Source organism: Pempheris klunzingeri, chromosome 8, assembly GCF_042242105.1.
Source record: "Pempheris klunzingeri isolate RE-2024b chromosome 8, fPemKlu1.hap1, whole genome shotgun sequence".
Taxonomy (NCBI): domain Eukaryota; kingdom Metazoa; phylum Chordata; class Actinopteri; order Acropomatiformes; family Pempheridae; genus Pempheris; species Pempheris klunzingeri.
In genome coordinates this window covers 3,538,073-3,826,430 of record NC_092019.1, presented here as the reverse complement: position 1 = coordinate 3,826,430, position 288,358 = coordinate 3,538,073, and the positions used below count along the sequence as shown (strand labels likewise).

At 41.3% G+C, this 288,358-nt stretch overlaps 3 protein-coding genes across 3 annotated transcripts; all 3 read right to left on the bottom strand.

Annotated features, from left to right (window-relative positions):
- Nucleotides 1–42,646: 42,646 nt before the first annotated feature.
- fzd1 (frizzled class receptor 1) lies at nucleotides 42,647–45,084 on the bottom strand. The gene has a single exon (XM_070834976.1). It carries the CDS (start codon nucleotides 45,013–45,015, stop codon nucleotides 43,354–43,356), a length of 1,662 nt encoding a protein of 553 aa, XP_070691077.1. The 5' UTR covers nucleotides 45,016–45,084; the 3' UTR covers nucleotides 42,647–43,353.
- An 8,642-nt stretch (nucleotides 45,085–53,726) lies between these two features.
- On the bottom strand, nucleotides 53,727–203,757 carry cdk14 (cyclin dependent kinase 14). The gene is made up of 15 exons (XM_070835382.1): nucleotides 203,664–203,757; nucleotides 195,952–195,983; nucleotides 155,639–155,884; nucleotides 150,136–150,230; nucleotides 149,404–149,483; nucleotides 146,043–146,137; nucleotides 143,569–143,631; nucleotides 132,810–132,933; nucleotides 122,101–122,221; nucleotides 116,999–117,092; nucleotides 105,278–105,341; nucleotides 101,286–101,334; nucleotides 94,388–94,527; nucleotides 90,161–90,309; nucleotides 53,727–54,221 (listed from the first exon to the last, which is right to left on the bottom strand). Exons 1-14 carry the CDS (start codon nucleotides 203,755–203,757, stop codon nucleotides 90,194–90,196), a joined length of 1,413 nt encoding a protein of 470 aa, XP_070691483.1. The 3' UTR covers nucleotides 53,727–54,221; nucleotides 90,161–90,193.
- A 3,424-nt stretch (nucleotides 203,758–207,181) lies between these two features.
- LOC139205174 (pituitary tumor-transforming gene 1 protein-interacting protein) lies at nucleotides 207,182–220,580 on the bottom strand. The gene is made up of 7 exons (XM_070835317.1): nucleotides 220,323–220,580; nucleotides 220,087–220,133; nucleotides 219,147–219,255; nucleotides 216,616–216,724; nucleotides 215,279–215,344; nucleotides 211,222–211,268; nucleotides 207,182–207,700 (listed from the first exon to the last, which is right to left on the bottom strand). The coding sequence occupies exons 1-7, from the start codon at nucleotides 220,441–220,443 to the stop codon at nucleotides 207,651–207,653; spliced, it is 549 nt and encodes a 182-aa protein (XP_070691418.1). The 5' UTR covers nucleotides 220,444–220,580; the 3' UTR covers nucleotides 207,182–207,650.
- Between the last annotated feature and the right edge of the window lie 67,778 nt (nucleotides 220,581–288,358).

Genomic DNA, 288,358 nt, shown 5'->3' with positions numbered 1-288,358 from the left:
GGGGTTTCATTTTTGCCTGTGTTGAAATAAACTCTTTGTTAATTACTCATTTTGTGCCCTCACTCCTGCCTCAGCCTGCTTTCTGAACATTCTTTGGTGCCTTTCCACATTTTTTGCCCTGAATATTGGGTGGCGACACACATCGTCAAAGATAAACTGATAAGACACATGTGACATCTTCTATTCTAAGCACTGTACTTATTGAGTTAGCTCATGTTGTTAGAAGAGCCAAAAGCAGGATGTGATTAGGAAGGGACGGCTTAAAAACAGACCAAAACCAAATCCAATGTATGGAAGAGCAGTTGTTTTTCATCATTTGTAAAATTACCGCCTTGAAAAACAAGTTTATATAGAAAGTAAGCAGATGGTTTGTGTTAATATAAAAGAGTGATGAAAGAAAATGTAAATATGACTTCAGAACTCAGAAGAATCTCTTTGCAAATGGATTTAAGTGGTTTTACGCTGAAACCCATAAACAATTCGGTCCGCAGCTCTGTCTTAAACACGTACAGAAACTATGATAGCAAGTGCATTCTTGTAACGAAGACGTATGAATAAAGAATAAAGAAGAACGAGCCCAAAATTTGCATTAAACTTGAATAAAACATGATTTTCAGCCTGACTTTATTCACCCAATTGTGAGGTGTCATGGCACTCAGAAAACCTGAGGCTGCCTAGAGCCAGTTGGATGAAGGGAGTGAAATACTCTCACACACTGACGGTCGTTTCTCTGGCTCCTATCAATTGTTTACTGCTTGCAAGCAAAGTCACCCTTTACTCACTGAACAGACAGTTTACATTACATTCATACTAGGACACAAACAAGTCGCACTCATATCACAAGTTCTACCACTTCCTACTGTTGGCCCAGCTGTTTATTACGGTAGATGTTTTCCAGGTTATAGATATCAGGCCAAGTCTGATACACATCTGGAAGAGTTTAGTGAAGACCTCACGAAGCAGGTCGGCACAATAGTGCGGAGTGCACCCGCAGATGTCATCAGGACCAGCAGCCTTCCTTATGCTCACCCTCTTAAATCGGTCCGTGACACATTCCTGAGATATCGCAAAATCATTATGACGTACAAGAGACCTACTGAGCACGGAAGCGTTTTCAGAGAACTCAGACCTTTTCGAAGCAGGAGAAAAGTTGAGTTGAAAGTGTTTGGCAAATCAGAGTCATTCACCCCATTTACACTGATCTGATTTATATCCTGGCATGGAAGTCATGTGGTTACGCTATACAGCCACACAGGAGAAGCCTTTGTACTCAACACCCTCACATGGTAATACTTATGTTTCTTAAGAATCACTATTTAGATTGTGTATCAATGCATTTTACCTCAGTGAGGTTTTTTATTTTAACAACAATTCCCACCACAGACCTCATGTTTGGCAGTTTGTTTTCCATACACAAACTGCACAATGTGCAAGCTGTACGTTTGCCAGTTCCAGCTTGCTAGCAATGAGGAAAACTACAGTTTATTCCCCCCCCCCCCCTCCTTCTCTGGTTATTGGTTTTCTTGATTATGAACATTGCATACTCTCCTTGGGAATTGAGAGGTCAAGAAACACGAGCAATAAGACGATCAGAGAAGTTGTAAACAAACCTGCCTGTCAGCAAAAATTATTAGAAACACATAAAGACCAGCAGTAAAATTACTACAGTCCACTGTGTACATCCATCACACTTAACAGACAGACTGCCTGGCACTTGCTATAGCTGTAATTGCACAGTTTACCTGTGTAATGAAGCATTATTAGCAATATTTCAGGTCTGCTTACTTTCAGTTTAACCTCCAAATAAAGTGGCTTAGCTAGTGTCATTTTGTTGGCTTGTTACAAACCCATTTGATTTGCTCATATTAGTTGCCCTCTTTGGTGATATTGCCAGATCGCAGCAATTACTTTGGTGAGTCCAATGTTCTCATCTAATATAAGCAATGACCAGAGCTCCAAACTGCAGTAAGCATTTACCATACGGCCAATCGTGTTCCAAACCTGCACTGAATCTATATGTGAATACACTGTCTTTACATTCAGTCTGAGCATCATATGAATACGATAATGCCATTGTATTGGTGTTTCTGTTCGGTCCAGAGGAAGATATAGTCCCAGTTTAGGATTCATAATTACTTTGGTGACTCCCCTCGACCTTTTATCAAGTGACACTAAGCATATATTTGGCTGACTGACTTTATACTCTTGCAGCTAAATGGAATTTGCTGCCACTGTTCAGGTGACCCACTCCTCTTTGCTCTCTGCAACTTTGTACATAAGATAATGTATCTTACACTAATCTAACTGGAAGGTTGCCAGGAAAATGGCTGAGCATGGTCATGCGCCGAAGAGTGCTCAAAGTATGTTAGTAGTTAAAACAAAATCATTGTTGCTTTTGGCTGGTCAGTACTGAACACTGTAGCCTGTGGGGGCCACTAGTGCAGCTTAGGATATTCTGTGGCACTGCCTCTTTTCTTTTACTATTAATGCAATTCCTCTACAGTATCTGTCAGAAGTTGAAATGTTGATATGTAAAACATGGTTAAAGCTGAGTGACAGCAAATGTACTAAGACTGAAATGTATGCTCACTGCATGGTAAAGCTACATATGTTTTCTCATCCCATAGTCACAATTATGGACTTATTGGACATATCCTTCCTGACCAATGTTGAGGTCAGGCTGCTTCCAGATGCACCGATGCATATGTCCACGCTGAATGAGAACGACGCAAAAGTGGAGAGGGAAGCCAGGGTGTCATCTGTCCAAGTCAACCTAGCAGCTGAACTAATAGATCTGCTGCCAGAAAGACAGGAAGGCCGGATCAGTCATTCAGCAGTGTCTTTACATATGCAGCTGGGGCTGGAAAGACGGAGAAATGTTTGGACTCTGCAGAGGAGTAAATGTTTCCTTTTGTTGGGGAGTTTTATCAAAGGGAGGCCTGGATAAAAATCTTGGAGCACATACAAATCACATCCTCAAACTGTTTTTCAAATGTTGCTTCATGCGTTCAGACTTTTCATTTGTCTCCCCACAATGGAATCCATTACAAGTAAACACATTCAGCTGCTTAGAGATCAAAGGATATTTGATTGGGAAAAAACTGAGGATGTAATGAGGCTTGATTTGCAGAATAACATGGTGAGCAGGCATTGATGTGAGAGGGCATAGGTTTAAAATGATCACAGGCCATTTAATAAGATCCTCGTGCGTTTGCTAGAAAGAGGGATCATGAGAATCTCACTTTCAATAACGTTAGAACTGAGCGTTAGCCAATCGCTTATTTTCTTTACAGAGATGGAGATGGTTCGCAGTAACAAGCATTGTTTTCCCATCTTCTGATCTGTCGACTGATCAGTTAAGACTGGAGTGTGTGTGCGTTGCCACAGCAACATGTGCACACCTCAAAAATCTGCACGCGTGTCAAACTGTTGTGGAGATGCCTATTAATTATAGATTAGAAGTTAAGCCTCTGACAGTAATTGATTGTTTTGTCAGAACAGATCATACGTGTGCACATACTGTACATACACTCCATGTACATGAACATATACAGTACATACATACATGTTACACTATAAAAAAGGTAAACTTTGATTTGGGATTTGCTTCACTAAGCCCGATGTCCTCACTTTCTATTGCAGCACATTTTAATGCATTACAGCATCGCACATACGTGGGCTACAGTGATAATGGTTGGCAATCAAAATTATAATTTGTAGTAATTCAAAAGGGACATATCGTGCAAAAGGCCCTGTTTAATGTCTTTTCAATATTAGTGTGTAGTATTAGTGTTATTTTGCAAACACTGACTTGCAAAGCACACAGATTGTGCTGTTCTGAGGAAGTGAAGCGGACCCAGCAGATTTACTATTTTTGAATGAGCTTGTGACGGAAATCACAGCGACTGCAAAGCGACGGTCCGAACCCGGGGCTGGATTTGAATCTGTGCCACTGGGGTTAGGACCAGGAGAGCCAGGTCAGCTGACGGGGCGGCCAGCTCTGTAGCGTGCCCAGTCCTGTGGGAGCTGTCAATTAGAGCAGACTGGGCTTTTCCAAGAGGAGGCCTTAAAGAGACAGGAGCTAAAACGGAGCGTTCAGGGTCAAAAGAGCAGTATGCAGTAAGCACAGTAAGAGAAAAATCTTTTTTTTAACATTACAGCATGTAAACATATTTTAGTAGGACCCTGAAATACAAGTATGAGCCTGAGCATAGAATGTCTGTCTGGGCTTAAGTGCACTGGCTTCATATATTGCCAAAGAATACTACCATGAACAATGCCCTCTTTTCAGATTGTTAAGGGCAGGAGTTTCATAATTACAATCAGATGTGGAGGTTTGAAGTGATTTACACTCACAAAATTGTTTGCCAAGATCATTTTTATTGTCTGATTACGTGTAATTACAATTACGCTGACACTCGTGATTCAATACCAATCACATCACAACTGGCCAACAAAAACATTTCCCTGGCTAATAAAACAAACTGGAAACCTATGAAGGTAGCCTGGTTTCAAACATCTGCATCGCTGCCCACATCTCAAATGTTGCAGCTGAAGTTATTAAATTAAGTTTGGGAGCATGATGTAACGGAATCAAAACAAATGCACCAACAACTATGGAAGAAACTGATGATATAAAACAATGATGACATTCTATATTTGTTATTGTCAATAAATCCCATACCAACAATGCATGAGACTGTCTCTGTACTTTCTGTGCTTCTCAGTGCCAAACCTATTGGTTCCTATTGAAGATATACATTTTTAAAATTCCCTAAAACTGCTACTCACTGCAGATTTTAGCAATTGTTGCAATAAGAGGAGCAAATACTAAATTTTCATACATGTTAGTAGCATGAAGTCAATGTTGCTGTTGGTCTTTTTATAGAATTTGCTGACAATAAGAAAATTATAGATTATCAGACCTCTCCTTTGACAGCTCTTAAATCAGAACTCCACCGAGCACTTACAGAGGTTTTGAAAAGGATCCAGTCCATACAGAGGAGCAGTCTGCTGAGAGTTGGCCCAAACTACTCCAGTATCCCAGATCACTTCCTCATGTTCCATTATTGGCAACTCATTGACGTTCAATAACAGTACACCTCTCAGATTCAGACGCCCAAGTCAAAAAAAAAAAAAGCTCCTGTAAAAGGTTGGAAGAGATTTGTCTTAAAACACTGCAGACTTTGTTATTGTGGTTTGAAATGTCTCAATAATTTCAAGAATATCTGCTTTGTACCGGTTTAGACCATCACACCTTCTTGTGGTAAAAATCACAATGTTACTTAACAAGAAGTAAAAAAAAAACAGATGTCATTGAGACTTAAGAACCCACATCGTGCGATTTGTTTAATTCATCTCCTGTACACTGTGTATCTTGCTTCAGAACAAAATAATTTGGCTGTGTGGCAGGGTGTCTCCGGATCTGATAACAATCTGAGCCGCCTGGAATTCCCAGGCATTCCAGTTGAGGAGACACTGAGGAGCCACGTCTCACTGGGCAGGTTTCTCTGTCTCCCTGTCGGTGACTGGCTCTGCTGACAGATCCCATCAACACTCTCATCAGTGCTCTCAGCGCTGCGCTGCTTTCCACATCCTCACCAGCACACACATTGTGCATGTACATACATACGCTCGCACTCAATCATTCACCGTCCCCTGACTGCCATTTGGCCTTATCTCACACAGGTAGCCATTAGGAAAATCTACATGTAGCATGTAATGCAGCATTGCATGTGAAAGCATCTGAGCATCACATAAAGAACTCAAAGCTCAAATGTTGAGACAGATCGGCTGTAATGTGAGTGACTTGTTTGTGTTGTTTTTGCTTAAACTGACACGCCTGTGTGTTTTCTCACACCCTTGGCTTGGCTCTCTCAGTGTGCTGTATCTTTTCTTTCTTATCAGTGAATTCCTATCAGGTCAGCCAAACATGTCAGAGTACAGTGATCTAAGACATTTCTCTGCTACTCTGCTCGGCAAGGCTCAGCAGGACTGGAAGAATGCAGCTCTGCCATCTAACTACCTTCAGTGATTCCATGCCTGTGTGTTTGTGTGGGTGTATGGTTGGTTTTGAGAGCAATAGATGCTGTCTGTGTAAAAACACGAGTGGCATAAATAGAATAAATCAGTGTAATGTCTGATGTGGCTAAAAGATGATCTATTAACATAAAAACCTGCCCAATCTGGGTTTGTCATTGAAAAAGTAAAACAATGATTATCAAAAACAACAATTATCCTATTTGGAGGTTCATTTCTTTGACTGCTCTTGTAGTCCGTGTGTTCCTTTCATCATTTGTTCTCAAAGTGTGGTTGGAAATGTTGTGAGACCTGGTCACACCAGAAAGTGGCACAGGAAAGCTAATCATGAAATAGATAGTGCTGGAAGCTTGTGGCATAGCAACCGCACACAAGGTTAATGAGTTAGAATAAGTTCAAATGGATAAAATAATAAGTTAGAACTGATAAATAAGTTAATAAGTTAAAATTAATAAAATGAGAATAATAAAATTGAGCCGACTTTCAGTTAGAAACAAGAAACAAACATTGTTTAACGAAGACGGTGAAAATAACTTGAATTTAACTGTGGATAGAGCTTGAAGTGACTGAACAAACAACTGTCAATCAATGGCCGTTTGTTATCAGGATAGCAATTTGGATAAAAGGGCCAATGGGATGTTTTTCAGAATATTGGTTTTCAGAATAACTGTGTGGCACAAAATAGCTCTCCAAACTAGCCGTCTTGCTGACTTGCAATTAGCTATCTAGCTTGTTTGCTGACCGGACAAGAGGTCATCGCTGTTTATTCCAATGTATTCAGGACTATTTGGAGTCTGCCGGTGACTCCTGTCTCAATTGTCTCCAAACGGTGTTTTATTTTGTGGAAAAGTTTACATTTCCACAGAACAGTTTGGAGCCCCAACAACAGTTTTACAGGTCTCTGTGGGAAAAGTCCTGTTGGGCCACAAATTAGCAGCATTGTTGCAATCAGTTTTCGATGGACCTGCTTGAAAAGTCACTAGATTATGTTGTATGTGACTTTGCATATCTGTTATAACATGAACATATACAAGATTAGAAAAGGAAGTTAAACTCATCCAGACATTTCTGTCTGACGGATGACTGGTTGGCTGAGTGTGCTGCTGCCATCCTTCACCCACTTCACACTCAGTCCAGAGAGCCTCATGAGAGCACATTCACTGAGCGATATCACAGACTCTTCAAGGGAGAAGAGTTAAAGTCTGCCCAAAAAGTCATTAAATCTAGAGAGAAAGTTGCTAAATTGGCAGCAAAGCAGCCGTGCTGACTCTCAGTGCTGTATCACAGTGGTGTCCACTTGTTTTCAGCGTGTGGTGACATTCGCCTTTTCACTAGAATAAAAAAAGCAAATACAAGTTGGACATGTTTTGTCGACATCACAGCTCTGGTTGTTCTAAGTGTATGCAGATCGTTTGGACTGGAGTCTCACTCTTGTTTCCTTGATTTACAACACTGACTAAGAATCTGCACACTCTCATGTTGTTTCTGTGTTGTCTCCCTCTATTCTGCTTGTGTTTCTTTAAGCCTTGCAGGATAACCAACATGTAACCACCAGTAATTTTATAGTGGTGACTTGGAGATGGCACTATTCAGAGGTCTAGCAGCGTAGAGCATCCGAGTTTTCCTCTTCATGCTTCCCGCCCTGAGACTCATTTAGTCGATGTAATTAGAGGCTTGTGTCAGCAGCACTTGTAGACTGAGAATACACTATAATTCTGGTCAGAGTTAATTTCTGTCTACTCTCACATGACATTTGCCACACACATTGCCACACTCATTCACCGCTATCCTCATGCATATACACGCACACACTCACATTCTAGTTCAGCCACTGCACAGTAAATCTCCAGTCGTCCCTGGTTTCCGTCCGCACATGCGATCAGAGTGTTGTCCACTGAGAGACTGCAGCCATTTTGGCTTCTCAACAGAGGAGAGCACACACATCCACACGCACAATCATATCTCTGTGGGAAAAACACGCACAGCACTCCTGGGCTTCCTCCAAAAGCAACCTGTCTGATGAGGGTCCCAAAGAAATCGAGCAGATTAAACGCATAAAGACTGAAGCTACGTTCGGTTCCAGCTATATCCCAGATTATCCCCAACCATCCAAACAGAAGACATTGTCTCAGGACAAGAAGAAAAAAGGGGTTCTATTAAGTCTCAGACAGTCGCTGTCCTTTCTGCCTTAAGTAGATATACCGCAGACTGACAGCATTTTAGCATTTATAGCAGAGGTGATATTGAGCTGGACACAATTCACACGGGTCATTCATTCTGGTGCAGACTGAGGAAGAGGTGAAGAAGACCGTTTGGTTCCAAGCAGATTCGTTTGTGGTGTGAAAGCGAAGCAATCACAGGATTTGTGATAATAGATGAGTGATTTTATCTTTGATTTAAAATCTAAACTACCATTAAATTCATCTGTTGATAGTGAAGTGTTTAGAAAAACGATCTCCTGATGTTTATAGGGAAGGACGTATTCTTATACAAGATCATTTGGTATTTGTGGCGTTAAAAGGATTTAAAGGTGTGTGTTGAGCTTCTGCCCTACTGTTTAATTTCAACAGCCCCCCAATAAAAAATAATAAAAATGTAACATCAGTGTTTCTCTACACACAATCCATTCAATAGTCTGGACACAATAACAATGAAAATACAAAATGTCAACTGCATGTAGCGCTAGAAGAAAAGTCACGTTGGATCACCCTCAGGCTTTACTCTACACCCCCTAGAGCTTGGGAGGAACATTACACAGTCAACTATATGGCTGCTATAACAGTGTTGGACATACAGTAATACTAGCTTCATATCAGTGGTGTACTCACCATCTGACTTACTGTGACAAATCCTGCTCAACCGCATGGGCTGGTGGGAAATAAATCTAGAAGGTCTTTTCTGGCCGTCCAGCCTGTGGCTCTTTAGTGTATATGTTGTGGGACCCCACCAATGCACTCCTGCCTCACACTTACTTGTTGAATTAGCCAACATTAAGGATAGATGGTTATAGATAGACGGTTATCCGGTAAATTAGCAGCTTATTTTATGTGTCAATTGTGCAAGATGAGTGTTCGCAAAGCTATTCCTGGAGCCGTGCAAAGCGTGAGCAGTAATCGACCCTGCATTATAGACTCCTCCTCGTCCTGATTGGCTGTTTTTATTCAGGTGCGGTGGATTCTGTCCAACGACATCAGGGGCATTAGGAAGAGCCAAATTAAGCAAATTCTTGTCAGCGATTACCCACGTCACGCCTCACTATTAGGATATAGAGAAAGTTTCAGTAAATATGGCCAAAAGCTATTTTTATAAAAGCTACCTACTGAACCTTTCACCACAAATTAAAAACAACCCTAATCCCTCACAGTGACAGTTTATATAAGCTTCCTGAGGAAATGGCATGAACTATTCATGCCGGTCTTGTCACTCATCACATTAACATTCCTGTATAAGACTTGTGTCAAGAAGCGGAAATTCTCCAACAAAGATGAAGAGAGAGCTCTACATATACACATGGGAACAAACAAGCAAGTGAATGGAAGTGAAAACAACAGATCAAGAATAGTAGCATTCCTGCCAGATCATATATTAGGAGGAGGAGGAGGAGACAAAAGAGCACATTAGATTCAAGTTACACTGACGGCACAAATATAATTGAATGATAGGATGACAATGCAAATGAAGTCCCCTGCTCATTGATTTTTATTTATCCATTCTGTTTTTTTTATTATTTTGTTTACTGTTCTTGTTGGGTTATTTTAGAGTCAAACACAAATTATAAATGGAATAATCAAAGATTTGAGTGATGTGAGAGGTGTAGAAATCTAGGCCTCGGCTCAGTAAGTCAGGTTGAAAGAAATGCAGTCACAGATGCCGTGTTTGCTCCTATGCACACATTTTTTAACAATTGTAACACTGATGCAGGATGACCGCTGTATTTATACATTTTTAAATCCTGCCTGTGGCACCAGCCAAGCAACATTAGAAAGATACTTACTGGCAGATATATCAAGAACTAATAACGCTTTTAAACACACCAGTCGTATAATCGTATTTTTACCCATCACACATACATGGTACATTCTGCAGCTAAGCTTCTGCACTGTTATTACAGTAAAAGGCAGGAGATATCTTTACATTGCGACTGACAATACCGTCTTTATGCGATTTTACAATCGTCTTCTTTGAAGCTGCATTTTCATAACAAGGCTCTGCTTCCTACTATGTGGAGTTTGCATAGTCTCCGCGTGTCTGTACGCTTTGCTGTCTGAGTCCAAAGACATGCTGCTAAGGTGAACTGGAAACTGCTGGGGGATGTTAATATCTGTATTTAGGTATTGGAATTTTAAAGTTGCTTTCTTAATCTGTTGCTAAAATTAGGTGCACATTCTGCTCTACCTTCTTATCTCTCTACAGGAGCATTCCACAAGCTCTTGTCAGCAGCAACAGAAAAAGAACAAGCTCCCACTCTCAGTGCTGATACACAGCGAGTCTGAACAGTGTCCTGAGTCTGTCAGACCTCTTTGATCCAGAGGTCATATTACCGAGGGGGGCTGGACCCTGGCTAGTATAGCTGATATACAGTACATACTTTGAATGTAATCAATCACCATTGTAACTTAAGATCTGCCCTTTCAGTGCACTGGGTAACTGGGTGTTTTTTCTGTTCTTGTTCTTGTTGGTAGCCGAGTTTGATCGTCAGGCAATGTGGCTGGGAACCGAGCAAATTACATGACGACATCTGCTACATGTGTGTCCATCCTGGAAAAAGGATCTTCTTCTGTTGCTGTTTTTGAAGATTTGAAAAGTTTATGGAAACTTCCAAATCAAGGGTTTAAGGATGGAGAGTATCGTATATTTGGAAAACAATGTGAGATTTTGAATTACATAAATAAAACTGACTTGAATTGAATTAGCATGACTGTATAGGCTACTCTTTCAGATCAGCTTCCACCTTGTGGAGCTCCTGCAGCACCACCTGTCCATAATGAGGCAGACACACCCTTCTTGCATCCAAATGAGCTGAAGACCAATTCAAGATGGAGATGAAAAAAAAGCTCATTCAGTGTTCTCCCACAGCACCGTTGTGCACAGTAAGAGAATTATAATTCAGTCTAATTAAATACAGTGCAGATATAAACCCATTTATCTCAGAAACAGGAACATCTATGTCAGTCTAGCAGCCACAGTAGCAGCTCTGTGAGGATGCAGTGAACCACAGCGACGCTTCAGGCTGACAAATCTTACAACGGCAACTCTAAAATGCTGCTGTTCGATCACCATCGTAGTTTAGCATGTTAGTATGCTAACATTTGCCGATTAGCAGCACAAAGTGCAGCTGAGCCTGATGGGAATGCCGGTATTGTAGGTATTTATCCAAGCAAAGCACTGGACAAATGCAAATTTGACTGAATTTTTGCAGTCCTTTTATAATCAGTGCTGTATTGAGTAGAAAGCTTTAAGTTCAGTTTGCTTCAAGACACGTTTATTCATTGTTTTAGCACCTTATCTCATGCTTGGGCTGCCCACATGGTTTTCTTCTGTCTACCTGTGACTCCTTTTGCTCAATCGGTCCCTCATGAGCACATTCAGGGAGGAAAGAAGTAGAACGAGCAAACAAACAACTCAAAACACTCAAGTGTTCTGCAGCTTTACTTTAGTCATCACTCGAGTGTATGCGCAGCTTTCAGCAGGGGTTTGATGTTGAGTTTCTGTCTTTGAGCTTTCAAACTCCAGCTATTCTCTGAACATGTATCTGAGATGTAAAACAATCATTTACCCATGCATCAGGTACGCAGAAGATCAGAAATGTCTGAGAAGCAAAAGCAGTGTGTTGAGCATGGAGAGCACACAGCATAAGTAATTCAACACGCTACTCCCAAAACACCTTTGTATCTTACCTGATGATGGACTTCAAACATGTCATAGTATGCTGTTCTTCTTCAAAGTGGTGCCTTGGTTTTTTTCTTCATCATGGCCATCTAGAGACCTGGTGGAGAGGAAGTTGGGCTTAACATCAATAAATCATTACCAGATATCAGTCTGCTCACTGAGAGGACTGGCAGGATCTATCGATATTTACACTTAGGGAGAAATTAACTCAGAATAGGATGGTCACATGATTAATGAAAGATGCAAGGAAAGATAAAAAGAAACGCAATTAGTAGTATCTATGCATCGGTGTAACCTGGGGTGATTCACAAATATCAAAACTACAAGATTTCTTTTTTTTTTTTTATGTGTCTTTGTTCATTTATTTTTAAGATGTTTACTGTTCATTTTTTATAATGTTATTTTCAAGCTTGGGGCAATTGTACCTGTAATGATAAAATTGTTGTCCAATTAAGTGTTGAGACATGGGAATGCAGCAACATCACCAATCATCATCATCATCATTAAAAGTTTAAGGGGTTTTGCAGTTCTGCGTGGAAACAGGGTTTGGTTAGAATGAGTAAACTTGAAGAAAATGAACTGATGGAAAATCAGTGATAGAGCCAAAGAGCCAAAACACCAAAATAAAAAACAAGCTCTAATGACTTTACTGAAATTCTCAGTAAACCTGCCATAAGTGTTTTTGTTGTTTGGCCACTTGGCAGCAGTGCAGACAAGTTGTAAATGTAATAAAGACATATCATCACCTTTAAAGCAAAGAGATGCTTATTTACAAATGGAGCAACATTTATTTCTGGTAAAAGTCTTTGAACTCTGTTTTTGGGAAATACCTAAAATGTGTTCACCGACTAGTTACTAACGGTGCCTGGCTGCTGTTTGGTGCTGAGCGGGTAGTGTGCAGTGGGTTTTTAGAGATTTTTCTGTGGACACGGCTGCCTGCGTTGGCTGAAAATGACATGGTGGTGATAGTGAACCAAAACAGTTGCAACCACACAATGAGCAGAAACTTCGTATCAAGCTCCGTTAAGGTGAGGGGAGCTGCAGATTCAGGTGCTAATTCTCTGGAGTTTGATCATGAGCGACCTCTTTCACACATTGTCATGTCCTGTTGTTGTTGTAGAATTTACCCTTTAATTCACATTTGAACATGGCAGCCTGAAGTGATTTGCCTTCCATACAATACCACAGCTCGCTAGGATTCCTGCAAACAAAGCAAATAACACACTGCAAACCATAGACGCAGCCATTTGCATTGATTTGCAATCCCAATGTAAGTGCATGAAATGGCTGTATTGGATACAGCCTACTCTCTTCTCATTTTTGCACTATGTCTGCATTTTCAGAACAAAAACTCAGCTTTGTTGATCACCACAGCAAAGTCGACTGTCATAGTTCACAAACGTTGAGACGAGAAGGTCAGCATCTATTTCACAATCACAATAAATGCCAAACATCAGGGTCAATTAAAAGCTAAGTGCCCAGGTCTGACCACACCTTCAACCAGCCACAATGCTGAATCAATAACTATTCAATGGACCAGCAGTTCCTCTTTTAATTCACACAAGGTTTACATCAGTTTTGTTTGAGTACTGGACCAATGATAACTACTCACACACACACACACACACACACACACAGACACACACTAGTGCTGACCTTATGTTTGAGCCTGGTATCTGTACATAATGCTGCGGCTGCCGTCCACTGTGAATTGCGAGAGGACATAAACAACATCAAGTGAAACAAAATGCTGGGCTAAATCTAGGACAGGCCTTTCCCACAGGAGCCTACTGTGAATGATACCATTCAACAAAGTACAGACAACGCTCAGCTGTACACCACTTACTCCTTCAGTATGTTCACTATACTGTACTGCTGAGGACGGCGAAACAACTGCGTTTTAGCCAGAAAAACAGCTGCAACTTTAGCTTAATTGAATACAGCCATGGAGACTAACAGAATAGATTTTATGACATTTTACGCTGGTAAATAGTTTAATCACTACATCACGAACAGGCCTCTAAAGTTCATGATCATTTCAAATGCATTTCCAGTGTAGACCTCCTCTAGCCCTGCCTGCTGATAACCTCTTTCAAGGAGAAACAACAGCCTCGTGATGCCTCATGGCAATTTTCACAAACATCTCATTATTCCTCTGCTGGAACCTGAAGCCAGCCACTCTGGTTTATGGGGCACATGGAAAGGTGGAAGGAATAGGAAAGAGGATAATACAGAGGTGTTAAATGGTGGAGAAAGGGAAGCTGTGGAACTTTGTGTTTGACTATGGAGCGCTACGCCTCTTGGTCAGTCCATGTGTCTGTGTCTGGACCGCTGCCTTCTCATAATGGTCTAAAAAACATGCTTCTTTTGTGGGGTGCTTCGAGCTTTCTCTTTTTTCCCCTCAAAGGTCAAGAGTGTCGAGACAGTTTGCTAACGGTAAACACTGCAAATTGAGTTAAAGTTCACCAATTTCAACATGATGTACATGGAATTACTTCAACCCGCAAGTATCATTTCTACTGAAATGAATGAATTTTCAAAATATCACAGTTTTAACAGATTGCTGCTGATTCATTATTGCACTCTTACATCATGGTCTGATTAATGATGGACAGCTTAAATACCTGACAGCTACATTACTGAGTGACATCACTTCAGGATCATTCATCAGACTTTACACAGCTCCCTCTGGAGACACTAAAGGCTTTAATATGGCTTTTTGCTCCTGTAGTTGCCCCCTCCATGTTAATGAGCCTGGGGATTGCCTAGATTACATTGTCAAATAAATGTGTGTATGTATTATGTACACAGGAGAACAGGTTTGGAAGTTGGTCTGATAGATAGAGGATATAGTCTTTGGCTCTGTCTCTCTAGTTTGACAGGATGATGGATTGTTGTGTTGTAACATGGAGAGTTGAGCCCCGGGGGTGAGCACCACAACAGAGCTGGATAAATCACTGGCAGGGAAGGATCACAGTTACCTCAGACACTGATCTGCTTCTATACCGGGAGAAAAACTCTGACTACTGCTTCGGTTTGCTGTCGTACTCCGCTCAAGGTCATCTGTAGACGGACACGCACACATGTAATTACACATGTTAACACGCACATAGAGTGCAGTGTAATTAGAGCACAATTACAGTAGTGGAAGTCAGTTATCATCAGCCTACATGTATAAGCTCTTAACAAAACATCCTGCCTGTGGTCTCATCTCCGGAGCTGTGAGGGTGGTGACGGACATTCATGCCTTTACACACACACACACACACACACGGAAACCTTCTCCTCATGTGCACTGAAACATCCGGTGCTGCGTTATGTGATAGTGATACTTGTCATTGCAGTGAGCCCAGAGCGGCGGGATGAAAGATAACCACATATCCAGAAGTACTGGGGTTACCGCCAGAGGCCTGATCCGAGGGAGAGAGGCGTGAGAAAATGGATGAGAGAGGGGTGCAGGCCAGCGGGGGGTGTGGGAAGACGAGGGCAGGGTAGTTACGCTGCTGCAGTATGCATGGCGCAGTAGTGGTGCAACAGCTGCGAGCAGACAGGCCGCCTTCTCTAAATGCAACTGGAAGGTTTTAACCCCGACGGCCGACCGATGGTTACTGCCCACCTGTTCGTGCTCTTACAAACATTCCTCTTGATCAGGTCCCAGAAGGGGCTACGAGGACAACACAGGGCAACAGGATTTTATGGGTTTGATTGGGTTCCAGGTGTTTGGTAATTTGTTGCTGATCAAATTTGGTTTGGTTGGGTTTAACATTTTACCAACCACTGTTGTACCAATTGGAAAATACCACCATGTTTCATGATGGACTGGTGGCAGTATGAAAAGTCATGTGTATATGAACATACACACATATAGACATACATTTAAATATATATATTGAGTCTTAGAACAGCTAGTAGTAAAAAAAAAAAATTATAAAGATAAAAATGAAATATTTTTCCTTCACCAGTGGATTTGGTGGCGTCAGATCAAAAACGTGGCCATGTTTTCCCCACTCTGAGTAAAGAATAGCAGCCTGTGTGAGACAACCAGATGATAAGTGTTCACTATGTGTTTGCTAAAGCCAGGAAAGGTGACCGCAAGTTAAGCAACAAAACTGGAAATTGATTGAATGCTGCACTACAGTTCAATACAAGGTGTCTGGCAGTCCAACAATTTCATAAATCCAAATGAAAAATGAGCCAATTTGTTTTCATACACGCAGACCACCCCTGGATGAGGAGCAGTGGTGGGCTGAGATAGTGGAGGGAGTCTCCAAAGACGCCTGGTAGCCTCTCACCCGTTAAGCCATCCTTGATCTTGCTTCAAGCCACTAATTTGTCATGCACCGATTGGCTTGTGCCTCTGCTTAGACCTAAGATTAGGAGGAAAGAAAAGTTGGCTGAACTGGGTGTGCAGCACACTGGAAGGTCTGAATGGTGGATCAGAGGAGGTCCTCAGCAGGCTGACAACACATTATATACCATAAGGTTTTAATAAATCAGGAGATTAAGACGACTTATTGTGTGATGATCGGAGTCTAACCACGCCGTGATCAGGGGAAGCTGCGATATTTCAGGTCACATGACGTGGCCACGGCTGCTCTAGTGTTAAAAATGTCACATTGCAGCACAGTGAAGCACTGATGTCGATCTCGCTTCCACCCACAATCCCTATTATTACCCCCCTCCCTGTATATCCTCGGTGAAGTGAGCAGCTCCAAATGCGGGGCTGTAACCTGAGTCTGGGCAGCTGCACTCTGTGCTCTATAAAGTGAACGCCTTTTAACAGATCACTGCTTCAGTCTGAGAGAGAGAGACAGAAAGACAAAGACAGTGGAACACTTCCTGCTTCATAATGGTACACATGAGGATGATGACAGGAAAAGTGATATTCCTAAGTCAAAATCAGTATTTTGACTATTGTGGGTTTCCATAGGTTGGAGAGGTTTGTCTATAAGGACGCCTCTGAAAGCCCAACATGTCGCACAGGCCTGTGTATCAAACCAGCTGCTTGATTTGTCTGGAGGTCAAAGAGAGGAAATTACATTAACATTTGTGTATAAAAGAAACAGCCATGCTCACATCTGCATGTTAAGAACCCGTAAAACACATTTCAGCCGCTACTCTGCTTGTGCTGCATTGGGCCTTAACACAGCTGCAAACACAACTGTAGCTGCTGCTGCTGCTGCTCACGTAATACTTCATAGACCCCTGCGCAAAACACAGCATCCACCATCCAAGTTCTGCTGAAGGGGAAGTTGTCACTCTTCATTATCCTGTCTGCTAAAGGCATACATGTCTTTAAGCATGCCACAATGCACATAAATCATCCCTGATAAAACGGAGCCAAAACTTATCTCAAAACAGGAGCAATGTATGTAATGAAAACTGAAATTTCTGATATTTTTACGGAGATGACACCAGGGGGGTGCACATTAAGTTTGGATTCTCTGCTTTTTGTTGGTGAACAGGGAAAGGCAATGAACATGAGCAGCAGCTGCACCTGATTTATCTCTATAGACTGACCGTTGGGGCAGAGGAAACTACGTCTGATATTTAACATCTGGGGAAAGCAGGTGTAAAAGCTGCTGCAATATTTGATCAAACACACTGCAGAGGGAGCGAGAGAGAGTATAGCAAGGTCAAGACAGGGAGAGGGGAAAAAAAAAACACAAAATAAAAGCATGTTTGTTTAGTAGAGCTCCTACTTCAGCACCACATCACAAGACAAAGCAGTGCAGCAGTCTGTTATTTTTCACATGACATTACTTTTATTCTCCCTCCTGCCTGCTTCCCCTGACTTTTAATGGCTCACGGCAGCTCCAGTCCAGCGTGATGATTGAAGCAGCCAGTTGTAGCGATGAAATAGGCCTTATCCATTCACAAAAATGAAAAAAATCAAAATCGACCAAAAATCTCAAATTTTTCAACTTTATCTTTTAACATTAACGTCAAATACTAGTAGAAAATAATAGGTTCGGCTTAGTAAATATTTGTCTTCATGTTTCTGTACACTAGTACATGTTTTCATACAATTTAAGAAGGTATTGAAACTAAACACTGTGGTGACTGTGATGTTCTAAGTAAGAGTGAAGGTAGGTTTGGTCATGTGCTTCCTTCATACAGGTTAATATGTCACTGTAGATTGTGTTGTTATGAACTCTAGTCGACTGCAAATCACTTGGGTATAGTGTTCTATACTGTGGCAGGCGAAGCTCCTTTGAACTGAGCAGAGAAAGGTAGAAGGGTGGAGGGTGGGGAGGAGGTGTCTGAAGATATTATGAACAGAGGAGGGGAGCGGGGCAGTGGGAGGGAAGGTGGAATAAAGGAGAGGTGAAGGAGAGGCTGGGACAGAGCATATCAGATGACAGGGCTTCCTCCAGCAGGAGATGACCTGTCTCAGAAACCACTCATTTCTGCTCAGACACAGAGCCTTCACTGCGCTCTGATAAGAGCCTGCTGGTGTCAGTGACACTCCAACACCTGTTCATTCAGGCTGCAGAATGGAAGACAGACATCAACAGACAAGTACGGACTAGCACTGACTGCTGTCAGGCCTCACTTACTAATATAAGGGTGCATTGCATAGGTGGTCACGCTCTTTAACTGCACCCTCCTTCCTCTTTGTAATACTGCTTATTTTCTGTCTGCACAGCCACTAATGATAATGGAAATACAAACCCAGCATGCACACATGCGCTGTCAGTACCTCTTCTGGAAAACATTGCCTGGTTTGTTGCACTGTCTTTACTGAAGTCAGCATCAAAGCTGCATTCAGAGCGGAAGACATAACATGAAAATGAGAAGAGCTCTGTGTTGATTCCAGCAGTTAAAACCAGTAGAGGGTTGGAAGAAGCTGTGTAAAGATGTTTTTAGACAGTGTCGTAAATTATGACTTTATCTCATAGTAAGCTAAGCGAGCATATCAACTACATTACATTTTTGGAAATCCTATTTCCTGTCCAGTCTGGCCCAGCTGTTGCTGAAAGCCAGGAGCTGAAACGATACAGTCTGCAATATTTCAAGGGGCTCTAGAGATTTGGAGCACCATTAGTCCTGTGGAGCATTAGTTCTATTGTTTGATGGATGTGCACATGCACAAGCATGCAGCTGATGCAACAAACATTCCTGCTGATGGTTTCACACCATGCCGCTGATAAACAGGTGCCCATGAAGCATCAAGGAATGCAGCAATGCACTAGCAAAGGCTGGAGAGTCAACGTGGATGTAAACAATGCAGGGTTCCAGCTTTAATAAGAATCTGCTCCGCAAATGTTTGAGGAAGAACTTTTAACAGGTTTGTTATACCTCAAGGATACACACAGTGTGTTTTGGAGAGGAACGCTGGATATCAAGTCAACTCCAAAGGGCATCGATAAGGACTCTAAAATATGATCACAGAGAAATACAGAAGTAAAAGTAAAAGGTAAAAAATGAAAGACTCCATCTACAATTTGACCCTTTCGGTATGGGGCAAACTAATACGCTAATTAACAACATATATTATTTATTCATTAATGTCTTGTATTCACAAGTGCTCTTGACTGCAGAGCTCGAGTCCCTGCCTGTTGGGCTCCAGTATTTACTGCACGGGAGACGTTACTGCTTGCCAATTTCATGACTAACTTGTGTCACAACATGTAACAGCATGTTTTATCTTGTCACAGTTGAATAGTTTGATGGCTTTATCACAAAAGTGAAACAATTTGTAAACACAGCGTGCATCACCAAGAGACGTGTTGTTTCATATTTGTGGTCCTCCTCCACCCACGTTCAGCCAGCTTGCCTATTGGTCATATCCTTAAATAACTGACTCAAGATTTGTTTGGAAGTCAAGGCAAATTAATGTGCCATTTTCTGTAACTACCACTTACGGTGGTATCACCATTTTCAGTCAGCGGGGAAGCTGTGGCAGAGGTTACAAGAAGCAGTTAATGTGCACTGACCAAAGATATATACAGGTTATTTAGGTTATGTATAGTTATTTCTGAAAGTCAATTACCACAGCCTGTACAGCTGCAAACTTCTCTAAATGTGTTGCTAATTTTCATTACATTAGGTAGATTGATATATAGGAAGCAGACTTCCTTTCTCAGTGTCATCAGCGAGTGAAGCATCAGACCTCTTTGAATCACTGAACAAATCTCAGATCTGGAACCAGACGAACAAACATGTTACAGTCTTGCTTCAACTGATTATTAAGAGCTAATTAAGAAACTATTATTACATCATGATTATTATAAGATTATGTCAGAAAAAGAACCGTACCTGCTGGGGAAGCTACCTTGCAATAATAATATAATACACAAAAAAAAAAAAGAGATGAAAGAATGACTGGTTACTGACAGCGATGCATCATCGTATGGCTCTTACAATCAATATAAGAACAAAGCGATATAAACTAAAGTGACAATAATTAAGGATAATGATAAACCATAATTGGAGTCTGACAGTCTGCGACCAGTGGTTCACTCAAGTGTACAGAATGTGGAGTGATGAAATGGAGTGAAATTAAGAGTGAGAAAAGAAGCGCACAAGTGTGGCAGCGGCTCAATAAGACTGCCCTGGGCATGTATACTGGGGCTGATTGTATACACGTGTATGACCAGAGGGCCTGGGCCACAGTCTTGATCCACCACTACAGCCCACATGTGCCTGCTTTATGGAGAGTTAGCAATGCAGCACTCAGTCGCCCGGTGATCCAGCAATAATGGAGCCTGGAGAAGATGATGATGTGTTTTCCTAACAGGCTGTCATTACTGTCACTGTCAGACGATCAGATATACTGTCTGCTACTCAGACGGCGATAAAGACTGACCTCTGAAGTCTTTGGCCCCTTGCTCTCCTGCAGGGCTAATGACACAGTTCCATTAACCTCTGACAGAGACAAACACAGCTCTGTGAGGAAGGAGGATGTCATCAGTTTACAAGGTAAACATGAGCTGGATGAGGCCCGTCGGGCACGTCTGTTTGCTGTCTCACAAATATGACTGTAACCACTATTTTTTACTTGAGGAATCTTTAAAGCCAGAATCCAGTTTTTCTTCCAAGTCAAATACACCAAATGGATGTGCTCTAAACTTTTAGTGCTCTTAAAATAATTGTACCGGGGTTTTTGCAATGGCAGTGCCTTTGTTGATTCTGCCTACAGGCTTGTGCTATTTGACGTATTTATATGTAATTAAGGAACATTTTTCTGTGTTTAAAATGGAGTTAGCCTAGCTTTGCATAAAGACTGGAAGCAAGGAATAACTTCTAGTCTTCCTAGAATACACTTACCAACCTCTCTAAAGCTCACTAATTAACATGTTGTATCGTGTTTGATTAATTCACAAACCGGAAGGTTGAAAACAACAATTTGTGGTTTTAGGGGGAACTTGCAGAAACTTTCTTGATGAACAGCAGTTTATCCATCTGGTCAGCACTTCTGTGCAGCGTCTCCAATTATAGTCACTGAGCACAGGTTTTAGTTTTAGTCCCTGTAGCAGTGATGGGCAGAGTACTGAAAAATCATGCTCAAGTGAAAGTACAATTAATCCCCTAAAAAAAGTACAAGTCAAAATGACTATTTGGGGAAACCACTTTCAGTAAAAGTAAAAAAAAGTACAAGTTACTTTCCATCTTAATATTTTTAGGCTGTGAGGACCAGTGTAAAATAATTTTAAAAAAAACAGCACTTTAATACTTCTTTTTTCAAAATAAAACTCCCTGTACAGACTGCCGATGGTATGTCACATCTCTACATGAATCTTACTTCATAACCGGTGCACCGGGGCAGAAGTCAGCGGGTTTTGACACCATAAATGACGAGACAAGTAGAAAAACACTGCAGCACAACAAAGTAGGATGTAAACAAGAATAAATCTAATTAAAAGAGACAAGAAAGAAACCAGTCAACCTCCTAACCTGCTGACCCATGGTAGAAGCACAAAAATCTGGGAAAAATCAATAAAATCTGAGCAAGTCAACTATCAGGCAGACAAAAAGCTCCAGACTGAAGCAAAGATAAACTCAAACACAGAGTAGAAGTACAGTTTTTCACACTCAAAGCAACAATATGAGGACTTAAACTTAAACAATTGCAATGCATAATTCTCAACTGACTTTGATACAATCCTCTGCAACAGATGTGAAACACCAAAGAGGACAAAAGGGAGAGAATAATGGCTCATAGACAAGGTGAATAGTGACTGATGGATTAAGAGGATTACAATATTGTTATGTAAGGGAACTAAAATAAAATCAACAGGTCAGAGGTGTCAAATGGCACCTCACAAAGTGACGAACATCTGCGCCCGCACAGATAACACTGACAGCCTAAACACACACATCCTAATGAGGTGTTTTCTACATTTGACCTCCCACGCCACGGCACAAATGAACACAGTATTAAAGCGTCCTTTAAACTTTGATGTCATGCCCTTTAACTGTGATTTGTCTGTGGAGAAATCATTAGGATCAAAGGAGGTAAATAAAAATCCTTGATGTTAACTCTGGATTTTGAATCTCATGAAAAAATATAAATGAATAAACATCCGTTAACCTGTTTACTTTCCAATCTGGAACATTTTCATAGGTAAACACTGATAGCGTTGATTCTGACCCAACAACCTGCTAGTAAATACACATACTTTGTGGCTGCAAACACACACACACACACACGCGCGCGCACACACACACACACACAAACATGCACACATAATATATCAGTTAGCTTTGGGGAACTTGTGAGGGATTATCAACATCAAAGTCAATAGAAATGTCAGCCTGGCTATCTTTGGAAATGCCAGCAACCCTTTGCATATCCGTACCACACAACCAATACCACACACACACACACACACACACACACACACACACACTGACACACACATACACACACCTGCCCCTAGCAGAGGAGGTGATTAAAGCTCTGGCGAGTTTGGCTTTTGATCTCCAAACATACTGGAAAGCACTTAAAGGCAAAACCCAGTTAAGTAGCAGAAACAGATGACATCACGCCCAATCAGGGTCTCCCACAGCACTTCGGGGCCCCTCCCTGCAGCGCTATCAACTAGATTAACAGGATTAAGCAAATACATGCAGCTCAGGTCGGTACTCGGGCTGCATGTATTAGTAATATTCAGGCATTTTCAGGTCATCTGAATGAGGTGCATGGACTATTAGGACATAGCACAGTCAGGAGTCTGACGACGGTTCGAGTAAGTGCTTATATTGAACATCTGAGTAATTCTAGTGCCAAAAAAAAACACAGTACAGATGTTTGTTTCGACTTCCAAAGTTCTTAATATATTTGTCTGCTTGTGCCTGTTGGTCAAATCGTCCTTCTGCTGGTCCGGAGCAGGATTATATAACCAGTGGTCAGATTGCTGTAAAATTCAGTGCAGGTATTTATGGTGTCCAGATGATGACTCCAAAAGAATTTCAAGACTGCCTGACCTTTCCTGTAGTGCCTCTGTCAGGTCAAATGTTCCCTCTGACCCACATTTTGGAGCGTAACAAGGCACACAATACTAAATACTGATGGACAAATTCTCCATAGACATTCATGCTTAGTGGTTAACACATTCATGCTTTGGTGACCCCTTGAACTTTCCTCTGGCACCTCAATTTGTTTTCACTTCTTAGCCAGTGATTAGCAAGTAATGTTGTCATGGTCACCATCATCATTTAACAGGCTAGAGTGTTAAACAGGCTCATTAGCTTTGCAAATACTTTCTCATGAAGTGGTAAAAATATTTGACACATTTAAATACTGCACTGTAAATTATTTTTGTAATTTGAACAGTATCTTACTTTAATATGTAAACTATTACGTACACTGTGAAACATATAGCAAAGGATTCTGGGTAGATATTCTGTCACTACTGTAATTCTTCTCTGCTGTAAATCCATGTACAGTTATAAACCTGCCCGCAAAGAAGGTCATGGTCTACCTATTTATCTACTGTGGGTATAAAGTCAGAGAGTTCATCCTGAGGGGGCATGAATCTTCAAACCATATCTTTAAAAAAAAAAAAAAAAATAGTACAATATTTGTATATGTTTTTGAAATGCCATCCTGCTGGTGACACTACATGGAAAGTCAGGTGATTACTAAAGTTGTGAAAGTTCACCCTCTGGGGACCCTATCTGTGAATAACTTAATGATAATCCATTCAGTGTGGACCAACGTGGTGGACTCACCAGCGCAGCCATTCTTAGAGATGCTGTTTTCAACTTAAAAGGTCTGTGCACAGTAAAAATAACTGTTTGAACAGGAAAAAATGTTCTCATTAGTCTACTTAGTGGGAAATTAATAGTATATATTACCCATACTAAATGAAAAAATTCTCAACATGACTGAGTATTGGTTAACTGAACATATTACAAGTTCAGCAGTGAGCACTGATGACCTTTGACCTTTTTTCCTATACCTCATTAAAAAGCAGTGATGTTCCAGTGAGTCTGAGTTGTGTTTTAGGTCCTATGGGAGTAAAAGCCCATAAAGCTTTCAGAGGGACAATAACACAGGCTGCAAGGGATCCACCAGAGCTCACCGTCTCCTCCCTTTTTACTCCACGCCGAGCAGGAAGCTTTGTTGACCTCTGACCCCGACTCACCCATCTCCATCCACAGACCGGTAACAGGAGACTGCGGAGCGTCTTAGTCTGTCCGGGGACCTGCACCGCCCGGGGCTACCAGCCACAACACAACTCATCTCCCACGTCCCCCTGCAGCTGCTTCCCACCCTCCCTCACCCTGCACCCACCCTGAGCCAAAGAGGAAACAGCCAGAATGGATGACTTTGTTTAAAGCTCACCCCAAACCACCACCCCGCCCTCCCTCAGGTATCACAACACATGGAGCTCCTTAATGGAAACCTGAACTGTTCGTCTTAATTAAAAAGTCAAATGCCGAACACACACACACCCAAGACGCCTTTCTCCATTTACAAAATTACCTGGTAGCCTGTGTTGTCCAAAAGAAAGACAGATTGTAATTCTAATTTGTTATATTATCTATGTTAAATACTTTTTTCTATTGTAACCTTTATATAGATGCATTTGAACATGTGATTTTTAACCTGAAGCGTTACATTCCTCCTGCTTCATATTCATAAACAATTCTTTGGAGCTGCATGTGCATATTCTCATGTTTATGTGTGCATGTATATTATGCATATGAGGGAAATCTATGTGTGTGTGTGTGTGCGTGTGTGTGCGTGTATTCGTTTCTTCTTTCTTTGCTCTTTTTCGCTCATTTCCTGTTTCCGTTAGTTAATCACTTTCTGGTAAGTACTTCCAGTATTAATTGTTAATGCGCTATGAATTATTATTTGTTACCAGTACTTTGTATAATATTAATTGTTAATGTGCCATGAATTTTCATTATTTGTTACCACTTACTTTCTGCTGCTTTTGCCCAAAGGAGTTTAGAAGAGGAGGTTGGTGTGGGTAAATCCTTCCTTAAAAAAAAGAAAAGAGATGTGATTTGACAGAGTTAGAGCTCTTCAATAATTAACATATATGGTAGCTTATGGTCCTCATTTATTCCTTCTTACTGAGTGTCATGCATAACTTTAGAGCTGCACTAATCTATATTTTCTACATCTATTTATCTATATCTAAAGTGGATCAAATCACTACATACAGCAGCTTATATGGTCACTCATAGTACGCAGAGAAGCATCACCTGACTATGTTTTAAAGTCTTTCAGCACCTTGTTTCGACTTCACTGTTTGCTTCAGTCTCACAGCTTTCATCAGCCTTGTTGCAGGCAGCTGTGTTCAGCGACAAAGCTCTGATAAACCCAGTGTTCATTAGCTGCCAGTAATGTGACTACCTGGTGATCAGAGTGGAGCATTTAGCAGCTAAAGAGACCGTGCTGATGTTGCTCTACGTCAGCTGTATGTGTAATTATAGGCGACTGTTTGCGAACACATTCTCTAGAACAATGTTAGTTGAGTTTACAGCTTGTTCCACTGCCACCCAGTGGCCAAAAAACCATTAGCCTTTGTAACTATTTACACACACACATATACACACACTAAAACCACACAAAAAAACCATTACCAATCATTTCCTAGTTGTGACCAACATAAAGTATTTCAACTGAATCAAATTTACCGTTTTCACACACCAACCAGGGTTGGAATTGTGTGGCTGCAGTGAGAGTTTTTGGAGAACATAATTGAATCCAGGAAGCTGGGAAACCCAAATCCAGTCAGCGTGGTTTACAGTTCAAGCAGCTTTGCCATGACACTGCATGCAGCGGTGGCCCAGCTCCTTGGTTAATTAAAACGGACGATGAAAAATTGCTTTATAGCAGTGGTCGTGGCAGGTTCAAATACGCTCTAAATCATTAAAATCTTAGCTTCAGCATGTGTTTGCCATAAGGGCAGAGCAGGGAGTCTCCACAGTCCAGCAATTGTTAAATGCTTTAAACAGAAGACTTGGTCTTTAATGTACATAATGTATTTTGTGTTTAGTTCAATCAAAAAGTAAAAACAATTCCCATAGCAAGATTTTTCTAACATGTGGTCCATGTTTTCTCCATTCACTAAGTCACTGATGCAGTTCCTGAGTGTGTTCACAATCACTCTGTTAAAGAAAAATGAGGCGAGTAAAAAAGAAACAGGATGAGAAGAAGGAAAGAGCCTGTGATGTTCATTAAAAGTGAAAGCTGGATCCATACTGACAATTCTGCTAGTGATGGTGAAAAATGTAAAGTTTGTCCTTAAGAAAAGGTGCCAGGGTTTTGAGGAGACGACAAAAAGAGGGTTTGATTTTAGTTTAAGGGTCAGTGGTTCAGTTAAGATTACCATTTATCCTTACATGACATTGACAGTGTGTTGCTGTATTGGGAAAACGATCCTCAAAACCTCATGAGCAAAGAAAAGTTGCCTTGTTTTCAGCCTTTTTTCAACCAATCCAGTAGGTTTTTGATGAATTATTCAGGTTAATTCGTAGGATAATTTTCTTAACTTATAAATTGCATTCTTAATCTTATAATCTGTATCTGGATCAGGATAAAGAAAAACACATGTTATTGCAAAGTATAAATCCACACAGAATTCACTGTGGAGGTGGTTTAGCTTACATTGTAATTAGATCTTAGCCATTTGGAAATAAACCCTGTGCAGCCTGAACACTTTGTTAAGAATAAACTGCCAAGCAAGTTGAAATTTGACTTATTTTTGCTTCATACTACTAACTTAAGCAAGTATAAAGCCAACAGAGATCATTGTAGAAACGAATGACATGTATTCACGGTGTTGCTTCTCTAGACCAAGGATGCACCACGCTTGTTGACCACCAGCCCTGCGTACCCAATTAAAATACTGAGATCAATCACTATTTTTACACAAGCTGTTAATGCAAACCTCTGTGGATTGGAGGTCCTTATCCAGATAATATTAATAATATAACTTTAGCTACAGATCCCATGTTAACACCAGGTGGAAACTGGGTCCGAGTTCATTGGTTTATTTGGAGATGCGTGGTTTTCTTTTTAATAGCATCAAAGTCAAACAGTTCATGGAAGTCCAGCCAGTGGAGGTCTTCAAAAGACAGGAGACTGGAGCTATAGGTTAAAAATTGAGTTCAAGTAACCAAACGTTTGGTTACAGGAGCATTCATCCATTTTACCTGCTGGTCGTGGGTCCAGACAGCCAAACAGGAAGTGAGAGCTCCTGACAGGAATTATAGTAGAGGGAGAGTCAGACTGCGCCATTTTGAATACAGACAGGGGAGTTTACCATCTAAGTTTAAGTTTAAGTTCCCTTAACAACCTTTATGCTCAATATATCTTGTTGGGGACAGTTACACTAAGGATTAGGAATCCTTCTTTTAGGAACTAGTATTGTTTTCAACTAGAAGTGCTATTTGATTGTATTAATTGATCATGTCCTTGAGCCAAGCCTCTCAGTGGTGCTGGAGAAAAGGTCAAAGGGCTGCCAGAATGATCGGGTAAATGGTGTTATGAAAAAAATGATAAAAAATGCAATTACCATGACCATTATGGAAACGTGGTTTGCTGGAATTCAAACAGAGGGGAGGCTTGGAAGAAAACACCTTAAAGCCTTAAGGCCTGGCCAGAACACTGGAAAATTTTATGAGTGCTTACCCAGTGGGTGTTTCTAGAGTAACCAATGGGCATTTTTGAGGTATTACTCTGCATGGTGTGCAGGTCGTCTTCTCATGAATCAGGAAAAATGCCACGGCCAGAGTTTAGAGTTACGGAGCTTTAACTGGCTGGGAAGACCTGGAAAGATCCCCTGATCCTCAGGGCAGAAAAATATCAAATGAGCAGGCTCATTTTACAACTGGATAATGAGAGGAAATAGTGCTGGCACAGTTTGATTCAGACTTCCTTCTCTTTATAAATGGTCTAATCTAGATATATGGGTAATTGGCTGGTTGAGTGAGCGCAGAGATTTGAGGTGTGCTATTGTGCCAGTGGCCCAGGTCTCAGGTTTCAGCAGGAGATGGATGAATGAGGCTCCTGCCATTGTGAGTGTGCAGAGCCTCGGGGCCTGTACTCCAAACAAACACTATGCTCATCCACTCATGAGGAGTCTAACAACATAGAAGACTGGGCAGCACACCCCCACACTAATACAGGATGCTCATACACCAATACAAGGGAACAAAAACAAACGGAAATCAGGAGTTTTGAAGCATTTGACTGAGACTATTTGAAGTTTGATACTAAGCTATAATTAGATTTAATTTAATTCAAATTCAAAATACTTTATTCGTCCCTCAAGGGGCAATTTGAGGCAAACGAGTTTGCAAAAATCAACAAGCTCAAACAATTCATTCATGCATAAAAGACAACAACAAAAACAAAATACAAGTATGATGGGTGAAATTCACCAGAGTTATTGGCAGCGGCCAGTTCATAGCTGCCAACCACATCACAGTCAACACCACACATGCTAATGAATGTGTGTGCTATGGTGTACAAGATAAGATACATTTTTCTCCTATTATTGATATCACAGACTGCTCCGTCCACAGCAGACAATCGCAATACCACTAAAACATATGCTTTAAGTATCATTTAGAATATTGCCTTCACTGCTAAAGTGATACTCTCTGGAAGGCATGACATAACTAACCCCAGCCCTAATTTGGTGACATTTTTATAGCTACATCCACAGTTTATCTATTTATTGCTCTTACTGCTATATCCATTTGTAGCCTGTGCTGCTGAGATGTGTTGAAGAAGGGGCCTCATGGGGGAGACCACATGTACTTTTAGAGGGTATAGAATTAGCTGGAGGTGGGGACAGGTACTGTCAGTCTGGAATCTAGTGTGTGTTTTCCTCAAAATCAAAATAGAAATATAACCTTCTGTATATACACAGTATGCAAATGATGTTAAGACTGGTCAGTCTGTTGGCTGCACTGTTCTGACTTTCAAAACCATCAGCAGTAAAGCAGCAAAGTTAAGGTTAGAGAAAGGTTGTGGTCACAATGCAAAAAAACAAACAAGTAAGAAACGCACACACACACACACACACAGACCAGCATCTTGATTCTAACTAACCACCACTCATATCCTAAGAGATCAGTGGTGAGGACCCTTGTGCACAGAGCAAGACATTCATCAGTGAGGAGGAGGAAAAAGGGAGGGAGGTGAAGCAGCGCTCCAGGCTAACGGGGACAAGGAGCAGCGATGAGACTCCAACCACAAATTAAGACCATGACAGACACTGAAAACTCATTGGGGACAACCAGAAGCATCCCAGTGAGACTCCCTTTTTGTGAACTTATTGTTTTGTTGTTTAGGTTGGAGGACGGCAGAGCAGACAACTGCCCCCAGACTGGCCCGAGAGCCCAGATTCTCTGTCTGCAGATTGTCTGTCTGGGGAATACTTTGTGGTAATTTGATGATTATACAGTTAATTTGTTACAATTACAATGTGAAATGGTATGGGCCTTAATATGGCTCCAGCATTTTAGCGACTCTTGAGGCCCAGTCTAATGAACAGAAATATTTCCAACTCTTAGTTTTAATACCCTTCATATTTTGGGTGATAAACACGGTGCATAAATCAAATGATAACAAACCAACAGTTGTAAAGTAAACTTGGGGAAGGGAAGTGTAAAAATACTGATTTATTTTTTAGGCTGTGAGCAAAATGGGTTTTGGGAACATGTATGTGGGGGTGAAAGGAAGCCCACAATTTACTGCCATGGCTCCTCCTGGCTGGTTAAAATGGCCTTGATAATTACATTAAGTGTTGGAATATGATTTCAAATGTATTCCTTGTAGTGCAAAATCCAGTTTAACTGTTGCTGACCAGTTTTTATTGGTTAATATTGCCACTCTGTGATGCAGATTCTGGTGTTCTGCTAGCCAGTGAAATCATTTCCTTCTATGGTTTTGGCTCATTTACTCCACTTCTCTTGAGTGCCTTAGAGTCTCTCAAAGGGCTCAATCTGAATTGAGAAAACTCTTAAACAAACTGTTTATTTAGGAAATGCCTGTGTGCACCCACAAAATAACAGATTGAGTGCAAATGAACATACTATACAGATAAAAGGAAATTGGGGCATTAAATATTTGGACTGAAAAGAGAAGACATAGAATGGAAAAAAAAAAAAAATTGAGGTAAGAGCGCTAAAAAAATGTCCATCTCCTTGCCCGTGCTGCAGGGCTGCAGGTCTGGTGTGAAGCCAGCCTGGCTCAATCTGTGTTTTTCTCTCTCCTCTCTATGGGCTTCGGCAGGGTTTCTCCTCACCAGAGGTAATGATGGCCTCATTTTTGGCCGAGATTTGGAAGGAACAGGAAATTCTATGGCTGTCCTTTGAGAGGTGGTTATATTACTGGGACGCCACTAATAAAGCCTGGTGCCGGCCTGGGATTCCATGTCTTGCTCTCTCCCCCTCTTTTCTTCCCCTCTGAAGTCTCTCCTTCCAACTCTCCTTTTATTTCTCTCCCTGGCACACAGAAGGGCTGCAGTATTTGGGGCTCATCAGAAAACACATCCATCTCTGATAGAGAAGACACAACAAAATAAATAGGTCTTTGTCTGTTTGCTGAAAGTCACTGGCTGCTACTTGCGCTATGATTCGACCCCCCTTGACAGCTGTTCTGTATAAATCACAACAGTCACATTGCAGATTGTTCACTTCCCAAGCCTGTGATGAAGCTGCCAGCCACACTCTGGCAGAGTTTCCTGCTCAGGCCTCACACAGTGTTAATACCCACACAATCCATCTCCCTCCGACCAAGTTCTTCCCGCTCGGCCAAAAATGATATCTGAGCGATAAAGCTTTTTGAAGGAGGCAGGCTTTGCCCTCGTCTCATCTCAGGCTGGTGCACAAGGTGGTGTTGAATCTCAGTCTGCAGAGATGCTATAGAAAGTCTGGAATATATATGACCGACCTATGTCTGTCAACATCACTGAGGGCTGTTACTGAATGCAACAATCTCTAATTCGTCTAAAAGAAATGAAATTTTAAAAAAAAATTCTAAAAAAACCAAAATGAAATCAAACTACAAGGACTGTATCCAAGGTCAAGAATGAAGTTGAATGTCAACATATAAATACAGTACATCAAAAGTATGCTAGTCTGAAAAAAACATTGTTGAAATATGATTGAAAGATGATGTATGTCCTGCACATGTATTCAAATTCTCTGGTTTAAGAGGCTGGTAGCAGAGAATGTGGGGCTGTTGATGATTGATGGTTAAACCCATTAATCAAGAATCTGAAAAGTTGGCGATACATTTTTGTCAGTTTATTAATGATCCACCAGGTATCACAGCCTTGGTACACAGGTGGATCTCATCAGTAACCTCCTCTGTTGGTTTATCTTGCCCAACTGCCGCCTGTTTGCTTATCAGTTATCCATTAATTTAATGCCTGTTTTGACATCTAGAAGGCAGGAAAGATAAATCATAACAAATCTCAATTTATCGTGCTTATTTCATGGAAAATATGATACCGTAACTGGATGGTTACATCTTCAGCAGCAACAGTCCTCCTTAGTCTTTTATTTTAACTCCAGTTTGGCCCACCAGCTCTGCATCTCAGTCCTCAGTCCGTCTGGATGTGTACCATTTCACACCGGGCAGGTTCTGTCCAATCAGCTTGTAGAGCTTGTGAGCTGACAGTGGCTTCCTGTTTGTGTGTTACCATGTAACCATAACCTGTGAATTAAACCAAAGATGTGAACACTCCTGGATACTGCACAGACCTTCATAAGAAAAGTGTTGATTCTCAGTGAGATCAGCAGTATCACTGACCCTTTTCACGTTACAGCAATTGTTTGAATGAAAATATGGAAGATGATGCTTAGCTGTGCATTGAGGTTGGGGGCAACAGACCTGACACCCTTGTTTATTATCTCTGCTGCTTTATGTAGTGAATCTTATATAAAATAAACCAGCCCTGCTGTCTGTGTGCCTGTATTTGGGTTTTCAGCCAAGCTTGAGTTGCACATCTAAGACCACTCCTGCTGTACTGTTGTCCCAATGAAGAGACCTGAATTTCCTCCTTTACAAAAACAGTAGTGAGGTTCTAACACAATGTAAAGGTAATGGAAAATAAATCTGGTTGTTGGGCAGCTGATAAAATTGGGGGTGGGAACAATGCTCCCCTTTCCATACAGTCCTATGTCCAATGCACTGATCAAACCAAAACAGTTGTATGTAGGTGGGTATGGAGCATTGTTATGGAATGAGTCATTTAGCAAGGTCTAACCCCCACCAACATGGTTCTCATTACCCTCACCATATCCTTGAGTGTGCTGGTATAACCCCCCCTGCTCCTCCCCTTTAGCAACACACACACACACACACACACACACACACACACACACACAGCACTGCAGTGTGGATATTTATACCCAGGTCTGTGTTTCCCATTAGGACGGCTCTGCCTCTGTCTCTGCTCCACCACAAAGAGCTCACCGGAGAAAATGGAGCTCTGGGTTCAATCACCTCTCAGACAGTTCCCTACAGTCCCAGCACGCTGTTACGAAACCCTGATGAGGGACATCCTTAACAACATTTATGCAATAACAGGGATCTTTGTGTGGCGTAAAGGTTAAAAGACTGCATGCGCCTTAATTTCACCTACCTCATATAAGTCCTCTCTATCAGTGAGGTAATGGTGGTTAAAAATGAAGGGTAATATGAGATTAAACACTGTATCATGTTTAAAACAATTAATTCCATTATCTTGTGGGTCACATTGACCTGCATTGTTTCAATACATTCACAAACAGGCGAAGAATCATTTCAAATCACTACAGCTTTCTGATGGCTTCTTTGAGAATCAAGACAGAGGGAATATAGGAACATTTGATATAAACACTTAATCTAACAAGCATTTAATAAGGATTTGGACAAAGTATGGCATCTTCAGCAAGTCAAAAAGTTCCATGGCTACAATCACAGATCGATGATCAGTGTTCAAAGCAACTAAAATTTTAAGCAAATGATAATTGATAATTGCTTTAAATAAAAAAATTCAGTGAACCATGGCAGATGGATGATATCCAACACTGGGGGGTGTTTTAAACTGAACTCTGTGCTGAAAATAAAAGAGGTATGTTTCTTTTACAGGGTTCTGCCCCTCACTGAGAACCCATAAAATCTTTATGAAACCACTAAGATATGAACACCAGTTGATTTGAACAAGTAAAACCATGTGGCTCTTCCGTTTATCACAGAGACACTTTTCTGCTTCCTGTGTTGCTCTTAAAGGCATGAAACTGCAGCTTTACTGCTCAGGCCTTTCCCCTCCGCGTGGCTCTTATCTGTGGCTCTTTAAGAAACAGTCAAGGTTGAAAACAGACGGCTTCCATTAGGGAATTTCATGCTCACATAGTTTCATTCAGCTCAGCCTCAGACACGGAGAGAACAGGCACACAAAAATTGAATTTGATAGGTTTCCTCTCTTCAACTTTCTTCCATTTTTTCCCCTCTGGGGAGCAGTTAAGGTGCTGTGACACTCAGCGCCGAGCAAGTGGAGGCTGAATGAAACCTGACTTTTTGACTTTATCTCTGAATATATATGTGAATGATCAACATCATTGTGTGTTTTTGTGCGCTATTTGTACATTTTTAACGTTTTAGTACGTTCAAGTAAAGAGTGGTAGACACTTTCTGAACCACAATGCTCAGACTGCACTTTGTCGGTAAAATAAATCCAAGGTGGATTTCTATGGAAGATTTAAATCTGCTGGAAATTATGAGGCGTTATCAACCAAATACAATTCAAGATGACCTCAAACTGCTGCTGCTGGTATGCACTGGGGTAAACTGAATTAAAATTCATAAAGGAAATTTAATTCAGGACTTTAATTCAAGCAGTACTGACTTTAATTCAAGCAGTCCCTTTGCGTGTCTTAAAACACACCAGAAGCTGAACCAGCGTCCCATTTTATCCGAGTGGGTTCCTCCGTCACCCACAGAAATAACAAATAAACTGCTTTAAATAAACTGCACTCAAGCCACTGTGAGAAGTGCCTTGGTTCTGAGGTTGTGCAGTGGCTTCAGACATGACAGCAACGCAGCAGTAATTGAAATTTTCATGAACTGTGGATTCGACTCGGTGGTTTCATGTAGACTGAAGAAGAAAGCAACTGAGAAAGTGAGCAGATTGGGTACTGGGCAGATGTAGTGAGTGGAGATAATGTGAAAGATAATCATAAAGCCCTTCCTCCCCCTGCATCTCCCAAGACTCAGTGCCCCTGTGATTGACACTGTGTTTGAAGCTGCATCCTCTCTGTCTCTCAAGAGAAAAGCGTAACAGTGCGATCTTTGATAGCACCGTCACACACTATCACAAACCTTCATTATGATAGGCGCTAAAGAATTGACAACAACTCCTCAGGGAGAAGTGCAGGGCCTCTCTGTGCTCCCACTGTGTTGTAATCTCCACACTGGCAATAGCACAGAAACAAGTATAGGTTTAGGAGACCTTATCTAAATTGTAATGCAAATGATATGTGAACACGTGCACGTAACCGTTGTCTGTCAGTGCACGGAACCAACACCTGAAGGAAGGAAAAGAGATAAAAAGGGAACAAGTGAAAGGCAGTGATCTGACTTGCACAGCATAGGCAGTGACATTCGTGGGTGTATGAGTGAGAGACAGCTTAAGAAGTATATAAAACAACACATCAGTCATCTACAGGTGGAGACAGACAGGTGGAGCTCACAGTGTCAGGCAGCGTGGTGCCAGCTAATTTGGCGAGATACTGCCGCTGCTGTGAGAAGAAGAGCTGCAGAAACTCACTGCTGACCTGGAGGCAGTTTGAAATTCAACTATGAGGAGTAAAATAGAAATCTTTGGGAAAAAAAAGGTCAATTTTTCTGAAGCCTGCGGTTCTTATTTATAACTTATTTATAGACATATTCCACTCAGTGCTAAGAGTATCCACACTGTATTCATACATTCTGTTTCATATACAAATAGGTTGTATGTACATGTGGTGAAAATAACACACTGTAAGAGACTATATGGATTTTATCCCATATACCTCAGTTTATGTGTATTTTACATCATTATCGACCGTTTCCCACAGAGTAGGCAGTCTATGCATTTGTAAATGCTTTACCACCTGTCAAACAGCCATTTCCATACAGTGGATCAACATCCAGCAAGTTAATGGTGGAAAATGATGAAGTATATTCACTCAAACACACACATTATTTCAAAATATTCTCTGCTCTGTAGACCGTAGAATACTAAATGACTATTTTAATTTGATTATTTTGTCTCCAAAACCAGCTGCACTAAAAGTGTAAAGACTTTCATAATAAGCCTTTAAAACATCAGCGTCTGTGATATGTGTACTGTAACTGTACAATTCAACTTCTCCTCATGTCATTAACCCTCAAATACCCAGAAAGCTACTAAGGGTAAGGCTTCAAGGTAATTAGAAGTAGTTCCGCCTTTACTCTCACTGATGTAAAGATGTGAAACAGGACATTTACGTGTACTATGTTATCGCTATTTTAAGATATTTTTTTTTAATAAAGTTTTATTCTACGATAACATATCTGAGAACTTCGTGCAGATCGGATGGTATTTCACTTCTAGACTACTTTTCAAAGCAATGTGTACCATCACACTTCAATTGCTAACAAAACTCCTGACAATAAAAGCAGACATTATGTTCACTGTGAAGGATTACCTGACTTTGCAAGTTGATTTTCATATCATATTTAAATGAACTGAAACCACTAGCTGCCTGGAAGGAAAGAGAATCACTGATATGCTTTGGAAATCAATCAACAGCAATGAATAACTGTAATTTGTAATAAATTGGATACAAAATGCAGAAACACTTGTATGGTCCTTTCATTTTGTCATGAGTAGTATTTCAGACAAAGCTAAAAATGCAGTGAGTTCAAGTGAGGTTGTTTGTGTTTGAATACCAAGCTCAGTTTCATGTGTGGATGAGTTACGAAACCTCTGTCATTCCTGGCTGCACAGGGCAATGACGGACACACAGAGACAGGCTCAAACAGGGACTTCTGGGAAATGACCAGAGGTTTTTTTTCCCCTTCTCGCTTTACGTGTGTCTAGTGGCCAAGGCGATTCAGGTCAATACAGACACACGTGGCACTGATAGTACACTTGCTGGGAGTAGCAATGCTTTCCAAGTTCGCCTAGGGGAGGAAAAACTTGCAAAACTGGTACTATAGCGTCTAAATGTGGCTATTTAAGATGGACGATGACGCAGCCAATTAGTTAAACATTCTTCATAAAGTGCACCCTAAGGTGATGCTCATTATAGCAGGCTGAAGACAACAGGCAGGTCTAAAAAAAGGCCCACAGCAATAACAGCTGGTGCTGACAAGCAAAAGGCACAAAGAATACAAGCAAAGTCAGCCTGCGGCCTTCTGTGACGTCAAGGAGCAACAGTCAATCACATACTGCTATCAGACTTCTGCACCGGCACTGCACTTTAACCCACAAAACTATATGAATGTAAAACTATTCTCTCACTCAAACCTATATTTTGGCTTTTTTCATCCATTATTGATCATTGGACCCAGATGACTGGCACAGTCTCAGGAGAGAAACCTTTTAAGAAATTACATTTGAAGCGATACAAAGCAAAACGAACCCGAGCTTGATGCTTGTGCAATGAAATGGCCTGAACCCAGACTTAGTTGGAACATGTTGGTTTTGGGCTGCACAGCAGAACTGCAAGGGAGTTTCTATCAGGGTTAAATATAGTGCTGCCTTGTCCTTTTTTGCACCAAGATTATTTCATAATTGCATCTTAACTCCCAACTGTGGGAGAAAATATGATTTCCTTAATGTGCATAACTTTTTCCACCATATTCACTATGTTCTTTTGTACCGCTGATCATGTGTATCCCATAGACGCTCTCTGCTATGCACCGAGTCATTATCTTGGTACGTAACAAGCTAATGACTTGTTATGTGGATCAGGACTTGCTGCCTGTTTTGTTGGGCTGAAGAATGCAGCCAGTGTCTTGAGATAACTGATTCAGCTCACGTAACTAAAACACAATAATATCTGATATGATGTTGATTATGGTATAGGTCCTAATATTATAAATCATATATCTTATTATAATGATTGCTAAAAAAAAGGTGTAATTGCGGAAAAAATATGATTTTTGCCCAAAGTGGAGCTGATGTGGAGTTGCAGGAGTTATGCTGACATGTTACTTTGATGCACATATCTTGTTCTTTTCAATTAGAGGGGTACTCCAGTGATAGAAATCTTTCTTGCTGTACCAAAAATAGGTCACGAAAACTGAATCTGAGACCAAATAATGCTTAAGGATAGCTGCTTGTTACAGTGCAAAAAGGGAAAAACAGGCCTACAGTAGAAGCTGCTGTTGGAGAAATGTTTGTTTTACTTCAAGAGGAGCCAAAACACTGTTGCTGCCTGATTTTATCTTAAGCTGCCCCACAAGCATGACATATGTAAAACAATATAGTCTATGTTCATATCCAGATTATATAGTGGAACCACATGGGAGTGTTAGAGCTATTGAGCAGAGCAAGACTGTGAACCCCCGACCCTGCCACAGCAGAGATTATTATAATGAACACAAAACTAAAGGAAAGTCAGCATTACAACTACTGAGTCCTTCCACTGTTTTACACTCTCACTCCCACTATTGATGTTAAAATCTATGTGGGAGATGAAATTAACAAGCCCTCTGTAGATGCCATACAATAAGGCTTGTGGTAAACCTGTAAAACACACCACTAAGGCAGTGACTGACTCACCATGAGACACACTGTTCACTATTCACAATCACTGTTTCAAAAATATGTTCCAGTTTCTAACAAAGGAGGCCAGTCTTCACAGCTGTCATATGCATACGACAATCCATGTCAGAGCTCAAAGGGCTGCGTGGTGGTGGATTTAAAAGCTGTGTAACTGATAAAAAGGAAAGCAGCATGGTATGAGGAGCAGCCTGGAACAATGACTGTGGCAGCTGACCCACGAACATGGCTGCCACATGAGGGTCAAAAGCTTTTTTAAGAGCTGTAGTTATTAGTGCGACTGCATGCAAGGTCTCGTAGGGACGAGGCTGCATTCCAGTGATGCAGGAGATGAGGAAGAGAGCAGTTTGATTCTGGGCCCACTGGTTTTTCATACTGTTCCCTTGCAGATTGTTATAATATGTTTCATATTTCTTTTTCTAATGTAATTGAAATATAAAATGAGCTTGTTTGCAGTCAGATGAGAGGACTAATACCAATTTTATCTCTGTATGTTCAACACAAAGTTACTACAGCTCTGGGATGTGTGTAGCCTGGGTTAGAACAAATACCAGGAGCATGGAGAAACTGCTGGACAACAGTGTAACAATGCACCTTTATTCAGTACTGGAGGTACATATACTATAAAAAGTAATTATAATCACCTTCCACCTTGCATTTAATGAGAGCTACTGCTAGCTACAGTAGTAGTTGTTACTTAATTAGCTCAACATTAAACTAATTATCGTCTATTTAGTGAAATTGTGTATTCAAGTACAAATCAGAGGTACTAATATTTGAAAGTCCTCATTTAATGCAACTTTAAACTTCTACTTCACTTCACATTATTCTGTTTTTCCCCATTATATTTATCAAACTGTGCCTGGTTCATTAAAAATAGCTCCACTATGATCAGCCACAACATTAGCATGCTGCTTACATGCATCACTCATGACAATCCAATAATGTTATGCGTTACACAATAGGAGGGGTCCATTCTGCATAATGAGCACTTTAACCTTTGATACTCGGGCGACATTCAGCTACTTCTTCTATTTTTACCTCAGTAAAATTCTCAAAGGTGCTGCTGGCCTACAACTGCACAGCCACAAAAGTTTCTCCCTGCCTGTAGTTGTCGTGTTAAGCTTGTTTGGCCTAAACAGAGGTGAAATTGATATGGAGAGTCAAACCAGAACATATTTCACATTAGTAACTGTGATAAAAATGAAAAACCAAGCCATGGACTACGTTGCGTGGTTAGCTTCATATGTTATGAAAAGAAAGGCCATTTAAAAAAATTTTTTTTAAATGATCAGATATTTTTGTTTACTCAATAGATCTGTTTGTACTGGCCTTGAATGAACACCATTTCCCATAAGCCCTTGATGTTTACTGGCTTAATGTGCGAGTGGAGGGGTCGTGACCGGCTCAGACATGTCTGCAATAACAGCAGGACAGACGGACTGAAGACGTTACTAAACAGCAGCGATTACAGCTGGAAAGTTGAAATAATGACTTCAGAACAGAGAGCTGGTGATTTTTAGATAAGAATGAGATGCAATTATGATGACACTTCACGGGAGCTGTGTTTTTCTATGTGCTCACAGAGTAAATGCTGTTTAGCTTAGAATCACACAGGTTTCAGTGACTTATAACACCTGCTGCAGTGAATGCTGATGTGTCCCAGAACATGGAAAATAAAACCTCACTTCATTACTTCAGAAAAACGGATGAAGGAAACGCCGAATGAGAGATTTCATTGGGTTACAGAGGCTAGTAGAACAGAGGCGACAGTGACGTCAGGATTTCAGCTCTCTGTTGATGTTCTCACTTAAATATAAAATAAGAATGAAGGAGCTGTTTAGTTTTCCAGATGTGTCTTAAAACAACATGCCCATGAGTATATCGTAATAGTTGGTTGCAGTCGTTCATCCTCTCTGTCCTTGAGGCGATTCCTTCCTAACACAATTTCATTGTAAGAGACGAGGTTGAGATCTCTTAGGAAACACTGCCCAGAGAAACAAAGAGATTTTGTCTTAATAACCACAATAAAATATTAAAAATACCCAGTTTATTTGGCTAAGTCAGACTGACGAAGCCTCATAATGAGCTTCAGCTGAATGCATTTTCACACATAATGAGGACTGAGTTTTGTCCCCCATCACGTACATGGAGATCTTGTAAGAAGGGATGGCTTCAAAGCCAGTATGAACATGACGGATGATTTAAAGAAGGCCAGTAACTTTTTGAAAGCATGCATGGCATGTGAAGATTGTATTAAGATAGACTTGAAGAAATTTGAACCTATCCTTTAATGGCAAACAAGCAGACTTGTGTTCCTTTATCATTGTAAGGAAGAAAAGACATTTTACAAAGACCTGACAGTTGCAATGGTGAGATTGTTTTTATTCTCATAAAGCAATCAATGTGTGTATATATAAGATTCTTTTCTATAAATATAAAGGTTCTCTTCATAGCAAATGCAAAGGAAATTACTTCAAAGCTGTGACTATTGTAGAGCCGTCAACACAATAAAAGGATTATTATGAACCGGAAGCACCGTGTGGAGGAGCATTTGACAAGAACACAAGTCATGATGTGTGTGTGAGCCGAGCTGCACTGACAGCAGCCGCTCTGCATTTCAACACAAGGCTTCCTTTCTCCTGCAGTGGAAGACATGCAAGCTGCTGGCTGCTCTTCAGTCCCACAGTGCAGACACGCAGCTATGCTCACCGGGATCAAATTACTCTACACATCAACCCAAGTCTGCTCTCAACAATAACTGACACATTCAACCTCCAGATTAAGGAAATGTGTTGGTAAAAATGAATCAAAAATATGTTTTGTTACAAACATTTATAATATGTGCATCGTGACATGACAAACAACCTCTCCCACTACTCTCTCTCTCTCAGTATAACCATATTCACAGTGCCATGTGGAAGTCTGGACACCCTTTCAGCCTTTGAACATAGTCGTTGTTCTACAGGAAATTCTATTGTAACAAATGCACAATAATTTTATGATTTTTTAACACCTGTAAACATGCAGACGTATCCCTTGTGCCATTGTATACAGAGATCACCATGAATGAAACTGGAAAAAAAAAAAAAAGCTTGTACATTTGGCGTCTGAGAACATGACCTCAACTCTAAGTGCGCCTTAGGTGCCCCCAGAGAAAGTAAGGGGATTATGATCATTTATTTATTTTATTTTTTTCTAAATCTGAACTACCCTGACCCCAAAGCTGTCGACACGCCTCACATTCCTCAACAGGCTCATGTTTTCTGAAACTGGAACCATGAAACACCCCAAAATCCATTCAAATTTTGGTGAGATTAGCTCTGACAATATAAGGCAAAATGATTACAGTTCTGCATCATGTTCAGGGCCTGCAGTTATAGCTCCAACAGAACATCTGAGCAGCTTAGGATGTGAAGGTTTGAGCAAATATTTCTCATTGAAACAATTCATCACTGACGTTGGTTTGCAAGTAACAGTTACTACTATTATTAACTGATCTGCAGATTATTTGCTCAAACTAAGTAATGAACAGATTTTTCTTTAAAATGTCACAAAATAAAAAACAAAAACACCTAAAATCAGTTTGTTTTATCCGACCAACAACCAAAAATATTCAGTTTATTGTCATAAATGACCAAAAAAAAAGCATCAAATCCTCATTTCTGAGATATAATATGGATGTTTGGCATTTTTGCTCCATAAATTATTGAAATTGATTAACAATCTCTTTGCTGGTTAATTTCCATGAAAACATCCAATCGATCATTCGACTAATCGTCTTTGCTCGACTCTGATCACACAAAGGACGTCCCCACTTTTACACACACAAGGTTTCATTTAGCTGAATTAAATACATGAAAATTAATTAGATTTTCTTATTACTTTGGCGTAATAGAAAAAAAAATGTAGACTTAAAGGGTAGCAAAATAAACTGCAAAGGCTCAAAGGATGTCCAATGATTTTACACAGCACTGCACACAGAAAAACGGTGTCAATTTAAAAATGCGTTTCGACGCACACAGAGGTCCTCGGCTTCATTTGTATATTTTCCAGCTTTGTAGTTCAACAACTCAAATTGCCATTGCAGGCAGGTACTTTTACAGCCCATGTAAATGCTGTTTTTAATCATTGTTGTAAAGGAGCACACTAGTACTTTTGCATATTTAAGACCCTTGGAGTGCACATGACCATACCAAAATGTTTTATATTTTCTCCCCCAGTTTCAGTTCATTTTACTGCAGGTGAAAATCAACCTGGGGAGTCTTGAGACTTGTCAGCAACATCTTATCTGCTTTCATTTTGGTCAAAGTTCTGAAACTGTTGTGTCATACTGCAGGGTATCAACCTGCACTTACACCTCTGCGTTGTGCACAATATCATACGTTTAACAAAATCAGGCACAGACATGACGGTCACTGTGCAGAATCACTTAACTCTGACTTACACATTGTTTCCAGGATGGTTTGAAAACACAACTAAATATGTGCATTGCCTGAGAGTAGCTGATACTGTAAAACACACTTAATCCTCAGATCTGCAACATGCAAAAACACTGGTATGGTCCTTTAACCTGACTTGATTATGTGTGCTTTATTTGGAAAGGAATGTTTATAACTGTCAGGGCCTGAGCTACAACCATCTGTCACAATGACTCACATTCACAACCTGTGCACCGTTTCTTGTCCCAGACTGCTGACATTTCCCTTCAGACCCGAGCAACTGCTGCTCAACTGTACACCAGACACAAAGTACAGCTGGTTAATCAGGATAAGAGGGAGCCACGAGGAAGCACTTGGGTTTCACGGGACTCTGCTTAGAATAGACCGACCACTCACAGGCAGTTCACTGATCAAAGACACTAACACTGGATGTGAAAATACTCCCAGTGGTGTCCACAGTAAGTCAGGTCATGAGACCTCAGGATCCTTGATGGTCAGCTGGCTCTTTGTGATGATTAAGTACAATTCCATTACGTCCAAAGTATGAAAAAAGGTGTTTTTTTTAAAAAAAGAAGATTTTTTTTAAATCTTTAAATACAAATATATACTTACAAAAATCTCACAAATGTATATGTACACTAAAAAACAGACCGAGTGTCTCTGGTAAGTCCAAGAAAAATCAAAAGAAAATAATAAAAGAGGATTATCATTCAGTTTGTCACTAAGCAGTTTGTGTGAGGAACGGGGGAAAGACCACATTACACTGTGGTCTCGCCCTGTTTACTGTTGGCCAGTCTCGTGTAAAACCTCCTCCAAGAGTTAAGGGTCTTCCCAGACCAGATCCAGAAGCCAGAAGTGATGCCCACGATGAGCGTCATGAGATACTTTATCATGAAGACGGTGAAGTCGGGGCTCATGTTGGGGTGGTTCTGGATGGGACACGGCACGGCGTACGTCTTACATGTCTGGCTGATCCACGTCCTCTCCCACTGCTCTCTGAAGGCCTGCTCATAGAAGTAGCAGGCGATGACAATGGTGGCCGGCACAGTGTACAGCACGCTGAAGATCCCTATCCGCACCATCAGCTTCTCCAGCTTCTCCGTCTTGGTGCCGTCGTGCTTCATGATGGTCCGAATGCGAAACAGGGACACGAAGCCCGCCAAGAGGAAGGAGGTTCCAATGAACAGGTAAACAAACAGGGGCGCCAGGACGAAGCCCCGCAGGGCGTCCACGCTGTTGATGCCCACGAAGCAAACCCCACTCAACACGTCTCCATCCACCTGCCCCACTGCCAGGATGGTGATAGTCTTGATGGCGGGCACAGCCCAGGCTGCCAGGTGGAAATACTGGGAGTTAGCCTCGATGGCCTCGTGGCCCCATTTCATCCCTGCTGCCAGGAACCAGGTGAGAGCCAGAATGACCCACCAGATCGAACTGGCCATGCTGAAGAAGTAGAGCATCATGAAGAGGATGGTGCAGCCCTCCTTCTTAGTGCCCTGCACCACAGTCCTTATGTCATTGTCGAACCTGTCATTGCACACAACCTTGTCCTCCAGTAAAAACCCAGCGATGTAGGCGATGGACACCATAGTGTAGCAGCCAGACAGGAAGACAATGGGCCGCTCTGGGTAGCTGAAGCGCTTCATGTCCACCAGGTAGGTCAGCACGGTGAACAAGGTGGAGGCGCAGCACAGCACAGACCAGATGCCGATCCAGATCCTCGCGAATTTCAGCTCCTCCTGGCTGAAGTACATCATCCCGTGAGACCTCTTAGGCTCGCACGGAGCGCCGCAGTTCTCCTGCCCGAGGAAGCGGTAGTTCAGGTAGGGAGGCACCCTGAGCGAGGCCGGACACCTGAACTGGCCGTTCGTGGGTTCAGGAAGCACGCGCTCGGTGGGGTACGGGCCGGGGCTGTCCGGCTCGCTGCGGTCCGACATGTTCTGCCCCACGCACAGCTCCCCCGCGCCGTGCACCGGGAAGGACTCGCAGGCGAGGCTGTCGGGCCACTGGAAGCCGAACTTGTTCATGAGCGCCTCGCAGCCCTGCCGTGCGCGCTCGCACAGAGAGCGGCACGGAGGCAGCGCCTGCTCCAGCACCGTGCACACGGGCGCATACATGGAGCAGAGGAAGAACTTTAAATCCGGAGAGCACTGCACTTTCACCAGCGGGTAGAACTGGTGGACCTCCAGCCCCGCGTCCTCCTGGTTGGTGTGACCGAGCAGGTTTGGCATGATGGTCTCGTTGTACGCGATGTCCGTGCACAGCGGAATGGAGATCGGTTGGCAGAATCCGTGCTCCGGTATAGACATCCCTCGGTCACCACCACCGTATTGCCCATTTACTCGAAAAATCCCCACGTTTAGGCACAGAATGAAAAACACCAAAGTGAAAGCTGCGCGCAGGAGTCTGCTGTAAACCATGGTGAACACCGACCCGCTGCCGACTTTCTATTTGTTGCTTAACTAACTTGCGTTACCTCGCCAGGCAGCAGGCTACTTCCTTGAATCCTCTTTGTTGGCGTTTCTTTGCGGGGTAAAAGCAGCTTCTTCCAGCTCAGTGTCTCTGATCCTTTGCACCAGCTTCTGGTGTGACAAAGTGGTTCCAGATCTTTGCACCAAACTGGGCTCCTCCGCCCGAAATCCTGTGGAAAAAGCGCACACCTCCAGGGAAGGGACCGCTCCAGTCTTCTGCCTCTCCGACACAGCGTCAGTCTGCACTTCAAACCTGTTCTGCTCTCCCTCACGCGCTCCCACTGAGGCCAAGTCAACCAGCCTGCAACAGCGCTTCCGGTCAGAACTTTCTAAATAAAAGCCCCTAACGCGGCGTTGGACTTCATAGTTCTGAAATGGGTTTAAAAACTCAAATACGTATTTAAAATTAGATTTCATGAATGCTCTTTAATAGCATTTGAAGTAGACTGTTTGCATAGTGTTGTTGTTTTATTGTTAAAGCAAGAAAAAAGTCAAAGAAAGTGCAGAGTTATGAAGAACCTCTATGAGTGGTTTTATAAAGAGCTTTTATGTATAATTGCATTTGTGACAATAATGAGATGAAAATTCACCATTACTAATATATAACAATAACAATAAGGACAAAGTGAATAATATAGTTGCAATTATGTGTTAAGATAAAAAAAGATGAAATACTATTGTTGCTAAAGAAAATATATTAGAAAAAGCAGTTGGTAGGTGATTTCTAAATACACCTCCACTGAAAGAGTAGAACATGGAAGTACAATAAAAGGAAAGTATCAGAATCCAAATGGGGCTCATCCAGTCTGCTTAACTCCATCTGCAGAGACACACTTCCTGTTTACATCTGTCTCACTTTGACGAGCTTTACAGATCTCTCTCTCTCCCTCTCTCTCTCTCTCTCTCTCTCTCTCTCTCTCTCTCTCTCTCAGTAGGACCTGACAGATGGGGGGATTAGGGAGGACCTGCTTTTTTCCTAATGTTTGCCTGGATTGCAGAGGTTCGTTTCAGTTCACCTCTCTCTGGCATGAATGCTGCATGAACAGCTCTGTCAAGCATCGTTAAGGACCACTGGGCCCTACACTGCTAGATCTGTGTGTCTGTGTGTGTCCACTGGTGACTATTAGTTCCTGTATTGTATTGATTTGACTAGTAACAGCCACTTTGAAGGATTCTATTAATCAAGCATGTTTCGAGAGATTGCTAATTTATGTTTGTTTCATCAGAAGTGAATGGAAACCAGTGGACATCTCCAACAGCATGAATTACAGTAGTTCACTACTACTACTACTACTATCTTTTAAAATAGAACCAAGAATCAATTGCCAGCAATAAACAAATATCAATAAGTATTCACATTTATCATCAACCTTTTCTGTTGCTCTGTTGTTGTGGGATCATTATTTAATCTAACCTTCCTTTCTGTTCTGTTAAAAACTCTGAACCACCACCGAAACGTAGGACATTCTTCCATATCAATACATGCTATAACAAGCTATAGCAGGAGTTAATGCTTCCAACCTCAATCCACTGCTCGCAGAATAATGTCAAGTGGATAGAGGAGGGAAACCCCTATTGGTGATTATAGAGGCCATAAATGTTAGAGATTTTCACAGAGAAAATGGAAGTGTATGGAAGCTGAGAGAACTCATAGTTGGAATAGGACTAAATGGTTGAAACAGAACTAAACATTGTTTTAAATAGAAATAATGATTAGAATTAATGTCTGTATTTAAAAAAAAATTAGCCACATTAAATTACATATTGGGGTTAAAACGACCGGTAGATTTTAATTAGCAGATCGCCGGCAGGCAACACATGTCTGTAATGTAATCCTTTGGGGCAACAACACTTGTGAAGTTATTGTGTGAATGTGGTGTTTTAAAATGCACTAGAATATTTGCGTAACACAACATAACACCTCAACGCTCGTGAGGATTCTTGAATCCTTCATTTTAAGTTCTTAAGTAACTTAAGAGTTTGGTCTAGACCTGTCCTTTTATGGAAGGTGTCTTAAGATAAAGTTTATTATGAATTGGGGCTATATAAATAAAGATTGATTGAATCTGAGCCTGTCAAGCAAAAACAAGCCCTTTCATTGGATGCACTTTGACGGGCGTGGAGACCAAAACAGAGCTGAAAGAGAGTAAATATTGCTTTAAATATAACTGCACATGAATGACAATCCTTATTCGTGTCTGCTGGATGTGTAAAGAAGTGAACTGTTAGCTAACATATTTGACATATCAGCTCAAAAGGCAATACTAGTTTTTTCTTTTCACAGCTAGTTTCTGCAGCCCCCAAATGGCCAAAAAAAATATCACTTAGTGTAATTCTCATATGCTTCTTTTTAAAAACTCACAGGTCTTTTCAAGAGTTCTGCAAATTTACATAAAAATAATTTCATTTCTGACTGTGGATGTTTCAAAAAGTCAAGTGTGAGGACTAAACTTAGGGAATGTAGTCTTTATTTCAGGTTAAAGGAAAGCTGACCTTCCTCTCTTTATTTGATGTACTTCAGTGTTTGTTAGAGTCCATATATATGTAGTTATGTTTTAATCTTCCCCCTCAAACAGAAATGCATCACCTCCTCACAGGGTTAATCCTGGACATGAATTGGAATCTGCTCCACAGGGATCAAGTATGCATGATACATTGCCGCTCTGTGTGCAGACAGAATGCGGCTTGAGAGTATGTTTTGTCTCATTTCCAAGTACCAGATGAGACATAACTTCCTGTAATCAGCCCTCGCACGAAAAATCAGTTTATTACTGAGGAGAGACACATCAGCCGAAGGTGGAAAAATACATACGATCCCTAATGTAGACAAGATGAGAGCAGGGCTGTCCAACTGGCAGTGTGGTCTGCCTGTCTGTTAGCAGGAGGAGAGAAGCAAGGAGTGTAAAATGCACACTGACAGAGGAATGCTAGATTTTCTTCCTTGGAGTGTCCGGAGGAAAGAGGGAGGAGAACTGCAAGCAAACTTGTGTTACCAGAATCCATTGGTTGACTTTTGTCTTTAGGCTCCAGTCAACAGTATCTTCACTGTGAGTTTGAGACAAAACACATGGTATAAGTAAAGCTGATATCACGTCCGAGCTAACCTTTACTTTACTAGCCTCTGTGACTTTATGCCGGCTCTTATCGACTGCATCTTTCATCCATTTTAAAAGATGGTATGTGGTGATCTAGAGACATTTCTAATTAGAATTTTGTCCCTTTGTAACCATAAGTTAAGTAACACTGATGAATTTGTCAGCATACACAAGATCCCTAATGACAAAGTAAGTCATTGTAACTATTGTTCAGTTTATTTTAAAACTGTATCTCTGCTGTCTAAAAGCACTTGCACTTTGTAGCTATGCCACAGCCATGTATGTAATGAGCTGGTGACTTTTACACCCTGTTCACTCTAAATGAGATGGACGGTAGATTCCCATGTTTTCAAATTCTAAACATTCACATAACCAAACAACTCAAGGTGGTTGTATGATTGCAGAGCTGTTCATGTGAGAGTTAAATTACTGTGCGTGGACATAGCAGCACTTTTTCCATTATATTACAGTGTGAATCACTGTAAATTGCACACTATTAAGAGAAGTCAGAGTTTCCCACTCCAGACCCTGGTAATTATCATAACTCCAACATGACATGAACCTGGCATTATCCTGCAAAAGGTTTAGTTTTGAGGGAAATAGTGTTTGTTGAATAATATCTGTCAAAGTCACAGGTTGTCATTTGTGTTTAGATCAGCTGCCAACCTCAACAGGTTGGGTCTTCTGTAATATGAGCCAGCCTGAGGGCAGACACCAGCAGGCCAGAGATATGAACTCATGAGATTGGTGTGCTGCTGAGAAACTCCTTTGTTGAAACCATGATGGACAATAAGTGATAACCTGGTAATACAGCCAGAGGCACTTGATGGAGAGAAGAGCCAAAGCCAGAGGTCCACAGGCATAACTGAAGCATTAATAAATTTTTATTTCAGGTAAAACAACATTAAACAACATTTACAGAAGGACATTACATCTTCCATAATAACATTACATACAGGTTGTAACAAATAATGCAACAGCTATTCTACTGTATACTATATTGTTTCACTTGATGAAGTGACTGACGACACTTCTGTTTTCCAAACCACTTGTGAAAATGATGTATTTTCAGTGCAGCATACAAAAAGAAAAAGAAAATGCAAGAGAAGCATTGTTGAAAAAAGTTGCAAACACAGATTCATTGTTCAGCACAGCGAGGATGCACGTCGGATCCAACCTGTTTTTCCTAGCGACACCACTTCTGTCCACAAGATAAAGAATGCCAAAAATAGATGCCTTCTATCTATATTCATCATATATGATTTCTCTTTGATAGCATTAAGGGGACATTTGCAACCCTGTATACAAACATAGTGGAAGCATCACTATTTCACTTCATAGAAAGTGTTTCAGCACCTTGTCAATTTCCACCTTTGACATCTCTATCTCATTTTTCCTGTCACAGTGCTAAATGTGCAATTCCACCTAGTCTTCCCTTCTCTGGACCTTATTTGAAATATATGAAGAACATTCAAATTTGAACAGAGTGCCTTCAGGAACTCTGCCCACACAGGACTCAAAAATATAAGTTTTTTGTACAAGACTGCAGGCTGCCAAAGCTCCACAGAAGTATCTAGAGTGTTGAGGGGGAAACGAAGCGATGTGTGCCACACCAAAAGTGTGTACAAGGAGAAACATCCCAAAAATAATTATTCAGCTGCTAATACTGCCTGCAATCCCTTAAAGCCACATGAGGCTGGGCAATCTTAGCACAGCTCGATGGTATTAACCCTCTTCTGTCACGCCGCTTTACTGGCATTACCCACCCCCTCTCCTCCCCTTTTTTCCGCCGCACAATCACAGCCTGGGGATGACACTGAAAAGCCGCAAGATAACTTCAAGTACAGCATTTCAACGAGCTCTCCTCAATCTGTGGTAAAGATTCAGAACGAGGGACGATATTTACATTTGTAAGAAGGGCTGGTTTGCTTTCCATCAGGCAAAGCAAGGTTATATTTATATATATTTATCATTAAGGGCAAAGCAAGTGCATAAAAGTGACCATACAGGCTGGAATGTAGGGCAAACTGATTTCTCTTTAAAGTGCATTTTCAAAACGCTGTTAGGGAGAGTCGAGCCCATAATTATTTATTTTGCCTCAGAGCCACTACTGTTTATGGTCGCAGAAACTGGACTGGAACGCAGTCATGGTAAAATGACAAAGCGATACAAGACGCCAATTCCTTCTCTTCATTTCTTTTCCTCCCTTAAAGGACAAGTTCAGATATTTTCAAATCCATCTTAACTCAGTGCTCACATACACAGGTCTTGTCCTGTGTGAAAATGCATTCCAAAGTTCAGCCAAAGCTAATACTCCAACACGTACTTACTCCCAACTTGTGAATATGTCAGCGTGGTCAGTGGCCCTATGCTTCAAACTGCATAAAGCTGTAGGAAGAAAAGTGGTCATTGCTGCGGTCAGCTGTGTCAAAATGCTATGTTTGACCATCCAACCACCCCAACCTCCTCACTATGCAGACTTTTCTCACTCTTTACACTACTTCATCTGACTTTGATGACACATCAACGCTACAGGGGCGCGTGCTGATATGATGCTAGAAGGGTACCGACAGCGTTATAGTGTGAAGCATAGAGCAAATGACCAGGCTGCCATATTTGACATGTTGGGATTGAAATGTTCTATCGCCTCAACCAAAGTTTCCATCCAAATGTAGCAGAGTTTTTCCAGATGTTAGGCACGAGAAAATGGAAATCAATGCGTGTTTCCATCCACAACTGCTAGGTTATTAGTTGTGTGCATCAAGATAAACGCTAATTCAAATCTCCATTAATGTCAACCTCAAGCAAACAAACCATTTGGAAAACGTGATAGAAATATGGTATTTATATTTATTTAATGCTTACTTGATGCTCCACACAGATCTTATGTTTTTGTCTGCATCCATTTTCTTTAGTGGAGCTCAAGCTTCAGTACAGCTTCATGTGTACACAAATTTATTTGCTATGCCTGTTTCTATTGCACTTTTCACACAGTTTTCAACAATACATCAATTTCTCCACATTAGCCAAGCTTAAAATTTTGTTTTTTTTCCGCAAATTCCAATGTTTCCAATACGTTTTTTAAAGATGGACATTGAAAATACGCAAAAAACAGAAATGCACTTTGAACTAGCCAAATTAAGTGGGTATTTAAGGTAGTTAGAGTCTCGGTATGCCAGAGTCTTAGTACGTTAACGTATCACTTCATGGCCAGAATTATGTGAGGGTTATATTAAGATAGATGTGAATCCAAACCCATCCTTCCATGTGACAAACTGCAAAGCAAAGAACAGCTGGAGGGAGGCATGGAGGGGCTGCAGGTTTATGCTGTACTGTAGCTGATAGGACTAGATGGGTGAAGGAAGTTTATCATAGCAGGCAAGACATCTATATTATAAATGCGAGAGTGAGTGAGTGTGTGTGTGTGTATGTGTGCGTGTGTGTGTGTGTGTGTAAGAGACTGTGAAGTGGCATGATAAGTATCCACATTTTCCAAATCTCCATTACGTCACATTTGCAGCCTCAACTCTTCGGCTAATCAACAGTGCAGGGCCAATATTATTGTTTCAGTTCATTTCAAACTGATCTTGATCAAAGAGGAAGCCATTGTATTGATAGTACTTCACAATTATCACCATACGTCTACGCTGTAATATTCAGATACTTTCACACAAAACATCAAAAGAAAGACCAAAAACAGTATAAACATCTTTGCAGATGATACTATGTTATACAGCTGACCTTTGTCATGGTGTTATAAAAAGTTCCAAAACATTTAGAACATGTAGGATGTTGAGGGGCACACATATGGGGGAAGTCTCTGCATGAGAGCACGTGTTGGTGGTGAAGGGACTGATCAAAGTTAATCACCACCTACAGTACACATACGGCACACACATTAACACACACTGCAAAGCACTCGTCCCTACACTTTCTTAATTTGTCAAATCTGTAAAGCTCCAGATTATTGTTCATATTTGACTCATGAACTGAACAAAACATTGCCGTTATTGACATAGATCATCTGTTTCTGATAGAATATTGCAGCTCTTTTGATGGTATCAGATAAAGTGAAGAGGAGGATTGTCATGAGCCAGATCAAACAATAGGCCACACAGTCTATTGCCTTGGTGTTTTCTTTTTGTATATTAGCTCACATGCATGGATGGAAGCACCAATGCGTAGCTATTGCCCATGTTTAATACACTCACGCACAATAGCACACACCTCTCTATCAGGCGCACACACGCACACACACACACACACACACTTATAGCCATTATCAATTACAGTACTGCGTCTATATTCTTACGCACACTGGTTGGTGCTGTCCCTGTTGTCTTATGTGTGCACCATCAACATCTCCAGCACAGATCATTTGTGAAAGAGAGGCTTTTCAGTCGCAACACAAAACTCATATCAGGCAGGTCTGGGTCTATCATGGAGGTCCATTGGAAAACGTTAAGGAAAACCCTTATTACTAGTATTTTTCTACAACCAAGGTCCTACTCTTGCAGTTTTGACCATCATTCTGTAAGATTACGATAACATTTTACTCATCAACATGGTGCAAGTATTTAAAAGTCCACTATATTTATCAACTACATTGCTTTTCTATTCTAAGTCATGTCTGAAGTAAATAACGGAGTGAAAACATGAGCAAATGTGACCATTATTAGCCAATCATTGTAATATACGAACTGGGTGTCAAACGTCATTATACAAGTTGCACAAGTATAAAAGAAACAGCCACAGTGCCTATGCATGCTGGCCTAGATGCAACCTGGAAAAGCATGTTTCAGCCTTGACCCACTACACTGCATTGACCATAATAAGTCAATGTATTGACCGAACTGTCAGTTGTAAGCTACTTCCTGTTTCAAGTTTGACCTATATATTTACTGCAAATCACTTTACAGTGCAGTCCCTAAAACACAGAAATGCTATTTTTGATGGGAATGATGGTCAAAATTACAGTAATTAGGCAGAGAAAAATACATTTTGTCAGAAAATGTCCAAATGTCAACCTTACCCCACCGAGACAGGCAAATGAGAAAGAGAAATTATGACAAGGATCAATGTGTTAATATACAACAATTCACTAGTACCTACAAGATGTGCACTTAAGTGTTTGAATCAGATTTGTTGATACCAAAATGGTGACAAATACTACAGTTAGTCAGCTAACAAGCTAACCTTATGTTAACACAAACTCTGCCACATTTAGCAGTCATTAAACAATAAGTTCAACCTTTAAAGCAGATGCAAATTCACATGTAGTAACTGCACAATCAGCAGAGTTTTAGATTTAAAATAACATTAGCTGTTCTCAGCTACCAAAGACCAGAGGACCTCCAATATGGCCGACAGAGGATGTGTTACACCACCAGAAAGCCCTCTATCGTTATTATTATTACTGCTGTCTGCGGTTCCACAAATTAGAGTTGAACCTGGTTAGTAAGAAATGGAAAACTAACTCTTTAGGATTCATTTTCTTTTTTTGAACTGAGTGCACTGTTTTTGTTTTATAGATGTGTTTTTGCTTGTATGCACGTCTTCTGTGTGTGTTTGTTGAGTTATGTGTCTTGGCAAGAGCAGTATAGTGGTGAGAGGATGAAGCAATATTAAAACTGTCCATTATATAGTTTCTAGATGAGTATATCATACATACAAATATACATTCTTAAATAGGAGGCTAGTTACAAACACAAAACACAATATGTACCAATAGTAAAGTCCTTTTGTTTATACTGTGACAATGATATATGAGTTATTGGAACCTTATAAAAAGTAAACAAAATTTGCAAATGATAGCCTGAAATCTTAGGTACCGCTCATAATGCACACATGCACTCACGTCTATACTCAATGCTTGCTCTCTTTCTCATGCGCACACACACACACACACACACACACACACACACGCACACACACACTCACGCACGCACACACATGTTGTGAAGGTAATAAATAAAGAGAACTGGGGCTCTTTCATTCGTCTTGATCCTCCATCTCAGCATCTCAGTCTTCATCTTTTTGTTTTTGTTTTACAACAGCCACCTGAAACACAGACAAAGAGACAACACAACACAACCTGTCAGTAACACAGTTCAGACAGTTGACATTGTAATAAATACTGAAGCAATCATATCTCACATCTTTTATGTGTTTACTTCCTGGTTTCATCTCAACAACAATTTTTCAGTTGACTTGTTTGACTCATTTGAGTCTTGGTCACTCGTCTCCCCAATAACTGTCATGGTTTGCAAGTTCAGTTAAAGAAGCAGTTCAACATTTTGTGAATTTGTTCATTTGCTCTCTTTCCAGGTGTTAGATTAGAAGATTGATATTAATCCCATGTCTTTTGTTTAAGTATGAAGAAACTAACAGCAAAACCTGTGCTCAGCAACCACATCTGACAACCTGTGCTGTAGTCATGACATGTTATTTTGTCTAGCACTCCTATAAAGTCGCTCATGCACACACACCTTCCCTGAAGAGAAATGAGGAGAACGGACTGAGGAGACCCTGCCTGGAAGTATTGTTGGTAAAACTGGAACTTGCATAATAGCGTTGAACTTATGCTGAACTAATGAGAAGTTGAACTTGTGTTACACAACAGTGTATCCATCTGCCCAGCAGATTAATCAGGACATAGTTCCATCACGTAACTCCCCCCAGAACCACAAAATGTTGTGTACTGATTAAACAAATGAGACACAACTTGTTAGTTAGTGAGCTTGGTGTTTATGGCACTTTGGACAGATCCAGGCTTGCTGGTTCCCCCTGCTACCAGTTTTTATGCTAAGCTGAGTGCAGCGCAGTGGTTAACACACAGACATGAGATTGATTAGACCTGAGACCTTTAATCTCACTATTGGAAAGAAAGTAAACGTGCATTTCCCAAAATGTTCAAGTATTCCCTTAAATTACAAAAAAATCACATCACCAATCAAATTCCATTCACTTTTATTGCGTTAATGGAGAAAAAAAAATCTTAAAGAGTGTCTCAAAACATGTACAAATAAACCAAATCTACATACCATAGCTATATAATCTGTCAAACTAACTAGTGCAAAACTTCCACAGCACGAGATCTTGATGGATGAAATCTTGAAAGCGGTGAAGAGGAGGAAGAAGTGGAAGATGACCATGAGGGAGAAGAGGATGAAGAAGAGGAGAAGGAGGCAGTAAGCGATGAAAGGGAAGGTCTGGAGGATGCTGAGCAAGAGGGAGTAGATGACAGGGAGGTGGAGAGAGTACAAGACGGAGGAGGAGAGGACGGTGAGGGGGAGGGGGAGAGCAAAAAGAGGACGAGTGAGCACAGAAACAGGCGGACGAAGAAAGGATGAAGAAGAGGAGGGAGCTGTGGACTACTACATAATTCATTACCTCTCTTAGGTCTCTTTTTACCCCAACTTTCCTCATATTATTCTCCTCTCTCTTTCTCAGTGCCGTCTGCCCAGCCTTTAGTAGTCAGTCCCCAGTGGAAGCAAACTAGTATACACCACCAATATCAAATGATGGATGAGTGCCAAGTTTATCTGCCGCTCCTATAGCTTATTCTGTCCATGTACATGCACTTACATGTGTTTCTGGATTGAAAGCGCATGCATCTTAGTGGTGAGTCCAGTATAAAAGCAGGAACGTATGACTCTCTTTTGTGGAAATGCAGGTGTCTGGAGGCAGGGTTAGAAAATGAGCTTTAGCCCTCCATAGTGCCCGTATAAAAAAAAGGCTGAATATCCACCATGTAAAGTGCTATAAGCTCAACACAGACACTCTCTACAAGACAGGAGCATGTGCATGTATCAGGCTTTGGCTGCAAGTGTAAAACAGCAATTAAAGATCATAAATTGTGATGTATGAATCATCTGTTAAAGCAGGGTGTTAAGGTGGGACAAAATCTGTGGAAGCACCCTCTTTAAGCTAGTTAAACAAGGTAGTAATGTAATGTTAATCTAGTTAAACAAAGTTGATAGTAATACAAGTCTAAATACAATAAAGAAGAAGGCAAATGGTAGAATTTACTTCCTGCCAGCTGTATTTAATACATTTGATCCTTCAAAGTAAATTTCCTGCTGTCCTTTTTATTTTTCTATCCATTTGTTGTTTCATGATCTTCAATCAGTTGGATTCTGCAGTTTTGTTACTTTATTCTGAGTCAAGTTGACTTTATGTGCAGTCACATAAAGTCTTCTGCTAGAGGTTGAAGGCAGGTGGAATAATGTGAGACTAGACCTCACGCACTAATAAGAATATCAAAGGTAGGCCTATATCTTCCCCTGCTTAAACAGACGCACCAAAGCCAACAGGAAAGAGAGCAAGAGATGCCAGTCAAGCTCCGTCTGTACCGCCCCACACACTCACACTGTGAAGAGATCTACAGAGCCAAAATAATGAAAATCTCCTGTGTAGATTTACTATGGGTGTGCAAGGCCTTTAAAATCAGTTCCAGGTCTGAGCAAATCTTACATTTGTCTTCATGAAGGCTACACATCCAGAGGCCAAAAATAAAAGGTGAAAGAAGTCTTTCACATGCATTCTGATTTTATGTTTTGTCCATGAAGGTCACCATTAATCATTTAAGTGACCATTTTGACAGGTATTTAAAAATCATTGTGTCTTTGGGATGCACAGATGAAGGAAGACTTTTATTGTCTTTGAGTTGCTTTTTCCCTTGTTCTTCCCTTTTAGACTCAGAAGGACAGGACGAACTAAAGGTTAACAGCTCGTCGTGTGAGAACTGTTAAAAGCCACGGCTCATCTGTCAACGTCAAGGTCACTGAAGCACCGTGGCTCCGTGTGTGAGCAGACACCATCGTCGAGTGTGAATGAACGAGTGCCATCACTCCTCACTTCACTCGTCATGGACCCTATAAGCTAACAAGGAATTCATTGCTTTAAAGGGACCTGATGTACTAAGAACAGATGTAGGCTTCCGCTCTCTAGGGATCAAAGAGCACCAAGTAGGTGTGTGTGTGTGTACATGTCAGGGGGTTCCACTTGGGAAGCAGATGGAGCTGGTGGGTGGGTTTTGTGAGGAGGATTTAGCAGGCGTGGCCAGCTGCTGGCTGTCTTTTAATAGAGACAGTCTCCCCCTCCCCCCAAAATGAAATCCTTAAAATGCTCCATGTTTGGACAGATAGATACACAACAATAGAAAGAGGAGCCAATGGGAAAGGGAGAAAAGCAGCGGAAAACAAAAGGACTAACAGAAGCGGCAAATTACATCGATTTACATTTTTGAAACCAGGAGGAGATACTGATATTTATAGATAACACTGCTGACATCCTAAAATTAATCTAAACTCCACAGTTGTGTCATAGTGCCCCCTAAAACCCACACTTCCTGCTCACATAACAACATTATTCTTTTCCACACATTGTAGGCCTCTCAGTATGGCTGCAAATGTGTTTGGCTCTGATTTTGGAAAATACTAATTCACTGAGAAGACATTAAAGCTTGAGGAGAGGATTCCCGGGGCATGCTTTTCTCACGTAGCTTTGCTGAATGCTGGTTAGTAATTATTACAGCCTCCTCAGTATCGATATTTCTACCAAACCCATAGTTGGTGAACAATTTATTGGATAAATCGCCATGAAACTTGCTTCACACGTTCGATCTCTCATCCTGCACCAACACCAGGTCAAAATCTCCAATACTTTATGATTTATGACCAAATACCTGCAACACGAATGACATTCCCATCAGCCTGAGCTGTACTTTGTGTTTAGAAGAAGTGGACACAGCCACCCTCACGTCATGTCATTTATGGTTTATTTTACTGGGACCATAATTTACAGAATGAATATCATGCTGTTTTGAAGAAAACTTGGCTTGAACATGGTATATATTATATAGTCTAAACACCAGCTTGTTAACATTGACCATATTAACATGCTGATATTAGCATTAATCTCAAAGTCCTGCTGCATTGCCTCACAGAGCTGCTAGCTTGGCAGTGATTTAGTCTTACTAATCTGCTGTGTATCTGACCAAAAATAGAAAAGCTTTAATTATCAGACTTTCTTTCTTCTTCAAAACAAAAAAAATATTCTCTTAACTTTTTATGTCCTGAGCCAGGCAGATTACTGCATCTTTCATTTGATCATATCAACAGTAAAGCCCGATCGTTTTCTGAACTTCTGCTGATTATAACACACTCTGCTGAAAGAAAACAATTCTTTTTTTTTTGTCTGATGCACTGTAGCATACACCTACAATTCTGCTGCTGAGTGTCCCTTCAAAAACATGTAGGTGATGTTTCTCATGTTTGGTTCAATCACAAAGAAGAATTGAGCTTTTTTTCCTGCAAAACATTGATTTACACTGTGGCAGTAAGAAGTGAGTGAACGTACCGTATGTAAGTAAACCCTGTGGACATGGCCGGCCGTGACATGTCACATGAGCTAAAACTTATAGGCCTGATGACGACCAAACTTATGTTTTCTGCACTGAAGATTTCTGTAAATACTATAACCCTAAATAACAGACCAGAGTGGAAATCTGCTGCATGAACGGGTCCAACCCCAAACCCATGAACTCAGCAATCTCAACCCCCCCCCCTCTACTCACTTTTGCAGCTCCCCCTGCTCTTTATCCTGCTCCCCCTCCACCTCATTTTCCCTCATGCTCCTACAATGTTCTATTATAAATCATCCCTTCATTTCCAAGTTTCCAACCAGGCACTCTTCTCCCAAACACACAACTTTCTTCTGTGACTTCTGCTTGATCAAAGAGCTGTCACTATCAGAGCAAAGCACTCGTTGAACCCTTAACAAACCCCAGATGGACAGCGGAGAGGCTGCAGACACACATGCACGTCAGTAACCTGGATGTTGTCAGTTTTCTGCTGTAACCTGATTTCTGAAATATGTAAACAATATGTGAGTTTCAGCCATTTGCCACATGGCTTTACACCGTTTCTCAAACCAGCTTGTGTGAATCAGACTGACAGACCACCACCCCCTCTCCCCCTCCACCCTTGCCCCTGAAGCCCAGGGGTCAACACATCTGACCCCTCCCCCTGCAGGGAGGTCCTGTTATGTCTGATCCTGTTTAATGAACTGAGTCATACTGCCCTTAAATGTCACTCGCTGAACACCCCGAGCTAGGAAGGTGCTGATGGTTTAATAAGCTGCTTTATTATGGCTCTGTGTGTGTGTGTGTGTGTGTGTGTGTGTGCACATAAGAGTGTGTAGTCTTGATTGTTGGAAAGACTTGAAATGGTATTTGTTGGATATGAGTGAGAACATGAGAGTGAATTTGGAATGATTTTAATTGACATAAAGGTATTTTTACATATTTTATACTCAAACCCTCCCATTGGAACTGCGTGCTTTAAGTTTCCAGTGATTTTTGGAGGAATGTGGTGTTATGGCCAAGTCTCTGTTGAGCTGCCACATCTACAACAAACAAACAGTCCACTGTCTCCACAGTGTGCTGATAATTAACAGAAGCAGAGAGGAAGAGACAGAAAACGCTCCATTTGAACATCTTAGAGAACCGCACTGTCACACACACAAACACACACTGGGATTTTCTGCAGCTTGTTGGCTGTTTTGACGGCCTACATTAATCAGAACGAAACTCAAAAACTATTCGTTTAGTAGAAACCTATTAATACAGAGGATACTTCGATTTATTTAACAAGAAACAGAGCCTGTTTGCTCTGGTATCTCAGGTAATCCTGTCTGGATTAACTTTTAAAACTAACACAGCGGGTAACAGACAGGCCTCGGTCTAAACACTGGCAGCCTGCTGCACTGCTAAGCCCAGCCATTGTATCAGTGCTGTGGAAATCCATACAGCCCCATCTGTGGAGGAAAACACTAGCCACAAAGAAACAGTGACCAAGACGGTGAGAGAAGAGGAAGATGGTCAACTTAGCTAAAAGGAGAGTTAAAGATGCACGGACTAAACAAGGCAAAAGTAACCATAACAGTGTTACCTTGTTTTGACCTTTCACTGAAGCATAACCCATCTGAGAACTGGTAGAACGCAGCACTGTGACGCATTATTGCACCATGTTTCATCAGAAACCTTAAAAAGATTTTTGGGTTTGCTATCCTGAGATCACATTGTCATCACTCTATTATCTCAAGATAAAATGTTAATCAAACAGTAATTATTTTAATTAAAATGCCTCATTCAAAAAAAAAAAAAAAAAAAATCATCTTAGATAACAACATTCCACATTGAGGGATGCACCGATCTACCAAAACTGAAAGTCAGTGAGAGCACACAGACGTAAGGCATCTTGACTTAGGTGTATCAGTATAATCTCATAACCGAGAACACAGTTGAAGGTTTCATCACTCCTGTGCATTGATGAAATCTTGACGTTTGAGTGGGAAGATCATTGAAAAGCTTTCCCCTTTCCCAGGTCAACAGGTCAATGCTCAGCACATAGAAATTTAGTGTGGCACTTAAAGTGGATATCTGTAGCTTTGGCATGATGTTGCTCTCTGCAGTGATGACACGTCTCCAGCAAATAAGTTGATGTGGAAGAGAACACAGAAACTAACATGCACCAAACCCTTACCTAACCCCAATCATCTCTTTCCTAACTTTAAACATAACCATTTTAACTTTTAACACACTTAGAGCTGCACTAATCGTGTATTTATTAATACATAATCAATTCCACATGGCTAAAAAGTCATTAAGCTATAAAAGTATCATTTTAATGTAACATTTTAAATGCCAGATCAACCCTCTGGTCTGGCAGGCAAATATGGGGCTGAAATCTGGTAGATCAATAATTTTGTGTTGCAGAAGGCTATCTGAGATATACAGAGTCTGAACAAAAGGACACAAATTCCATTGATTTCTCCTGATTTCAATATAGAGTGAAACAACAAAGAATGAACAGGAGGATCTGTGACGAACTGGTGTATTGGGGAGCAGCCGGTGCACCTTGGGGGCATCCCGCTACATGAACAGCGGATTCCACAGACGCTCTGCTCGTTGAACTACAGTTTGCTGCCGTAGCTGGGAAAGTTGTTTTAGCTTCATGCTCATGGCTTACAGCCCTTACAGCCCCCTCTGAATGGCATCACAGAAGCTTGGGACGCTTCACTTTTGAACATGATGGCCTAACATGAGCTACATGACTGATTTTGACTTGCTTTTTCAAGGCTTACTTGCATATGGTTTATGGATTATAGATGTCAGAATCTGTAGAATAACTGATTAATGATTGCATTTGACCATTTTCATGCCAAACATGTCAAAGCCACTGCTATCAAAGTAGATAGGGATGAAAATCAAAGTCCTTCACATATTAAGAATTTAGCAAACCATAGAACTGCTGTGTATTTCTGTCTGTGCATAGCTACTCAGTAATGTGGTTGTGAAATAATAGTGGTCCAGATCCAGTTGGTAGGAAAAGGGAAAATGAACACTCAGCTCCACAGCTTGCAGACTTGCCAGCTCTCTCAGCTCTAATACAAACACTTTCTTCTTTGTTTTTCTTTCCTCAGTTGTCTGGGCCAGACTCAGTGAATATGACTCTTTAAAGAGTACATAGACACAATCCTACACACACACACACACACACACACACACACACTTTTCTGTACCACAGACAGCCTACACCATGCTGCACATTCATGTGTTTCCTATTACTCATGTCCTGGCAGCATACTCTTTCTGTTTAGTTTCTCCAGAATCAGCAGTTAATAGCATAAATCACACCGCCCAATAAATTTTGCACACATATAGAAACCATCTACTCCCACATTCACAGCTACACACTCAACTTACAAACACTAACTAAAGAGCATTTGCTACTGTAAAATTAACATACAAACAACTCACTGAGGCCCGACTCTTCTAATGCAGGTTCAAGTAATTATGCACACATTCCTGCATGCATTGAGGTCACTGGGTTTACATGGCAGCTCATCTGCAATGACGTCTGCCATTCGCCCTTTTAGTTCTCATGACCACAATTATCCTCCAACTTCAGCAGCAGCACACCAAACAAGGTTCTTTTAGGGAATGGATCAGTGCAGCTGTAGTTAAAGGATAATCCTTGTCTACAATTATTTTAGGTCAGTAACAGTAACATTGCCAAAGCAATGCTGTGTTGGTTATCGAAACACCTTCTCTGGTCCAGAAGGTTGCACTAAAAATGCATTACCAAACATTTTGAACCAGTTCTGGATCTGGGACATCTGAATACAAAGTTTTAAAAGGAGCAATAATGTGCTTTTTTTTTTGCAGATTTCTCTATAAAAGGTCAGAGTATTTGCTCCTTTCCACTCAGTTGTATTGCTGGCAGAGTAGAAGAGCTTCTGAAATTGAAGCTAGACCTTAAAGGGATATTAAAACTTTCCCTTGAAACCCACAACGCTGATGGGGGAGTGACACTATGACCCATTTTTACAGCATAGCAAGATGCAATCTCACTTAAACTGCAGTTAAAGCTAATTCACAACTATTCCTCTGATCCTCTTGTGTTCTGCTGTGTGGAGTAATCATTGTATGCTAAGGGTCAGAGAATGCCCTGGGTGGAAACGCCTTCATACATGAACTCCCAAACACACCCACTCACTAGGGTTCGCCAGGTTCCCATTCCATAAATCCTTGTTTGGGGGTATGTTTTTCTTGTCTGGGGCCTGGCTGACTTCCCCCTCACTGGGGTTTATGTAAGGTGATGGAAACACTGAGAGGAGGGTGGAGGACACAGATGGGAGGAGGAGTGCATTTAGAATGTAACTGGGAAAGGAAAGCAAAGAAGAAAAAGCTGGGTAAGTGCATTTGTCAAGTGAAAAGCTGCTACAGGAGAGAGAGTCAGACGTAATGCGTAAAGAGAAGCACAGAGCAGATATCAGCCTCTGCAGTAAAGTTAGGAGCCATGAGAGGCCGCTGCCTGGAGCCGACAGTAGAGGGTTCACTGTTCATGTGACCGGCCACCGTACTGTAAATCAGCTGGCCTCCTGCTGGGCCTCACCACAGAGACCACCATCACCCTCCGTTAGCACACTCTGACACAGTCATTAATCTACACATTGCAGCCATAACTTGATCCCACCAAGAGGCTTGGATAAGCACACGCTTGTTAAAACCTCACCCCTGTTCTCTCAGCTTCACCTGTGCACCAGTATGGTGTAAGTAGAGAGCATGCAGAGGTGATGTGCTCTTAGAGACTGGATGCTTGCTTTCCCCTATAAAACCAAGTGGACAACACAGAGGGATTCAGACAGCTAATGCCACCTCACTCCTTTCTTTACCTCCCTCCTCCCTCCCACCACTAAACAAAAATAGTGGAGGTGGATGTCAACAGTTTGGTCACAAATCAAAATAATTTACCCATTGAAATTTTGAGGATCATGACAGACTGAATGTCTAAATGTCTGAATGCACTAAATTTCATGCCAGTCCATTTATTTACAAGACACACTGACCCAAAAATGACGAGCTGTTCACGGCACCATGGTCACAAGCAAGGGATCAGCGAAGTCCTTGGGATTCCTCATCCAGAAACCATACTATTCACACTCCTATTTTAGACCTCAATAAGTACAAATCAGTATTTAGAAAATGCAGTTTTACTTACTTACCTACTGTAGGTTGCTCAGGTCAAATAAGACAACTATTGCAAACGACTGATGTGAAACACTAGAAGACTATTAGATAAATGTGAGTGGGATGAGCAGTGTATAGAAGAGCACAAAATTAAAATTTAAAAACACTACATTATTCACATGCCTCACTGTGGGAAACAAGCTAATTGTAACTCACTGGATGCTATAGAAGTATGCAATATTAACATTAACCATGGTGCTCTTCTCTAACATTGTCTCTACTTAGATTTTCCTAAAACAAGTCTCTGATATGCATTAGTTTCTGTTTATGTTAAAGCAATTACATGAATATGTGTTTAGTTCTTTCGGTTATAAGCTGTGCTTGATTGCATGCCTTTGGAAGCCTATTGGCGGAGAAAATAGCAGTTTGGAAACTTGGCTTAATTACAAGTAAGGGTGTTTCATTTGAGGGCAGTTAGCTTTGTTGAGCCAGCTGAGCATTTGCCAAACTCATGGTGAAAGGCTCTATTAAATTTATGATCATTCCCAAGAAAGCTTCAGTAGCTGTTTCGGGGTGTTTGCAAGAAAAAATTGTGTGTCTCTACACATCAGGCACATGTGCCAAGAAAAATGGCAACAACACAAAGTCTAAAGCCTTGCTAGCAGCCCCTGGAGGCTGCAAACTTTTTCTTCAATCTCCAACAAAGGTTCATCTTCTGAGACCTACGAGTGTGTTCACTAAATTGCACTGTGATCTGCCCTCAGAGTTTCAACAGTTTTTGTCTTTAAGTGTAAATTTTGGCCCGATAATGGCTTTACAGAAATAACACATCGCGACACAAACAATAGGATCCATCTTCACGGAGGGATGAATATCCACAGCTATTTTTATAAATTTCTCTTTATAAAAATTCATACCACATTCAATGGCAAATGCTGGACTGGCAAAATGAAAAAAGGGAAAGGAAATCAGTAAAAAGCACAGAAAGTATTTGGGGGACATCTTGCTTTTTGACAAGCCCAAAGGCCCCAGAGAGGGCGATGATTATGTTGATATTCTGCCACATCTAAATGACACCAAACTGTTGCCACACAAAGTGCTGCTGCATGACAGTGACTACAAAGATCGAACTAACTGGAAGTTTTTATCAGAAAAGCTCAGTAGGCAGCTGCATCTCTGTACACCTCCAGGATACTGACAGCACCTGCTGAAACTCCACTGTTCATTGGACTCATTGACAATACAACTGATGGTTTATTCATCAGCTGAGCGGAGCAGAGGGGGACACAGTGATGAGCTAGAACCCTGTGATCACATCCCATCTCCATATTCATCGCTCTGCTCTTATGAGCCAGTGGGGGAAGGGCTGATCAATGCCTTTGCTGGCATAGATCTATCTTTTCCCACATCTACATCCAAATAGCTTATCCTGCAAACCTCCTCCTCCTCCTCCTCCTCCTCCCATTAGCCTGTATCAATCAATCACCAGTCAATATACATGGCATCTGGAGGTTCACAATTCCAAGACCTTTAAGAATTTTTTCAAGCTTCGAGGGACTGAAATCGTGACTTCAACCATACATTTGGTTTTGATGATGCGACACAGATAATTAACATAGTTGAGATACCTTGCTCTAGACCAGAGTGATGAATGGATGGATGGATGGATGGACAGACTGACCAACCAATATCTTCCACCCTTAGGTTCCCTCTAAGTGTATGGCAAAGAAGATTGTGGGTATATCTACTTAAAACTTCAGGATTTTAAGACATACTCGTATCTTCAGCCTACTCTCCATAATGTATTCTGGGGAAGAATTCAGTACCTCTCTATGACCAGTTAAAACACTAAAGCCTGAACATTGTCGAAACACTGCACAGTTTGATCTCTTTGACAGGCTATTTATATAGCAAGGCTTAAACCATCACCCAACCAAGGCTCCCGATGAAGACATCAACACACCGCAGCTAGCTTAATCTCTCTCAAGATAAATCTGTCATGAAAATGATAGTAGAGAAAAAAGAGATTTGTATTACTTTAAAAGCCTGTTTTAAAGTCTGCTTATCTTTTTCAGTGTCACCAACCATTCCCTGCATCTAGAGATTAAGTTTCCATATGCTCAGTGACAACTGGTCTTAAAACAGCAATACAGTAGGAGTCATGGGAAGGCATACTATGTCACCTACAGGGCAGGTTCATGAAGTTTGATGAATGCAATAAGGAGTAGTAATGTAGAGCTCAATAAGTCTCTTTAACTGTGCTGTGCTGGCATTGTTCTTCCTTTTATAAAACTAAATTAACTTTAATTGTTGTTGGCATATTTTTTGCTACTTGATGCATGAAACTTGTTAGATTTCTCTCTGTGTGACAGCACGTTAGACAAATAGTATGTAGAAAGTGTATTGGGATCTTACAGACGAGGCCTTTACCGAACAGGTAGCAGGTAAGGTATTGACTATATAGAAAGGTATTAGGTTGGCTTATTAGTTTTAGAAACCATCAAAAGTTGTGATCCTGCTACAGACAACATCCACAAATTCTGACTAGAAAAACAAATAAGGTCATAAAATATTTATGTTGAACTGAAGACTTTACAAATTCAAATTAAGACGAGTTAATATTTCATTAGGCTGGATGAATTTGAATTTAAGAGATTTGCAGACACAATTAATGGAATGGAGAACACTGTATGCCAGAGTGTGATGTGATAATTTTCCAAAACATACAACTGATTTGATGCCCCCTGCTTGGGATCACCATCAGATCAACATCTTTTCATTTTTAGCGCTGAGAGTCCAATACAACTTCACTGTAGTTACTCAAAATAATAGACATAAAGGGTAAAAATATGCTTTTCGGTGACATTTATGCGCATATAAGGAGTGAAAAGTGAGCTGGTGTAGACAACTGGGTTGATTAAGATAGGATGATCAGATGTGTGTGAGACAGAGCACTGAAAAACACTGAATAAGAATTTTGGCGCTCTGAAACGCCGTCTGTGAAATTTCTATCCACAACAGCATCCTTAAAGATGAGAATTGAGCCATCTTTCCACAGAAAATTTGCATAAAGCAGGATCTGTTCAGGCTCACTCAGCATGCAAGTAAAATGGTAATGACGCCTAGATATTCTAATTTATTATAAGTAAGTGATAATGCACACTGATGTGTCTTGGCAAAATGCAACCAGAATCACATAGCAGATCTCTGCCTCCGGGAATATATGAAAAGTGCCGCCTTCCAAATGGTTAAAAATGACTCAAGGTTCATCAGACCTCTTTCTGATAAGCCACCTCTGTGGTTAAAGTTTAAGTTTAGAGAGTCTGTACTACTTGATTAAGGGTTAGGCAAAGATTGTGGTCATGGGTGAAAGAAACCAAAGTTGTCTGTTGATAGGAGACAGACTGCACACCTCTCTGGTCTCACCGTACCATCTACTCCGACCTCCTCTCTAAGAGGTTTTGTGGTGTTTAAACAACATCGTGCTTCTGCTTTTTAGTTCTCGAGACAAAGTTAACATTTCACTTGAAGTGTTAGAACGCTGTAATGTTTCTGATGAGGACAGGTTTCTCTTCTAAAGTTCAAAAACACAATATTTTACAAGAGGTGAACGCAAATACTGGGTGGTTGCATTCTGGGCTCCAAAAAGCTTTGAAATGACAGTGTGGAGAGCAGACTCCCTCTGCAGCCAACTGCTGGGGTTGTACGGCCAAGTGAAGAGCCAAGAGGCCAGAAGGTTAATTTTAGAGCTCTGTGGTGTCACTGGGAGTCTGCTGCTACCCCACTGTTTAGGTTTCTTGCAAGCCTGCTTGAGCTCCAAATACACACTTTGCACACATTTCATTCATCACTTTCTTTGTCAGTTTCAGAAATACGTAATGGGCAGTTGGTCTTGAGAGGACAACTGCGAGATCAGATAGTTGTGGTGGCGTTCTGGCAGCTGTGGTGTCACTTTCTTGTGAATTACAGCTTGTGTTGAAAAGACTGGGTGTTGCCCACACTGGAACATGGATACCGTATCCTGTTCCAGAGAACATTTGTTTGGAAAGCCACCCTGACATTTTGAATTGTTTGGCTGGATCTAGTATCGACAAGCCATTGTCCCGCTTGAATGTACTGAGAAAATATGAAACATGTAACTCTGTTTCTTTTATGTTTTGGAGAACATAATTATGAGGTGGGATGTTCTACCAGCTCTTGGCTGAAACAATAATACTTGCCACCGCAGTGCATACTGTGCTCCAAATTCAATCAACCTTAAACTTAGTAAACAATATGCAACGATAAGGCAGCTACACTTCCATTATTACCATTCATGGGCCTGTGAGTATGTATCCAGTACTAAATAGGACATCTAAGCATGTTAGTCTCCCTCCATCACAGTGAAGAAGCTGCTGTTGGTGGCTGTGAAAGCTGCTTTATTGAGGCCTAAACGGCTGCATTTAGTGAGAAAATCAGCTTGAACATACCATTCTATTTCTGTACGTTCTCCTCTCTCTTCCTAATGCGATTATAGGCAAATAGAGACAGAGAGGGCATGGCACATAGAGCAAATTTAGGTATTTAGGATGGGGGAGAGAATGTGAGCAAGAGTCTACATCTGCATAAATTCATATGTATGTGTCTGTTCATTTACCAGTGTCTGTTATGGCATGTGTTTCGTGGATATGCCCAATAGTGTTTGGGTATATGTAAATTGTATGTGAACAATAATCAGGCAAAACTCTTCACTTCTGCCAGAGTGACATAAAAAGCTGAGCAGATTGCCATGAAATGAATGCAGCTGATGCTCATTTTGGACAATTCCACAACTCATAATTCAAGGCCAGTGTCAGTGTTCAGTGCTTGGGTTGGTGAGCCTAGATGGGTGTGCAAAAGAACAGTATTAGCACCCACCTTGCCTTTCTTACTTTCCATTGCCAAATGTCACTAAAAGGCATTCAGTGGTTTTGCTGAATCTTCCAATAATGACGTTTTTGTCTGTTGGATATTTTATGATCTACTAGAGAGATTGTCATGACATTCATACTTCGAGGAAGAATCCTAATAACCCCATGTCCTTTCTTTTAACACCACCTGTAGCAAAAAATGGCTTTGTTAGTTCTACTTCTCATAAGACTCCAAGAATGGCAACATCATGTTGCTTGTTCTGTTTAATCTTCTCATACTGGATAGTTAAAGAAGATTGCAGCCACGAGGGGCTGTCAGCAGGGCATTAAACTTTCATTCTTGTTTTCTGTCGTATGAACAGCAGTCACTCGAAGTCCTGGTTCATTTTGCTTCAGATTGGTGATGACTGGGTGGAGGAACGTAATGAATGCTGCCCTGCACGGCACGAGATCACACTGACTGATTTGATGAGAATGAAAATGACGTGAATCACACACTGTGGCGCTCGCAGGCACCAGCTCTCAAACCAACTAAACACCTACGGGAGATTTTGGAGTGACGTTTTAGACACCTCTCTCCCTCACCAGCATCAAAACACTAAATGGGGGAGAAATGCTGTTCATCCCTCCAGTGGAGTCTCACACACTGGGACAGTCTATGACAAGAAGCTGTTCTTGAGCCACATGGTTTAACAACACCTTTCTAAGACTTTTAATGATGTCGCTTCCTTTCATTTGTCACCCATTTGTTTATTACATATTCAATCTGATAATATTGGCTTTGCAGCACTAACAGCGTGGTTCAGTGGCTGTACGCTGGTGTATTTCAAACAGAGCTGGTCTCTTCTAAGTTCACAAAGAGTTCTGAGACGCTGGGGTCTGGAGCAGACTAAACAATAACAAATAAAAGCAAATGACTCTATTAAGGGACCAGAATACCCGATGATATGGGCATTTCCATTGGTCTGTACATTTGCATTGCCCAATAAATGTGCGGTCTGGTTATTCAACACCTTTCTCCCAAAGGAAAAATAATTAAAGGCCTACTGTGTGTGTGGGCAACCATGAGAAAGTTTCTCTCAAATTGAGAAGGCCAAATGACTGCATTACTCTCACACACACAGTACAGTACACATTGAATCTAATCATGCAATCATTAATATCCTTACATCTGTTCCCTAAAGAAAAAAGAGCTGCAACAGAGTGAGCAAATTTACATCAGATTCATGCTCTGTCCTCATTAGATTTTCACGAGGAGCGTGAGACGGGATAGGGATGGTCATTATAACACGCTACGTAATTAGACAGTCCAACCCCCTCTCCACCCCCCTCCTCCCCACCAGCTGTATATTCCATAATCCATATTCAAATACAGCGCTGACACAGAAACAGCGCTGCAAACACCAAAGAGCACCACTGGCACTGCTCAGCACTCAGTGCTGGCCTTGGGGGTGTGTTGTGGGCTTTTTGGAGGGATTTGGAAGGGTAGGGAGTGTAATTTGAAGGACCACTGGTTTGGATAATGAGCTCTGTGTTCCTCTCTCTCTCACAGACAGAACTACGGACACACACAACACAAAAACAACTAAATGAGAGACTGCAAAGCTGGTATTGATCCAGATTCTTGCTCCTTTTATTTTATCTCCTCTAACTGTACAAAAACATGTTACGACTAAATAGGAGAAAAAATGTGATGCATGTGATTCCTTTATAAATCCTTCATCTTTTGTCCTTACACAGCTTCTGCAAGACAGCAATTCACCATGCTGCTGTTTGGCCTCCGGTTTACAATTCTGTGTGATGAAGATTTAGTTCAGCATCGCCCGCTCTGGAGAAAACTATTGTCAAGTGTATTAATTAGCCTATTTTGTGTAAGTATAACGATCTGCATAGTTTAGTTAATTTACAGGGCATGCATAAGAATGATGGAGGAGGATTGCAGAGGAGGAATTCTGCTTGGGAAATTTGTTTCATATTTACATAATTATTTAGAAGCTCCTGCTGATGCTGAAACTGAAATTTTGGGCTTTAATTTATTCCAAAAGGCTTGTGTTTGCTCAGGGATTGTGCACAGGGACTCAGCTGGTTAATCAAGCATATGTATAATTCATTTTCCAGGCATGGGGCCTGGCACTGAGGCTGTTAAGATGAGCTTTTCTAAATGTAATATTTTCACTTTCTCCCTGTGAAGTTGAAGTCCTATACTCTGAAGACATGAACTATATCAATAGCGCCTAACCTAAACATCATGTAATAGGAGGATTTTCTGAGGATGACAATATGGAACTACTATTGCCTCCCCCATCCCCCCCTCCTCCTCTTACCTCCTGCCTCCATCTATACACCCCTGCTGAGACCCCCACAAGTCAGTCTGAGGTTGCTTACACAAACAATTAGAAGATATTTTTGGCTTCCAAAAAAAGAAATCATTCAGTAATTGTGCCGTCTGTTAGAGAAGCCACTTTGTTTCAAGCTTGCTGCACTGAAACATGCACACACACACACACACACACACACACACACACACACACACACAAAAAAAACTCCACAGACACACATACAGTAGATGAGGAGAGATTGAAGAGCGAATAATCTCTAAGAACCTCACGGTCCATGACAAACCACCAGAGATCCCATTTACACTTAAAAAGACTAATTACCAGGCAGCATTGCAGCGAGCAGGCAGACGTGCTGTACACTGGCCTTTCACTGATAACGGTTTGTCAAGGCCAGTCCTGGTACTGATATTGGGCTGAAGGTGCTGCTGAGCATCTGCTGATATTCAATAAAACATTATAACAACAAATGCATGCAATTATTGGTGGGTTTGGTGAGGGTAGAGGGACACAGAGGACAGACAGAAGTCCAAACTTTAATAATTCCTAAATCACGAAAATGCAGTTTCTTCTGCAGTGCTCATTATTTGTGCATAAAAGTTTCATCCTGAAGTTGAGTCTGTACTTTCCAGTGACCTTGGAGCCTTTGCTCTAACAGTGACACAGCCTGTCATCGTCAGGATGACCCACATGGCTTATACACAGTGACACAACCACGTGTCCTAAATATATTATGTTTATATGCTACTAATGTGAAACATAAATCTTGGGGCTGAGAGTTCATTCTTGACCTTTGAAACAGTAGTTTCAAAGGTCGTAACAAATAATGTTAACAACTGATGTTAACTTGACTGTGCTCAGTTGTCTGTGGTTATTGTATGACCACATGTTATCACACGACTAAACCTTCATATCTGGGTGTTACCCGAACCATCCATGGCAACTGAGTCAGCGTAATGAGATGCAGATGAAAGAGATGGAGGACACTAGTGATTGAACCCTGATTTAAACTTGATGTGCAAGACAGCAAATACATCCTGTTAGAAATGTAATGCTGGCCAGATAATATTTCCATTACTTTCATGCAAAATTACTTATTTGGAAGTTATCTGCAAACTGTTTGTCACAAATTTAAAATGTAAAGCAGTTGGTTATGTTTTGACACATCAGTAGGGAGTGACATATCTGTCCTGTGAACATAATTTGCGGAGTGCACAGTTGCTAGGAGCAATTCAGTTAACATTTTTCATGATGAGCAAAGAAATATGTTGATTTGGGATGCAGGATGTGTCTTCGGTATCAAAGTCGTGTGTTTTGTATGCCCGACCATCCACCCAGATCCCCTCCCCTTGACTCTGTGCACAATGCACACGATCTAGGTCGCATTTACAGTACAATATACCGCCGTGCCTTTGAGCTAATTTTGTGGTTTTCTTTCATTAGAGCATCTCTGTCTAACCAAATGATGTGTGAGGTAACGTAGCTGCAGAGTGAACGCTCATACTGCTTTATACAATCAATCAAGCTACTTCATATCCATCATAACAGAAGTAGGTCACAGTGATTGGATCACATGACACGATTATAAATAATATAATAAAACAACTACAATCATAGTGAGATGTTTTGTGGTTAAAAACTAGATGCAGGAACATTTTTTTTTGCATTCTTTCGTTATCCAAGTCAGTGACCACAACCATCTTTACATGAGCTGCTGGTGCTTTATATGGCAGCAGGGCAGAAAGTGAAGTAAGGATTTTTAGCGAGCAGAGGTAACGACAGAGAGGCATTTCAGAATTACAGTTAAGCTCTAATCTTTCATTAAAAAAAGCTGAGCTGCTTGGAGGCATAGCATGTGAAAAATGCTAGCTATTCTCTCTTCGGATCAGGAAGTCAGCTAAGCAAATAAACAGAGTAATAACATAACAACATAATCAGATTACCCTAGATGGTAAAAAAAAAAAAAAGCGTTGGTTAGTGGGTATAATCAGCTGCTGGTTTTTCCTGAACAGGAGCAAGATGTGATATCCTGCTGAGAACAGACGTATAGCTGCAACTGGGTAAACACTGCAAAGGGTTAATAAGCTGCCAAACACTCCTGGTGCTGAGCTTCACAGGAGCCCGGGCGGTGCTGGGACTGGGAGCAGTGCTGGAGGGGGAGGATGGGAGGAGGAGGAGGCGGAGGAGGCTGGACTTCCCTGTGTCCCACTGGGACAAAGTGGGCTCCACCTCACCCTCCTCCCCCAACTACCACTCCTCTCTCTCCCAGAGTGCTGGGGCTTTAAGTCCGTCTCCCAGGTAACACACACAGCTGCTGACAGACAGACAGACACACACACACACACACACACACACACACACACACACACACTCTCTAAATAACAGGCCCTGCAGTGCAGAAAGCGTAGGGCCTTGTTAGCCAACAACCAGGCGTGAAATCACTGCACCGTACTCCCACCACGATGAGTCAATCTATACCTCCTGTTTCTCTTTGTTCATGCCTGTGTGTGTGTGTGTGTGTGTGTGTGTGTGTGTGTGTGTGTGTGTGTGTGTGTGTGTGTGTGTGCGAGCTGAAGATGAGTGTGTTTGCTGGTTTTCCTCCAGGCCTCGCAGAGTTCTATCTTTGACTGGGTTGGCTGTCTTTTGTTTAGACTCGTCTATAGCTCAGCTCTAACACACATCTCATGCTGTGCATCCTAAACACAGTATCAGAGGATTAAGTTAACTTTCTCGACTTTAAATGAGAAGGTCTTTATTGAGTGCATTTCCATACACCTGTTACTGTGCACATTTTGAATCTGCACATAAAATAGCTGAGGGAAAATGTCTGGGATGTGTCTGGAATGTGAAAGAAAATCGACAGCGTGTAAATGTTATTTTTCTCCCTCGCTCAGATGGAAAGTTTAGCCTATTGCTAGCAAAGAGGAAATGAGAGAACCAAAAAAGCTTTTTCTGACTAATGCTTTATTTCATTGTCTTTGTGTGTGTGGAGTTAACTGTTAATACTTTAAGATAAATGGATATAGTATCTACGACAGTAATTCATATTACAATTTGAGGGCAAAGCTCCCATTTATAAACCTGTGTAACTGTTTCCCAGCTATCCACCAATGCTCTATCATTACAACTTTGTGGCGGTAATCTCTGCTGTCTAAAGAATGAATGCATTGTTCATCTTGAGCTGTGAGAATAGATGGGGGGCATCTCTCAGTCTATCAAGCAAAAGTTTTGTGCTTCTTCTTTCTTTGTTGAGTTTCTTAAAGGCTGCTGAAAACAAAAATAGTACGTAACAGTGAGCGCCATAGTGCTCCATTGTTGTCCAAAGACTATTAAAAAGCCATCAGTGAGCCACACTAATGCACTGGGTGACATCTTCCTTCATTACCATGAACACACACGCACACACTGAAGTTTAGTTTTTGACTTAATCCCACATACACCGTCCTGCTGCCATAAATACTCAGTAGTGCACCAAGTGCGTTTTAATCCGCCTCGAAAAATTGTCACCACCGAATGCCTTATTTCTTCCTGTCTGAGTAACATTTCATTAAAACAGCACCCAGCTGTTTTAGGAAATTACTTGCTTAACACCATCAAGGAAAATGCTTCCGTTTGGGCAGGCATTGAAAAATTCTATTGAAAAGGTTCAAATGTATTCCTGAAAGTAACATAAATGCAACATGATGTAGGATGCTGCACTTTTTTAATGTAATCTTGTTGTACCCTCTTGACAGTAACACTAGCTGAATGAAGTCTTTGACAGATTTTTGGGGAAAATTGTGGCCAGTTTTTGGATGGAAACAAACATATTGATAATATCCTGATGCAAACAACAAATACTTTCATTTCTAGATTCACAGTGTCAGAGAGAGGCACTGTATCAACACGTAAACACTTCCTGCTATACTTCTCTGCTTTGTGCCGCTGGAATTCCTTACAGAGCCTAGTGAGCGCCAGCAGTTGCCGCATTGAAGCTCTGTGCCGCTCGTTCTCTCCCACTAATCACAAGGTTTTCGACTGCGGCATTATGCTAACTTACACTGGCAAAGGGGAGGGGCCAAGGGGCTGCTTTGATAAGTCGTGCATGGCGAACATGAATGAGGTAGCGACAGGCGAGGCAAAACACACATTCATTCCTCTCACAATGCCGAGCAGCACTTTTAATTAAACCTTATCCAACATGATGAATAATGCAACAGCTTCCTTGCAATCCACTGTCTCCTTTCTGTTGCTCACCACGCTGCGTTCAACCATCTCACCCAGTCACATGCATACATTAGGCAGAGGAATGGCAGGGAAGAAAGGCTCTGCTCTTTCTGCCGCACAACATAATAATATACAAAATGTTTTATAGTTTTGCCAACAGGAGAAAGAAAAAAAGTGTCAGTGTGTAAATGAGCAGCAGTGGTTTGGATTTTCTAAATGTGCAGCGTGCATAAAATGTCTGATGGCTGCTGTTTTGGTTCTTTCTTTAGGATGTGTCAGAACTGACATAGTGGAAAGTATGCTGTGCGAAGTTTACACATGTTGCTGTTCACAAAAGCACTCACACTCCAAAGTGAAAAACAGGTACAACTTTAGAACTTGATTCAGCCTCTATTACAAGGACACAAGGCTCAGTGTGAAGCTCATGGAGACAAAGTCCAACATAACATGTTCCCCGTGGGAGAGAGATGGCCTCACTGCATCAGACAAGACCAGCCGCTGAGAAACACATCAGTCCCCCCTCTTCTTAACTCATGGACACACTCCTAAAGGGATAGAGAAAGGGGTGCAGGAAGGGTGAGAGGGCTGGGTGGAAGGAGGAGGGGGCTGCCGGTCAGAGAGAAAGGCAGCAAAAGGGATATTCAGAGCATTGAGGAGTGAAAGGATTGTATGGGAGAGTGAACCCATTACAGGGCAGACTGGCTGGGGCATGGGAAGACACGGAAAGGGCTGCAGGGAGGTGCTGGGTTGTATTTAGCCCAGAAAGGATCAGCAGAGGGAGGCTTCGCCAGGAAACCTCTGGCCTCAGAGACTCTACTGAACCCAGACAGACTGCATTTAGCCAGGAGGAGTGCTGAATTGAAAGCTGCAACACATACAACAACAAATGGGATACATTGTGTGTCTAAGACCTGATGTGTCCTCGCATTTAAGTGTCCGTTTAACCAAATGACAAGAAAAAGCTTATTTTTCTGTCTAGACTTGCAGATACGTTTGGCTCTACAGGTACAATATCTGCCAAACTCTCAAGTTTGGTATCTACAACTTCTGTTACAACATCACTGCAATGGAATTTAATTTATGCTGAAAAAGAACATATATAATAAAAATAAAAAATAAAAACTCCTTCCAGAAATGATGTCTTGCATCCACAGAACACACTTGACAGTTTTCCTCAGCAGCAAGAAGCTCCAATGAAACTGTGCACCAGGAACATTGTTCCTGGAAAAACATGTTGTTGATTTTTTTTCATTGTAATTTTCAGTGCTTTAAGCTCCACAAACTAACCTCATGTTCATTCACCTCTACTGTATTAGGGTGAGGACAGATACTGTCTGAAAATTAATGGCCGCGTAATTAAGGTGAACCAACCCTTTAAGTCTAGTTTGTATGAATCTTCCCAAGAACACAAAATGTTGCATCATATCCAACTTAAAGTCAGGGCCCTAATTTACATAAAAATATTGTTATTGTTGTGAGTTAAGTTGGAGTAAGTGACTCGAGCAGTACGAGGAGAAGAGAGCAGAGAGATGGGGGGTTGTTTTTCTGGAGTGGAATGTGTTGCTGCAGGAGAGCCAACCAGCCATGGCAGTGTGTAGCACCAGCCAGTACCACAGTCCTGCACAGCCCCGATAAAGCTCTGCACTGTCGGGCTGCTCCTGGATCAGATGGTTAGGCACCATGCTGGGGTTGGTGGGCCGGGAGGCTGTGGGCAGCACACGCTACTCTGAGAGGGCAACTGAAGGCCAGCACTGGATGTAGTAATATTTATGTTAAACATTTTCATACCGCATGTTTTAAGTATATGAAATATAAACACAAATGCACCAATGTTCAAATAAGCAGGCACTAAATGACTGACTTATTTTCTAATTTCTGATATTTAATGATTCTGCAAAAACCCAGATTACATTCTGTAACAATACGGTTAAGCATAGGGAGAGATAAAGGTTATGGACGACTACTGAGAATAACCAAACTTAAGCTATGCTAAACTACCATAATGTATCAGAAATACTGGAGCTTGATTAATTATTAATAATAATGAAACCTCATCACATCCTCTTGAATATATTTGCATAAAGGTAGGTGGTGTAAGCATGCACTGATTCACATTTTATGTAACTACAGAGAGCCTGAGGTCGACCAGCCACACGGCATCAATGAAAAAAAGTGCTTTATTATTCATCAACAGTCAGTAAGTGAAGGCTGACACATCCTGCTGGCAGAATAAGTACACTTATCTCACTGCAGGGGCAGGTCAACAGAACACAACTTCAAAGAGGTATCAATAATCATAATATTTCCTTGCAGTTTCTCTAAATAGTCCGAATGGCAGGGAAGCTTTCCCCCTACTTCTCCTTTAACACTCCTCCCTTTCATGCACTGACATTCATTCCTTGCCACTCTCTTCCCCTGCAGTGTGGGCTCATGGATACTGGGCCCAGTGTTTCTAGGCCACTCATATACAGGGCTGCAGTGTGCTGTTAACATGTAGACTCCCCGGCGAGTGTATAATTTGTGAGTCATGTCCAATTCGGATCGAGTCAGTCTCCTGCTGACTTCCTGCTTCGGCTAGCTGATGAACGCTGGGAAAACAGATCTGATACAGCACCATCACAAGACCCTCCCGCTGCAGCCAACAGCCAGTGTGAGATGCTGAAGAATGACTTTGCTTATTTGAATTGCAAGTTTTGCTGCAAGTTTTTTGTTTTTCTTTGGGCTGAAAACTTTATCATTTCCTACTACAGTATTCATCATCACTTTCTCTAATACTGTGTTGTTCCTATTCTAAACTCAGGATGATAAAACATGCATAGTGATATTGAACTGGAAACACAGTAAGTCTTTAGAACCAATTCAAGCAATTGAGAAAACTGCTCAACTGATTATAAGGACTGTGAGCATCAAGCTTGAAAGCTCCAGAACAAACAAGTAAGCATATTCTAAGTAAGTAGTAAGTTAAGTTAAGTAAGTTTTCTTTTTGTCAACTGCTGTTTACAAAGTGAGGACTGAACCATCCAGTCCTGCAATAAATATGTCATCAATTACAGTACCAACCTGCCAAATACATATATTAGACATTATTTTACAAGTCTGGAAAGTCATAATTCTGGCAACTGTTTCATTCTCCATCTAGACAAAGGCCAGGTCAACACTAGAATTGCATCTTGTCATGTTTATCCATCCGTTGTTTCCAACCTTTCCAACACTTTAGTGCCTATATTTGGGTTCAAGCTAAATATTTATATATATAATACTAACATCCAGCTTGCGCATCAATGTCGATGGACCGCTCCCCCCAGTCTTGTACCATTCTTATGCTCAACATTAAATCATGATCATTGTATAAACCCTTTTGATTTAGATGACCTTGTGACCTTTCCGACACCAACCTCCTGGCAAACTTTAGATATCTGCCCCACTGCAGATAAAAATAGAAGAATCATCAGCATGTTGTTTGCAGTAAACACTGAAGTCTCTAAGGACCACCAGAGGGTCTTCACACTTTGAATTTTGTTAATGAAAGCAGCATATACATGTTCTATATTGGCAAACTGATACATATGTATTCTCCTCTTCTACTTGGTGAACAGGCCCACACACACACACATGCATGCATGCTCACACATGCACACACACGTTCACTTTCCTCCTTACACAAAGCTCCTCAGTTTGTCCAGTCCACCTCAGCAGCTAAATGTTCACTGGACAAAAGCTCCAGTGTCCACAGACTACACTCTACAGACTGGCTTCTCAATTTGATTTTTATGGGGGAACTTGCACTGCTATGGTCTATACAGTTCAGAATCAATGATGTCTGGAGGGAAAATCACATTCTTGTAGACTGTGTGAGGTGGTCATACATGGCAGGAAGAGGCAGGAGGAAGATGTGCTTCTTTACGGAATGACCAATATTTATCAATTTTATCAAACAAAAATAAGAAAATTAGAGCAAATTAGGATTGTGAATAAAAAGTATCATATTTTCAGACTGCCATAAAAGGATGCTGAAGAGCAAAAGAATCATTTCTCAAGTTTAAATAGTAAATTGTAATACTGAAACTGTTCTGTGGTAGTTTATATTTTAAACTAGTACTAATACATTATATTTTTCTTCATTTAGCATATTAACTCTATAAAGTGATTTCTGATTTTGTGCTATTGGACCGCTGGCTCTCAAAACACTGGAATGCTCCATTAAGAGATCCAGGCTACATTTTCTAAAATCGATATTTTTCTTCCAGTGGAAGAAGCAGAAAACACAACACTGACATTCAACAGTGGCCTATTTACACATCCAGCAGACACGGAGCAACATTAGCACCCATTAGCAGTCATGTTTCTCACCGCATGACAAATCTATGACACTCCTTTTATGTTTGTTTTGGTCTCCACCAGATCTTAAGGAAAATGGCTGCTAGTTAGCTGCTAAATGTTCTCCCATTTTTCACCAGATAACTTTGTGCAGGGAAGATAGTGGTCGCTGGGTTTAGAGCTCTCTTGCTAAAAAAAAAAATAAAAATTGCCTGCTGAGGCTGTAAACAAGGTTAGAATTGAAACAACCTTTAGATGCTGTGTGATTGCATGTGCTCATCCCAGGGTGTTAGCAATGTGCAGAAACAAGAGGACAAACAAGCAAACAAACCTTCACATGCAGGTGGTGTGAATGTTGGCTTACTGCTCAGTCTGTTGGTACGGTACTGACTGATAGATGGTCAGATTGGCCAAACTTCAAAGTCAAAATGATATTTGTCGTAGCATTAATGTATGTTAGCATGCTCGTTTTTCTGATTTGTTTGGTCTTAATTACTTATTTGATGCATGTTGTGGAAAATCGCTATATGGAATAAAACCAAGCTCGGTGCAATGTGAAGCAAACTGACTTGAGGAGAGTGAAGGAGTTGACTGACACAAAGAGGTAACAGAGAAATTCTTAAAGCAGTTGGGCGTATCATCAGCACAAACAGTTCCCCTTCCTCATTTAACACAAGGAACTGACTCTACACCCAAACATCCAAGAAACTGGGTGCATAAGCATAATCATGATCTTTATCCTTATAAGGTAAAAGAAACTCAGTCAAACATAACACGTATATATTTATATCATATGAAGCGAGATAACCGTTAGGTGAACTTCCTGCTTTCTAGCCGTTCGACTTCATACCTCTGCTCAGAATACTTTCCTGTCCCGGTCATGATCTTTTTCTTAGAATAAGTGAAAGGGCTGTTGCAGGGCAGATATGCATAACTTCTGCTTCTGCATTTTTCCATCACATTTCCCCCCCTTTTCATTACAAAATCACTCAGATCAAAAATGCACTTTAAAAAAGAATTAAACAAAATGAGAAGGGGTGAAATGTCACCACTGAGAGCTAACCCCAACCTGTGATTGGGTTGGACGGGTGTATTTGGAGCCAGAGCCTGTGCAGCAGTGATCGCGACTCAAGCTCCAATCACATCGTCTCTCTAAATGAAGTCACTAGTGCAAGATGACAGCAGGCCGTATCCAGGATATATATCATTTTTGTACAATCGAGGAAGCAAATTCAACAGCTTTCAACAGCCAATCTCCTTATTATTCCTATTTCCTATTTGAGGATCCATTGGACTTAGAATTGGAAGATACTCAATACTAAATACCTCGTTTGGGCTACAAAACAGTAAGACAGTGAACTCCCTAAATGTAATTCATCTTACCGATGGAGCTACTTTGCTGATATGCTTCAATATAGAAAATGCCAATTATTTCAACAAGTACTTTGTGTGCATCTCTCCATCTCTCTGTCCCATGAATCATTTACCTCTTAAAAAACCATTCTGCTTCTTATCTCATGTTTTATTCCATTTCAAGTCTGACTGATGTCAGTAATGTAACCACTGCAGGTGGACATTTTGTAAGCAAAAGAACAATCCAAAGTTCTTCTCGCATTTTGGGTTGTAACTCTTAGAGGCTTTCATAAATCCTGTCTTCACTGCCTTTAATGGAACTCATCACCGCAGGTTTGATGTCCCAAACTGCTGCTGTGTGTGTGTGGCATAAACAGAAACATCTAAAATGAGCCATAGCTTTCCATTACTTTGGCCAGCAAAGAATCAGAGCACAATCTTGAGTTTTTACACCCATGATTTGATGATGATGGTGATCCACTGTACAGAGACAATGAAGGAAAACTGTGATAACGAATATGTGGTTGTTTTCAAATGCAATTTATTGACAAATTTCTCTCTCTGTCTTCAAGTCCCCACTGCGAAGTGGGAAGACTTTTGGTGTAGGCCTTGGCAGTGTGGAAACAGAATAATCTTGTTGTGACAACAGATTAAGAAGCCCACTGGCTATTTACGGATTGCAATGCTATACATAGCTCTGTTTTCTAGGTTATGATTGAACTGTCAAGTTCAAATGGGAAAGGCAGTCTGTGTGTTTAACATTAGGAAAGTTGATTCTTGGTGAAGCTTAACAGTAGAGACAGTATATCATTAAGAGATGCCATGGTGTCATATATTGGTAGTCAGCTGCAAAGTCTGGAGTGTTAGCTACTTGTTTTTGTGCTGCTGGTGGGCTGCCATGCCATATTCTGAGTTAGTTTAATATGTATTAATGCAATTGGCAGGTTAGTTCTTTATAGTGAGAGAGTCCTTTTGTCAAGCAAACACATCACTTCATATTTGAGGTCTCAGATCTCAGTGCTTGGGTGTCAAATGGACAGTAACAGTTTAGTCCTGTTGGGTATTAAAGTTATTGGGTTCAGGTTTGCATTTTGTGTATTTTGTATTTTGAATTGAATGTCAATGTATTATTTCAAGTGAATGGCTTGCTTTTGAGTTACAATGCAAAACGAAGAAGAGACCGATCAGTAACAGTGAAGTGATAGTTAAGACATTCCTGCTATGTTGTCAGGAACATTTAAGGAACATTCAGAGCAGTGGCACTCAGAAAATGTGCCATTGCAATCCAAGCGAGAGGTTATGATGGAGGAGAGGAACCAACATGCAGACTGTCCCTCTCTATATCCATCTGAGCTCATTATCCTGCAATGCTTCAAATCGCAGACTGACAAAGTTAAACTCATTAGCATACTTTATTTGACACTAATTCACTCAGCTGAGAAGAGAAGCTCCAGATCTGCTGCCGTAGAGGAGCTGTTGGCTGCACCACATAAGAAGGAATTGGTTGTTCTTTTCTTTTTGGAGGAGCAAAAAAGGAAGGAGGTACGTGTGCGATGCTCATTAGGGAGAGCCATATGGTGGAGGAAAGAGGAGGAGAGGGAAAAAAAAATGGGAGATGGAGTGAAAAGGTACGGCATTTCGTCTGCATCTCTGGAAAACATCTTTCCATTGTTGAGATTTGTTTACAGCTGTTTGGAGGCATCCACCTCACTGCTGTCATATCATTTTCTCCTCCTCAGCTTCTCCATTTTTTCACTTTTCCTCAGATGGGTAAAAGTGTGTAGAAACTGAATGCATTTTTCATTTCAGTAAAGAGCAGAGAGGAACTGAGGTGGTTTTTATCGATGTGACTTCATGAATGAAGATTACACCACCATGAACATACAGAAATATATCAATAACCTTCTCGATATCACCATGACAACCTTGCTATGAAGGGGGGAGGATGGAGGGATGGAGAGAGAAAGTAGGAGTGTCGTTGTGACTAGAGGGGAGCTTATAATGGGAGTCAGATCTCCTCCTACGTGTCAGCCTGATGGCATCTGCTGCTTCTGCTGATCAACAAATTACACATGAAATCAATTCCTGCTCCTCCTGCAGGACTCCTCCCTCCATCCATCCTCCTCCTTCTCTTCTGTCCTTGACCCCTTTTCTCCTCCTTTTGTCTATTCCTGTTTTGTCTTCAGTCCTCCTTTTCATTCCTTCTTCATTCCTCCTTTGTCCAGCTACTTCCCCCACTTCTCCTCCTCCCTCACCCCTCCTCCTTTCCTGGCTTCATCCTCTCCTCTCCCCCCTTTGCCTCTCACCCTGGGACTTTATAACAAGTGTGAGAAGTCTCCCATCGTCATCCTTCATCATCCATCCACCTCCTCTTATCTCTTTCTTCTCTGTCCTGCCTAACTACGCCTCTCTTCTGGCCGTCTGATGGAGCACACTTCATCACTTCCAATCCCCTGGTCTGTCAATCATCCCCATGCAGAGAGAGTGAAAAAAGAAGCTAAAAGTAATACTTTCTGTGTAAGTAAAGTTGTTAGCACTGCTACAAATGTCAGTGCTACTTCATCTAACATTCCTGCTGATAGTCTTACTGCTGTTAGACAAGAATGGAGGCGCTGCAGCAGCAGATGTAGGTTGCTATTAGTAGTACTTCTGCAAATAAAACAGACTTGTGGGAAAAACCTGCCCAGATCTAAATTATTTTAGAAAAAAGGGAGAAAAAAGGGAAAACGAAACCTGATCCAAAATGGACGTGAGGCTAATTAGACCCCGACAGACTCTGATACAGATAAACACTGGCAGCAGCGTGCTGCTCCACCAATTAACCAGCAGCCATGGTCATAAACAGCAGCAATATACACTTCAGAGTTCACAAGCTCCATCTGATTCAAACAGCACAATTTTCTACTGTGATGATGAGGATACGACCAGAGCGGATCATGGGCCTATCGTTAATACTCCGACTCAGAAGTGGGACCTGACAATTATTTTGTAAATCTTCAGTCTAGACATCCAGTTCTACCTGTCCACGTGTGTTTATGGCAACTATGGTTAAGGGGTAGGTTAAATCCAGGACATGAAAGTCTCCCTGACCTTCACAACTGAATTATCCCCCTCGTGAGACTTCTTTCTTTCTTACCTACACTGGCACTGAGCATTACAGCTGGATGTAAATGTTGATGTCATGTGGATTAATCCAATGGGAACATCATTCCTAAAGTTGGTGCACTGGTTTATGTTATATTCAAGTCCAGTAAAGTAAGTATAGTTGGAGTATAGTTGGTGTTTGCAAGTGACAGAAACAATGCATGACAATTTAGGAAAGGAGAGAAAAGAGATTGATAAGAAGCACAGATGAAAGAGTGGAGCCTGGCAGTGCATTTTGATCTGAACTCCATGCAGCCAATGCAAACGTAATATTGTTTCATATAAAAATATGACACTTAAATGTCGCTCCTTCTCTGTGCGTTCACTTTTCATACTGAGAGCCTGCAGTGTGAACAGTATGTCCATAAAAGCACGATGCAAATGGTACCTGAGGTAAACAGGGGTGGAAAGTGACTGCATGCATATTCTGACAAACTGCGTAGAGCTGCAGTTAACATCGAGTGCCTTCCCAACGCTTTTCCATGAGGATAAGATGAAATGAAAGCCCACATTACTGGCAGGAACTGAAGCTGCAAAGTTATAAGAGGCAGTGGGAGAGTAAAACCGGCTGATTTGACTGAAGGCTCTCCATTTCTCAAGGCTATGCCTCCGGTTATCCTTCCTTCCCCCACCTCCTATTTCCCCCCCTCCGGCTCACAGCAGGGATATATTTTAAATCACTTTGTCCTCTACCTAGAAAAACTTTCTGACAGGTCATTTTGTGGATGGCACAAATCTATTTCTTCCTGTTTCAGAGCCAAAAATATTCTTTTCTGTCCTGCTGGCTTTGTAAGTTTTGGACACTGATGGCTTTAGTAGAAAGACGCCTGGGTAGGAACACACCAGGGGACAAATAGTGCTTTTACTTTCAAGAGGAATGCCTGCACAGCTATGAAGGCTGCCTGCATTTAATCCCAAAAAATGTAGCATGGTCACTGGGATGCTACTTAGGCAAGTATAAGTGTGTGTATGTGTGCATGTGGTTAGATAAATAGCTGGCACCTCTACATTCTGGACACTACAGTCTAGCTTTGCCTGCAGCTGTTATCTTCAAAGTGACACAGTGATGCTTCAGGGCCAGAGTGTCCTGTCGTCGACCTGTGATGGCTGACTGCACAGATGCACTGTAAAAAGGCTGCTGCTTTGTGTGAAGCCCGGCCACGAGACCGGCAGAAGCACAGAGAACGGCACTCAACCACATGACATCAGCTGTCACTACAAGAAATTTAGATTAGATTTGGAAAAATTAAAAAAAAAAAATGTGATTGTTGCTCATGAGCAAAGCAGCCTGATAAGTAGTGAGATGCAATCACTGTTTTAAAATTATGAAATCACGAAATAAAAAAGTAAGCAGCGTTCTCATGCCATACATGAAAAACATGTCTTTGGTACCACAGGATGTCACGATGTCAGAGGTCACACAGATAGATTTGGTTTTCTTTACCATTTAATTAGCTTATTCCTACACTCTGACATATTGCTTTTGACATTTAGTTTCAGTTTTGCTTTTCCTCTGCCAGCCTTAGGCTGCAGTACACCGCAAAGTACGTTGAGTCAGGCCTGAGAATCTAAAAGCCAAAAGGTTTAAAATAACTCTGAGATTGTGCTCCTTGTGTTGTTCTCCGGAGAAAACGAGTTGGAAAGAAATGACCGAGCAGAACATCCTTACAGGACCTTCTGTTATAAAAGATGATCTTCTAATTTTTGTTCTCTACCGTCTACGATCTGATTTACACTCTGTGGGTCCATTTAAGACCTTCACACCTCTTCTAATTATGCTCCTCAATGGACGCCTGAATACAAAGAATCTCTGCACAAAGCAATAAATAAAACAATCATCACACTATAATTGAAATGAAACTACTGCAACTTGTTCTCAATTTGCTACAAACATAAATCAGCTTCACTGATAACTCTATATAAGTTTAAATGATACACATTTGATACACCATGACCTTGTAAAGCTGGTAAACTATTGCCTGTTTGAGCTGTTGAACTGTTGCCTGTTTACACATCCAGCAGACACCGAGCAGCATTAGCATTCATTTGAAGTTGTCTTTCAAATAAATAAGTTGCCCTGGTTTGGTCTCAACCGAATCTTGAGAAAAATATCTGAATTTGATGCTGGAATGCTCCGTAGAGCTGAGGGGAACCGCAGGCTTGGTAATAATTCTCTGTGGATTCATTGCTATGAGCAGCCGACTTCACATTACACACGCTCATTTGTTTCATTGACCGTTTTCATATGAAAATATTGATTGTTTTATGACCTTGCAATTTAGAATATTGTCCAGAAAAGAATGACACCAGGGTGGACACAAATATCAAAATATCACATCTGTAATCTGTTGATGCTTCAAGCTTCTGAAGGTTTGCTTTCAAAATACAACAGACTAAATTCTTGTTTGGACTGAGGCACTGAGCTGTTGATTTTACCCCTTTCATGTTGCTTTTTGCTCCCTGATTGAATCAATGTTTTATGCTTTGTTATGTATTCTGACTGTGAGCACGCTGCGTCCAATTCTTCATACACTCTAGCCTAGAGTACCAGTTGAAGTGTGCTGGAGCTCAGAGACAGGGCAGCTGTCTCCCACTTGTTGTTGGGACTCGGAGTTGAACTGTGTGGTCACCGGGTGGATTGATGGGGGGAGCCATTGCCTACCCTCGGCACCAAGTTGCATCAGCTAATCTTGTGAATAATGCAGAATCATGAATAAACATAGATCAATGCAGTGCAGTACTGTAAAGGAGACCTGCCTTTTTTCCCTTTCCCCCTTTCTTCTCCTCTCCACCCCGCCTCCATTTTTTCAGTCCACTCCTTCTATCTCTTTCTGGCTTTCTCACCACAAAAACACTCCTCTTTTTTTTTTTTTTTTTTCTTTCTCCCTGCCAAAATCAAACACTCCCACTATTTCCCCCCATCCTCTGTCACTCTCTCCCCGTCCTTTTCTTTTACTCTCTGGCCACAGCAATGACAGACATTGTAGTGCTGTAGTGTTGCTGTGTCTCAGTGCGGGCGAGTCAGGCCTGGCCTTCACTCTAAGCTCAATAGCTGCCCGGGTTTCCTCAAAGGCAGCCATCCAGCTAGCACAAAGCCTGCCCACTGGGAATAGACCCACAAAAGAGAAAGGGGCTGCTCGCCTTCTTTGCTCTGCTCTGTCTGAAGCGGCCTGCCTCCACCACCTCCTATAAATTATACAACGCTGCTTCAACAAAAAAAAATTTAAAAAAATCCTGCCCCACTCCCGCAAGCCTTTGCTTCCATCTCTCCCTCCCTTCCTCTCTCCCTCCCTTCCTCTGTTTCCCTTCTCCTCACCTCTTTTACCTCTGATTTCACTAACCCAGAAATATAGTGCTCTAAAGAGGAGGCTTATACACATTCAGTCAAACATTACGTTCAATAATGTATGAGACTTTTATCAGCTCTTTATATTTTGCCATCTTATGTCACTCATGCTGTAAATAAGCAGTGAAAGCTGAAGGAAAAAGTATATTTGAACATCTTGAACGTAGCCCTGGTCATTATTATATCCCTGCATAAGGTATATTAAACTGCAGGTAACCATAGCAACAATGTTTATGGTTTCCTACTTTCCTCAGTGATGAACATTTGGATAATAAATCCACCACCAATTTTTTTAAGTGATATAAGGAGGTAACATTTTTATGACCACATCATTCACCGACACATATTTTTCCTTGATGTTCTTGCTGGTGGCAACTAAAGCGTGATTAATTCTTATAGTTGTGTTTTAGGCACTCACAGCACGAAGGTCATGCTTTTAAATGTTAGATGCCAAGACTGATTTGAAGGAAGTGGTTTGTATAAAGTCTCCCTGGGGCTCTGGAGGGAGCACTGAAAACAAACCTGATGCTGTCATCAGCGTTATCTCAGCTTGAGACGTAAACATTTTAACAGAAAGCCTGAGAGACAAACTAAAAGTTTGAAAGTAGCAGGCATGTAGGAGGCAGGGAAGCTGTGATGAAAAGCCAAAGGGCCACTTGCATGGTATGACTCACTTTTGGTACCTGGTACTTTTCTCATGGACCAAACATCAGAGCATCTCAGCCTCGGCTGCTTTGACCATTCTCTTGCGTCCCCCAAATGTATGGAAGTGCAATACTGAATCACTGAATTACCCTTTTAACTAGTTACCAAACAACACATCGGATGAAGGCTGCAGATCACAGACTCTGGTTCCAGCCTTTCAGAAAAACAAAGACAGCTTTTCGACTGTTGCACAATGACACCAGGCTGCTATGTTTATTTTTTCCCCATTACTGTGTTTCATACTTTTACCTTAACTTACTCCAATATTAATCTTAAAATATACAATTTTGTTAGTTTCATGTGTTTTTTAGAACTACAAATACTTGGTGGGAAACCCATTTTAAATATGTGCATGAGTTATGTTTGTGGGAACATATGAATGGCTGTGTGCATGTGTTGGTGTAATTTGTCGGTGTATTAATGTGAATGTGCGCACAGGGATTAGGCTGCTATCAGTGAGGCTCTCCCAGCCTGTCAGGCTTTAGGACGGGTCTGGACAAAGAGGCTGATTTCAATGTAAATGCAGCAGCTGAGAGGACACAGCTCTCTCAGTGGGGTGACTTCCACCCTCCACATGCACACACACACACACACACACACACACACACACATATTCACTGGAATAGTAAATGCACAGTATTCAGCCTGCAACTACTCCATGTTAGAGAAACATGCAGATTATGTTGAGGAAACATAAAGAGATACAAGGCTGAGGATTCTCTCAGAGAGCTGGACATCACTGAGTTGATGTGTCTGATGTGTCTTTGCACCTGTCAGTAATTATAGATATAATCTGGTCCATGGCGCAGCGCTGTGGCCCTGTGCTGGCCCTCACAATCCTGAGACCATCATTAGGCCAACCATTATCCCCATGCCTGGCCTCTGCACCTCTTATTACATGCAAATAGTGCAGCTTTATCCGAGTAGTGAATGAGACCCCAGTCTCTAAAGAATGGGACACCCTCCTCGCCCACTCAAAGCCATTCCTCCATCTATTACTGCATTCTCTGCTTCAATGCAGACAGCATAGATCTCATGGCGTCAGTGTCAAAAGAAAGACTGTGGTGGCTGGCGGGATGCAGATAAGTTTTAGGCAGAGAGTTGTCAATGTGACTGCTTGATGAGCTGAACAGCTAATGATCAAATATCTGTTGTACAATATAGATCTGTTTACATGCACGCTCATATTTACATACTAGGTTCACCGTAATTCTATATTTCAGTGCTAATTTGAATTTTAACATGTTTTTAATACCTTCAAAAGGAAAAAAAGAAAACATTGTCATGGTTTAAAATATATTTACATTGAGTTTTAAAAAAAAATCACAATTTTCTTAGCACTAGAGATAGCATGACATGTGATAGCTAAATAAATTAAAAAAGCTGTAGAAAGAAATGACAAATTAGCAGCAGACAATTGGCTACTTATTAGGGATGTCAATCTTGACAGTATTGTCTTAATTCTATTGACATACTAGGTCAAATTATCATCATAATAACAACAAAGTAAGTATTTTAATTAAGTCAAATTATATTAGAATATATAAATTATGTCTTATGCATTTTAAATTAATTTCTATCATTTAATCTGCTGTATTTTGTCGTCTGCTCCTTTCTTATGTCTTAGCTTTGTGTTTACCTATATAACTACTTGAATAAGCACTGAATTTTCATATCAGGTTTCCCAGATCTGTTCATACACTTAATAACACACTCTCATGTTAGCATGCTCTCAGCCCCCAAGTAAAAAACACATTCTTTTTCCAAGGTCATAATGTGAATCACAATGACACAGGGAACATTTTACAGTCACTACTTTGCTGAGAGAGCACCATTTAATTTGTAAATGAACTTAAAATAAAACGCAGAACTAAACAGAAAAGTAGATTCAGCTACAGATTCTCTGTCTGAATGCTTCTCCGTGTTTCCAGAAATGTTAAAATACAAAACTTTGACTTTCAGAAGAAAAAGAAAAAAAACTCCGAACTTTTTGGGACCTGCAGTAACCATGTTCCTTTGAAGCAGCCATGCCATTTAGATCGTTAAACTTTCACATCATGTATGCTTTCATTTTTTGCTTGTGAGTGTGTGGAGCTGCATGCTGCTGCTGCTGCTGCTGCTGCTTACTCTTTGTGTCTGCCTCGTGCATGGTAATGAGCACGTACCTGTCAGGCAGTCGTGCAGGATGCTGCCTCAGGTCAGTGTTTGCTGCCAGAGGATGCCTTTCCATGACTGTTCCTTCGTGCACACACCTGTATGCTGTCCCCGCTCTCTGTCTGCAGCTTGACATTTGGTACGGTGAAGATAGAAGACACTGCAGGGGGAGAAGACGCAAGCGGATTAGGAGTACGTAGGCTGACAGGAAGGAGAGCGTTTCCAAGTGAGTTGTTAAAGATAGAGACGGTTATTAAAAAGTCAATGTTTGAATATTTATTTGCAGTCAGGGTCGTTATAGGGTTTTTATATTTTTGCCACAAGGAAAAGTGTCTTTAAAAGGTATTTTAAATTACTACATGTGACAACTTAGCATTGCCAACATGGTTACTAAACATAGGAACTAATCACAGATGCCCAGGAAATCTTTCCAAATTAAATAATGCAGCTGCCATATGTGTATGTTCTTGTATTCATTTTCATTTCCGCTGCCTCAGCTGACCAATAGCCCTGCGCGGTGGTAATAGGCTGCTTTGCTTTTCTATCACATATTACAAACCAGGATATTTGAATGGCCTCACGACCGACAGCACTGTCGGCTTACTTACTGGAACACTTCAGCATTTAGTATCATTTCCTGAGCAGCTAATTTAGTTCCAGGAACTTGGCCTCAAAGTGTGGGGAGAGCAGTGAAACAAAAGCAGAACCTGTGACAATGGCTGCACCTTATGGAGCGGAAAAAGACTATATGATTGATTTCTACTGGCTCCAAGCAGGAATTCTTCTGTGCCCCACCTCACTGTTGTGCTCGAGGAGAGGGAGGCTAGCGTTGGGGTTAGAAGCGCAGACCATCCCTCGTTCTACATTTGAAACTAGAAATCTATTGCTGCAATCCTGAAAGCTTCCTCCCTACTGCTGTTACATCTGGAGAAAATTATATTTCGTCAGCCAGCAGGGAAATATACTGGAAGATCGAGCCAGCATTGATCAACCCTATGACTCACTATTAACTTTGGTGTGATTCAATTAACTAATAATGACCCCATTGTTTCCCACTTCTCTGATTGATTACATGACGGCAATGTACCGACAGCAAATTACCGTGTCCAGCACCCAATCTAAACAGAATTACACAGTGGAAGGAGTTATTTCAGGTGCCCCTGGTTCTGCAGGTAAAAGCCTTATTCATTTCCTGCATATATGCATAATGTTTAGTGGGTGCACTTCCAAACAAGTGGATGGACATGAAACTCTGCTGGTTGCATCAGCAGTATAAAAGTTTGACCGTGTCTGCGAGCAGGTCGAACCACATTTACTAGCGTTCTTCTCAGGACACCGGCATGCACCTGTCCTTTCACCTCACACAGTATCTCTGCATCTCATCTCTCCCTCCACACCCCCTTTTCAACTCTCCCACGACCCCCGAGAGAGGCTTGTCTCACATTTTTTTTTTGAGAATGTATGCGGTTTCTCAAGACTCACGGACACTACAGTATTTAGAGCTACTCGGCACACCACAGTGAGGGAAAAAAAAGAGGCTTCTCATAAAGAAAAATAGAATAATTCAAATAGTTGGCCACAACATAAAGCCACAGGGTGGTTACATGACCGGAGAGAGTCCTGTGTTTTTATGCTAGTGAACATTGAGGATAACATTAAAAGAAACATATGACATTGTAATTTGGTGTGAGGAAAATACTTTCAGAACCACTGGCTCCCCCCACTTTGAAACTCTATTGGCTCATAGCTGTTTTGCTTATATTTTGCGGAACAATAGGGATAAAAAGCTGTTTATTTAGCAAATATCTAATTCCTATTGGGGGAAATGGACTCACATACTTGTTCCATTCTAAGAGGGGCACATCCTCTCCTCTGAATTGGAAATAAAGGCAGGGGGTTTTGCCAAGAGAGCAGGGGAACTGGAGGACAACTGCTTGGCCTAAACACTTTTTGTTTCATTTCCAGATCCATGTAAAGTCCAGAGAGAGTTTTTTTTCTCAAGGCCTTCGCTCTCACTTCTTGCACTGCCAGACACCCACGCACACTCTCTCTGAAATCAAATTAAACATGTCACAATCCAATCCACGACGTAACAGCAACCTCAGGAGCTCTATTGTCTCAATAATTCTGTCATTGTCCCTGGTAATCTGTCTGGGTATTGTCTGGATAAATCCATAATACACATGACAATAGAGTGCACAGCTGGCCATAGAAAATATATTGTTCATCCTTCCAGGAATAACATAGGACACTCACTTTAAAGGTTCATCAATTTCTAAACCATCTAAGGCATTTTTTTCAGGAAGAGTTCATTGGTTTGTTTCAGAGTATTAGCAGTGCTGGGTGTTATAGAGCTATAGAGCAGTACAGTATGCTTCCACTGGAGCTCCCACTGGCTCTAGTCTTTCCCAGTGGAGGAACATGATTACCATGCTGCAGCTATAGCCAAATACTCACAACTGGAGTCATTAGCCAGTTCTTTATCTCACATTCTTTCCTCATTTGCATAATTTTGACACATCCTTCCTCCATAGAAGTGCAAGAAGCAAATCCACACTTGTCTTCCACGCACACATGGAAGATACTTTGTGTTTATCCACTCCTGTCCTCATTTTATAAAACTGTTTTAATTCATTCCTATTCTTCCCTCAGTGGTTCTGCTGCTTTGCCTGAGTTTCAGAAAAGAGAGAATCAGAGAGAGCGAGAGATAAAGGGAGAAAAGAGAGAAAGAGAAAGCGAGCATGACAAAAATCAAAATGAGCCATCTCTCTTCTCTGCCTCTCTTAGTGACCGCCGCTTTCTGATTCTTTTCAGACACGACAACCTGCTGGGTGCTGATAACAGGATTAATAATGCTGAAAAATCCTAATCGGGGGGAATTAAAAATGGAATTCTCCCATTAATATTACCACCATGTCGGTGGCAGCACACTCAGGTCTGCTGAGCAGGCTTTTCACATCACTAATGAATAACAGCTTAAGGGATTGGTGATGTATGTATATGTAGCCTGTCAAATAATATGGATGTGCAGTCATCTCTGACATACTTTCATGCAATAACCCAATTCTGTAGGATTAATTGAAATATAGCCTAACTGTGGCTAAAGCCTCTGACTCTGACACCCAAAATACACATGGGAAATCAACAGTATTAATAAAAATCCTCTAAATTGAGGATGTGTTGAAAACTAAGATGCTTGTGTGTTTCTGAGGTACAGCGTCTTCAAAAGCTGGGGTGCTTATTTAAAGAGTGCCTCACTGTGCTGTTGCTCTGGGCAAACAACAAGTCAGGAAGATAGAAAATCAAACTGAGCTCGTTGCTGCGGCCAGCAGAGGTCCGACTGGGCTTACTGTCCCAACGGCATCCACATAATAAGACAGGCTTTCCCTGCGTGAACAAAAACAACCCCAGGTCGCTGCACGCCGCCTTCTTCACAGAGAGAGACAACGAGGAGAAGGATACTGTATGATCCAGTGGAGCAGAGGGAGCTCAGAAAAAAGAGAGAAAGTAAAAAAAACAAAGGAGAGAGAATGAGTCAAAGCAACAGAGAGAGAGAGAGAGAGAGACAAAGAAAGAAACACAGTCCGGCCAGTTCGGTCTACAAACTATATAATTTTAAGAAAGCAAAATAGTCCTGCACATTTATAGAAGTTGCTTCTCTAAATAAGCACTCTTTAAAAACAGATAATGCTATCCTTAGTAAGTGTAAGATACACTGAATCTAAAACTGTGTGTATCATGTCTGTGTGCTTGGATTTGACTGAGTTATGACTCATGGAGGGAATGAAAATCTTGCACCAAAAATTGCAACTGGTCAAATGGGTTTTAGGAACCCTGAATAGCTGGATGAGCTGTGAGCCACAGTCATGGCTGCTGCTGCTGCTGCTGCTGCTGCTGCTGCTGCTGCTGCATCTGGTGTTCAAAAGTGCATTAACTACAATAATTACAATAAATATGTTTAGAGCACCGCCATGCACCTGTTCCTGCCCCCCCACATCTCTCCCTCGCTGCCCTCCCTTCATTTTCCTCACAGTTTGAGAACCTCTGTTTGACTATAATCACAAAATAACCTAACAATGATGACCTACGAGGACTATTTTACGTTAAATCCTCCAAACCTTTGTTGCCATATTGCAAACTCTGACCTGACAAGGATTAAGCTTCACCTCTGCTGTATGACCTGCCAGCACAGACAGGTGGTGTTAGAGCTAAACTGCTCGGTGTGCTGTGTTACGTACTGTCCTGCAGCTCCCAGAGCCGTGGAGGAAGGTTGCTGAAGTATTCGTGGTTCAGCGCTGCCTGGGCTGACAGCCGGTTCTTTGGGAAGCACTGGAGGAACCTGGAGGCCAACTCCTCGGCGTGGTCCACATAGCCCAACCTGACACACATAAACACACATCGGTGAGAGTGACCACACAAACACACACATAACGTACATACAGAGATACATAAGACATCAGAAAACAGGCTAAACCTGTTAACCTGTTGTATCCACACTAAATATTGTTGCCCATCATGCTATACATTAATTCCTCTGAGAAGGCAACTCACTTTTTCTTCAATTCACAGAGCTGCTGACAACAAAAAACAAGCCTTTTAATTATGCTGAAGGTTTGCTGACTCAAGGGGAAAAACACTTCTTAGACACACACACACACGCAAAATTGTGCACACACACACACACACACATGCTTACACCTTTCTCTTTTGAGCTTGCCTTGCACATGGCGACTGGGTCACCGTGAGAAACAAAGACAAAGAGCGTTCATTAAAGCAGACTCTATGTGAACGTGTGTGTGTGTGTGTGTGTGTGTGTGTGAGTCAGCGTTCGCACTGGGAGTCACTGAACTCCTGAACCAGCCCTACCTAGCAGCGCCAAAGGGGAGTCGAGATTGAAAATAAACGAAGAGCAACACATTCAGTCAGTAATTAGGCATCCACTGCATTAAATAAACATGGTGTTATTCGGCGCAGCTTGCTGGCCCGCCGCTCGCAGTACTCAGAGTGCCTCTCATGTTCTGCAGGCTTCTCGTGGTTGGCTCCCTAGTCAAGCACTCCGACAGCCCCTCCCACGGCTCTCAATGGGGATCTCGACTCGACTTATCAGCAGAGAGACAGAGGGAGGATAAATCTCTGTTCAACTCATCAACGCCACTCAGCAAAGAGGCAGAGATAAAGTTAATGAAGTCCATCAGGGCCCTTTCTCGCCTCTTTCTCATACAGTTGAAACATTTGGTGTAACTCCACTGCAAAGTTTAAAGACTATCAAGTCTTTGAGTGAAACTATACTGATTGGAAATAAGCCTCCTAGATTAATGGTTTAATAATATGGGTTTTTAGGGCCAACGCTGATACTGTATCATTAGCTTGAAGCAGCCGATGGACAGTCATTTGTTGTAGCTATTTAATCGAAGGTACAGTATACCTACTTCTACCACTGGTGGCACAAAATAGCAGAAAAGTTGCTATTTGAATTGTAAGAGCTTCAGTACCTAAACATCCAGTTAACTCCCAGAGCTCCAGTATTGCAGGAAGTTACAAGAAAAAAGGCAAACATTTGAAATGTGGTGAGTCCAGCTCTCCGTCCACACGTCTCATTCACTCTTCATTCTTTGTCTTTCACCCAACTTTAAATTCAGCCCCTCATGAAAGAGGAAGATTTTCTGCTACTGAAGCTCAAGTCCTGATGTCACGCCTTTGTTCCACCAGCTTCGGTAACTCAGTGCAATCTCTCATTCAGCATTTCTTTCATCTGTCTTTTAAAGCGTGTTCCTCAGGTTTACTTTCTATATTCCACGACACGTCAGCATCCGCTACAGCAGTTGCTAAGTAACGGAAACCTTTGTGATTTTAACGTCACATGATTACTTTGTGAACACGCAGAAAACTACAGCACAAGTGGCGGCGCGTGTACTCACCAAAACTCTCTCATAATGTCACCGTTTCATCTGTGATCTCTGCTTTTTAAAAGCTTTGACAGCTTTCTGTCCTTCCTGTCCTGCCGTTATTAGAGGCATGTCTGAGGGAACCGCAACTCCTCAACGCTCTCATGGATTTGCCTTTTATGTCGAGCGGTGATGTTTAACCTGCAATAGTCTAAGGCTTATGGGAAATGGTGTTTGTTAGAGGCCACAAAACCACATAAATATAATCATAATGAAGATAAATGTTAGATTGTTTTTCAAAAAATGTGCATTTCTATCTACACATACGAAGTGTGTGTGTGTGTCTGACTTTGGCTTAAAATTTCGAACTTGTTTTTCTTACTCCTGGAACAACCTGCTTACTCTCCACTCTGAATAGCAAATATTGATCTAGAGTCTTGTTATCATTATTATACATATTTCACCTATTGGTGAGACCTGTAAACCCTGTTCACACAGTGCTACACACATTCATGCCTGGAAGCTGCCCAGCACAACCACAGTCATCTGGTTCCATATCTCCCACAACATAGTACACTAAAAGGCCCAACATGCACTGCAACGACCCGTGCTCCCAACAGCAAACCATCTGAACTGGAGTAACCCACTGCCCGAGTTACTCACCTATTATTTCTAACAGCCTGCCATGATACATTAGGCTTAAACAGGGCCGAGTGATGCAACTACTTACTGAGAAAAGTGTTTCCATGTAATGCTTGCATTGAGTTTCCTAAGTAGAAAGGATCGTCTCCTGGAACAAGTGAATTTTATGGCAAAATGCCCATTAAACTTCAATTCTTCAAAGAGGTTCTGGACAATGAATTATGGTCTAATGGTCGCACTGGAGGAATGGTACGGAGGCCAAAAGCAACTCAGGTCATCATGATCATCATTGGTTATGTTGACATGCTGCTCTCTGGACTATTGGGCGCAGAGACGAACAGGTGGACTAACTGGTATCATTATTCTTAAAGGGGTCTCATGAGGGTCAGTTTATGTGTCATGGGAAGTCATAGCTAGCTTGTGAAAACTGTTGTATGTCTTCAGTGATTCTAGTAGAGACGTAGATGTGTAGGTGTGAAATCACCTGGATGTGAGCATGTTGGCCTTTGAAAAGTGTTGATGTGCCGCACATACACATTCCTTCTTGCTACTGCTGTCAGCTACGTCGAGTGAATAAGTGCACATCTGCAGTAAGATCGATAGTATCTCCTCAAACTGTCAAACAGGTCCAGGTGATGACACATTCACAGAGGAGAGAAGCATTCCTTCTTCAGTGGTGCGTGGCGCAGGTTTTTTGATGGTATTCTATCAGAAAACTGCACCAAGGACCCGGAAGAGGCGAGACAGAGGAAACCACCTGCCTGCACTGCTCCCCCCCCCACCACAGCAGAAAGTAGAGGGCTGGTCTCTTTGTTTGAGCGAAGCAGCAACCAGGAAGTGTTTTTTTTTTTTTGTCTGAAGACATCCTGGGAAGACCTTTCAAAATGTCTGACTCATTTGACAATGAGGGTGTCATGAGGGCAACTTCAGACTGTACATGGGCAAACAGGTCTAAGCAGGCACCGTGATAGTTCTGTACACAGTAGTGGTTAACAGATGGATGGTAGAAAGCCAATACCAACATGAGTAATTTATAGCTGCCAGAAGTCAACATTCAGTGTTTTTAAATGTGTCAAGTTTTTATGCAGAAGCGATTTATGGCAAATCAAATAATGACTAAACCAACAAATCAAAAACAAAAACGCATCTGTATATAATCTCTAGATCTGATCACGAGCACGACATCATTTGTTTGGATATTTTTACAACTCACTGTTATAAAATAAATCAGTTGCATGATGTGGCAACGCCGGGGCTAAGGTTTGCTTAGCGCTATCTATCTGTCATGGTTACAACAATAGAAACGTGGTTAAGATGAGAGATTGTGCTGTTGTTTGGAAACTGGAAACAAACAGTGGTTTCCTTGTTAAAGTCAGATGTTCTGTTGTCCCGTTCATTGCTCCCAGACCTCCTCCAACTCAGACTTACAACAAGACTCCTGTCACAACTACTACAGTTGCCGAAGGTCTTTGAAACCTGAATATAGACAGATGTCACTTTGACGCTGAAACCACCGATGTTGTGACTGGTCGATATTTTCATTATTAATTGATCTGCTAAATATCCACTTACTTAATTGATTATTTAGTCCAAACATGTCAGAAAAAGTGGGAAATACCCCTTTAGAAGTGCTGACAGTCCCAGATGACATAATCACATTTCTAGTTTTGTCACACCAACAGTCCACATATGAAAGATATAAATAAATAGAAGCCATAAATCCTCAGCTAATTCTCTATCAGGGAAGCTGGAACCACAAAATAACTCTAGATGATGAAAACTGTTGCTAATTCATCTTCTCTTGATCTAAATCAATCAACAAATAATTGCAGTAGTTAAGTTTTATTTACTATTACTATATTTACTCTAACTTGTAGTGATAAAAGTAATTAAATTTCATAATTAAAATGTATTCACTACTCACTGAACCTGCGTCATTATTTACATTATTCCTAAAATATTTTTTAGATATTTCTGGGATTATTTTAGCCTGCATACATGTGCAACAGTTCATAGAAAATCTGCAAAAGGGAACAAATAAGAAAACAAAATGGAGACATGGTCCACTTTCCACCAAATCCACAGAAATCAGCGAAAACGTTTTTTGAAAACTATTCTGCTAAAAAACAAAAAAACCTTGCGGGAGGTAATAAATGAACAAAGGCCTGATGTAGCAGTAGACTCACATGACATGAGTTAACATCAATATACAGCTGTATTACTATTCACGTCAACTATAGACCCCGACCGATTCAGCGTTCATCAATCATTCCCATTTTTACAGCTGGAGGAAGAAAAACAGCGCGGAGAAAAATGGCTGACTGAGAGCAGGAACAAGAGAGCAGGAGAGGGTGAGCCAACTCTCAGGGCAGAGACAAAGTGAGCGTATAAGTTCATATCAAATTCATCGTTCCCTGGCCGCCGATAAAAGGCAGCAGAGAGGAAGTGACGGTCATTAACATTCCACCTCACTTTCTTTCTTCACATTTTTATTTCCTCCTGGACTGGAGCGAGGCCAGGAGACCGGGAGGGGACAGGGTGGGAGGGAGCACAAGCAGAATCCCCCCCCCCCCCCCCCCGTCATCTCACATTATCTGCTTTTTATGGGTCTTCAAATGTTTTCAATCAGCTGCTTCACAAGCTGTTCGCACTGGTTCTTCTTTCACACAACTGGTTTTTTCCCAGTTGTTTGAAATTGGAGCTCCAAACTTCATATGACGACAGCGATGCGTCAAGGAAAACAATCAATTTAGCAACTGAGATTTGTATCATTTTATCTTACAGATTAACTGTTGATTTCAGTTGCAATATTTATGAATTTATATACAAGATGAACGATTACAAAGTAAAGTCATTGCCCCCAAAAATCTTCCAGTCTGTCTTTTACAAAATCAAAATCAACATCAAGGTGCCTAACAAAGGTTCTAACTAAGTTTGTGCATATAGTTTGTTCCTATATTAATGTGTTAAGTCAAGTTAAGTCACCGCAAGTCTTCTAGCACAGAAATCAGAAGAAGGTTTAAAGAGTTTATAACAACTCTTCTCACAGCTCCGGCAATCAGTTATGATAACTTTGTTCTCACCAAAGTCATTGCTGTGATATCTGAACACTGAAAATATGTTCAAGACAAGAAACAAAGGGCAAAATGGTAGATTTCAGCGGTACGCTTGTCGCCATGTTCCAAGTTCTCATGAGTGACTTTAAACTAAAAATCTAATTTGTAGTAAACCGTAGTTTTCCCTTAACGGAAGCCTCGTAGTTCACTTTTGGATGTGAGATCAATAAACCCTGGAAAACTTCAGAATCAGAATTACTTTAATAATCCTCAGGGGGAAATTGCTTTTTGTTACACACAGCTCCAAAAGAATAAGAATAAGAATAAAGTAATGATACAAATAATACCACTACTACTACTAATAATATATAACAACAAGTATTCACAACAAGTAATAACAAGTATTCACATACTTATTCATGGGCTCACTGAGCTAAACATACTATTTATAAGTCTGTTCCCAAGCTTGTGTTTTGGGTCCTTCCTATGTGCTAAGACAGTGATTCTGTAAATCTGGTTGTGCCACTAAACTAAACACTAAACACACTAAACCCACGGGTTGAGATTTGAGCACACAAATCTCTTAGTAACTAGCTGCATTTAAACTTTTGTAAAATTACAAAAGTTTAAATGCAGCTAGTTACTAAGAGATTTTTATAAATCGACAATGTGAACACACTCGTCACTGTGGCCTCTCAAACTGGAACAGGAGTTCTAAAATGTTTGGTGATGACAAAACAAGCTACATTTCAAACCTACCTGGTCAATTTATTGTGCAGTACAGAGTCCTTTCAGGGCAACGGGCTGTTCTTTTACCCAACGCACCTTCCTGAGTCATTATTTCTATAATGTTAACTTGTAGGCGGAGCCACAGCAGAATTTCTGGCACATTAGTAATTTTTTTGGTGCAATTCTTCATAGAGCACAGCAGATTCTACTGGGATTAAGGATGAAGATGACCTATGTAATTATTATGAATCACAGGAGGAACGTGGGTATTAGGAGATCTGTGTGATGAGGGCTTTAGTTTGCGGAGATGGATCTTCACTGAAGCAGCTCTACTTTTGTGATCCCGGCTGAGTAGACAGCTGGGGTTTTACATTAATCACCTGCCTGGTGCTGCTTAAAAATTCTCTGTGGAAAAGAGACAAACTCCACTCTGACCTCTGTGGTCTCCCCTCCAGATGCACGCCTTGGGCAAACAGTGGCACACATCTGGGGGGAGCCTCGACTGTGCCACCGTGCCCTTTCCCTGCCATATGCGTCTGATGTCCCAGAGCAGAATCACACACGGATATGCTGCAGGGTGTGTGTGTGTGTGTGTGTGTGTGTGTGTGTGTGTGTAGTGCATGTGAGTGGCAAAATGTGTGTAAACAGCGTGTGGGCTGCTTTAACAAAACGCTCACTACCCATGTGGGTTTGAACAGAAACAAGGGTAATAGTGTGTCCGTCAGCTAGAACACCCCACGACATAACATTACACATATACTGCATATATGCACACTCACCACACACACACAGCTGCAAAAGCCATATTCAAACAGTTCACTTACTTATTCCACGCTTGTCTGAGCTTCTTAGCGCTGTACACTGTAAAGCGATCTGTGATGGGAAGACAGGAAAGCAACAATTAAAACACTGAACTTGAATTAGCATCTGGTCCGTCTGTGTATGTTTATCTCATAACGTTAAAGTTACACTCATGGTGCACCTTCAAACTAAACTCCTTATAAAAATATTAACATTCATTCATAACGTATCGTAACTTCTCAAATAGTGACCTTTATTTACCTCAACCCCAGAGAGAATCAGGCCACTCCTTAAAAGCTTTTAATTTGAAATAAATGTAACAAGCATGAGGAAGATGAATGAATGAAAACAGTATTTTTGCTAAAGATGATATGAGATGGTCAGTATTTAGGTGTCTTCCATTATTTCAACACAATATACTCATCTTAAAGGAATGTAGCCATAATGTAATTTATGACACCTTTGCCATATTAAAATGTCTGCAGGCTGTGTCAACCACACTTATTTTCTAAAGATGACTAAGGGACTTGCTTTGTATATGAGTTTGCCAAATGAAGGAGTGGCTCATGTAATTTCAGAAATGCTCTTGAGCAATATTGTATATGAGCTATGTACTTTGGCTCCAAAGCCAAACCACATTAAACTGTCAGAATTTTGAGAGGAGTTTGGTGCGACAGTCTCTCCATATTTCTACATCTATGTTTATTATTCTGTGAGTGTGTGAAGCTTCTGCACTGTTCTCTTAATCTTAAGCCAAAACTGCCATGTGGACACGCAGTCAGGCTGAGCTGCCAACCGACCGGCTTCCAACACAAGCTAGCCAGCCACCCAGCGAGGTAGTCCACCTCCCACACTGCCAGCCTAATCCTACTAGCCAACCACCCAACTGTCTTTCAGTTTCGGCCTTCACCCTGCCAGCTAGCCAACAGAGGGTCCAGTCACCCAGTTCAGTGCCAGGGCTGGCCTGAATGGGCAACACCTTCCTCGGTACCAGAGGTGAAGGCTGCCAGCCGGAGCACCCAGAAATAGACAGAGTGGAGGTGTGGGGAGAGAGACAGGGAGAGAGAGACAGAGAGGGAGAGAGAGAGAGGGAGAGAGAGAGAGAGGAGATGATAAGTTGCTAGGCAGCTGGTAAGTTGGACTATTGTCTAGGATGTGATTTGCGCTTAAACAGGAGCACCTGTGAAGATCAACATTAAAACATGTACACTCACTGAATATATTCCATGTAAAATGAAACCATTTTGGTGATGGTTTTGGTTTCATATGGTGATGATGTGTATATGCATTGCTTTCCTTCGATCTTAAGGCCTCTTGACTGTTAACCACAATGCACTGCACTTTTTCACGGGAATTCACGACTGTCGATTGTCATTTTTTCAACAAGTTACAACTGAACATGGGTTAAAAACACTCAAATCTCACCTTCCTTTTGAAGATATTAGGCCATTAAAGCATTTTAAATGTTACTTGTCAGCTGCTCCCTTTAATCTGACACTGATGTATCGATGATGATGATGATGATGATGATGATGATGTATCAAAGTTTGATTGTTGGTATGATTTTCTGTGCTTGTCTATGCTGTAGGTCTGATTTCTTTCTGAGGTTTACCTGATTGAATGCTACAACGTCTTCTGTCCACTTACAAAATGAAACCAAAACACGTGACTTTTCATCGAAAGAAACTCCTTCCTTCATCGTTGATCTAGCTGGGAATGCAGTGCAGAAGCCTGACCTAACATGTCAATCAGTGAGCGAGTAGAGGGAGAGAGCTAAAGCGAGATATGACTGGAAGTGAGGAAACATCTGTGGAACCTTTTCACAACCACAAAAATGTAAAAAGAAATAAGTGGCGCCTCCACTCTGAGGTCAAGCCACACTGTCCTGTTAGAAATCCAAACTTAAAACATGCACTGCAAAGGTCGGAGGGGGAAAAAACAATGACAGAAAGTATTATGCATGAAGAAGTTATAGTGAAAATGTGATGAATCATAACTGGGGGAGTGATACAGTCACTGGGTTTTGGAGAAGCGTGCAGAAAACAGTCCGCTCAGAGGGGCCCAGTGCTGAGGACGCTATCGGCAGTCACAGGGAGGTTTTCCACACTGACACAATACTGCCATCTGCTGCTCACCACAGCCTCTGGACTGGATTATCGCATCTGTCCAGCTGGATGTGGGCAAAACCATGCTGTTGTTCTTGAGACATAAATATAAGAATATTGGATAATAGGAACTCACTGAGGTGATGCATGGTGTTGCTAAAAGAGGAAACACTACAATCTATTACTAAACTCAGTCTTGTCTGATAATACTGCTATACACAGAGCTAAATTCCCAAAACTCTGACCCCCCCCTCTAAATCTCTATTTTGATGATTTTAATTAGATGCACAGCAGATTCCATGACAGTGGCAAAAAAAAGGAATTTCTTTAAACAGTTAAAATAATCTTGACCGACAAAAGAACAGTTTGTTTTGGTTCTGGACACTGAAGTTTATCTGATGTGCAGACTCATTTAAATGAACTCTGAATAGCTCTGAATAAACATTATTCCTACCATGATGGGACCTTTAGAAGTGCTTTGTTTAATCTGGTTTGAAGTTGATCATTAAGACACTTAAAGTACATTTTTATCCTTTAATTATTAATCAAAATAATTATGATCATCATGAAAAACCATACAGATTTTAAAACCAGCATCTTTAGTACTGGTGCTGCACTCTGATTGTGTGAAGTTTTATGAACGACACCATGTGGTTTCATTTTACTATCATCTCGGGTAACATTTCACTCTTCCTGTGTTTTTGTTGAAAGTGCAGCCATAATAACATCAGATCTGCAGACATCACATGAGCAGATGCAACGCTTGGAGGCTAGATCCAGGCAAAGCTGCCCGTGTGTGTGTGTGTGTGTGTGTGTGTGGCTCAGACAGCTGCACAGCTGTCTAACACAGTGTGTGAGAGGCAAACAAGAGCCGACTGTCGCCATGGCCACAGGATGAGAGATTACATTTGTATGTGTTGTGTGTGCGTGTGACCATGAGAGTCACCCCAGTTGGTCCCTAATTGGCCACTGGAGGTAGGAGGCCGGGTCACACAGCTTTGTGATGCCCCACTGCCCTGCACCATCACTCTAACCCTCTTTATGTCCATCTTCGCCTGTCCCCTCTCCTCCACTCCAGCTCTTCTCCCCTCCATAAGCTAACATTAATCTGCAGTCCCTCTATTCATGTTCCCTCTAAAAAGCCGTAATGAGCTCCCAGAGGGCATGGCTGCCCTGGCAGAGCTGCCACCCCCACTCCTGCTGCTGCTGCTGCTGCTGCATTAATGGAGTATAGTGAGGTTTTGATAGACTGTCCCACTGGTTAATTTTGATGGTCTTGTTTTGAGCACTGAATATATAAACCAGTATGTCCCTGCTAGGCTCTGGTACGCATTGTTAATCTACTGTGTGACAGTAGATTCTGTTATGTTAGAGCATGGAGCCTGTAGCTCTGATGTTTGATGCAAAACACTTGATGGTTATAGCACCTGAGAATCTAAGAGCGGGTTGTTCTTTCCAGAGCAGCTATTTTTGCACTAATATTCAAAAATGGTACAAAGAGAAACCCATTCCATTTGGCATTTACAGTATTTAGCAATTTCACTAGTGGCAAATTTCCACTTGTCCTATTTTCCCAAACAGGCTCCGTGTTGATAAAGTAGTCCATACTGTCATCATTCGTTCTAATCACACATTACCATACAGGAGGATGAGTGGCAGTAGGCCCAATGCTTATCACGTGGCATACATTATATCGAATAAAAATAGGCACTATACAGACAGTATATGTTGAGTATGTGTGAAAATAGGCTCCATGCTAATAGAGAATGTTCAGTGGGCTCTAACTTACACTCACTCGTTAAAAAAACGGGTGTCATGCTAACACCTGAGCCTTCAGTGAGTTCTTTATATATTGGCCTATAGCTAATTCAGTGTAGTCAGGGTTAAAGAAGCATGGATGTAGGTCTCACCTGGTTTGAAGTGAGGCAAAGAGTTAACGCCAGGCCAGGTTTCCTCAGATGGGGTGCCGAGGACCTGAAAAAGACACAAGTGAAGCAATTAAAAACAGTAGTTTTGTTTAAATACGTGATAGTGAGGACAAAGGAGGCAGAACAAGGAGTCAAAAACATCACTGCATCATTTAATCAGGCCTCAATTTGATTATCATCATTTATATCTATCTAAATAACGGTGAATACCACATATTTAAGAAAACCAGAGCACTTGTAGTACCTGTTTGTCAAATATAGAAAACAAAACATAATGCGGTACTGTTCCTCAGCACTCACACAACGTTGCAAATATGTTTAATATATTATCAGGACTCTCAGTACAAAGTGCTTGTAAGCTGCTAATGTCTCTCAGAGGTCGTTAGACAAACAAACTAGGCAGCAAGTGTAAATGATGGGTTATGGGTTATAGATGCTGCTTCCTAATGATTGTGTTATCGTGTTGGTGTGAGCACGAGAGCGATAGAGAGACTCTGCTCCATGACTGGCTGTGTGCCAAACTTGAAATTCCAGAACAAAGGCATCCCACTGCTTGTGCAATAGTCATGATTAGTGCATCTTTTATGGAAAGGCTGGCTGAGTTCTCATGCACACAGCCTGGGTTTACGATGACAAAACCCAGAGCAGCGGACATGCCTTCCACATGATCCATCACAGCTAAGCAGCATAATAGTTTCCAGATTGCCCAGTTGTCTCTGATCTGCAGCACACTCCTACAGTAGAGGAGCTGCTCGAGGAATTGCTGGATTTCCACTAACTGTTAGAGCACAATGCATGCAAAAGCTGGGTGGAGGAGTGTTGTGGGATCATTGGGATATATTTGTTTCAGATGTTGTTGGCATGGCTGAGAGACAAAGAAAAAGAAGAATGACAGCAGGGATTGAGGGAATCATGGGGTATGTTTCCATAACACAGTATCTAGGCCACACACAACAATTAGTCCCAAGTCAGAAAACACAAAATGATGTGGTTATGAAGTGCCAAGACCAAACTGAAGCAGGAAGAACAGAGGAATTTACGAAAGGCTTATTTAGCTCATGTTGGCCCGTCACTGGCACTAATGTTAGATGTGGGTGTAACAACAGCAGAACACCACTAGAGGACAGTCAAGCACCATGAGACCAACCTCAGCGAAACTTCAGTGAGCGCCGTCAGGACAAAGAGACGAGCTCAGCTGCTCAACTTCATGAGAAAAAAGCACCAATGTTCTCATTTGTATTAAGAAGAACTCTTCCAGGTCTGAGAGAATATTATTCATTATTATAACACATGACAACATACTTTGATTTACACAGCAAAGTAGGTCAAATGACTGCACTGGTGTCAAAGAGCTGAAAGTGTTAAAGCTGCTTGTGGTTTTATGGACAATAATATGCCAGTAATGTTAAAAGAGAGGATGGAGATCCAAAACAATACGGCTCACTTATTTAGTTTGTTGTTTTGGGCAAATCTATATTAAACGTGCTTTGACACAACCTGTCCTGTGCTGCATGTGTAAGACATCAAATATTTCTGACCAGGTTACAATCGAAATTTATTATGAGAAAAAACTTCAGTTTTAGTGCTCTTCTAAGTGCATCGTAGTGATGAAGATGCTTCCTTCATCTGCTTGTTTTCACGTGACTTCTCAAGTTGCAGTACTTTGAGCCGCCATGTAAAAATCATGTAACTTAAACATGCAGATGATCTTGATAAGAACTACACGCCACACGTCCGCATCTTCAAATCTGGGCTGGAGTTTCAAGGCTGAAAGCGATCCTGCATTACCTCTTTGTGTGGCATGATGGCTCTGTGGTCGGTACTGTCACCTTGCAAGGGATGACTTCAGCCTTTTTCTGTGTGTGTGTGTGTGTGTGTATTTGTGTGGGTTTTCTTTCTCTGAATACCTGCCACTGCTCTGCAATCAACATGGCCAGACAATAAGTCTGTAGACGGCTGTCGAGGGCAGATCTACTTTCATGCCAAAAATAGTGAACCGAGGAAAGAGGGAGAAAACTGAGACTGTGAGATCACAGATGAGGAGAGTTGGCTGACTATCCAATAAACTATCTGCACTGCACCTTCCAGTGTGGACAGGCAGGATCACCGCAGGACGGGTGAGTCTTCTGCAGACAGGGGTGGGCAGGATGAGTTATGAAGGAGGAGGAAAGGTTGTGGGAGTGTTATGGGGGTGATATGGGGGAATGGAGGGGGTTGTGGATGGCTCTCATGGATCTCAATCTGGTCCACAGAGCTGAAACCAGCCTGCATTATTGATGGAAGGGTTCAGTGGCCTTTGAAGTGAAGAGAGGGAGTGATGGGTGTGGATGTCAGAGTCTTTATGAGGATATCAGAGGGGGGGAAAGGAGTTGCAGAAGTACAAGTGGGGGTGCAGGAAAAGAGCTGAAACATCACTGCACATCCTGACAGCAGCCATCAATGCATTCGATTTACAAAAGTACAAAATAAAAAAATGTATTGAAACAAATCTAAAAGTATGCAGTCTGGTGACTAACAATACACCTCGTGTATCGAAAAAGCCACCAGGACCAGGATGGTGAGGCTTGTAAAGCTTAGAAGATGTCACACATGTTAACAGATTTTTAGTTCTTACAGGACAAGTTTGGCTTCTCGTTTTTAAATTTTCATTTATGAATATAAAATGTGGTTATAAGTACTGCTGACAACAAAAGCTGAGAGCAAAGGTTCCTGTTGTTCACGGGGGCACCTGACGATTATTTTAAGTCTTGAAACTTGTGAACTTAAGTGACACATTTTTTGTCTGCTTCCTTCCGACAAGGATTGCAGCTGTATGGCAACCTCATGCTGCTTCTGACAAACAAGAGTCGTGAGTCACGCTGCTGCCAGACGTCTCCGTCAGCTGGAAGTAAAGACAGGTCACTTTTGACTTATAAACAAATGATGGCTGCTGTTGTCTCTTTCTCTCCTCTCTCTGTATCCTACATGGAGGAATCCCTTTGCTGGGATGGTGAGCTCCAAACCCCCGGCACAGACGGGGTAATGGACATATGAAACAGCATGGTGAAAGGGAGGACATGGTAATCCATCAGGGAGGGGTCTGTATCCGTCTCACCACGAGTGTGAATGTATGAAGCTTGGGGAGAGAGGACGACAGGTCGGAGAGAGTGAGGGATTCCTGTGAGGTCGCAGGTCACGACCCTGAGCTCTGCATGCACATTCTGTTGGACGTACATACTCTGACCCCCCCACCGGCAAGGTTACAGACCACCCAGCCAGCCAGACACAAACAGTACGTCTGACCTTCACACAGAAAACCCTTAATTATATTTATGTTGGCAGAGAGAGAATGAAGAGATTAGAGAGATCTGGGTAGTCAGTGCTCTGAAAGCAGGTCACCCAGGCTCATTACACATACTGTAAGCAATGTGAGGCACATTATTTCCAATCTATACGTGAGAGAGTGTGTGTGTTTCAGGGAAAACAGCTCAGTTAAAACGGAGGATGACGTCAATCCTGCAGCCTACCTCCATTAGGAGACACATATCTCACAAAATAAAAACTATGTTGGGCCAAAAGTAAGTGATTTCAAAAGGCACTTCAGGGACTTGGTATTCCGTTCCCATAAACAGATTGGGGAAACAGATTTGAAAAATGTCAATGCAGCAGCGGCTGAGGTGTCTTGACTTTTCAGCTGCATTCATACATTTGCATATCATCCACAATGCAATTACAAGCCCTTGAGTCATAACAATGTTTGTGTTGCTGGACACGATAAACTTAGTGAAAGAAACTGCCAGAGTGTCAACAAACTGGAGGAAAAGTGGCTGCAGTGCCACAACCACTGGCACTGGTGACATCTGAAGGACGTCCTGTATTCAGAACCAGTTTAATCGTTAAAACCATCATCGTTTGTGTTTGGTTTCATTTGCAAACTGCTACAAATATGCGACACCATAAAAAATGACAACTGTATGTTTTATTTCCAGCAGGCACGACCATTTCACATTGTTCCCATCTGGCCAACATGCCATGAATCCAGCTTCAGTCTGAGTCAAGCACCAAAAATATCTGTGTCCCGCTTTTTTCTAATTTCATAATTCAGCTTAGAAGCATTTTTCATGAGAAAAACCCACTGCCAAGTACACGTCTGCATCTTTCAAACTTCACAGCCAAGTTATGCAGATTCTGTTTTCAGTCCCAAGTTGGGATAACCCATGACATTATCAGGTTTATTTTCTTTGACTTGACAAATCTCCTCTAGAGGGTTAGACGACATTATACAAATGGTTTCACAGGCACCATAGTTCCAACCGCCGACTAACAAATTGATATTCACATGTAAAATCTGTGGAATTCCCCTTTACAATGTTGTTAACTTAAAATGCAACAGTGGAGAAAGTAATGGACCTTTCTTGTGTCGGTCAGTTTGACTTGTCATGGAAGGAAGAGCACAGCTAACAGCTGACAATGAACATTAATGACAGCATGCACAACATCACAACCTGTAACTGGTAAAACCTAAATGGAATTCAGCCATTATTAGTATTTCTAGTTACACCTGTAATCTGGAAGAGAAAAATCTGCTGAAAAAAAGGTTTTTATTCACTGGAAACATTTTGACTTGTCGAAGAGCAGCAGGAAAATATATAAGTGTAATTAGGAACATTAATTATGGCTCTGCTCTCTGTTAACAACAGTAACAATAACAGTAACCCAGCTGGGACTATGACCTAAATTGAATGCAGCCATTATTCATGTTAATAATTACACCTGTGTTTTCCTGCTGTTACATTTCTGCAAAGAAAAAAGTCCGACCTTTAACGAAGGCTTCTATCCAAATAACTATTGTTTTCATAGAACTGTGGCTCCCTGGGTTTAGTTTTAATTGTGGTATTAATCGCTGTTAATTCTCTTCCTTTGGAGGTGCAGGTTTGTAAGTTGCATTTGTTCCCTGAGAGGTCAATCCTTTAATCCAAATGTAAGTACCAGTACTGACCCCAGTTGCAGCTGTATCGCACCCCTGACTCATCCACATTCCTACCTCGACTCTCTCTCTTTGTCCCAATGCTGACCCCAGCCTTCATCTCCATCTCTACTTGGAAAATCCCAGTCTCACCCCTAGCTGCTCTCCAACCCTGGTCACAGCCAAGCAGATTGGGGTCACCTCCAGGCAGGGGTCAAACGGATCAGAACCAGAGCCAAGTGGATCAGCTGTCTCCCACTGCGGCCGTGTGGAATGTGTTCAGTAAGCCCCGTCTATCCTGTCTGGGTTTCAGCAGATGGATGTTCATGTCATTGACACAGCGGCTGTTGGTGAAATGGCATTATTTATCTCCCCAGCAGCCTCTCGGCCTCTCCTCAGGGAAGATCAGCTCACATGTGCACTGGCTTACTCTTCATATCAGGAATACACTCTAAATAAACAGGGTCTCTATAGAGGGAAAATGGGTATTTGCACCATGCAGGACTCTTGAGCTCAAACTGTCCGACTGTTAGTGAGCTCTTTCACAGAGGCTCCTCATGGTGTATCATCACATTCTTTTTGGCAGCATAAATATTTATAGTTCTATGCAGAAACTTATTGTTTATTTAGCCTCTTCTTCTCTTATAGATGAAACAAAATATGCATGAGCTGTTTTTAAAAGACTCACATTAGGAACCAGAGGGCTGAGAGCCACAGACAGTATTGCTGGTTTTAGTCTTTTGTAGGAACTGTTAACAGCAGCAAAAATTAAGCGTATCATGAGTCTTACTATTTAATAGTCACCATTTTTGTCAAGCTATCATGCTGATGCTTAGCTGGTAGTGTTTATCATAGTCACAACATTTGATAATTTGCACTAAACACAAAGTACAGCTGATGGTGATGGTATAGTTCTGCAAGTATTTGATCATAAACCCAAATATTGGACAAATTACAATTTTGGCCTGATGATGACGCTAGATAAAAAAAGCCAGAGGATCAACAGAATTCTTCCTGAGGGGACATGAAAGTCTGTAAAGAATTTCATGGAAATCCTTCCACAAGTTGTTGGGATATTTCAGTGTGGTCCAACATGGACTGACTGACCAACATCGTGTGCTTAAAAACACACTCTTCTCATGTACCGCTACCCCGAGCAGAGCCCACGTAGATACCATTATGTTCGTTTAATTATGCACATAGTGGAGGAACATTTTCATCATTTAAAATGCTCCATACTGTAGGCAACAACTAGCTTCCTGTGCTTTAACTTCCTCGACACCGTTTGCAGATGCAAGTTTTCCTTCAGCCATCTAGTTTTGCTCTATTGAAGCGATTAGAAAAAGAACAACACAGTTCAATGAGAATATGTCAACAAAGACAAGCCCGGGGGGGGGGGGGTGCTATATGATAGCATGATGGCGTTGGGGTTTAAATTATATCCACTACATTGGAAGGAAACTGTGACACTGTAATGTGGAGGCAGCATCTATAGCCGTTAATCAGATTCTGCTCCGCAGCACAACAACAGGATTACTGACGAAACAGTCCTTTAATGCAACATGTTAATATCTTAATTGCAGCAATGCCCTACTCTGATTAATGAGAATAATCAGATTATTAGGATCATGTTAACTTAGCCAATGTGTTGGTGTAACTAGCAAGTCTTATGTACAGAAACATAATCTGTCATATTATCCGTGGCTGTCCGATCGGCTCATATTCCACCAAAACTTTCAGTCACACTAATATCAGGAGGCAGCTTGTTGTTTCTAAGTAGAAACACAAACACACACTTCTACAGCAACACACTCACCTCTGCCTGACAGGCCATTTCCTGCAGATAGACCTGTCTATATTCATATAATCCTTCCAGTGGATGTAATCTTTTGTGTGGTGACAGCTAGTTAACCAGCTCGCCTGAGCCTGGCCTCATCCACCACAACTTTAATTCACCCAGACATTCTCTGAGAGTGTGTGTGAGTGTGTCTGTGTGAGAGAGAGGTATGGAGAGGCACAAACCCGTGTTAACACCTATCCAAGGAAAAAAAAACAGGCCAGCACTGTACGTCCGTGGATACAGCATTACTAAAGACCCCAGCATGCATCTGAAACAGATGCTTTGAATAAATAAAAGCATGTATTTACGCCTCGCTGAACTCAGATGTGCACATGCGGCTCTGAAGAAACGGTGATAAGCCCAGGAAATAGCACAGCCTTAATGCTGTCAGGGATAATAACTCTGTGGAGGTGTGGTATTAGAGGGAAATTGCCCCCAGAAAAGAAATCAGGTTCAACAAACAAGTAAAGACCAGAAGAGAGGATTTATTTATTTACCTATTTGCCGCAGGAGCCTGATTGAGTGTTTAATTGTTTAAGACCACATTAGTGACGAGCAGAAGAAAAGTGTTGCAGGATTTTGTTTTTTCTCTTCAGTTTATGGGCTTCTAAGCAGAACTGTTGTTTCTGTAAATGGGTTTGTATCCATCGGGATCCATATTTCGACAATTTCTTTCTGTACATCCAACAAAACTCAAATTACACATCAATACAGTTCACAAACAGTTGAAATGGTCGTGCACTAATACTCAGAAATCCAATAATATCAGAGGGTTAATATCATTAATTAACTCTGGGGAGGGGAAGAAAATCACAAGTGAAATCTTGGCAAAATGCAACAATCACCCATGTGAATGGTGCTTCTTGACACAATCAGGAAATTATCAGTAGACTTTGATAGTGTCGGCCATAACGATGAAGCAGACCAGCGTCAGTTAGCTGCTACAAGCACAACACACCTGCATCTCCAACTGAACTGTTGGGGGTCGAACTGCAACGTGGCTGATGAACAGGAAGTGCCAGGTTTGGACAAGGAAGAAGAGTGTGAGGAATTAAAAAGACAAAACAAAACAAAACAAAAAATCCTGTTGCAACAAAGGTTTGGCTAACAGGAGGAAAACTCCAGGCCACCTTGTGACCATTGAGCTCTGAGGACATTGTGTTCAATGTGCCGACTCAACTCCTGGCAGGGTGCCTCTCAAACAGTGATGGAAGCTGACCTTTCGCTTCCTGTCTTCAAACAACATGGCCTTTAAGATGCTTCTGACTCCGCATAATTCATTGATGGTGCCCTTCACATGAGTCTCTGAGGCTGTGCATCCAAACTCTGACCTGTCTGACAGCCCAGGAGCAGACACACAGAGCCGTGTAGCAGGCAGGATGGATGGAAATGTCAACACCAGACTCACTCTGACAGGTGGACTAGTATTGTGATCACACATTGCCTCGCCAAGCCGCAAACCTCCACATTTCCATATTCATCCGTCTCCTCTACTTCTAGCTGACAGCTGAATACACACCAACACAAAACAAAGAATGATTTGGATGAGGAATAGCGAAGGCAATGGAATAAATTTATAATGTTATGCTATAAACAAAGGTAGATTTGAATAAAAATATTAGGGGGAAGCTGTGATATCAGATAGAGTTAATGTTAAGTTAAATACTAAGTTCATAGGAAGTCCTTGTATTTGCTTGTGAATGTCTTGTAGTCTCACAAAATGCTTTTTACTGTGTGATGCTGTATAAACCTGCAGAACTCACGAGTGTTGAACTAACTTGAGTCCTATTTTTGTAGCACCAACTAGTTGTTCATAGTTCTTTTGTTCATAACACTGTGCTCTGCAAAGTGATTGCTGACATCTGGGACTATTGTGACATGGCCGTCAGTCAGGTTGTAAACAAGGCACCCATTTTTACCAGTTTATTTGGAGGTTAAACTGGAATGATGGTAAGTGTTCCTCATCGCACAGAAAAACCATGACCCAGGTAATTAGGTAAAATGACACCATGCAACTGGACATTTAAATCAGCATTAAACATAAATGTTGAATGTACTTATAGCGGTAATGCTGGTAAAGCAGTCTGCGTTAATCTAGAAATGAATGCAGTGATTCTTATGAACTTTTATGATATTTTTGGCAAAAGTAGAGTTTAACACACCGCTCAGTTATTGGACCATTAAAACAGGGCTCTAAATGCTGCACAATAGTGTTTTGGGAAAAAGGTGTTTACTGTGTCTCTGTAACCTTAAGGCCTCTATGAGTACAGGTAATTACATTTTGTGTTTATAGCATTTTTCAGAGACAACGGGTGCACTCTCTGTGTTGCTCTCTCAGACTAGTCACTTGGAATTATTATTGAATGCCTCTGAATGAACGTACAGTTTCGACCAAATAATTTTCTATCAGCCATTCAGGCTGGCTCGCAGCCATTTTAATTTAGCAACGTTTCAATCCCGCTGAAATATTCAGGCATTGTGACCATTCAATTGATACATTAAATTCTCCAAATGATGTCGATGATGATGCCAGAGAGTTTAAAAAAAGAAGAAGAAGAAGAAGAAAAAGAGGAAAAAAGAGAGATTCCAGACCAAAGTGGAAAGCCTCTGTAGGAAAGGAGTGTGCAGCTGAGCCTCATCGTCAGTCTGGCCAGCGGCCATCCCACCGTCGGGCCTCTCTCGTCCTATCATGGTGTGTCTTTGTGACTGAGAGGGGAGCTGGGATCACTGAGGGCTGGAGCCTCTTACTGATGTGTGCAGGAAGCCCCACTTTTCCCTTCTGGCATAAAAGACAATCAATAAGAAGCATTTTTTTCTCCCCATCTCCTTCTCCTCCTGCTAGGCCTCTGTGCTTTGTGAGAAAGGCTACAGGGCTTCCTCCGCCTCATCCATTCATCCAAAATCCATCCATTCTCATCTCAGCTGTAGCCTTCAGCCCAGAGGCCAAACAGCAGCGAACATGCTTTGTCTCCATACTTGACTTTCCTGGTCGAATACTTTCGTACTATCATCTCTGCAATTTTCTACATTAATTATTCAGGGCCTTCCAGCCTATGAATATAAATCCATTATGCCTGCCCTGCTACTCTCCGCTTCAATTAAGAGATTGGGGATGAAAATATATGGGGGGATGGCAGATGAGGCAATTCAAGGATTCACGAGACCTCACTTCACTTTAAAATATTTATGCCTTCCCACAATCCAATGCAGAGATACTGCACATGCATATGTGTAATTACTTAATGGTCACAGTTCTGTTGGCCACCCGTCAAGTATCAGGCACGGCTTCCAGAAGTGTTCCAGTCATGTTGCTGTGGGATTTGGGTCCATGTTGACTCTAAAAGAAATGATTCTTTTTACAGTTATCCTGCAAACCGTGTGTTTCATCTCATTTAAAAGTACTCTACTGATGTGACTGTACGACTCCTGGGAGCAGTTTTGAGATGTCGGGTGCTTTGTGACATGGTGTCCACTTAGAAACAGACGGATACACCTGGTCTGCAGCAGTGCAGTGGCATTCAAATGAGACCTGACAAGTATTAATGGACTTAATGTTTGTGTGGAAAACACCCATCAGAGGACTATTGGACTGTACTTTTCTTACAAGGCAAAGTGAAAGCAATGGTTCATGCTTTATATTCCACATTGCCTTTAAAATGTGTAAGAAAGAATTATTACCCAGGTGATATTTGTCCATCTCACAGAAATATGTTTGCATTTCACACCTAATAGACAGAAATAAATGAGCCTCATTGAGGTCTTTAGTATTTTAAATACAAATATTCTTTGTTTCTTATTAAGCTTTGCCTTTTTTTTAAGTAAAAGAAAATGATCATTGTGTTCACACTCAGAATGGCAACACATTCACGGTGTCAATTATGACATTTACATGTCAATGATAGCATATCTACCCTTGCTGTATTAGATGAATCCAGTCAAGAAGCCACTGAAGCATTGGACTTTTACTTTGCTGCTGTGTCATTGCACAAAGAGCAACACAAGGCAGCAACATGGCAGAAGTTTTACAAAGTCTTGTTTCAAAATTACCTAAATCCAAACCCGACTGTAATAGAGAAACTGATGGAAAAGTAGGGCAGACACACACCCTGTTTCTTCATCCTTGTTTTTGCTTGCCCCTTTGAGGCCCTCAGCTCTGGTGATGGATTGCTAGACTACTTCTGAACCAGATCGGAAGCTGGCACCACTTCCTCCGCTGACACCCGGCACCTCAGCTGACAGCGCCGAGCGCAGGAGGGACGCCCCACAATGCATTCGGATTTTATTACTGGACTATAATTAGGACAACTGCTTTGTATTTCTATGACTGTATGGAAATGAGATGTTTTCATGTTAAAGATGGTCATGTTAGATGTCAGTGGAGGCACTTACATGTGAATCTTACGGGTAAAACTATCTCAGCTAATGTCTGAGAGAGAAAACTCTGGATTTAGTTCGAGTGGGACAGAAAAGTACATTAAGGTTTCTTTAGGTTTGTGTGTGACCTCCTACAGCGAAACCAACAATGCATGACAATGTTTCTCGATAGTTTTATAGGGATTACATCTTTTTATTTTACCCCTTGCATTCATATTTAGGGCTCCATGCTGAACCGCACCACGTCTTGAGTAGTGACTGAAATACGTCCATCTCACGTATCGCGTTTTCATGGCCACTTTGGAAAAGCAGTCAGAATTCAGAACAAGACCAAAATCTGGATGCAATTGCAAAGTTTGAAAGCTGCAAAGTCCTTGTATGGGTTTGAGAAGTTAAAGAGAGTGTTCTTTGAAGCATGGTATCAGTACTGAACCTCAGGTATTGTATTTGAACTTGTATCAATAGCGGCATTGATGGTTTTCTGGAACAGCTGCTATCAGAACACATGCTCCCACACACATACACTGCAGCATCAGTAACTCACCAGGAATATCCTCTCCAGCTGGTCCTGGATGTCCTTCATCCCAGGAAAGGCAGCCACTCCTTGGATCATCTCAATGAAAATACAGCCCACTCCCCTTGAAGACAGAAAAAACACATGATAAGGCCTCCCATTCAAATACTGGCTCTGTGAAACTCTAATAATAAACATAACATTAGCATAATAATTACAAGTCCAGTGGATCCATCATTACAATTTACCGTCTGCTCCAGTGAAGGCTTTTACTGGTTAATCACCTCAATAAGTCTCAAAGTAAAAGTAATTGAGAAAAAGGTATTGATGTCTTTTCCTCCTAAAGGCTGTTAGACTGTAATGGAAGGTTGGAATCAGAAAATCGGTAGATCAGTGTAACCTGTGAGGGGCTGTTACTCTGAGAAATACCAAGTCCAATATACAGGTAGAGTGAAACAGGTGTGTGTGTGTGTGTGTGGATGGGTGGGTGTGTGTGTGTGTCTGTGTGTTGCCAGAACTCATTTGTCAAAGGGCTATTGTTTCCTGACAGATTCAATCTCTGAGGCAAAACACCAGCATGCAAGGGGAGAAAAAGGGAGGAAGAGAGAGAGAGCGAGAGAGAGAGAGAGAGAGAGAGAGAGAGAGAGAGAGAAAGGTTGGGCGAACTGTCAACCACTCAGATCATCATCAGCCTCAGGAGACACGTTGGATCCACCCAAATTATGTTGGAAAAAAATACAGATATTACTAGAGAGCACTGACAAAACTCCCTGGACAAAATGGAATCACACGAGGACCTAAGCAGACTGTCCACTGTGGCAGCTGACTTGACCACAGTGTCTGATGGAAAACTGAGGAGAACGCTGAGTGAGTGAGCACAGCCTGATGGTGGAGGCACCGACAGACCTGGCTGCCCTAATGTTAGAGCAGGGAACAGTAGAGACAGAGCTGCACATCCTAACCTCCTGCAACCAATATAGAAGTCTCTGAGATCAGTATTTTATGGTAATGGTCTGTATTTGTAGAGCACCTTCTAGTCATTTCAACTAGTCACCCATTCACACATCATGAAGCCATGCTCCAGGAGCACGTTGGGGTTCAATGTCTTGCCAAAGGACACTTCGACATGTGGAGCAGGAGATCGAACCACCAAGCTGCTGATTACCTCTGAGCCACAGCCGCCCCTGTTATTTATAGAAATAAAAAAAATAGTCCCAGAGTTCCTCTACCTTAGCGAGGTATGGTGGAGATACTTCCAATCCTACTGGGAGAAAGGGTGAGATACTGGTGGGGAGATATGTAACAGCCTGCCAGGAGGTCCACAGCTCTGTGAGCCCCCTGTCCCACATGGCTAATAAATCCTGTTTATTACTTCATAATTAATTTGTTGTATGTTTGTATCTTATATTGCTCTTACCTACCTCCCATAGCCCCCGTTGTTCCCCATGTCCTGTTGTATTATTGTTTATTTATGTTTATTATGATTGAGAGAGAGAGAGAGAGAGTTAAATTCAGCTCTTAAAGCGTCTACATTCCTTCTATTTTAATATTCCTGTGAATGAAATCCTGTATCATGGAAATCCATTCGTCTCCATGACCCAGCTGTAACCTCAGCATCCAGTACTTCTGCTGGAGCGTAAAGAACAGCTCAGTTAGCTGAAGTGTGTCTGTGAGGTCAGCTTCAAGACTGTTTTCATCTATAGAGTTATCAGTCCTCTCAGTCTGCAGTCAGGCCAGTGCTTTAAACTTAATAAGCTCAGCAAACAGTTGCCTATTTACACAATCAGTATACAAAGTGAAATATTGTCATTGCTGTTACTGTTTGGATCCACCTGATGAGCGCAAGTCCGATATTCACTCTCTTTTAAGCTCAGTTCTGCACCAACACAGAACCAAAACTGTGAAGCTGTGGTCCATAAAACCTAAACAACAACCTGAAAGATGCAAAAAAAATACTTAATGGAACAAAGGAGGGTTATTATTCTCTACGGGTTTGTCACTGCTATCCTGGTGACATACAGATCAGCATGTGATTCATGTTTAAGTTCAGTGAACTTGTGAGGCTGGTGGCTCCACCAAGGCTCAGCGTCAGTGTGTCCTGACGGGTGCAAAAATGATGATACAGGTCAGACGGCAGCAAAGAGCTACTTGCTGTCTAGTTACAGAGCCCTCATATACTCTCTTAATGGCAGTTGTTACTTTCATGAGTGGTTATTATTTATTCAGAACAAAAGACTGTCAGAAAACATGTGGTGAAGAGAGAGAGGTGGTGGAAAAACTGGTGGAACATTTGACTTAATAATATATATATAATAATATATAATGTATTGTATGTCTATGCTTGTGAATGTGCCCGTATATTGATATGCAGATACACATATAACAGACCTTAAAAAAAGGATAAAGGCTGGCTTTGGTATTCTTTTAACTGTGCGCATGTGTCGCTATAAAAGCTTTGTATAGAAAATATGCACTCACACCTATAATGTGCTCGTAATTCCATAAATACACATTTCAATGAACAGTCACATTCACTAGTTAAATACTACATATTACTAATGTATTTTCCCTCTTTCTGATTCTGTTCCTATTGCTCAATGTAATTGCTGGCTCAGACGACAGTCTGTGTCCACAGTATGCTGCTTTAACACTGCTGTTACTGTAATTAGACAGCGTCAGAAGCACTGTGACTGTAAAATCTTGCTAAATCCGTCAGTCACAGCTGCACTCCTTAAGTTTTAGCACACAGTAAATTAGCCTCAGTAAATACAGGCCTGTTTGCTCACAGACAGTTAATGAAGCCTTGTGATGGCAGCAGACCCTGGTGAGAGACCGGCCTCTGCTGTAGACACCAAAATAATACATACACATGCGTCTAAACAGGGGACTCTGGCTCATAGCTGTGCTCTGGGACTTATTGTTTAAAACTCTGGGGTGGCATTTCCTCACTGATGGTTTTAAATGGGTGAAACTGATACAGGAAATTAGTGGGCTTTTGGTACAACACAGAACATTGATATTTAATTAGAATACTTTAACAGCACTTTTGCTCTCTCCTGCTGGAGTCACGTGAAGATGATGCTGGTGAAGACTTGGAAGTGACCTGCCCTCTGCGCTGCCGAGCTGCTGAGCTATTTATCTGACGTGTCGCTCTGTCTCATGAAGCAGCTTGTCAGAATCGGCTTTAACTGATGATTTAAAAACGTCCCTTTTTTTTGATCCGAACACATTGAGGTTAGTGTATATAAGACTGACAGCATTCAATAGGTTGCTATTGTCAACAAAGACCAAAACCAACCATGAACTGAATGGCTAATTGTGGAATTAGATTTCAGCCTCATTTTAAGAGACAAATGTATTATGAGCAAATAAAATCAGGTCTGTGTTCAATAAGTTATTAACATTTGCCTGTTTTCTTAATCTCCACTATATCTGTATGAAACAATAACCTCTGTCCTCTCTTAAACTCTCCATCAAACCCCTTAACTCACAGCATCCTCTCACACGCTCAACATCTCTGCTCTGTCCACCAATCTGACAATCAGATAGTCCCGCAGTGGGCTACAATTTCCAATCAGCAGACTGGAGTGGGTACTTTCTGATAGCTGAATTATCTGTCAGTAGGTACATAGAGGAGCCGCAGGAGATGCAGTGGATGGAGACATGCTAGTTTGTTTTGTTCTGTGCTCAGACTGTCCCATTGTGTACTTGGAAATGAGGCACGCTGGTCTTACCACTGAAGTTGGAGTGCAGCCTACCATAACTAAACCTGTACATTAATCTGTGCATGATCACACTTGAGTGATTTCAGCGCTGAATCTGATTGACAGACGTGTGTGAGAGCCGCTGCTCAGTGGTGTGCTAAGGAGAGTAAAAATAGAGCGGTTCCTTGCCTGTCTTCCATCACATCCTCCCTCCTCACAGATGGTAGCCTGTAACCTGTAGGCTGCTGTGATGGATGCTTCTCATGGCAGGAAGACAGATCTGCACAACCTTTTGGTCCTGCAAGAGATGCTTTTTCACGGAAGACCGCTTCCTAAGTGACCAAGGGTGAGTGTGTGTGTGCATGAGAGTGTGTGTGTCACAGGGTGACTCTCAGAGGGATTGAACACCACGCTGTGGATCTGCCCACCTGCAAATACCCTCGAAGCAGAAACTCTATCCCTCTGCCTCCCAGACCCCCCAGAGCCCCCAGATGCTCATTAATTGGATCCTGGAGAATGCAGCTGAGGTTCATGGGATGTCCCTGCTAACTGTCCAACCACACAGAAAGGGTCACTAAGGGAAGTGGCCAACACCAGTACTGTTGAGAGGAATGCTTGAGGGGAAAGGGACACTAGGTGGAGAATGGCCAGGACCCATATTCCTCCACATCTGGGACACACTCATTTCCCATTGCCAGTTCTGCTTAACTTAATTAAAATTCTTATCTTTCTAAGTGAGGAAAAGATTAGTAGATAAATCAGATATCGCTTATTATATTTCAGTATCTGTGCATCAGAGTCAAATATTAAAATTGTGGAAAAATTATCTCAGTCAAACATAATTGCTGATTAATCATTAACATCTAAAAAGTATAATCTTCGTTCATTTGTTCATCTTCTTGTTTTCAAGTCACTATGATTTATTTCTGTTTCTCTGTTTGTTTTCCTGTATCTTTGCTAATTTGGTGGGCGCTCTTTACACATTATGAACATCATCAATAATCTAATTATCTTCAAATGAAAAAGCAGAAACTGCCTGAGCCTCTCAAACATGTATCAAAGCTCTGGTGTCTGATGCGACATGAGGATTTAGTAGAAGAAGCCCAGATGCACACTGTCAGTAGACATACAGGAGGTGAAGAGTGTCCAAGGAGACAAAATATTTAATAGGAACAAACTAAGATACACAAGAGAGCATCCGAGGAAGAATCTATAGGATACTACAGGGAACAGCCTCAGGTTAGTATCAGCTTCAGATAAGAAGCTTTTAATTGGTTTTTGTCTACTTCATGATGTATTTTCTGAGCTCCCCTTAGAAAAACAGATTTCTATCTCAATGGGACTACCTGAATAAATCAAGGGTAACCTAAACAAAGTGCATGATAAGAGTATGGGGGGATGTCAGGGTCAGGGGTTAGGAGTACCCACCACATGTCCAGGCAGGTGGAGTAGTCTGTGGATCCCAGCAGGACATCTGGAGGCCGGTACCACAGGGTCACCACCTCGTTGGAGTAGGTATGGCTGGGGACCGACTTGGCCCTGGCCAGGCCTGAGGGGAGCAACATAACAACACCGTCTCAGAAAGCATTATCATTGAACGACCTTCACCAGGCTTCCGACAACAAAGAACAACGCTAGAGAGAAGCAGCCAGACAACCAGACAGTAGTAGACATGCAGACATCTGGTTTTATACACACACAGCACCTTATAGAATGCATGTGGTTTATACATTTTCTGTGGGGAAATTAGCATAAAACAGATGCTAATTTATGAAAAGAACATTAAATTAACACTTTAATTAAAAAAAAATGAATTGGCAGATAACAAATGTGTGTTTGCAACAATGCAGCAGCAGAACATAATAAGACACAATGGCTGCAGGTCTTGACACCCATTTGAGGACCTCAGAGGCTACCACGCTCATAAAACCGCCCATGAAATGTTGGATGCAATAAATATAATAGTAATGTTTTTGCTAGTTGGGCAAAAGGTTTTATCCCCCATTAATGTGATCAGCAAATTCCAGAGTAATCTACCTATTAAATTAAGAAATATAGGGGTGGTGGTAAAATAAATGAATACCATTGTGATTCCTCACTGCTATACTGACTGAGCAGAAAAGGAAAAGGTGCTGCATCCCCACAGTTGCTGTTTTCAACCTATATTTCTTTACAGTTTGGCAATGTGGCACCATTAAAAGTATGCCGAACAGCTATTAATGGTTCTTGTTTGCAGCGTACCCATGGATGTATGGGCAGCTATCACTGGATTATTTTGATACTGGAGTTATACTAATGTTTATGCAAGTTGCAGCTAAATGTTTTAACGCCCTCGCATAGCCTCCTTTAGCTGTATGTCACAGTCACAAACGTAATTGCTGACACTGCAGCAAAGTAAGACGTTAAACCACTGGAGAATTTTGGTTACTGTTAAATTGCTCAGTAAAAGAAGGTTTAAGATTTATTTTATTGAGAACAGATTAATATCTGTTGGTATCTGTAGATTAATATAACCATGCATGCATTGACAAAGTTTCACGCTGAAGAACTTTCGTTCCCAAATCATTGGTGTTTGCCTAACAAAAATCTCGATGGTTAAAACATCTAATCATTGAATTCTTGGGCGCTTGTAATATTGCGTGCAACATTCAGTGTGCAAACTCCACTTGGCAGACCTGTCTTCGGATACAACTTCTGTACATTGAACCGCGACAAGCCTGAGATTGCCTTTTCAAAAGGGAAATCATGATGGAAGACCTTTGAGGTTTCGGTGAGAAACCGTGTGACGTGAATATCTGTCAGATGAACCCGAAACACCTGTTTCCATCGAGTGAACTGGACATGATTGGCCATTTTTTCTAAGTACAGATAATCAATCATGACACTACACCTAGCTACTTTTGTACATGGAGTCTTATGAGAACCACAAAGGAGTGATGAATTCTTCAAAATCCTCTCTGGGAAATGGAAGTGCATGAATGTCTCCAGGTTGTTCTAACCCTATTCATTTATCTAAGCAGTGACACAAAGCCAGGTTAGTATCCTGTGACAGTGCTCCCATGGCAGCTAATGGTAGAGCAGAGTGCAGATGCAGCGAGCTTTAATGAGGCTGATGGCATTACCTCTTTGTCTCTTCCCAAGTGGTCGGAGAGCTTAATTAAAGTATTTAGCCTGGTAAAAAAGGACTTCCTGCCCTGCTGCTAGTCCCCTGTGTGTGGGAGGAAGAAGGGCAGAAGGGAGAATAAATGAGACGAGGGAGGGGGTATTTAACATTTCCTTGTGTTGGAACGCCCGTAGGAGAAAGGAGTTTCAGCTGGCATTCATCATGGCCGAGCACTGTAATTTCCACACGCTGATCTAACAGACTATAGACACCATCAGCCCGCTCACACTGAGAGGCTATCATTTCCACCGCAGGCATCCTATGTGTGTGTGTGTGTGTGTGTGTGTGTGTGTATGTGTGGCGGGTGTCAGTGTGGGGGTGTGAGCGGAGACACCATCTAGTCATGATAAAAGAAAGTGCAGTAGTAGGAGGGTGGCCTTTTGGTGACATGGAGAGGTGAAGTATGGAGTAAAATGGTACAAGGCACGTCTGAAGAGTCTGGAGGAAGTAACAGAAAATTGCTCGTCTGCACACCACTTAGCTGCCTACGTTTCCCAGCATGCCTGTCAACTATGCCCAGAAATAATACCACATTCAGATGGACACAGTGATACGGCCTAACTTGCGTAGGTCTGAATGGGTCACTGTGCATCATCTGAAGTGGCTTTATGATCCTCCTCCTGATCTGTATGACGCATAATGATACTGTAGTGAATCAGGATGGTGTTCACAGAGTCAAAGTTGTCCGTCAGATTCACTGAGAGATCACATCCAAGCTGGAAACACGTTTTTTTCCATTTATTCAGCTGAATAGACTCGAATGGAAGTGAAAGACTGATGGATGTCAGTTTGACTGCACCTTTAGAAATCTCTAATATAAGCCATGTATCGCAGAACAATTTGATTGATGGACTTGTCGGTTTGTCAGTCTGGTATTAAGCTCTGGGGTCTGTTGGCATAATAAATGCAGGGTTATTATCAGGGGTTTTATTTATTTATTTATTTTTTCTTGAAACAAAATTTAATAACTGGGAACCATTAAAATTATCGTAATAATCTTTGATAGGATTTGATTTGAATCTGATATTTTCATCCCTCAAATTTGCGAATCAATTCACAAGTGGAGCAATAAATTGCTGTCGTTTAAGGACAAGGTCGGCGTTCATCTGTAGTTTATTGCCAATGAATCCCAAGCCTACAAAGATACAAGATACAGAAACGTTGCTCAATCAGGAGGAACTAATAGATGTATTGGGGACTATTTTCAGCAGTGGATTAATTCACATTGGGTGCTCTAGTGAAGAACTGGGATAGTAGGGCCGTGTATTCAACTCAAAATAATCATTAAAGTAAAGGAACATGTCACCCAGTGTAACAACGTGGCTCATTGATGTATTCTTACTGGATAAATTAGGCCTTGTATACACACACACACACACACACAATTCTTGGTATTTAGATCAGGTCATTGTTCACTGTTGTTTTTATGTAATCTGTTAAGAAAAGAGAAAAATACACCAAAAATATCGCCAGCTGTATCCATTTATTTCTAGATCTACATTATATTCATGAATTTAAATGTGATCATCATAAAGGAATAATGAGAATTAAAGAGAACAAATAAATGAATCAGTCCAAACAACAATCAGTAAAACATTCATCAGCTGTTCCTCCACCATCTCCCACTTTACAGACACAATGTAGAAGTCCAGTTTTCCACCCACAGACAGCTTGGAGGCGACCAGATTGTCTCAGCTCACTGTGTTCATGTACTACAACTGAGTGCTATTTGTTACATTGGCTCCTGCTGTTTGCTCACTGCAGTGTGTGTAAAGACATGCTGGTGCACCTAGGCAAATAGAGATGGCTTCAAATCCAACTTTGATTGTTAGATGCAGTTTTGATATTAGTTTAGTTGGTGGTGTCCGTGCGCTGTGACATTTGGTTCACCTTGTGCGCCATTCTGTGGGCAATTTAACAGCAATATGATGGTGGCGCTGAAGACAGCGAGCCCTGACCTTCCCCTTGAAAACCCCATGGGTCTGACTGCAGAGGAGGGTACTACTTCAAAGCCTTGACTTATGGGTTCACCATCACACACACACACATACACACACACACTTTCAGCCAGCTTCATCTGTTGAGGTTAACCAGTTGGCCTTCTACCCTGTCCAGGTAGCAACTGGGATGAAGGTTCCCGGTGAATTATACATCACTATCTCACACACAAAACCTGGGTCACAAAATATATGTGGGGAGAGGTGGGCTTGAAACAGGAGGAAGGAAGAAGACACACAGAAAAGAGAAGGACTAAAATAGTCTCTGTCCCCGGGGAAACAGCCCACCGTTCTTTTGAAGTTCATTTGGACTTAAAAGGCAGTTTGTAGCTTCTGCCCGCTTCTCCTCCTCCTCCTCCTCCTCTCTAACATGCAGCAGATTGAGAGATGTGCTGGATCCTGCCAGAAGTCATTTAAGATACTGCAACAAAAACTTCTTCCAAACTAATGGGCATCATGGCTTCCCAACAAAAAAGTAGCAACACTAACTGATCATTTGTTGTATATAGAGAAGCCTGTCTATAGTAAAGGCTGCCAGATAAAGCCAGTGAGCACAGGTTTTGGTCTCCATACAGGCATGATGGTACAGAACCAGCTCCAGTACATTACTCCTCCAAAACCATACATCTTTCCAGAAGCATGCCTCCATTTTAAGTCTGCAATTTTCTGTGTTTGAAAGCCTGAATCTTATATCTGGATTCAAGGTTACACTTAAAGTCTACTTAAAGTCTACCCATCCAGAACCCATGTTATCACTATGTCTTCATGCACTGAGGTAAATCAGGTTATAGCAGGAAATCAGATAACATACATATGCACATGCCCTGCAGTAACCTAGTTACTGTAAACTGTGGGATGGCATGCAGCTGGTCAGTAATCATATTTCTTCCCAACCTCCCAACATAATTTTGCTCTAAGCCTTTTAGATAAAGCAAATAAAGCGAAATGTTGAATGACTTCCAGAGGTATAAAATGTTTTCAATATATTGGGAGTAGTTTGCAGATGCTGCTGAGTCTTGTTCACAATGTTATCTGTGTAAGGTATGAATGATGTCAACATGTCCACCATAATTGTTAGAAGGCAGTCCATATGTTTTTGGTAAAACTGTCAGTTCTTCAGTTCTTTGATATTGAAAAATGTTTTTGCATCTGTTTCTCTACTTAATTCCACATTTCTGGTTTTCATGATATTTAGAGAATATATACAGTAGTAAACATGCACACTGGTTATGTGGTTTATTCTGTGAGTGGTGGTACCGTCAGCCTTCTACAATTAACAGAGACTGCATACATGAAGGTATGTCATAAAAACACATAGAACAAGTTAAGACAAACTTCCTTTGGCAGAGTGCCTCTGCTGCATTCACTCAGCTGAAAACACACACATCTAATATGGCTGAGAAACCAAAGTAGGTAAATACTGCTCTGCTTGGCCGTTCAGTGGAAAAGAACACCCATATTTGTGAAGCAGAAGGTCAAACCGAAGTGACAGATAGAGTCACATAGAGAATCAGCTGAGGTTACATGGAAAGTGAGAGCAAACTGTGGCTCGATTTTCATGAAGCTCTGATATAAAGTATTTTATTTCTTAGATAAAAGCTTCAATTCACTTCAGTACTTCTTTTTTCTTTACACATATTCAATATTCACTCATCAAATACACATGCTTAATTAGCAAGACTAGACAGTTTGGGTTATTTTCTCTAAAGTGGAAGTGTTTTTATAGAAAATGCATACCTCTTTTAGATCCAACATTCTCTCATGTTTATGTCTGTGTGTGTGTGTGCGTGTGTCTGTGTGTGTGTGTGTGTGTGTGTGTGTGTGTGTGTGTGTGTGTGTGTGTGTGTGTGTGTGTGTGTGTGTGTGTGCACAGTGCACCACCTGCCATCGTCCCAGCTCATTTCCCAACACAAAGTGGACTGTAATGAGCTCTGCATCATAGTTGCATACATGAAACCAGTCAGGTCATTACCTACACCCCAACAAACACACATTATGTCTGCTGCTAGAGTGTTAAACCCTGCGCTTTATTTCAGTCTGGTCTCAGGTTTGAACACACACACACTGGCACATCAGTAGCCCTGATTCATCTAACGGACTTCAAAAAACCATCTGCAGCCCCAACAATCCCCACACACGCGCATGCACCAGTCTAACCGCCCCCGGTGCTGTGGCGAGGCGCTGGGTGGAACAGCACACAAGGGAGTGGAAAACAGTCTGCTCCAGGTGCCTGCGACATTCCTCCAGCTCCATTGTCACATTGCTTCACTCCTCACACATCATTATCCCAGCAGCTGTTACTTCACAGCACAGCAACACCAACTTCCCAGAAAATGAACCCACACATCAGTAGGCATTAGCTAGCTATAACTCCACTCAGTGACAGCAGAAACTCAAAACTATTCTTCAGTTTAGTGCATCTAATACTTAGGTCCTACAACAGCTTAAGCTAAGGTTGTAGACAGGGTTGATGCTGCTGCAGGTGCCTTCATATCACTTTCTCTAAAAACACAAAAATGTGCTGGATGTTTATTATCGCGGGTTTGAAGAATTTCCAAAGAAAGAAGCACTTGATGGTTCCCCCGAGCAAAGCAGGCGGTGGTGGGAATGACAACGCCTCATGCTGCAATCTTCGCAATCTCCTGCAAACCTGTGCAATTACATAATTGTGGTTGGTTCACAGACCTATGCTGATGATTGTCTCAGTCTGTGGTTACCCTTTGCCAATCATTCCCTCTCCCGCCTCCTTTGAAAGCACACCAGCAACCACATAGCAAACGTGTTTTTAAAAACGAGAATGGGAAAGCACATCAAAAACAGCACACTACAATGCAATGATTAATCATTGCATTTGATCAACAGAAAACTATCTTATCTTTACATTTAATAAATTGTTTTAGTCATTTGTTGCTTATTTTGTTTTATGATATATTGTAGTGAACTGTATATCTTTGGGTTTTGGACATTTCATTGAATAAATCAAACTGTATGCAAAATGATGAAGCTTAGCAGGTATGATGTTTTACATGTTCATTGTCTCAGTTTAATGTCTTATAAACACAATACATGTCTGTACAAAACTTTTAAATGGTGAACCAATCGACCAGCCAACTTAATCATCCCTGGATCCATCCCAATAACATGGCTACAGACAAGTCACTTTGTTCTGTGTGTGAGAACAACTGGCAGGTCACTGGAGAGGACCTGAGACCTGCAACTGTCTAAGAAGTCTCTTTTAGGAGCCAGAAACATGTACTGACTCCACAAACTGTCTGCAGTGGGTTCCCATAAGGATCCAAATACACACAGGTCTGTCAGGCTGGTCATTTTGTGTGTGAAGTCACCTCAGATAATGTTGCTTCAGGTCGGTGATGGACATTGACAGCACATGGCAATGCTTCAGAGTTTGAGTGCAAACACAAGCAGCCTTTCAGCAGATCCATCCCAACTGTGGACACATTCACTCTCCCATGAGGCTCTGAAGTATGTGGGCTATGAGCAACGCTTCATCCGCTTCTATAATTAGGGGCTTGTCATCAGAAAATTGTCTCAAGGCTAAAGTCTTTTTGTGTGGGACGACAATGCATGCTCGTTGCCAGCAAATACATGTGTGCGTGGGTCCAGGAGGGTATATGAAAAGCAAGATGACATATGACTACTACATCTTTACAGTAAACCTGCTGTAACGATTACACCAAGTTGTTATCTAAATGATAAGTGATTGTATTAAATAGGATAAAACGCACAAACCACAGGAGTGGACCTGTGAATTACCCTTAACTCTAATGCTAATCACTTTTTAATTAAATGATATTCTATCTTAGAGTCACTAGTTTGCTAATCTGTTTCATTTGTGTTTTTAATTTTAGGTTTTTGAATTACACAACATAGTGTAAATGATAATGTAAGCAAGAAAGTAGGTAGGTAGGTTTATATAAGATTAACTATTTGTGGGAGTCACGTGTGTGTTTGTTCAGACAACAATGCAGTAATTAAAGTCCACACAGCTCCACTATATTAACAATGCCAAACACCCCCCACACACTGCTTAATTTGGCCTCAATTAGTAGTGTCCTTGATATGAAATGTGGGATCCTCAAAGACTCATTTATGTGGTGTTGGTTGTTTGTGCAGCTCATTAAAAAGTGAGGAAACCCACAGAGGAGCAGAGGGGAGCATCTGGATCAACTCCACAACCAGCAGCAGGGATATGGAGCTCTGGCCACTGTGGCTGATGAGAAATCAACCCTCTGCCCAGCCAGTCATCTGTACACATCATCTACATCTTTAAAGAGCGTCGTTCCAAGTGTGAAGTGCAGTCACTGGTGTCAGGATAAGTGTGCAAGTGTTCTTGTTGTTGGCTCTCGTCCTCACCTCTTGGTGATGTTAGCCACTGCTCTCAATTCACAGCCATAATAAAGACATGATGATAAAATATTAGTGATGCTGATTATGTATACTAGGCCTATATGACATCACATAAAGACAGTTTTTACCAATTTATAGTTGTTTTGATTCTATTTGACAATTTGAATATTTTTAATAATGCTGTGTTGTTTATTATTACTACAACAGGCTACACATGACCACACAGAGCTCTGATCACAGGTGTGGTCACACATTCAACACATATATCAACCAATAGAGGTCAATGCAGCATTACTTTAGACTTTTTTCCATGCAAGATCTTGTGTGGAATTTTCTGTTTATAAATCTGGAGGTCTGGCAGCCATAAATATACTTAATATGTCCACATGTTGCTTTGGACTGCAGAGTTGGATGGGCAAACCGATGGATCCCACACCACCACCAAGGCACATTCAACTCATGAGCACCCAGGGAGAAAAGAAAACCGAGGACTGAGGAGACCAGATTTGATATATTCTAATAGAATCCGCTTCTATCACTTGCCAGCTCACTGTTAACCTGTATCAACACATTTTTTCCCTACAGCCACCCCTTATCTATTCCTCTGCGTACCCTGCACCTCATCACCACACAGCCCCATCCCCACTGAGTGTTCTGCCACCACTCATTGAACCTCTCAGCCTCTCCTTTGTTGACTCTCCGCCTCTGTTTCTCTCGTTTACCCTAACCAGGGCCACAGGCCTCAGCTGTCGGCCGTAAGTATTCCTGCTGCCAAGGCGCGGGGCCACAGGGAGCCCTGGCGGCCACACAATCACACACACACACACACACACACACACACACACACACACACACACACACTCCAACAGCTTTTGCCTTCCTCATCTGGCATCCCTCAGGCAAAGGCTGATTCTGTGTTTTGTGAATGTTTGTCGATGAGCACAGCTCCAGTGACAGACTAATAGGCTAGGGATTTTATTCTTGCTCATTTAGTATTTTGTCCATTATTTTCTCCCTCTCATTTCCCTTGCAGTAATGTAATGTTTCTGCACTAATACAAGGTTTGCATTATTGATGAAGCTGCCACCTTCCCCCTCCCCCATCTGTCTGGACAGAGGGATGGAGGCGTGGAGGAGATGAATGGTAGAGGGGAAGCAACGTTGGTTTCGAGGGCTTTAAGGAATGGGTGGGTAAAAGAATGAAGGGTGTGACACCGTATGGATGGATAGATGGATGATAGATGGATGGATGGATGGATAGATGGATAGACAGTGTGTACAGAAGGCTTGTCTGGCATCCTGGGGGATTGTCTGCCCCCAAGGATGCCAGACCGGCCGTGTAGGCAGTGTTTACTAAGCATGGATCCAGGCCATATGGTGCTACTTCAGGAGGGGTTCTGAACACACACGCATGCACACACCCTTTTACTTTGGCTTTGGCCAAAGTAAAAGGGGACACGAATGCGCTTGGTAAACCTAATGGTGATCTGCTCTTTGATTTTGACATGTCTCACATTCAAGTGGATAACATGGCACTAGATGAAAGCTGAGGGAAAGCAAATGTCAGTGGGTCAACTAGTTGTAAAGATATCATGATCTTGGCCAAAGTGTCAGACAGATGGATGGTCCAAAACACTATCCAAAGCCACCACAACGCTGGGGCCAAGAAATGAAAAACAAAAATAGTCCTCCAAAATGGCAGGTCTGTCTCCCAGAATCCCATTATTCTCACATCTGAGTACTGACTATTCCTATTTCTTTAGATTGTTGTTCAGATATTTGTTGCTTTTTGTTAATTTACTTATTAGCAATTCCCAAATAGGTTTTAATGTTATAACCACTGGATTCTTTTAGTGTTTTTTATTAACGTACATCTGATGATCTGGGTGGCCAGCTGCCGCATACAGTTGCTTTTAAAAATCAAGTTGCTTTGACTTGAGTTTAAAGTTTCTCATCTCAGAGTGGAAGTGGGTAATTTAATACAGCACATTAGCTGCAGACAATTTTTCACCTTCATCCATATCTCACTGACATCTGCCGCTACATCGGGAGGAGGATCAGGCTTAAATGACTAAATTAGACCTCAATCATGCTCTTATCGGTAATTAACACACAGTTTCTGCTGACTGAAAACCAAACACACACCTCTTAGCAAGATATTGCTCTGCTAGCTACGCATGAGGTATTGGTCAAGAGTGTTTTTAGAGACGAGCAAGAGCGCCTCACATCACATTTGATTAGATAAATTCATGTTCATGTTCAACATGAGTCATCAAACAGATGAAAATACTCAAATTAACACATTTTTTTGACAATACACAGTGTGATAAAATATCTTATGGTAATATCGCCCCATGACATATCTCACTGTAATCCCTCCTTTGGGTGAAAATAGTTTTATTGCTCTTTCACATTTTAAGACATTTCAATCCTAATAAATATTTTCTGATCAAAATGTCCGTATACAAGTGTTGATAAGTTGGACAGTGACTGTGTATTCATCCCTCCCTGCCATCATGTCAGAACTAAACAGCGGCAGAGTGGATATTCAGCATCACTCCTAAACAGATACACAAAAAAAAAAGGAGCATCAGTGTTCAGCCTACTCACCGAAGTCAGCGAGTTTGAGCTCTCCGGTGTCGCTGATGAGCAGGTTTTGTGGTTTCAGGTCACGGTGAAGGATGTACCTCTGGTGGATGTAGGACAGGCCTCTCAGTAACTGGAACAGGAACAGCTAAAAAACACAAGTGAATAAAAGGAAAGGACTATTTTTACAGGATTATATTTAACTGTGACATACAACTATGCCCAAGCAGCACGGTGATGACAGATCTGATAAGGAGGGCATTTTTTTTAATCACACACTGGATAATTTACATGGAAATCGAAACTGCTTTAATAACTATCCTCCCATTTGTCTCTGCCTACATCTACATATCTCTGCTGTGGCGCATCAAACTGAGAGGCTGTTGAGTGCAGAGACGTGTGGACACACCGAGCCATCAGTGAGGTAGGACTGTGACTTCAGTCCAGCCTAAATGAGAACAGGCATCAACCCAACGTGCTATTTACAAATAGCTCGATGAAATTCAGTCTCTCTCACAAAGGAACAAACACTAAAATCAATACTGAGCCATCAGTCAACAACAAAGCCATCATTTCCTCCCCTTGGTTTATTGAACAGTGATCAAACAGATGAGACACCTGTCTGAGTTCAGAGCTGAATTACTGGGAACTGCTGCATTAACTAGTCAGGGTGAAAATAAGAAGTAAATTAAAGTAGCTTCAGAATGACCAGCTTGGTGTAGGATGGTGTATTTTATTCTTCATTTTATTATGGACTTGATTTAGAAAGTGGGAAAGACGGGATAAAGGTGACAGCAGAAATGTATGGAGGTGTGACAGACTGGTGAAATCACAGCAAACGCACAGAGCTGCGCAGGGCTGATGCCTCCTTTTCATTTTCTGTGAAGGGCGGCAAATCGATTGTGCAGAGCATGACAGGACTGCTGACAGCAGGAAGCAGGAAGGCAGTGCAGCAAGAAAAGTTCACATCAGCTAACTTTGACCCAGAGGGGTTAGAAATGCACACACATTTTCATCCCTCACCACATAATGTTTGTCTCCAGGTCCGGTCTCAAGCAGAGAAAAGATGTTGGCCCGTTGTGTTCAATATCCCAGAATATTGATGAGTTGGTTGATTTTTGGAATGAGCCTTTCATGCCGGTTAATGATGGATGCTAACAGTAAAACTGTTATTTTACTTTTAATCAGTTATTCAATCAAACAACAGCCCTAAACCAGACAAATGTTACGCCAAAACAACAAGCTGGGTGACGAGTGGGGAGGTCTGGGTGCAGGCACCATGGAGGAAACACTACCCACACTGTAATGATGTAAAGCCAGTTGAAAATTGGCGACGTATCCCTTTAAAGACCAAATATGGACAAGCACTGACCCAGACAACATCATGTGGGCAACAGTTATATCGTACATATGTGCTTCAGTGTGGTTTTGTATGAACTTTAGGAGAAAATGCACTTTGTTTCTCAGACTCGTGTGCTAAAGTGGGAAGTAGTTCACCTTGACAAACTGCAGATCAAGCACAATTAATGTAGTTCTTTGAAACAATGAAATTATTTAGATAGCAACATGAGACTGGAGGACTTCACTGATAAACATAATAACAGCAAATTCATTCATGAAAAACACTCATGAAAATGCATGAATGTGCTTTTGCTGACATGTCATATGAATAAAGATTACACAGCATTTCAATTTACATTTTTACAGCCAATTATCCCACTCCTTAAATTAAACACAGCTCCTCCACCTGCCTATAGAGCTGAAATGTAGTTTTTAATATAATAAATATATGCATATTGAATAAAGTGTATCTGCTGCTGTCAGTGTGAGCTTTCAAAAAACGAATCTTAAAATGCAGTCAGAGCTACATTTACCTTGTTTTGTTTTCCTTCTGAGATGTAGTTCTTACAGAGCCCCCTTGCAAACGTGTCAATCAACAAATAATGAGGCGTTCACAATTCAGCGTTCAATTTTATTCCAATTCCCTCTCATTTCGCTCCTCTCACTGATACTATAGTCTCGGCCAATTAGGCTGATTGTAGCACCGTGGAGTCCAATCAGGAACGGGCCCTGTCTGGCATCTGGAGTCACCGGGTCAACAGTTTACTATTCCTGCACTCGGCGGGTGAGAGATGAACTGCAGTGCAGAAAATTAGCATGGGAAATGTGTGTTTACTCATGTATATCAAACACACTTCTGAAAAGCCCTCGCCTTGTTAGGAGTGCAACTGCACGGTAATAAAAAGAAGGAAAAAACACTCTTTTATTCTCTTCACTTCAGCTCTTCAATTCAAACATCAAACCTTTCTTAGAAGATTTTTTATTTTTCTGTTTAGCTTCAAGTGAAATAGCTCAGTTCAATTTGCATTCCAATAGTTGAGGAAAAGCGAAGTGCTGGGACCAGGCGGAGGTGGAGGCTATTCAGACAGATTGTTTTGAAAATAATAATAATACTGTATGCTGCTTTCAAGATGGCCAATTTTAAAGTTAAATTATGTGGGTTCAGTCAGTAATTGCCCAGATTTATACTCCTGCAGTCGTCAAACGAAAAGGAGGTTTATGTCACCATTCTTCTTACAAGACAATCTCAGTGTGGTCAGCGATGAGCATTTGGCTTGTTGACACTGTAGACATCTGTTTGCCAGACAAGCTCACCCAACTATAATAAGTGACTATGAGATGTCCATCTGGCTAAATGTATTGAAAGGAACCCCGCAGTTACAGGCGTGACCGCACCAATTACCCACCAGAGTGAGCTGGAAAATACAGACAGAAGTAGATGGAAGGGACAAATAATAAAAAATAACATGAAAGGTGAAACAGTCACCTGCAGGAAAGGTGGTGGAGGAAAAGGGGAAATAAGTTTATTCTAGTCTATTTATTCTATTCTGTTCTCACCTCTGGAGCTTTTGTTCATACCATGTATGGTTTGGGTTAAGGTTTGATGTTGATCTTGGGGTGAGACATTTTTACAGAATTTGCTCATGAGCATGAGTCTAGTTTTGGATGGACAAGAATTCACTGAACTTTTTTTTTTAAAAATGACAAAAATTGAGCAAAGGATTGTTTTGTTATAATAGTTTAATGCAATTTATGTTTAATTGCTTTATGTCCCTGTACAGCACTTTGAATTGTCTTGTGTCTAAATGGTGCTGTATAAATACATTTGCCTTGCCTAGTGATAATTGTTGACGGATACTGTCTTTAAATATACACTAAAAATGTCCTTTTAGCAGCCTATAACAACATTTTTAGTGTAACCTGTATCAAGGGGTTAGCTAAAAAGGTGCTGTTGGGACTGATAACAGCAAAATCTGGTTGGCTTGCCAAAAAATTGACCATTTCTTTTTTTCCTACATGAACTATGAGTGGTATTTAGCTCAGTCTTAAAGTTTTTTAAAACTCTAAATTACATAAAACTTTTGCTGCACTTTGAATCACCTCAGGGTCGTCTGGATGAATTCTCTTTGGCAAAGCTTTAGCCATTTAAATTCTCAGTTAATTTGCCACTGCAGTAAAGGTGGCAGATTAACTCTAACAATAACCTGAATGTTCCTCAACAAGTAAACACACATATCAACTTAATGATTAATCATTACTACAGGGTTATGTCTCCTTCTATTCTGTGTGTCTGCTGGCAGTAAACACCACAGCGCCCGTGGATATAATTCACTGTTGCTATGGGGAGGACACTGGAAAGCACTGTAGCACTTTCAAACTCCACACCTCCAGTTTGTATCACAGGTTTTCTGTTAGAATTTTCTAGTCTCTGAGCCAAAGATGAGATAACCGATGACGGCCTCGCCAAAGCTTGTCCAGAGCTCCTCAACTGTTTTAACAAGCTGAAATTTAACCCTCCTGAGGACCAAACTAATCTTTATATGAAAATCAGTGCAATGCCCCATTAATGTCCAACTTCGTTGGATGCATAGCAACAATATTAAGATCCGTGATTGGATGTTTCCCACTGCAATGCGCTCTGGGACTTGGCTTCCCTCCCAAAGTTGTTAAGTATACAGTCTTGTACTTTTGACTTTAATTTTTTCAATGCAGTGTCTCATTATCTGTACTCTGCCAGGAGAATTGAATGCCCATCTAATCGTTGGAAATACTCCAATGGCCTTTTGTCACCTAACATAATCTATGGAAGAAAAAAAAAAAACCTGTGAACCTGAACTCTAAAACACACTCACAGCAGATATGGACAAGAAGTTGTGCCGTTTCACCAAAACACCGCTACAGTAAAACTAGCTGATAATAGACACAGTATATCAGAATGTATAAAACCACTACAGGATCTTTTGTGTGTGTGTGTGTGTGAGAGAGAGGGTGTCTCTGTTTAATCATGATGCATTATTAGTTCATAACTGCAGGAGAAATGAACTGTGTGATCGCAGTTAAATCAACCATTAACATAATCTATCACCTGAGGAGTGACCCTACTGCATGAACAACAATCCATCATCAGCACACCAATAAAAACACTGCCATTTGTCTAATGATGAAATACTTATTGCCATCATTCCCACGGCAAGCAGAACTCTCCATCAAGATAAGCATTATGAAAAAATATGTGGAGTGGATCGGCTCTGTGTTATCAATCTGTAGAGCGTAGTGGAATTTAACTCTTTTGTTTGATATTCAATGTGCAGCAAGGCATGAGGCGATGTATCAAAGTGACAGCAGCACACTGGGGTTCATCTGGTGTCTCCAGGACACGAACAAAGTAAAACAGCACAGACCACAGGAGGAGCAGAGAGATAGTGTGTATTAATGTGATGTTAATATGGAACAAATAATAAACTAACAAGCTTCGAGGTATTCACGCATGAAGACTGACTGATTTAGGAGAAAACAAAACAATTAAGAAAGAAACCAGACAGGGAGAGCATGCACTTGTACTGTATGCTGTTCTATCTTTACATTATTAGAGCCTTCTGACATTATATTGATTATAATGATGATGAAAAAGGAAAATATAATGTTTTATCTTGACCATTATTAATAAAGTCCAAGGCAATTTTCTTAATATGTTTTTGAGATACTTCGACGTGGGTCGATGTGTGTGGACGTAGTGCCACAGTGATGTCCCCCATTGGTTTGTGGAAGGGAGTTCGGTTGAACATTTTCAAAATCACTATCTTGGTTTTGGAGCAAGAAGTGATGTTTAATCCAGGTAGACCGCCTCTGATTGGTTGGTCACGACAAAGTCCCGCCCTAAAACATCAGAAGACTTGAAACCAGCGACTGAGACCATAAACTCATTAGAAAAGTGTTTATTAAGTGATAAATCAAGTAAGAAGTGGAGTCATTTTTTTAATAGACTTCCACACAATCAGACTTGTTTAGGAGCCAGCAGAGTCGTTCCTGCAGGCCATTAGAAAGACGGCAGCTTAAAGGCACTTCTGCAATGGCACACATCCACTTCTTTTATTCATCCTGTGCTCTTAGTCCTGTTCTAACCAGTTTTATCACCTGACAGGCGCACTAGTCCCCTGACAGATTGTCTTTTGCATTCCAGCGTTCTTATTTATCCCGTCTACCTGATCTTGAACCTGCGCCTGATTCTCAGACCTTGATTCTTCACCTTGCCTGTTCATATTTGCCTTCTTGTTTGTTTACCTGTTTTTGACCCCTGCCTAATTTTTGGATTGAAGTATGAAGACATAGCTGTTAACTTACTGACTTTTAGCGTTCCTGTGGCTTTCTGCCACTACAGACAGTTACAGAAATCATTTGTCTGACCTTTTGACCCATTCCAAAGAAATATTTGGTTAAAATTAGGGAAAAATTGCATCCGTCATTAATAAGAAATCATCACTGACTGCTTTGTATCCTCAACCATTCACCCTGACCTCTTTTTTAGCATCCCACTATTTTGACTTCTGCTTTTCAGAAATAACTGCCATTACTTGCCACTAGAAGTCCTTGTCAGGTAATACGCAGGTCATTTCAGGCATGTGAACAAAAATCAAGACATTTTTCAGGTTATAAAACCTGCTGACAGACTGAGAGGCCGAGCAGCATCACCTACAGAATGGCTGGCATCAAATGTAAACGCTCAATGTTGGAGCTCAAACTGTATCATTACTAAATTTAAGCACAGCCAATCATAGTATGGATGAACTCAACATTGGCAGGGACTCAAAACATGAACCTTTGGATTCATCGACAAGTCTCCAAAGTGTGTTTTGCTGAAATGAGTTAAAGTGGTGAAGCCAGTGATGGAGAGCTAAACTGAAACAGTGTTAAATGGAGTGAAAAGGATCTACCATCTGCCAGCAGGCGTGGAAAGAGCCCTAATCTTTTCCACTAAGCATCTGTACATTGTTGTCCTTAATGGGCTGAATCGAGAGACAACATCAACCTGCACTATGGTAGTGGCCACAGAGGACTATAAAGTCCCAGATATGCTTAGAAATGTCTTTGGCTTCTGTTTTAATGAGCAGCTGTGTTGTACTGCAGGGCCTCTGTGTGTAAATTTAGGACTACTGACACACCACTAAACAGACCATAAAAAACATGGACAAAGTGACTTTGATATTATTCAAACATTTTCTGCAGACATGTTTTGAAGTCTGGATGTATTTCCTGCTTGTTGGCATGTTGGTAACACATCAAGGCGTAAGCACTACAGATGACTGAGACCGGATGAGAGACCAAGCAAAGCTTCACTGCAGTAAAACAATGATAACACAAAGAAATGTATAAAGTGAAGTGAGTTAACCACCAGGATGTTGCACTAGAGAGCCTTTTAACTGTGGTAACCCCAGACATGTTCCATTTTAGCCTCATTTACAAGTGGTTGTTTCACCTCAGGCAGATGGATAAATGGCAAACAATGGTCATACATGGAAAATTACTCCATATAATTCCAATATAGCAAGTGTTAAAACGGTGATTCTTGATTCTCTGACGCCTTAGAATAAAGCAGCGCCTACTTATCACCCCTCATAGCATATTATATGTAATGGGTTGGGATCAACTTCACCACACAAACAGCACAAAAAGTCCAAACCATCCTACTGAATACTAAGATTGCAGAAAAGTCACTAGAAAACAAAATCTAACTTTACACAGTACGTTGTTCATGTTCCTGACCTATTTATCACATCACAGCCCCTCATACGTATCTCTGCAGTGGCTGGTAAAGATGGTGTTAAACCGTCTAAATGTACCGGTGAAAGCAGGCCGCCTCACAGTGGAGTTTGTGTCTGGCTTCAATTATTTACATCCTGCAGAGGTTGTTGGTGTAGTTCCTGTTAACATCTTAACACAGAGACAGTCAGGAGCTGACTGAACACAGGCTACAGTCTCAACCTAAATGACCCACAGTGGCTTTAAGGTCCGTAAAGGTATTTGTTTACATCAAATACTCTCAGAACTATGTTTTTATTTAGACATAGTTAAGTTTGATCAATCTTTCAGGAAAACTTGAGGGAACATAATCTCAGCTTGATTATTTGTCTGATGTAGGACAACAATTTCTGTTTTCCCTGTGATGACCTGTTGAAGATATTGACATGACACTGCTGACTAATGTGCAATCAGTAGCCTCCCTTGTAATGCAATTATAAGAACAAATGCTAGCTGTTATTTGGCTTGCAGACACAGTTTGTGGGTGTCAGTTTCCCATTGATCTATGGAGATGTCACTGAGACACGGCTCTTCAGCTGACTGCATATAATCTAATAAGAAGAGCACTTCAGCAGCAGTCTGGATGAGGTCATACTCACTGAGCTCAATTACAAACTGCAGTCAAGTACTTGGGGAGATGGAAGGTAATGGTGCTGTACAACAAGACAGTTTCCAATAGATTGTACCCTGGATCATCTACTTCAAGCAGAAACCTCAGTACATTTTAAATTTTAATCTGCAGGAACGCACATGCAGACCCACACACACAGTGATCTGGTTCTTGACCAATAATTACATTAGCGGTGAGTGTCTGAGTGTGTGTCTCTAAATGTTAATTTGATCTAGCACCAGTGGAGGCACTAATAGCTTTTATGTTGGTGATTAGTAAATAGGAGGATGGTTGAGTGACTGCACTTCCTCACAGTCATAAAATCCACTAATAACAGACATTAACTCCCTTTACGGTACTTATGTTCGTGTCAAAATTGAATCATTCCTGATTTTTCCATCACTGAAACGCACATAAACTTTGTTCTTTCGGTGTGACACATTCATATCATTTTTTTAATTCAACATTTTGGAAAACACACTCAGTGAGATGAGAGGATTGGTATCAGTACAGTAGAGGCAGGGGACAACAGCTAGCCTGCTCTGTCCACAGATCAGCCACCTCTGAAGCTCAGTAATAGACATGCATCGTTTTGATTCATTGGCATGTTGGAGTTTGTCCATCCACCGAGTGCTTTTGGGTCAGTCCGTGCACACCAGTGATCTAAAACATGCCGCCAAGGTGCCCTTTGGGGGTCAGGGTGTTTGAGGTGCCATCTTTGTGCTTTAATATCCTCAGCTGGAGTCCACCTTGTTTACCATTTCCCTCTCTCTTTATCCCTCCCTTCATTTCCTGTCTCTCTACTACCATCTTCTTCTTCTCACGACATAAAGTTTGGTGCTCCACTGAGTATTTACGGTCTGATACAAACTACAGTGTGTGCATTCATGGTGATGAAGGAACACTGTTCAAAATTGTGGCTCACTGATGGGTTTTGTGGAGTTCCTGGACACAAATTGAGCTCTTCGGTACAGACAAATAAGATGTATCAGGCTTTGGATGCACATAAGCTGTATAGTATGTGAATCAAAGACTCAAGTCAGGCTTTTCTCGATCAGCTCTGCTTTTCTGAGACGTCTAAATGAAACACCCCCAGACACCCACCTGTAACACCTATATATGTGGACACCCTGAGTCTCTGCTGCATCTGCTTATCTTCTCATCCACTTCTTTCTGTCAGTCTGATAAAAACTGTCCTGATCAAACTGAGAACTGCACCGAGACACTCTGAGTGGTTACATTACTGTCACCTGCTCTCCAATTATCACATCATTAATTGATATCTGAGCATATGCCATGTCATTCATAATATATGGCACAGTGAAGTACCTTTTAAATCACATTTCAAATGCCATTCTTTGAGGAAGATACAAAAAGAATAGAAATGCCAGACTCATTGTGATGAATTATTACAGTCATTGTATTCATGCTGGGTAGCTCCAGTGCAGCCTCCATCACATGACTGCACAAGAACAAAGCCACAAGCTCTATCAACAGATTAGAAATCACAGCTCAGGCGTCTCACCAATAAGTAACAAAGTCAGTGGGAGCCAAGCAACACCTCGCTCTGCTCTCTCTGAATAATCCTAAATTATTCATGTGAATCTCAATGAGGCTGCTGTCAGCAGGAAAAACGCACATTACTTATGTAAATCCTCAGCAGCAAAAGGTGTGAGCTGTTGCATAACAGACGCAGCCTGAACTGTCACCTTCCTGCACGACATCCCAACGCTGACACCGACACCACATGGCCTCATTCACTCCATCATCTTTTCTTTCGTCCTGTTCATTTATGTTACCAACTCCCTCTCATAAAGAAGAAAAAAAAAAAAACATCGCTGAGTGAGCGACAATGTTACAGAGAGGAACTATTTATCAACCACCTTTACAAACACAGTCTCACAAAGGTGTGTGTCCCACATAACATCTGGGGCAGTTATAAAGCTAGCATTAGCATAATGGCAACGGCAACATAATAAAAACTTTAATTTATGATTTCAGGGTCATTTATGGGTCAGGTTTAATAAACATTACTAAGAGTTTAATCTGATCTCTTGCAAAATGTTCTTTCAGGTTCCAATAATGTTTTCAGTTGTCGAAATAACCAGACTGTTGCCATTATGTTAAATTGACTGTTGAGGAGCTACAACGGAGCATCATCTGTTATTGTGTGACATGATAAATTAAAACTAATTATCTACAGTTGGATTAAATCCACAAATACCATCCTCACAGACGTGTTCTGTGTGACCATTATAGGATTAAAATATAAAAATAATAAGATATGTGAAGTAACGGTCTGTTTCTTTTTAGTATTTTTTGGTTATTAGCATTTTCCACCAGCGTACTGCTTTCATTTTTCATCTTGACCTGCTGAGTATCACTGCAACATTAATGAAATACATTTGGCATAATTACTAATGTTTTCTATAATTTAGGCTCATTATTTTAACACATGAGATAAGTGGAATTTGTTAAACAAGCCACTAAGATGTTGTGGGTGAAACATTTCCTGGTTCAGGGGTAAACGTTAGTCTATCTGGAGGCTGGTGGATCTCAGTGCTGAGCTGAAATTTGACAGATCTGCTAATCTGTGATGATATTCATGATGCCGATAGCTGACATGTCTGTTAGAGGGACAGCCCACATGGCTCGCTGTATTTTTGTTTTTAAATAAAGCCCATTATTGCTGGTTTGCCACATACCGCTCTGAAAGTAAAGGCCTAAACGTGCTGCCAGATTTCTTTTCCAGGGGCGGAGATGGTTTTTCCTCTAGTTGTGAATTACCCCTCTTCAAGTTCAATCTGAATGAACTTTGAAATTGTGAGTCTGTCCAACTTGCACCCAGTTTGACAGACGTGCTGGGACTGACCTCTCAGAGAAACAGTGATTGTTTCTATAATGTTGTTCATGTAGATGTACAGTGAAATAATACAGGCAGCATAGAAGGAGGATGCTGCTTGGCTGCAGTGAGAGAAAGCACAGGGATAATAGGTAATAACAGTAGCGCCTATGACCATCATAAATACACTGTACCTTCACATTGTCTGGGTAGAGCCCCCCCGGGTGTTTGTCCATGTACTGACACAGGTCTGTGTGCTGTAAAACAAACATAAAAGAACACAATGTTAATTTAGTAGCACAAGAAAGTCTTAAAACCTGCAACGAGTTATTGATCACCTTGAGAGTCAAAGAAGCTGGATGTCAACGAAAAGTGAAGCAGAACAGCCCATAATTGGACATCTCTAAATGTTAGTGGAAGTGGGATGTTTCCAAATATAAAAATCTTTGTGGACGGGGATGTCCACATACTTTCCGTGCTGACATTTAAGAAATCTGGGGGATCTGGGTTCTGTCGTTATAGTCGTGTTTACCATCTGAGATGTGACGTGTGTGACCATCTAATGAGTGATCTGACATGCACGCAGTGTTACGCTGCTCTGCCCTTCACCTCAGTGCTCTGTTAGCAGATTGAGGATGTCGGAGGCAGTGGCTCTGAAATCACACTGATATTTACAATCTCCACGATCTCCTACTGCAGCCCACACCAGTGGAGCCTCATGTGCTGAATAATTCAGACAGCTCCTCCAACATGGACATGCCTGTCCATCTTACTTCTTCCCCTCCATGTCTCAGTAATACATAGCAATGTTTTTCCCCTCAGTTCTCTGTCTCCTCTCCCCCTGTATTTCTCCATCCCTCTGTCAATCATCATTAGCTTAGAGAGGAGAACAAAGAACTGTTTTCTTCTGGTTGAAAAGCCCTCAGTATGTAAAGCAGCACAGACTGATTAACAGCCCAGGACACAAGATGATAGATCATCATGAAAGCAGCAGTTCACCACATTCACACAGCTTTCAGTTCAACATCGTGGACAAATAGAGTCATTAGCCAACAGGTTGAATTCATACAATTAAATGCAAGTGAGTTCTCATATAGTACTCCAAGGCCAAGCTGATGTCTGCTCTCATTTTTTATTCAAATGTGACCCACTGAGTTCCACTCACGTCTCACCAAATCGCCTTCAAAAGCTGAACCTTTGACATGAGTTACATCTACCAACAGGGGGCATTGCCCTGTTTTCACTCTCATTAAATGCAGAGGTGATGGAAAGCTGAGTAAGCTTGTTCTGGGTGAGAGATTTGGACTCGCTCAGCATTTTAAGATCAAAGACAGGCCTGAATATCAATGTGACCATCAGTTGGTACACGTGTAAAGGGTTAACAGAGGATTTGGACTGGTCTGAACGTTGTAAGTCCAGTCTGATTTTTGTCCACAAAGCAGAGGTGAAAACGTTTTTCTGCTTGTGCCATTTGGAAGCTGAGCTGAACAGTACTTTCAATAGTATGCAATAAAGATGTCCTGATAATGTTTTTCTGCCCCTGGGCCTGAGTAATAATTCAGTATTATTGTTTTGACTTTCACTGGTTTGGACAGGAGTTGGAAAGACTCTCTTTATCTCCAGAGAGCAACAGAGAAGTTCATATACAGTTTTCACAACAGCAGCACTTTAAAGTGTTGTAACGTTTGCAAACTCTGGTGCCACTTTTCACTGGCTAAAACACAACAGACTAGTTTTCTGCAGTCAGACCGGCTGCAGATAAAACAGGACGTATTGCAATTTGCTAACTTTAGGAGCTTTTCAAGTCTGTTTTTTCTACCACACTGGTTATAATAGAGACAATGTTTTTGGATTTTATCAGTTTTAGTTATTTATTTATCTATTTAATATGAGTTTCTTTGTTTTATATGGAGCATCAGAAACACACATCACCACAGGAATGTCACACCAGACAGCAGATTAAACTACTCAGGTATCCTGCCAAATACAGAGATTTACCTGGGTGAAAACAGATGACCATTTATTGTGCTTAAAACATTGATCATATTACAAATATACCAAGAAGTTAAGCTCCAGTAGTGACCTTACAGAGTGGCAGAGGACATGGCTAACAAAAGCATATTTCAGTTGTTGCCATCTATAAACTGTTCTTGTAGGAAGATTTTCTGAAGGCCAGAAATACATGAATGGAAAATTCTTGCTGTCATTTGCGTTTGCACAAACACAAATGTACTTTACAGGACAGTTGTGGAAACAGTGACCTTCCAATAAAATGGCCTCCCAGCTTCCTGTTCTGGGCACAGACAGACCAGCCTCTGGGGCTTCTGGCTGCCATCCGATGGCACACAGCAAAGAGTGGAAAAAGCCAAGGCTGCCTTAACATTCTTCAAGTGCCCTATAAACAAGAGTATGCCAATCAAAATATCCGCAGCTCATGTTTCTGTGGGCAGAGTATTAAAAACTCAAACTAAGTCAGCGAGCAGACACTGAGGTCAATCAATCAAACTGAAGACACAGACGAGCGCTGACCTCTGTGCCCTTTAAAACTGTGGTTTCTTTTCCTTTTCAGCAAACACTAAAAACAGATTCTCAACCTAATTTGAGACCTGACAGTTTGCCTTTAAAGGGTCTAAGTGGGTGATGTCAGTGCGGCAGTGTGCAGACTCACCACATATTCGAAGACCAGAGTCAGGGTTTCCTTGGTGTGGATGATGTCATGGAGGAGCACGATGTTGGCGTGTTTCAGGCCTTTCAGAAGAGATGCTGCAGAGACAGAACAGACAGACACAGAGAGTTGGAGGGAAGTGCATATTGGATACCAGAGGAATTGCTATGATCTATGCCTTCATTAGCTTCATCATTAGAATGCAACACAAGCCCTTTATAAGCCTCACTACATACATACAGGGGATTAAGGAAAGATTACAACAGAAAAATAAATTACAAGGTGGATTTACTGCAGTAAGTTCTCACACGCCTTTGTCAATATATTCATGATGTAATGGACACTGTTAAAAGATCACTGAGGTGATGTGCTGGGGGAGATGTTCAAATTGTCTATCACTTTACTGGCAAAAGGCTTACTGGGTCTTAATGAGGAGGATGGGTGTGATCAGTACATTCTGCAGCAGACTTGTTAAGACTTCTGCATGAGATTTGCTTCATTTGAGTCAAACCTTGAGAACAGCTTGGGAGGATTGTGCAACCAATAGAAAAGATATATGAAAAAAGCAATGGGTTGCGCGGTCAGCGAAGGTTTGCAGAGTCAGTTATGCGAAGGAAAATCCTTTAAAATCCTGGTGCAAGTGGTCAGAGGAGCGCAGCTTTAAGCCGACCACTTGAACCAGCAGAGAATCTTGTCCATCTTGTAAAACCAAATCCAGAGGAAACTGTGAGTTGCGGCTGGCAGCTGTCAAATGTAAACTTGACGTTCACCAGAACGGCACACTTGAAGTCAAGTCAGACTTAAATCACAAAATTGTCTGCACTGACTGTCCAAACTATTTTAGCTGAATGTTGGATTGTAGGGATAATTTAAGACAGACTTGAGGTCTGTCATGATAAGTTGATTTAAAGCAAGACTGGATCCATCATGTCTCATTAAAGGAAGACATTAAGGAGACAGTCAACAATGTCGACATTTCTGTTTTAGCTATATTGATTTGTTAGAAACACCCACATTTTTGCCCATATTTAAAATCCAAAGACTCAAACACTGCAAAGCTTTCTTAAGTGATCACAGAGACAAATTTTCAGACAAACAACTGACAGAAAAACTCATCCACACACAGTCAGGCAACACAGAGAATCGTTTCATTAAGATAAATTGCGAGAGCAGCATAATAAGCACACTTTTTAAAATGAGACATAAATAGGATTTGATGCATTTAGCAAACACAAAGTTCTTTTCCAAGGGCACGGAGAGCTTTGACGGCCAAATCCTCAGAGAACCGGCGAGTGATGGAGCCTCATGAATACATTCATCCTGTATGAGGACCTAAAGGTTGTTAAAAAAATCAGATCAGGCAGGACTCCTCTCAGTAAGCAGGAGGTTACTGAGAGGAGCTACAGATACCTCAAAGATCCTGTCACTGTTTGAAGATCCAACCCCCTCCCTCGCACACATACACCCATCCCATCTCTAGTAATGGGCATGGGTGTGTGCAGTTTTAATAAGCTTGGACACACACACACACACACATTCAATTCTCCTCTCCTCTGGATAGATTACTTTATTCAGCAGAAGTCTGTAATGCTGCTCACATATCTGCGCTGGGAGCTTCCTGCTCAGTAATTGCTGAATTAGTTCAATTTCAAAGTGCCTTTCTGATCCGCTCACAGGGAGAGTTTGGACTCTGTGTGAGTGTGTGTGTGTGTGTGTGTGTGTGAGTGTGTGTGTGTGTGTGTGCGTCTGAAGCCCAGGATGGCTCTCGCTTCATCAGGCCTGGATCATACACAGATCAAACAGGCATTTTCTCATCTAAATTCAAATGCCAGTTGTGCTTGTGGAGGAGAGTGTTTCAGTAAACTGAGGAGCTCCAAGTGCTTCACATACACAACTGACAGGACAAAGCAAGCCAGGACATGGTCTGTGCTGCTCATATACATATAAAAGGACAACTGGTAAGTCACGGGATATCAGCCATATGAATAAAAAGCTACATTCTGTGTGTTAGCAGATAGTATTTTCACTTTATTAGGTATGTTTACTGCAAAGAATCCATTTCTCCAAGACTTTTTAGTTCCTGAATGACTCCGTTACGTGTTATTACAACTAATAAGTGAAATAGAAAATCTTCCAGTCAATGAAACGGCTTCAACCTTCAGCTCCTAATACAGTGTTTCAAGAATTTTCCAGAGTCAGTTTTCATGGATTCTGTCTAGTCAAAGAGACTTTTGAAACAGGCTGATCTGTATGCTGAGCGAAGGGGCAGGGGTAATCTCAATGCCCTGGCAGATCCTTCCACTTTAAAGAAGAAAAAGACTTTTAGATTTCAGTAATAGACCGAAAATACTTGATAAGATGGATTTTTGCCATGTTTGAGTAGTAATCATTCATGTTCATTTGAAATCATCCATTAAATACTGAACATGTGCTGAAGGCGCACTATAAAACCTATTTAATATAATGGAGCAAATATCGAGTTAATCGCTAACTTTACTGTGTTTACGGTGAGTTGAAGAACTCTGATTCAACAGTTTGACAGACTGAGGAACTAAAGAGGTCTACAGTCTGATCAATAGAGCCTGTGGGACTCTAAATCTTCTGTTTGATGGCAAAAGCTAATATTCTTCACATCAGATAAAAGAGGAGTCTGACGTAATATTATATATAATATATAGCCATTATCGGTGGCACAGAAAAAGTTATTTAGAGCTGTTTAATGCCATCACTGCTGGTTGATGCAAAATGCATGTCTACCCCAAGCTAATATACAAGTTAGAAAAAGATTCTGTGTAAATGGGGTATGAATATTACAGGACACCGTAGCCACGCCTGGCTAAATGCAGACTTTGAATGGGAACAGTAGCCTCCTTAAGCTGTGACGGATGTTGTTTCATAAGAACACCAGCGCAGACAAGACCACAGCTTGAGAAAAAGGCCTCCTGAATGTGTTCAGTGTATTTTGCGGAGAGTGAACATTAGTGAAAACTGATGGGTCAGCTACAAGAAAACAGCTCCTGAACTCTAAACCCCGCTCACTCGGGACCACCAGTCCTGCCGAGTCAGGAGTTCTGTGGTACAAACCACGTGTCCAGGCGACCTGATGGGTTACAGCGAAAGCAAAATTCAGCATTGTTTACAACTCTTTTATAGTTTAGCAAAAATAGAACTTCCTTTTTATTGTTGCTTCACCAAATTGTTTTCTTGAGTCACGATTCAAAAGGAACTTCTATTGAAGGGGAAATAGAAGAAGAAGTTGGGGGTCCAAGATTCGTCACGAGGATTTCACTCCAGTCTGTTTATTTGTATTTCAGTCATATTTAAACATCTAAACAGTCTCTGCTCTTGGAGTTAAACCTCTTACCTTCTCTTATGGCTGTGAAGGGGGTTCCTTCCTCCTCTTGAAGACGAATCACCTTCAGAGCCACCAGCTTCCCATTCACCCTGGCAACAACACAATGGGCAGTCAAAGTATGGTAATCCCGTGTTTGTCTTTTTTTCTTCTTTTTGGTGACATGAAAAAAGAATCTATTAAAACCAGTGAAGCCAGAGAACAGCGAGGATTGTTAAGTCAATGAAATGTAATTTAGCAGCAGTGGAGTGAGACCCGGCTACAAGGCCACAGGATTACATCTGAATAAAGCCCACCAATCAAAGCTGTTGTCGTGACGAGCGGCGCACACTAACATCATTACTGAGAAAATTACAGTGGTGTGAAGTTTCATACATTTACAGTATGTGAACTTTTCATTTTGGAGAGTTTCATTAGCCAAACGTGGAGCGAAAAGCAGAACAACATAACAAGTGGAACAGAGCTGTTCAATCAATAAATGAAAGCTCCCAGCCTACAGTGATTAAAATAAAAGAAATTACTTTGCTTGTGTGGGATTTGCAGCTCTACAGAGAGGTGAAAATATTATTTACATAAAACTACACGCCGTAGATGTTATTGCTGTTGCATTTAATTATGTCATTCAGTTACAGCGCTGCTCCAGTATAATTAAATGTAACATTCACTGCCTGCGTGAGTGGCTCTCATGAACTATAAAGAAGAGTGACTGGATTAGACGTACTTCGTCATGCACATGCTACTTACTTGCTCTTCCCTTTGTAAACTGTAGCATATGAACCCTCTCCCAGTTTCTCCAGCTTTTCATAGGAGTCTGCCTTTCCAAACTTGGGGCTTGTAGGCTAAGGGAAAAGAAAGAGATATGCAAAGGTAATATAAAAAGGATGGATTGGGTAACCCAGAAAAGAAAACTCTCCGAGGATTTCACAGACTACATCACAAGTGTATGTGAGATATTAAAATCCGGAGGCTCCCTACTGCATCATCTGGGAGGTGTAATGTCAACGAGGAGGAGGAGAGAAAATCTCACTTTTCATTTTATGTAAAAACTCTGAAGACTAGTTTTCATTTAATCATCAGCTCACAACTTTTAGACATTTTTCATTGTCAACAGTTCACAGAGGAAAAGGTAACAACCACAGCTGGGAGGAAATGAGGCCCAGAACTGAGTGTGTTCATATCCAGCTGACGTGAAATGTGGAAACTAGCTCAACTTTAAAACTTCATGTAATTGGACACGACTGCAGTGATGTGGTGATGATCTTTAAAAGGTTCCATAATATGCAAAATGCACTTTTAAATGACCAAACTATAAGAAAATAGCACCCTTTGATCATTTTAGTGTCTAAAGCTAAGCGAACAGCTGTGAACAGCTTGGGAAATTATATATATATATATATTTCTGAAAATAATGTGGTAACCATGATAACACATATGCCTAACAGCACCTGTGTGAGGGGGGGCCCACCCTGATCAGCCTGACTCTGGTCTGCTGAGCTTGTATCCTATTGTGTGTAATTCGGCAGCTCATTGACTCCATTAAAAAAAGTGTGTGACACAGTGATCCCACAATAATCCTGCTGTACAAAACACCTCTTCTCCACGTATTTGTCATTAATCATAACATTTGCAGTCTAACGGCAGTAATGACGCTCTTCTTTGTGACACCTGAGAACATAAACACACTTCAGAAGCAACCTGCTGTCAGACGCCCCGGTTTTGTCACTTTTCCAAAGTAAACATACCACAACCTGAAAAGCTGCTTAGATTCAATATGTAGTAAGAACATTGGCACACAGCTCGTGTTCATTTGATGATGGCATAGAGATGCTCACATCACACGACGCTACCATCCAGTGCTGTTAATGTACCTGGAAGCAAACCCAAGGCCCAGGACAACCCTCAAGGAGCTCTGCTTCCAGCGTCACAACACACACACACACACACACACACACACACACACACACACACACACACACACACTTTCAAAGATTGTCTAAAGCGCGGTGCTGCCTTCGCTACATCTGCACTGCCCTCGCTGCGTGATCATCCCTCTGATGTTATCTCACCATCCTCTGCAGCTCTATTAGGCTCAACATTTCTGAGGCTTCTCTAAACAAATTAGACTTCCTCCAGGGATCAAGCAGGAAGCGTAACTCTATCTGTGAAGCAACTCAGTTGAACGCTCAGATATTCCCCTCCTGGTGGCCTGAGGAACCTCTCACAGAGACTCATGTTGCCTCTCTCACTGATATCGAGTTGGACTACAAAGAAATTCCCCTCTCATGCATTTTTCATGTACAAATAGTCTTTTTTCTGTCTACATCATTCTGCATCGATCTTTTCACACCTGCCCTTCACTGCTTGAATTAATGAAAAGAAATCATGTCTGTGTTCTTTATTTTCATGTTATAACATCGCAATGGCTCATCCAACATGGGACTGCATTACCCAGCAGCACACCTAAATCAGACTTCCAGAATTCAGTTTATTACTAAAAAAAAAAGAAAATGAATAAATGATCAATGAAGAAAAATCACACCACCTCACAAAAAAACAACAAGCCTGTCCAGAAAAAATACTTGTGGCTGCTACTTGGAAACAAAGTGACAAAATATTTCTGACACACTGAAATAAAATCTGTAGCCAACTTTCTTTTCCACCTAATTTTTAATGAGCTACTTCCTTCAAATGATTGAGGTTTTCTACTTTTGCTTAAAGCATATGATGTACAGTATATGGCAGTTCAACTGAGAGATGAAACACACATTTCACTTATGGTTGTAAAGAGATTCTTCTTCCTCACAAACAAACTTTGACTAAGTTCAGAGAATGACTTTTATCAGCTACAGCTAATTCAACATGCCAATCATCCAAAAAGATACTGATGGGGGTCCAATTAGTGCAAACGATGGAGGATACACTGACAAAACTAGGAACGTCATCGGTCTGGTGTATCTTGGTGTTTGCTAATTCATGTCAATAACAGAGCCCCAAAGGTCCAACTGAAAAACTGAAGCAACAGTCAAGACATTCGCTTTGAAGAGTCACAAGAATGAGCACTCCATGCTGTTTGGGCCCTTAAATCCTGCCTCCTGTGTCCGACACACGGGATAGGTGAGGGGAGAGGGAGGGGTTTTATTTCGTTTGGTGAGTAAATTGTTCTAAATATATAAGAATGTTGAAATTTCAAATGATCTGACATGAGTGCAGCATCCTTATAAAGTGTCTCTGCTGCTTAAAGCTCCTTATGGCCAAGGGCAGGCAATGAATGATGGTCAGAGAAAAGTTTACCATCCAATTTTTGAAACCAGGAGGTTGTGAAATCCAAAAGAGTTGGATCGGCTGGGTTGTCTAAACAAAAGGACCACGAAAGGGACAATTTACACATTTTCATAATCACGGCTGAAACAATTCATTAGTGTCTCACAGCGATGCTGGCAGGCAATCAGTCAAGCCTCATATCACACTTATTAAATCCCATTTGTGCGCACATTCATTAGGCATTTCACATTCTGAGCTAAATTAAAAAAAAGAAACCACATATGTATAAAACCTGAAAATCTCATTTGCATGATTAAGAAATCATGTTGTTTGTAAACAGCCTTCAATTAACGGTGTGAAGGAAAAGAGGCTGGGAAACGGGTTTCAGACGGAGAAAAGAAAAGGCTGCCAAAAGCACAACACCTGAGAATAAAAGGGATAATTGGTGCTTTGACAGCTTCTGAAAAGCTGCAGCCACGTCAAGGCCATGCAAGTGCACACTATCGTCCTACTGTCCAGCTGTCTTAGTATGGAGGAGGGAAGTTTTAGTATATTAGATAAAAATGAAACTTGATGGGGTTACCATCTACCGTTTTATTTGCTGATGTTTATTTGTGTTAATTTTGAGAACGTTTTATGGTTGTTTTGGTTGTTTTTAGTCATTTGGTATGTAGTTTTCTTTTGGGTTTGTATAAACTTCCAATAAAACACACTCTGGCACATTCACACCAGATTTCACTCCCCTATAATCTCTACGAGGAACAGGGCGAGACATGAGCCAGGTTTCCATGCAAGCGAACAAATTTAATCAAATTTCCAAGAAATCTGCCAAAGACGATGTGCATTAATGTGTGTTTCCATCCACTACTGATATGTGAATATTAGGAGTTGCCTCTCTCCAAGAGGAAGAGGATGCAACGAGATGAAGTAATTAAAAAGTGCCAGTCAAACCTCAAACAGTGGAAAACAAACATGACGGAAATATAACACTGGTGATTGTTTCACATATTCAAATCGAGGAGGGTCATAGTTTCCTCATTGCTCCCCAAAGATCGCACCATGTTTTTGTCTTTCACAATGTCTCACCTCTGGAAGAAGCTTTAGGGTTTAAGTTTACATGTTGCATTTTAGCTTTTATCAGTGCATCAACTTTTCCACCACAGCTGAGTGACGTTTTGACTTGTTTTTCTTGAACAGCTGCTTTTTTATGCATAAATTAAAAAGGCACATGCAAACAGGTAGATGGAAAACACACTTTCACCTCACAAGTTACCCTCAATGGAAGGTAAGTCAGGAAATGATATAGCGCCAACAGTACTTGTAAGCACGAGCAAGTACAACATGTAATATGAAATAAGTACAGTGCAATATAGTGCTTTACTGCTACCACTACTCTCACACTACCCATGCTTTAGACTTTCTGCCGAGGTGTGTATGTTGTGACGCTACAAATCGAGGTTATTGAGGGTTGTCTTTGGGCCTTGGATTGCCTTCTAGATTAATTAATGAACAATGCTAGATGGCAGCACTGTGTATCGGAGCACTGATATGCCATCATCAATAACTCAAACATTAACTATACAGTGAAATGTAACTTTTTCAACACTATCCTATCAGCATTACATGCTTTTAATAACTAACTAGTTTAATGAGTTTAGAAAGTCCCACAGATATTAAGACTTTAAGACTCAAGATTAAGACTAATTATGTGCAAAATGAAAGAAATGCCCACCTCTATCCCATCCTATCTCAAAACACAAGCTGTGTTTCCACGGCAACGCTGGCACAACTGTTGACTGATTTCTCACCCACTGTTTATCGGCTCTAACAGAGGTGACTGCCTACCAAATGCTGCATCATCAGCACCACCGCTGACGGTGGCTTCGCCTTACTATGGTGTTGTTGTGTTTCTGGGCGGTTATACGGTGCGAGCAATTCCTTTAAAGTCGCCATCGTCATTAGGCAGCAGGAAACCACAAACACGTCTCAGGTGAGGCACCTGATTGAGTCACGTCCAGCACACAGCAGTGTTTACAGTATCTACAGTGTGCCAACATTAGCCACCATAAGCTACTCGTCATATCAGACACAGCAACACCACTGTGTTCTGTTAACCGAGTCAACTTTTCATTTGTAATAGGAAGATTTTCTTATTTTTGTTTCAAAAGTTACAAAGATCTACATCAGCTCCACACGATTTAAGTCTTCTTGTGGATAGCCAGGGATTAGACAGCTGGGTCTAACTGATGAACCTAGATGTCTGTGTTAGCATTTAATACATCTGAGCCACAATCAAAGTGCGGTGATGCAAGCACCGGCCAATTAGAGGCAAGAAAGACTCATTTTAGCTACCAGACATCTCATCTCTCTCTTAATGATACTGCTATTTCTTGCTACTGTGACACATGACTTTGTCGACTGTGGTAGGATATACATTGTGCAGTTAAAGCGCTGCAATGTAGGCCACAAACGGATAAAAAGGATGAGAAGGATTTTAACTCCATTGAAAAATTTCAACAACAACTATGGAATCAATTAAAGAAATACCCTGGCACACCGGCTCCTCCAGTGTGTGAAAGAGATAAGATAAGATTTTCCTTTATTAGTTCCACGGCGGGGAAATTCACAGTGTCACAGCAGCAGGTAAGCAAAAGAAAAGAAGAGCAGAAAAAGAACTTCAGTAAAACAATGAATAATAAACTATAGTAGACTATACTAGTGGAGGTATACATATTAAAAAGTATGTACGGAAGATGAAGTATAAAAATAGGGACAATGTACACAGTCGGGATATAGAAAAAAAAGACAAAGGAATATAAAAAGTATTGCACAAGTAAGGAAAATGTTGTTCTAGATAAATATATTGCTCAGTGATGTTCTGAATAAAAACGGTGCACAGTTGGTGTACACTGTGGTGCTGTTATTGTCAGATTTGCTGCAGTGTGGTCTGCTGGGAGCAGTGCCGGTTGTGGAAAGTGGTACTCACAGAACTAGGGCTGGAGTGCCGACGCAGTTTGGGCGACTCCTTGCCGGCGGACGAGCTCTTGGCGTTGATGCAGGCATTGTTCTCAGAGTGGACCCTCTTCACCTGGCTGGCGGGCTTCTCGAACGGGTCGAAGCCGCTCTGCGTGCGCTGCACTCTCACCTTCTTGTCCTCAGGGATGGTGTCCAGGGGCTTGATGACCGAGTCTGTTCCCTGGCAGCTGCGTGTGGACATCTTTGTGACACATATCTGTCGAAGAGGACAAGAAGAGAAGATGAAAGTGAGCATTAAAGAAAAATATCCATCTGCGATTACCGGTGTTCAGCCAAAAACTGACTGTGCCCCCGCCTTCCAGATCCTGCCTGTTTTTCATCTCTCTGTCAGACTGGGTCTCTTCCCTCCCTGTAGAGCCTTGCTGCTACCTCTCTGCTAGGATGAGAGCCTTTTTTATCTCCATCTCTCTTTTCTCTGATCAAAACAGCTCCAGCCTCTGTCGGCTCTGCTGCACACACACACACACACACACACACACACACACACACACACACACCGCCGTCTGCTGCTGCTGCTGCTCCCATACTGCACATTCACACAATTCCACCTTATCTCTGACACACATCTACACATCCATACAATTGTGCAGACTTGCTACAAATTGTCTCCTACAAGCCCATTGGGCACACACACAGCCCTCCACACTTCATTTTCCAACACAAAGCACCTTACCAGCTGCTCCTCCACCATGGACTGTGTATATTGGACACAAAAGACGCAGGCGGCATGACATGTTTTGCCACGGCTCCCTTCAGATTAAATATTTAGTCCTGGGCTCCCCTGCAGGAAGAACTTCTAATTACTCTAATACACAAGGAGGAGTCATCTTGCAGCTCTGTGGCTTGTTCTTCAACATGGGCCAGGTTTCCTTGGGCACAGCAGAGCATTTCCCACTATACACACTGCCTTCTTCTGTGATGCTAATGAGATCTTAAAATATATATATATATATATATTTTGATAGTCCTGTTGATTACAATTATAGTGATGATGATTAAGTTTTCCATTCTGTGTCATGCATACAAATATGACTATTCCGCATGATGCTTGATGAGACACCACAAATTACTACAAGCTGGATCCAGAATCCAGATAAAGTATTTAAATTGTGATCTCTGACTGAAATCATGATATAAATTGTCATTCTTTTCTCTAAAGTCAACTGAAGGTCTGTATTTGAGTGCCACATAGCATTCAGTGTATTTCATGTTTTCTACCAAGCACAGTCACAAATGTATCTTGTTCATACATGAACAATATCAGAGAAAAGGCTTTTTTTTTTATGTATTCAGTTTTGTTCAACCAGTCAACAAGAAACTTGGCTAGTTCTCCATATGATAGAGTATATGTGGATTAGTGGTCCACCTTACACTGTCCAATAATGTTCAAATATAGTCATGTATTTATTACCTGTAACACTGTTAAAAAAAGAAGGTAACTCAGTGTAAAAACGTACAATAGAGCATCTTGCCTTTCGAGACAAAATTAGTAAGGCAGTGTTCCAAGCGTTTACTCATCTGCACATGAAAACATTTCAAGCAAGAAAAAAAAAACTGAAGCACTCCAGCCAGAGTAACAGAAGTATATGATGTCTCAGGAGATGAGCGAGAAAAATGGGCCAGAAAATACACAAGAGAAAGACGCAGGATAAATAGAAACAGAGATGAGGAGTTTGGTAATGAGGCAGCTGAGCTGTCATACACATGAGTCCCATGTATGTCCAGTGTGTCTTCAGTGACAGCAGTTGTCATCTGGAGGAGCACATGAACTAACAAAGACGAATACCGTCGTTTAGGACCTATCACACTACAGGGCATGAATATTTGATGAGAGGGTCTGGGAAGGATGTGTTCAACAAGGCTTATGTTCTCAGAGAATCATCACATGGCAGAATGATAAAAAGGTCACCGGTGTAACCAGAACTAGGAACAGAAACACTGGGGATAACAGAAGTTGTACTTCCCTTATGAGGAGTTTCTGGATTCCTGCACATTGGACCGACTGTCTGCACACACTCAGCCCACAGGTACACCGACGCAGCTACTAGAATTAAGTGTCATTTTGAGTTGCTTGTACTTTACTTGAGATTTCCCGCTACTTGCTACTAAGGACTTTATAGATTAATATTTAATCATTAACTCATAGGTGAAACTAGCTCGACCTTGACCAGCATGAAAATCCTGCATTCATATTGATGCATCAGTTATGATAATGAGCACTTACTTACTTTTGGTCACCTCAGTAAGATAAAGAGCCATTATCAGTGACATGTAGTCAAGTAAATAAGAGTATTTTCATACCATGGTATTGCTACTTTTACTTTTGGGAAGTATCTGAATACTTCTTCCACCACTGGGCATCACACGATAGTTTCACGTCAGCTGTAAACGATCTAACGTAGAACTATGGACATCCTGCTTTAAGTGTGTGTTACATGCAGGTTTCCTAGAAAGTGCAGGAGTGGTTAGTTTGCCGATGAGCATGGCTCTCCTAGTTAACCTGCTGTGCCACACCTCTAGATCACTGAGCCACAAAACACTCTTCCTACTGCGTCTGGCATGAATGAAGATTTCTCATTGAGGCGTTTGTCCTGTGACTGACAGCAACAGCTTGTTTTGGTCTTGTGTTGTGAGCTCCTTCATTAACAGCCTGTGTGCCAAGTGTTGGGTTTAGAATACAATATCCCTTGTTAGCTACGTTGTTGCTCTTCTCTTGTGTTACAAAACACACCTGTGCCTGGTTACATTGTGCCCGGTTTGCATTCTCAAATGAACCGTTCGATGCAAATGATCGATCTTAAATTTCTCTACATCTCAAAATCTACCTCATGGATCAGCACATAATTGTGTTCGAACATTAATGGTCCCCAGAGGATGACTCCTAATGAAAGTGGTGAGCCCTGGACTTTTCCTTTGTGGTTTTGCGTGAAACATTTAAAATGTGTCATTAGCGTAACATCCAAATAATCTGGCGAGGAAGCGGATGAAGATCTCCTGAGAGAAGCTGGAGGGATTGATTCTAGTGGTGGATTCTAGTGGTAAGTTGGTAAAATGTGGTGAAAAGCCAACAGACTTTGCTTCTTCCTGACACAACAGGTGTCTGTGCACAGTCCTAACTCAGAGGCACAGCTGTTAATGGAAGAAATGTAGGGACGAGATAGAGACTGAGGCACAATCCCACTTGGCCCTCTTGTGTCTTTCCCTCAGTGGTGGACCCACCGACAGAAAGCCACAGACGCCACTGATCCATCCATTTTACTTCCTTTTTGTGTTATGTATTTTTCAACATGTCAACTGAAGTCTGACATACGGTGTGTGGACATACAACACTTCAGTTTATGTTGCCTTATAAAGTGGTTTTCAGACTATTGCATGGTAACCTGGCACCTCCAGTCATTTCAGTGAGAGGATGGTGGCAGAGGGAAAGTGGTTTCGATCACACTGGTAGGGCTATGAAGTGAAATTTGGCACTGCCGCTCAAACGTCGCCGTGCTGAACTTCTGGCAGTAATTATGGGATGAAGGACAAGTGGAGGTATCTTCTTTGACACGCAATACTCAACTGCAATGGAGGAGCTGATAATACATCCACACTGATACCGCTGGTGTCCGAATACAACACAGCACCAGCTAGTTAGAAAGAGCGAGCTAAAGCTAAATACAGGGTTTTTGAGTTGACTTGAGAGAGACAGGGGGGTAGTACCAACACTAAGATGTAATTGCAGCCTTGGACCTTATTAGCAGCAGCTGCCACAAAAAGTGCTTTCCTTTTGGGGGGAGCACTCTTTCACACAGACAGTTGCTGTGCAGCAGTGTGAAATGGCCTTAACCTCGAAGCAATGTAATATTAGCATATGTGCCAGCAGTAGCTACAATAGCCAGTTATGTTCTGTCCAGAGAGAAAGAACAAACACTGAAAGCAATTCTGGTACAATCATTCTTAAAGCTGCGTAAATCAACGTTTTTTGGGGGGTTTTCTTATAAACTCTGGGTAAAAGGACTACTTGCAAGTGAAATTCAACATGTTACTTCACTCTGCAGCCCCCCAAAGCTCTTTGGAAGTTCTTTTAAGATGATTTACATATAAATATATAGAAATGAGTGTGTGAGGACTCCATGTGAAGGCAATCCTGTGTATAGATGACAAGAAGGCCGACTTTGCTCAGTGGTTTATCACAGCATGTGGATTCCCTGCAACATCTGGCTTTCCTCTGTTGCCAGGATGGGAACGCCCCGCCAATACAGGAAAACCCCGCCGCGGATGCAATTACACCATATCGATTCTGGTTGAAGGACAGCCTCTTTAATCACCACTGCCCTCCTCCATCACCACCGCCACTCTGATATACCAACACACACATGCACACACATAAACAAACGGTGATAAACTGCATTGTTTTCCTATCTATAATTTATTCTCTACTGCTGCAGTGACCCCATTGACACACAGGGATTATTTAAGATTTATCTTGTCTTAGAGTTGTCATACAGTAATGGAAAAGGTAGGCAGTAACACAGTGGGCAGGCCCAGGCTAATGCAACTATCTCCAGAGGGGTAGTTACTGATGACATTAGCTTGAAGTATGACAAGAACCACAGGGCCATAAAAGAGCAATCAGCCATAAAGCCTTCTTATGGCCTCTGCTTACTCACAGCTATCAGCCATGTTAACTCGGCCACATTTAGGGCTTACCCACCGTGTGAATGCATTTTCATTTAACTGAGACAAAGCAGAGCTATCGGTTTGCCTTGGCTCATCACGGGCTCAAGACGATAGTGAGACGATACACCAGGAGAGACTGGAAAAAAACACCTCATCCACACTGCCTGAGCAACACAGGGCTTTGTTCCAGTGCTCTTGAATGGCAGGTGCGAGTGTGTGTGTGTGTGTGTGGTGGTGCTTTCTCAAACAGCAGTTTTTTGTGTGATGCCTTGGTCACAGCCTGCTGACAGAGATGGGTGACTGGGAAGGAATAATGGACTGATACGACTGATAATGACTCCCAGTTTAACAGAATAAGATCTGATCGAGGGGTAAGCTGACATGTCAGTATGGTGACTTTTCAGTAACAGTCACATCTGGTCCATCTCTGACCACTTTCATGTGCAAGGTGAGGCTCACATGACAGACCCAGGCAGCAAGTCCATTTCACAGCAAGATGAAAACGGGGGTAATGTTTGTTAAGTAGGAACAGATTCGATCATAACAGGCTACCCTTTACCCCAGAGAGTTAATAGGACGCATTTATTGGCAAATGATTGCCTATTTATGTGTACCAATATTAGCAATATTGGCATTCATTTGGAGTAATTGTTCTATCCACCCAACAAATGCGAGAGCAAACCAACACAGCAAAACCAAAGCACAAAGATGCTGAAACACTCCATGGAGCTGAGGAGAACTGCAGAGTCAGATGATAATTCACTATGAGCAACACATTTTTAATGTAAGCCTGTCCAAGAGTTTGTACTGTTGTGCACCCATTTGAATGAGTGAATGAGTGAATGAGTGAATGAGTGAATGAGTGAATGGCCATTTGGAACGGCAATAAACGCTTTTGCCTGTAGACATTGTAGGGTAACACTTGGTGTGTATTTGTTCTCTTACTTTGGCTTTTGGGGTCAGAGCAGCCACTAAACATGACTGAGGGTGAGGAAAAGTTTTGACTCCAAACACAAACACATCAATATGATATATCAGCCTAAGTTTTCATATATTTTACTTTATTTTGTGATGAAATATTGTAATTTCCTTTTTGGCACAGACCAACCCAGTTTCCCCATATCCTTGAGTTCTGTTGGCATCCCGTCTCCGCCAATGTGACTTCTCTCTGCAAGTCACTCTCATTAAGTGCACAAGCAAAATAAAATATGTAAATGCATTTTTGTTACTTTGCTGCTGTGGCTCTTTATCATTTTGAATACCAGCCTTAAGATATTGTGGATGAGAGACTTAATTAACATATGTGGTGGAATAAAATATCCCATCAGCTAACTGATGCCCCAGATAGTGGCTCGTACAGAATTTAGTACCAACATCGCCGCTGCAGAAAACAAAAAAACATCTCGGAAAGTATTGGTCTATATGATCACTGAAATAGCTCAGAAAGTGGTATATATTGAACAGCTTTGATAAAGTTCATTCCCCAAATTATTTTACTATATTTCTGAGGCATGTTGCATCATTAAGAGTCTGGTACACTTCATTTTAACAAGACAGACTATAAAAAGACAACACATTTTTCATCATACATCTGGTCTAGCAAATGCTCCTATAACCAAAATACAGCCCTCTTTAAGCCTCCTCTTTATAGAATAATAATTCATTAAAGGATGTGAAATTATCTGTGATTCAGATTCTGCTTTACAGTGTGAATAATGCATTGACTTTGCATTTCCAAACTGGGTGGAAACGTTTTTTTTAGTTGATTCAATACAATCAAGGTTTTCCTCACGCAGGTAGCTTCAACATTCAGCCACAGTGGACGTCATGCACGCAGTAAAACGACATCTTCATATTCAGCCTAAATTACATTTGAGTAGGCAAACTGATTAATGAGAAAAGTATCATCAACTCAGTTCATGTATTTTTCAACAGGATGCATCTTACAGTATGGTAAATACTCTAAAGATAAAGTCTGATAGGTATTGTAGTATGCTACAGATTTTGTTTGTAGCCTGCACCACACATTGCCACATGTTATTGCAGTCCTAATGAATCAGTATCTACAGTCAGTTTCTTCACAGAGTGGGCATAATGGGCTAATTTTCCAATTAGGCTAAGTTGTTATTTTGTAATGATCCTTAATCCTAAAATGATGAAACAAGTTTCTCCCCTCAGATTTGTTTGTCTAAAGACCTCAGTTATCTCTCAGTGTTAACGGAAATTGTACAGATTGGTTCTACATCTTGTGAGACAACAAGCAGTTGTTTTGCTTTGTGAGGATCACTAGCCATGTCAACAGATCATCACGGACCACATCCCAACACGATTTGTCACTACTGTGTCAACCAGCCAGCCTCTCCTCCCAGAATGAGGGAGGTGTCGGAGGTCCAGCAGACTTCTTGGAGGAGGAAATGTTCTGGCCAGCTGGTGACTCAGCCAGGCCTTCTACCTCCCGATTAGTAAAACCAGCCAGTGCTTTTGATTGGGATTCTGAAGAATAGAAAGTGCCGACATATAAATGATTAAATTGGCTGGCTTCCCAGCAGTTATGGCTCCAGTAGACCGCACAGTCACTCAGGAGAATGACTGTGATGTGGCCAGCTCCTTACCTCAGCCACCACCCCACCAATGTCTGTCCTTACCATTCCAGACAGCCTCACTCATCTTCAAAAGCATTATCATATAAGGCTGAGAAACCTGCGTGAGGAGCCCGGCATTATGAGAAAAATACTTCACTACATGGAGCAACTTTTACACGGAGCAAGACAAAACCGCTGCAAAAGTGGGAATTACCTTATTCTGTCTTAAACACAGGTGCTGCTCTGAGGGTTGATTACAGTCTTCAGATACACAGTTAAGCTGGAAAAACATCACAATGAGTTCTCATCATTTAAATCTGATTTTATTCTTTTTTTTTTTTTTAAAGTTGGTATGGAAATCTTCCATACTGGTGAGACACAATACCGCCATCACTGCTTTTCCTCTACAGTGAAGTCCATTTATTATTCTGTAGTCCAATAGGGAAAAGGGTCATCACTGGATGACTTTAAAGCTATGCTCAAAATCCTCAGCATTTTAGCACTAGCACAACAGACACATTGGAATATTGACCAAAGAGGATCACCGAAGTTATTACAATTCATCCTGAGGGGGGGGATGAATGGCTGTAATAAATCCCATGCCGATCCATCTACTAGTTTGATTGTATTTCAAAATAAATGAATTCAAGTGATGAAAAATAACTAAAAATGTCACTAGGATACCTGCTCTCAGTCTGTGTAATAGTTCAAGGAAATCCATTAAAAAGCTGTTGAGGCATTTATGTGTGGACCAAAGCAGTGGACTGACCAACAGTAGCATCAACGTTAAGACGTGTTTTGACTGATGCAGTGCTTGCAGTGAAAAAGTATCTGTCGCATGTCAAATGTTTCGATTTTACATAACAGTGCCCACATGATATCAGCATAAGAATACGGCAATAACTGGATGTGGATTTCAGGTCTAATTGGACATTCACAGCTGACTCATTAGCACAAGAGCCACTTTAGCAAACACCTCTATTTTGTAGGCACTTGATATGAATCACACTGTGTACTATTGACTTCATCTCTGGGGAAACACATCTGAATAAAAGCATCGTGTCTACTGTCAGAGGCCTGCAAGGTCTTTACACGAGAGTGGCGCTTTCTGTCCTGACCTATCCTTCCAGGAGCAAGCACTGAAGCTCTGGATTGATTTGATGCTCCTGTAACATATTCGAGGTGATAGTAACATCTACATGAGACGAGCAAAAGATGTCTCGGATGGTACACTAGATGAAGAAATAGGTGGTGTGAATACAGAGGAAGATAACCTTTGCTTGCAACTATTCCCTACTAGTTTACAGCCCCACAGAGCCAGCCTGCACCCCAGCTCAGCTTTCACAATGTGAATTTAGTGTGACAAATGTCCCCTAGAATAGGTTTTAGTTTGATAGTTTAAAACTGGACCAATCAGTCAACTACAGATAATGTCTAGATGAGTGGCTCCCAAGCTCTTTGGGTAAACTGGTCACAGTTTATAGTTGTATGTAACCTGTGAGAAGGGATTTTAAAGTCTATGAATATCCTTATTTTGTTACTACTACACTGTGCTGCTGCTTTATTCTGTGAACAAAACTGTACACAAGTTGTAGCACAGGGTTCGTAACTGAACAAAGAGTAATGTACAGTGCAAAGTCTGCCCAGTAGTTACCAGGAGAAAGTACTACTTCCAGAGCCTTTTTTGCCACTCGAAATTATTGTTGAGCTTCTCTGTAGAGGCCTTGATTCTTCCAGTGTAAATGCAAATAAGGGTCTTGTGTTCCTGAAATGGTTCCTCGGCTTCTGAAAAGATGTCTGCAGTGCTTACCGCCATTTTAAAAAGGGTCACGAGTCAAACAGATTTGAAATAATTGCTTTAAACAAAGACATGACTCGATCCCTCTCAAAACTAAACCGCATGAACAAATATGAAAACAAAGTGATCTGGATATGAACTGAAACATGATTCTTCAATTGAATGGCCCCATTTTCTTTCCCACAGATGTGTTGTGACGTTACATCTTGTGAATAATTTACATGGAATTTAAGTAAAGAAAACCACAGTGCTATGCATATGTGTAATATGTCAAACAGCATTTGAAATTCTTCTAATGGCAGAATGTAGCTTTCCAAAACAGACTATCCAACAATCACTTCCTCTTTAAATAGCAATAGGCCGGGTTTTTGATCTTCTCTTTCAACAATTTATCTTTTCAACGCTGCAACACTGTGAATGCCTTTCAGGACAGACTGTCCAGAAGTATGCACCCTTATCACCACTGGCATGGTTCGTTGCATCAAGCCTAAAAAGATTCGTTAAAGAAGCTTCTTGGAGAGGTCATGAGAGCAGGGAGACCATGGGGATCAGCAAACCATGGCCTTCCAGTGTTCCCATTCAGAACAGGTAAACACTATTGCCTTTAGATGTGGTTGCACAACACTTTGTGTGGCCTAGTTTGTTCGGAGCACGCTGTCACTTTTCTATTATAAATCCTACTTTAAATAACATCTGTCCCAAACAAATGCTTACTGAGCCTTGCCAGGCCACAATGAAAAACAAAAACTGTGGACAGGTGTTGCAAAGGATACAGATATGATAGTAACCTGAAAACAAGGTAACAAACCTGTTAGACCAGATAAAAGTAAATAAGGGATCTATACACAGAGGAGGTCGAGCTTTGCTTACACTTATTTCTTGCATATACTGAAGCAAGCTTTGGATTTGAAGCTCTGCCAAAAAGAGTCTTTGTTGCTTCTCAGTTAAGAGGACACTACTCTAGCTTTGGCCCTGCATCCTGACAACACTTATCCTCTCTCAAACATATGACACCCTGATACTCCACTCCTCCTATTTCAGCCCTCCTGTCTTATTCTCCCTCCCTCTCTCTCTCTCTCTCCTAACAGCCTGGCCTGCTGTCTTCCCAAGGAGCTGCATATGGCCCTTCAGAAAGCCTCACTACGCGTCCACAAGGCGCTGTCACAGATGGTAAATGGCCTGTCCCCGTCTCTCTTCCTCGTCCTCCCCACAGTGCCCACATTCCATCCCTCTGGGCTCGGAAGAGACGAGCATGCTGCAAATTTGCCTGAAGTAGGACGACATATTGGAGAGTGAGCAGGAAAATGCTGCAGCAGAGCATCCCGTCCATTAGACCAGTAAACATCAGCACCCATTTCACCACCACAACGGAAATGCTACCTATTAGCACAGAGGGGATTGGTGGTGGAGGAGGAGGATGGGAGAGTGAGGGGGGGGGGTCTGACAGTGCTGACGTTATTTCAGGCAGAAGGCAACATTGGGACTTTGTTGGAAAAACTGCAGATGAGGCTAAACAGAAACACACACAGACACACTGCCTTCTCCCTTTACCCACTACTTCCTTGCCATCCCCAGAGTCTCTCATCACATCCTTACCATTGAGACTCAGGTGGGCCATCCACTTTCAAGCTGTCATGCTAGCGTGAGAGCTCATCTTCATCCCCGACCCCCCTCAAGCAAAAACCACAATGCACGCATACGAACACACTCACAGACACATCATGCATGCGCGCATCTACAATCCATATCTGCTCTATAAATGCACACATGCCAACATGCCTGCACATCTGCACATCGTCTTGTACAGTTTTACATCTGTGTGTGTGTGTGTGTGTGTGTGGCTGAGCGTGAATAGTATTCCCCAGACATACCACACTAACAGAAGCGATGTAGCCGAAGCAAGGGAGGAAGGGAGGTGGTGACAAGGGATGGAGGGCATAATAAGCACAAATCTCAGTCTTCCTCTTACCTTCCAGGAGGAAACAGCTCACCTGGATGCCTCTGAAGAGCAGACAGATCGCATACAGGCCAACCTCTCTCCGTGCAAACCAGCTCAAAACATCTCCCTCCCTCCTTCTCTCTCTCTCTCTCTCTCTCTCTAACTCTCACTCTCTCTCTCTCTCTCTCTTCCCTCTCTTCCGCTCCCTTCGCAAGCTGGAAATGATGAGATTGTACTATAAGCAGAGGGGGGAGTGAAATCTGAGGCGTCGGAGGGTATTAGGAGGCTACGTTGTTTCTGGCGGACAGCCCTGAGAGACTGTGAGCTCGTAGCTCATGAGGGACAGGGGAGGGGTGGGTGCAGGGGGGGTTTGGGAATGGGTGAGATGCAGCAGATGGGAGAAAAAATGTCTGCCAGCAAGGAAATCCTGAAACCCTAGAGGACCCCTGCTCAGCTGAGATGGTACAACCCAGAGGAGTTTGAGGAAGCAAACAGTGTCTGCAGCAGCAGCAGCAGCAGCAGCAGCAGCAGCCGAGGGTACCGTGATGCAGCCACGGCATGAGTGTGTGTGTGAATATGAGCCGAGCTAAGCTAAGCTAAGTGAAGATGAGCCGCAGCTCCTCAGATGAAATGTGAAACCCGGATGTCTGGCCAGCCTAATGCATTGAGTATCATGCTCAGATAATCCTCCTCTTCATCCTCATTAACCTCACGTTAATACTACGATGTTCTTTATTAGAAGAAATGTGTTTCTTCTGACTACCTCTCAGCAGCTCACTCACCTCTGAGCAACTCTAAGAGAAATTACAGCACATAGACTATAAAAACTAAACTGATACCTCAACATGCATTTCACTCCCTCCTCCATCCAAAAAGAAGAATCATAGTATACAAATATATAAAAAAATAAACAATGTATTGGCTTAAATAATGATATGAAGTCCACAGGTTCTGTACTGTTATACACATTCTGTGATGTTCTACTGATGCGGTTTTTCCCCGTGTTGTCGTACTAAAGACATTTGCTTGAAACACATCTTTAAACAATACAGATTTTATATCACCTCTTAAAGAGCTCCTCCCACATATATTTTCAAAATTGGACCACGATAGGGTCAGAGAAAGAAAAGGGAAAGGTGAGTGTCAGGGGTCGTGGATCTGCTCGCTAACACTTTTGGCCATGCAATGGATGTATTTTGAGAAGGGCAATTAAACATACGCACTGTTCATCAGGCTTATCTGCGTAAAAGTAATAATCTGTGACGTTTTAATCAAATTCACTATCTGTTTTGCTCCTCTCTACCTGGCCACTGTGCCACTACAGTGATCCCACGTATGGCCACATCATTGTCTCTTTATCCTCAATACCACTCAAAAGTACGATGGAGAAAGTGGGTAGAAAGTGTGGGAGCCTAACCAACCACAACACAACAACACAGAATGTTTAACAAAGGCCTTTCTTTGCAGTCCTGCAGCACTGCAGAGAGGAGACAAGTGCTTTATTTGTCATTTCTCCTAACGACCACTAGGTGAAGATAGATGAATGCATGAATAAATATGTGAAAGTGAAAAAGCCACACAGCAATGAGTGCTTAACGCCAACAATAGATACAGGAAAAAGAGGAAGTCAGTGTTGATTATTTCAAATATAACTGGATATAAGAGTAGTGTGTGTGTGTGTGTGTGTGTGTGTGTGTGTCAAAATGTGTATTTCGAAAACACCTCCATAACCTGTTTCCTCAATTCATCAGTATTGGCAGTCCACACAGAGGAGAAGCTGCCTCCCAAAGCATGTCACGCTCCGTCACGCTACAAAATACAAATCATCAGATAGAGGAGACCTTTCCTTTGTTCACGTTCTCACTCACTCTCACTCACTGCCCTGTTTTTCCTCGCTCCCTCTTTCTCTCTGTCATGGATGACCTTGACTGACAGGCTCGTTGCTACAGGAACCACACCATGTCTATTGTGTTGTAGTGAGGCAGGAAGGTGTGAAATTCACAATATGACGGCTCGGATTGGATCGAAACTGGAGTCGATTTCCAAACCAGCAATCAGTTAAAACCATAGAAAAAAACTGCAGAGGAGATTATTTGCATTTTAACAGGATTTAACCATGTAAACACACACACACACACACACACACTCACATACAAATACATTCATACATGCACAGGGTTTAAATGTGTGCAAGCAAGTTGCAGAATAGGAGGGGAAAAAAAGCCTGTAGGTCATTCATTATTCAGTGCTGCACACATAACACACTCCTAACTCTGGTCCAGAAGCAGATAAAACACACACACACACACACAGTATACAGGCCACTGGGGTGACTGGGGGGTCCATCAGGGTGTAAGAGGCGAGACAAGGCAGAGAGACAATGAACAGCCTGCCTGGATGTGCAAAGAGCAGAGAATGAGAACTGGAGCCAGACAAAGAAGTTATAAAACACCCAGAGACAAACTAGAGTCTCAGATTCACTTTTTAGCCCACTTACAGATAAAAATACTAAAAAATACTTGCTAAATAAAAAAGAATACACGTGACGATGCCCCGTGCACAAAGGCACATCCATAAAGAAACCTCTGAACTCCACTCGTACTGTAAAACAGCAAGTAATCATTTTCACTAAGCGATACAACAACTGATTGATTTCTCCACCTTTGGCCAGAGCCAGGCTAATGCTAAGCTAAGCTAACCAGCCATTATAACCAGTATTTAGTGTACAGCCATGAGAGTGGCATCGAGCTTCTCATCAAACTTCCAGCAAAGACGGCGAATGAGAGCATTTCCCAAAAAGTTGAACTCACACATATTCCTTTTGAGCTTTTGTGCGTCTGAAATTGCTCTGCATTATTTGCATTGTGGGGGAAAAATGTAGCTGTAAGCCACAGAACAATATTTTCCACACATATAGGCTACTGTATATATAATACTGCTGCTAATGAGATTTTCTTCTGTTTATTATGGAGCAGATGTTTAGCCGAAAACTTGCTTGAGCTTTGTCATCCATCACACTGTGTATACTGTATATATATATGATTTGGTAAATCTAGTGATCATTTGATGTCTACTGTTGATGGCACTTTAAAGTGAATCCAGCGCTATTCAGAGACACCACAGTTGGCTCCTGGTGACACATAACTGTATATTGTGAGAAAACTCAATAAGCAAATATAAAAGTAGTGAAAAGGAGAGAGTAAATTTGACAGCTGCCTGCATAAAAGCTATTCAGTAGCCAGCTGGTGTTTCATTCTTGCTTCATAGTTAGAATAAATGGTATTTAAAACAGTGACTTTGTGACTGCAGTACCAATAGTGACATCTGTGAACATAATTCAATATGAGTGTGGTTTCAGGTACAACTAAATCTATGCAATTAAAGCATATTCTTCCACACAGCACACACTTCAATTTAGCATTGTTAGCAATGTTAGTGGGGCGCTTAACACCTAAAGTATCTGATTAAACTGGCTCAAAGTCAGAGAGAGCAAAAGGCCAAGGACCGCACACAATCCAACCACTGTGATGTTGACTCATTAAACAGTGGCCGACGCAGCAGGACACTCGCTCTGCATTCAGATTCATCCATCTAAGGCTAATTTCAGTAGAGAGAGAGAGGGGGAGAGGGAGAGAGAGAGGGAGAGAGGGAGAGGGAGAGCTCACCATAAAGTTTTTTCTTCTATTTTCATGGTACAATCTATATGGTTCAGAAATCCTCTGTTTGCTCGTAATAATTTACACTAACAAACATTTTTATTCCCTCATTTATGGTGAAAATGAAAACAAGGCAAAGTACTTTTACTTGCAGATGTTTCTTTTTGTAGTATTTGATACCTTTCACTTTTGCCATTTTACTTCCTCTTATAAAAAGGTTCTCTATATAACCATATCATTTCTTTTGTGTTTAAAGTATTTTTCCTTGAAATGAAGTAAATGTTTTTAGCACCTTTTACACCAATCGGTGTGTTTAATGGTGCCTACAAGCAATGTTATTGTGCGAAAACAGTATTGCAGGTGTTGCGCAGTATGATCCAGGTCTAATAAAGTCTTGGTGGGAGTCTGTGTCAGTGTAAAACATCAGTTGTGTCAGATTGTAGATTGAATTGTACTGCTAAGATTCAAGCAGAGACATGTCACAACTCGCATCATCCCAGTGCGAGACGCTCATGTCTTGAAAAGATTCCTCAGAATTGGAGCCGTGTGTGGACCGGGGTCATTGCCACAGAACAGATGGAAATTAGATTTTTTTTTTTTTTTTTTTAGCAGGGACATGCTAGCTCAACAGTGTATTGTGTGAGATTTCATAACATATTCTGATTGGTTGGTGTGCAGTGTTGGGTTGTAGCAGCAGTCACATCGTGAGAGCTTGTGAGGTACTACACTTCATCCGTGGTCACCGAAGCTCTAATTCAGCTGCACGTGCAGTTATTAATCAAACAGTCCCACGTATTCATCAGTCTCACTCTCAGATTTGATTGATGGCATAAGGAGAAGGTTTCGTAATAATTCTACTCACTTTTGCTACGCACTTCTGTTGCAGTCATTTTTCAGCCAAATTTAAAATCTCAGTATAAAAACTACAAAAAGAAAACCTTCGCGTCACTATTCCTGCTATGATGTGTGGGATAAATAAAGTTACCTACATCCTCCTGCACACAACAGCACCAAAAACTGTTCTGTCTGCAGTGACCTCCAGACTCATTAAAGCTGCTGGTATGAATGAGAAGCACTGGATTGAGTATTTTCACTGTGTGCCACAAGTTCACGCTCAAGTGACAAGTAACTTTACATCATTTAAAAGTAAAATGAAGAAGAAAGCAGTGAAGTCACGTCTGGCTCCTCAGCCAACACGCACTTCTGTGCAGCGGATTTTTTCTTTCAGCTGCAAACAGACAGCTTTATCAGCCTTATAATAGGATTCATTCAGCTGAGTCACATGATCCTGGGCTAACTCCTCATCCACATCCATGACCTCAAATAGCTGATGGATTCCTCTGACCTGTATATCCCGACATCACTCTGTCACATCCACCTGTGGGTCCAAACATGTGCTACACAGCCAGAACAATATACTGTATATCTTACCAGTAACAGGTAAACACTGTTTCTTGAGTTGTCTTGATCACATTAGCTAACACACACGTGTAGTGGACTAAATCAACTCATCTTACTGTTAAGGAATAATAAGAAACTATTTAAATGATAAATAATATTCTGATTTTATTCATAAAATTCAATAAATAAATTGATTTTCATGATGCTCTCATGGCAGACTGTTGTCTATAATGGAGCAATCTATGCAGTCTAACAATGTCTCAGTGCCATCCAGGCCAAGTTTATGTCATTTATGTTAAATATTATTATTTTATTACTCCTAATCAATATCAATCCTGTTGGAATAGGGTGTAATTCTTACAATGTAAAAACTTCAATGTTGTGCAGTAAATAGTGGATGTAGAATATAATATATGTGACAATGTGAAAACAAAAAGTTATTCTACTATTTTATTTCTAATGTTGGGCCACTGGAAAATGGTGTCACAAGAACAGCAGCTGTATGTTCATGCTGTCAGTAGGATGCTCCTCAATAAGCCAACATCAACCTTGTGTTTAATCAACAAGGTCAGACAGAAGCAGCCGGTGAAGCTGGATATCATTACAGGAGTTAAACCTGAACTGGAAAAGTCAAGAGTGAGATCAGAGAGGCAGGGTCCGCCTCAGGTGGCTATTAAAATGAGCCCAGTATGTTCACACTCAGAGCTGAATCCTACCTCACGCTGTCTGCATGGTATAATTGGCTGTACACCCTGCATGGGCACGGACATACGAAGTTTTGAAAAACATTTTGTCAGATTCCTTAAAGACTGTGTAACAGAAGCTACAGAGAGCACGTAGGAGGGAGTTTCGGCCTGCTACTGACCTTGACTCCCCCTTGACAACTGAAAAAAGAAAAAAGCCCTCACATACCAAACCGGCACCTACCTCTCGGAGAAAAGTGCCAATCGATTGACAAGGACAAAAGCGAATAATGCCGCCGAAGCACCATATCCACTTAACACTGGCCATGACGGAGAACTGAATGACCTAGAGAGGATGAAGCACCCAGCTGCTGTTCTTAGCGCTCCAGCTGTTTATATAGGTTTCCGTGTCTGTGTGTGTTTATGTGCGCATGTGTGCTTGTGCATGTGAACAAATGTTCAGTGATATTCACACCCGTGCCTGGCCTAAATTCCACATCAACTCAGCTCGCACATCTGTGCGCTGTCCTTCCCTCCCACTGTCTGTATTAGGATTTAGAGTCCCGCTGATGCCTGTGGCTTCTCTCCAAAAGAAAGAGAGCCTCCATGTTGCCCCTCCATCACGCTGTCATTGTTATTCTGCAGTGCGCTCCACATTGCCCGCCACCTCTGGGCCCTGCAGATCAATAGAGGAGCAGACCAAATCACAAACACATATACACATGGCGAATCAGAAATAAAACAGATTATTGGAAAACATTTTGTCTCCCGAGCTCAGTGTTGCAATTAATTTAGGACTAATTCATAAAACAATAGGTCGGCCTGAGAGGATGAGCCTTGAGACAATTACTTCTTCATAGTTGTGGTCAAACAGCTCATCAGTCTGCTGTTTGCTCGCCATGAGGGATAAACTGCAGCTTTGTGCTGCTGACGAGCATCAGAATGCAAATCAGCAAGATGATACAACAAGAGCACATGAAACAGACAGCACTGCTGCAGAATTTAAAGAAGCACCATAATCCCTATTCATCACTAAGCACACTGCTCCAGGCCCTCAGATTAGCTCTTACATTTTACTGTAGCAAACCTGCACAAAGTGTCAAAGTCTTAAAGCGCGTACGGTGCTGTAAAAATGTGACTTCTAAAGCTGGATTGACCTTGGCTTGACTCTTCCCTTCACATAGTTTTGCAGCTTTTAAGACTTAAGTAAAGGAGAAGACTTTGCTGCGGGGGCACTGATGCTAACAAAAATGTCTCACACAGCCTTGGTTGTGGAAATCACTCAAGCAGATTGTTGTCTAAAGGCATCGCTGTCAGGCATGTGGAGTCAGTGTTGAGATAATGGCAAGAGCTGCTCTCGTAGAGACAAATGTAAAAGGCTGGCGTGTGTTTACTGGCTGATTGATAATGCTGCTAACAATGACACATTGACAGAAAGTGAAGACAGGATTAGGGCTCAGCTTGGCCAGCAGATGGCAATGAGTCTCTTACAGGTTGGTAAAATGAGCCATCAAAGAGATCATGATTGAACTGAAGCTACAGTTTTGATAATTTTCTTGGTACGTGTTCTTCTCCTTCTTCCCCAAGACAATCTGTCAGTGACCAGAAACCCTCCACACTACACTAACCAGGCAGAGGTCCGCAGAAGGTACGGACAGGCAGACAGCAATAAATAAGCATGTTACTTTCTTAATCAAAGGGGTTATTGGCAAATTCATTATTATGTGACAAGCACATTCAAAACTGAAAGCGACCGTTGTGTTTTGGGTGCCTCTGCGGCGCAACCAGAAGGAGAAATGTCCAACCTAGGGGCAGGGTGCATGCTCTCCCACTGGGCCATTGAAAAAGGATTCATCTTATCTTAAAACAAGAAACAATTTTAGCACAAGCCCTAATAGTGGCAGTAGTAGTGGTAGTATTAGTAGTAACAGGACACACAGGGTCATTTATTCAGTATGATTCAAGTCCTCATGAATATGTGACTAACTGCAGTCTCATGATCCTCTGGTGCTTTACTGAACATTTTTGTTCTGACCATCAGCATTCGGGAGGGAGCACAAGCAAATACAACTGAGATGATATCACTCCTGACCCACCCTGCAACAGCTCAGAAAGCCTTTTCATAATGGCTTTCTGGAATTTTCAATATGCATTTTTTTGGAAATCAAAGACCATATTAGAACGGCAAGAGGTTAATGTGCCACTCAGTCAACGTCCATATCAAACATCTTTTCAGAGTTTTTCCATCACTCCTTTTATCAGAACAGGAAACTCGGTTATAAAGCATAGTGGTGAGGTCAGCTCCTGCATGTATGGACCCTCTGTCTGGCTGTCGGACTTTTTCTGTCACGCCTTCCAACCATAACACTGTTTAATGTGAGAGCAGTTCATTATCATGATGCCCCCAGTTTGTGGCAAACTGTTTCCTATTTTTACGCCTCCCGAATGTCTTATTAGCCAACACAGAGGCACACCTCTGCTGCCACAGATATAGTGATCCGTCTTCATTTTACTAGAGATCAAACTGACAAAGTGGGAGTGGGAGGGAGCTTCGGTAGAGACATGCATGGTCCTGGTGTCACCGTGGAGAATCGACTGAATGCACGACACTTTGCAGCTAACATTGGCATCCAAGCTTTTCAGGTCGTTTCCATCTCTTGAACACCCACGTAAGCAAAACAATAGAGCCTAGCAGTGTTCACTTTGTTAGCAAAAACTAAGACAAAAAACTATTTTCCATTGAAGCCAGTGCTAACGTAAAGACTCTGAATGTAACATGTTAGATTCAGTTGGCTATCTTTCGGTGGGAATTAGTGCAGTAATGAGTGAGTAATGTAATGTCTGTCATTAACAATCAAAATGTCCTCAAATTTATTTATTTTTCTCCTTTATCTAGGACCAATGGCCAATAATTATGTAAACAAGTGAATTAATACAACTCCTGCATAATGGACCTGCTGCAGAAAGCAAAAACACAGATGGCTGAGAGGCTCCATTTAAAGAGACAGAGTTTCTACTGGATGCTGACCACTGGATTGCCTGAGGAGAGCACAGGAGAGTATAAACAGGAATTGTCAGGAAGTTAAGCAAAACTAGAGGGACTTCTCAAAGACCCCAGGTAATCCATGGAGCACTACTTGCTTAATAGTAATTAAAACAACCCACCATCCCTTCTTCTTAAACCAGTGACAGCAACAGAATCTAATAACATCTCAGGTTGACACTGTATTGACTGGGATTGTGCATATTTCTGTGTTGGTGTAAATGTGAAGAGCTGCATCTCAAACAACTCTCCATTTGAGAGGGAAGAAGCCTTGAATCCGCTGGCTTTGGTAGTGGTAAACTGTTGAATGACAAAGTGCTTTATCTGGAGCTAGATAAGGGAAGGTTGCAGCCTCCTGCAGATAGCAACGCAGCCACTGAGGATGAAAGACATCCTTTGTTGCCAACCCAGATTCAGCAAGGGAGCCTGTCAACAAAGCAGCTTTTGCTGGCTTTCTGCAGCAGGAACAGAAATGATTGTCATATGGCCGCCTCACTCTTCTGTGGGCTTATTGTGCGGTTGTGTGATGTGCAGAAGTTGATTTCATTGGGCGTATGGTAACCATTTAACAGGCAGAGTTACAGTAGGTTCACTTCCGATATGTGTCAGTTAGAAACCAGTATATCAGTTAATGCTGATGCTTTTGAATAATTATTATTACACATGAAACCATAGTGGATATGTTCATTAGCCTCTACGTCTGCCTGTGGTGTTACTGGAGTAAGAGTGTTCCTCAAATTCACAAAACAGCATGTTTAAATTGAGCTAAAATAAAAACCATAATAGCTGGAGCGTTCATTCTTTTTGCAGCTAAAAGCAAAGGCTTCTTCCTATCATGTCATCTTAATGTAGACTTGTGTCGCAAGCTGATGACATCATTATGCTACGTTACGTGTGGTGCAAAATGTGATGACAAACGCGCCGTGGTGCAGTGAAGTGGCACCAGAGGACAACACCTTTGCACTCTGCAAAAGATATGTGCATAGTTCAAATAACGTTGTTGTAGGCACTGGTGGACCATTTCTATTGGTCACAAAAAAAAAAAAAAATCTCCTCTCTCATCTAACACACATATGACCCTTTAATATTTAACCCAAACCTTAAGACATTTTAGCATCATTGGTGCGAAAGAACTGTGTCTTTGTCCTGTTTTTAAGTGAAACTCCAAACAGCACTATCTGCCAGAATGAGAGGTGGAAAACTAAAGCTACAGCCCACAGCAGGTTTGTATAACTTAACACAAAGACTGGAAATGGGGAAAGAATTAGCCTGGCTCTGTCTGACAGAGACAATCTCCCTACCAGCGCCTATAAAGCTCACTAATTAACAGGTTATCATCGGTAAAACATGAAGTGTAAAAATGACAATTTACCGTTTCACAAGAACATTTTTGTATTGGGCTTTTTCTTGGCTGAGAGAAGTAACGTCCTGGAGTCTCCACAGGTTGCATAGCAACTGCTACCTTACAAGAAATAGTTCGGCACATAACCCACTAAAAGCAGAGCATGCGGCTGGTAAATGAGGGTGATAAAAGCTGTGAGAATGAACCAGAACAGTAAAGTTGTGGGTCATAAGATCAAATCAATGAGCTGAAAGACACTGAGAAGAAAGGACAGAGGGAAGCTGGTGATAATACTCAGTGGGAACTTATGCCAGTCCTGTGTCGAGTACCAGGGGTACCATCTTAGATCCTGGACGTTTCTGGTCAAAATGGCCCCTATGAAAACTGTTGGAATTAAAGCAAAAGCTCTAAAACACATTCAAAAAGTTTTTCTTCTGATCAAAGAAGAGGGCTCTCGAACTATTTCTATTTTTCTCAGTTATTCTACTTCATTGTTGTTACACCTCTGTCTCAGACTTAATGTGACAATGATTTATTTAGCCCAAAATGAAACACCTTTATCATCCACAGTCTCATGCCTATACGCAACCAAACACACATACACCATGTCGGATTTAACAAGCTGCTTAATTAGAAGTCCATTTATTCAGCATTCTGCAGTCATGTCAGCATGTGTTGCCGTGCTGATTAAATATTCCGACTTTGACATTTTCCTGTTTTGTCTTTGGCACATTTCTGGAGCCGTAGCGGTCCGGGACCACCAACACGTATCATCCATGTTTATGCTTGTTGCTTTGATTTAAATGAGGTTTGAATGAGGAGACAGAGCATGCCACCGCCATCATTCAAGGGTGATTAGATACTTTAATATAGGCACCAGCTGCTGCACACCATTTAATCACCAGTATCAACATGACAACTAAGAGCCTCAAGCTCTGTACAGCTGCCTGCCACCTACAGGAGTCTCCCTAATTTCAATGCTCCTCACTCACACGTTCAGCTCTCTGTGCCTTATGGTCTCATTTCTTTGGCTCCATCACAACCCTCAAACATATTGTGTGAATGAGTCTGAAATACTGAATGTAAAAGTTTTCTGCACAGTTTCTTTGTACAACTTTACACTAAAACTGTCCAATAAATTTGTCCACTGTCATTTAAATTTGGCCATTTTCAAATACGAGCCTCTACAGTTTAATAATTTAGCAAATTAATGAGTCATTTGTTGATAGTAATAGGCTGACAAGTAATACGTTAGAAAGATAATATGTTAAAGGAAGTGGGTATTGTTTCATTGGTGTGGGTCTTGAAAGATAATACCAACATCTCCGATATCTAAAGTTAATTTTTTTCTGGAGAAGATAATCATAAATACCATCAATGCTCCTCAGGAAAATGTAGATCATGTAGGTCATATGTGTCATACTAGAGATGTGGCCAGCTTTAGTCCACTAAAACACTATGGTTAAAGTAAGGAAACATGGTGATTTTGGTTAAATATGGAAAAGTTAACATGTCCTGATGCTTTAGGTTAGGGCTAGTGTTAGAGTTAATCCTTAATGTCTACCTCAGACTATTTAAATAAGACTATAGTGGATATTGTGGGGAAAACTGTAGAAACATTCCCTCAATAAAACATCTAACATCAACAAATGCAACTGGCTCATTTTACATAATGTGGTTGGATTTGGTTGAGTTGAGTTTAGTTGAGTGTGGTTGAGGACATTGCCACCCCTTCAGCCATAACACTGATGTGGCTAAAACATGGGATCAAAGTCAAGCTCCAAGCTAGAAGCTAGAAATTGTTGAGTTACTTTGAACACTTAAAATTATTAAACATGAGGCAGTTTCATTTTCCAGTGACTGCCACAAATAATGTAGTGATCCCGAGGTCTAAATGAACTTGCAAGATCAATCCAAGGATGTCATTTGGAGCAGACAGCAGGCAGTATCCAGTGTTTTTGTGTTTAACTCAATAAATTATATCGTTTTGATGTCAGAATTTTTCAAAAAGATGCAAATGCTCTCAACAGAACGATGTCCCAGGCAGAGTGGGCCATAATTTAAAAACTAAATGAAAATATAGGAATCCTGCAGCATACTTATTACCATCTGATGTCTCATTACCATCTGATGTCTCATTACATTAAGGGCTTGCCATATGGCCAATTTTACAATAAATATATAACCTGCATCATAGCTGTTCATACCAAAATGTATCAGCAAAGTGGTGAATCAGTCCAACCTTAACCCACAGAGTGCAACCCACCAACCAAACTGCGGTGTTCCCATGTCCCTCTTACATTTCTGGCCTCCTAAAAATGTCATGCTCCCTCCAAGGGCCTCCTCGCTCTAAAGATGGGGGTGAAGCGTTGCAGCAGAAACACATTCACACATAGCCAAGCTTTCATGAACATGTGCGGCGACACAGACCTGCATAAAACATCCAACGTGCACACCATGACCAACCAGTGACCCCTTATTTCCTCTGAAAAGTCTGGATGCTGTTTTTTAGTAAAGCCATTAGGAGAACAATTTTCTGTCAAAGAGTAGAGCTGGTATTTATTTTACTCCAAAGGTCAGAAAATAGGATTTTATTCTCCTCTCTTCTTCTCCCACACACAGGCCATTCATTAAAGGCAATATTTACCTTGACATTTGAGGCCGTCATTAATTCCTTTGGCTCGGCGCGAGAGACAAGCATCAATGGAAAAACACAGAGAAAGACTGATTTCTGCCCTGCTGTGAAGGTTTAAGGATGGTGAATCCTGTCAGTTTATCAGTTTGGTCTGTCAACCTGTTTGAAACTTTGGACATCACCTAATTGATGTCTTACGCACCAACGCTGAGCGCCAAGGGTGTGTACATACCACAGATAAATGTCACACTGAATAAAAGTAACATTTCTTCTCTTCATGTCCACCAGGACAGTAATCTTAGTAACTTGATCATTTTTGTTGACTCTAGCTTTATCGTGGCTAGATCATGATGCATATGATGACCTCTGACCCTCGTCTCTCCCTCCTCAATTCCTGTCAGCTCTCTACTCTCTACTTTTATAACACTGTTCTGTTTTTTTGGCGCACAACTTTACCGTCTAATTCAGTTGGCAGACATACACCCTTCATGAAAAAGCTTCAAATGAATGGATATTAATGGAACATTCATTTCTGTGTATGCTGAATGTGTGCACTGGCAACTATTTGCTACCTGCTTGCCATATCAACTTAAAACAATATGTGATAATGTATGGTCAGTGTTGTGTTTACAGCCTCCAAGTGGCCAAAAAATCTTTAAAAAAAAAAAAAAAAAAAAAACTAATGCAGGTCTGAGTTTGTAGTTATGGTTACTAGAAAAGGGTTGTTGAGGTCAGACAACGATCATTGGCATAGGCAAGAGAAATAAATGACTTTTGCAAAAAAAAAATCCACAAGCTGAATTAACCCAACTATCCATCCTGACCTCCTGAAAAGGTTTTGCGATACCTTAGAAATGTCACATTGTCTGACTTGGCTCCTGACAGACACTCGTCATTACTTGCATGGCTGAAAAAGGCCCTTGTCAGGAGAATAGCTAAATCTGTCATTCAGGCATTTGAACAGAAACTGATGATGCTGCTGCTTCTTCTCCGATGAGGACAGACTCCCTTTTCTGCCACCATGGGTGGACAACATTTACATTTTCATCTCCAAAGTCTGTACAATTAGAGCAACTGTTCCTGGACATTCCTTTTGTCGGGTTTAATGGACACTGCACCCTCTAAAGGCCAGCAGGGGTGTAGACTCTCAGTCTCACTTTGCCTAAAATCTGCAAGGGTAATGAGCAATCTGCATGACTGCTTGCCTAACTCAGTAAACCCACAACATAACTGTCAGGCTGATTCACAGTTATATCCCATACCATTACCCTTCTTATGTCTCATTTCCTGGAATCACCTTCCTCTGTCACTTCTTCTGGTGCACAGTCAGGGCCCATTTCCTGCCTGCACACACCAACAACACAGAGCCTCGGAGCATATGGGGCCTTCAGCATGATGGATGCGACATCACGTTCAACACCATCATCGCTGCATGCTTCATGACAGAGGCCCACCAGGCCGGCTCCTCATCCCCATTTGCATTTTAATACCTCAGCAATATTTAATCCATTAGGTTTCCTCAAGGGCCGATTAGTAGAGGGTTAATTAAAGACGCGATTAGACCACTCCAAATTTATAATGAGACGCTTTCCCTGCCCCTGTGTTAACACCCAGGACCTCCTGCTGACCATGATGGCTGAGAGAACTCATCTAAAAATATACTCAACACTACATCTCCCAGAATTACCTCTTCAGGACCCTGAGGCTGGGTGCGAGTGATGGCAGAAGAATCGTTGCTAATTTACACAGATAGTGCTAATCCTCGTATGCAGGGGAAGGGAAAGTTATACAGAGTAAAATTGAATTACTCTTCAATATGGCCTCTTGCAGAGGGAGGGGAGGGCTGAGTGAGCACATGGAGGGTTAATAGTCAGTTCACTTTCAGCTCAGCCATCATCTTCAGATTGGGAGAATTTCTGACCCAAGCCGTCGCAGCCTAACATGCGCAGATTAGCCAGCAGCTGTCACAAATCAGTGAGGAAGCCAAATAAACATGGCTAGTGGTGACAACTTGAACTGTGTCAGTCAGGATTAGCTGCTACAGTGGGAGTCATATGGAGGCAGGCACATGCACAGCACTCAAAGTTAATGAGTTCACTGAAGCTAAAAGGCTATACGCTAAAATTGGGTTCATGGAATGGGACAGCAGATCATCACGAGTATATTTTTATCGTTTATTCATTTATTCATTTTTGAGCCCCTAATCTTAACCCTCACCACTGTGTTCCTGACTTTAACTGGAAAGGCTTTAGGAAAACATGGATGTTTTGGAGCTTTGACTCCATCCCATCTTTGTCAGATACTAGACACAGAAAATTCAAATTAGGTCAAAGGGAAGAGAATCGAGATGGGACAAACAAGCAGCGACCACCATCACTTACTGTAATAGGAGACATGTCAATCACGTAGACATGTCCAAAAAAAATCTACTCCTCTTTAAGCCTCAGTGGTGCATTTGAGTAGTCCTTGTCAACTAGTCAAAAGTGTCTAAGTTACAAGCACCAAGGTCAGAAATATTCAAATGTGTGCATAGTGGCTTCAAACTACTTTCTGGAGGTAAATTAAGTAGTAAGAGTAGAATAATACTTTGTTGTTTAGTTGTATAAAACCTTTTGTGTCCTCAAGTGACGCCACTTGAGTCGGTGTTAGTTGGGGCTGAACACTACAAGTTTGAAAAATGAAAACAGATGTTAGTTTACCAGACCTCTGTAGACCGCTGCTTGTTACTGCTGGAGGCTTCAGGCTTCAGGCTACATTAGCTGCTACTAGGATGACACACCCAAATCTTTAACCCAACTGTTGGTAGTTGAGTTGCTTTGTGGGTAATGTAAGCACCAAGTTTTGACAAGGAAGAAAAATGTGTGGAAAGAAAAAGCCAATATCTCAGACACCTTGGTAGCTCACCTGTAGAGCGAGCATCATTAAAGCTGACTGCTTACCACAGTGGACTTCAAATCCATCCCTTTGCTGCATTTCATGTCATGCCCTCTGCCTTCTGTCTATACCTAAGAAAATTACCATCCAACTCCCCTCAGCACTATAGATCTTTTCACCGTCTTCTTTTGCTTTTGTTGCCTGCAACTTTACAGTCTAGTCCAGTCTCACTGCTGTCTGGTGCTGGACAGGTAGTGTAAAGACTTAGCTGGCGAACACAGTGGAGCATTTAGCATTCCCTCAGGAGTTGGTGGAGACCACAACAGCTAAAAGGACAGTGAATAATTGTCAGATGGCCAGAAATACAATTTAAAATGAATGCTGATGTTGCACTGTGTCTTCTGAACGTCCAGATGGGCAATAGTTTGCCAATATGTTAGCTTTAATCCACACCCCATGTGGGCTCAACAGCTAACCAGGTAAGTGACACATATCCATAAAGTCATATTATGTATTAATGCCTGTCAGAGCCAGTGTGTAGTGATGAACTGCACGCTGTCAAGAACAAACACTAGAAATGCCTCACTTGCATTATTTACTTCCTGCAGTGTCGTTTTCATTAGTCCAGTCATGTCGTGCAATACGTTTTAACTTAGTGCTCTTACGAGGATCAGAGGGTGTAAAATTAAGCCCTGAAGATTAAATCTCAATAAGAGAGAATGAGGACATTTCAAAAAGGATCTCTGTGGAATCTGAGCCTTTCACTGAGTCAGCATCTTACAATCATTACTCAGCTTCAGCTTGTGGTCACATTGAATATTTACCCAAACAAAAACTTAGTTGTGGTACTAATCTTGGAGCTAACAACAGATCCTAATGCTAACGTACAGGTATCTCCTCATGGGCTGGAAAGTGGAAAAACATCACCTCATGTAAACAAACACAGCTTACACACACACACACACACACACACACACACACCGTCTACACAAGAATAAATGAGTAATCTTGGCTCTATATTCCTCTCCACCCTGGTGTGCTCAGCCACAGAGAGGGATGCGAAGTGCCGTCCCTTTGGCAGCAGTATGATGTGGTACACACACACACACCAATACACACACACACACACACACACACAGGAGAAAGGAACGTTCAAGGGTATCTATCAATATCTTCCCCCAGCTCAGGAAAAAGGAAAGAAAAAGAGAAAAGAGCTCAGAGAGGTCAAACATGAAAGAGCAGAGGACATCTTGAAGTGATTTTCAAACACTGTCCCTGCCCTGCAGTGGGATCTGGTGACTACACTTGGACCAACACATGGGCCACTAAAGGTGGATTAGTGCATTAGTGTTTAAAACTCTGATTTCATCCAGTGTGGTGCACCGCTGTTATGTAAGAAGATCCAACTTGACCACACACATTGTGAAAATATTTGACTTCCTTTAGCAGTTTCATTTAGTCCTCATTATTCTGTGATGTTTTTCTGTATCTTAAATCATAATTCAAAGCCAGTGAGGCAGCACAGTTTCCCCATTCACTGACATTTTATTATGTGTGTGTGTTGGGTGGGGGGGGGTGGACCTATCTTTATAGCAGTGCAAAAGCTACAAGTCAGCAGAGAGTTTTACTGCTCCATAATGATCCAAATGCAAGTTAATATCCATTTTTGCAGAGATCGTCACAATTTTATGTCTGTTATAGAAGAATGTGGGTACTTATGTACTGTAAGCATATGAACGAAGGTCCAAAACCACAATAAAACCATATAGATTTCAGCTTTACAGGCTCCAGCAGGTGTAATGGGAAAATAATTTGTGCACATTAAATTACAAACAATGTTTTCTAATCAATAAATCATGTGCCCAAATTACTTCATTTGTCCTCTCCATTTAATAATGTGTACATACAAATTCACCGAAGATTCTACAGTCGATATGCTGAATCAATACTGAGCTTATTAACTAGATTGGGAATCAGCCACGATGCGACAGACTCACATCAAACACACACAGCAGTTTCTTCTTCTGACTTTCTGATGCCGCAGCAGTCTCTGGGCTCATGTTGCTTCTCATAATGATCATTCCAATGAGTTCCACACAGCGAGCTATACAAATGTTAAATTTGGACAAAAAAGGTAGCAAGCGGAGGTTTGGGTGCATTCTTATTTTAACGTACGAATGTTTGAGGGACGTCACAGACAGCAGAGCTCTGGAGCATCCTGCTGGTTCACGGGATGGGGTGCCAAACGTGAGCTGCAATACTCCCAGTTCACATCCTGCCAGGGAGCTCTATCAGTCCTTCCCCATCTCTCTTCCACAGTCAGCAAATAAAGGAATACATTTCCCCGAAGGCACTTTAAACAACAACAAAATGGTGTAACAGGCAAATCCCAAGAATTCCCATGTACGTCCACTCATTGACATTATCCATGGTCCGATGATCCAACCAGTCTGTCGCACCTCAATGCCAAGCTACGGTAGCCACAGAAGTTAAACACAGAACAAACAGCGAAACGCCTAATCTAATTTAATCTACTTTGAATGAGACCCTTGGGTTTAATGCAGGTTTGATCCTGGACAGATAAACTCTGGATTGAGCAGTTTGCCTGTTTAAGTTTCCACAGCAGAGGTCGTCTTGATTTCCGCTACAACATAAACATTTATAACCTGATGCACCAGATGGTTTGTTACACAGAACCAGCTGGGAAATTGTCTGCAGAAACTATTTGTAAAGGGGCCGGCACATTTAAAAAATACTTGGCCTGTGATTGGATGGACTGATGACCGATTAGCAGTATCTGCGCTAAATGACATATATCGTGTCTATTATTGTTTAGTTAAGCAAATGGAATTGATGAGGTCTTATTATATTCTGTTAATTCATGTCCACAAATTATTGTAAAAATGCAAGAGCTATTAGTCAGCTGTCTGCACAATTTATTAATTCAAGAGCACAATTGTATTTGTTTTTCTGTCCCTGTGACACCTGCTGGGCTTTATCCAATTTATTTTCTTGATGGATTTTAATAATGGAATCTGCACATGGTCTATTTGTTACAATATCAGGGCTGTCAGTGAACTCATCAGTGAGCTCTGATGAAGGCTTGTTTGCAAAAAAATTAAAAATAAAAGCATAAAAACCCCATCCTGGAGAACCAAGAATAAAAATGGCCAGGTTTTGTACAGAAACATCAAACCCACATGCCAGTTGAATGCTGCTGCTTCTAACACTCATGAGGTAACATGAACACATATAGAAAGAGCATACAACCCACACAGTGGGCATCGCTGCGTGCCTGACTGCTTCAGATGCTAGCACCCAGGGGAGCCCCTATACAGCTTCCTGCAACAACATTACAGCATGTTATATTAAGAACATCTTAGTTTATTGTATATGTACGTTCAGACATGCAGCACAATACTTGGAATTCATTTAAAAGGTGTAAATGTGATGAGAGATCACGTATCCTACACACCGACTAAACTCCAACAGGCATTCAACACTGTGCTATATTCAGGTGATCACTACCTCTAAGCAAGTGAGGCAGTCAAAGGTTGCTGCTGACAGCACACAGCTCCCCCAGGCCTGCTGGATGAAAAATCCTCATGTACAGTAATGCTGCTGCAATCAATCAGACACTGATTGTCTCTCCATAGGCCTGGTGGAGGAGAGCCAGGTATCAGCTGAGTGCTATAGAGGCTGGCACAGGATCAAGCATGCAGCTTAGGCAGCAGTATACTAACAACAGAGTCAAGTTTGAGCATACTTTATATAAAAAAGTGAAAACTGTTATGAATTAAAACAGAGCAAACATGTCCTCCTCTCCCCACTGTTCCTGTGACCAAGTCAAGAGTAATCTTATTCTGACTCAATACTTAGGCATGTCTTTTCTACTACAGCTGACATTTTTTTAAAATGGAAGTGACTGATAGCGTGTAAAGAGGCTTATATTAGAAGCACAGTGTGAAGAAATGTGTGAATTCCTGGCTCTGATTACTGCCAGACAATTCTGAGAGCAATACTCAATATGCTAGTCAGAGTGTGACCTCACACAATTGCACTTCCCCACAGTGTAAAAGGAGTGAATGAACTGAATAAGACATCGAGTGTTTTCTGCTGCAGAAGCTCTTGTGTCTTACTGTAAACTGGATGGGCTGCAGCCTGGTCTAATCCTCTGCTAGTTAGCAGGCTGACGTCGTGCCACCGGCTGGAAATGTTGTGTCTGAGATATGACAGTGACAATGAGTGCCTGACAATAGCAATCTGATATGCATTGTGTCCTGCAATTACAGACTATGCAGAGGCTGGCTGTCCTTCAGAAGATACAAAGTGTGATATTTCTCGTGCTTGTGGTGATTGAGGATGAACACCATACGTCATATGAAGTCCTCCACAATGCAATCACATCAAAGGACTGTTGTTTGAATGGCGAGCCTGAGGACTGAGGACTTCTTCCGCTGCTTGTCAAAAGGGGTTCAGCCCGTACCAGTTTCTTTTTAATCGAAACTTAACCTGAAGACATTAAAACTTCCCTTATCTTTTAATGTGACCATTTACACGGTGCAAAATCCATGTTTTTGAATGTTTCACTTGTTAATTTTATTGTCATGCTTGAAAAGCCTGGTGGCATTTAAACACTGGATACACCTGCAACTCACAACAGCACAGTGCACTCATTCAAGGTTGAACGGTCAGTGACGAAAACACTCATTAACTCATTTCAGACAACCAGCGTAGCAACAAAACTAAAGGTCGACAGCCATGCTAGCTGCTCTGCACTGGTTCGAACTAGATGCTAAAGTCTGATGTGGTTTCAGTGACATGACAGCATGTTTAAGTTCAGCAGGGATCATGTTTAGCACGTTAGCATGCTAATATGTATTAGCATTACTAACATTGCTCACTAACACTAAACATGCAGGTATTTGGTCATGAATCTAATGATGTCAAAGTCAGGGGATCACTTAAGTCAGCTGGATCCATGGAAGTAATAAATCTCTGTGGAAAATGTCCTCCAATCCAGTAGTTGCTGAGATATTTCAGTCAGCCGAGGGGCTGACCAAGCCATCCCTACGGCCAACACACCAGCATGGTTTAACACACGGCATCAGTTAAACCATGTCCGTCACATCAGAGAGGGATTAGGCTCAAATTGTAATTGGTTTACATTTTATTGATTAGGTTGTATAAGTAATATATTTGAGATATCGTGTCAAACAAATATATCTATGTTAGTCAATGAAATGTCTTATGAACGTAGGTTCCCATTCCCAATGCTGAGAAACTCAGAGCCAGCACAAAGGGTTGACATTTAATAAATTACCTCACTTTGTTTGAAAGTCATTCCTAAACCTTTGCCTTTCATTTCCAATCATCATGCTGTTCCTGCTCTCATCATAATTCCATATGACCTCTGATCCTGGGTCCTTTCTGCAGGATGAACAGTTTGAGGGTCCAATAATCTGTGCAAACTGTGAGTCCAGAGCAGAGACATTGACATGGAAAGGTAACACGGCAGGTGGAGTTATTCTGAACCATGGGCCACAAACACTTTTATCATGAATGTGAAGAAGACTAATCAGCGTCACAACTGCCTTCAACCGTGCTGTAGCCACCTCACTCTTTCATCAGAGGTCTTTTATCTCTGCTGATTTACAGGTTGATAGGTCCTAATGCTCCTTCTCCTTCTCCCCAGTCACCTCTCGTGCTCTCTGGCTCAACACTTCATTGAATTCATGTCAAGGTTTGCACCCATAAGCGTGTAGGACATGAAAGCCAATGGATCTCCACAACGATAACCAGAGAGCGCTTTAATCAACAGCCTTTTCTTTGTCATTTCAGGGAATGTTATCAACAAACCACATTGATTGGAATTTTCAGAGCTGTCAAAATAAGCACTGGTAATTGAACATCAACCAGAAACAAAAATCAATTGAAAGGGCGTCTTTGCTGTTTTGCCCTCTATGCATGCTAATTTTGTATCGGAAAATGTTTCAGCCAAGACATACATGAGACATACAGTAAAGGGAGAGAAATGAAGGGGATAGCTTATGAAAACAGACAGCGAAGACGCTGACGGCATTTCTAAATTCATCGGGGCTTAATGGCCCGAGAGAGATGTTTGCTAAATGTGATCAAAACTGTCATTCAACCTGTGAGGCGGTCTCACAAGAGAAAACACAGCAAAAAAAAAACACGTCAGCCATTTTGTGACGTTGATTCTTCCTCATCCTCTATCTCCAGATCAGCTCAGGATGAGAGTGGGAGGTCATGGTTAATTCAATCATCTATGTGTGTGTGTGTAAGTATAGTACAAGTGCTGTCCACCCCCACAGGACCAAAGAACTGCAAGGTAGGAGGGCTTGTTTCAGGTTTCCACGGTTTAGGAGATAAACGTTCTGTATTTGGAAGGAACAAACAATGTGTTTATGCACAAAGGAAACTACATTATTTCTTATTTTGGAATCACGGCTTACTTAAATGTAACAGGGGCCCAAGGGCTCAGACAGCCCCTAAGGCAGAGCCTCTGCATGAAGCCGCTGTTATTAAGTAGTTAAAGGGTTGAATCTTTCATGTCAATGTCAGTGAGCCCCAAAAGTCCCTCTGAAGAACTGAAGGGACAGCCAAAACATTCCCTGCGAAGAAGTCGCAATGAAGAAACATTTCAAGTGAGTGACTCCTTCAGTTCATCTGTAGCAGTTTGGAAGGGCTTTTAGAGAGGCTGAGTACTCCTTGTAATATTAGGGGGGGCTCTTATGCCTTCATGCCCAGGGGCCCATTGTTTCATAATCTGCTGTTCATTACCACAGAGGTTTTCCTGCGCACTGAGGGACTATGAGCAACATTGTAGATGTACTCATCTTCGGTTTCACCTTTCCAATAAAGCAGCACAAGTAGGTAATCTGGCTAAAACTGATTGATTGTTTACAGTCTGAATGTCGTTCTGCGTGTGTGCCCTTTAGAAAATCTAAAATGGGAACATGGCGGTGAAAAAAAAAAAAAAAAAAAATCCTTCTGAAACCAGCAAACTGATTTAAAACTCTGTTGCATCTTTATCTCATTTTACCAACCAACCTCTTAGTTGAAGGTAAGATGAATATTTAATGAAGCAACAATTTAGTTGGTCCAGGACAGCGACATGGTTTCAGCATTTCCTTAAAAGTAATAAAGCGACAAATTGACCCAAAGAAGATGACAAAACGGCAAAATATCCACAATGAGATGTCGATCTTATAGGAGCATTAAGCGTAATACAAACTGATGAAGCAAATCACTGGGAAAGAGTTTTTTATGACTTTGGGATTACAAGGTTTTATCTGACACCTCTAACAAAAATAAGATATTCATGTGATGCAGTTTTATAAATGGGCTGTTAAATTATATTTGGCTGTCTTGGAAAAGCTAATTCAAGGTGGTAAAGCGTGAAAAATGAACAAGGTTGAATTCATTTGGGTCTACCTTGATCCTACTCTGAATGCAGATGGAACATTATAATTCCAGGCTCATACTGTGACAAAAACAGATGAGAGCAGCAAGAATCATGACATGGACGCACTGATTTTCTTTTTTTTTCCTCCCACAGAATTCCCAGTGATTTACACTCCCTGCAAATAATGACAGCGTTTTGCTTTTAATGGATTCTCCAAGGGCTTCCAGTAATTAAAGAACACATTCGGTGCATTAATTTTTGATCCTGACACCAAACACATGAAATTATTCAGCTCCAATTGGACTTAGAAAAGATAATGAAGTTCGAGTGTGACGGAGAAAAAAAATGGAGTGCGATGAAGACTCATAGAAGGAGACAAGAGCACAAAAGAAAGAGAACAAAGATGCAAAGATGACTAATGAGAAAATCATTACCTCAGTAGCAACTGTGACTTCTGTCAACTAATCAAAAACCTCGAACAAAACCCGACAGTTTGGTTGAGTTAAATGTTACAGAAAGTTTCTGAGGCGGAAAACTGTTTCGTGACAATATAATCACAAACACAAAGCCGATATGCAGAGAGGCCATCCTCAATAATCAAAGCCGACCGCAGGCTCTTTCTGTTGAGTGCAGCACTTTTACCACAGATTCAGATTAAGCCAGTCAGGTTTCAGTATCTGTTTCCATTAGAGACAGACAAAGAGAAGGGCAAGAGCTCGGGGTGTTCTCAAATCTTTCATCCATTTGTAACAGTTCACATGGGAGCAGAGATTTCCTTCCTTGGTTAGAGGTTTTGAGGCAGAATAGCATTTTCTCCTGGAATAAAACTCTTTGAGCACTGAAAATGTCTACTGCTCACATTTTTCTGACAAGTGAGCTTTTGTGGCTGTAAAACTGGTGACTGTTTGTCTCGTATAAGCAAAGGCTAGTAGCATGAGTTTGTTATATTTCTAGAAAAAAAGAGTTTGGCTTGGTTCGGGTGGATGGAAGAGTCAGAAAGGCAGTTTCTATCCTGCATGCTTGGCACAGTCAAACCTGGTGTGTTTTTAACTATCACACATGATTTAGTCTGTCTGACTCACGTTATGTAGGGAGCTGGGACTAGGAGGGGATTAGCTTTGCTTAGCATTGCTTTTTTGATCCATATACACAATCAGAAATGAACAGATTTGCTGTCTGACAGGAGGTAACGAGTCAGACTATTTCTTGGCTGATAGCAGAAACTTCCTAGAGTCAATTGGTGAGCTAATGGGACCAGTAGGGACACTGTTGTCAGCCACTGGGCAAGTGGATAAACTTATCAAGATATATAGATCTCCCCGCAAATGATCATTTTTACATGTTTCGTGTGGGTCAACTTCCAGTCTTTATGCTAAGCTAGGCTAACTAACCACTCCTGGTTCCACCTCCACCCGTCACTGACAGACATGAGGTTGGTTTCCATCCAGCAAGAAGCCAAATAAAGATGCTTTCCAAAAGATGTCCCCTTGTGGTCCCACACAAAAATGAAATTCATCTTCATCAGCCCATGACAAAATAATGGGCAAATGAAAACTGCAACTTTCACACAGCCAGCTTGTTGATAGTGAGACAGACAGACCATTTCCAAAATGCTTGACATGTTTGCTCAATGAGCATCACCTTTGTCTTCTCTTCCCTCTAAGAAATGTTCACGTCTCCTATAAGTCATTCTGTCTGCACAAATCTTGAATTTTGACAGTTCTGCGAGCGTCCCAGCTTCGTTTATTGCACCTTAATGAATCACATTCTTCGCATGCTCTCCACATTTCTCCCCCTGTTCATGTAAGACCCCCCCAATGATTTTATACCTCTCCTGTGGAGCCTGCCCGCCAATTTGAGAACCACAGCCTTTGACCATAATGTTGCCAGATCAGAAACTACTCAGAATAATTATTTTTGTAACGGTGATATGCGTTTCAATCTAATTGAGGTCTAGGCTTGAGTACTCATCAAATGTGGTATCACCATGTCAATTTCCCAGCATATTTTTTCCATCAAGACATCAACACGGTGACAGAAGAGCAGTTAGAAACCCTGCTTCTCCTGCCGACTGTATGTGGGCTCAGAGCTCTTGGTCTGACCAGCCATAGCTATGTTTTACACAGGCACATAGTTTCCTATTCACTATGATAAATGATAATCAGTTAAACAGACACGAGTGGCAAACAAGCTCTCAGTCTCTCTGAGACACACAGAAGGTATGAATGCAAACACATATACAATCACACTGTGCTGGTTTGAGCCAACGTCCTAAATAACATCTTCACATACTGTAGCTGTAGGCCATCATTCAGGTTCTTGCAAACATGTTTGCCGGACAGGAAGGAGTCTTTTTCCTTCTAAGATTCTTTACATTCTTCTTCAGCAGCAAGGCCCATTTATAGCAAATGGCCCAAGCTAATTCCCATGGCATCGACTACTAGAAATGGTCTGCTTCACGTTGTTTCCCCACAAAAGTCCCTTACTGAGCAAGAACATGGGCTATATCTCCTTATCTAAATAATCACAGGAAACTTGACAAACAGCCCTGTTGCCAAATATATGTGACGCACATGATATCTGAGCGCTCACGTCCCTTTGCCAACAAAAACAAAGACGTCTCCAAAATCCCTTCAATGGGAAAATCTTACAGGGTATCATTCCTTATTGCCCCATCCACACCACAGCACCACAGCTGAGGCTGCAGCAGAGCAAACCGTTTGTCTTTTTATGGCGAGAACACGACTCGGACAGAAAAAGTCAAGCTGGACAAGATGACTGAGAGACGAGATGGAGTAAGGATGTGACAAACAACACAAAAAGGCTAATTCATACTAGTACTGGACATGTCCAGGTTTTTTTGCCATCACTATTAACGTTGTTTTTCATTTCTCAGATAAAAGCATCTGGAGCTCAAAAACAGACAGTCCCAAAGGTAGGGAAGCCAGAAAGTGGTTCACTTCACCACTCTGAAAATGAGCCCCAATTATTTTAAGCATACAGTAGTCTTCTAATGAACAATATCCACTTTTTCCCCCATAATCTGTATTGTTTAATGCTTTTAATTGACACAAAACAAACATTTTTCCAAACCCACAACTTTTCAAGGGGTCCATTCAAACCTGCACCATGTTTAACTGACATTTTGATTAATCTATGAAATGCATCAATGCCAGTGTAATTCAGCAAGAGAAATAGTTTTGGTGCTGTGCTCTCTGACGGCTGTTTGATTGGAAAAATAACCACTCATGGGTTTGTAGGTGCAACTAAGAATACGGATCATCTGCCTCCACCAGAAACGGAATAATAGAAACAGAAAAAGAATATATATTAAAATGACAACTGTGTGGATGAAATGAATGCAGCTTTATATTAGGTTGCTGTACAATAAGTCAACTTATAGAAACAACTACTCTTAAATCAAAATACTCATTTAATTGCTGTTTGGAATTGGAAGAATGGATACATCATTTGCTATTAATTGTTGAGGACAAAAAAGAAGAAATGGCTGACATGAACGTGATGTCTGAGTAGAACTGATGTGAAGGAAAATGGCAGTTCAGATTGACTGATTATCAGTAGAGTACTCATGCTGTTCTGGATTTCAGCAGGTCTATAAAATAGAATAAATAAAGGAATCTACCAACCAACCACAGCAACAACAGGTCTGGCCCAACAACACAAAGCATCTTATCACTTATTCATTAAGCGATGCCACTGCCTTTTGCAGACAATATACTGGAAAGGTTAGAGACCATGTGGTTTGCTCTACAACACGGACACAGCTTTAGGTAGCCTCCTACAGCAGCTGCAGGTCTGCTCAACACTCACTGTTCATTTAGCTCAAAGGAGCAACCAAGCAGGATTTCCCTGCCAATCGAAACCTAACGTCCCGGCATCCTCAGACCTATTGACGACCTCATCAACCGGCCGCTTACAACAGCAAACTGAGAGAGACTGTGAGAGGAGTCGCTGTGTCGTATAGAGCTGCAAAACAGAATTAAATACAAATAAAAACTGTTTTGGGATAAAGAGAGTTTAATTGTTTTTTTTATTTTGTTTATTTTATCTCACACTCCTAAAAGCATCATTAATAATTTCTTGATCCCACATGGAGAGCCACGCCCCAAAGGTTACAGTGAAAGGACACTGCTGTTCTGGTAAACTAAAAAGCACATTTGCTATTTAAGACTTCCAGGCTACATTACAGCTGCCAGTTCTAGCCGACACCCTCGCAGGCGTTAATGCTTCATCGATCAATATTTTCATGTTAGCAATGGTTCAAAAGACTGTGGATTTGTCACTATGAGTGATACGTTCAACAATACACGCAGTGAGTTAGACTGTTTTAGCATGTTTCAGCTCATGGTTTAGGTTTAAAGGTCCACAACCTTACTGCTCACATTACCTAATTGTCAAAAAAGACAGACAGGTGGTGGACACATACTGATAATCATTGATCTGTGCCTGCAGGATCGTCCATTGATGAATGTTATGAACGTGGTTGCTTCATACAGCATCGTGTGGTGCAGGACAGCCATGAGACATGAGCTCAAAGAGAATGAGAGGAGCCTTAAACCAAACCTTAACTATCAATCTGTGGACATTTTCAGCAGTCCTCGGTCATTAACTCACTACAGTGCCCTCCATAGTACAACGGCAAGGTCAAGTTTCTTATGTTTGCTATACACTGGATTTAGGATTTAGGATTTAGGATCAAAAGATGAATATGAAACAAGAGATGAATGTCACCTTTCATCTCCTCATATTAGATTGCATATAAATTGTACAATTTACATTTTGTCTCACCCACATTTCAGGTGAGCAAAAGCACAGGAGCACGTGACTCAGTCTTGAAATAGAGGAAACCACTGGTGCACTTAGCAACAGACAACAGACACATCAGGAGAGGAAAACAGAACCTAAAACAACCTCCAGAAGGGGTGGAAGTACCACAGTCTACCGTCTATACAAGACTGAGAGCAGAATTACTGAGAATTACACCACAAGATGCAAACCTCTCACCAGCAGCAAGAAGCAGAGGGCCGGATTAGAATTTACAAAGAAATACAGAGATGAACCAGAAACATTCTGGAGAAGGAGTGTGGAGAACCAAAGGATCTGCACGTGATCCAAAGCACACTAGCTAATCTGTGGAGCATGGTGGAGGTAATGTCATGGCTTGGGCTTGCATGGCTGCCTCTGGAACTGGCTCTCTCATCTTTATTGATGCTCTAACTCATGACGGTAGCAGCAGAATGAATTCAGAAGTCATTTTGCCTACAAAAATAATGCATCAAAACCCACAGGCAGGCACTTAAAGCATCCTTTTGTTACAACCAAGACGTTCATCAGGGGGAGAAGAGGGAGGTTTTAGACTAAGTCAGTCTCATCACTTAAACTAAAGGGAGTAACCCCCCTGAAAGAGGCTGCAGGAAAAGCCTGGAAAAGAATCTCAAAAGAACAACCCCATGGTCTGGTGATGTCAGTGGGTCGCTGCAGCAATGCAGTTGCATGCAAGGAAAATACACCAAAACAACAAGTTCCCATTCTATTCCCATACTTCTAAAATCTAAGAGTGGCTGAAACAAAGGTTTTGTTCTTAATTGCTCTAAAATTGTATTATATTCATACAATTGTACAACAAATTGCATATTTATCTTTTGGTGTTAAATAACGTCTTCAGCGTATGTGACCTTGACGTCTCCGTACTGTCGGACCAACCACACTCTGTTTGACTACACTTTTTAGCAAGGCATTTCGAATGAGACAGAGAATTTACAAGTATGAAAAATGGGGGCACAGTGAGTTTTCATGGTGAGCACAGTGTTTCGAGGCAGTAGTGGGACGGCTGTGAAGCAAGTCTGGAGCCCTGGGTTACTCATACAGAGAGAATCTGATTGGTGCGTTTGGCGGTGTCTCATTTGGCAGGCCAGAGAAGCTCTGTGATGGCAACTGACCCTGAGGGACGTCTCCAAGATGAGAGGGAAAACCACCATGCTCCACACATGAATATATTACACACCATATGCACAGAGTTACAGCAGGATTCACATGCAAAGAAATCAACTGCAATGCAGTCCTGACAACATCTGGTCAACAAGACCTTGATGAATAACTTTTGGGGGAAAAAACGACAGTGTACAACAGTGTGTTAGAGCCCTGAAACTGAGCCAGTGATGTCACAAGCTTCCCAAAATTCACTTGTTTTCATCCTACCTCATCAAAGCCGCTGTCCTCTTTCTTGAAAGCTGCAAGAGGAAGAAAGGAAGAGAGAATCAGACACTGCCAGTATTGACATCTTTGAAGAATGAGCAAAATAAAAATGGTAGAGATGCAGCAAAGAAACTTGTCACCGTGCTGAAATTTGTCTGGAATTCATTCTGTGCTCATTAAAGCGGTTTGGAGTGAGGAGTTCACTGGCACTGGTGATAACTCACTTTTCTCAGAGGAGTGAACACCAGCAGGAATGGAAAGATCAGCAACGTATTGTAGCCAAGCAGAAATGTGAACTTTTGTGTATATGGGCGAAAAAAATTTTATTTAAAGTTTGAAATCTTTAAATTATAATTTATGTAACACCAGCAGCTTTCTACACTGCTGAATTGAAAACAACATGTTGAGTTCACCATCAACCCATGATTAAAAAGAAAAACAACATAATAACCTCTAGTTCAACCTTGATAAAATTGATATTTTACTATAATTTTATAATTCACTCAGGTCTTTGCATGAAATCTGCTAGAAACAGTAACCCCTCTTAAAAACACATACTGAAATTCATGACATTGCAGCCTTGATATGTTGTACAGTGGCTGTAAAAAGCCACGCAGTCGAAAAAGCTCCAGAAAAAACTAGTAACCTTGAGGTTAGAATATGTTAGTACAAATACATCTTCCAGAGATCAAGAATGAATCTGAATACTCAAACTGAATATTAACGGTGATGCTGATGATATACAGATATAATGTACTTACAGAAATCTATAGCTCCAAGTGTACAGTAAGTACATGTTGCAATTAGGAAGTGGTTTTAATGTGATATATGATGCTGAAAGACATAAAAAAAAATACTGATTGTAGAAAATAATTACACAATTGATGATGGCGTAGCACCATGAGGTCACTAACAGGCATTCCCATTATCTCCATCCATTGTGATTGGAGCTGCAAATTAAGTAGGCGAAGCTGGCAGAGAAACAAGGTCCACCTCAGGTTCTACTACACTCTTAAGGGGCCTTCACGATGTGCAAGGAGACAGGGATAGTCAAACCGCCCACAAATCCAACCGATCGTCCGTCAGCCAGGTTGCTGATTGTTCAGGTATTGAATCAGGTGCCGTCACCTCGAAACTAAATGTCAAACATCAAGCGTCAGTCAAAGTCAGCCAGACTTGACAAAATTAGTCACAAGCAACCAATTCAGGGTTAAAGTCTGTACAGTTTAAGCCTGTTCAGATGTCCTTTCAACACTCAAACAACATTAATTACCAACACTTCAAGTGATGGGAGTCACAAATTACAGAGAGCCAACAGTATGTTTTATGTTACGTAGAATATTTAGAGCTATTCAAAAAACCATCAAACCTCTGTAAACAATCATCTCCCTTAGAGCTGTTTGTGATATTATTAGGGGTGTGTTATGATCTCCCATAAAATGCCACAACAACTGTTCTGTCTTTAATATGAATAGAACTTCTTTCAGATTTCGTCAGTGTGTAACATTCTGCATGTAATGTTTTATTGCAGGCAGAGAAGACGCTACGAGGCAAAACTGCAAAACCAAAATTCCTGTTATATCTGAGTCCTTCAAGAAAGCTTCTCAATTATTTGTTACATCTGCATCTGCTGACAATCCACTGTGTTCCTCACATTAATTGCTGGGGAGGACTGAATATTCTTCATATTCATAAGGAGGAGGAGAATAAACAGACTGTCCCTGCAGCTTTGATTTCTAAATCGCTCTCACAGCACAAGAAGCATTATTGATAGGCGAATGATGTTTCAGTTATTAACTCCTCATGATGAGCATGTTGTCTGATGCGAGAGGCAGTACAGATGGCTAAAAGACTGAAGTGCTCTGGGGGGGCCGCTTGGTGGTAAAATGACTTTTTTATGTCAGAGTGAGTGTTTTGGAAGCATCGTCAGCTCAGCCACTGAGGCGTTAAACTGCTGCTTCCTCCTCCTCCTCCTCCTCAGAGAGTCAGAACACACACTCGTTCCCCAAAGACTTCCCAAACGCTCCACACAGCAGCATCACAACCACAAATCCTCGTTCAATACGATGGATTATACTGCAGGTAGACAAGAGGCTTGTGCACTGGCTGACATGGAATATTTAGTGCTCACTGGACAAGAAAGGCATTGTACATGGTCAGGTTCGATTTTTCTTTGTGATTCAATTAATGTTTGGAATCTAAAATGTGAATTCAAAAAGATGTTTTTGGGGGGAAATGTATCTTTACTCAAAACGCTGTTGTAAGTAAGATCGATTAACTCTTTTTCCACATGCACATTTCATCTAGATATTACAGGAGAAAAATAATAAATTAGGCTTTTTTTTTGGGGGGGGGGGGCAATATTGTGATTTTAATTGCTATGACATTCTGTATATTAACCCTTTCATGCATGAAGTGTTTTTATTCATCTTTAGGCATGAAAAACAAGATTTGAAACCCAAATTTTATAAAGATATATTTACATGTCCAGTAGTTGAAATATAGCTACTGATGCATGATGTTCGGTGATTCAGTGGACATGTGATTAATCAGAATTTCCTCCCAATATAAAACCAGTACTTGGAAGATTTAGCAATTGCATGACTCCTTAGATGTTACTTGATGTCCCCATATTTTTCTTACCTGCAACAGTCTCTTTTTTGAACAGGAAAAAATGAGCAACTTGGTGTTTCTGGCTGTCTGTCGGCCATCTTAGCTTCCCACTGTGCAGCAGTCAGTGGATGAGATGATGCAGTAGCTTCACTGTAGCGGCTGATGTGCAGCTACGCCATCAAAACTCATGCATATACAAGAAAACAGCTTTTGAATAGCTGCACACTGCAGTGACCTCTATGCATGAAAGGGTTAAACTCCAGACCAGTATTTGTGGTCTACATAGTTTTATCTTGAGCATTAAAAGTGTTCAGGTCACTACTGTTGAAGTAAACTAAGCTAATTTGCTGGTGTTTAAACCACAAAAAGACACCGTCAGTGTTACGCTCACTTATGTGAACTTGACCTACGTCTTCTTGGACAAAACCACCTGTAACAGGACGGAAATTGCTAATAAGCTACAGTTGCATAAATCTATAAGTTGTGATTGACGCTAGCAAAAATCAATGGCCACCAAAACTTCTCTATCTATAAATTATACTCAAAGGAATAATTCAACATGAGAAGCTCGATACCAGAAGGCAATCAGCTTATCTTAGCATAAACAGCTAGTCCAGCTCTGACCACAAGTAAAAAATACACCCAACAGCTCACTAACAAGTGTGCAAAACCATTAAACTCCATGGAAACATGCTGTAACATGCATCTTCATACGGGGCTTTGGACATTTAACATGTACGTGTTAAAACCAGCTGCAGACTTTGACTACATATGAATAAAAAGACTTTTCAGAGCACTATGAGATAAAGAAGCCTTATTTTAGGAGCATTCAGAAGACCAGAACATCCAGATCTTGGTGCTGGTGAGGTGCTGTCAGAGCTTCCTTGTTGGCTGCAAATAGTCTTCACGCTACATTTATTTCCAGAGCTGAGACAGGAAATCACAGAATCTGAAGGAAAAATGACAAGGGGAGAGAAAAGACGACGACTTTGTCCAAACTCACTGAAGACAACCACAAACAGACTGTCCTTTCTGCGTTAAAACCCACAACACCTCATTACTGCTGCTACAGCTTTTCATACTGCGTCTCTCCCTCGGAGGAATTCGCCTTTAGATCAAAATTGTGAGGAAGAAGCCAAAGCTGTCTCTCAGACAGAGAAGGTGTTAGTAAATTATCATCAAGGATGTGCTGATGAATCCACCCACAGTTACTTTACAAACCTCAATCTCCATTGGGTGCATTCAGAGCCGACATATTAGGTGTATTTATTTGTCCAGGTAAGACTGACTGAGCACAGAAATCTGCCTCCTTGAATGCTTTACTGCATACTGTAGTCACATTGACTTCTACCAATGTATAACCAAACACCTGTGAACACCTGAACCACAGCAAAATGACAAAATCTCTTCCTCATCCTCTTCTATTTCACTCATCCATATCTAACAGCTGAAAGAGCATAACATAGTGATTTGATAGTGGCTCATGGCTGCTGTTACTCAGATAAACGGTTAGTGCTGCGAGGCCGTACGCACACGTTGACCAAATCACTATATTATGATTGAGACTGAGGAAAACCGTCCGAAAGTTGTCTGAGAGAATGAACATAATGATGACGTAATGACAACACCTCTATCAAGAGACACAGAGACGGTTAGAGGCGACGCAAAGTCGTCTCATCTGCCACGCACACCTCGACATACCTGACTTTACATTTGTCGAAGTGACAAAAGTGATCAAAACAGCTAGATGTCATCAAAAGCTTCTGTAATTTTAGAAATGAGCGGGACAGTTTTAACCTCCCTGTGCACCGGAGAAGTGAACACACCGGAGAAGTGAACACACCGGAGTAGTGCGGACGTTCTCTTAATCACACATTCACACCTTAAAGCTGCAGCCACACTCTGATCTGGTGGTTGACTGCCTTGCTCAGGGACGCCTCAACAGCAGTGCTGCTCTGTCAGTTTCCTCCACTGCCCAGATTTATCCTGCAGGTCCAGAGATCGGACCGACCTTCCGGTCACGACTGCAGGAAAACACCAATTATGTCTTTTGAGGGGAGGATCATGAGGAAACTGTTTTTGATTTTCATCACTGATAAAACAATTCAAAGTAAAAAAAAGACTATAAAATGGCATAAATGTAGCAGAACCTAGACTTTAATCCACAGTTATTTAATCTCAAGGTCACAGCTGCAAATGTTCTTGACCACTGAGGGTCACAGGAGATTTGTTTGATATTTGATATACTAGAAAAATGTATTAAAGGGGGTTTAAATGGGAAATTCCATTATTTCCATACAAACCATCTGGGACTTTCCTCATGGAAACACAACCTCCTGCGCTCACATTCATGATAAACTGACAGCTCTCTAATGACTTGGCTCAGGAGGACCAAACCTGGGCTCACAGTTCAGAAAAAGGTTGCGACACTCAGCATTCGCCCATTAACCAGGTTTGAAGCTATTAAAATCAAAACGTCCACAATGCATCATGTTGCACGCAGCCCTAGTTCTGCACGTGACGCAGCCCTGCCCACTGGGACCGGTTGGCCCAACACTGTTACAAGGACATAAACAATAAAGCTGGCTCTTGAATGTGCTTTGTTAAAGCGCCCGTAGCGCAGGGCGAGGGCCTGATCGATGCTCAGATGTGTTGATTTAGATGGGAGGAAAGATGGCCAATAGGAGATGAGCGTCAGCACAGCAGAAAAGTCAATGCCAATCTTTCTTCTGCAGCAACATCGACCCAAACTCACTTCTGTTCATTTCTCATCTTTTCTTATAGGCTGCATCCAGCTATTCATTCTCTACACACACAGTTTCAAAGGCCAGTGAACCCTATGAAGATGCCAAAGCACTCGGTGTGTCTGTGTGGGGAGCAGGATGTGTGTACATGAGTATGAGGGAGGGGAAAACAGGGAAAGAGAGAGAGACGAAATGAGATACGATGGTGCACCTTGACAACCAGTGATGTGACTGTGTGTTCGTGACCATTTCTGTTCCACCGTGGTTACTTAAAGCAGCATAGCATTCATTAGTGGAGAAGACCTACATTTAAAAAACAGGGAGTGAAGAGAGATGATGGCAAAGACAACGATGATGATGCAGGGGTTTAAATCTAGTGTGTACGCAGCATCCTGCACAGAATGACCCTCAGCAATTTAGTGGCTTTGTCCAATTTTATATAGAACTGAAAAGATTATTTGATTAAGTAACTTAACACATTAATAAATGGAAACAATTCTGATTAAGTCAATTAATCTTTTGCAGCTAAAATTCACTGGTGCACCTTTGCTGTTTCACTTTAGTTTTCTTTCACTGACAACTGGAGCTTTGTCAGTTTTGGGCTGTTGTCCAGACAAACCAAACAACCTCCCGTTGGACTCTGGGAAATTGTAATGATCGTATCAATAATACATTTTCACTGTACATGTTGTTGAATATCATCAGACAAATCAAGCTCGTGGCGGACGTTCCCCTGGGGCTCTGGGGAACTGGAGCGGGCATTTTTCATTATTTACACTATAGAGTGAACACTTTTTTTCCATTTCATTGAAAAATTACTGTCAGATCAAATCAACAGCAACAATAATTGTTGGTTGCAGCCTTAATGTTGCCTCATCACAAACATGTTTAACGTACACGTTCAAAAATAAGTAACATAACGTCCCGTGTAGCAAATGTCTTCACCACAGTATATAAAACCAAATGTAAGAGATGCTTCAAAATGTTTGTGTGATGAGTTCATAACCTGAATATCTGCAGCTTTTAAAACTCTCAGACATCACTTTATATCCAGAACTGATCAGACGCTACCATGAGCTCATATTTCTGTCAATATCAACAACCTCGGTAGCAAAACCCCTCTAGTGCTGTATACCTACTGTGTGTGAGAGAGTTACTGAATGGTGTCGGCCTCACCTTCTGTAAAGTGAAGAGCAGAAACTATTCTATTCTATTTACTTTTACTTTCTAGTGTATTTAGGCCCAACTATACATGTGATTAGGACACAGTGGTGAAGATAATGCTTGATGACGATGACTCCGTGCAGATATATCAGTATCAGCGTGTCGGCTGATTAGAATCCACTGTCAAATGTTAGAGATAAGTTACATTACAGAGCTCGTCCACGAGCTGGCCAGAGCAAATGTAAAAGGATCTTTACCAACAATACCTGTTTTACTGTACAGCGTGCATTAAAAAGGTCCTCAACTGTGAGGATTTTTATTTTTCTCTTTTGTTTCATGTCATAGTAAAGTGAGAATCTTGGACTAAATGTCAGACCGAAGAAGGATCTGACAGACGTCACCTTGATTTTAAGGAAAATCTCATTTCATTCATTTGTAACTATTTTCTGGCATTTTGGAGTCCAAAGGATTGATCATTTAATAAAGACAATAGGCTGATTCATCGATAATCATTTGTTTTCCCCCTACAGTGTCGCTCAGGCTCATGTGTGCGACATGGAAATAAAAATAAAAAAAGATCTATTTAATTCACTTTTGCATTTTCTGTTCAGTTTTTCAGTTTCTGCATTTAAAAAGCTGCTAAATCATTTGGTTTGGTCCTCCTGAGTTCACCTCCTTCACTGGAATAAACTGTTGAGTCTGCACGGCTCACCTTTCTGCTTACATACAGAGGCAGAAAAACAACATTCATTGTCCTTAAATGATATTATGCTGAGGTCTGGTGAGTCTCCTGAGGAGACTGGAGCTGAACTGAAAAACAGATGATGATGATGATGACTCTGAAGTTATTATGGTATTTATAGGAAGCTGTGTGAGAATCAGAATGGGGCACAGCCTCAAATTCAGCAGCAGATTTCCTCACAAGGTCCAAACAAGTCTGAGAAACTATCAGTGTTTGCACTGAAGCAGTCTCCTACAGAACGTGTCAGCCTCCCAAAGAAGGAATTGTCTGCATCCTACTAAAGGAAATGTGGAGGGACCAACTTAATGTAGGTTTTCCATGGCTGCTAACCCCAACTGTGACCAGACATCACCTCGGCAGGGAGCAGCAGTCTGTGCTGCTGCTGCTGCTTCAGACGTTTCCCAATTCTCATTTTGCACAAAGAGCTGGAAAATGAAAAGCACGTTACTCACCAATACTCCTGAAACTCTCGGACAAAGTTCTCCTCAACTTTTTCATTTTTCCGATTTTCTCCGCGGGCTGGGAGGCTGGCATCAGGTCGCACATTTTTTTTTCCCCTCACCGAGTTTAGCAGGCAGCGGACTGGCAGGCAGCGGACTGGCTGTGGTTTGGACGCGGGGAAGGAGGACCGGCGTTCAGTCAGCACTGCGGGGCTCCTTCAGCCCAGCTGCAGCGCGCTGGAAAACAGGAAACGGAGCCTCAACGGCTCTCACTTCTCTCATCAACTAGTACAAACAAATGCTTTCTTGAGATTTTCCCAAGAAAGCAACTACATTTCCAAAGAGGCAATAAAAGTCCGCGCCGAAACAGACGCTTCCAAACTGGAAACCGTGCGTAATTCGCTGCGCCTTTTTGGTGCGTCTTTTTTTTGGGTTGGGATCCTAAAAACGAGCCCTAGCTCTGACTTCTTTCTTTCTTCTCTCGGCGTCCCGGTTGCTCCCTGCTCCACCGCAATCTAGATGTCATTTTTGGGATTCTCTCTCTGGTTTCGACCCCCAGACCCCGCCTTGGATGCGAGGATTGGAGGAGACCTGGGGAGCTCCGCGTTTCTATTCGTCCCGGAGACTGTCCGTCAGAGAGCCAGCACCGCCCTGTAATGTGTTGCAGGAGGAGGAATATTTTCATAGGGATCCAGATTGTTGTCAGAGCTCCGGCTTGAGACTGCTGCCCTCTACAAGACCCTGTCATTGTGTGCAGGACGAGGTATTCCCCAGACATCAGCTTCATCAGCGGTTTTTCTGATTTCATCTGGAAACATCACAGTTCATCTTTTAGACTTGATCAAAATCTCCAGATTAACCAGAGCTCTCTAATGATCCGTGTTGTGGTTTGTTTCATAAAATGGACATGAACTACTAAATAAAATCCAACGATGGACACTAACTCAACACTAAATCAAAGATTTTAGCTTTTATAGAAATGCAAAGCACATGCGATCATATGAAGTCAATACTGGTAAGTATCAAGGCCATTTATTTGCATTTTACATCACAGGGTTGCACAAAGACATGTAAAGTTGTACTAAAACACCTCAGTACCAGTTTACTATGTTCACACACAGAATGGTGCTCTAATGAAAACACGTGTTCTTTGTCTTCTCTGTCCCCTTTTTGCAAAAACCCAGTGCAGACAGTTGTTTGATGCTAATACCCAGCAGCCCATTCCTGCCACAATAATATAATATTTTGTCAGATAACTTACAATAGTATATAGTTTGGATTAGAGAGCGCTCTGGGATTAAAGCTAGGAGAGCTCTCCAAACCCTCCATCAATAACCTAAATCCTGCAGCAGTGAGTTCATGAGCTCTATTCTGCTTCTGTCATGTGTCTTTATGTGCTGGCTGGCATCTCCAATTTGATCATGTCTGTACTGCAGTCACCACGGCAGCTGCATGAGTAATTCAGAGGCATCAAAAGAACAAAAGGTGTAGCAGTACACTACAACATGCCTCGGTGCTGGATCTGGATAGGCTGCTGGAGAGCAGCGGGGCCTGGAGACATCTCTGGAAAGCAAAGGGCTCAAATGTTTTCACACGGCTGCCTAATTACTTTGACTGGAGCACGGAAATAATTGAGACAAATGTACAGCTTCATTAGTTTGAAATGCTGCTTCATTACAGAGCATCCTTTAATGGTGCAATCACACACTTACTTCGTAAATTGGACAGCACAGATCTACAGTCTGTGGAAAGAAAAAAAAATCTGTGGTGTGACACATAGAATTTTACACATTGTACTAAAAAGCCAGACATACGGGGCTCATGTTAAAATGCTGGTGAGAGGCTTTTAAAAAGTAGATGGCCATTAGAGCTAAGGTAGGTTTGCAGACTGGCGGCACCAGATGGCAGTGAGGTAACTGGATTTGAAAGGTTTCACAACCCAGGAAGCCTGTCAGGTATACAAAGCTCCTCTGGTGCTGTAACTACCCCCCAGAGTCCATTTGGAGATGTTAAAGAAATCAATGAGAAGAGCATCTCCACTGGTCACATGCAAAGGTTGAACAAGTCATGCATATTCAGTGGAATTCTTCCAGGCAAATGTTTGTACACAGTGTGTTCATCTCAGTAATTATCTGTGAGGTCGTGGCTGTAGTGGTTCTCCTCCTCTTTGACCCTTAAACTGTGTTCGGCATCCTGGAGACATTAGGTCCTCGTTAACAGCTAAAAAACTTACCATTGTTTCAAGAACTTGATACTTGTGCTTCTGCTTTGGGCTTTCAGACACTCCAGCTGTAAAAGGTGGGTTTTCTTTTTGTGCTTTCTATCTGTGATTGGTGGTGACGGCACTCTTCACGCAGCTGGACTCTACCAAATAGGTCCAGAATCTGTATCACTGAGGTTTAATGAGAGTTTGACCTCATTAACTCATTTAACTGACAACATAAGTAACATCATTCTGTAGGAAAACACGCTGTCTGTGAATGATTCATTGGCAAACAAAAGGATTATTTATTTATATTTATTTATGCATAGCCCATGTAATGATGACCTTATGGTCATCTGTGTATTTTGTTACCCTGTAAACTTTACTAAATATCACATTTTAATAAGGAGAAGAAAGAGGGAAATAATTTATTCACAGAAAAAAGTAATAATTATTTTAATTGTCCACTACATGTCAAAGTGAAATACTGTGCTTTTTACATATTAGTTTGACACCTTTAATTACTGATTTCTTTACAGATAAAACATACTAGAATCAACTTGAAAACAATGAGGGAGTAGATTATCAGCTGAGCACAAGGGTTAACCTGATGCTGCCATAGCATTCATAAATCCAGGTAGAAGGTACTCTAGATGTTATATTCACACATGCTAGTGACTGGAACCACACGGAAAATAATAATAATAATAATAATAACAATAATAATAATAATAATAATACTAATAATAATAATAATAACAAATAATATAATATAATATAATATACTATAATATAATATAATATAATATAATATAATATAATATAATATAATATAATATAATATAATATAATATAATATAATATATAATTTGCATTTGTGGACACATTCAGGTCATTTTTGTAGATTGTGTATTTGATTTACTTAATAATAGTCACACTTTCATGTGGATGGTTGAGTTGGTGCCACTTATTCTATTTACATAGTGGGTGGGTAGTTTACTGTGTAACACTATGTTAAGTTTTATAAGATGATGATGAGTTTTGTTTGCAGATTATTTATCTAGAAAGTAACAAGAATCCATAGATGTGAACTTCTAGCTGCTGCTACCAACACCCGAGTTCCAAAACGGCTCAGCTCAGATGTGTTGAGACATCGCTGAGGTGTGCGAACAGGAATGAGGGGACCTGGTGATGAACTATTGTCAGTCTGTTCTGCTGTGTCGTTACCAGTCTGTGGCCCCGTCCACTACGTCTCTATGAACAGCTACAAAATCCTTCCAAACAATCTTCTGTTCGACGGCACAAATAAACAAAACCTGATTGTTAAAAGAGAAGTTTTTTTATTTGTGACGTGTCAGAACACATCTTCAGTACAATCATTATTCCGTACAACATAAATCAATACTATATGTACAAAGTGCAAAGACTGATATGAAACTACAATATTTTAAAAAAAACTCATAATTGAATTGAAACTCATATGATGACATTTCAGAAGACAAAAGAACTTTGCAGGAAGTTTTAAAACAAGCTTCAACATCTGTCCAGCGGACAACACTGCATCCTCATCAAGAATCACAATGCAAAAGAATTTCTGATTTTCCTCTATGTGGTTTGTTGTCGTTAGAAAGCTGTCAAATGGTGATTTTAGTCTGAACTGGATCATTGAGGGATGGCACTCTGTGGCGTTTGTCTCATTGTTTGCGGTTTGTGTGAGAAGCGGGCGGCGTCACTCCAAGCTCAAACTGAAGAGCAGCTCGACGTGCTGCCTGTGGAGCTCCTCCGCTGCAGCTGCTTTACTCGTTCTCAAACTTGCTGTATGGGTGGTCCGAGTCACCGAGCAGACCTGCGCAGAGGGAGAGAGGACACAGAATGAAAACACAGAAGCTCTGGCCAGGGAACACGATGTGCTGCGTTCTTCTGCTTACATTTCCTACATTTCCTGAGGCAGGGACGGTCAAATGTAGACCACATTAGTCCAAGGACATACATGACATCAAATGATATGGGAAATCCAACCTGGATATTCTTCCATTGTTAAAATCTGATGTGCAGCGCAGAGCAGCCTGCCCTGTCTGTCACTTTTGTTCTCCTCTCTACATTTTCCAGAGAGGCTTTTTACAATCCCCAAGGATCAAAACAGGCATTTAAGGACTCAAGGTACTCGAGCGATCGAGTCCTGCTCTTCAACAGATTCAGAGTAAAACAAAACAAAATGCAAACTGACAAAAACTTTAAAATTAAAATAGCGACAGTCTTGCTTAGTTGGATCAAGAGACAAACATTAGATCCTACTTTAGGTCCCATAATGCAACTCATTTTGCCCACATCTCTCAAATCCCAGCAGTCTTTGTCACAGAAGACGTGAAAGAGCCTGTAAGTGTATAACTGAATACACTTCTTATGAGCACAAGACCAAACTAAGCCACTATGCTCTGTGTAAGTGTTATTTTTCCACACATTATCCTAATATGGAAAATAAGGAGCCGACGTGGGAAAGTGATGATACAGGAGAAAGACTGTTGTTATTAATGATCCTCTTATACTAAAACTGATTTATGGAGTGTTTTCTTTCTTTGGAGGTGGAAAATGTGAACAACTAAGTCAAAGTCGCCTGAAACAGAAACACAGTTGAACAAGTGAAGTCACAGCTGTGTGCGGATACTCGCTGTGGCTTTGCATTATTTGTGTTTTTTACGGTCCATGCCGGTAGGGGTGCACGATGATTAAAGAGTTAACTGTAACCCGGGCAAACCAGAAATGCTGCTGACAAGACAAAAACAGCAGCTGGACTGAAGGACTACCAAAGGCAGCCGAGGGAAGCGGAGGCTCTAAACTACAGCATTGGCCTCCAACACGCTCTGTGAGCTGAAGCAAAGCTTACGTCCATGATGTGTTAGCAGGGAGAGGTCAGACTGATTTAGACCGGCTGCTACGGGAAGAATCAAGAATAACTTGTCATTTCAGGAAATACACATCTGCTTTCTTCCCAAGAGTGCAAGAGGAAGACTGACATCAATTTCATGTCTGTGCTTTGATTGTATTGGGAGTAGAGGAGATAGCAAAAAGAAAACTTATGTGTTAAATAGGTTCAGTTGGTCTATTTCTACCTTTGGACCGAGCTAAGCTAGCTGCTGTTCTCTGCATGTAATCTTCCGCTAAGCTAATCATGTCCTGAAACACTGCTGGATCCAAAAGGTGGACAAAAGAGGATACAGAGCCACATTGTCTTTATTCCACAGGTGATTCTTCCATGTCAGAACCGGGTGCCTACATTACCCACAATGCAACGGGACCACCGACAGTTCAGTCAGATGTTTGGATGCGTTCTGCTTGTAGCTGCAGACGTTGAGCAGTGGGTTGCAGAGGTCTGATTAATAACTCTTCCATACCTCCAGATGTTTTTCATTTTCACTTGTAATCTCAGCCGACGCCGTCATTTATCAGACTTCACACAAAGACTTTATGCAATTTGATGTCCTAAACAGCTGTAAACATACTTTGATAAGTAAAATTACAGGCATTCCCCTTTAACACACAGACATGAAATTGATGTTGAATTCTTATCTCACTCTAAAACGGTTGAACTATTCCTTTAACCCGGCACTCGGTGTGAAACTTTGACAAAAAATGAATTCTCAGCCCGTCTGATGCTGCTTTTAGTCGGAGGGATCCAGGTTGGGCTGATTCACTCCTGACCTGTAGAGCTGTCCCTGTCCATCCCATGCAGGTTACCACTCTGCTCTGGGAATAAAAGCGCCTCGAGTGAAACCTGGAATTCTAATTCATTCTCCCTCGCTGGGAGCGTTTCACCTGGTGGTGACATGAAACTGGTTCTCATTTCGCTGAAGGACCTCCTGGCCTTCCCTCCAGGAAATCCTCGGCCACCTCCGACGATCCTCAACCTCAGCTGCAAGCAGTGCTTTAGGGAAATAACACGACTTCGTGTTCAGTCCCTGGATTGTGTTTTACAGGAGACACCTGAATGAGTATGAAAGGAGTGCAGCCTGCAATCCCTGTGGAAGTAAACTAATGAGAGCAGGAGGCCCGAAGAACAGACCAGCATTCATCACCCTCGTGCCATGTTGTCTATACCCTAAAACCACAAACCCTGACATCTTACTTCACTGATCCTGCCAGAGGAGTCTAACACACACAGACAGCTTCCAGGGTCAATCAGTGGGAAGTGATTCCTCACACACACAACTGAAATTTCTCCCACATCAATAGCAGAAAATGAATGATTCCCTCTTTATGGAGGGCATGACAGCTCTGCACTGGGACAAAATTGTGAAATGTAAGACAACATTGCAGTGAAATGTCGACTGCCTCCTCATTCTGTGGTCGCTCACACTAGCAGTTAATGGATTTATTACAGCTTGGGTCTCGTTTTTTATCATCACGGCCACCATCCCTATCAGTAGCAGTAACAATACATGACGACATCAGAGAAGTCCAATGGAGCAGGAAAACAAGGCAGGCAGAAAATCATCAGCTTTATAGATCTAACATTATGTGACCAGCTACTTAAAATATAGGATTATTTGCTGTTTCATTCTGTTTTAATGACCAGAAACATTTAGTGTGTGGTCACCACTATGAGTCATGTTAACAGTGGTGAAGTTCATGGGTAACAGAGAAAAGTTTGTTTTCTTATGTATATAAAACTTTTTTTTTAAGGAAATTAAATGAATAATAACTTCTTTTTTTTTTTTTTTTTTAAAGACCCCACCTCAAGGTTGGGAAAAGGAACATCCACCACAGTCCTTTGTTCAACTTTGACGTTTTACCGTAGTTGTGCATGTGCACAGTTTTCCTGTGTGGGACTTTGTGACATTGTGAGCGCGGTGCTGAGCTCGCAGCACGTCACTGTCGCTCCACGCAGACACATGCAGTGTGTACATTACAGGGTACGATACCAAGAGAGTGCTCCGTTCAAAGACAACCCTTTGTCTGCTGCCTCAGTGGCCTGTGAAATCCTGCTCACAGTCACGAGCAGATTAACTGTATATTTGACACCAGTGTATGATGAATTATGCTTACATTGATTTAAGCAGACGGGAGTTAGTGTAACCTCTACGTGACCTGAATTACTTTGCTTGTGGACAAGGCACACACTGTTGAATAATGCATTGCTGGCACAGGGTATGGAAATGACAGCCAATGACAATGTCCTGGAAAAATCTGAAGCCGATTCAACGTGCATCCGAGACTAAGCTGACGTGAGAAGAGACGAGGGACTGTGTTAGCCTTACTGGTGACTTCACGTAAAGCAGATGTATACATTATGGGGAGGTATGGGGACAGCCTGTCGCACCATCACGGTGACTGAATGGTAATTTAATGGAGACTCAGGTTCATACATACCATACTTTCTGCGGATCTCATCGTGTCTTTCCTTTCTCTCCACCTTCCTGTAAGAAAAAAAAGAAAGGACTCAAAGTTAAGTTATTTCAAAGGTCAGAAAAGTATTTGGCGTTCATACCTGTAGTGAAAGTTAAATTCAACAATTCGATAAACTATTGAATTGTTGTGTGTTAGTTCTGATGCGTTTCATGTCTAAACTGTGCCTGATTTTACTCAAACTTGCTGGGGAATGTGCAGGTGGTTTTATTGGTGCAACCTCTGCATCACAATTATACCAAACCAGCCCGTTTAACACCGTAAAAGACCAAGAACACCTTTCACCGTCATTTCCCGAGATACATGCGAGAGAGAGGCCAAGCTTTGCAGCCAACAGCTGAGTTAAACACGCAGCGCTGCACAAAACTCTCCTCGATGGCTTAGACACATCTAACTGGAGATCAGGGTCTAATGAAACTTGGGGAAATGAAATGTAAATGTAAGATTACATTCACTGGCACACAAACAGGAGCTGTGATTGCAGGTGCACACACACACACACTCACTGCAGGCTGCAGTAACAAACCATTATATACACCAAATCTAAAACTGCAAATCTGCCTCCATGTTGGATTTCATATGAAGAGGCCAGTTTTCCACACTTCGAAGGCACATTTGACACTTTCTACTCTGACCAAGTGATGATATTTAGGAAATAATTAGGAAAGACATATAAATATAAAAACAACTGCAAGCAATTGTTGAGAAATCATAAGTAGTGATGGTTTTACAGACTATTCCATCAGGTACTGCAACAGTGTCCAGGAAAACATTTGTTACAAAAACTCCCATGAAATACAGTCCCATGTCACGCTGTCAATATAACATGAATATACTGCATCACCCAGCTCCACACAGTCCATTTATTTACTGGATCTTTTGTCCAAAACACCCACCCAACTGTGGGAAAATATTTTTCCAATCTTTCCTTTACAGCCAGCCAAGTATAAAAAGGCATTTCTGCGAGTTAACTCGTGTTTTCACTCGTTGCAGACTCTGATGCCACAGTTCAGCCGGCCATGGAATACAAACAGAGCAACAGGGCTGCCGTCAGCCTCTCACTCGGCCCCTCTGAGGAGTGACAAAAAGCCTGGAAGGAGGTTTTGTGCTCTGGACCTCCAGGGGCGTCGCTTCACTTCATCTCTGCACAAAGAGCTGCTGTAAATCAGCAGCGTGTCAGTGTGGTATTGCCAGGTAGTGATCTGTGAGCAATCGGGGTGGCTGAGCTCTGCCCGCCATCTGTCCCCCCCCCCTGCCCCGCTGCCGGCTTGGATGCAACTAATTGACTGAGAAGTTCGCTCCCTCTACATAAATATAGCTGTGTTCAACAAGTGGGAAGTAAAGAAAGAGCTGAATGGAAGGCAGAAAGAAGGGATGCAAAGGATGGAACCGTTTTCCCTCCTCTCCCATCGATACGCTGGGCTACATCTGAAGAGGACGGAGAGCTTCAGCTGCAGACACCGTCTCTTTCTCTAGATAATCAGATCACATGTTGAATTTTCTTTCTTTAACCGTTTGCTTTATGTCTGTCCTTTGAGCTGCAATAACAACAGACTTTCCCCACTGTGGGATCAATAAAAAAAAAAGTTGATCTTTTATCTTTATCAAACAGGAAACACAATGTGCAGTGGAAAGAGTGAGAGAGGCAGAGACTGTGGCCAGTGCACTGCACTACTATCAATACTGGAAGAGCAGCAGTTCAGCTAAACACACCAGATAAGACAGGTGTCTTTTTCATGAGATATGAAAGCTGGCAGCTATTTGTGAAGTGTTATTGTCACCAAGTATCCCACTGGTAGCTTGAGGCACCGCAGGGGTCGTGTGAATGACCAGGCTGAGAAAGGTGGGGAACTACATCTGACTTAATCAACCTATAAACAAACATGAGTGTTCTGATGCTGTCAACACTGAGGTTAGCAAGATTTATTCAGACAGCAAACTGACACTTCAAGCATAAAATGGATTTTTTCTCTGCACACAACTCTGAAAACGTATGTCTTGACACAGCACAAAGTTAGAAACAAGCCTGAGAAGAAACAAGCAGTTCATGTTCTTTATAATGTAACATCTATTACATTTGAAGCCGTCTTTAACTATTTGTCACTAGTTTCCCAAGGACTGTTAGTGGTTGATGAAAATTCAGATTACGTCTCGTTTAGTGTGTCCATTTCCAAAGGGGGGTATGAAAGAAAAGGTTTAGGAACCACTGCTGTAGCTCAGGAGGAATAACTTTTATTAGCTTTTATAGAGTAAGCTGCTTTCTCTCCCAGGGAGGAAAAACTGAAGTAAAATCGGGGTGGACTGGGATCTCACATTTAGCAGAGTGGGGTCAGGTTTTAAACCATCTCCGCTTCACTTCTAAGGCTACATTTATTCTTCTGTTAAGATGCACGGAAACATCTTTGCGAACCTATGCAGCGTGGGTAACCGCAGGTCACGGAGGAGCCGACGTTCGCGCCCACTGGGTCTCAGCACCGCTGGCTCAGATGATGATGAAGGCTCAGGGCCGTGAGCCAGCCCTCCAGTGTCTCGAGGCTCTGCTCTTTCCCACGATGGGTCCAGCCTATTCTGAATGTCCCGTTTGCGACGTGAACTCCATCTATGTAGGTCACTGCACTAACTCTGACTTCGGAGATTTGATCAGGCTCACTGCAGGAAACCCTGACTAGACTCTGTGGCACGTGAGAGAATTGGATTCAAGTCGCAGGCTCGCTCTCCAACAAACACACACACACACACGGAGAAAGAACCAGGGCTGTGATGTTACGGACTTTCTTTCTGCACAACTGCCCGCTTACCAACACATCATCCAGCCAATCTCAGAGAATGAATGCACTGGGAGCACAGGCACTTGATAGAAAGATGAGACTGAAACATTTATGGAGTGCCGGAAGAGGAAGGCTTCCAGGTCTACTGACTGCTACAACACACACTGCTGTAAGACTCAGTGACTAACACACTGTGTCTTTGACAGTGCATGGTCCTCCACAGGATGTAGCACCGCTCTATTTATGACCGCATTACCAAAGAGCAGCTGCTCAGCCTTGACAATCCAATTGGTGTTTTGGGATGCGAGTGGAGGGACGCTGAGCTCCTCCTCTGGGACATGGACTTGCTGGGGCTGCACTCACACCAGTTGCTTGAATCCCAAACATACAATGGGTCCTTTTGTTGGAGACTATTAGCTATTCCATTGCAGGAAATCCCATTTAGGTCCTACTGGGATATCGAGAGGCAAAACACCCAACGTACTGAAAGAGTAGGATCAGATCTTAAAGTCATTTTTAGTGCTCCGATCTGTTTTCTTTCAGAAACATATCCTGCTAATTAGTCGATAGTGACAATAACCATCATATTTAAAAAATGAAATTGATGAAGACGTGATAATATCGTCTCTTCAATAATTTCCCTTTCGTTGTCTCCAAAACCTAGAAAGAGGTCAGTGTACATTAAATCCCAGCATATCAGAGCGGATGTTTGCCAGCCTGTGGTTTCCCCGCCACTGACTTTGTTTCAGCTGACACGGTGTTGGTGGCAGATGTTTGACCTTGTGGATCTTTTGTTTATTAGTTCATCTGGTTGCCTTTTCACAATCCATTGCTGTCTTTGTACTCTTTAGTACAGCTGTAGTGTCTCTCTCTCCCTCACAAACTGCACAATAAACAACTGATAGCATTATAAATACAAAAACATGATTATATGTAGATTGTGATAATATCATTATGGTTGATTGTTCTGGCCATGATAATCATCGGTGAACATCTGTACTGCTAATATTGTGAAAATGATTTCAGTCATATCTCCCACCACCTTTACATCTATTAGTTTTCCACTTGATCCAGGAGGGAGCAACATAACATGAAAATAAAAAACACAAAGTCCACTCAGAAAAATATTGCTTTCATTTAAAGAGAGCAGAGAAAACCCAGTGCCACGTGAAGCGGTTTTGTCTATTTAAATAAACACTAGTTATTGACAGCTTCAACCCATTTTTCCTTCAGCCTGTGGGGGAAGTTCTTACCGTTCCTCAGAGCGCTGTTTGATCTCTTCTCTCCTCTTGGCAGATCTCTCCTCATCTCTGTCGGGCCTTAAGACATAAGGAGGCACGAACTGTGTATCAAAATTACTGAGCCAGAGAACAACGAAAACACTCATTCACACACTGAAATTACAGATATCTACCATCTGCCACAGTTGCTTGAGGGATATTTTTTCACAAAGTATAATGACTAACTTACAGCATTTAAGTTACACTGATTCACATCCTCCAGAGCATGACTTATATTTGATTCATGAATTGTCGCTGCGGCTTGAATAACAAAAGGAAAATGATGTTCAAAAGTAAGGTGAAAGCTTTTGCTGCAGAAACAACGCACGTCACCTTTGATAATGGAATTACCTAATCTAATGGAAGCTGAGCAATCAGGAGGTGAGAAAATAAAATTGCCTGTAGGAAGATATACACTTGGGGTGTGTGTGTGTGCGTGTGTGTGTGTGTTTTAGGCTTGTTCTTCATTACTTTTCTTCTGCAAGATGATAGACATGAATGAGACTCCTACACCCACAGGACTGTCAGTGTGTGACAGGCCAGTCTGCAGTTGAGTGACTGATGCGACATTTTCATTTCACTCCAGCACAATGACAGCACCACACGTACTCTCACACGTACACACACACACGTACACACACACGTACACACACACACAGTTGTCTTGTAAAGGAAGCTAAAAGGATGAAGCTGCAGGGATGAACTCACTGAACAGTTCACTTATGAACACGATGGCTGACACGATGGATTCAGGCTCTTCTATCAAGAAGGTGTTTTCCTTTTTCTTTGGGCTCCCATAATTTTGCTATCGTTTCCACTAATATAATATTACTGATGCTTTTATTAGGTGTATTGATGTAAAAACAGGCCACTTCAGGGTCACAACAGGAAGAAATCATTATTTGCTTGTGATATCCTGACTGTATGTAAATTGAATGCTGAGTGCCAAGCTGGAGATTTTGTGCTTTATTAAAATTCTAACATAACACTTTGTTTAAAGTTGCCTCTACAGCAGGTTACCAATAAGTATTAATGCACTGCAATACATCCTACCCTTATGAAGCTTATTCAGTTCTCAAAGAGTCAAAGAGTTGCTGACTCAACTGTACAGTCATTTTTTATTTTGTACTCGGAGCTGGAGCTGCCGTGGACAGAGTTATTATGTCTCCTGAAGAGATTGTGATCTTTGGTCTCAGTCTAGCTACAACAACCAAATACGAATACTCTCTGTTAACAGACACGTCTTTCTGCTGCTTCGTCCTCACTTCACAGTTGGACTAAAATGCCACAGACTCGTCTTTTAACCTTACCTTGACGGCCTCTTCTTGCAGCAGCAGCAGCAGCAGCAGCACACAGTGATGCTGAGGAGTATGACTCCACCCAGGACAGCCATGGCAATGATCAGGGCTTCAAAGTTCACTGAATCACATAACGACACAAAGAGTTAATATTCCTATTCTTCACGAGGACAGGATTTGTTCTAAGGTAGTGCAATAAATGAAACCTGACACATTTGGTTCCTTCAACTACTCAAACTTCTTTGTCAATGGCGCCCCCTGCTGACTGCTCAGCACCACTACAAGGCTTTGCATAATACCAATGAAGCTTCAGGTTACACACTTTCCATTTCAGGGGAAAACATAACCAAGACATCAAACAAGACTTTTGCAGTTGGGCACGTCCCTCCAGCAGCAGTATAATTGTTTGTCGAGTTTGGTTGGTGACACATTAAAGTAATAATTTGCCAAGTCAGTGATAAAACATCTGAACTAGCAGCAGTGACCAGATTAACACAAACCCCTTTTCAAACGCGAGCTGGTTTGCTAAACAGCACAAAGGCTCCACAAATCCTGAATGGAACCGGTTCAAGAATCACAGCTAATTCAGTGAAAAATATGCAAATGAGTTCCCTGAATCTGTAAGGCACTGAAACTGATCAACACATGTAGAAGCAGACATGTTTTTCTTCTGTGCAACATTGAAGGTGGTTACTTTGCTCACATTTTACAGAAAACGTATCATTTTGTCTTTGAAAAAATAAATGTTTTATCTAAGCCCATTTTGTGTATTTGGGGTTTGTGGTCAGTTTGTCAACCTACAATTCAGTTTTCCACCACAGGAGAAAAGCTTTTCCACCATGACTTTTCCAAAGCTTTCCATAACTAGCTTGGAGCACATTCAGCTAAATAAAATGTTCTTCCCTTATATCTGTTAATATGGTTTGTGTGATGAAGTGTAAAAAATCCTGACTCCCCAACTCAAGTTGGACACTACTTAAATGTCTAAGCATTATTATGATGTAATTACTTATTCAAGTTCATTGAAAAGAGGAACTCTTCACCCTACCACTGAGTCGATCAGTCGTTTTTACAATATGTGAAAGGTCACCTAGTATTCTTTCTCCATAAATATCAGTGTATCATGTTGTAGTAGTGTGGACAAATCAGTAAAATAAATAAAAATGATAACGAATGACAGGAATTATAAAGAGTAACAACAACAATGACATGAAGCCTTGCTTTTGTTTTCTAATCCTGTTTCTTGTGTTAGTAGATATTTTCTAAAAACCCCCGGTACAATGTGAGAGCCTTAGTGAAACCAAGAAAAGAAAGAGAAATAAACAGCAGATAGATAGACATGTGACAGACACTTGTGTTTATGCTACTTTTTTTATTCCTGAAAAGTGGATTTCTGTGTAAAATATTAAAATCCAAGTGTGAGTGTCTGATAGCTTTAGTTAAATCTGTCTGACTCTGTGATTTAGTTGAAGTGATTCAATGATTGTGCCATTAAATTAACACTGAACTGTCAATTCTGCGGTCATTTTAAAATCGGACCAAGACCACTGACACAGACCTGTATTTGGACTGATCATTTAGTGCACGTCTTCAAGTGAACGTCATGTTTCACCATGACCACTTTGGTCTCTGATCAACCAAATGCTTTGCCAGCACATCTAGCAAGAGGTAGGAAATAGTGTCAGAACTGCTGAACTGTTTGGTTGGAGTTATTTCCCCTACTTATATACACAACAAAGATGGCTACTTTCCCCGTTTGGCAGGCTACGCAGAGCTTTGTGAAACTCCCTGCCACTGTTTATACTTCTTGTACCCAGTAAGAACATTTTGGTGAGCACAGAGAGGTAACGGTTCACTTCTATAAAGCCTTTGTAGAGTGTAACCTGGTGCACATCAAGTCAACCACACAAGAAAGGAAGCAGGTGGGGGGCTGAGATGTATGACTGCACGATGCATCCCTTTACATAGCAAGTAAAAGTGAGAAATAAGAGGAACAGAGAGTTTAGGCTGACAACCAGATAGTCTGTCCTTGAACCTCCCACCACTGCACATATTTGTCACCTTAGCTCTAACCCACCAGTATTATATATGCCAGATCATTCCAGGGCTTCCACCTGTAAACAGGCATGTGGCAACACAGACACCTTTCTTTTAGATGTTTCTGTGGTTGCATTGTTCTTATTTTTTAGGATATTTATCTATTTTATTCAATGTATGTGTTTATGTTGTGTTTGTGTATGGTCCTTGTTTTGCATGTGAAAATGGTAATTAGGTAGAGCACTGAATCATTACACCAACTTCCTGTTATCAGTCCAGCTACATGCACGGCCAGCATTCCCCTGAAACTCAGATGATAACTGAAACAAGTTTCCACGTGAGTATTTCGTCCTGCAGTTTCCCTGCCCTGTGTAAAACTTTTTTCAGGTTTACTTCCTCATTACAACACCAGCGGGATGACGTATCACAGTGTCATGAAGTGAGAAATACAAGAAAAAAGGTAGACGAGTCACCAACTCTCATTACAGTAAGACTGATGAACTCACTCCAACACACTCCCCAACGGGCCTGGGACAGCTGGCACAGCGACGCTGGAGGCAGTAACCAGGTCACCGGGTATTCTGTGCAGTTGTTGGTGGTGAAGCACCACAGACACTGTGCAGACAAAACATAAAGATCAACCATCTGCATTAGGATCATAACCTATATGACATATTTGATACACAGATCTAGAGCGGCAACGAGTAGTAAAACAACTGGCTAATTCTTTAAATTGTTAAACTAAACTAAAATATAATTTTCTGGTTCTTGCTTCACATTCATAAGGATTTTCTGCCTTTTATGTGACAGTAAACTAAACGTATTTGGATGTTAGCAAACTATGTCTGTCACTTTTATCATTTTCTCACATTTCAGAAACCAAAAATGTTAAAAGGGAAAATATGTCAGAGGATTTATCCACAGTGAAGCTCATCTTTAGTCTTATTCAAATCAAAAACCATTCTTTAGTAGCGTTAAATACAAGATCAGCAAGTTTTATCGAGAGGATTACACCCTCAAGATATTTCATTAACATTTGAATGTAAAAACCGTCACACCAAACTCCATGCAAAATATGCTGAATTTAAGGTACACTTGGTAAAACACTTCTTTAAGAGGTTTCTTGTCATCAGGGGGGTGATCTTATGGTAAAGCAGACATAAAGAAATCTAAACAAGTAGTATTTAACTTCAACTTAACAAGGTCACACAGCTTTGAGGGGTACAGATCTGTGTATTTTGAAAACCAGTGCTAAGAGCTGACTTGTCACCGCTTTAAGAGCCCTGGTGCAGATCAGCTCTTTGGTCACGTTGAGCAGGCCGCTGCATTTTCAGACAAACAAGGAACCATAAAAAGATTTATGACAAAGAATCTGTAGGGGCAAAGGTCTGCTCTTTAGTAATTTAAAAAACAAACAAGCACCCAGATTAGAGGTGACACCCTTACCTTGGCATGGGGAACACATTGGTCACAACTTTTGTGCGCAGAGCAGGCTGGAAAGAGAAAACAAGAAAAAAAAGCCACAGCTGTGTTAGTAGGTCAGGACCAGCAGTCACGTATTTGATTCAGAAACTACAGGAAGACTTATAAAATGCCGATAAAGTGTATTATAACCAGGCAAAACGTTGCAATCGATAACTCTTAATAACTGTACTGCTTTTAAAAACTAAGACTCAACTTACGTATTGGCGGCGGTGCACTTGTTTGGCTTTCCGCCAGGCTAACTAAGCTAACACTCAGCACGGAGGCGAAGAAAAACACCGAAATGCTCCGTGTTCGCCTCTCGCTTGTAAAATAAAACATCGTTAAAACCGCAGAACAGCCGCTTAACTGCGTCTAAAAACAAAGAAAAGTCTGCTAGTCGAAGGTAAACGCTGGCTTTTCCTCTACTCAGCTTCTCTTGATGAACACTATTGTTGCTGTTTTGCCTCTACAGCTGCTGTTGCTGCTGTCACTTCCGGGGTGTCTGGGGTTGGCGTGTTTGGTGAAACCTGCACCGCCCGGGCGGGTGGAGTTATCATCTTAACCCAAGCATGCAAGTATACCCGCCCGCTCAGATTGACAGGTACATAAAAAAGCAGGTTAGTTAAAGGGACATGTTTTTAAATGTTCTTTTCATTTTGCTCATTTGGCATTTGAAACCTGATATTTTAACTATTTTAACAAATGTTATCTCCATCACTAAGTGCCAAAACAGGAAAAGGTGCACTCATAAAGTAAAAAGAGCAACATTTACATCTGTATTTTATTGGACTGGAAGGATAAAATAGCAGAAAATAGAAAAAAAAAAGTGCCTCAAAATTGTGATTATGTGCAAAACTTGAGTAAATATACTTAGATACTTCCCAGTGAATACTCTTTTGAATCCCGCTGTGATCTGAAATGGCTGTGAGGTGTCAGTGTTACAGTGTGTCATAAGAAACGCAGCCACTTACATTTACATTACGTGTAGTTTCTCGTGTCATGGCGTGTTTTTATTATCAAGACAAAACTACTTGTAAAATGCTGCATGGAAAACTAACTGAGAGCTTAAAACTTATCATTTGTTTTCAGTATTATACATTGAATTTGTGATGGGTCTGAAGAAAAAAATAAAGAATACAGTGAAGGGAATTCAGATTTTCCACTTGAATTATGTTCTTTTCCCTTTTACTGTTGCTGTTATGTCTTGTATACAAATGAATCTTTATTTAGTTGGGTATTTTGACAGTTTTGAACATAATTAAATTTGCCATGGCTATTTTCTTGATGAATTTCCCGGACGTTATAATAATGCTTCTCCAGAACTGAAAAAATAAAAGGAAAGCAATGATTCTGAAAGTGCATCTTGTGGTCCCACATATGTGTGAGCTGACTGATTGAGGGAGAAGCTGTTTTCATCTCTAAAAAACAAATTGTGTCGCACATTAAATCCATGTGATCCTCCCAGAGAGTAATCACTCTTTTTCCACAGCCTGCCTGCAACAAGGAGCTGTGCCACTGTTTACCACTTTTTATCTGCTGTGGCGTCATGCTGCAACCAAATCGCTCTGTGGAATTTTAATGAAGACTGAACTGAAAACCTTTGGCATTTGTGTGATCAGCAGGTGGCAGTGTAATGTCACAGCAGCTCTGACTCTCTGCTCAGCAGCTGTCAAGACTCCATATGATGAATCTGTCTGTCTGCCTGTTGATGAGCTGTTTTTACATGTTTTTCTTCTTCTTGTTCTTCTGTGTTCTCTACAGGTTAATGTAAATGATGAAATGCATGTGCTTTGCATGCAGTAGAGGGTAATGGGTAGTCCTTCATACTGTGTGTTGTCACACATTTCGTGCATTGGCGGTGATGAAATATGGGCTTCATTAAAATTATGTTTGAGTGCGAACCCAGCTGAGCTGAACCTGAGGCTGAACACGCTCCGTTTGAGCTTCAGGGGATGATGTCAAACACAAGGCCTACCCTGTTTGCCTTTGTTTTCCATCCTCATTAGGACTTGACTCCAAAAAGAAAGTAACCCGGAGGACACATTTTGTAGTGGAAGGAAGAGAGTGAAGGAGACAAGGAGACAGAGGTGGCACAGTCTGCTTCACAAACGTTAACTACAATATAAAAACACCTGCTCGTCTCTCGGTGTATTCTGTCTGTCAGTGCGGGCCACATCTACATAATGAGAACAGAGCTCTAAGTGTTATAAGTCTGAGAGACAGTAGTGAGTAGAATACAATACTCATAAACTGGCATGGCAGGGCCAATTTTGGAAATCTCAGTGGTTATATAAAAAGTTAACAGAGTGGCAATTGCCTTGCCTAGACAGTTTTAGTGTTTGGTTTTATTGGCACTGTGAGGCTGCAGTTGCCCCTATAATGTACTCCTGGCGTATTTGGACTCATTTGTAAATGGCTCATTCCCAGTTAGATTCCCCAAAATGCTTATCACACTTACAGCTCAAACATCCAAGTCTGAAACTGTTTACAGAGTCACTTTCATTGAACAATTAAGAGGTAGGTAGGTTTTTTTTTAAAGCCACACTTGTGGCATAGCACCAATGGTGGCAGTGTTGTTCCACCACTGTGATCCAGGCTGACATGTGTTTGTGAAAAGCTCTGACCAGACTGGTTGTTTGTTGATCGTCTGACTTTTCAACGAGCCGTCAACAGGACAAAGTTCAGTGAAATATCCTAAAATCTATTGGATTGATTGGTTGTCTCACTATTTATCTTTACGACTGTGGTATTTTCCTAAATTTCTGTCTATGCATTAGACCAATGCTCTGTAAAACTAATGACTTTTGATAATGACTTCATGTTTCATGCTGAGTAGCAAATGCTAGATGCTACATGCTTAACTAAGACAGTGCATAAGGTGACCATTATCTTCTATACCTAAGTAGATTAGATTAGATATCGTTTATCGATCCCTCAGTGGGGAAAGTTTGCTGTTACAGCAGCTCAAAGGGGACAGACAAAAGCACACAGTTAAAAGAAATAGAAAATTAAATAGCAATAATATAATATATACAGAGGAAAAACCTATGTACACAAAGAAACAATTATATACACAATAATTACAAAAAAACAACAACAACAGGGTGAATGGGATGTGAATTATTGCACAGTTTATGTAATAATAATAGTAATAAAGTGCATAAGTGGTGGTTGTGGTCGTGGTCGGTGCAAGTACAGCTCACAGAGCTGCTATCATGACTCTGAGTCATGGTAAAATATGAAGCAACAGAAAGAGAGACATGGCCAGTAGATAAGGAAGGCCATGTGTACGACTATTTCATCCCCCCCAACATAACATTTCCATGTGATGTCATGTGGTGTGTCTACTAAAATGGAAACTTATTTCGTAATGCTAAGAATGTACTTTGCTCTTCAGATGTTCATGTTCATTGTTTTATGTTGTAATAAAGCATCTTTGGCCATCTACTCAGTGAACGAACCAGAGAATCACAGCTCTGCCTTTAACAGTACCTTTAACAGTTCTTCTAAATTTTTGAGATATTGGAATAAGTGTCACAGGCTTTGCACCCTCTGATTAATACTGCACTGACCTAAATCGCTAGTATAATACCGAAGACCAAATCCCCTGAGTTCTTCAAGGTTGGGTTGAAACAGTTGACACGTTGCCCACAAAAAGTCTTATAGTGGAGGTTTGATCTTCATCTGTTTTGTAGAAGTGTTGGTCTGTTGGCTGGTTGATCAAGATTATAGTAAGGGCTGTAAGACCTGTGGTGTTGTTGGCATTAGCTTTAACAGCAATTTAACAGCAATCAACTCTTTAAGTTTAGACTGTAATTCTTTTATATGTACAAGTCAAACTTGTGGCCTGATGTTGGCACTACAAGGAAGGTCACGGGGTCGACAAAAACTTAAAGAATCATCATATCTGAAATAATAATATCATCAGATACCATACGGAAGAGCAGATATACGGACTGTAACTTTTAAGCTCATTCAATTCATCCCTGCTGTACAATTAAACTGAGGGGCGATGTTACTAATGAAGTGTATGAAGTTTCTTTCATCCTGGCAGGCACTTCATCATAATCCTCTATATAAATATTAAGTCTCACATCCCTTCAGCAACATTTTCTTTTGAAAATTAAATGTTTGCCTCACAGAAAGATGTGTAATTTCATACCTGCTGCCTTGTCTGAAAATATCCTGATTGACATCTGCCTTTAAAAAGCCATATCTGTGAATGTCCACTCTGTCCTCTACTCTTTACTTTTCCATTTTGATTCCAGGCATAGGCTGGTCACTTGACCACATGACTCTATTTGATTGTTAAATGTGTGCTAAAACAGCATCAGTCAGCTTTACTGTACTGGGTGAGAAAAGTTCAGCTTCTGCAAAGCTGATGTGACAGCTTGAAATTCTCCAACAGCTGAGTCATGTTTTAATGGTCCTAATCGCCCTTTATTGTCGTCTGCTCTGGTCTTTTTCCTCTCTCCTCTGCTCATTTGAGTGGCTGAACGGGTGGGAGATAATGAAGGCTAATGGTCTATCTGAATGAGTGAATGTGGAAACATACAACATCGAGCTGTCTGGACATACACACAAATGTCTGTCACACTATAATTCATGACTAGAGATCATCTAGAAAGCAGCATTTTAGCTAAATTAAACATTATATATAAAATATTTCTGATAATAGGAATTTTGCTGTGGTTACAGAGGAATGTGAGTCTCCCCCAGACAGTCTGGAGACAGATTTCTATGGTCATATTACGATATGGAGACCGTACAATGCGCCTCATGCAAGGCTAATCAGACCTCTAAACTATGTCACTACTACATACTATATTCACTACTCCTTGTATAGCAGTTTCCTCTATAATGAGATTTCAGACGCTTACGACTCTTTTTGTGCCACCGTCCACAGGTGTGTGATTTACAATATACTTCAACAGTCAGAAGGGCTTGTTGAATCCAATTTTGGATGTTTAGGATAAGAAAAAGAAAATTCTCAGTGCAAATGGATGAAGACTGAGACACCATGTAGATCAGGGTATTGATTGTAAAATGTTCAACTAAAATTTACTTCACAAAAGTACATACTAATTTTTACCATCTGCTTCCCGTGGTCCCGTGGGTGCTAAAGCCTATCCCAGCATGCACTGGGTGTCAGGCAGAGAGCCCCCCTGGACAGACCACCGCAAGGAAAAGTTTCATTCAGATTTCATTTCAAAATTCATCTACTACATGACAGAATAGACTTTTCAACCTCAGAGACTCTCTCCGTGTTTGGAACCATCCTGTAAGGATGACCAGCATCTTTCTAGAAGATGCTCCCTCGGTTGGTGTTTAGATGATGGTGATGGAGAACTCTGCCTTGCATGGTGCTCCAAAAGGTCCACTACACCATCTAATTCACATCATTTAATACCCAGGGAACCACTCAGCGAACCTCTGGACAGAAGCATTTGTATTTATTACGTTTCTCAAGTTTTCCCTTACCCATCTATTCATGCCAGGTTTTACAGAGCTCCATTTAATCTCATTTTGAACACCTCACATTTACCACAAGGTGGTGTTAGAGGCCTGCAGAAGGCAGCCAGTCTTCAGCAGTAACCATGTGGAGACGGACAATGATCCAGTGGGTGGAAAAGGAAAGTGTGGCGATCAATTGAAGCATCTATTATTGGCAAACGTGAGGGTGTTCTTTTCTAACATGCTCCTGACTTAGACCAGTGCATCACCATCATGACGTTAGTTCATGGATAAAAATATTCCACGTCTTCCTTTTGAAATATGGATCCACCTGTAGAGTGCCAGCATTCACTGCCTTTAAAAAGATCCAACTAAGATCATACATCTAAACATGCTGAATTGAGCTATAAACCCATTAATTATTTCTGAATAATACATTTGTAAATTACTGCGTTTTCACTAATTACTTCACAATTGACTATCAATCACACTGGCACACTGGCGCTTTATCATACAAAGACTTTTTGTGATGAAGTTGTTATTTAGCATATTTTCTATTCAAACTTGAGGCTCACTTTCATACCAGTTCCCCTTTGGATTCCTCAGTGCTACATCTTATTCCCTCACTCCCAGGTCTTGCTTTAATTAATTCCCCTTATTAAGTTCCCCAGTAGGGCGTCTGCTGTCTTTGAGAAGTCTAAAAGTCGTTTAACCAATTTCAATTGCCGTTTTATTTTTAGTCAACAGAAAGTTAATAGAATATAGTTAATATCCGTAGCACTCAGAAGCAGCAGGCGAGCAGCACAGTGGGGGAAGTACACAGAGACACCATTTTCAGGTGCAAAACAAACATCTTAGAGGATGCGGGATAAAAAGATGTGCGGTGGAAGAAAAACTCTGGATTAGTCTGAATCCATTAAGTCTGTCGGGCACAAAATTATATCCTGCACACAGTCGACACAGTTTTTAAAAGTAAAAAATCTCCCCATCATGCCATCGAGACTAGCAGCTGCACAGGAGGGCTTAAGAACTCCTTGATTTTTAGTCTCAGAGGTATTCTTTGCCAGGACAGGAAATTATCAGGCACTCCAAAGCAAACCCCAAAGAAGCTGTCTCTCTGACCTATCACTCTCAGCTATGCATGCTGAATCTTTCTGGGACTACTCCCTTCAAAGTCTGCATTTCAAGAGTAAATACAGGATGAGGGATGGAGGGTGACCGAGGCTGTCCAGTTAAAAAAGTTCTTAGAGTTGTAGCCAAGAAAAAAGAGCCTTCTTTAACTTGATTTTCAGGACAAAACTGGTGCATTCTTTCCAATCCAAAACCCACTGAGTGCAGCTCACTTGTATAGTTTAGGTCAGGGTATGAAGACAGAGGATCACCTGTAGACCACATTTTGTGGGGTTGTGCAGCTCCTTTGTAGCCTTCAATCCTAAGAAGACTGTGCTCTTCAAAGGCACTGAGCCTGAACTGAGACACAACTATCCAGATCTATTTAATGTCATTTTGCTGTGGCTTTTCAAGTGCATTAGTTCCCGGTTCCTTGTACGCCAGGTTCACCTTTGGAGAGCTTCAGTTTTGGTAAATGCAAAATTGCAAACCTCACTTGGTGGTCCTAATTTTGATTTAATTACCCAGAAATCCTGGGCAGTCACGCCCAGGATTAAACCCTCTGCCTACCTGTATATACATAGAAATACCTGTTTCTTCTCATAATATTATCATCTATGCAATTAATGTTAGCAGCAGTTAGCAGTTACAGAGCATTTCAACGCCTAAAATACCTGGCTCTTTGGCTGATAAATACACTACAATGTTCAACAACTAGTATGTCTACACTGGGTTTGTAGAACTTTTTCACTGAAAACAACTCCCCGCCAAGAACGATGCTATGAGCGGTTACAGCCGAACAATCAGCTGAAGCTCACTGTGCAGCCGGAGGGAGCTGCAGATTCAGGCGATAATTCTCTTTATGTTCATCACTGTGAGTGACCCCTTTCACATAGTTTCCACATTCTCATTTGATACGCATATAGTGTATGTGTGTGTTTGTGTGTGTGTGTGTTCATGTGTGTGTGTGTGGAGGGTGAAGTGCTAGATTGCTGAGGTCAGTAAAGGGGTGTAATAGAGGAACAGAAGCTTGATAATGGCTCAGACCTCCAGAGTCTGCAGCAGATTCCCAAGTCCACAGTCATCAGCATGCACACCACGTGACACCTTCCTCTCTCTCAATCTTTCTCCCCCTCCTCGTTTTTCTCCTCCCTCCTCTCCCGCTGTGTGTCTCCCTCTCTCTACTTCTCCTCTGGCTCAGTGGTGTGTTTCCAAGAGATAAGACCCTTGCTCATTTCACACATGAGCAGAGTGGAGTTGGGTAAGGCTGTGTGTGTGTGTGTGTGTGTGTGTGTGTGTATACCTGTATTTGTGTCTGCACGTGTGTGTGGGTGTGCGTTTGAGTTTGCACGCTTATGTATGCGTTGAAGGTTAGAGAAAAAGACAGCAAGTACAGACTCTGACTCCAAGTTTTCTCTACTTGCTGCTTCTTTACTTGGTTTTTTAGAGCTGTTGATTTGTCTATCCTCCAGAACTGTCTGACAGAGGCTGGAAGTAATATTAATTTCACTGTTAAACTCTTATTTTTCACTTTACTAAGTTTACAATTCTGGACCAAAGCATAGACCATCACTTTTTGACCAGAACATGCAAACATATCAAATGTTGTTTTGAGAAAAATACTTTGCAGGTGTTTAAGTATGCAGGCCAAACCTACCTACAAAGACAGGAGGGCCCACACCACACACCACAGTCCAGTCCAGCAAGCTGTAGACCCAGTGGAATACAAGAACAACACAAGCTGCATTTTAATCAGTCAACTAATATGCAGCAAATTAAGAAGAAGAGGAAGAAGAGACTACAAGTGCTTTTAATCTAACATGAAAAGACAAACAAGACAAAGAGTTTACAGTGCAGTGTGAGACTGTACTAAGGCACAGCGGTGCTTTAAGTCATATGCTAACACCTCTTAGCACATTAGCATGCTAACATTTGCCAATTAGCACTAAACTAAAGGTATCAGGCCATAAATCAATGTTTTGGACAAATTAAAAGTTTGACCTGAAGGAGGCACTAGAGAAAAAAGTTTAGGGGTCAAAGTGATTCTGATTCATCCTGAGAGGAACATGAATGTCATGATAATCCATCCAAAAATTTAAACCATTTCACCCAAAACCAAAAATGTCAACCACTATAACCAATAACAAAGTAATGGGATCAGAATTTAAACATTACAACAAGTAGATGTTGAAATATTCCACAGAAGTGGCTCTAGAGAAAAGAGAGGGGAGTCACCAAAGTCTCCAGGGTTCATCTTCTGGGAGCCATGGATATCTGCACCTACGTTCTTTGCTATCTATCCTATTGTTGTTGAGCAGTAAAAGCCTAAAGTTGGTAGTGCTGGAGGGAAAGTCAGAGGTTCACCAGTGTCAGTAGGATTCATTCTCTGGGGACTATGAATGTTCAACATTTCATGGCAATCCAACAGTTGAATATATAATCCAGTCTGGATCAAGGTGGTCGGACCACTGAGAAGCCGTAGACTCATCTCGTTTTCTCTCTGAAAGGTGATGATTTCCTCTCAGCGGATGAGTTTGTATTTGAGTTTGTATGTGACTGAACAGTCACTTAGACGCTCAACAGTTTGGGTTCGCTATTGTTCACACAGCCATATAGTTTGTTGCTATGGATACCCTTATGAGAAATTAAACCTCATTGAAACATCCAACTTCCAGGGCAGGTGACTGTGGTGGTTTTTGAACATCAGTGGAGGTAATGTGTGAACCAAACAGGTATTATGAAGAGTTAAAAGACAATTACAGAACAGGCATTGTTATACTTGAACTCTCATAAACAGGATTAAGGTTGTAACAATGAAATACACGGTTTGCAAAAGCTTAATTAAGGATCAGAATCAGTTGGCTTAGGCTCTGGCCCAGTTGCTGCTGAACCTCTATCAGCTTATTCTTGTTTTTTTTGTTTGTTTAATTTAAGGCTCTAATACCTTTACATTGTAGTCAGCACCAAACTAGCAGATATTTATTCTGCATTCATTTAGGGATACACATCTACTGTACTGTAATTTGTGTCCACTAAGCCCTTAAATAATGTTTGTCCGTCCCATTACTTCCTGTGTGATTCAGAGTAATTGTGAAAAATGACTTACCTCGCACGTAACCCGTCTCATCAGGGACCGTGAGAGGACACTGAAAGACGACACATGAACAGAGCTATCCATGCAAATACAAGCTAATGAAGAGTTTGCTCCATCCTCAGAGGAGTCCCTTTGTCTCTGCTACTCAGGCTTCTCAGAGAGTAGTTTGGCGGGAGGACAGCACTCACGGCAGCGTTCATTTGCCCAGACAGTCGAGCCCCTGGGGAGCAAAGAGGAGGCGTTGCTGCCTGGGAGCTCTCAGACAGATTTGAGAGGTCTGCTTGGCCTGTGCTACTGTTAGCTGTCTCATTCTTGGCTTGCCTGGATTGGGCCACATCGACCCTCACTGTCAAAGCTGGCAGAGGTGTTTGGAAAATGCCTGTCTCATATGTTAGCATCTGGTAGCTGCATTTATTTTCAACCTGTGTGGGTAAAGTGTTTGTCTTATACAATATGTTTTGCATTCTTGTGAAAACAAATGTCATTTTGATAAATAGTTAATTTAGCTGTTAGACATGTCAAGATTAAGAAAAGTGCAGCTCTCCCAGAGCCCCAGACACTCAGAGGCCACGTCTTGAGGTAATTGATTTATGGTAATTTGTTTGTTAATAGGCATCTTCAAGGAAAATAGAAATGGTAAAGTCCTCAAGGTGGCTCCTGCAGTTTCACCTTCCTTGTAACTTTTAGGGTCAGGGTTGACTAAACTATATCTACTTGCCACTCCTTTCCAACAGTTGCACCGTCCACTGGTTGTGACTGGTTCAACCAAAAACTCTTTTTCCTTTCTTTATTAGACTAATTCCCACATAATACACACAGAAGTAAAATTATCCAGTAATTTGCAATTAAACATAAAACATAAAGTACAAAACAGAGACTGGGGAAATCACAGATGAATTGACGTTCAGAGCTAAAACTTCACAGCTAAAAAAAAAAGCAAGATTAGACCAGACTGAATTTTAAATAAAACTTATGATTGTCATTTATTTAAAAACAGGCTTTTCAGTGCGTCTTAAATGGACATTTTCCCAATTTGACAAAATTACTTTTAAACTAAAGTACAACAAAAATAAACTGAAAATCTCTTGAGGATGGAAGAAAAGAACGATGGATTACTGTTATGATTCAAAAGAAACTGTTTTTCTTATGCTTACATTGATGTATTGTTTACCAGTACAACGCTGATGAGAGACAGTGAAATCTAGACAGTCCAAATATTGGGGATTTTGCAGATCTGCATGTTCTTGTCACCTCACACTGTGAACATCCTGACATGGCCCGCTCTCTGGTTATTGTTCTGAGACTATTAAGACTGGATTATGTGGGAAATTGCTTTGCCTCCATTTTTTCAGCTAAACTACTGTATAAAATAATCCATAGGAAAGCAAACACTGGGGTGGCCACCAACATACAGGAATTAGACAAGGAAAGCCACGGTAAAGGAAAATCTAAATTTAACCCAGGAAATGAAAAATCATAGTTGATCTTCCAGCCGTAGTGCGGCCCTGCAGGTTAATGCCTCCAGATAATGCAGCACTGCCCAGAGTCTGAACCCAGTGCCAAGGTATCACAGCGGCTTGGCTTGGCAAACCCTGTATCCTAAAGCAGACATCAAGTCTGAAGCCAATTTGTATGCAACTTAAGTGTGATCCGAAGGTGAGCTTCAAACCTGAGTCGCGCTCCCTAGTCGAAGCAGGTAGAGTCGTCACTGGTGGGTGGACACTGGGTCTCGCTGAGTGTCTGACACTTTCCCAACAAACATAAACTTCTCTCGCTCAGGGCTGAAGCAGAATATAGCAGTTCAATATTGGGTTATATTAAGAGTGCCACACTGAGGCCTGTCTCCTCTAAGCTTGGGCAGAGGAGTACAGCACATATCAGTGCAATCATACGCCCACAGTGAGTTATATTAAACCTATGTAGTTAGTGTCAAATAATACTTTTCAGCAGCTCTGTGCCGACTGTTAATGCTGTCTCCTCTCCTGAGATGATCCAATATCAGCCTACCATTGGGTAATTACTTCACTTACATGAAGATCCTGCAATGAATCCTAATGACTTTCAATGAAAGCTTCAATGTATATTCCACATATTAAAGGAATTGGACTTAATTTATAGAGTTATTTGTTCTGTTTTGCTAGATTTTGCTATAATATCAGCTGATCTTATTAAAAGGACGTGTTTAATCATTGTTAGGATCAGGTTAGAGTACAGTGCTGCCAGCAAACACGTTATGTCAAACTCTACAGTGAATTAAGTGCTAAAACATGAAATACACTCATGATGTAGGAAAGCTTAAGTTATGCACAACACATCAGCAATTTATAGTCCTGGAACCACATAGTGAGTCTGCATGTTTGAACTCTGGGTTCCTCCTCGTTAAGATTGTTGAGCTGATTATAAATGTGATGTGGATGTGATGGATGATTAAATCTAACTGGACCAAGTGTGGTCCATCCTCGGTTAGTGTGGGTCAGATGGTGTTGACAGTTGGAAGATAAAATCATGCAGTGTGTGGTGTTGGAAGACTACAGTGTCTGAATTGTTAAAACAAGAGTATATTGGGCTGATAATCATCTGGTGGCTAAACTGTGGGCCAATCCATTCACCATAAGAACTTCATAAGGTGTTGATGTTGTGTTTCCACCTTGGCGTGCAAACCTCATACACCTTTCTGAGTGAGTCTGTATGAATCGATTCAAACGTATAATCATCTCAGAGGCCAGCCAAAACTAAACACAGAAAGTAGCTGCAGTAGTTTCTTTGTTACCGAGTCAGTGAGCTAATTTTCTTTATTGATACACAACACTGTTCAAGATCTGTACTGGAAATCTGTGGTGGCAACTCAAGGAGAGAGAAACTTCTGGGTGCTCCTGAAGACATCATTATTACTATATTCTATTAGAAATAGAAGAATTACTATGGACAATGAACCAATCTGTTGTACGACCAGCGAAGAGGGAGGAGAAAACACGAATGTGGCTTTAAATGAGCCCTCAAAACAGCAAAAACAGTAAATGCGTAAAACTTTTCCCCACTTTTAACAAATGGGAGGGCTGAGCTCATTACAGTTTCCTCCAAGATAAGCTGCAGGCTACTTATAAAAATTATATATCTTGAGGTTCGACTAATTCCATGTCACTGGGTGCATAAATTAGCAATTCAACAGAATATTAACAGCAGGTCTAACTGCTGGCCTTCGGGCTCCATGTTGAAATTTGTTCTGATACATAACCATTAAAGACTAATGAAAACAAATTCCTACTTTTTGATATACTGTGATGTAAGAGGTAAGATCTTTTACAGACAGTGAACTTATCACTGTGGTCCTCTCAGTTTATAGCTGTAGTTTGACTTTGATATCCCTGCACTGTACAGACAGAGATATAGGTGAAAAACACCACATCAGGCTTAAACAGATTTTGCCGTTTTCAGAATTTCTCTGTGAGAACTCCCCTAAATGCATCACTGAGGCATCACCATTAACAGAACACCAGTAATGGGGGCTGAAATGATGTAATTAAAGTGGAAGAATATGAATTATAGACTCATAAATCATGTTAGTGGGCAGGCAATAATGCAGACTAGTAAGGGGCCAACAAACAATGGTCTAATTACTCGCCAATTACCTGGTTATTAATGCTTTTTCCAGGGCCAGTCTGTTGACCTTGTGCTGAGGTGACGCTCACCATAATGAGTCTGTTAACCAAGAACGGAGTCTGAGCACGGAGGACAGCCAGGCTCCTTCGGCTTGGCCTGTCTTGAAGAACGTTAGTCAAGAGCATACATTACAATGATGTACACATAACCATTACATTCAGTGATTCAAAGCTTCATGCTTAAACTTACTTACCCATTATTGGTAAAACGTGGTGGCATTGAAAATTACACGAGTGAGACTTAGCAAACCAGACTTTTCAGCTTCATTCGTGTGCAGCCTTAATGAGGAAGAAGCAGTGCACTTAAGTTATGACTTTAAGTGAAGTTTGAGGCAGTCCATTCAGTGCTACTTCATACTTATGGCCCAGTACAGTTCAGAGGCAGTACAGTTCTTGCTATATTTATTTGGCAGATATAAGATATGTTACAGATTAAGATCTTACAAAAATATATTTTTAAGGATAAAACCACCAGCAATGACATTAAATTGCTTCTTACGTGTCATTGCACCATCAGTAATATGAAGATGAAGATGCTCCAATCTCTTAAATGTATCTTGGAATAAACAAGGAGACGAGGAGAGGAGGCCACAGAAGGAGTTCAGAGCAACAGCAGGCAAAACCCTGTCACACCTCAGAAGACCCAAACACAGAATCACAGGGCAGAGGCAGGAGGGTTAGGCAGAGTCATGCACGGTCTGTTCAAGAAGTCAGAAACCAAACATCCAGACAACCAGGCGGAGGTAGAAAAAAAGTCAGGCAGAGATACACGTCAGTTTACAGGCACAGGTAAAAAATCCAAGAGGCAATAGAAACAGACTGTCAGGATACGGAGCAGGCAGGAGCACAAACTCCGATCTGGCAAAGAACAAAAGCAAACTGACTGATACAATTACTGAGGGATAATGAGCTAATCAGCAACAGGTGTGTGGCAGACTGTGCAGGCTGGCGCCTGATTGGTAGACAGAACAGAGCAGAACAGGACAGGACAGAACAGAACAGAACAGAACAGAACAGAACAGAACAGAACAGAACAGAACAGATCAGGACAGAACAGAACAGAACAGAACAGAACAGAACAGATCAGGACAGGACAGAAAAGAGCAGAGCAGGTGCTGACTGGATGATGAGCAGAGGGTGTGTGCAGGGGGGTTTAGGGGCACAGGGTGTGTGCAGGGGGGTTTAGGAGCAGGAGGCTCCAGCAGTGTCCACAACACCCCTGTAGCCAGAGTGTGTTTGGTCATCTGGCCTGATGGAGGTGTAACATTTGGAAGCCAGGCTTTTATAAATCAGCTAAACAGTCATATTAATATCATTGTGGAAACAGAGAGGAAACCACCGATGGCTGCTCTATAGTCATTTATTCATCAAATAAAAACACTGAATCTGAATCATGAATGAAAACACACTCACAAAAAGCCAAGAGGCTTTTCAGTTCTTCGCCTTTTTTCATTTTCCATTTCAAATGCATCTTCAGGAGCTACATGAGCCAAATGGAAAGCCCTCCAGGATGGGACAGCCAGCGGGACCGAGACCATGCATGGCACCGCTGGTGAGTGAGGACACTCATCTAGTTTTAGTAGTTTAATTACAACCTAATTACCACTATCCAGCGTTGCATCACACCCCGTATCAGCCAGTCCCCAGTGATGATCTTACCCCTAGTCCTTTAAACCTTTTGAGTCCTGCACTCCAAACAGAGGCTGAAAGCCAATTCCCTATCACAGTTTAGTGACATGTATTAAAAACATGCAAGCATTATGCTATCATAAAATGTGATCATCGCGTTGCCCCCCTCATGTTTCATCAGTTTTAACGCCACCAATCACGTCCCCGCCACCTTCTCCCCACCAATCACTGGCCAGCACGTGCAGACCTAATCCCGCCCCTCGGCTGCTTCCGATGGCCAGAGGAAAAACCGTCTGCTTATTAATTTGTTTTTTAATTGAATTTCTCCCACCATTTCTCCACTTAGTTAATCCCTACACTGGCCTGTGGGCAGATGATTGGCGTGTAATTACCGGCTGCTGGCGTGTGTGCTTTCTCTGGGCTTCTCCTCTCGCTCTGCTCACTGCGAAGGCAGCAAAAGTCTTTTTGTTGATCTATCTCTTCTCTCCCCTCTGCACCTCTGCCTATCCTTCCGTCTGTTTCTCTTTGCTATCTTCTCCCTGCTATCTCCTCCGTGTTCCTCCTGCTCCAACCCTCTCTGTTCTTCCCTCTCACTCCGTCCGTATATCTGCGGAAATATCGCTCCCCAGAGGGAATTTAAAGAGTGGGAGTAGTACAGAAAAAAAGAACAGCTCTCTATTTTCTTTTCAGGACCAAGACAAAAGGAATTGGGCCCTTTTCCCATTTTGTAATCATTTTCTGTGCTGGTCTATCGAGCGTGGCATCAGTCAGAGCAGGGGCCAAGTTAAGCTTCTCCATTCTTTGAGGACACGTGTTAATAAAACAGCCAGCAGATAACAGTAATTACCTCTCAGTGGCTTCTGCTCCTCACTGGGGACACACTGCGAGAGAGAGGTCTACCTCTTCTCGAGCCTCTACGTCCAAAAGATTAATTCTGTTTTTAATTAGAGCACACCCTGAATGATGCGCCAAATGTAGCCTTCCCGCCATCCTCCTCGCTCCTTTCCTCCTCTGCTTCCCTGCCTCTGTGTCATCGCTGTATTAGCATAAGTAATTAGAGATTCCTATTTGCCTGCATGGTCTTGCGGTTTAAATTAAACGTGTTGATCTCTTTTGATTCTTCTGTAGTTTCAGGCTGCCTGTCTTGTACAATTAAGATAAGGTGCAGGGAGGGTGGTTGATGGTGGGGGGTTGGAAGCCCACAACCCTGCTCTTAAAGCGTTATCTCTATTTTGCTGTAAACTCTCCAGAGCTCTATGGAGATTTAAGAGGTGAAGAGTGGAGATTATGCACGCTGAAGCTTGAGGGCCAGCCGTCTAACTGCGAGATGAATGTTCTGGAGACCCCGAGCTTGTGTCGTTTCATTGATTTTCTCTTCAGACTAAATTCACTACATGCAAAAAAAAAAAAAAGAGAGAGATTCACGCCGAGCTCCTCTGAAAAATGATGCGTCTTTGAATAAAAGCAGATGTGCAGACATCAGCTCATTGTGCAAAACTAGTATTTAAGGCGTCCTAGTCCAACACCATCATCATCATCATCATTTTGTGGTTAGTAGCCTATTGTAACTGCCAGGATTCAGCCCCCTTAAGTCTCTCATTAGCGTCCACCCACTTTCCCCACATATCTAGGTGATAAAGGATTCATGCCTTCATGAGATGAAGTGAAATGCTGATTCAGAACGAGGATCACTGAGGCCACTTAACGCTGAGGACTCTTCATGTACGCGCTTCTCATGCACCCGTGACACTAGACTGGGGATTAAAGCAATACTTTGACATTTGTGAAAACACACTTGTGTTCATCTCTTGATGACAGTTAGATGTGAAGATTGAAAACACTCTCATGTCTGTACAGTGAGTAGGAAGCTATCACCAGAAGTAGTTAGCTTAGCACGTATTAAAACAGAAGACATGCAGCACGTTAACTAGTGAGAGCTGCAGAGCTGATTTTGTTTCACCTTTGAACAGAGGTGTCCTACACATTTCCTGTTTCCAGTTTTCGTGATAAACTTCTCTTGCTTCATATAACAGATACAACAGTGATAGCAAGGGGGCAACATTTCCCAAAATGTAATAACTGTTCCTGCAAATGATTAACTGTTAAACATTCACCACTTTTTTTTAAATGCCATGTGATACCACAGTGGACAGCTTAGCTTAATATAATATTTATGTGCATATGTTAAAGTTTCTTATTGGTTTTTAGAGTTGGCATAATAGATATGGAAGTCAAATGTCCACATCAGTCAGGGTTTGTGGACATTTTCTATCCTCATGTGTTTACTTGGAACTTGCAGGTCTGAACACGGTGCTTCAATTTCACGTCTTGGAACATCACACACAATAGTAATATTATCAATAATTGTGGTTAACAGAGCCTTTACCTCTGTAGATGTTACACCAAACCGTATATCTGCATTATGTCCAATGGGCCAGCACTATGTATAGTGTACACAAAGCTGTACTGTGTGGAGGATACTTGTACCTGCTTGACCAACAGTTAATAGATTGGTCAAGTGTATTTACCTTGACGACCTGTGCCACTGTGTCTCACACACACAGAGTATCACTCTAATGCACAGATGCCTGTGTTCTAATGTATTGAGCTCTGGATAAGTGCTGCCAAACCACTGTAACACTGATCGGCTTCACCATCACACTACAAACAACTGGTGCTGTGAGAGATGAAAAGGAACGCAATCATCGGCGTGGCCGTTCCCAGCATGCACTGCCACTCTAAAGCAACAGGGGCCACTGTACTCCTCAACACAGTGATAGGAGCTGCCTCTCCATCTCTCATCTGCTATGACTCTACTTAGCATGAATTACATTGTCATGCTAGAACAGAGAGATTACTTTGCGTTTCATGCAGATGGGTTTCTTGCAGGAGTGTGCGAGAGGGATGCTTATTAAATCTGCCTGAGCAGGCAAGCGGGGAGGCAGAAGAAGACACTTTTTGAATGGCTGTTCTGACAACATAATTTGCATTCTGTAATTAACTGTCTCTGTTAACCCCCATTTCCCCACTCCCCCAAGAAAGTAAACACACACACACACACACACACACAGACACACACACTGAACTGGGGTCACTGGTAAACATTTCTCCTCATGTGAATTAACTCTGTGTTGCTGTGGTGACAAGTCTTTATCGCAGCAGACGCAGGGAGTGAGGTGGGAGCGACGCTGACGTCTGACAGAGGTGGGGTTACTTTGCATCAATGCCACAGAGAGAAGAAGAAAAAGACCGAGAGCAAATAATGACTTCAGAAAATACATTTGAAATCTGCCTTGATGAAGTTGTCTGACTTAAAAGATATTCCCCCGTTCATTAAAACTAAAGTTTCATAGTTTTAGCCTTTGATTTTAACTTAAACTTATCAGATCTGGGAACTCACACGCAGTAGACATTGTTTTAGACATATATTTTTTAACATATTTCAGACAAATTCACTGGTTCCACACTGACCTACTGCAGTTGCTATAGTAATGGATGCTATAGTTGTGCTGTGCAATGATGGATTATGGCAGACATTTTCTCCACAACCTCAACAGTTATTTTACCGAGTACAATGTCTGCATGATTGAAATAATTAGCAAAACTACAAAAATAAGACCTAAATCATTTGTAATTAAACAGAATTATCCTTTAATGCCATAACTGATTACACTCCATCCAGAGAGAGTTAGATTAATATGGGGCATTGTCCCTCTATTGCCTCTCTGTTGTCCACTAATGCAGGGAGACCTTCAAGTGACGAGGAAACTATGATTAAGTGTTATCTTATATAGATCATCACTGGGTGTCTATTTCATAAGATTCCTAAAATGAAATGATTGAAAATGAAAATTTATTTTTGCTAAATTAATTTTAATGCAGAGGTCCGATCTCATGGTCAGACATTTTGTTTTATAAAATATGATGAGAGAGAAGTTATAGCATGTTTGTCTTCTCTATATAGAGTACAGGTTATACTGATAATATTTTGAATTTGGTTAGCTACTAGACTTTTCTGAGCCTCAGAGGTTTACAAATAAATACATTTAAATCGTTGAGATAAAGCAGTGCTTTGCTGAAACTAATAGAGGTGAAAGAATAGAGATATGCAACAGGCTGATGAAGACACATCCTATAGCGTTTGTCCTTATGCTTGAATGGTTTCTAACTTTAAAGCCAGATTGGAGGTCGCCTCTCCACTGATCCTTCGCAGTGCCTTTAGTTTGAGCGTTTTGTAAATCTTTCTTAATACTGTACTTTGCATCATCCTCTGCTGTATGCAGCCCTCAAGTAGTTAAGGCACAGACAGCCTACACACTGTACGGTGCCACTGGTATTCAGTAAGTTTGCAGTATGATTTTTTGTAAGTGGTTGACATCAGTAAAAGGCCTCCAGGAGACCTGAGACTGCAGCTGTCAGCTCAGAGGTGGTGCAGCAGTAGAGCTGCAGACTTTGCTCTGGTGTCACTACAGATACACAGCTCAACAATGTAAACTCTGTCTTCTCCCACTGAGGCTCCGCACACACGGAAATGCAAAACAGCTGCTGCATATACCATCACAGATACCAGCAAAGGCATTTAAAGTCTTAGGATTCAGAATTCTGAGGCTTTCATAATAATAATGATAATAATTTTGGTCATGAATTAGTGAGATCCGATAGAAGTCAGTGTGGAAACTTTATAAAATGGAATGTTCAAAGAGAAAATGTCCCAAAATAATCAGGCCATAATTAAATGTAAAAAACTAAACGAGGAATTCAAAAAGGAAATTGGATTATGATATGAAGCATTGATATTGTGACACGGCTTTTGAAAATTAAAGTAAAGTCCTAAAAAATGGAAAATAGAAGAGCTTAAATCCAAACGCATGCATGTATTTTGGTATTACAACATTAATGGAACTGCTTCCTGTTTCTGCGTCGTCCTCAACAACATGTTTTGTCATCTCATTTTGGAGGACTGGTTGACTCAACTGAGTGTAATAAATGTATGAAATGTGACTCACTGAAACTGAGGACAGATGGCCTCTGGTGAGCTGAACAGCTTTCTGGCTTCAAACTCAACGTCCCTCATCTTCATGCTGGTGTTCACCTCCCATCCTCTCATACCTGGATGAAAGTACCAATCCAGCAATGAAATAAAAAGTCCATATATACCATATATAATGGCTCCAGTGAGTTCCAACCAGTTTAAAATGCCCAAAAGACCTCCAATGGGACGCACGTGGGATGCATCCTAATCAGATGCCCAAACCACCTTCACTGGCTCCTTTCGATGAGAAGAAGCAGCGGCTCCACTCTGAGCTCCCTCCGGATGGCTGCATTCCTAACCCTATCTCTGAGGCTGAGCCCACAAGCACAGCGGAAGAAGCTCATTTCAGCCACTTGTATCTGTGATCTTTTCCTTCCAGTCACTACCCACGGCTCATGACCTCAGGTGAGGGCTGAAAAGTAGACTGACCACTTAATTGAGAACTTGACCTTCCGCAATTCTGAAGTTTCCGAACCGAACACTTTCCTCATCTCCGCTGCGCCTTGAGATTCTGTCCGTGAATATCACAAACAGAATCAGTGACCAGGGACAGCCTCTATAGTCCAACAGCCGCTGACGACGTGTTTGACTTTGTGCTGAAAATACAGACACAGCTCTCACTGTGGCCACCATAAATAAAACCTCTGCATTCAAAATCCCATTTGAGTAAAAGTTTAGAAGATTTATCAGCTAACTACGTATACTCAAAGTACCAAAGTAACATTGGGACATTATTAGATTATCAGTGGAGTCACTTTTACTACTTTAAATACAGTCAGGAGGTTTAGTGGAGTGCTTCCTAAACTAGGGGTCACGCCACTCCAGGTGGTTGTAAGATGATAACTTGACCTCATTGGGCCTCAAACAGTTCTTGATATGAAGCCATTGAGAAGTTCTGGAAGGAAATGTCTCTTTGGTGGAACTGATAACGACTCATGCACATCTGAATCATGACAAGGAGACACAACTAGTTTGCTCTGAGGACCAACAGCTCCACAGAGGATGCCACCGCCACTGCCCTCCGCACAGTCTCCACAGATCTTGAAAATAACCTACGCACGCCTACATCAGCATGCTCAGATGAAGTGAAGGCAAACTGCGCCATGTGCACAGTAAAGCCCTGCATGGAAGTACTGCGTATTAAGATCCCAGTCCAGTATTAAGATTAGGCACTAGACCAGGAAGGACCCAAAAGCATGACACTGGACACTCAGACAGATGAACACTGGCAGGCAAACAATACTTACAGACTTTGACAATGACAAAACACATAGCAATATACAATGAACTCCAAGGGCTTGACAAGATAGTTGGCAACTTGAACGCATGACAGGACAAGACGATCTGGCACAGGACACAGGGAGACACAGACAATTTATACACCAGGTAATGGGGAACAGGTGGAAACAATCAGGGCGGGGCAGACAATCACACCGGCAGGAAACACACAAGGCCTGAAACGAGAGGAGAGTTTAGTTTTCACAATAAAACAGGAAGTGAGAGACGAGACTAAACACAAGTTAACACAGACAACTTAACAAACACGACGAGACATAACATCCAGCTCAGTTCCACTGATGTCGTGTCCTCTCCCATCCGTCACGTTTTTCTCCTCTGCATTTAAACACAACACAAAGATTTATAAAAAAAATAAATAAAAATAAAAATCCCGTAAATACAGAGGAGAAGTTTAACCCACCAGCATTTAAATCCCACTGCAGCCCTCTGGTGCAGAGCCCAGGACAGGAAGGCTCTGCAGCGGGTGATTAAAACCAGCCAGCACCGATGTCTTTATGAAACCCTTCGTTGTAGACTGACAAATAAAATTAACCTTGTATCTTGTACAATGTACCAATTGACACTTAGCCTACTGTTGAGCCCTTTCAGGATTCTGGTCTTACTGGGTTGAGAAGAGGCCTCATCACCCTCCAGCTCAATCTCCCAGAGCCTTCAGAGAGCGATCTAAACAACATACAGGAGGTCACATGTCTTTATGCTGAGACATGACCTGCTGTTTATGTGTAGACTTGAAACTATAGTGAAGACGAAGAAGAAGTGGAATAATTGCTCTATTAATTTCCTTCAGGGATGATTTTTTCACTCCCTTGTATTGCTTATATACACACGGGCTCGAAATACAGACATGCACATATAGAACTCCTGTGTAGGGAACTAAGATAATGTTCATTCATTTGTTACTCAGCGATTTAAATACATCTGCAAATGATTACTGTCTACCTCCATCTAACCCTGATGGGCCTGTAAATGCCTGCGCTTCCTTCAATAAACTCTGTGGATATTTTGCTGCTGTATGTCTAAATACATAACAGGTTTAACTGTCAAAGCATCAACAACAAAATAGCACCCAAACACAGTTGATCCCCCAGGCGCTAATGGATGTTTTTTGAATGATATGTTGTTTGGAGTTGCATAGCAAAGAGTAATAGACAAGTCATGCTCTGCTACAGCTCCTCACCTCACTATTTCCTCAGTCTGGCTCTATTTTGCAAACGTTCTATTCCAATTTCACTTTAATTACTAATATGAGTGATGGTGTAATGTTGAAAAAAGTTGATTATATGGTGTTAAAGTAAAGTCTAACTTCTTACCTTCTGACTGAGTATTGTTTTAACCATTTACTGTACCTCCATCTTTACCAGAGTAGGTGAAAAGGATGCTATTGGTGGTGATTTTGATCACAACAAATGTGGCAGCGCTCCTCTATTAGTCAAACTTTTAGCCAAGAAATTAGATCCAACCAATTAGCTAGTGATTCAAAATTACTGGGCCATAATCATGGAATATTAAATCAAACTCCTCACTAATTATTAGCTATTGGTATGTCTGGCACAAGAGTCTAAATAGTTTTATTTGTATATGATAGTTGAACTCTCTTCTCTACTGATAAACAATGTCCAATAAGCTTTTCAATAACAGCACTGCAGTCTTGTGTTGTTCTATTTAAAAAAGCAGTATGTTGAATATGTGTGTGTGTGTGTGCTATCCCGTCGATCGATCGGCACCGGTCAGAGAAAGGACCTGAGCAGAGGTGTTGAAGCTCAATCTTTTATGAGCTTAACAGCAGCAGCAGGTTGAGGTGCAAATGAAAACTGGGCCAGTGGGCCATTAAACAGAGGCCAGAGGAGTGTCTCCATGTAATGGCTATCGAACAGGCCGCTCCAAATGAGAGGTAATCAAAGCCGAGTATAATTACACACTCCTCTGTGCTTTTCCAAAGCCAGGCCATTGTGCCCTGAGCTCTCCACATCTAATGACACAGGTAAAGGATCAACCGGAGCTGAGGATGAAAAGTGGCAGAGCAGGGATGCAATTATGTACCAATTGCAAGGCGGTGTTTGCAATTTAGCCTCATGACAAGGGCAGGAATGATAAATGCAGAAAAAAAAAAAACGCCAATAAGACTAAAGGAACATCACACACACACACTTACACACACACTTACACACACACACAGCATGAACCAAGGCCATCTTTTTGCATTTTAACACTCAGCAACTGTTGGACAGAAGTGATGTGTCTTGAACAACCATCAGTGAGTTTCAGTAAATTGCCATCTCTGTGCTGTGCTCACATTATTTTAGGGGATTCTTGACATGACCAGAAGAAATCGTCATCAATGAAGAATTTTTACCTAATTGATGCAAATATAGAATCCTGGTTTAGAAAAGCAAAGCCCAGATCATTATTATTATTATTGGTATAATTGGTTTTGCTATAACTGAATACTGTCCCCACCCCCCCACCCCCGTTTGCTGCTCTCTACACCGGCCTTGTACATCGGTCTAACCCTTGTGTACTACTCAAAACAGTCACCATTCACTTGACAGCATCGGCTCTCCACAGTCTGTCGCAATAATCCTTTCCACAAAGAGTTAGCATTGGGCAACAAGAGAGGAGCAGAGCAGTCTAAACCATGTAGAAAAGGGGCATTTTCCTCGACTAGTGTGTTTCAGCGACTCCGGGCTCTCTTATCTGAGAGTGTCAGAGGGAGAGAGAGGAGCTCAGCTAATCCAAAACAGCTCTTCTCAGCTAATCTCAAATGAGATGGAAATCCAGACGATTCACAGGGCCAAAAAACATGCTGCCTCCATCCTGTAAGATCTTGCTTTAGGGGGAAAAAAACAATAAATTACAAATGTGGTAAGTCACAAAGTAGTGAAGCAAAAAATGTCTAATAAGTCAAAGAAGTTGCACACATGCTTTGGAGCAAATTCATATTGTTGTCACAAGGCACAAATGTTCATAACATCCTGCCGGTTTCCCTGCAGCTCTAAACATTCACATATAATATCTGCCACGATTGGAGAAACTGCTCTGGCTTTATTAGTAAAACAGTGGAATTTACTCTTCTCGGTTGCCTCATGCTTCATTATGTATTCCCTGGACATTAGAAGAAGAATAGAATGGATTGGTTTTTCCAGCAATCAATATTTTGATGATATAAGATACGAGAAAAACTAACACATCTTCTGTCTTTCTCCAAGACATTTTTATTCTTATCAAGGTAGAAAAGCTTCCCAAAAAATGTTTAGACCATCACTGGACACTAATAAATCTCCCCTGATGTGCTGCTGTGCTCACTAACACACCAACACTAATCAAAAGACTAATCACAACACCCCATTAAAACAATTCAGAGTAAAGGGATAACATAAATTTAGATTTCGACTGTAAAGGCTCATGCACACCTTGAGTTTCTTGTAGACAGGTGCTTAGGAGTAAATATCCAACCAGTATCTGATAAAGTTTATTCCAAGTAATGTGTGGGAGACACATAACGATATGAAACACCTAATCACCTTATGTAAAAATGTAAAAACTTTCTGAAAATCAAAAAAAAGGCCATCTGTCTGACATCCCTGCATGAGATCACTTAAGGGCAAGTATGGAGAGAAGGGCCAGTTACTCTTTAGTGTAACCAGGCTGCTTCAATCAGCCCTGTCAGCAAAGTGGACAGATACATCATAGACACCTGGAGCTCTGGGGTCGCACATTAACCAAAAACAGGCAGTGAAAAACTCATTTCTGCTGGCACATACTCCGAACACCATCACCAGGCTCTCTGCTACAAGGTAAAAGTCACATTCATCAACGTCAAACTGGAAACACTTCACGACTAATACAGTACCTCAGAGACGGACTGACAAACACACACACACACTCACCAACACACAGATGGTAAACAGATCAGTTTGAAAGTCTGATTGGTACCTTTTACATCCACAGGTAGTATGACACAATACCGGAGCCGTACTTACTTATCACACTGTGTGTGTGTGTGTGTGTGTGTGTGTGTGCGAGGCAGTGACACAGCCATTCATCTTGGCGGACCTGGCAGAGAACACCCCTGTCTCACTAATGGTGTTATTTGTTATTCAGACGCTGGGCAGATGCATTCTCTGATCCACCATACCCTTCATCTTTGTACACATTAAAGCGAGCGCTCAGACACACACACACACACACACACACACACACACACACACACACACACACAATTTGTTATAGTCTGAAGTAAAGCAGCAGCGATCTGGAGATGCAGCAGTCCTGACCTGATAGGTGCAAATCACCAAAGATCCTGAGCACCCACGGGAGGATCTTACCGTGGGATGTCCACACGGACAGACTGTAAAACAAAAGCCCCCTGGGCGCAGACATGTTAGAGCCCCCCCACGTCTCTAACTGGGCATAAGAGCACGACCCCCAGACAGTCTCTTTGTAGTTGTTGTGTATCTGTAGGTCATTATCTGTCTCTTAGTTATCGTCTCTCTGTACTGTACAAACTGGGTTTGTTGTAGTTTTGTGTTTCTTTCACCTGTTCCTCAGGTGAGTATATTAGAAGAATAGTTGTGTTGTCCAGGGAACATGAATAAAGTAATGACTACAATGTCAAAACATAGTTGTAACTGTGAGTGAAACCTGTGTCCAGTCTTATAGCTTTCTTTGTGCGGTTGGTGGGTTCAGACAGTGATACAAAGGAGCACCATTTTGAATCTGCCATGGCTGGAAACGCATGTTAAACGAGTGCGCAGTGACTTGTATTCCAAAGCTGCAAAGCTGCAAAGTGAGTTAACCAGTATAAAACATCCAACACATTAATAATCTCACCGACACACAGCACACGTGCATTCACGCATAACTGAGGACATTTCACAAGTCTGGCTTCGTGTTATCAGGATGAAACCTCCCGAAGCAATTTATTGTGAGCAACGCAAGACGTTAACAGCTGGGCTGATTTAAATGCTTTGGACGCTGAGCTAATTTTTTACTGTTTTCACAGTCCTTCACAAGTTCATTCTGCTATGTGGTGTTCACATTGTTCTATGTGTGGACATGCTGCGTTGGAGTTGGTTACGTTTGACTGATTTCTAAAATATTGCTCCTGTCTTGCATATTCACAAAATGCTCACATGTCCCGTGTCCTTGGGTAGATGAAGTTCTTTGTACTTCGCTCTGGAATGACTGGCTCAGGATGGTGCACGTGAACGATGATCATGTTGGAACTCCTGTTCCCAGCATGCAGTATGGTATGTGGCCAAGGTTCCACACGGTGTCTGGTCACGTGTGGCGCTGTGGTGGGGTGGTGGGTGGGAGGTGTTCAGGTGGCTGTTACATCTCAGGACCGGTTTGCTGAAGTGATCTGGAGATATGTGATGCACACTTGTGTCTCACACAGACCACACCACTGTGTGTGTGTGTGTGTGTGTGTGTGTGCTTATGGCTGTACGTATTCTCGGTGAAACCAGTCAACTGTTTCGTTTGACACTGACTATTGATTTGACATGGTTGGTGGTAGCTTGGTTATCTGTTCTTTTGTGGTGTTGAGGTTGTTGTTTCAATGACAAACTGATAAATGATGCAGCTGTGTTTGCACAGTATGTAGACTTTTATTCATCTGTTTCAGGCAAAATAATACTTTACTGACCACCATCACACACACCCACACAGGCTGGCGTACTTTTCCATTCCAGCATATATATATATATATATATATATATATATATATATACACTGTATATATATAGTATGTTCCACAGATTACAATGATAACGGTGGTGGATTCACCATTGACATCCTTAATCAGCTGGAGCTGCTCAGTGGGTTTCTTTTAACTTGTAACCCTACATACTAATGTGATTAGTTAATGATAAGCAGGAGTAATGCTCAATTACCAGCCTAGTGATGGCAGCTAGTTAGCTGTCGGCATGTTGTCGACTGCAGCCTGTGTTTGAGCAGATAAACAAGCCTTTTAATTCTTCCTTTCTTACACTTTTGCTTTTGTGTTCATGCAGACATCATCCTCCAGAAACTCCAGACCAAACACTGCTCTCTCTACATCGGCTCACGCTTCACATCAGCATACAGAGAAACTGAAGCTGTGCTGTAATGTGATGGTTCCTGTTCAGAAGGGGGTGGTGGGAGGGGGGGTTTAGTGAAGAGAGGCGGTGTGACCACACCTTCACACATTCACTTTCTTCATGCACGTTTTCTCAGTCAGTCCTGGGATTTGAACCAGTCTCCTTCCTGTCACATTTTGCTGCTCCTCTAGTGGTTTATATTAAAGTAAAGCTCAACATCACAGGCTTTCTGATTATTCATGCCCATTGTTTTTTGCTTTTGTTCTTTTTCCCTTTCATGCTGCCTCCCTGTCCTGCTTCAGAGAAAACGCTGTAGTGGATTTCATGTTTGTTATTGAGAATAACAATTGATTTATTAATGGATTCATATTTGCATTTCCTTTTTGCATGTAAGTGATATGTACATATATGCATACATACATTTCATTTCTTTCTTTTTCTTTTTCCTTTTCTGTCCTCTTGTCAGCGAATCAAAATAATGAATAACACACGTAGTGTTGCAGATGTGATGCCTCCTCAGTCTGGCGGCTTCAGCCGATGATTAACACCCATTTGTATGTAAGATTTGTTTTATGCGCATTTTCAAGGGGCAACTATTTATAAATGTGACAAAGTTTCCATCCAAATGTGCAGCAAATTTTAACCAGATTTCCAGAAATCCTTCAGAAGAACATGGAGAATAATGTCTCGCATTTTTAATGATACACCAACTTTTCACCTCTTAGCATAACAAAACTGAATATTGACGCCACCCTGTTGCCTTAATTTACATTTTTTACTGCAACATTTACTTCGGTTTGTCATCAGCAGCTAATTACAGACACATCTTACTTGATTACTTATATTCTTACAGCTACATTTCCACATACTTGCTGTACATTATATACATTAATTCACAAGTTCTGTCTTTTTTTCTTTACTGACAGAGACACTGAGTTTGTCCCAATCATTCATGTGTGAATTTGCATGAAATAAAGAGTGATAGGTGACAGTTTTACACTGAGGTCCACGCATAAAAAACAAGTTGAGTGACAGGATCCAGACACTCTTCAAACATTAACATCTTCAAAGGCTTGACACACTGAATAAGACTAAAATGAGTAATTAGCTGTCTCCTGGAAACGTGTGTGTATTTGGTTGTGTGTTCTCACTTTATAGTGTTTTTCATTAAGTTGCGTGAAGCCATCATGGCCAGGACAGCAAACACTGATGGCTTTTTAATTCCATTCAAACTTGGATGCACATTTTGTTGCCTTATAGTATCTTTGTCTTTTATTCAGATCCTCTGGATTTGTCATCTTTGAAATTGCTGCCTCTCATGTCTTTATTTATTTCTCTAGTTTTTCTCATGGTGAGTAAACACTGGACTGTAGTCTCCAGCAGGCAGCCGTTGGTGGTATTAATGCAGTAATACGATTATGTACTGCACAAACACTCTCTGACGCTCAGATGTATGGAGATGTATCTCCATACATGCACATGTTCGTGTCATTGGCATAAAAGCCTAAGAGGTGTCAGTCTTTTTTCTTCTCAGATAACGTTGCTCAGCCATGCGGTTAATATCAGCTCATGAACAAATACATCATGTTGGTCTTTAGAGCGGGAAAATACTGCTGGAAAAACCAAAAGTGCTTCCTGCCTGCTGGGTCTTCATCTGTTCTTACAGCCACCAGAGGGAGCCAGTGGCCTTTTCCTTCCCACCAGCAGGCCGAACCTGTGCAGGGTGTGTGTCCGCACACCCTGCATGTGGATATCATCCTGTACATGTCACATGCTCCTGTGGGAGATGTTGGAAGTCCCATGCTTATGCAACAACCACTACAGTCTGGGTCAGCACACATTTGTGTTACTTTTCACACCACAGAGCACTGCAGAATATTAGTGGCATTTTTTTTTTTTAAATAATAAAGCTTTAAAGTACACATTAAGCAAAACACAGTCACAAACACAGATGTAATTCCATTCAATTTATGTGGAAGTTGTTGAGGTTAACAAGAAATTTCTGCTCATTATTTGCTAATTTGAACGTATTAATGTCAAACGTAGCCATTCAGCGGTTTAACTGATTAGATAATGGTGCAACAATTTGTGTCTTAGTCTCTCAATCTTCCTGTTTTGTTGACCTTGCCTTCCAGAGCTCAATGCTCTACATACAATACAGAGATCTTCACCCCTCTGACCTCACTGAAACCAGTAAACAGAAAAACACTGAAGCCACCTCCCATGTTGTGCTTAGACACAGCTTGAGAAAGGTGACATTGTTATAAGGAAACATTTCATTTGCATATGGGTTTAACATGACATGTAACAAACATCAGTGGGATGTGAAGTACAATAAGTTAATAAAGTAGAGAGGTTGTTCCTCATGCTGTATTTCACTTTGGACTTTTAAAAAAATATAAAACCAAATCCACAGTGCTGTGAGGGTATTTGTTTAAGGTTACCAGATGTGCTGATTAACAAAAGTTTGTAATCATGTTCTTAGAAAATGTATTTTGAGCACCATTGCATTTCTTTCAAAATGTGAATGCTGTGCAAATGAATAGTATATACATGTCATTTCTATAGTCAGGGTTTTCATGTCCACGTTTGTCAATGTTACTTGTGTTTTATGAGCCTTTAATGATGGTTTAGGGTTCACAACAATAACAGCTGTATAAGCCATAATAAATCACTCTGTGTCTGTGTGTTTCCTAAAGAATTTACATTTGACATTATTTCCTGTAAATAATCAGGGGAAAACTACATAACATTTGAACGTTGAGGATAATCACTGTGTCAGATTAGGCAATCATCATCAAATGATTGTCACAAATTCCCTCTGTGACTTGATGAGATATTGCCGACCACATGTCGGACCTCAACCACTCATGGCTTGCCATTTTTAACTTGCTCGACATGAACCTCCACAGTAGATGAAGAAAGACACTCATAGACTTCTAGTCATCAGGGAAGTGTGATGCATCTTGTTTAACAGTTAGAACAGTCTTCCAGTGTTTGCAGCGTGTGTGTGTGTGTGACTGCTCTGACACAAATACAGAAAATTATCCCTCTTTCAGACTAAAAGTACTTTACAAGACGCTCTGACGTGCCACACATACCTGGTGACTGTTGCTGCTGTGCGATTGATTTTGCTTTCAGAAATGGTCAGGACCTAATGATGCTCTGCGGCTGTCCTCTGGGGGCTGTGTGATGAGAGCCGGTGTCATAGGAAACCCAGCTGGATCTCCTGTGGCTGCCGTTGTGGGCCGCTGCTGGCTCATCTCTATCTCTGGATCTTCTCCGGTGCCGAGCACCTTTTAGGCTTTCAACTCTTATCACGGTGAAATACATTAAAGACAAGATTAATATGAGAGAGAACACTACAGGATCTTCAGCCATGTCCCAGTCGTCTGAAATGGTTGATGGGGCTGGAAATATCAATGGTGGCTGAAACATAGAGCCTTGTTGGTCAGTATCAAATGCCAAAGTGGCTGACGAAGCTGTGGTATTTGCAGCCTGGGAATGAGAACAATAGAGCTGTGGGGGCCTGCAGAGTCATTTAATCCACTGTTCATATAGAAAATATGACTTAAAGCAGCGATATGTGTTCGAATTAACAGTTAATGCTCTAAAGTGTTTGGCATAACATGCATTAGGACATTTAGAAACACAAAAAAAGACAAGAAAATCTATGAAATATAAGAATATAAGAAAGATAAGTTCCCCCACCCTCATCAAAATAAATAAAAGTATAATAATAAAAGTAAGCATGCAGGTAAGAAACACACTGACTGGTCCGATTCTTCCTCTTGTCACCGCTCTCATCAATTCCCCTTGAGTGGTACAACATTTTTTCTAGCATTTATTCTGATAAATTATTTTCAGACAAGGTCAGCTGAGTGAAGATGCACTCTCATTAATTATCTCTATAAATGATGCATGAGAAGAGTTCAATCAATCCACTTAATTTCACACCACGCAGCCATAGGGAAAAAACATCAAAATCAGACACCGTACACATCATCGTAAATATTATACAGAATACACATCGTAGACAACACGTAAAAATACAATGCACTCATCACATTAGAACAGCATAGTTAAAAACCACATAAACTATGCATCAGTCACAACTAATTATGTTTTTACTGCTTTAAAGCAACAATAGGTGATATTCAGTTTACGGTGCCTGTTGGGAATTACAGCACCACTAACAGCCTTAAAGATGAGATGCTGCCACACACTGCGTATCACAGTGCGAGCTTCGTGCTCAGCTTCATGCGAGAGTATTATCTGAGCGTGTACCTGGCCATAGCCTCTGACACAATTTATGGTGTCCTGACAGCAAAGCCAAAAACCTTCCCGTCAGAAGAAGAGAGTGAAAAATGATTCTTTACCTCTGTAAAAGCATGGCGTCATGCCTCATGGCACAGAAGACGTTTTGACATGTCACAGTCAGAAGAGCACAGGTGTAAATAGTAAATAATCAAATGAATGATGGCTGAATTCCATTTACCTGCTTCATTTTCATGGTCCTGCTATTGTGCATGCTGCCTCGCTCTCAGTCTGTCATGGCTTACTGAGACACCAGCGCCATCATTTATGTTATTAGTAAAAAAAAAAGAACCTGTGCCGTTCCCACTATGGCAAGTCAACATGTCTGCGGTGAAAAAGGCTTCCAGAAGAAACGAGTGTAGTTGCACATCATGCGCTGTAAGCTGCAAGAGACGGAGCAAACTGTTCACATCCCATAGACAAGCAGCAAGCTTGAACTTTGCTGTTGTGTCATACTGAAACACATTTTCCTCAAATGCTCTCTGCTGCTCTGCCTGATTGTTTTTCAAACCCCAAGTAGGTGGTCATTCTGCATGGTTACTATATATTCTTATTATTTTAATTGTTTTAATAAGTGTGTGCAGTCCCCAGTGGTTTAAAACAATAACCTACTGTGCCTTTGCCTAATAATAAGATCACCTCTACTGATGCCAGTTGTACATTTATAGCACCATCCTCCATAATGGGCAGTTGTCAGAGCTGTGATGACTCTCCTCTGGGGAAATTACCTCTCTTTTTTTTATCACAGTGTACAGAAATGAAAGAAGCATAGCATCCCACTGTCTGCCACATACCCACTGTATATATCTAACCTCCACAAGTATCATCACTGATGAACGCATGCATCTTGTTGCACTGCAAATGATCCAGTATATTAAAGATATATTCAAATCAGAGTAATCACATCAAGAATGTTTATGCCAGTGCACCGAAACGAATCGGTCGATCTCTCCATCCTTAACAACGAGCATGATGGGAGATTTAGTGACTAGAAAGAGTAAACCGATTTCTCTCTCGACTTTTTCATTGACTTAAACAGCTGCTTGTATTCCTGCAGGGAGCCTCAATAATCCCTGCTGGACTCCCAGTCACTCAGCAACCTGCTACTGGGAGTCAGCAGGCTCCACAGCTTTGACCTTGCTAATAAAAACATATACTGTACACACAGCTCAGTTCTGATGAATGGGTGATGTCTCACCCATCTCACCGTGTTCCTCGGCCATGTGGCATCTCCTCATAAATAAGTTGTGACTTTGCATCCTGTTCACAGAGTGGCTTTTCTTGTTACAGAGGAGGAGGAGGAGGCTGAAAAATTCATGACTGCTGAATTATTCACACCACCATTGAATGACAAAAACAGAAACATCCTTAAATATATAATCTATTAGAAAAGGAAGATCGTATGATTATTGGTGGGAGACAAAGGAGTATGAAAATGTCAGAATTATCATAATTTGCTCTGTGAGCCCAGTGTCGGATGACAGGACCGTAATTGGCTTTCACATGAAAACAGTGGAGGATAGATGGTTAAAACACAGTGGCTGCATCCTCTGTGGTCACAAGAGTCTGTGTTCCATCTCTCAGTGGAAAAAGAAAGACTCAAACATGAAAAGGAAGATCACTGCTCATGAAACACTGGATGAATACATGACAGATGAAGTGTCTGCTGCTTCCCAGGCTTGTCCCTTCATCTTCCACCAACACTTCCTCCAAGCTAAATGACCAAATACATGTCACAGTAAACTAGCTCAACATGTGTGGTTGTACAGGCAACAGACATGCCAGAAGCTGCCATGTCCACTTTTTGATTTTGTATCGCAGAGCTCAAATGAAGTTTGTCACTTTTAACACACTGCTCCTGTACTTTGATATATTAATGCTAACTGAAGTCATCCTGCATGTACAAAACAGGCTGTTACTACGGTGGCCAGGAGGTGCAAAACAATTTTACAATACGAGAAACACTTTTACAAAGCTGGAGACAAATTTACATTTTAGAAAACATTTTTACAAATCAGAAAACAAAATTACATTGCCATAACACATTTACAAGTCCTGAGACAAATTTACATTTGAGAAAACAAATTTACAAGACGTGAAACACTTTTACAAACGGCTGAAACAAATTTACAAGTAACTTTTTCAACCGGAAAGGGAATGTACCTACTGTCGAGTACAACCGGAAGTGATAAGGAGTTCATGTCGACCCACGATGGACGGCAGTCAAGCAGGCTTTTGCCTGTTTTGTGACGAACATATGAGCCGATTAACGCGGTACATTCCCTTTCCGGTTGAAAAAGTTACTTGTAAATTTGTCTCGGCGTTTGTAAAAGTGTTTCACGTCTTGTAAATTTGTTTTCTCAAATGTAAATTTGTCTCAGGACTTGTAAATGTGTTATGATAATGTAAATTTGTCTACAGCTTTGTAAAAGTGTTTCTCGTATTGTAAAATTGTTTTGCACCTCCCGGCCACCGTACATTACAGAACACAGCTGCAGGAAGTAACAACATAGTCTCAGAATTAAATTAATGGCTGCAAACTCCTTGTTCAGTTAAAGTTTGTCACATCTGGGGCATCCAGGTGGCCCAGTGGTCTGCAACATGGACCCATGTCTGGCTCAGAGACCTTTGCACCTCCCTCCCCAAGTTTCCTGTTACTCACTGGTGTCAGCCAGTGATAAAGCTGTAGTGAGTAACCTTGAACTTTAGCAGCAGCTTTTGGCGTCATATGATAATGATGTGGTGCAAATATGTCACCTGCCTCAAATTGGTTAGGTAAAACAAAACACTCATGCTCACCCCTTATCAATGAGAGCATACCTTAAAATCAAATTACACTCTGTAATAGGTCAAACAACATTTTAATCAAATGAATTCCCTGAAGTGTTGCACCAACAATGAGTTTTGAAGCCTGAAACAATTTCAAAGGTTTCTACACTGTCAAAGCAATTACTTTGTTCCTATACGTTTTATTTCCTAATAAAACGGTTTTAACTAAGCACAAGAGCACAACATATTTTCAATATAATACTACAGTATAAATGAAATGTATATTAAAAAAAACGATAATAGGATTTTCAACATTTGTTTAGTCTGTCAGTTCATTTCAACTCAATGTAATTTGTTCAGTTCATTTCAAGTCAGTTGATATCAGTCAAATTCATTTGGCCTAAAAAAAAAAAAAGTGGTGCTGGGAGAATGAAAATACACTCAAATCCAAAGGGCTTATTTCACGGCAATTTGCTTGATAAATGATAAGATACCTTATGTGCAAAGACATTTTGTCCATGGATGATGCTGGAGGAAAACTCATGGAGTATCCAAAATAGACAGGGCTCATCCTCCAGGAGTCACCAAGACGCCAGGATTCATCCTCTGGGGACATGAATACCCCACATCATGTTCAGTGGCATTGCTCTTAAACAATGTCTTTACAGTGCACACTACCTACTACTAAAGGAAAGATATTGGTTTTGATAAAAACATCTGTAGCATTATGGCATTTATACAAGTACAGCGTACGTAAAACACAAACTGTTATGCAGCCTGTGTTCACAGCTGGATTTATCAAAACAGAAGCCACACACGTGAAATGGACGACTGGAGATAGTGTTTCTCTGAGCCCGGCCACCCCGCAACACTCTGAAAACTAATTCTGGGAGCTTGTATCTAAGATCTCATTCTCTCAGTTACCACCACAAGCTCCTGATACAGTCCAGTATCCCCGGGAATTACATCGACATTGAAACGCTTTTTGTCCACTAAATGCAGGAAGTAGTGTGTTCCTTATGTTAGGAGGCAGAAAGTAAAGGGGTGAAGGTTGGGTTGGTGCATTTAATGTAAGTCAGGGTTTGGCTGAATTGTTGACCACTGGCCTTCATGTTTGAACATAGCCGTGTCCTCCTGGGTGATCCCCAGGTGTACCTAGGATTAAGGTAAATCTAATTCCTCCATGTGTTCTGGGTCAAACCTGGGGTTTTCCTTCCAATTTAACATAGAGGCTACAGGAGGCATCCACCCCAATCAAATACTTATGATCCAAAGATGCAGCTGTTGAGCTAGTTTTGAATATGTGACCTTCTCACAGCCCTGAAGATGAGCTGAGCCACCACACGTACGGGCTTCTTTCCTCTATCACATTCTGTCATTCACTGCCCAAAGCTCATGTCTATGGGTGAGGGGTGGAGCGTAGACTGAATTGTAAAACCAGAGGTTCACCTTCAGCTCCCTTTTCACCATGGTAGTTTAGTAAACAGCATCCCTGTCGATGCTGCACTAATCCACCTGTCCATCTTATTCTCACTGAGACTCTGAGGTACTTGGACAACTTTAGAAACATCCTTGAGTAACTTCCTGTGTCATTCAATCCAAATAACTCATCAAATCAGTTCAGAGGACTGCCCAGGATTGTCAGTGCCTTGTTAAACTTTCATTAAATACATACCCAAACAAATTGCATCATATCCATCATCTGAGGTGGATGATCCTGGCTGGGCCAGATTTAATAAAAGGCAAATATTGTCCCCAAATAGCAATGCACTGCTGGTACAAATACACCTGGGGACAGTGTGAACACTCTCCCCAGCCAACGTGGCTGTTTGTCTAACTGTGGGAGGAATAATTGAGTTTAAGCATTAGGCTGAGCAGTGGGAGACAGTGTAATATGTAACAGGATAAAGGAGGAGGGAGAGTTTTTTTCCCTGTGGGCTGAATCTCCAGACTCCTCCACTCCTCGAGCCACCATTTTGATGAAATTAACAATCCTCTTCACCCGTCCTGCCCTCCATCCTCCAGCTCTCTCTGTCCTAAAGAGATTAGACCACTTCAGGAACATTATTCAGATTGTTTATCACTCTCAGCTCCAATTGAAATGAAGTGGATTCTGTTACACTGAGGCCTTCTGCAGAAATCTGGATCACACTTGTTCTCCTCCTCTCTTCTTACCTCAGTATTATTAGCTCCTATTCTGCCAAGTTTGTAATGATTTATTTGTGTATGTGTGAACCAGTGAATTATGTTTTATGGTGCCTTCCAAAACAGATTGTGATTTCATCTTAAACCATCTTTCTTAATATAAATGAATAACTTTTGATCATGGCATAAGCCTGAAGATTAATTCAGCACAATTTAGACTATTTGTCTTAGATGGACACAAACAACATCTCAAGTATTTCTTATCCTTCTTCAGTGTCCTAAATAATGGAAATAATAAAGTAGGCTATGATCCACAAGTTCTACCGTTGCTCAGTGTTTGGTCAGATGTCAATGAACTCTTGGCCATGAGAGGGAAGACCTGTGAATCTAATACGATCAGACAGGCTTCCATTTTCAAATCATACCCAAAATGATCAGTTACTACTCAAAGGCTCATTTGGAAGTGATTCAATATGTCATGGCCATGATCAAATGATTTGCCAAAGCCTTTATACAGCTTTGTTCGAGAGAAGTTCTATGTTTCAGAGCTGTTTCTCTTCCATGTTTGTGCTTATGTATATTTGCTTTTGTTGTGCTAATTAGCCCATTACTTGTTTTGTGCTGAAACCTCAAACTGCTTTTTTTTTCAGTGAAAATATTTCAAATAAGACTGGACTGAAAGTGATAGGAATTAATTAAAACATTCAGGTCGGGCAACATGATCCCAGTTAAATGATATAAATGTGTCGGCTTCCGTGTGTTGTTTCAGGCAGCTGTTTATACCAGAAGACAAAGAAATGTAAATTCACAGTTTGATCCACCAGGGTGTGTCTCGACCAGACCACAGAAGAAAGAGGTGCTAAAACATTTGGTCTGTCAGGATGCATCCTGGCCAGGTATGGGAACAAAGGGGGTGTTAAAGTAGCATCTGATCAACAGGATGTTCATTCTCTTGCCCCATAAATAGCAACACAGAGAGAAGATCGGGGAACTCTGTTCAGAACTGTTAGACTGCGTGACTGTCTCTGTAACAGCTGTTCCTTTTTGCAAAAATAAATGTGCACAGGAACTCCTTGCAGCAGACTTTATCTTTCAGAAAGTTCCACGACACCAATATAGTCTTGGTATTAACGATGGATCACATATGAAACTTGAGAGAGATTACTCATACTCTGGACTTTCTATCAGCTCATTGTTTTGGCTTCAGTCCCACACTTTATTATTGTGGTTCAGTCTCACTGCTCTAATCAAACTCATTTCCAGCAGCAGCAGGTTGGTCAACTGTACTGTACACTCCCTTCTCAGCTGACAAAGTCAAATTAGCAATTAGCCTGTAAACATAGTGGAGTATATGGCAGTAAAACAGCCATGTGGAGTTGGTGGGCAGCAGAACCGAGCTAAAAAAGGAGTGTGCATATTGAACTTACATTCGTCAGGTGGACAAAAATACCACTCCGAGTGAATGTCAGTGTTGCTCCGTGTCTTGTGGATATTTTAAAAAAGCAACTGTTTGCTATCACGTTTACCATACAGACTTGCAAGCCTTGTGGTTTTGCTTGTCAAAGTTCTTCCAGATCGAACGTGTCTCACTCCATTGCCCACAGAAAAGAAAGGGGAAGCAAATTTTCAGTCTGACTGGCCCTTTTTCTCATTTGTCCCACAGGCACCCACCTCCACCCCAACTCCAGCTCCGCTCCAGCTCTGCTCCAGATCTGCTCCAGCCTCGATCATGCGGCCCATTTGGTCTGTTCCAAAACTTGCCTCAATAAATCATGTGCAGCTCATTTTCATGTACGGCAAAGACTCTTTCAGTTGAACTAGAACATTATGGCAATGGTGCAAATAAATGAGCAAGGCTGTTCTATAGCAGTATGGGACTTTTCAATCAGTGTGATGAAACGCATTAATTTTTCAGTGTGTCATTAATTGGATTAGCCAAAAACAGAAATTTTCCCTCTGGTTATTTATCTAATCTTTAAAATCTATCTATAATTTCTCATTAAATCTAAGAAACAGACTATTTCGATAAATACAAACATTAAGACAATATCATAGACACTTCACAGAGATATGTGTTTAATATTGCCCACTTCCATGTTATATCAGTGTACAGTAATGCAAACAGAGTAAAAACGGAGGGTAATTTTTGAATCTTATCGCTCACCCACCTCAGTGCTCACCATGGTCCTCTAATTGTCCTCTAATATTCCTGACATCACATTCATTCTAAGGCCTTTTTGTCTTATAATGCGAGTGTATGACCGAACCAGACTGTCACTGTGGCCAATGTAATGAGGGGAATTACAGCCCGCTAATGTGATGTCCTCTGACAAAACAGAATCCACAGAGTGCCTGGCTCTGGAAAGGTAGAATGGACACTCAGAGTGAAAAATCTCCATTATGATCCTTGGATGGCCTCAAGGGAACTCTGGTGCAATTCAGCCACCTGCATATCAGTGTGCTGGAATTAGATCAAAACAGTTTCATACCACAAAGGCCGTGAAATGCGGAAACAAAATCCATTCATGTGATGCTGATAACACCGATGGATATTTGCAGCCATTCATGTAGATTAATTTCGTCACATCCATTGTTAATTAGCGGAGATTGGGGAGAAGCCGTGATTATCAAATGAGCTTAGTGTATTTAGCTGGGACTAATCCCTGGCTTCCCTTGTTTATGGGATTTGATGAGGAAGACAGCGGTGAGTCAGCTGGAGAGGTGACAGAACAACTGGATTTACACAACAAACCTACATGCGGGGCGCGACTGAACCGGAGCTGAAACACAGATTAGACCTGTTTTCAAACCTCACTGTTCCTCGTTAGCGTTAATGAACACAGTCAAGCAGAACTACATCACATCATGATGCACAGGCTATGTTTTCAGCAAACACTGAGCTCTTTTTTTTTTTATTGTCATATCAAATAATGAGAAGTGCTCTCACGTAAAGAGAACAAGAACACTGAATGTTTTTTTGGACATCCACATTTCAACTCTGCAGCACAGGGGATGCACACAGGTGAATCTTTTTGAAGTAACTGATGTTGCTGCAACAGCAAATCAAGATTTAGCATTGGAACAAGGAAGACGGTGATGATTGGTCCGATATACACTACTCACAAAAAGTTAGGGATATTCAGCTTTCAGGTGAAATTTCAGGATGAACCTAAAATGCATTCTAACCTTTCCAGGTGAACTGAATGTGACCTTCTCTAAACCTTTGAATGCACATGTCCAACTGTTCAGTGTTTCAGTACTTTCTGCACCAGCTGCTGTTCTCTAACAAGAAGCTTAACAGCAACATTCACAACAGGTTTGATCCATGAATCCACCAATACATTTCCTGCTTCAGTTAGAATTGGTATTTAAACAGTCCTCCTCATCCTGCTGTTCACATTCTGACATCATGAGACCAAGACGACACCTAACAGTTGATCAGCAGCACCTCAACACTGGAGGCTTCAAACAGGAAGTCCTCAGACGGAGGTGTTCACTGAGCTTAGAGGGTCACAGAGTGTCATCAGGAGGTTGGAACAGTGATACAGAGACTGGAAGAGTCACAGAAAGGAGAGGAGTGGACGTCCTTTGGCCACGTCCCAATTTATTGAGACACTGAAAATGTTTTGTTGTGGTATACCTACCACTGTTGGTAGATTTTCTTCAAATAAATTGTTTAAAATGAAGAAATCACCAGTGCATGCTTCTACTTAAATGCCCTACTTTCATGATATAATATCACTGTAGCATTCACTTTTTACATTTTCCATAAATTTCACCTGAAAGTCGAATATCCCTAACTTTTTGTGAGTAGTGTATATAAAAAAAGAATGTGTACAATCAACAACACAGATTATAAATACATATTGCAACCGGGGAGACTTACAGAGTATCTACCACTATAATTTGTCTTTATTGATCCAAGTATAAACTGTGGACATCTGACAAAAGCATCATTTAATGACACACACCTGCGTCTCAAGGCACAAGTTGCAGGAAGGCCATTGGATTGGATTCTTCATTCAGGTCACAGGAGAGTAAGATTTTAAGAATTCACTTTTTCAATAGACCAAAATCTATGAGATGTCTTACTGTACAAGTGGTGATGCAATACTCTTTCTTCTACTGCAAACACAATGTTGCAATCAAGTTTTTATTACTTATGTATTGATCAGTACACATCATGGTTTTGGGTGTTGTTCTTCTAGATATATCTGCTTTTACCAGTCTTTAAAATGTGTCTCTTCTTTTAAATATACTAAGGTGGATCTTTAAGGGTCCTATTCCAGGGCAGCATCAAAGGAAAGGCTTTGCCACTGTGTCCAGATTATGGATTTCATGTCTTTAGTACATTTATTCCATATTAAATGAGTGTGATCTGATGGACTTTTGTGGAGAAAAACTTAGACATGCTCCTGGATATCCCTTATTTCTGAAATGTTGTTGGATGATTTTACTCGTCCTTCCATATGCACCATAAATTGTTTTTTCTCAACTACAAATTCTGACAGTGTTCAATAATTTCAAAACTGTCGTCCTAATCTGTGCGTCTAATCCAATATCCCAATTAGATAATTAGAAAGAGTGTTGCACATTCTTTGTCTGAGGAAAGGACGTGGTGTTCACAGTTGACAGGGGTCACAGATGATGAAATAACTGGCCGCTGGGCACAGACATAAGAAGAAGACTTGTTTCTCTTTGTAGTCACGCTGTGTCACTTTCCTGAGGATATCAGAGCAATGGATGGACTAAATGACCGACAGGCCACCTGGCAGGAATGTCTAATGTCTCCGGCGTGCAGGCTGGATCGTGCCATCTTTAGTTTAGGGTTCCCATCAGTGTTATTTTGACATATCATTACAACAACATTTAATCACTCCGATTGGTTTGACTAACATGTATCATGCAGCACGGATCACACAGCCAGCCCTGTCTCCTAGAAATTAGATTTATATACTAATTCTACTAACTAATTTGCACCAGATGCCTTCTGTTTCTAATGAGAAAACGTTGTTAATTAACGTACCTGGTAAGTTGGAAAAATGTTTCTGAATGTGTCAGTAAATATTCACTGACAACATTTTTCACTTATTTTCTGGTAGAATATCCACAACTGCAATCTTTGCTTGACCTTTACTGAACTTAACCACAGTGAGGACATCCATCCTGACCACTGCGCTACATAAATGCTGTTTAATTCACTCAATTAAACGTTTTCTGTGAGCATAATCCAGGTAGACATTACTTCTGCCCTTAAATTGTAATTTGAAAACAATTTTGAAATACACAAATGTAAATTCTAGGAGACGGGTTTGAAACAACACACACACACACACACACACACACACAACCCTTCTTACTGTGTATCCATACTTATACCCCTCTGGTGTTGACAGCCCAGATGGGCCAGAGTGGAGCTATGCTGCATCTTCATACTGTTTAATGTACAGTATGTTGCTGTAGATGAGTGTCTGCGTGCATTTCAGTGCCGTTTATTTAGGGCTGTTCTCCTCCATCTGCTCCTGCTGCCTCCAGGGTGTCAGCTCGTCACAGTCGAGCTACGTGATTGGCTGTTTCTAGGTGATGGACGTTCTTGCCGTTGAGCAGATGGCACCCCGCTGCACTGGCAAGCAACTGCACTTTCCTCAGAATGTGTTTGTCTGTGTCATGATTCTGATATTCAGTCCGCTCGTTCCTTCATTCGGTTTGCACATACATGTTCTGAATTCTGCTGTCATTTCAGTACCTGCCTGCCTCACCTGCCTCACCCTCCTCACTCACCTGTTCCCCATGCCCTCATTAGCTCCCTAATATATTAACCAGTCCATCTCCGCTAGCTCTCTGCGAGCGTGTCTTAGTGCTACGTGCCGTAGCGCTCCAGAGCTCTGATTATGGCCTGGCTGGTTTTGATCCTTTAGTTTATTGACCCTGCCTGTGTATTTCAGACTCAGCCTCAGTCTGACCCCTTTGTACTTTGTTTGGATGATATATTTTAGGCTGTAAATAAGTGTTCTCTTTCCAGTTCCATGTTTATTTATTTATTTATATATATATATTTTTTTATCACTGTCTGCATGAACCCTCTCCAGCAAAAAGCTGAGGTGTGGATTCACCAGTGATGCACCAGTGTTACAATTCACCAAGAGGCAAATTGAGGTAGCTGTCCATCTGTTTACATTAGTAGTTTACATTTGCATTCTCAGGAAGTTACCTAAATACGTCCATATACCCAAAATGTTTTTTGAAAATGTGTTGCGTTGTTTTCTCGGATGTCAAAGCCCTGCTCGGAAGCTTTGGTCTCTGGCATTCATCGAAACTTCTTACAGGAGCAGAATACTCCAATTTGGTGTCTTACTAAGAGTTGAATGAGGAAATCAATTTCAGTATTGTGTGACAGAATAGAGACAATTTAAGGTTTTACCTGAGCTTTCAGCCACACCTCACGTTCTTCGACAGCGAATGAAATGAAGATTGTGATGTATTTTTAATATGCTCGAGCTTCAGTATCATTAACTACTACACTAATATGACATGTTTAGCTTATATAGAGCACAAAAATTGCAATTGGTGTTTTTGGAAATGTTCAAAATAAATACTTGTTGCTTTCACTGTTGAGTTTGACATTATTATTTTAAAGTGACAATTTCATAAGCAGTAAAACTATTACTTTGGTTCAGAAACTTTTCATTAGCCAACATTTTTTTGTCATAGCAGGCAAAATATAAACTGCTTCTTTTACATTTTATATTATTGTATTGTACTTTTAAACATTTATGTATTTTATCATGTTTTTCCGTTTGTCATAATTATTAGAGAAAGAACTTTTGTACTTTTTTCTTCCCAGTCAAATTGTTCATATGGGCATTGAATTAAATCTGCCTGCCAAATGATCTTGGTGAAATCCTACTGGAGCTTCCAGTAAATGTTTTTCTTAATGAAATGAATGATTAGCATGAATTATTGGTTCTATAAATAAATACACTCTTATTTGACAATCAGCTAATTAATGGAATTAATGAAAAAGCCTTTCTCATCATCCAGCTGAAATTGATTCACCCTCCTGCACTATGGAAACAAACATCCTCCAGCTCAAAATCCAGCTGTAATCAAATTCTCATCACATTATGGGGATAGTTCAACATTTTGTGCTTCAGTGCTTAATTTCTGATAGACGATCAATACCAATCACATCTAGGTAAAGTTTGAAGCTGCAGTCGGGACGTGGTTAGCCTTGCATGGCGTAGTTTGTTTTAAGCACAGCAGACAGGTCAGGGGAGAGCAGAGATTTACAAAAAAACCAAATTAAATGTCACCCCTCTGAAAACATTTGGGCACTTTTTGATGTTGAATGCCATGACCTGCAGCAAATGACTCACAGCTTATTAGTGGAATTGCCAAACATAATAGCAACGCGGTGTTGCTCTTCTGAGAAAGGTTTTTTTTTTCTCCCCCTCTCTTTTTTTGGAATCTTCTCGAACTCAGCTTGGCGGATAATAGCTTTCTGGGGACAAGTATGAGGAACAGAGGACGCTAATGAATTCTTGTATCACATCTGCTGAGGAGCTCTCCGCATGCCAGCTATTTACAGGAGGCTGATGGAGAGCTGCGTTATCCTCACACATTAATTGTTAACGCTGTCAAATGCGAGTTCTGCCTCCCAGTGTGATGGACACTACAGATTGCTTGTGTCTGAAAGGAGAAAATACAGTATTCTCCAATGGACACTGCAGTGATCGCTTGTTGCTTCTGAATCTCATACAGCTTTCTATAACTTTCACTTCTTTTATGATGTCCTCATCAACTGCTACCATCAGACTGACATAGTGCAAAGTGTCTGTATTCTAGTGTGGTCAAATGGATTTTATCTTTCAACTTAACAGAAAAGAGTCCCACTGCAACCACACTGAAATCTGTAGTATCAGGCCGATTGATTAGGACTCATAACTACGTAGCTAGAATTATGTTTTTATTCTGTAATCTGTTATCATAAATTGCAGTTTTCTTTAAAAAAATGACATCTTTGTGGAGAAGTGCCAGACAGACGGCTCTAGGTTGTATGTCTCCACATTCACTCAGTCACTCAGACAGACCATTAGCCCTCGTTATCTCCCACTGTTCAGCCTCTCAAATGAGCAGCAGAAAAAAGGCCAGAGCAGACGACAATAAAGGGCGATTAGGGGATGACGCAACTGTTGGAGAATTTGGAGCTGTCACATGGAGTCTGCAGAGGCTGGAACTGGAAAAAAGCAAAAGAATTGTGGTTGCGGCTGAACACTGGTTTGGTTTGATGGAATAAAGCATATTTTTTTGCTCTGATATGGCTTCACTCATTGCTCGAATGTGTATGTGCAGGCATCACTTCTGTCAAAACACAAAATACATGACATGAAGATGAGCCTGCAACATACACGTAGGTTTAAAAGCTCTACGTTTTTAGAGTTTGATACAAAGAAATATTTTCAGACAGAACTGAAAGTGGTGATTAATACGCTGAGCCCTTATGGCAAAGACATATACTCAATGAAATAGTACCATTTGATTTAACTTTGATTTAACTGGTTTAGTTTGTCCTTGAAGGTGTACATCTGATAACCACAACTTGACAAATACAATTTACTATAACTGCACAATTTATCAAATGTATTAGCTTTGATTTCCTGACTGAAACCTCTGATCGGTCAACAGAGTTTAACGAAGAACTGGATATTTTCATCATTTCCACAATGCCAGTCCAGTCTGAGCCAACCAGCTGTGTATAATGTTGCTTTGCATGTCAGAATCAGCTTTGATGGCCAAGACACAAACAAGGTATTTGACTCTGGCTTTAGGTTGCTAAAGAACTAAGTGCTTTTTATTCTTAAGACTTTAAGTATATTTTCCAATACTTCTGCATTTCTACCTGACTAAACTATTTTTATAGTGTGTTAGTGCCACTTTCACATAAGAAAATGTTGTGACTATCGACCACTATTGATCTCGGCCTGGTTTTGAAACAGAAATGCTACGTTAAAAACTTGAGTTGAAAAATGTGAGCAGTTGACAGCATGTGACACTCCGCTCCGGCTGTGTGTGGCCGGGCTGGTGCACGTTTTGGCTGCTGTGTTATAATCTGGCAGGGCAGCATCCCTCCTGACCAGCAGGCTAATGCCTCATAACAATGACAAGCAGCCAATTTACACATCGCATCTCCACCGTGAGCGACAGCAAATCGATACACACTTGGAGAGATCACGGCATCCAGCAGTGTGTCACTTAGTGGGAGTGTGTTTGTGTGTGAGACACAGTCTGTGATTGTGTGTCTGGGGGTTTACCAAGGGGAAAGCCTCTGCTTTTGCAACGGCATATCTTTGGCTACCTTTTCCACTGTCTTCCACTGTGTGTGTGTGTGTGTGTGTGTGTGTGTATACATGAGTGATAGGGGGAAAGAAAATGTGTGAGTGTGACTGTGAGCCTGCGTAGTAAAAAAGAAAGCTTGACAGAATGTTAACATGTGTAGTTTATTTTGGTGCTGTGCGTCTTTGTGTTTGTAAAAGTATACGTGTGCTGCTGAGTCTGTGTGTACAAGCTCCATGTGTAATTACTAACACCACTCAAGCTCCCACTGTGGACTGCAGGGAAAATACCATTAACCTCTGTTTCTGGGCTTCACAGCCATAGTGGAGGAGTGGGGGGAGGACGGAGGAAGAGGAGGAGGGAGAGGTGCCAGGAGATTACAGCTACTGTTGTTGGCCGCTGGGAGCTGCCCGCTACAACTGCAGCCGTGTACTGTTGGTCACTGAGCAGCTACACTGGAGTTTCCTGCATGTAGGCTGCAAGGGCGTCAGCAGGCTTTGGTTCATCTGCACCAAAACTGAGATGGCCAAAGAAGAAGTTCCTTCATAGAAAACTACTTTCAGAACACATCCAGGTGGTTGTCATACTGTCCTCTTTACTCAGAGTGTGTGCCACTTCATTTTGATTTCTGGTTTATCACAAAATGGCTCTTGTTTTCTAGGTTTTGTCCACAATTTCTATCATTATTATTGTTGGGATGACCTGCAGGCAGTGGGCCCTGCCTCCTTACAAGTGAATACCCTTTTTCCAGTTGATAAACCCTGTCCACAGCAGCAACTGTAGGATCATAGTCTTCCTCCTCCTAGCAGGGTAGCAATTATCAAATTGTGTATCTCATTTAGACATATTTAATGCAAAGAATTAAATATGTATAGCATATTGCTAACTGTTGTATCGTACATTTCGTGGCAGAAAACAATCTAACTCTCAAAGGAAACAAGCAGCAATTATAATCCTGCTGGGAAAACTAATCTCATGCATAATAAACACATACATGTACATCTCAGTATAGTCAACCATACCTAAGGCTTAGCACATAAGTTGGAGATCAGGGCGGTGGGGGAAGCCACAGCAGCAGTGTTTGGCATAAGCATGACATCTAATCTATAATTGTTCTGATTTAACAATAATATGGCCGTCTGGAAATTTTACTCAGCTATTGTATTTTATTTAGTAATTAATGAACAGGGATGTAGTAAAGGGCAAACAAACGTGAAGGCCATTTCCCCACCTCTTTAGATCTGAAATACCGTTGACGCAGATCCCTCTGGACATCCATGCAGTAATTACACAGGTCACTACGCTGTCTTGACCTTTTTCCTCTTGTAAATATCGAGTTCACTTGTTTGGTCTCCACTGAATCATATCATCCTCATGTGAGCACAGACCACACACTTGAACTAGGTTGAAACAAAACCAAGCACACCCAATGCAAAGCAAAGGGACTGATTGGTGACAAGGTCCACATGATGGCAGCGGGAGCAATGATGCATCAACAATAACCTTTTAAATGAAAGACCTGACAGCTCCTGTGTAAGGGGCACGATTGTAGCACTACCTGCACTTTGCTGACTGTATATTGGAGTTAAAAAAAAGTCATTTTAAAGTGGTAATCTTGAAGATTTCCAGTTAAATAAATGTCTTTTGTTAGGTCACCATCTATTGCTGAATGGGATAACACAATGGTGATTGAGCCTTGCTCTTATTCAGTATTCTTTAGTATTATAAACTGGGAGCCGAGTCAACATTCTTGGGAAAAATTGAACCTAGTGATGAGGCCATAAACCCATTAGGAAGGTGTTTAGTGAGGTAATAAACCTAGTTCCCATAGACTTCAATTCATTCAGACTTCTTATTGCTACCAGAAGAGTCGCTGCCTGTCGGCCATTAGAATGAATGCAGGTTTCAGGCACCTTCACTTTTCAGACCTGGGAGCTACATCCACTTCTTTACAGTCTATGGAACGCACATGTGCTCTATGTTAGCCAAGCTGGCTAACTTGGCTAACTGAGCCAGCTAACTTCTGGTTTATTATTCAATCGTGCAGCTCTTCTTCACTTTCCAAATGTTATTGGACTGAACAGATCACAATTTGATTGCAAACAGAATCATTTCACAACTGTGCGAACTTCATGCTCCATTAGTGACTGAGCAAAGGCATTAAGCTAACAAGTTTGCTAACTGAGCATTAGCAAGCTCACAGAGCCTTATTTTCCCTCACGTTTGTGAACAAAACGGCAGTGGGGAGTAATTAGACCACTTCACCTCCCTCCTGCAGGTAACAGCTCACCAGGAGCCCTGCAAGGAGTCGCTCCTCCACCGAGCTTTGGGCCTCACACTGTGGATTAGCAAACGCCACTTTGTGCTGTGACCGCTATCCATTTAGAGAATGTGACAAAGACATTACATCACATTTTTGCAAGTGAGTTTGTCAGCCGCAAAATTAAAAGTACAAGAATGATTTTGGCATCCCTCATTTACGACTTGTACCTCATTCATTACGAGCAAAATGAAGCTACCTTTAATGAATATCATGTGCAGTCACACACATAATCATCTGAAAGCAAATGAGTTAGTAGGGACTCAGGACAGGAAAGAATAGAATTTGAGAAGATTGTAATAAAGGGAATACTGATGTCTGTTGGGGAGAGGGAAGAAAGTGATTTTAGATTTCATCTCTTTCTCTGGTGCACCTTTGGACAGGATATTACTTTCTGCAGCTTAGAAGTATACATTTCCTTTCCTGAGCTCATCTAGAGATTGGAAATCCAGCAGCTTCTTATCGCAGAGAGATAGAATTAGATATTCCTTCATCCATGATGAACCACGAAGCATCTCTTGCTCTCTCTCACACACATATACACATGGATAGCAATTTAATTTCCCTAAAAGCACGAGTGGCATCTCTACACTGGCTGCAAATGAGAGCTAAAAATTGCTCTCTCATATCTTCAAACATGAATAGCAGACCCCTTGTTGAGCCATTTGCTAAAGAGCAAGCTGTGCTGTGCTGAGTTTGCTACTTAAGGAGTTCAGAGGTCCTTCAGTATCAGTGAATACTGGCTCTCCACCACAGATGGGTCAGAGGGTCTTTATAGGGGAGTGTGGCTCAGGAGTCACAATGAAATCCGGGCTTTCAGCATGCAGGAGCAGGAGGGATATTATAACCTGAGGTTACCTTTTGTGAATGACTCGGCAAAGGAACAGAAAGGTGCTTTTTCATCATGTTTCATCATGTTTTAACCTTGTAATGCAAGTTTTTGTTTTTGCCAAACAAATTGACTTCAGTCTTTGAAAGATTTGCTCCGGTTGAAGGTGCAGCGTCAGATATAAACATATGGAGTCGTTTTAAATTTAGATCACTGTCAGATTTCTTGCATCTGTCCAGAGATTACAGGTAAAAAATAGCCTCTTGTCAAACTCTGGCGCATTCACAGCAGTGTCCATTAATGTCCACTGTCCCTGTTAAATAAACCATCACGTACAATGAATAATTACTGAATGGTGGAGAGGATGGACTCCTCTATCTCACACTTGTGTTATTGTTTGTGTGTTACCCAAGTTAAGTCCACACATTTCTGAGACACTGCACTTATAAACTCCCCTCACTCTCCCTGCTGTCTACTGCCTATTGGTAGATTTGTCCTTCTAGTCCAACTGTTGTGGTAACTAAACTCAGAACTTTGAGAAAAGTGTCCATGTCATAACTAAAGTTCACGTCCTCCAAACTGAAATGTCAGACATGCAGGGCCTACGTGGACCCCAAAATAAAATGTCCTCTACCTTTCCCCTTTCAGTCATGCTTTTTGTTATTATTCTTGTTCCCCTTTTTAGTAATACAAGACATTTATACTTTGGCATCCAGTAAATCTCTACTCACCCTGATCTCTAGCTCTAACCCAGTCATTAAAAGAGCAGAGCTTTGTTTAAAACAGGGGTTTTCAAAGTCTGACACTGTGTGCCCTGCCTCAGACAAAACTGAGATAAAGGTGCTCCATGTTTGTTTACATTTTTGCAAATTGGCACCATTAACAGTGTACTGAGTTATTAGCAGCTCCTGATTGCAGTTTATCCATGTCTGTACAGACAGCTGTCACTGGATTACTTTGATGAAGAAGGAAACTTAAAAGCTTGATGACTAATAAGCTCTGGAGTAAAAACAAATGCCTTTTTTTCCTGCGATTTCCAAGCAGGTTTATGGATGTGCATTCACAATGGTCATCAGACATTTCCTCTGAAAGTGTAAGTCACACCAAATCTAAAAATATGTGTGTCATTTATACACACATATTTTCAGGGTTCACATTTTGATGAAAATTGAGGCAATCAGGGAGTAAGGGTGTTAAAATACCTTGATCTACACCATGAGCTGTGAGCCACAATCACTGCTGCTGCTGCTGCTGCTGTTGTTACTGTGCTAATGAGTAGTGAGTGCAGTAGGGCCACCTGTCCCTTTACACCTCCCCTCCTTCAACTATGCTGCATCCAACTGGGGAGGTGCAGTTTGAACACATCTGGTTTAACTCCACATAATTTTATTCTAAATTCTAATAAAGATATCCAAGTTTCTAAAAGCACAAAAATGTAACGTGAACATTTTGGGTTGAGTGAGTACACAACATGGCCCGGGAACACACCAGACACCCATATGGTGCTGCAGTATTGCTATTGCAATCAGTGGGTTGAAGCCCAGAGTGCACCAGGAGTAATGGAACACCTACAGTAGATGGAGAAATATAATTCTATATTTACTGAGCCGAATAAATATATATGTTCCATCATCCAGCAGTTGTAGAACCTGTGGGCAGTGTACAGTAGGTTTCTGGCCAGACATCTTGGCAAACAATTTAAAACCCGACTACCCATTTTATCATCAGTAATCCTAATAGTTTAAAGTTATTAGACAGTGTGTCAACACTGATACAGTAATGGTTTATTGATTTTACCAAGATAAAGGGATAAAGGGATCTCCACTTGGTGGCATGAATGTGCTCAGTGAATTGTACTGAAATCTGTCAGTAAGGCTCTGCTGGTTCAACTGAGGAGGGATTGTATTTGTATTGTTGGCAAACAAATGTGCTTAGTGGCTTTTGGCTTTTCTTGTGTAAAAGAGCATATTTTGTGTGGGCAGGACTAACCGAAAGGTCAGGAGGTCACCAAAGAGGTGATGGTGATTTACTAAGGATTCTGACCAGTAGTTGTGACGGTACATGCTCTCTATCCTCTTAAGACCCGAGCTCTTGTTTGATATGCATTTTTTATTTCTCCTTGCTATTTGGGCTTATTGGACCCTGATAAGTATAAAACCTAAGCATCATCTTTTTACATGGTGTAGTTTTAGAGAAACATTACGTCCACATATGTGGACAATCGGTCTTAATTTCCAGAAAACACAATAAAGTCACCTTTGTGCAAAACTCTTTATTTCCACCCTGAACATAGCAGTTTTTTTTCCTGACCGCTTTGAACATGTTTTGAAAATCACGGTGCAAAAAACAATATGAAATATCAACAATTTTGCCCACATACATGTCCATACGGCCCCAGCTAAGCAGAATTAACTACTATGGTAATATAACCCAAAATGTGATGTCCACGCATGTGTACGCCAGGTCTTTAGAGGTTGAAGTTGTAAAGACGTGTGCGGGTGGGCTGACAGATGAACCCACTGACTGCCATCATTTAGCCTAATGATTGCATGCACAAACCATGTGATACAATTCTCATTATATCTCAGGAAACAGAACATAGTCAAGCTCTGCTTCTAATCCCCACAGAGCAAATGATCTGCAAAAAAATGTTTGAAAAGTGATTACCTGGTTGGTTATGTTGCTCAATCCGACAACTCACTCCAGCAGCTTTGACACCAGGCCAAACTGTTCAACAGCCAGTCTGCTGTTTTAGAGCTTTTTTGTAAGCTGCATAAGTTCATTCAAAAGCAACTGTTTGGAGCGGTTAACACCTCAGTTTAGGATAAAACCATTTGGACTGCACTGAGATGACCGATGGTTGTGAAGTGAACATCAGAAAAGTGTCCAAAAATTGCCCATGTTTTTAGCTGTGTGACTTTTGTTTACAAGCCTGGTGTGCTTGTATTTGAGCAATTTGAACCTAACAAGAATGCAATTATGTATGGTTCAGAATAAACAAAACCAACTGTAGGTGTGATTGCATCCTAAGATGCTAAGCCATGCATATACAGACAGTGTGTGTGTGTGTGTGTGTGTGTGTTTTCTGCTTTCAGACACAGACTGGAACTGCAGGACTGCGTCTGAAGCTTTATTGAGGCAAGCTAATCCATGAGCTGCAGGCCTCAGCTGCCATCGCCAGTCCGCCAGGCTGAAAATAATTACATTTTAAATGGCTGTGCAAACAACAGCCACCACATTAGCGTGTTAATTCAGGCCAATCACTTCTACTAGAGAAAAAAAAAATCGAAATAAAAGGAGGAAACAGTGCCTTCATTCTGTCCCCCACAGACTGATATATGCACAGTAGTCTTCCATGCCCCGGGTGACCATTTATAACATTTGATTATTTATTTATTTCCCTAAATCTGCATAATCATTTTGGCTATAGGTCATGTGCGAACAAGATGCCGAGCTCAGAATAGCATGCATTATTCATGATTTGCAGGATACTGTGGGTGCCAGAGGTTTACAAGATATGTGAGTGAGATTTACCAAATTCATTCTTTTCTTTATCGCACAAAAGCGTCTTGGACTGGGAGTACCTGGGGCACCAGATAGAGCACAAAGTGTGTAATGAAGAAAATGGTAAGAAGATGAGGTAACCTAGATAAATAAATCGCTGTGCCCCATCCGCGCTGTATGCTCGCCCAGCCCCGTTCGTACAAGAGCGTTTGACTTCATAGTGAAATCTCCCCTAGTGTGAGGTGGTTATATTTCCCGTAGTGGCAAATGATAATCGAAAACTTGTATAATAATAAACTTATGTAATAATAAACCTGTGCTATCTCTTACTAGTTATGAGCAAGTTAAAAATGTATTATATCTTCATGTACATCTTCATGCTGGGAGCTTAGACTGTTGACACAATGTGGGTGCAAATTAGAGTGCAATGCATTATGGATATAAAATGACTTGCACAAGGTAAACTTTAATGACAGATGAAACAAAAAAGCATGGAGTCATCTATGCTCTTAATATTGCAGTTGTTCTGACTCATCCTGCTGGGTACTCAGAGGACAAAAGGGTGCTGCTCATGTGTGCGAGTGTGAGTGGATGGATGGATGGCGTGATAGGAGAGCCTTAGATCAGAGATAAATGACTTCATTAAAGTGCAAGTCTCAGAAAGCCGGAATGAGCCACATCTCCCCCCTCTGTGCCACTGTAGATTATGAACTCCATAAATCAATACATTTCTGTAAAAGGATAATGTTCCCCTGCCTGCTACATCCACCCTCCAACGGTGGGGCCGACACAGCTAAGGATTTTCACATTCTGTTGAGATTTCTGCTTTGAGAGGACGCTGGGGGATGCGGGGGCACGGGCAGCGGCGTCGGGTTTGGGGACCTGTAAATTCTCACAACGTTACGTTAGATGTGAACACGTGCTCGGCTGGTGATGACTGGTGATGTGACGTCTTGTCAGGTCAAGTTTGCTCATGAAAATGATTCAAATTTAAATAATGTTCTTGGCTACGAGTCTTAAATTCAGATGGTACTCAAAGTAAATGACAGAGGGTTTCCCACATGAAGACATGAAGCCTGATTTCAGTGTCTTCTATCAAAAATTGATCAATTTTCCAGGAACACGACACAGTGGAGGCAGTCAAAACCACAATGACAGCAGCTGTAAGCAAAGTGCTGAATGAACACTGTTCCAGATTTCTGGAAAACGTAGTTAAAAAGGACAGACCCACACAGTTTACAGATGTTTTAGGGTCAGTTTTCACAATGAAGGTTTCCTAACCATTTATTGTTATTAACAAGAGTGTACTCTGCAGCAGGGATGGGCGATGTGGGGGCATTTTCCCATTATTGTCCTTCCATACTGGAACATACCAATATTACTGTCTGCCAGCGACAGTGTTAACCACAGTCCTGTAAAGAGGAGCAGCTGTGATGCATCACTGCCAGGGAATGAGTAAGGAACTCTTTCAAGCTTTCAAACTAAGGAGCTACAGTATCCAACACCCTGAAGGACTTTTTGCCACAGCCATGGTGCCACCACTGGACAAACATTTTAAAATCGACCAGTGGTTTTTATGGTCCGTCATTTATGCCCCATGATACAAGGCCAGGTGCCTTGTAGAATTTTAAGACAACCACAAAGTTTTATTGACATATGGCTCCCACAAAATGCCTGACGGATTTTTCACATAACTGTATACCTCGGGCCAAGAAAGTTAGAAAACTGCTTAAACAGTCACTAATAGAGAGGGGAGTATAAAACTACAGGACTGTGTGCTCAGAAGACACAGCTGATCTAATCTGTTTCGATTTAAGACTCTCTTAAAGGGAATACAGAGTATAATGATATTGCTGGTGACATTCTTGCTAATACAAACAGATTTTTATTTCGCTTTTCCTTTCAATATTTCTTTTATGTTATCTTTGGTTGGCAGCGCTCATGTACAGAAAACTACATTTGTCATAATTTCCCCCCCCTCATCAACGAGACCGAAAGCAAACAGGCATTAAAGTAGTTGTTTAGAGAAGGGGTTTGAGTCCTCAGGTGAATGCAGTAAAGATTTATGTTTATATGCTTCAGAAGCAGCCTTGTTCATCCTGAGTAGAAATAAATAGTCACTGATGGCACAATGCGCTTTGTAATTGGCTGAACTTACAGTAACACAAGGTTCAGATGAATGGTGCATGAGAATGTGACAATAAGGGCAAAAATTAAATGAATTTGGAGTGAACTTTCTGAAGACATGGGGGAGAGGTTTTAGGTCCGTATGAAGGAGAATATGAGCCACTTGCAAGAGATAATTGGCATCAGGAGAAACAGGATTGATGTCATAATCAGTGATGGAAATCACTGATTAGCAAACTTTAATAGGCACCTTTTTTTCCTGACTTACATAAGTCTAATGGGCAATGGGACACAAATGGGCAAAACACAATCAAATGAAGAAAACACTCTCACCACACTGGCAAAAATGCTGCACATAAATAATACACAGGCAACATTAAAGACTGATGAGCACACTGCTAATTTTTAAAAAGCTTTTGCTGTGTAGTGTCTTCAATCGTGCCAGAATCATGTGACGTGGTGGTAAAATTAAAATAGTCACAACACAAACTTCTGTTGTGCTGTAAGACACTTGTGTTCTCCTTTATGCTGTGCATGTGTTGTTGTTCAACATGTTTCTTAATTAGCCTCCGTTTTTCCATTTGTTTCTGTATTTCTGCCTATTTTACTGTAAATAATTCAATACCCAACATTCTTTCTAACATAATTGGAGCCTTGTCTGCGTAAAACTAGCTTCTAGTCCCACATCAGATTCAATATACAATATTTCACAACTGAACAATCAAATGAATAATATGGGGATTGTAGTTTTTATCGTTCTGTTTTTATGTATGAAAGAACATCCATCATATCAAAAGCGGATCACTCTGACTTGATGTTATCTGATACTTATAACATGCAGTTATTGGCCCATTGCATTGATAATCCAGCATGTGGGTCCAATCCAAATTGAAATATTTGTCCCAGCATCCATGTCACTGTCTACTTTTTACACTGTAATGAAGAAGAATGAAGAGCAAGAAAAAACTCCAGATAAAAGAAATATACTGTAGATCATGCATTTTACATCAATTTGCTATGTTGGCTTGTCGTCTGCAGATTCTTAATTGACTTACAAAGAAAAATCGATGGTCAGGCCCCAAAAAACAGCTCATATCCCCCGAGATCTGAGTTCAGAATATAATCTGGCAAAAGCAAATTCGTTTAGTAATGCTACACTTCATACCCTAAAATCCCTTTGAGAGAGTCAGACTCAGAGCCCTCCTTTCCCTAAACTCCATTCCTTCAGGCCCTCAGCTTGTGGTGAGCACTTCACCCGTAGCTATCCGCTGATCGAACACAAACTTGTGTGTAATTGTATAGAGCTCCTCTCTCGACCTTCTCTGTCAGGAGAGAAATAGGGGCCATCATTCATCCTTGCCATTACCAGCCTGCCTGCCGTGAATAATGCAATTTGTATCCTCTATGGAGTGCATCCAGAACAACAGGCACTCCAATAAACAAACAGCAGATCGCAGTAGAAATCCACTTACAGGGGCAGCCTGGCAAACGCCACAGCCATTAGAAGCCCACTCAGGTCCCATCATTTCAGTCCGATAGATCCCTACCTTATCTGTTTTAAAGTAGGCCTATGATAATGAGCCTGCCAGCTTCGTTCTGACGAAGTGCTGGATCACACATATATACTCGGGAACACGGACACACACACACACACACTGATCTCGCTGTTCAGTGGAGATTTGTGATACCTGAGAGTCGAGGTAAAGGTCAGTCTTTGACCTTTTCTGGGCACTAACAGCAGCTAGTCAGGACTGAAATGGATCAGTCAGGCAGAGGATGAAGTGTGTGTGGGCCAGGGGGTGGGGTGGGGTGACGAGACCTGATGGATGGTAACATGGAGTATATTAGAGGAACACAGTTTATAATGGGGGGTAGATGTGGTGTTGCCTCCGCTTTTAATGAACTTCTTGAAATATATGTTTATACACTTGTTTTTCTGACATTGATTTTCCTGCCTTGATCCTGTGCTCCTTCTGATGTTTCTCATTTCTTTGTCTAAGCCAATTACCAGGGTTTTTTTTTTTTTCTTACTTTATCATCTTCTGCAGCTTCCAGCTTTAGCATAAATACTCTGGATGCATGCTTTCTATTTTTAACATTAGTTAAGGTTTATTGTTACCTAGATTTTCATCCAAATGTCCTTTAAAGTCCCAGAAACATTTGTTAAAACATATTTGTTAAAAGCCTTCTCCACTAATTATACATTAAACTTCTATAATGTTATTTCCTTACCAAAACTAAATCAGTGCAGTGCCCTTTTGAGATTTTACTCGCCTCCTGTGTTGTGGTTTGTATTCAAGTCTGTATTCTCTTCGAGGCAGTACGAGAGCTTTGCTTTAGACTTGTTCTCACAACTTTAAACTTTAAAAAAATCATTGACACATAACATGATGTTAACTCGTACAGAATGTATTCATTTATGTCATGTATTTAGTTGTGCTCAGTACCAGGATCACGACCAAGGCTGCTGTTTCTGAAACCAGATCTCTACTTTATGTTGTCTCGTTCATGCATCGTTCATTTCCTGTGTTTTGTTTCTCAGCTCTCCTCTCGTTTCAAAGACTTCACTTCCTCCAATTTGTGTTTTGCCGCCACTGCTGATTGTGTCTACGACCGTAATTAGTTCCACCATCCCTTCTCATCTCCCTGCCCTGGTGTATCTAGTCTGTGTCTTCCCCATCTTTAGTGCCAGTTCCTCTTCGATCCTTCTACCAAGCATTCCAGCAGTTTTCCTAATATATTGTGTCCCTGTTTTTGTACCTTGGATTGTTTGCCTGCTGCTGACTGCCTAAAAGTGTACTGGCCTTGAGCAAGTCAGTTCCTGTGGCTCCTCCAGTTGTTATAACCAGTATATCACCATCACACACATAAAGTGACACGTGTCATTTCTGAGACATGCCTATAAAACATGATGTATTGAGGCTTATGAGTGTCAAATGATTTGTCCCATAGGCTGGGATCTACTAATGATCACTTAAGACTGGTGGTGTGTAAATCATTGGTGGCTTTTATTGCTTTGTTATGGTCAGCCAGTTCTTTAACACTGTTCTGTGAGTGTGTTTGTCCAGCATATATAAGCTTCTATGTTTGTTGGCGTAGGCGTGTATCTTTGTTTGCTCTGCTCTGTTTCAAACCATTTTCCAGCATTCTCTCCATGCTTCGCCTGCCACAACAAGATAATCCTGCCGTCTCCCATAAGATGGCGGCATCTGTCATCTATAATAATCTGAGGGAGCTGGACGAGGAACAGTCAACAGGAGGGAAAGGGGGGAGCTGCGAGCCTTGTTCCCAATGCAATAGCCAATTAGAGGGGGTATTATCTCCTCATATGAAGAGGCTTTTAGCCCCCCTGACCATCCTCCGGCAGGGGACTGGGAAGGGCTGCAGAACTGGGAAGCGAAGACTGACAGTGCTGCTCGACACTGCCAGGACAGGAAGTGGAAGTAAAGGCATTATTTCTCCTTCATCGGGCACAACATGATAGCTCTTGAAGCGAGCCAAAGCTTTGCCCCGGAGGACAGAGATTCTCGGCATAGCCTCATTGCCTCACAGTATTTTAAATTCACATCAACACTTCATAGCTTAGGGCATGATGGAGTTTCTTCACCCCTTATCTGATTGATTTTGCACATAGTGGACTCACTGTCGAATCACTGTGCTGTGTGGGGGTGTATATATATATATATATATATATATGGAGGTGTACCTTGATGTGACATCATGTGAAGGAATTTCCATCAGCTTTCAGTTTGCTTTTAGAAAATGTTTGAAAACCTATTTCCTTAATCAGCTTCTTATTTTGACCTGTGGAGCTGAAGATAATTACAGTGTTACTCATCAAATAGCTCTGGCTATTTGACTTGAGAGATTTCTGTATTTGTGCGAGCCTGTCACCCGAGGAAAAAAGGTTAACATTGTTAAACTCAAATTACGTTACAGCTGTTTCTTGTCAAAATCAACAGCGTACGGTCCAAAATTGAGGAAGCTGTTAACTTAGCTGTGTCAGAGCATCCAGTCTGATAGATGTGTTTGCCAGAGTGCAGGCACAAGAGAGACCCAGCATGGTTTGGAGGGTTCAGTAAGTTCTTTTGTATAAATGAACACCACGTCTTCAAAAATTAAAGAAATGCATTCAAACCCGGACACACACGTCACTGGCACCATCAGAATTCGCACTACACCTACCGACTGACTCAATTTTAGTGACGCATGTGAAGCAGCCCCCTGAAACTCCTACCTTCACCAGCTGCTTAGACGGTGGTCAGTCCATTGAGCTTCAGGCTTAGTTTAGCCAGGTTTGAGCAGACGCAGCAGGGCCAAGAAGGAGTGAAAGAACGTGGGGTCTGAATGATTGGAATAAATGTACATTTGCAAGACAAAATAACACTGTAAACCACCAGTTTACTGCATTTTACTACATCATTCACTTGTGCTGTCCAAAACTGTACTGTTGGAAAGGTTTAGACACTAATTACTTGGTTAGGTTTAGGAAAGCATAGTGAGCTTCACTGAAATCACTAATTCATTAAAGACCTTATAGATAGCTGATTGTGGTCATGGTTTAACAGACAAAGACAACAAAAACCAACAAAACAGCAACGTTGACTGTCAGGTTGAAATAAGAAACAAATAGTAGTGTTTGGTTAACTGATCCATACCTTTTGTCGTGACCTCCTACCTGTGTGGACTTTAATGCTCTGTAGCAGCACCTGACTTCCTCCTCCGGCTCTTCTCATAATTTCTATGGGCTTGGAAACATTTTTCTTTGAGGATGACCTGTAATAAGTAATGGTGCTAGTCGTAGTAGTCTCCCCAACACCAACAGTTGATTTCTTTTTGGTTATGTTGGGGTTTATGTGAAGGGAAGGAGGCCTTGCCTTGTAGCTGGTGTAACCGGTGTCAAGCTTTTTTCAGAGATCCATTTATTCCTTGTTCTAAAGGTGCAGCATTAGTAGATTTTCTCTGGAAAAAAAGCAAGTATGCACAGATGCAAATAACACTACAGATGAAGACCTGGTTTGGCAGCACATATAGTCCTAGTTTACTAACTCAAGGTGGATTTAGAGTTCAGTTATCATATTTCCTCAAATATTAGTGGCAGCTTCTATTTATGTCAAATACAGAGAGCACCGGACATTTATTAGAACCAGGCTTGTAGTAGATGCAGGCCTTTATTTCTCAAACACCAAACTTCCTTTCACTCCTCTCTCTCTCTCTGTGTTACATTATTATCTTTTCCTAAACCAAACCATGTAGTTTGATGCCTTAGAACAATACCTGCATGTTTATTATTGTCATGAAGACAAAAGGTCCGACATGCTTGTGGATATTAACACATATTCCTTCAGTGACTGAAATGGGACATTGGTGAGTAGTTCAACACCAACATGAGTTGAAAATGGCATTTTTATATTGCTTATTAAATTAAAGTGATGCAAATTACAAAAGTACATTATGCTTAGTTGACAGGCATATTATATTATATAATATATATATATATGTATGTATGTTTGTATTTGGTACTGACCTTTATTTGTTTCTGTTGACCACACCCACTTATTTGGGACCCCACTTTCATTTGATTCTTGGTTTTTATTTGAGGAAATATGGTAGTTGAAAGTTGTCAGGATCCCAAGCCACAAGAGTCCAGCACCTCCCATTTTTCAAGCACATCCAAATGAGCTTTGCTGTGCCACTTGAGATCAAGCACAAAGGATCAGAATCTGATAACAGTTGGCATGTTTGCTTTTTCTTCCCCAGATGGTCCAACTTTCAATCCAAGCTAATAAAAAATACAGTCATAGTAGATGAGCTGAGGTTTTGTCTGTGGAAAAGGTCACAAATATTTATGTTCACAAAGGAACACTTTCAATACGCCAATCAATAGTCAGCTGTCAATATCAGTCAACAGTCCAGAGTGCAATGCAGCAATGAGAGAGACATTGAAGCAGCATGGAGTTTGTGTCTCATCTTTGCTTTGCAATACTGAGCTTAGATATTTTGTGTATAAGTAATTTGCTTACAATGATTGAGTGCTGTGAACCATGTCAACCAAAGCTTCTTCAATCAATCCAGAAGACAGGCTTCATCATTAAATGACTCCTTTCAGCACACATCCTCATCCCTCTCTATTTCATTTTCTGTACTTCCACCTCCCTCCACACACACACACACACACACACACACTTTTTTTTGGGTACTTTTTCCACTCTGGGTTTCCTTATTCGTGAGGCTACTGCTCAACCTCAATCCCGTGGCTCTCCATTCAAAAACCTTCTCTCTGGACTTTCCTCTGCCCTCGCGCAGGTCAATTCAAAAGCCTTTACAGCACGGCTCCTCTTATCACATATCACACACATCACTCTGCCTTCCTTCTTCCCCCACCATTTCTCTCAGTTTTCAATTTTCCTTTGCCATCGTTCATTTTTATTCCCTGTGACCCACCCAATCTCACTGTGTGTCCAGGGCAGTCTGCCCTCCATGTGTAAATGCTGCCTCCAACAACCCATCATTGTGCGCGTTTGTCTGTTTGTCTGTGTGTGTGTGTGTGTGTGTGTGTGTGTGTCTTGGGCACAGATAGTGGTGAGATGGGTGTCTAGACTTCACCACTATCTCTGCAAAACAGGCACAGGCAGACCTTCAAGTCCACAAAAATCTTCTCCCAGCATCACCTTGTGGTCCATAATGTGTTGAAAGGAAACCACATGTACATCTGAGGAGGGCTTTGAGTTGATTTGTGGGTTAGTTTTAATTGAAAATAGCTTGCTTGAGAGTTAGATGAATGTGTGAGGCATTAGTGGCATTGTGACGGATTCCACAGGAGGGCTAATTCTGCCAGAGCTCTACACTGCTGATATACTGATGTTATATAACTGCATTAGCAAAATGAGAAAAGAAATGTTCCCTCTGAAGAAATTCACAGCTCTTTAAAAAGGAAGAAGCTTTGGTCTCTATTCATCTCTCTCACTTTTTCTTCCTCTTTCTCCCTCTCTCTGCCATTACAGCTCACTCCATCTTAAAGTTTTCTGTACAATAATTCTGAATCAGAAAGTGCAAAGCTATAAGTAATTAAATCAGAAGCATTCCATTTATTTTGATCAAGGTGCTCTAAAATCTTCAAATTCTCTTGTGCTTTGAGACTCAAACACTGATTGCAGTGCCACCGCCATGTTATTTCAACACTAAGATGAATAAAGCAGCTTGGAGAATTCATTTTAAGGAAGCTTTGTATGAGGAAATGCCTGAGGAGTGTCTTATCAGATAGTGTGTGATCCTGCTTGCGCACCAAAAACAATAAAATGAATCAAAAAGCAACAGCATTATTTAAGCAGTGTTATTTGCATTCTAATATCAACTTTATTTACAAAGCTATGGTGGCCCTGAGAACTCAAAGATCGGCAGTTTACAAAAGCATAGAGACAAAAAAAGCAAAAGCAGATAGCATCATCAATTTGACAACATATGAGCGGCATTTTGAAAAACACTGCAAGGACACAAACAAATGCAAATTTAGAAAATGTGTTTCCAGGTGATACTAAAAAGAGTTGAACACATCTTGTTTGCATGTTTGTTGTCGATGTGTCTCAAGAAGTCGGGTTTGTGTATCATTTGTTTATTCAATTATTTCATTCAATCTGGAAAATGGTGGAAAGTGGGTCAGAATTTTAATCTGTACAAGAAGACCCAACCAAGAACACAAGTCTTTTGTTTTACTGTGATTTTGTCCTGTGGGCCTTTTGCTTCCTGGCTGTCTGTCCGACCTATGATTTGCATTTACTGACATAAAACGGTTTTAAAGCATTTTTAAAAACTGTAAATTAAACTAAATTTAAAAGGAATTTAATGGCGTCATTTGTATTTTAACATATGAGATAATTACCATATGACTTGGTGAGATGTTTTTACAAAACGTAGCCTGTCAAGTTCTGGCCTACTTAGCCTTTACGGTTATTATGAAGGTTTTAGGCCGCCTGTCATCACTGCTGAACTGGATAGTAAAAGTTAATATCTGTCATAAACACTACATGTCTTCAGAAATAATCAAATAAAAGGTGCTGGATGGATATTTTTCCATTCTGCAAGGTCTTGCTAGGTGTGTGCTGCATTAATTTCCTGCACGTCTGCCGAGTAGAGCAGCAGCAGCAGCAGCAGGAAGTCCACAACATTAATGGATGATACGTGGACTGACTTCAATGTTCAATGTTCATTGCTAATAAGCAAATATTAGCGTGCTAACATGCTAAAATAACTTGATAAACATGGTAAACAATACACCTGCTTAACATCAGCATGTTAGCGTTGTGAGCATATTAGCATGCTGACGTTAGCATTTAGCTCAAAGCATGTCTGTGCTTAGCCTCCAGACTGTTGACTTAGTCTTGTGTTATTACTACATGAAAGGAGCTCTTGAGCTTTTTTTTTCAAAATCCTGCATAGCCTATAGAATCCTATTCCTTTTAATGTTTAGCAGTAAAATAGATGGTGCTTGAAGTATTTTAAGTATCTGTGCATCTTAAATGCATTCTTTTACCTCTTTGGGCCTCAAACAGTTATTTAAAATGACATAATGTGAAAAGCAGGTGGGACTGTTAACATCTTATAGACACCTGAAACATGACAAGAAGCTCCTTCCTGACACGATGAGCCAGTAAAGGTTTAAAACTGTTAATTTAATCTGCAGTAACAGCTTGTGTTGCATATGCTAATCAAATGTCATTATTTTTTTGAATGTAAAATCTTTATCTGAAACTAGTTATCATAGCTGTCAGATAAATGTAGTGGAGGGAAGAGTAGAAGTTGAAATACCCAGTTACATTTTCTGAATTACTTGACTTCCTTTTATCAGGTGAACAAACACACAGCTCCACATACACACCAGTAAAAACCAGTAGCTGACATCTTGTCCTCATTAAGCTGGAAACAATCTTTAAACACCCAACATTTCATCAATGGAGCAAAGCAGCTAGAATGAAATCTCAAGCATCACATGTCTGAGACAAAGGGGATATCAAATAAGAAAATTACTATTTTCATTATTTCCATTTAGATACATATATACATTTTGACTCCACACAAAATATGCCCCTTTTGAGTACACTTGCCTAATGCATGAATTTCCGTGCATTTCCATACATCAAACGCCAGCGTGCTGTATTTACATTCATGTAGGAGTGCATGTATTAGTTGACGTGCTGAGAATTAGGCAGGTAGCAGCTGGCCTCGTTTCTTTTCATCTCTTCCGCCCTGTCGGACTAAATTGCCGCTGTGTTCAGCAGACTTCTGTTTTTCAAATATGCAGTGGTTTTACAATAAAAAAAAAAAATGGCCTTGCCAGTCTCCACCAGGAAGTGCCACTTATCAGATTTTAGAACTCTGTCACAACAATCACCTGTAATTTGACCCTGCCTCTGGGTACCTGGCCCTGCAGAAGGCCATGATATATTTCTACAAAGAAATTGGAAAATATGGTTTTGATTTTGCATCTCTTTGTTTATCTGTGCCGAGCGTCTTGCCCCTGTGGGTCTCTGAACAAATGAAATGCCTGAGCTCAGAGCGAAGGAGCATGATGATGGTTAGGAGAAAGATGAGCTTAGCGTAAACTGTACCCTCATTATCATTACGAACATCACATGTATCACATAATGACGATTTTGGCAGTAGACTTATGTGTTTGCTTATTTTACTATCTCTGCAATGTTGTCATGATGTTACAAAATAGTTACCAGAAATGTAGAGTTTGTGGAAGAGCAGTGCGTTGGAGGAAGGCAAAATACAAAAAAAGTTGAGCTAAGTTCAACTTTTTCCACCCTGAGTTACTTTGTGCTGTTTATTTTCCCTTTTGGCAGCTGCTTCCTGCTCAGAACTTGGTCAGTTAATGGAGACAGGAAAATCTAAATTTGGTGAAATGGCAGAAGGTGGTGAAACACCACATCTGCTGACTGTTACAGGCTGATATTTATTTGTTGCTAGTGTTAAGTTAAGATTTTTTGAGAATTAATGATATTTTGGGGTCAAAGCAACAACAACAGCATAATTCACTCAACTAATTACAAAATTTTTAATGACACATTTAAGTTGAAGAGTGAAATAACTTGGTTCAATGTGATGTTTTTTCCTGTTTTGGCCATGGAATTAGTATTGATTTAACTTCAACAATATGTTCATTGTAAGAGATGGTTTTGAGCAGATGCATTTTTTTATATATTGATAGTAAAGTTTTCTGTCTCTTCTCTGGACACACTTCCTTTGTTATTCCTCTGTTTAAATTGGATTGTGCTGCCTCCTCCCCTGTCCATCTCAGAGAAGAATAGAGAGAAAGGGGGGAGGGAGAGTAAGCAGTGTGTCAAGCTGCTACTAATGGACCATTAGCTTAAATAATTCTCATTTAATACTTGATTAATCAAGCTCCGAGCATCTCGTGTTGTTTTGGCAGAGGGTTGCACACAGTGTTTCTAAATTGAGCGAAGGAGAGTGCAAGAAGCGACTTTCTCTTACCTTCCACAGTTAATAGATTCAAGCCATTACAATCCATTGCTTATTGATTTAATGTTGGCTAACATTAGGGCTGACTCTGTCAAGTCAAAAGGTCCTGAGCCCGAGGCCTGTCTGCTGTGTGCTAATAGGACACGCAGGACTGTTTCCTCAACAAATGTGAGTACACTATCACATTTCTCACAGCTCTGCTTTGGTCTCCCCCAACTCCTGAGGAGAAAAAAAATAAGTGACAGGCTAAAAAATGTGAAGCCCTGTGAGTGGTGGCTAGAGGCTGTCCTATTTACTCACAGTATAACTAATATAACTAATATAATATAAAGTCTAACAGACTGACAGAGGGAACACCATGCTGATCATTTCTAAAGACTTACCTGTGGTGGGAAAATGTCAAAGTTTTTGTCGTGAAAATGGTGGAAATGCCAAGGTGTTATTAACTGGGAGGCTTTAAGGTGCTCAGTTGTTTTCATTGCAAGTGGATTTTTAGACTTCATATGTTGTGATTCCTTCAGTCCTCCTTTATGTTTCATGACGACTTAAAGGTCCAGCAGTGTGTGTGGGGAAAAGATAGTGACCGAGCTACACTGCAACAGAGCGTCGCCATCACCGCATCACGAGTTAATAGTAAATAGTATTACTATATAAACAGGTTAATTTGGTTCAGACTTGCATAAAATAGCACACATGGTATTTTGATAATTGTATTTAGTGATTGATAGTTTGCATTACACTTCACTTGGGTCATTCGTTGCACAGCTGGGATGTCTTTGTCAATTAAGGAGTAAAAATGAAGAGTTATGTTAGGGTTAGGGTGAGAAAAGATATGTATTGGTATTTATTAGGTGATATGTATGATATGTATGTATTTTTGGTGGTGGTTCTATGTAGATATTTATTTATAACAGCGTGTGTGAATATTAGAAAGCAACCAGCCAGTGGTTAGGCAACATAAGCAGCACACCCTTATATAAGATTGTCAGTAATGTGTGTGGGTGTGTGTGTGTGTGCTGGAAGGTGTTTGACAGATCTGTGTACACGCTGCCGTGCACAAACAAAAACTTTATGCTTGAGGTCACCTAAACTTGTGCTTTACTTGAACTGGCTCTTTGACTGCTTGGGGCAACTTGACATACGCACAGGACTGATTTCCAGCCAAAAAATGTGTAGCAATTGATTATTTATCTTAAAATAATTCTGAACTTAAGAGTGTAGTTCAGTCATGTGGTAAACATGCGGTACAGATTATTTGGGTGAATAGTGAGGGCACATCTATACGGGACATCCAGTCAGATTGAATCCAAACGTGGTGAAAAATGATATAAGTTCAAGTCGGCTCCAGTCTGTATCACCAGATTTCCATTCAGTGGCATGCATTAGTAGAGCTTTTATTGGTCTTTCTAGAAGCCTGAAGCATGACACGAGGGTTCAGTCAATATTTCAAGTTACTCTCTATATTTGACATACTGTACAGGTCTGCTGTTAAAAGCCTACATGGACTTCTTGGAAAGAGACCCTGGCTCTGTTTTCTTTGTGTTGCTTTGTCCTGGGTCCATCTGAATAAGTCAACCAAAATGTAGTTATTAGTCTTTAATCAACACCATTTACTTGATTCTTCAGCATAAACATCAAATGGAAATCTGCCAGCTGATCTACCCTGTGATTAAAATCCACATCTTTTTGTATATCAGACAGCACAACAGTGCATTTCAACAGCTTTATCACTAATCTAATATACTGTAGTAATATCCTTGACAGAGGATATCTTGCAATGACAGATCGATTGTGATAATTACAGTATGCACATACTTTAAGCTTCCCTGTATACTCCGTATGCCCAGTCAGGGGGTTATTGCTTCATATATTTTTGTTTTCCATGTTGAATCACCAGCTGTCAGAGCAGCAGAACACAGACGGCCACTGATGACATGATATTTACAGAGGGAGGGACAAGTCACTTGGAAATGGAGAATAGAAATGCTAATTTAGCCTAGCATTTCTAATGTATAAATCTCTCCAACTTCAAAACTAGGTGACAACTTGTCACAATAGTCACATCTGGTTTGCAGTACAGCACAAATGAGTGAATTTATTCATTAACATTAATGGCATTAAGTTATTACACTCACTCCACTTGCACTTGTCTCTTCATCAAGTGGTTTTAATGTACATTTGGCATTGTTTCAGCACTACTCTGCTCTTTGTTTACCAGCTTTGGCTTTTTGCTGCTCTCATGCCGCTGTGTATTGCAGCACAATACAAACAGAGGAAGAGGTAAAGTCATAGTTAGTTGAAATAGTGAGTTAACACAAAGCTGAGCAGCAGTGAGCTCTCCTTGACAGGCTCAAGCTGAGAGATGTGGATTGTGTGTTGGATCATCGTAGAACGGGTAAGGCCAAGACGGACAGCTGCAGGGTTAATAACCATTGAGATGGGGGAGTGATCTCCAACATTGGAAATGGGAGACACCTGTGGCCAAGCTGGGGGTGTGTTGTGGGCGTATTTGACCGAGGTAATTATACCAGGAAGAGGGTTTATGAGATGACAGCGCAGCGCAGTCTCCATCTCCTGGTTCATAGCTCAGTTTGGCAGTCGGATTGAGGGTTAAATCTGGAGGACAGAAGCTCCCAAGAGAGACAATGTCACTGTGCAAACAAAAAACATGTTGAAGCATCATCTCAACAGCTTCTTTGGGGGTACTTGGCGTAATGGAATGAAATGAGCAGTGTTAGAAAAGTGGTCTACTGTGGTGAGGATCACAGTGATACTGTCAGAGGGGGATTTGTGTGACAAAGTCCAGAGAAATGTGGGGCCAAGCAGTTTAGTAATCTGGCAAAATTAAACCTTTACAATCAACATTATAATAATTCTTACAGTCTAACTGCTCCTCTTTCTGAAGCTATTAAACCTTTAACTGTGTTGCCACATCTCAGCCACTATTTAGCACAGTGTCACATCATAACCAATAAAAACCACGACCAAAACGACAAAAATAAGATCCTGGTAAAGTTTTTAATACACTTTTGTTTTGATTTTGGGCCAAGACATGGGGATACCCTTTGGTC

Excerpts from the sequence above, each read along its gene's own strand:
- fzd1 (XM_070834976.1), bottom strand. The coding sequence starts at position 45,015 with ATGGTTTACAGCAGACTCCTGCGCGCAGCTTTCACTTTGGTGTTTTTC.
- cdk14 (XM_070835382.1), bottom strand. The coding sequence starts at position 203,757 with ATGTGCGACCTGATGCCAGCCTCCCAGCCCGCGGAGAAAATCGGAAAA. Across the intron at positions 195,984-203,663 it reads CGAGAGTTTCAGGAGTATTG|CTTTCAAGAAAGAGGACAGC; the intron begins GTGAGTAACGTG and ends TTCCTCTTGCAG. Across the intron at positions 155,885-195,951 it reads AGGACAGCGGCTTTGATGAG|ATATGTGTCACAAAGATGTC; the intron begins GTAGGATGAAAA and ends CCTCTTCGACAG.
- LOC139205174 (XM_070835317.1), bottom strand. The coding sequence starts at position 220,443 with ATGTTTTATTTTACAAGCGAGAGGCGAACACGGAGCATTTCGGTGTTT. Across the intron at positions 220,134-220,322 it reads AAGTGCACCGCCGCCAATAC|CCTGCTCTGCGCACAAAAGT; the intron begins GTAAGTTGAGTC and ends TTCTCTTTCCAG. Across the intron at positions 207,701-211,221 it reads TGAGATCCGCAGAAAGTATG|GTCTGCTCGGTGACTCGGAC; the intron begins GTATGTATGAAC and ends CCCTCTGCGCAG.